The sequence below is a fragment of the Bos grunniens genome, chromosome 8 (assembly GCF_055505025.1).
Source record: "Bos grunniens cultivar Pamir isolate PY7600 chromosome 8, Bosgru_T2T1.0, whole genome shotgun sequence".
Lineage (NCBI taxonomy): Eukaryota > Metazoa > Chordata > Mammalia > Artiodactyla > Bovidae > Bos > Bos grunniens.
In genome coordinates this window covers 84,194,727-84,445,423 of record NC_141172.1, presented here as the reverse complement: position 1 = coordinate 84,445,423, position 250,697 = coordinate 84,194,727, and the positions used below count along the sequence as shown (strand labels likewise).

Below are 250,697 nucleotides of genomic sequence, written 5' to 3'. Positions count from 1 at the left end.
TCACTGCTTTTTTGGGAGTAATCTAAGAGCCACATGAGCAGAACCCTCATTGGCGGTTCCCTTTGAGGTAGCAGATCTCCCTCCAGATAGATCTGACTCAGCCCACTCAAATTGCTTTCACTGTCTGAAGGAGCCAAAGGCTCTGCTTTTTTGTTTTCACACTAGTAACATTTCATGGCCCAGACACTGAAATGACAATCTATAATGTAATATACAAGTAGCCTTAGTGTCAGATATCACCAAAGAGACTTTAAAAACAGTAGATCTGTTACAGCACGTGAAATGCCTCCTTTCTATTTGGTTCCAACTGTGAAATATCTATCTTCTCTAACTCTCGCTTTCTGGAGACTGTGCAGCCCCTCCTAAGGAAAATGATTTAAATCCTTCTTGCTCTAGTAGCATCTTCTGAAACGAGGTCCTTTCAGGACTTCTGTCCCAGAGCTCTGCAGTAATAACTTTTTAAATGAGATTAATATTGTAAATATATTATGCATCAATAAAATGTTTTTTAAAACAGGTTAATGTCTTATAGAATAAAGCATTTATAAACTCAGAACTCTTAGGAGTTTGGAAGTGGTGTTTTTACTTACCTCCAACTCTCCTGTCCTTTTCTTTTCTGGAGAAACCTCTGTAGAGGAGCAGGCCCAGACAGCAGGTGCAGAGCAGATGGAGCCTGCACCCATGAGGTTCCAAGAAGCCTCCATACTCTATTGTCCCTAAAAAGGCAAGTTGAGTTTTTTCATTTCTTGTAACTTCACCTCAACTATAGGCCAGTATGATACATACATAAGTAAAATGCTCTTAGTATCTTGATAAGTGTGTTTAATTTTTAAAAAACAGACTAGCAAGTTAAGCCACTAACTCATACACAGTTAGTGATGAAGCCAGGATCATATGTTATTTAGAAATACAGTTAGTCATTTAAAGCCACATTAAATACTGACACCCAAAATATTCAAATTTCCTTCTATAATCCACTGTAGGCTCACACGTTTAGGAGTAGTAGTTTTAATCAGTCATTGTAATTGAATCTATAGCACTGTGCTCCATATTTACTCTTCTATGTACTGTTTTTGTTTTCTTTTAAATGTGCTTGCTTTTAAATACTTTGGTGCCAGTGTCTGGGGTTCTGAGAATTAATTTATTTTCACTTTAAGGCAGTGTAAAGGACTAAGGTTCTGGAATCAGATTACCAAATCTGTCTGGTCCTATCTCTGGGCCCTTGAGTAAATTACTTAAACTTTTAAAACCTTGGTTTCTATCATGTGTACAATGAGAGTATTAATAGTACTTACCTTCCAGATTTTTATAAGGATTAAATGAGATAATTTGTGTGCTTGCCACACAGCAAATTTTCAATAAATGTTGACTTTTATAACTATTACTTCCACATCCTATAATTGTATCAACTTTATCCTTGAGAACATGTAACAGTTATCTTACTTTTTGAAACTTTAAAATTCATTTTCGTAAGTATAAATTCATTTAGGGTTATTTTCCCTATTTAAGTATATGTTCTCATTTAAAAAAAAACTAATTCTCTTATGTTTTGAATAACATTATTAGTGGCTGGCAAAATGTTTGGCTGACCCATATTTTATATAATCTTCAAATTCAGAAGTTGGTTGAAGCTAAAATTTTTAAGTGTCAAGGTAAAAACAAACATCTGTATTTAAAATTTAATAAAATTATAATATCTTCTTGGATTCACAATATATAGTAACTAGTGTTTGAGGACTTTCCTAGTTCCAACCACCTGTTATCTTTGGACTTTTCACTTAGAGCATATGAGAAAACTTTTTAATTTCACCAAGAGATTGCCCTACAAGCAAGAAAAAAAATCTGAAAAATAAAAATGGTAAAAAAGACATGGCTCCATGCTTTATAAAAATTAAAAAAAGAAATTCCAGAAAAAGTTATGATTAAGAGACAAAGAGAACTAGCCCACGGTGTGCAAAATTTACCAATATGTGGAAAACCAATCATAGAAATACTTATTTTTAGCTGTTTCACTATTTCAGCCAATTTAGTTTTGGTCAATTCATCTACTGCCCGAAGGAGGAAAATATTACTTATTTTACTTACAAGATTCTTTCCAATTTAAAATGTCTTATAGTAGAATGATAACTTTAATATTAATATTAAATATTCTTAATATTATGCTTAGTTGAGATTTCTATCCAATAATAAGGGGGCTTCCTTGGTGGCTCAGATGGTAAAGAATCTGCCTGCAATGCAGAAGACCCAGCTTCGATCCCTGGGTCAGGAAGATCCCCTGGAGAAGGGAATGGCTATCCACTGCAGTATTCTTGCCTGGAGAATTCCATGGACAGAGGAGCTTGGATGGCTACAGTCCATGGGGTCAAAAATTGTCGAACACAACTGAGCAACTAAGCACAGCACAGCACATCCAATAATAAAAGGTTAAGCTTTCAGTGTTTCAAGTAAGGTGATTGAGACCCATGTACTTATTAGCATATATTAGGAGAGCAGCAGGCTGGGGCTAAACGTGCAATCTGTGACCCTGGAAGAGAGCAAATTAATCTCTGCTTGGGATTTGAATGTGTAATGTTCACCTAGCACTAATCTGCTAATTGATTGTCAATTTAAATTACCTGGAAGAGCACACATGTATCTCTGCAGTTTTGAGGATTTTGTTGTCATTGTTTTGGCATTCTGGAATTTAAAACTGCTTTTTGCCTTTAATTATGTGGATTTAATCCTGTTCTCTTCAGAAGTATGAATTCATTTTCCCTTTCAAGTATATGTTGTAGTTTTAAATTGTACATCAATGGGAAAGCATAAGTGAATTTCATTAAGTGCAGATTTCTCAGGCTTTTCAAGAATAAAGGGAATTTCCAAATGTTTGGCTGACAAACATTTGATACAATCAATTGGTTACTATCTCAGCTGAAGAGCTGGTTACCATTGCTGTAATCACTGATTACTAATTTTCCCTTCCCTAACTCACAACAATCAGGAGTTTTTTGGTGTCCGTTCTTTCTAAAATCTGTAAAGAATTGTCTGTGTCCCCTCTCCACCACTGTGGAAATACACAGAGGCCTTCCCAGCACTTCCTGGGTATCCAAGACCTCTCGCTCTCCACATCAGCCATTACTGACCGGAGAGACTCAGGCATCAGTCTGCCTTCATGCCCACCCTCACTTCTGGGAGCTGCTAAAGAGTAAGTAGACAAACATCCACAGGGATACTTTGGAAGACAACACTCAGCTGGGCATATATTTTCTCATTTGAATAGAAGAACTTTACAGTCATCCCTTACCTACTGCCTTATGGAATCTTAAAGTTTTGTTTAATTTTTTTTTTTTTTTGGCCACACTGTACAATATGCAGGATCTTAGTTCACTGACCAGAGATCAAACCCATGCCCCCTGCAATGGAAGCTTGGAGGTCTAACTACTGGACCACCAGGGAATCCTTCTCTGCCCTCCACAATTTATTTAATAAACTAAATTTTATTTTTAAACAATATAAATCAAATGAAATTTTTATTTTTTTAAACCAGGAATTTTCATTCATAAGTACAAAACCGTTTAAAATTTTATTTAGAGACTGTGCTGTGCTTTGTTGTTCATTCATGTCCAACTCTTTGTGACCCTATGGACTCCTCTGTCCATGGGGATTTTCCAGGCAAGAATACTGGAGTGGGTTGCCATGCCCTCCTCCAGGGGATCTTCCCAACCCAGGGATCAAACCCAGGTCTCCCATGTGGCAGGCAGATTCTTTACCAACTGAGCCACCAGAGAAGCCCAAGATTACTGGAGTGGGTAGCCTTTCCCTTCTCCAGCATACCTTCCCAACCCAGAATCGAACCTGGATCTCCTGCATTGCAGGTGTTTTCTTTACCAGCTGAGCTACCAGGGGAGCCCATTTAGAGACCAGTTATCATTAAATGGTCTGTTGTGTTTAATAAAAATGTTTCTGGAAGGAGCAGTTCTCTCACACCAGAATATGAAAGGCACTCAGGCCTGACAAAGCTGGAACACATGAATTCGACTTCCTCCAGGGAATCTGGGGCTTCAGACAGGTGGGAGCACATAGTCATTCTCTGGAAACTGAGCTGAGACTCTCCACACTGAATCTACTGCCAAAGGAAAAGATGAGCTTGGTTTTAGAACTACAAGAATGCAAGTGCCACTGAAAGACAGGGAGAAAGTTCTGCCTTAAATGCAGATGCCCTCAGGGTGGAGCATTAGCCTGAGCCTGGAAAAGAACTGAAGGCAGGAACCCGCCCTTCCTCCCCCGCTCACTGCTCACTGCCTCTTCTCCGTCCCTTGCTCTTTGCAGATCCCAGGTAGGTGGTAAAGGCAACACTGGCCCCCGATGAAGGACTATCAGTGCAACCTGAAATAAGGATTTTAGCACAGTCATGAGACAATACCTGTTTATCTTATAACAGATACCTCTAGTTTTGTCAAACCAAGAAGCACTATAAATGTAATATTTTAAAATAAAAATTTCCATGTCACTAAAAAGATTATATACTCAATAATCTCATCCTAACACTTATGTTCCTTGAGCTCTACTATTCAATAGAACTTTCTATGATGAAGGAAGTGAGCTGTACTGTCTAACATGGTAGCTACTAGCCATAGGTGGCTATTGAGTATTTGATGTGTATAACTGAGAAACTAAATTTTTAATTTTATTTAACTTCAAGTTAAACAGTCATATGTAACTAGTGCATACTGTAGCAAAAGAGCTTAATTCCTAACTAACTGAGCAGTTTCATCAGTCTGGCCCCACATTAGATTACATTTAATGTGTAATTTGTCTCTAACTTGATGGTGAAAAGAATACGGCTCCTTTGGTGTTAATATGGGGAAGCAAGTACATGGATTGACCATGTCACGAAATCTATAGACAATTTCTGAGAAATATACCTGGGTATCTTTTGGAAGAGAAAATAAATGCTGAATTTCCAAAATACATATGTTCACGACATAAATTATAATACCCCTCCTGCTGCTGCTGCTGCTGCTGCTGCTTCAGTCATGTCCCACTCTGTGCGACCCCATAGACGACACCCCACCGGGCTCCCCCGTCCCTGGGATTCTCCAGGCAAGAACACTGGAGTGGGTTGCCATTTCCTTCTCCAATGCATGAAAGGGAAAAGTGAAAGTGAAGTTGCTCAGTTGTGTCCAACCCTCAGCGACCCCATGGACTGCAGCCTACCAGGCTCCTCCATCCATGGAATTTTCCAGACAAGAGTAATACCCCTCTTATACCCTGTTTAAAAGATATAGATACTATAACGCGATGCCTTCTAAATCTTAACCCACTGATTATATACTGTATCACTGGTGAACTACATGTCTAAAGGACATGTCCTATTTTATTTGATCCATTTTCTTTTATTTGCCTTTATTTAACTCAGTGCAAATTTACTTAACTACTGTAAGAAATAAGTATCTATAGTTCTCATAAGAAGCAGCATGAAATTCCTTGCAGCATCAACATACACCATGACATTTGTATGACCTACAAGTCTAGAAATCTATGCCAAGTAAGGTTAATTTTTAATAGTTTAATCTACTAGTAGATGTTTATTTTCATATTTTAAAGTACATGTAGTGACTCAAATTTATATCTTATTCTCCACAAACTCACAAACTACAAAGAAAAGAAAATAATTGCTTGTATTACCAAGAAATATGTTGATTAGTACCAGTGAGAAGGTCAGAGAAGTATATGCTAAGAGATCATATAAGGAAGAACTCACTTTATTTTTAAACTTTTTCTTTTATATTGGGCTATAGCCGATTAACAATGTTGTGACAGTTTCAGGGCAACAGCAAAGGGACTCAGCCATACATATACATGTATCCAGTTCAGTTCAGTTCAGATACTCAGTCGTGTCGAACTCTTTGCGACCCCATGGACTGCAGCACGCCAGGCCTCCCTGTCTATCACCAACTCCCGGAGTTCACTCAAACTCACGACCATCGAGTCAGTGATGCCATCCAACCATCTCATCCTCTGTCCTCCCCTTCTCCTCCTGCCTTCAATCTTTCCCAGCATCAGGGTCTTTTCCAATGAGTCAGTTCTTCCCATCAGGTGGCCAAAGTATTGGAGTTTCAGCTTCAACATCAGTCCTTCCAATGAGATTCAGGACTGATTTCCTTTAGAATGGACTGATTGGATCTCCTTGCAGTCCAAGGAACTCTCAAGAGTCTCCTCCAACACCACAGTTCAAAAGCATCAATTCTTCGGCTCTCAACTTTCTTTATAGTCCAACTTTCACATCCATACATGACTACTGGAAAAATCATAGCTTTGACTATATGGACCTTTGTTGGCAAAGTAATGTCTCTGTTTTTTAATATGCTGTCTAGGTTAGTCATAACTTTCCTTCCAAGGACAAAGCGTCTTTTAATTTCATGGCTGCAGTCACTATCTGCAGTGATTTTGGAGCCCCAAAAATTAAAGTCTGCCACTGTTTCCCCATCTATTTGCCATGAAGTGATGGGATCAGATGCCATGATCTTAGTTTTCTGAATGTTGAGCTTTAAGCCAACTTTTTCAGTCTCCTCTTTCACTTTCATCAAGAGGCTCTTTAGTTCTTCTTCACTTTCTGCCATAGAGTGGTGTCATCTGCATATCTAAGGCTATAGATATTCCTCCTGGCAATCTTGATTCTAGCCTGTGCTTCATCCAGCCCAGCATTTCTCATGATGTACTCTGCATATAATGATCAATTCATGAGGTACTCTGGATACATGTATCCATTCTCCCCTAAATTCCCCTCCACCCAGGCTGCTGCATTAATACTGAGCATAGTTCCATGTGCTATACAGGAGGTCCTTGTTGGTTATCTATTTTAAATATAGCAGTGTGTACATCTATGCATGTACATGTCCATCTAATTTTAAATTGAAGTTTAAGCTATCACTTTCAGCCAAGTTGAAGTAAAGGGACTGCTACCTTCCCACCTGATACAGTAATAACCAAAAACACCCAGACAGCAATGTGAACCAATAGTTCTGAAAACATTGAAAATAAATCAGTGAAGGACAGAGATCCTTTAGAGATGGAAAACAAAGGAGATGAGCCCTACAAATGACCCACTTCACTGCCTGGTGAAAGTTCCCAGACCATGATGTAAGGAAACGAACCCACAGGACCTGGCAGCCTCCCTAAGTTGAGGGAAAGTAATGGGGAATCGGGACTGAGCAAGATGGCTAAAACTCACAGGGTAGAGTACTGGAAAGAGGAGTGATGTACAGAGAAAACTCCAGAGGCCTGCAGAGACTCCTCCACAAATATTCAGCTAAGAATCAATTAATAAACACGTGTGAGCAAGCTACCTGAGGCAGAGGAAAAAGCCCTTGGGAAGGATGAAAGTGTACAGTGCCTGAAGTTCACATGAGGCCAGAAGTAAAGTCATCAGCTAGAGTACTCAAAATGGTCTTTCCTTAATAGTGAGATAAAATTAACTCTTGACAAGAATTCTCGGATGATAATGGAGTAGGTAGCACCAGAAATCTGTCTTCCACCTAGACAACAATGGCATTGGCAGACTCTGTCTTATGTAACTAATTTGGAACTATTGAGTCTGTTGAAAACTTGTAACTTCTGGGGAAGGCTTGGGTAATAAATTTTGGTTAATTTTGAGTGTCTTCAGCTCTTAGCTGGCAATAGTTGCTAGGCATCCCCACTTCCAGCCACTTAGCACACACTGCTTACCTGCAGCTTGCAGGAGTCAGAGTAGGCAAAAAAGGGGATCTGTGTTCTGGTCACTGATTGCTTCTTCTGATCATAGAGATGCAGAAAGTCAGGTAGCCACTGTTGCTGCACCTTCCCTCGCATGCCCCCCCTTCGCTACCAACTCATCGCAGATTTATCCCCTCAAGCTGAACAGCCTTCTAGGAAATTGACAGGGCCAGGGCCCTTTTCTCCTGCTTTAAATTTTTGCTTTTCCCATTTGGGGAGTCAGACATTAAAGACTAGGACAAAAGAAAAAATGCATGTATGGAGGAAATTGGAAAGTGACTAATGTGCTCAAAGAAAGATTTTTAAAGACCTAAGAAGACATTGTTTTCACACCTGAGTCTGATTCTTGGCACAGAGACAGCCTACAACAATTAAAAAAAAAAAAATCCTTGGGAAATGGTGAGAATCTGATTTCCAGAGTTACTATATTATTATATTCAAATGTCCAGTGTCCATTCAACAAAAACTCAGACAAGGCATACAAAGATTTAGGAAGGTATGGTCAATTCAAAGAAAAAAGTAATTAAACAGAGTCTGTCCCTGAAATAGACGTAATGGAATATATATTAAATACTTTAAAACAATTGTCCTAAGATGCTCAAAGAACTACCTTATGATCCAGCAATTCCATTCCTGTGTATATACCTGATGAAAACAAAAACACTAGTTCAAAAGATATATGCACCCCAGTGTTCACAGCAGCATTATTTACAATAGCCAAACTACGGAAGCAACCTAAATGTCCACCATCAGGACATTGAATGAATAAAGAGAATATGATGTGTATGTACAATAGGATACTATTCAGCCATTAAAGAATGCAATGTTACTACTTGGAACAACATGAGTGGACTTGGAGCATATGATGGTAAGTGATATTAATATAAATCAAAGACAAATACTGTATGATACCACTTATATGTGGAATATAATGGAGAAGGCAATGGCACCCCACTCCAGTACTGTTGCCAGGAAAATCCCATGGAAAGAGGAGCCTGGTAGGCTTCAGTTCATGGGGTCGCTAAGAGTCGGACATGACTGAGCAACTTCACTTTCACTTTTCACTTTCATGCATTGGAGAAGGAACTGGCAACCCACTCCAGTGTTCTTGCCTGGAGAATCCCAGGGATGGGGGAGCCTGGTGGGCTGCCGTCTCTGGGGTCGCACAGAGTCGGACATGACTGAAGCAACTTAGCAGCAGCAGCAGCAGCAGTGGAATATAAAAAAATTAAAAACTTAGTGACAATGGCATTAAAGGAAAAGACTAGTGCTTACCATGGGGAGGAGGCATCCCTGGTGGCTCAGATGTTGAAGAATCTGCCTGCAATGCAGGAGACCCAGATCCAGGTCCAGTCTCTGGGTCAGGAAGATCCCCTGAAGAAGGGAATGGCTACCCACTCCATTATTCTTGCCTGGAGAGGAGTCTGGCAGGCTATAGTCCGTGGGGTTGCAAAGAGTTGGACACAACTGAGCGACTAATACTTTTGCTTTCACCATGGGGAGAGAGAAAGGGGAGGAGCAAGCTAGAGATAAGAGATTAAAAGGTAGGGATGGGATGGGGGGGTAGATGGGAGGGGGATTCAGCATGGGGAACACATGTACACCCATGGCTGATTCATGTAAATGTATAACAATAACCACTACAATATTCTAAAGTAATTAGCCTCCAATTAAAATTAATTAATTAATTTACAAAAAAAAAGAAATACAAACTACTATGTATAAAATAAATAAGCTACAAGGATATACTGTACAGAACAGGGAATATAGCCAATATTTTATAATAACCATAAAAGGAATATGGGTTTCCCTCACAGCTCAGTTGGTAAAGAATCTGCCTGTAATGCAGGAGACCCAGGTTTGATCGGGAAGATCCCCAGGAGAAGGAAATGGGAACCCACTCCAGTACTCTTGCCTGAAGAATCCCATGGACAGAGGAACCTGGCAGGCTAGAGTCCAGGGGGTCACACGAGTTGGACACGACTTAGTGACTAAACTACTACCACATAAATGGAATATAACCTTTAAAAATTATGAATCACTATGTTGTACACCTGAAACATATAATATTGTAAATCAACTATACCTCAATTTAAAAAGAAACTTCAAAAGTCTAATGAAATAATCATGGAAAAATCTAAATAAAGAAATACACAACATTTATATGAAATTCAAAATACCTACATTAACCAAAATAACTTTCAGGAAAAAGAGAGAACAGAAATAGAGCACTAACATTACATAATTTAAAGATTTATTCTAAGTCTAGATTACTTAAGGTAGTGTGATACTGGCATTACGATAAAGAGATCAATGTAACAAAGAGAATCCAGATGTATACCCACACATTTTGGGTTAATATTCAATAAAGATGCAAAACCAACTTATGGAGGAAGTTAACCTTTTCAAGAAGTGGTGCTTTCATAATTGGATATCCATACGGGAGTCAGGAAGCAACAGTTAGAACTGGACATGGAACAACAGACTGGTTCCAAATAGGAAAAGGAGTTCGTCAAGGCTGTATATTGTCACCCTGTTTATTTAACTTATATGCAGAGTACATCATGAGAAACGCTGGACTGGAAGAAACACAAGCTGGAATCAAGATTGCTGGGAGAAATATCAATAACCTCAGATATGCAGATGACACCACCCTTATGGCAGAAAGTGAAGAGGAACTCAAAAGCCTCTTGGTGAAAGTGAAAGTGGAGAGTGAAAAAGTTGGCTTAAAGTTCAACATTCAGAAAACGAAGATCATGGCATCCAGTCCCATCACTTCATGGGAAATAGATGGGGAAACAGTGGAAACAGTGTCAGACTTTATTTTTCTGAGCTCCAAAATCACTACAGATGGTGACTGCAGCCATGAAATTAAAAGACGCTTACTCATTGGAAGGAAAGTTATGACCAACCTAGATAGCATATTCAAAAGCAGAGACATTACTTTGCCAACAAAGGTTTGTCTAGTCAAGGCTATGGTTTTTCCTGTGGTCATGTATGGATGTGAGAGTTGGTCTGGGAAACAGGCTGAGCGCTGAAGAATTGATGCTTTTGAACTGTGGTGTTGGAGAAGACTCTTGAGAGTCCCTTGGACTGCAAGGAGATCCAACCAGTCCATTCTGAAGGAGATCAGCCCTGGGATTTCTTTGGAAGGAATGATGCTAAAGCTGAAACTCCAGTGTTTAGCCATCTCCTGCGAAGAGTTGACTCATTGGAAAAGACTCTGATGCTGGGAGGGATTGAGGGCAGGAGGAGAAGGGACCAACAGAGGATGAGATGGCTGGATGGCATCACTGACTCGATGGACGTGAGTCTGAGCGAACTCCGGGGGTTGGTGATGGACAGGGAGGCCTGGCGTGCTGCGATTCATGGGGTCGCAAAGAGTCAGACACGACTGAGCAACTGATCTGATCTGATCTGTTCTGATGGGAGTAAAACAAATAGTTAAGTTTAATCTACATCTCAAGCCATATACAAAAGTTAGTTCAAAAATTAGTAAAAAGAAAAATACTTATTAGACCTAAATGTGCAACCTAGAAGTTTAAAAGGTCTAGAAAGGAACATAAGGGAAAAATCTCTGTGTTATTTTGTTTTTTAAGATATTTTAGATCGTGCCAAAGGCATGATCTGTAAAAGAAAAAATTGAAAATTTAACTTCATCAAAATTAAGAATGTGAACTCTTCAGAAGATACTGTTAACATAATGAAAAGAAAGTTGCAGTTGTAGAAAATATTTGCAAATCATAAAAAAAATGTGAGTTCATACATCATTCATTAGTACATATAATACATAAGACCGAAAACTCATTAAGAAAATAAGGAATGTACAATTTGGGAAATAATTTGATCAGACCCATCACTAAAGGAAATATAGAGCTGACACATAAGCACATGAATGGACGTTCAACATCATTAGTTATTAGGGAAAGACAGAGCCACAATGAAGTGATATCAGGAAATGTGGCAGAGTAGAAAGCCCCAGGAATTTGACTCCACAGAAATGACATGTGAGCTGGTAGGAACTGTCTGAGCAACTATTTTGCAACCTTAGTCTAACAGATCTCTTACAGGATCCAGAGGACTGCTTAATGAAGAAGCTGGTAAGTTTAATTTTGGTGAATTTTAGTGATTGCATGATAGCGGCTACCATGCCTCACATCCTAGCACTCCACAATGCAGCAACTCAGTTCCTGGTGCAAATTTCTGGGGCCATGGTGGGGAATATGGACCTTGTCTTCCAAAAACTTGGGATCATAGGTTTTTTATTGCTAATCATCAAGGGGCTGAGACAGAAGTTAGCCATTGTTTCATTCCCAACGGGCTAAAATGTCTTCCTGATTTGTAGAGGATTTAAAGAGAGAGCATCTATGTTTTCCCCTTTTGGGAGCCAAATGCTTAAGGATATCTTTGTCAGGTTGCACTTTGTCTGCAGAGACAAAGGAACAGAAACTTTACTGATCACAGACAAGAAGCATATACTTTTAAAAACAGTATGGAAAAGTTCAGTTTTATGACTTCAACCTTCAACAGGCAAAATCCAACAATCCCTGATAAGGGACAGAATTGGAATTTTAGAATTCCCACAGCATTATAGTTTGAGTTACCACAACTCAAAATGTCTGGTTTTCAACAACAACAAAAATACAGTACAGTACATAGAAAGAAACAGTAATGTACAACCCTTTAAAGGAACAAGAGTTAGACAGAAACCATCTCTGAGGAAGCCCAGACATTTAAGTTACTAATCAAAGACATTAAATTGACTTTCTTAATTTTATTTAAGGAAATCACAGACAGAGAGCTAAAGGGAATCAAGAAAATAATGACTGTAAAAAATAAAAATACAAATGAAGATGAAAAATAAAGAGATAGAAGGAACTGAATAGAAATTTTGGAGGTGGAAAGTACAAAAACTAAAATGAAAAATTCTCCAGAGGTGTTCAAAATCAGATTTGAGCAGGCAGAAGAAAGGATTGGTTGAAGATAAGGACAAATGAAATAATAAATTCAGAGAAACAGAAAAAAATAATGAATATAAATGAACAAAGCCTGAAGGACCTGTGGGATACCATTAGGTATTCAATATATGTATTATAGGGCTCCCAGAAGAAGCTATTGAAGACAGGAATAGGAAAACATATTTGGCAAAAAAATTCCCAAATCTGATGAAATTCATGAATATACATCTGAGAAGCTCAACTAACTCCAAGCTGGATACTTATAGACTGGACAACCAAGTTGATCTTGAAAGCAGGAATGTAGAAGTCACTCATCACATACAAGTGATTCTCAATAAAATTAACAGACGATTTCTCTCCAGAAACCACAGAGGCCAGAAGACAGTAGGATGACATGTTTAGTAGCCTGAAGGGGGAAAAAAAGTGTCGGTCAAGAATTCTGTATCTGGCAAAACTCTTCTTTAACAATGAAGGAGGTATTAAGAAAATCCCAGGTAAACAGATCTACCGTACAAGAAATTACTAAAGAGACTCCTTCAGGATGAAATGAAAGGACACCAGACAGTAACTCTCAGACATAAAAAAATAATAAGTATAAGGTCCAGTAATAGTGGACTTTTGAATGAACGAAATTGTGCATTTAATTTATAACTTCCCTTTTTTCCCTAAATAAACAAAATGACAAATGTTAAAGCAATAATTATAAATTCATTTTAAGGGGACTACAATGCATAAGGTGATAATCTGTGATAATAACAACTCAAAGGGTTGAAGCAGAGAACCCAAAAGGAAATAAGTGGAGATGTAAGGAAGCAGAATTTTTTTTAATTATTATATACTCTTATGTATATTCAAACCATGTGTTTAATAAGTTTAACATGGTAATTGATATCCTCCAAATGTTAACAATGGAAAATTGAGGTACAGAAGCATAAAACATAAATAGCCACGTGGCAAAGTAAATGCTTGTTTTTCAGTAATCAAATTAAATATAAAAGGATTACTCTTTTCTATTAAAATAAAGGTTTGGAAGACTATATTAAAAAAACAGAATCCATCAACATTCTGTTTACAAAATATTCACTTTAGATATGAAGATGAAGCTAATTTTAAGTAAAAGGATGGAAAAAGATATTCCGTGAAAACTATAACCAAAACTGAACTGACTTGGCTGTACTGTTATTTTAAAAGGTTTCATCATATATTGGGGCTTCCCAGTTGGCTTAGTGGTAAAGAATCCGCCTGTCAATGCAGGAGACATGGGTTCGATCCCTGGTTCACTAAGTTCTCCTGGAGGAGGAAATGGCAACCCACTCCAGTATTCTTGCTGGGATAATCCAATGGACACAGGAGCCTGGTGGGCTACAGTGCATGGGGTCTCAGAGAGTCAGACATGACAGAGTGACTGAGCGTGCACCCGTCATATACTGATAACATTTAACACAGCAATGTGTGTTAGTCACTCAGTCATGTCCAACTTTGCAATCCCATGGACAGTAGCCCACCAGGCTCCTCTGTCCATGGCATTCTCCAGGCAAGAATACTGGAGTGGGTTGCCAAGCCTTACTCTAGTGTACCTTCCTAACCCAGGGATTGAACCCACATCTCTAACATATCCTGCATTGGCAGGCAGTTTCTTTACTACTGGAGCCACCAGGGAAGCCCATATATACCATATACTGGCCACAAAATAAGTCTTAATAAATTTTTAAAAGATTAAAATCATCCAATGTATGTCTTTTGATCATAATGGAATGAAATTAAAAATGAATAACAGAGGCAAACTGGAAAATTCACAAATATGTGGAAATTAAACAATACAAGGAAGACTAGGAGACCTTAAGAGGGAAGGACACAGCACGTCAAGAGGTGAGGGAGCAGGAAGGATGTGCACTCAGCGCTCGCAGGATATTGAATCCCTAACAGGAGGGCTGACTGCTTCTAAGGGGGTTGATTCACCAAGATCAATCCCTGAGCCTTTGGAGTGGGAGCACTAACTCCCAGACCCTAGGGTATGAGAGAACTAACCCTAGGGAGTATCAAATAGTGAGAACTCACACAAACAAAACCACTTGAATACAAGACCCAGCATCACCCAACCACCAGTAGCACCCTGTGCAGGACACCTCATCTAAACAACAAACAAAACAAAAAAAAAACAAACGCAATCATCAGGAGACAGTATTACCATCTCACTCAGCCTTGCCCATCAGAAGAAAAACAAACAAACAAACAAAAACTCAGCACAAATCTCACCCTATACAAAGCTTACACAAACCACTGGACCAACCTTAGGAGTGCAGAAACCAAAAGGAAAAAAGAATTCAATCTTCTTCAAGCAAAGAATTCAACTTTCCTTGAAGCCTGAGAAAAGGAGAACTCAAACACAATAAGTTTTAAAAAAATAACTAAAAGGCAGAGAAATACTACACAAATGAAGGAACAAACTAGAAACACAGATGTCCAAGTAGATGAAGAGGAAATAGGCAAACTACCTGAAAAAGAATTCAGAATAATGATGTAAAGATGATCAAAAACCTTGAACACAAAATGGAGAAAATGCAAGAATCAATTAACAAAGACCTAGAAGAATTAAAGAATAAACATACAAACAACACAAGTGCTGAAATTAAAAATACTCTAGAAGGAATCAATAGCAGAATATCTGAAGCAGAAGGACAAATCGGTGAGCTGGAAGATAAAATGGTGGAAATAACTTTTGAAGAGCAGAATAAAGTAAAAAGAATGAAAAGAACTGAGGATAGTCTCACAGACCTCTGGGACAAAATCAAATGCACTAACATTCAAATTATAGGGGTCCCAGAAGAGGAAGAGAAAAAGAAAGGCTATGAGAAAATTTTTGAAGAGATTATAGTTGAAAATTTCCCCAACATGGAAAAGGAAATAGTCAATGAAGTCCAAGAGGCACGAAGAGTCCCATACAGGATAAACCCAAGGAGAAATGTGCCAAGACATATACCAATCAAATTGTCAAAGACTAAACACAAAGAAAGAATATTAAAAGCAGCAAGGGAGAAGCAACAAGTAACATACAAGGGAAACTCCATATGCTTAACAGCTGATCTTTCAGCAGAAACTCTGCACAATGCTATGAGACTAGATATCAGTTACAAGAAAAAACCTGTAAGAAACACAAACACATGGAGATTAAACGACACGTTTCTAAATAACCAACAGGTTACTGAAGAAATCAAAAGGGAAATAAAAAAAACTTTTAGAAATAAATGACAATGGAAACATGACAACTCAAAACCTATGGGATGCAGCAAAAGCAGTTCAAAGAGGGACGTTTATAGCAATATAATCCTACTTCAAGAAAAAAGAAAAACATAGAACAGACAACTTAACTTTACACCTAAAACAACTAGAAAAAGAAGAACAAAAAACCCCCAAAATTAGTAGAAGGAAGGAAATCATACAGATCCAAGCAAAAATAAATGAAAAAGAAATGAAAGAAACAATAGTAAAGATTAATAAAACTAAAAGCTGGTTCTTTGAGAAGATAAACAAAATCAACAAACCTTTAACCAGACTCATCAAGAAAAAAAGAAGAATTAGATCAACAAAATTAGGAATGAAAAAGGAGAGGTTACAACAGACAATGCAGAAATACAAAGGATTATAAGAGACTATTACGAACAACTATATGGCAATATAATGGATAACCTGGAAGAAATGGACAGATTCTTAGAAAAGTTCAATCTTCCAAGACTGAATCAGGAAGAAAGAGAAACTGTGAACAACCCGATTACAAGCACTGAAATTGAAGCTGTGATCAAAAATCTCCCAAAAAACAAAAGCCTAGGACCAGATGGCTTCACAGGAGAATTCTACCAAACATTTAGACAAGAGCTAATGCCCGTCCTTCTAAAAGCTCTTTCAAAAAATTGCAGAGGAAGGAACACTTCCAAGCTCATGCTATGAGGCCACCATCACCTTGATACCAAAACCAGACAAAGACAGCATAAAAAAAAGAAAATAACAGGCCAATATCACTGATGAACATAGACGCAAAAATCCTTAACAAAATTTTAGCAAACAGAATTCAGTAACACATCAAAAAGATCATACATCATGATCAAGCTGGGTTTATTCCAGGAATGCAAGGATTCTTCAATATATGCAAATCAATCAATGTGATAAACCGTATTAACAAATTGAAAGATAAAAACCGTATGATAATCTCAATAGATGCAGAAAAAGCCTTTGACAAAATTCAGCACCATTTATGATTAAAACTCTTCAAAAAATGGGCCTAGAAGGAATCAACCTCAACATAGTAAAGGCCATATATGATAAGCCTACAGCAAACATTATTCTCAATGGTGAAAAACTAAAAGCATTCCCCCTAAGATCAGGAACAAGACAAGGGTGTCCACTGTCACCACTATTATTCAACACACTTTTGGAAGTCCTAGCTACAGCAATCAGAGAAGAAAAAGAAATAAAAGGAATCCAGATCAGAAAAGAAGAAGTAAAGCTCTCACTGTTTGCAGATGACATGATACTGTACATAGAAAACCCTAAAGATTGTATCAGAAAATTACTAGGCTAATCTTGAATTTAGCAAAGTTGCAGGATACAAAGTCAATACATATAAATCACTTCTATTTCTATATACTAACAATGAAAAATCAGAAAGAGAAATTAAGGAATCAATCCTATTCACCATTGCAACAAAAAGAGTTAGATATCTAGGAATAAACTTACCTAAAGAGACAAAAGAACTGTACACAGAAAATTATAAGACACTAATGAAAGAAATCAAGAATGACATAAACAGATGGAGAGATATTCTATGTTCCTAGGTAGGAAGAATCAATATTATGAAAATGACTATACTACCAAATGCAATCTACAGATTTCATGTGATCCCTATTAAATTACCAATGGCATTTTTCACAGCACTAGAACAAAAAATTTCACAGTTCATATGGAAACACAAAGACCCTGAATAGCCAAAGCAGGACCTTGCCAACAAATGTCCACCTAGTCAAAGCTATGTTTTTTCCAGTAGTCATGTGTGGATGTGAGAGTTGGACTATAAAGAAAGCTGAGCACTGAAGAATTGATGCTTTTGAACTGTGGTGTTGGAGGAGACTCTTGAGAGTCCCTTGGACTGCAAGGAGATCCAACCAGTCCATCCTAAAGGAAATCAGTCCTGAATATTCATTGGAAGGACTGATATTGAAGCTGAAACTCCAATACTTTGGCCACGTGACATGAAGAACTGACTGATTGGAAAAGACACTGATGCTGGGAAAGATTGAAGGCAGGAGGAGAAGGGGACAACAGAGCATGACATGGTTGGATGGCATCACCAACTCGATGGACATGAGTTTGAGTAAACTCCAGGAGTTGGCAATGGTCAGGGAGGCTTGGCATGCTGCAGTCCATGGGGTTGCAAAGAGTTGGTCACGACTGAGCGACTGAACTGCTGCTGCTGCTGCTAACTCACTTCAGTTGTATCCGACTCTGTGTGATCCCACAGACGACAGCCACCAGGCTCCCCCGTCCCTGGGATTCTCCAGGCAAGAACACTGGAGTGGGTTGCCATTTCCTTCTCCAATGCATGAAAGTGAAAAGTGAAAGGGAAGTCGCTCAGTCGTGTCCGACTCTTACCGACCCCATGGACTGCAGCCTACCAGGCTCCTCCATCCATGGGATTTTCCAAGCAAAGTACTGGAGTGGGGTGCCATTGCCTTCTCCTGAGCGACTGAACTGAACTGAGCCAAAACAGTCTTAAGAAAGAAGAATGGAGCTGGAGGAATCAACCTTCCTGACTTCATATTATACTACAAAGCTGCAGTCATTAAGACAGTATGGTACTGGCACAAAAACAGAAATATAGACCTATGGAACAAGATAGAAAGCCCAAAAATAAACCCATGTACCTATGGGTACCTTATTTTTGACAAAGGATGCAAGAATATACAATGGGGCAAAGACAGCCTCTGCAATAAATGGTGCTGGGAAAACTGGACAACTACATGTAAAAGAATGAAATTAAAACACTTCCTAACACCATACACAAAGATAAACTCAAAATGGATTAAACACCTAAATGTAAGACCAGAAACTATAAAACTCTTAGAGGAAAACATAGGCAGAACACTCAACGACATAAATCAAAGTAAGATCCTCTATGACCCACCTCCTAGAGTAATGGAAATAAAAACAGTAAACAAGTGGGACCTGATTAAACTTAAAAGCTTTTGCACAGCAAAGGAAACTATAAGCAAGGTTTAAAAGACAACCCTCAGAGTGGGAGAAAATAATAGCAAATGAAACAACTGACAAAGGATTAATTTCCAAAATATACAAGCAACATATACAACTCAATACCAGAAAAACAACCCAATCAAAAAGTGGGAAAAAGACCTAAACAGACATTTCCCCAAAGAAGACATACAAATGGCTAACAAACACTTGAAAAGATGCTCAACATCACTCATTAATAGAGAAGAATGCAAATCAAAACTACAATGAGATATCACCTCATATCGGTCATATCGGCCATTATCAAAAAGTCTACAGACAATAAATGTTGGCGAGGGTGTGTAGAATAGGGTATGTTCTTGCACTGTTGGTGGGAATGTAAATTGATACAAGCACTACGGAAGACGGTATGGAGATTCCTTAAAAAAAATAGCCATAAAACCACCGTTCAGTTCAGTTCAGTTCAGTCGCTCAGTCGTGTCCGACTCTTTGCAAACCCCAAGAAGTGCAGCACGCCAGGCCTCCCTGTCCATCACCAACTCCCAGAGTTTACTCAAACTCATGTCCATCGAGTTGGTGATGCCATCCAACCATCTCATCCTCTGTCGTCCCCTTCTCCTCCTGCCCGCAATCCCTCCCAGCATCAGAGTCTTTTCCAATGAGTCAGCTCTTCACATGAGGTGGCCAAAGTACTGGAGTTTCAGCTTTAGCATCATTCCTTCCAAAGATCACCCAGGACTGATCTCCTTTAGAATGGACTGGTTGGATCTCCTTGCAGTCCAGGGGACTCTCAAGAGTCTTCTCCAACACCACAGTTCAAAAGCATCAATTCTTCGGCACTCAGCTTTCTTCACAGTCCAACTCTCACATCCATACATGACTACTGGAAAAACCATAGCCTTGCAGTCCAGCAATCCCACTCCTAGGCATATACCCTGAGAAAACCAAAATTGAAAAAGACACATGTATCCCATTGTTCATTGCAGCACTATTTACAATACCTAGAACATGGAAGCAACCTAGATTTCCATCAACAGATGAATGGATAAAGTTGTGGTACATATACACAATGGAACATTACTCAGCCATAAAAAGGAACACATTTGAGTCAGTTCTAATGAGGTGGATGGACCTAGAACCTATTATACAGAATGAAGTAAGTCAGAAAGAGAAAGATAAATATCATATTCTAATGCATGTATATGGAATCTAGAAAAATGGTGCTGAAAAATTTATTAACACGGCAACAATGGAGAAACATAGAAAATAGACTTATGGACATGGGGAGAGGGGAGGAGAGGGTGCGAAGTATGGAAAGAGTAACATGGAAACTTACATTACCATATGTAAAATAGATAGCCAATGGGAATTTGCTGTATGTCTCAGGAAACTCAAACAGGGGTGGGGAAGGAGATGGGAGTGAGGTTCAAAAGGGAGGGGATATATGTATATACCTATGGCTGATTCATGTTGAGGTTTGACAGAAAACAACAAAATTCTATAAAGCAATTTTCCTTCAATAAAAAATACATTTAAAAAAGAAATAATGATAGTGCTCAAAAAAAAAAAAAATACAAGCTTAAAGAAACAATGGGTCAAGGAAGAAACAACAAGGAAAATTAGAAAATGGCTTAAGAAATGAAAATAAAAGCACAATGTACAAAACCTCATGGGATTCATCAAAAGCAATGGTAAAGCAGAAATTTATATTTGTAAATATATATGTTAAAAAAGGAGAAATAAACCAATAAACCTTAAGAAACTGTAAAAAGAAGAGCAAGCTAAACCCCAAGCTTGCATAGTTTCAGAAATGATAAAGGTCAGAGCAGAGATAAATAAAATAGAAAACAGAAAAGTAACAGAGAAAATAAAAATAATCAAAAGTTGGTTCTTCAAAAAGATAAAGAAAATTGACAAAGATTCAGTAAGAAAAAAAAAAAGACTAAACTTTCTTAAATCAGAAATGAAAGTGGAGACATCACCAGTTTTACATAAATAAAAAGAATTATAAGTGAATACTATGAACATTTGTATGTCAACAAACTGGATAACCTAGATGAACTGAACAAATTTATAGAAACACACAATCTGTCAAAACTGAATCATAAAGAAGTAGAAAACCTCAATAAGTCCACATCAAGTAATGCAATTAACTCAGTAATCAAAAACTTCCCAACAGAGAAAGTTCAGTACCAGATGGTTTCAATGTAAGTTCAACCCACCATTTAAAGAAGAATTTAATTCCAATCTTTCTTAAAGTCTTCAAAAAAAAATTGAAAATAATGAAACACATTGAAACTCATTCTAAGAGGCCAGAATTACCCTGATACCAAAATCAGATAAAGAGAATACAAGAAAAGAGATCAATTTTCCTTATGAATACAAGTGAAAAAGTCCTTGAGAAATTACTAGCAAGCTGAATTCAACAGCATATTAAAAGGATTATACATCATAACCAGATGGGATTTATTCCCAGGATGATTCAAGGGTGGTTCAACACAAAAAAAATCAATGTAATCCAGCATGTTGGGCTTCGAAGGTGGCACTAGTGGTAAAGAACGTTCCTGCCAATGCAGGAGACATAAGAGACACAGGTTTGATCCCTGGGTCAGGAAGATCCCCTGGAGGTGGGCACAGCAGTCCACTCCAGGATTCTTGCCTAGAGAATCCCATGTACAGAAGAACCTGGCAGGCTATAGTCCATAGGGTTACACAGAGTTAACATGTTAGACATGACTGAAGCAACACAGGCACACACATACGCAATACACCATGCTAATTGAATTAATGGAAAAAATCCCTCATGATCATCGTAATTGATGCAGAAACATTAGAAAAATTTGACACACTTTCTTGATGAAAATACTCAATAAACTGAGACTAAAAGGGAACTTCCTAAATGTGATAAGGCCAGATATGAAAAGCCCATAGGTAACATCATACTCCATGGTGACAGACTGAAAGCTTTTCCTCTAATAGCAAGAACAAGACAAAGGTGTTCACTTTCTTCATTTATATTCAACATTGTGCTGAAAGTCTTAGCTGAAGCAAGCAAGCAAGAAAAAGAGATAAAACACATTCAAACTGGAAAAGAAGTTAAATTCTCTACACAGATGACATGATCTTATATAGAGAAAACCCTAAGGAATCCACAGAAGTATTGTTGAAGCTGATAAATTAAGTTGGTTAGGATGTGAGGATATGAAATACAAAATCAATTGCAAAAATCAGTTACATATCTATATACTTGCAATGAACAATCTGAGGAAAAAAAATTTAAACTTCATTTACAATAGTATCAAAGAGAATAAAATACTTAGAAATAAATTTAACTTCAGAGCAAAAGACTTCTACACAAATACTACAAAACATTGCTGAAAGAAAATTTAAAAACCTAAATGCATGGGAAGACATGGCATGCTCATGAATTGGAGGATTTAGATTTAATATTATTAAGAAGACAATACTACCCAAAGGGATTTACAGATTTAATGCAACCTGTATCAAAAATCCAACAATTTTTACAGAAATGGAAAATCCATCTTAAAATTCAAATGGAATTTCAAGGAACACTAAACAGACATTATTTTTAAAGTTTATTTGTTTCTTTATTTTTTTGGCCATGCCATGCAGCATGTGGTATCTTAGTTCCTTTACCAGGGATTGACCCCACGCCCCTGAGGTAGAAGTGTAGAGTCTTAACTATTGCACCACCAGGAAAGTCCCAAGACATCATTCTTGGGAAAAAAAATTAAAAAGTTGGAAAACTCGTATTTGTCAATTTCTCAACTTACTTAGGGCTACAGAAATCAAAACAGTGTGCTACTGACATTTTGTTGTCATTGTTCAGCTACTCAGTCGTGTCTGACCCTTTGCAACCCCATAGACCGCAGCATGCTAGGCTTCCCTGTCTTTCACCATTGCTCAGGTTGCTCAAACCAACCCTGAATATTCATTTGAAGGACTGGTGGTACCAACATAAGCACAGACATACGGACCAAAAAGATATAAAACAGCACCCAGAAATATAAACTCACATAGACAATTGATTTTTTGTAAGGATGACAAGACTATTCAAAGGGGAAAGGGAAGTCTTCTCAAATGATGCTGGGAAAACTGAACAGCCACATGAGGAAGAATTAAGTTGGACCATTACTTCATACCAGGGCTTCCCTGCTGGCCCAGTGGTAAAGAATCCTCTTGCCAATGCAGGATAACCCAGGGGATCTTCCTGGGTCAGGAAGGAGACAGCAATCTGCTCCAATATTCCTGCCTGGGAAATCCCATGGATAGAGGAGCCTGGTGGGCTACAGTGCATGAGGTCGCAAAAGAGTCAGATAAGACTTACGAACTAAAAAACAACAGATTACCTCATACCATATACAAAACTTATTTCAAAATTGATCAAATACAATATTGTAAAGTAATTAGCCTTCAATTAAAATAAATAAATTTATTTTAAAAAAAGCAGAAGCATTAAAAAAATTGATCAAAGACCTGAACTTAAAAATATAAAATTCTTAGACGAAAACTCTTAGAGCTAAAATTATAAAACTATAAGTAAAAACGAAATGCAAAAGGCAAAATGGTTGTCTGAGGAAGTCTTACAAATAGCTGGGTAAAGAAAGAAGGAAAAGGCAAAGGAGAAAAGGAAAGATATAAGCATCTGAATGCAGAGTTCCAAATAATAGCAAGGAGAGGAAACAAAGCCTTCCTCAGTGATCAGTGCAAAGAAATAGAGGAAAACAATAGGATGGGAAAGACTAGCGATCTCTTCAAGAAAATTAGAGATAACAAGGGAACATTTCATGCAAAGATGGGCACAACAAAGGACAGAAATGGTACGGACCTAACAGAAGCAAGAGAGATTAAGAAGAGGTGGCAAGAATACACAGAACCTACACAAAAAAGATCTTCATGACCCAGATAACCACGTTGGTGTGATCACTCACGTAGAGCCAGACATCCTGGAATGCAAAGTCAAGTGGGCCTTAGGAAGCATCACTACAAACAAAGCTAGTGGAGGTGAAGGAATCCCAGTTGAGCTATTTCAAATCCTAAAAGATGATGCTGTGAAAGTGCTGCATTCAATATGCCAGCAAATTTGGAAAACTCAGCAGTGGCCACAGGACTGGAAAAGGTCAATTTTCATTCAAATCCCAAAGAAAGGCAACACCAAAGAATGGCCAAATTGCCACACAAGGGCACTCATCTCAAACACTAGCAAACTAATGCTCAAAATTCCCCAAGCCAGGTTTCAACAGTACATGAACCATGAACTTCCAGATGTTCAAGCTGGATTTAGAAAAGACAGAGAAACCAGAGATCAAATTGCCAACATCCGTTGGATCATTGAAAAAGCACAAGAGTTCCAGAAAAACATCTACTTCTGCTTTATTAACTATACCAAGGCCTTTGACTGTGTGGATCACAACAAACTGTGGAAAATTCTGAAAGAGATGGGAATACCAGGACACCTGACCTGCCTCCTGAGAAATCTGTATGTAGGTCAAGAAGCGACAGTTAGAACCAGACCTGGAACAACAGACTGGTTCCAAATCAGGAAAGGAGTAAGTACATCAAGGCTGTATATTGTCACCCTGCTTATTTAACTTATATGCAGAGTACACCATGTGAAATGCCAGGCTGGAGGAAGCACAAGCTGGAATCAAGATTGCTGGGAGAAATATCAATAACCTCAGATATGCAGATGACACCACCCTTATGGCAGAAAGTGAAGAGGAACTGAAGAGCCTCTTGATGAAAGTGAAAGAGGAGAGTGAAAAAGCTGGCTTAAAACTCAACATTCAAAAAACTAAGATCATGGCACCCAGTCCCATCACTTCATAACAAATAGATGGGGAAACAATGGAAACAGTGAGAGACTTTATTTTCTTGGGCTCCAAAATCACTGCAGCTGGTGACTGCAGCCATGAAATTAAAAGACACTTACTCCTTGGAAGAACAGCTATGAAAAAGCAGAGACATTACTTTGCCAACAAATGTCCATCTAGTCAAAGCTATGGTTTTTCCAGTAGTCATGTATGGATGTGAGAATTGGCCTATAAAGAAAGCTGAGCAGTGAAGAATTGATGCTTTTGAACTGTGGTGCTGGAGGAGACTCTTGAGAGTCCCTTGGACTGCGAGGAGATCCAATCAGTCCATCCTAAAGGAAATCAGTCCTGAATATTCATTGGAAGGACTGATGCTGAAGCTGAAACTCCAATACTTTGGCCACCTAATACAAAGAAATGACTCATTGGAAAAGACCCTGTTGCTGGGAAAGATTGAAGGCAGGAGAAGGGACGACAGAGGCATCACCGACTCAATGGATATGAGTTTGGGTGAACTCAAGGAGTTGGTGATGGACAGGGAGTTGGTGATGGACAGCTGGTTGATGGTGCAGTTCATGGGGTGGCAAAGAGTCGGACACGACTGAGCGACTGAACTGAACTGAAGGAAAAATCTATGACATTGGATTTAGCAATGATTTCTTTCCAAAACCACAGACAATAAAAGAAAAAATGGAAAACTTGACTTCATCAAAATTAAAACTTTTGTATATCAAAGGTCAGTATCAAAGGAATATATAGAAACCCAAGAAATGGGATAAAATATTTGCAAATCATATCTGATAAGGAATTTAATTTTCAAAATAAATGAAAAACTAGAATTCAATAACCAAAAAAGAAACCACAATGATGTTTAGAACGGCTATAATTAAAAATGCCTATTACTAAATGCTGATGAAAATGCACTGGAACTGGAACTCTCACATGGCAGATGGGAAAACAGTCTGGGACTTTCTTTAAAAGTTCAGTAATGGTGCCCCTGAAAGCCAGAGTGTGGCAGTACCCCTCTTTTGTTTTTGTTTTTTTCCTAGTATTTTACTCTTTCAGACTTGGACCTGAAGTTGACCCTACTCATGGAGAAGCACTTCAGAGACCGAGGAGATAGCAGTCAACTCAACCCTGAGAGAAAACCTGTCTTTCCAGCCATAGAGGCATGGAGAAGTGTCCCTTCTGAAGAACACGGAAGGAATTTATGTTTCTTTTTTTTCCCTCCATTTTTTTCACTCTCTTTTCCTGAGGGCAGTTCCTTTTGACAATATCATGGGGCACATTGACAGGTAACAGTCAGACAGAAGCCCTATCTTTCTAGCCAGATCCCGGGGAAAGGGGGCCCATAATATCCAGAGAGCCTAGAGGACATCTTGGAGACAAGACACCTGGAAAGGAGGCTCCCCAGTTCTGGGTATGAACAGACATATCTCTTGCTCAGTACAGAGCTGCACAGCAGCACTTTGAAAATGAACTGATGCTGGAGCCACCACTAACAGAGGGCAAGACAAGATTTTTCAGTCAGGCTAAACTGGGTAATTACCTACTAAAACAAACAAACAAAAAATCAACTTTGTCCAGATAAATTTTTTTAGAATTTTAGCACATTGGGCCTCCCAACATAAAACAGATGGTTTTTGTTTTGCCCAATAGTATGGGACCACAAAAATGACTGTGCAAGCTGAAACTGTGCCATACGATTTTAATAATGAAGGGGAAAATTATGACTTTCCCTGACTTCTAGAAATTTTCATCAATACATTAAAAATGCATACTACCATTTATAAATGTATAAGGAAATGAGCAAAGCAGTAAAATTAACCTTCATTTTGTATACTATAATTGAAAACATTAGCAGCACTGAGGATTAAAGTGCTTTTAGTCTTTGTAAAAATGTATCCAGAGTCATTTGAACAGTACTTGTCTTCTTCATATAACTTATTTGACAACTTGTAATATTCCTTTCTAAGTCTGCATTAGCTTCTAACATTTTCTCCTTTATTCTTTTAATGTCATGGACTATCTCCACGTCTCTTTAATGTGACTTTTTGCTGGTGTCCCTTCTTCCGGAACGTCGTCATTCCTTTCGTCACAAACATTTTCCTTATGTATTTGATAAATTTATCTTTACTATGTTCTCCTGGCTACACATCTGAGTGTCTGGAATGATAGCAATACTGACATTCCCACAGTCAGTTACTTCTTGAATGACATATGTTGGATTATTTTTTTTTTATCTTTTTTTTTTCTTATGTTGGATTTAAATGGATTTAAATTTCACTTTTAGTGTTTCCAGTTTTCGTTTTTTTACTGTACTTGCATCATCGGATGATCCATTTTTGTAAACTGTCATGTGAGTTTATCACTGAGAGACACGGAGGCAACACAACCACATGCTTTGCTGTCTGTGCATGAATTAGCTCCTTAATTAGACTGTTTGTGATCAGTCATTGACAGCCTCTGCAAGAAGTGACATCACTGGTCACTGAGCATGATATCTTGAATTGACGTGATGATTGGTGGACTGTGGAGCTAGCAGTACAGTTTGTAGCAAGTTCATTCTTTAAGCATTTACTCACAGTTAATCTACTGTGGTACCTAAAATTTGAACCATGGTGTTGGGGTACTGGTGTCAACCAAACTGTGGTAACTGCAATTTCAGAATCATAAAATGTCACATCTACTATACTCTATTCATCAGAAATGAATTACCAATTCTGGCTCATCTTCATCAGGAGGGGAATTAGGCTCCAACTTTTGACTGGAGGATAAGTATGGATTGTGGACATATTTTAGAATCACCATATTCCTGAAGAATATTTTCACTGAATATAGAATTTGGGGTTAATTGTCCTTTTCCGTCAATACTTTAAAGATGTTGTTTCAGTGAATTCTGGCCTATACAATTTTTTATTGGGTATTTGTGGTTATCTGCAATTCAAATGGTTGTTCTTTGCATTGAATGTGTTCTTTGTCTCTTATTGCTTTCAAGATTTTTTATCTTTGGTGTTCAACAGTTTGATTATGATATACTGGGCATTTTGTTTAGGTTTTACTGAGTTTCTTGAACCTGTAAGTTTATACTGTTCACCAAATTCAGAGTTTTCAGCAATGATTTTGTCAAAACATTTTTCTTATGAATAATTTTTTCTCCTTCTCTTTATAAGACTCCAATGGCAAAAACATTAGGCCTTCTGATATTGTCTCACAGATTCCTGAAACTGTTCATTTTCTTTTATCTTTTTCTTTGGTGTTCCTAATATTGGTTAATTACTATGGTTCTGTCTTCAATTTATTGATTCTTTGTTCTGTTATTTCCATTCTGCTATTTCATCCATTACTTTTTTAATTTTAGAAATTGTATTTTTTCAGTTATAAAATTCCCATTTGGAATTTTGATTGCTTCTATGTCTCTGTCCAAAATTTCTGGGGTTTTTTTTTTTTGTTTGTCTTAAGAGTAGGGTTATAGTAGCTAATTTCAAGTTTTTGTTTGATGAGCCAACGTCTGGGTCATTTTTGTCTGGACATGTTTTGATTGTCTTTTCCCTTGTGAGGACATCATATGTACCTGCTTCTTTGTGTGCTGAGTAATCTTGTATTGGATATTTTGATTATTTGTGAGATTTTGCAAACTATTAAAGTCCTCCAGAGAATTCTTATTTTAGGCAGGCAATCACCCCAGTTAGGTTCAGGCTGCAAATTTTGTCTGTCCTTCTATAGGTGGTGCTTCCAATGACAGTTCAGGTTTCAGATACTTTATTTACTTCTTTGAATCTATCCATGAATGTGTACCTTCAACCTGAGGCCAGGGTTTGTGCCAGTTCATATGCAGAGCCAGGGGTTCCACTTCCCTAGGATTTCCCAAGAACCTGTTTGATTCACAGGAAATTTTTGGAGTTTTTGTTGCCCATGCTGCGTTTTTTAATAGTACCAGGACTGGAGTCTTCCTCAAGCAGTACTGAAAAAGAAAAAAAAGGAAGATATAACTGTGGAGAGACAGCAAATTAGCCAGGATGGTGTGGCCAGCCACTAAAGGAGAGGATAACTATGTCTGCAGTTCCTACGGCTCCTCAAATCTTCTTCCAGACTCTTAGCTTGAGCCTTGCCTACCCTGGGTTCAGTGAACAGTGCAAACTGAACAGCAAGACAATTGGTGTCATGAACAGGATGAGCAATACATATAAACATATCTATATCTGTATCTATGTCTATATCATCTCTATCTATCAAGAGCCAGTGCAATCTTTCTGCCTCACTGACCTCTTTCCTGATCTCTAGCCAGAAAGGGCTTCTCTTGGACGTTTTGTTGTGTGTGCCAACTGGGGAGTGCTCTGACTGGGGCCACTTTCATGTCAGAGCCGAAAGTGTTAAAGGAATGAAAAACTAGGAAACTCACTCCTATACATGTTGCTTTTTCAGATTTTGACCCCATATCCCACAAAGTACCTGTCATTGTTTACTTTACAAAATTTACAGGTGGGTGCTATATAATTTTGTCCAGAAAGTTTAGTTATAATGGAGTGGGAAAGCTAGGCTGTAGCATGCCTACTCTATCTTGACTAGCATGAGAAATCCAAAACTTTGAAATCTTATAAAATGTTAGCTTGAATTTATTTATTTTAGATAAATGTTTTTTTCCAAGCGGTATTTAGCATTCTTCTTCTTCTCTTTTTTTATCTCCTTCCCTAGCAACAAGGACTTCTAGAACAATTCATTTGGCAGGTGAAGAGTCCGACATGTTATGATCATTTACGGCTAAGTGAGAAACTGCCAAATTGTACCTTCTCTACACTTGTTCTCTGGTTCAACAGACCTTAACTTTAAAATTTCTTAAAAATTTTTTTTAAGTTTTTATTTCTCAGAGTACAAGTACTGCACTTATTGGCTTGAGTGCACTTATTGAATCCCAAATTGGTTTCTACTATATATTTTAATTATATGAAGATTACTTTGTCACTGCTCTATTCAAAACACTATTTGTATGAAGCACATTACAGTAAGAAAAGGTATTTTAAAGATGTTTATGATCAGCTTAAAATAATGTCTGTTTCTTTGGTTTTAATATAGGGGGGGAAAGATTTAGCTTATTTCAATTGAAAGGAATCTTTTTAAGCAAAAGATTGTTTTAAAATCAAGTCAAAAAAGTAGGCAGATTTTAATTAGAAATGTTTGATTTTAAAACACACTTTTAATAATTTTGTTGCAGTTTAAATACAGACAAAATTATACAGTCCATAAGTAATACAACCTAAGAAACTGTATCTGTAGTCATTTGATGAGTAAGAGTGTGTGGTTTTGATCAGCTCTTTTGCAGTATGCCATAGAAAGAAGGAGTTAGTTAACCTGTTGCTAAGCAACAATGCTTCATAGATCAGAACTTCTGAAAACCAAATAGAGGGTAGGGGTTTGAATTGTCCAAATTTACAAAGAGAAAGAGACTGTGCAGAGTACAAATGAATAGAGATCCGGGAAACTACTTTTTGAAAGCTAGGCAAAGGCAATTCAAGTGAGTATTTGAGAAATAAACCAAAGGCCCAGTTCTCAAGTTATTCCATGAACATAACACACTCTGAACTCTAAGGAGTTTTGCATGTGTAACAGCCAAAAGATTAACCCCCAAATAGCTCAATGAAATCAAAATTTAAAAAAATAATAAAATGAATTTTTATTAACACATACAATGCATTTTGCTAAAACTGCCACCTTTTGTAGGTAGCAAAAAAAAATAAAATTTTACTGAGATTGTTAAATTTCAATTTTGAAGCACAAAGAATTTAGTAAAACCAAATAAAACGGATAGTATTATTATATATTCGAGAATTGAATTTTCCCTTAAGTTGCTAATGCTATAGAGAGAAAATGTTTAAAGGAAAATTAGAACATTTCTCTTTTAACACTGTGAAGATATGAAAATTTCAATCTGTCTTTAGAAGATCTTAAATATGAAACTAAAGAGTTTTTTCAAGCAAAACCAACTAGGCCTGGACCCATTGCCTTTCTAAATCTAGGAAAAAAAACTAAACTGAAAATATAGAGGACTGTTGGAATAGGAGATACCATTACCCCAAGTTGATATGGTTACCCAATTTTCTTTTTTTTTATGATTTTATTAAATTTTTCCAGCTTTTTTTGAGGTAAGATTGACTAATAAAATTATAATATATTTAAAGTATACAATGTGATGAGTTTATATATATATATATAAATATATATATATTTACACATTATAAAAGTATTCCCATAATCACATTCATAACTTCACAGAGTTACTTTTTTTTTTTTTTGGTGAGAATGCTTAAGATCTATCTTAGTAAGTTTCAATTATACAATACAGCATTATTAACTATAGCCACAATGCTTTTTAAAATTTATTTTTAATTGGGGTATAATTGATTTACAATGTTGTGTTAATTTCTGCTGTAACAAGCTGAATCAGCTATATGATACATGTATTCCCTTTCTCTTGAGCCTCCTTCTCACTGTCCCCGCCACCATGCTTTCTTTACATTAGGTCCTCAGAACTTATATTTCTTATAACAGAAAGTTTGTACCCTTTTACCAAAGTCTCTAATTTCCTCCACTTCTCACCCTCTGGCAACCACCATTCTATTCTCTAGGTGTCAACACTTTTTTTCTTTTTTAAAATTCCACATATAAGCGATACCATGTAGGACTGCCCTAGTGGTCCAGTGGTTAAGAATCCGCCTGCCAATGCAAGGGACATGGATTCAGTCCCTGGTCTGGAAGGATTCTACATGGCATGGGGCAACCAAGCCTGTGCGCCACAGCTACTGAGCCTGCATGCTGCAACTACTGAAGCCTGCATGCCTACAGCCCACACTCCGCAACAAGAAAGTCACTGCAATGAGAAGTCCATGCACCGCAACAAAGAGTAGCCCCCGCTTGCCACAACTAGAGAAAGCTTACATGCAGTAAAGAAGACCCAATGCAGCCAAAAGACAAAAAAAAAAAAAAAAAAAAAGTGAAACGATGCTGCATTTGTCTTTCTCTGTCTGGCTTATTTCACTTAGTATAATGCCCTCCAGTTTCACCCATGTTGTTGCAAATAGCAGGAGTTTCTTCCTTTATAAGGCTGAATAATATTCCATTGTTTTACATAGCTCTGCCTTCTACAAGACCCGGATTTGATACCTGGGTCAGGAAGATCCTCTGGAGAAGGAAATGGCAACCCACTTCAGTATTCTTGCCTGGAGAATCTCATGGACAGAGGAGCCTGGAGGGCTACAGTCCATGGGGTCGAAAGAGTCGGACATGACTTAGCAACTAAACCACCACATGTGTGTGTGTGTATATGTATGATTTTTTTTTGTCCATTCAGCTGTCGATGGACATTTTTTCTGACACCTTGATTATTGTGAATAATACTATAGTAAACGTGGGGGTATTAAAAAAAAAACTCTAGGTAGCACAGTGGTAAAGAATCTACCTGCCAATGCAGGAGACACAGAGATATGGCTTCAATCCCTGGGTCAGGAAGATCTCCCGTAGTAGGAAATGGCAACCTGCTCCAGTATTATCGCCTGAAAAATTCCAATGGACAGAGGAGCCTGGCAGGCTGCAGTCGATTGGGTCACAAAGAGTCAGACATGACTGAGCAAACAGCACAGCAGCAAACAGGGAAGAACTGATATCTTTTCAAGGTAGTGGTTTTATTTCCTTTACATATGTATCTAGAAGTGAGATTGCTGGAAAATATGGTAGTTCTATTTTTATTTTCTTAAGGAAACTATACTGTTTTCCACAGTGACTAGGCTAGTTTACGCCCCCACCAAGAGTGTACAAGTGTTCCCCGTTTCTGGCATCTCACCAAAATTTCTCTCCTGTCTTTTTAATAATGTTAGATGTCCTAACAGTTGTGAGATGATAACTCATTGTGGTTTTGATTTGCATTTCCCTGATGATTAGTTATAGCAACTTTTCATGTACCTATTGTTTCTGGAAAAATGTCTGTCTGGTCCTTTGCACATTTGAAAATCTGGTTATTTATCTACGTTATTGAATTGTACGAGTTTCTTGTATACTTTAGACATTAACCTTTTACTGGATATGTGGTTTGCAAGTATTATCTCTCATTCCATAAGTTGCCTTTAATTTTGTTGATGGTTTCATTTGCTATACAGAAGCCTTTTCCCTGGATGTATCCCACTTGCTTATTTTTGCCTTCATTGCCTGTGACCTTTTTTTTTTTCCTTTTGATGTCAAATCCAAAAATTCATTGCCAAGACCAATGTCAAGGAGTTGATCCCCTATAAGCTAAGAGTGTCATGATTTCAGGTCTTAAATTCTAGTTTTTAATCTATTTGAGTTAATTTTTGTGTATGGTATAAGATAGGAGTCCAGTTTCATTCATTTACATATAGGTATACACTTTTCTCATGGGAAATAGATACGGAAACAGTGGAAACAGTGTCAGACTTTCTTTTTCTGGGCTCCAAAATCACTACAGATGGTGACTGCAGCCATGAAATTAAAAGACGCTTACTCCTTGGAAGAAAAGTTATGACCAACCCAGATAGCATATTCAAAAGCAGAGACATTACTTTGCCAACAAAGGTTCGTCTAGTCAAGGCTATGGTTTTTCCAGTGGTCATGTATGGATGTGAGAGTTGGACTGTGAGGAAGGCTGAGCGCTGAAGAATTGATGCTTTTGGACTGTGGTGTTGGAGAAGACTCTTGAGAGTCCCTTGGACTGCAAGGAGATCCAACCAGTCCATTCTGAAGGAGATCAGCCCTGGGATTTCTTTGGAAGGAATGATGCTAAAGCTGAAACTCCAGTACTTTGGCCACCTCATGCGAAGAGTTGACTCATTGGAAAAGACCCTGATGCTGGGAGAGATTGGGGGCAAGAGGAGAAGGGGCCGACAGAGGATGAGATGGCTGGATGGCATCACTGACTCGATGGACGTGAGTCTCAGTGAACTCCGGGACTTGGTGATGGACAGGGAGACCTGGCGTGCTGTGATTCATGGGGTTGCAAAGAGTCAGACACGACTGAGCAACTACTCTGGTCTGATCTGATACACTTTTCTCAGCACTATTTGTTAAAGAGGCTATCCTTTGTCCATATATATTCTTGGCACCTTTGACGAAAATTGTTGCTCTATTGCTAAGTCATGTCAGACTCTTTGTGACCCCATGAACTGCAGCACACCAGGCTTCCCTGTCCTTCACTATCTCCCAGAGTTTGCTCAAATTCACATCCATTGAGTCAGTGATGCCATCCAACCATCTTATCCTCTGTCACCCCCTTCTCCTCTTGCCCTCAATCTTTCCCAGTATCAGGGTCTTTTCCAATGAGTTGGCCCTTCACATCAGGTGGCCAGAGTATTGGAACTTCAGCCTCAGCATCAGTCCTTCCAATGAATATTCAGGGTTGATTTCCTTTAGGATTGACTGGTTTGATCTTGCTATCCAAGGGACTCTCAAGAGACTTCTCCAGCACCACAGTTTGAAATTTTTGGTGCTCAGCCTTTTTCATGTTCCAACTCTCACATCCATACATGACTACTGGAAAAACAATAGCTTTGACTATATAGACCTTAATTGATCATATGTGTTGGTTAATCTTTGGGTTTTCTATTCTGTTTCACTGATTTGTTGTCTGTTTTAATTATTATAGCATTGCAACATAGTTTGACGGAGAAGGCAATGGCAACCCACTCCAGTACTCTTGCCTAGCAAATCCCATGGACAGAAGAGCCTGGTAGGCTGCAGTCCATGGGGTCGCTAAGGGTTGGACACGACTGAGCAACTTCACTTTCACTTTTCACTTTCATGCATTGGAGAAGGAAATGGCGACCCACTCCAGTGTTCTTGCCTGGAGAATCCCAGGGATAGGGGAGCCTGGTGGGCTGCTGTCTATGAGGTCGCACAGAGTCGGACACGACTGAAGCGACTTGGCAGCAGCGGCAACAGCAATATAGTTTGAAATCAGGAAAAAGGAAGCCTCCAGCTTCCCTCTTCTTGCTTAAGGTTGCTTTGGCTATGTGAGGGTCTTTTGTTTTTAAAAAATTTCTGTGGGTGGGAGGGAGGTTCAAGAGGGAGGGACATATGTATACCTATGGCTGACTCATGTTGATGTGTGGCAGAGGCCAACATAATATTGTGAAGCAATTATCCTTTAATTGAAAATAAATAAAGGCAATGGCACCCCACTCCAGTACTCCTGCCTGGAAAATCCCATGGACGGAGGAGCCTGGTAGGCTGCAGTCCATGGGGTTGCACAGAGTCGGATACGACTGAGCGACTTCACTTTCATTTTCCACTTTCATGCATTGGAGAAGGAAATGACAACCCACTCTGGTGTTCTTGCCTGGAGAATCCCAGGGACGGCAGAGTCTGGTGGGCTGCTATCTATGGGGTCACAGAGTCGGACACGACTGAAGTGACTTAGCAGCAGTAGCAGCAGCAAATTTATTTAAAAAAAAAAATTTCCTGTGGAAAATGTCATTGGAATTTTGACAGGAGTTGTTTTGATAGGATAGGAATCTATTGCTTTCATTAAGGATCTGTAGATTGCTTTCATTAGGATGAATATTTCAAGAATATTAATTCTTCTAATCCATGAGCACAGACTATCTCCATTTGCTGAGTTTTCTTCAGTTTCTTTTATCAGTGTTTTATAGTTTTCAATGTACAAATTTTTCACCTCCTTGATTAAATTTACTCCTAAGTTTCTGTTTTTTAGTTTATTGTAAATGAGATCTTTTTTTAAAATTTCTCAATTGTTTGTTGTTAATGTATAGAAATGTAACTGATTTTTATGTATTGATTTTATATCCTGCAACTTTACTGAGTTTGCTTATTAGTTGTAATAGTTTTCTTTTGTGGAGTCTTTAGGGTTTTCTATATACAGTATCATGTCATCTGCAAGCAGAGACATTTTACTTCTTTTCAGTTTGGATGAATTTTATTTTTCCTTCCATAACTATTCTGGCTTCCAGTACTTCCATAGACTTCCAGTACTATGTTGACTAGAACTGGCAGAGATGAACTTCCTTGTCTTATTTTGGTGTAAAAGGCAAAAACTTTTAGCTTTTTATCGTCAAATATGATGTTAACTGTGGGCTTCTATCATCTCGATTATGTTGAGGTACATTCCATCTATATCTAACTTGTTGAGGGTTTTTATCATTAAAGATGTTGAATTTTAAATTTTGTCAAATGTCTTTTCTGCATCTATTGAGTTGATATGACTTACTCTTCATCTTGTTAATATATTAATAGTGTATCACATTTTGCATGTTTAGCATATGTTGAGCCATTATTGCATACCAAGGTTAAATCTCACATAATTCATGGTATATAATCCTTTTAATTGGAATGTGGGTGTCTGGGAGTCTCCGGCAAAGGCGTGGGTTGGTGGTGGCCTGCTGCAGGGTTGGGAGCACTGACTGTAGCAGTACATGCATCTTTTGAGAGAGGTCACCATTATCTTCATTACCTCCACCATAGTTTCAGTTTAGTTCAGTCACTCAGTCATGTCCAACTCTTTGCAACTCCATGAATCGCAGCACGCCAGGCCTCCCTGTCCATCACCAACTCCCAGAGTTCACTGAGACTCACGTCCATCGAGTCAGTGATGCCATCCAGCCATGTCATCCTCTGTCGTCCCCTTCTGCTCTTGCCCCCAATCCCTCCCAGCATCAGAGTCTTCTCCAATGAGTCAACTCTTTGCATGAGGTGGCCAAAGTACTGGAGTTTCAGCTTTAGCATCATTCCTTCCAAAGAAACCCCGGGGCTGATCTCCTTCAGAATGGACTGGTTGCATCTCCTTGCAGTTATAGTTTGGAAGCAAGGTAAATAGCAGGGAGGGAACACAGCTCCACCCATCAACAGAAAATTGGATTAAAGATTTACTGAGCATGCCCCACCCCATCAGAACAAGACCCAGTATCCCCTTCAGTCTATCCCATCAGGAAGCTTTCATAAGTGGCTTACCTTCTCCATCAGAGGGCAGACAGACTGAAAACCACAATCACAGAAAACTAACCAATCTAATCACATGGACCCCAGCCTTGTCTAACTAAATGAAAACTATGAGCCATGCCCTGTAGGGCCTACCAAGACAGACGGGTCATGGTGGAGAGTTCTGACAAAATGTGGTCCACTGGAGAAGGGAATGGCAAACCACTTCAGTATTCCTGCCTTGAGAACCCCATGAACAGTATGAAAAGGCAAAAAGATAGGACACTGAAAGATGAACTCCCCAGGTCAGTAGGTGCCCAATATGCTACTGGAGATCAGTGGAGATAACTTCAGAAAGCCAAAACAAAAACAACATCCAGTTGTGGATGTGACTAGTGATGGAAGAAAGGTCCGATGCTGTAAAGAGCAATATTGCATAGGAACCTGGAATGTTAGGTCCATGAATCAAGGCAAATAGGAAGTGATCAAACAGGAGATGGCAAGACTGAACGTCCACATTTTAGGAATCAGCAAACTAAAATGGACTGGAATGGGTGAATTTAACTCAGATGACCATTATATCTACTACTGTGGGCAAGAATCCCTTAGAAGAAATGGAGTAGCCATCATAGTCAACAAGAGTCCAAAATGCAGTACTTGGATGCAGTCTCAAAAATGACAGAATGATCTCTGTTCATTTCCAAGACAAGCCACTCAATATCCTGGTAATCCAAGTCTATGCCCTGACCAGTAATACTGAAGAAGCTGAAACTGAATGGTTCTATGAAGACCTATAAGACCTTCTAGATTAACACTCGAAAAAGATGTCCTTTTCATCATAGGGGACTGGAATGCAAAAATAGGAAGTCAAGAGATACCTGGAGTAACAGGCAAATGTGGCCTTGATGTACAGAATGAAGCAGGGCAAAGGCTAACAGAGTTCTGTCAAGAGAATGCACTGGTCACAGCAAACACCCTCTTCCAACAATACAAGAGAAGACTCTTATACACGGACACCACCAGATGGTCAACACCAAAATCAGATTGATTATATTCTTTGCAGCCAAAGATGGAGAAGCTCTATACAGTCAGCAAATACAAAACCAGGAGCTGACTGTGGCTCCGCTCATGAACTCCTTATTGCCAAATTCAGACTTAAATTGAAGAAAGGAGGGAAAACCACCAGCACATTCAGGTATCAGTTCAGTTCAGTTCAGTTGCTCAGGCATGTCCGACTCTTTGTGACCCCATGAATCGCAGCACGCCAGGCCTCCCTGTCCATCACCAACTCCCAGAGTTTACTCAAACTCATGTCCATCGAGTCAGTGATGCCATCCAGCCAACTCATCCTCTGTCGGCTCCTTCTCCTCCTGCCCCCAATCCCTCCCAGCATCAGAGTCTTTTCCAATGAGTCAACTCTTCGCATGAGGTGGCCAAAGTACTGGAGTTTCAGCTTCAGCATCATTCCTTCCAAAGAAATCCCAGGGCTGATCTCCTTCAGAATGGACTGGTTGGATCTCTTTGCAGTCCAAGGGACTCTCAAGAGTCTTCTCCAACACCACAGTTCAAAAGCATCAATTCTTCGGCACTCAGCCTTCCTCACAGTCCAACTCTCATATCCATACATGACCACTGGAAAAACCATAGCCTTGACTAGACGGAATTTTGTTGGCAAAGTAATGTCTCTGCTTTTGAATATGCTATCTAGGTTGGTCATAACTTTCCTTCCAAGGAGTAAGCATCTTTTAATTTCATGGCTGCAGTCACCATCTGCAGTGATTTTGGAGCCCCCCCAAAATAAAGTCTGACACTGTTTGCACTGTTTCCCCATCTATTTCCCATGAGGTGATGGGACCAGATGCCATGATCTTCGTTTTCTGAATGTTGAGCTTTAAGCCAACTTTTTCACTCTCCAGATCATGAATTCCTTATTGCCAAATTCAGACTTAAATTGAAGAAAGTAGGGAAAACCACTAGACCATTCAGGTATGACCTAAATCAAATCCCTTATGATTATACAGTGGAAGTGAGAATTAGATTTAAGGGACTAGATCTGATAGATAGAGTGCCTGATGAACTATGGACGGAGGTTCGTGATATTGTACAGGAGACAGGGATCAAGACCATCCCCATGGAAAAGAAATGAAAAAAAGCTAAATGGCTGTCTGAGGAGGTCTTACAAATAGCTGTGAAAAGAAGAGAAGTGAAAAGCAAAGGAAAAAAGGAAAGATATAAACATCTGAATGCAGAGTTCCAAAGAATAGCAAGGAGAGAGAAGAAAGACTTCCTCAGCGATCAATGCGAAGAAATAGAGGAAAACAACAGAATGGGAAAGACTAGAGATCTCTTCAAGAAAATCAGAGATACCAAGGGAACATTTCATGCAAAGATGGGCTCAATAAAGGACAGAAATGGTATGGACCTAACAGAAGAAGAAGATATTAAGAAGAGGTGGCAAGAATACACAGAAGAACTGTACAAAAAAAATATCTTCATGACCAAGATAATCACAATGGTGTGATCACTCACCTAGAGCCAGATATTCTGGAATGTGAAGTCAAGTGGGCCTTAGAAAGCATCACTATGAACAAAGCTAGTGGAGGTGACAGAATTCCAGTTGAGCTATTTCAAATCCTGAAAGATGATGCTGTGAAAGTGCTGCACTCAATATGTCAGCAAATTTGGAAAACTCAGCAGTGGCCACAGGACTGGAAAAGGTCATTCCAATCCCTAAGAAAGGCAATGCCAAAGAATGGTCAAACTACTATACAATTGCACTCATCTCACATGCTAGGAAAGTAACACTCAAAATTCTCCAAGCCAGGCTTCAACAGTATGTGAACCATGAACTTCCAGATGTTCAAACTGGTTTTAGAAAAGGCAGAGGAACCAGAGATCAAGTTGCCAACATCCTCTGGATCATGCAAAAAGCAAGAGAGTTCCAGAAAAACATCTATTTCTGCTTTATTGACTATACCAAAGCCTTTGACTTTGTGGATCACAACAAACTGTGGAAAGTCCTGAAAGAGATGGGAATACCAGAACACCTGACCTGCCTCTTGAGCAACCTGTATGCAGGTCAGGAAGCAACAGTTAGAACTGGACATGGAATAACAGACTGGTTCCAAATAGGAAAAGGAGTATGTCAAGGCTGTATATTGTCACCCTGCTTATTTAACTTATACGCAGAGTACATCATGAGAAACTCTGGGCTGGAAGAAGCACAAGCTGGAATCAAGATTGCCGGGAGAAATATCAATGACCTCAGATATGCAGATGACACCACCGTTATAGCAGAAAGTGAAAAAGAACTAAGGAGCCTCTTGATAAAAGTGAAAGAGGAGAGTGAAAAAGTTGGCTTAAAGTTCAGCATTCAGAAAACTAAGATAAAGGCATCCAGTCCCATCACTTCACGGCAAGTGGATGCGGAAACACTGGAAACAGTGGCAGACTTCATTTTTTGGGCTCCAAAGTCACTGCCGATGGTGACTGCTGCCATGAAACAAAAAGACTCTTACTCCTTGGAAGGAAAGTTATGACCAATATAGACAGCATATTAAAAAGCAGAGACATTTCTTTGCCAACAAAGGTGTGTCTAGTCAAGGCTATGGTTTTTCCAGTAGTCATGTACGGATGTGAGAGTTGGACTATAAAAAAAGCTGAGCGCTGAAGAATTGATGCTTTTGAACTGTGGTGTTGGAGAAGACTCTTGAGAGTCACTTGGATTGCAAAGAGATCCAACCAGTCCATCCTTAAGGAAATCAGTCCTGAATGTCCATTGGAAGGACTGATGTTGAAGCTGAAACTCCAATACTTTGGCCACCTGATGCGAAGGACTGACTCATCGAAAAAGACGCTGATGCTGGGAAAAATGAAGGCTGGTGGATAAGGGGATGACAGAGGATGAGATGGTTGGATGGCATCACTGACTCGATGGACATGAGTTTGAGTAAACTCCGGGAGTTGGTGATAGGAGAATTGGTGTGCTGCACTCCACGGGGTCACAAAGGGTCGGACACGACTGAGCGACTGAACCGAACTGAACTGAACTGAATCCTTTTAATGTATTGATGGATTTGGTTTGTTAGTTTTTGAGGATTTTTTGCATTTATATTTATCAGAGACATTGGCCTGTAATTTTCTTTCCTGTAGAGTCCTTAACTGCCTTTGTTATCAGGGTAACGCCAGCCTCATAAAATGAATTTGGAAGTGTTCCCTCTTAAATGTTTGGAAGAGTTTTCTGAAGGATTAGTAGTTAATCTTTCTTTAAATTTTTGGTAGAATTTGCCAGTGAAGAGATCTGGTCCTGCACTTTTCCATGTTGGGAGGGTTTTTGTTTGTTCATTTTGCTTTTTACTAATCTAAACTCCTTACTCAAAATTGGTCTGTTCAGATTTTCTATTTCTTCATGACTCAGTATTGATTGATCATATTTCTCTAGGAATTTATCCATTTCCTCTAGGTTATCCAATTTCTTGTATATAATTGTTTATAATATTTTCTAATGATCCGTATTATTTTTGTGGTATTAATAGTAATATCTCCTTTTTCATTTATGATTTTGAGTCTTCTTTTTTCTTTGTCTAGCTAAAAGTTTGTGGGTTTTTTTTTTAAATCTCTTAAAAGAACGGCTCTTCATTTTGTTGTTCTTCTCTGTTTTTTTCTAGTTTGTTTCATTTATTTCTGCTCTTGGTTATTTCTTTCCTACTACTTATTTGGGGCTTAGTTTTATCTTCTTTTTCTAGTTCCTTGACATGTAAATTTATCTTGTTTAATGTAGATATTTATCTCTATAAATTTCCCTCTTAGAACTATTTTTGTTGCATCTAATAAGCTTTAATATGCTATGCTTTCATTTGTCTCAAGATATTTTTTGATTTATCTTTTATTCCTTTTTTAACCCATTGGTTGTTCTGAACTATGTTGCTTGATCTTCATATATTTGTTAATTTTCCAATTTTTCTCTTGTTATTGATTTCTAGTTTCATACCATTGTGGTTAGAAAAGATTCTTTTTTAAAATAAGAATGAGTATTTTTCTTTTTAAGGAATTTGCTTATTTATGGCTCCACTGGGTCTTCATTACTTACTGTGTGTGGGCTTTCTATAATTGCAGCGAGCAGGGATTACTCTCTAATTGTGGTGCATGGGCTTCTCATTGTGGTGGCTTCTCCTATTGTAGTGCATGGGCTTAGTTGTCCAACAGTATGTAGAATCTTCCAGGACCAGATATCTTGTCTCTTGCATTGGCATGTGGATTCTTAACCACTGGGCTGCCAGAGAAGTCCTAGGAAAGATTATTGATATCATTTCAATCTTAAATTTGTTAATACTGTTTCACAGTCTATCACTTGCTCTCTCCTTGAAAATGTTCTGTGTGCACTTGAGTGTGTATTCAACTTCTTTCGGATGAAATGTTCTGTATATGTCTGTTAAGTTCATTTAACTTACGGTATAGTTATGCCTGATTTCTTTAATGATTTTCTGTCTGTATGTTCTATCCGTGGTTGAAAGTGGGGTACTGAAGTCTCTTACTATTACTGCATTGTTGTCTATTTCTCCCTTCAGGTCTACTAATATTTGCTTTATACATTTAGGCATTCTGATGTTGCATGAATAAATAGTTATAATTGTTACATTCCCTTGATGAATCCCTCTTTATCATCATATAGTGACCATTTTGTCTCATTACAGTTTTTGACTTCAAGTTTATTTTGTCTAATATAAATATAGCTACACTCATTCTCTGTTGATTTCTATTTACATCAAATATCTTTTTTTATATCCCTTGGCTATCAGTTTATGTGTGTCCTTAAAGCTAAAGTGAATCCCTTTAAGCAGTATAGAGCTGGTTACCATGAAATTTACATAAAAGATCTTACAGTCTAATTTGTTAATAACTCTGCTTTGAATATATATGCATACAAAAACTCTACATTTTTATCCTCCCCTTGTTTCATGATTTTGGTTGTGTTTAATACTTTTTTGTCTTTTAATTGTTATACTAGAATTAGAAATGATTTACATATCACCACTGTAATATTAGAGTTATGAATTTAACTCTATATTTACCTTTACCAGTGAGTTTTACAATTTCATATGTTATCATGTTACTAATTAGTATTTTTTTCATTTTAACTTGAAAAACTCCCTTTAACTTTTTTTATAAGGCATTTCTAATGTTGATGAATTCTTTCAGCTTTTGTTTGTCTGGGGAACTTTTATATCTTTTTTCTTTTTTTTCTTTTTTTTTCCTTTCAGCACTCTGAATATATTAGTTCACTCCCTTTGGCCTGCAAGATTTTGGTTGAAAAATCCACTGATGGTTTCATGGGGGTTTGCTTGCCTGTAACAATTTGCTTTCCTCTGCTACTTTTAAGATTTTCTCTCTACCTTTAACTTTAGACAACTTAATTGTAATGTATCTTGATGTGGGCCTCTTTGGATTCATCTTTTTTGGTAGTTTTTTGGGCTTCCTGGGTCTGGATGTCTGTTTCTTTTTCCTGGCTTGGAAAGGTTTCAGCCTTTATTTCTTTAAATAAGTTTCCTGTCTATTTTTCCCTTTCTCTTTCTAGGACACCTCCAATACATGTATTGGTCCATTTGATGGTATTCTGTAAGTCCCTTATGGTTTCTCTGGTTTTCATTCTTTTTTCTTTTTGCTCCTCTGATAGATGATTCCCATCAACTTCTCTTTAAGTTCATTGATCCTTTCTTCAGGTTCATCTAGTCTGGTGTTGAACCCTCTATTGAAATTTTCAACTTATTTTTTGTTGTTCAGTTCTATGATTTCTGCTGGTATTTTAAAAAATATTTTCTATGTGTTGAAATTCTCATTTTGTTCATGCATTGCGCTCTCTTTATCTTGGTGAATATCTTTATGACTACTATTTTAAACTCTCTTTCAGGTAAATAGCTAATCTTCATTTCATTAAGCTTGGTTTTTAAAGATTTTTCTTGTTCTTTTGTTTGTAACATTTCCCTCTGTTTTCATTTTTCTTAGCTTTCTATATTGATTTCTTTACATTAAATAAAACAACCACTTATCCCAGTCTTGAGAAACTGGCTTTGTGTAGGAGATGAACCTTGTCAATACACATTGCCTGGGTTCCTGGTTGCCTCTCAAATGTTTGTGATTGTCCAAACCGACTTCCAATAGAGTAGAATGGGCCAAGACTCATCAGTGTCTCAAAGGTGTTGGAAATGCCCATATTCCTGTTCAGGCTCCTGGAGGACTAATAACTGCCTGACCCATTCAGCTCCTGGATATAAGTTAAATGGAAGTCCAATCTTCAAGCAGAAGTTGGGAAAATTGGGACATTAATAAAGTAGTAAGGAACCAGAAACTGAGGTTTTTGCTTAGTCACTCTCTGTTGAGTCAGAGGAAATAGTCACTGGAGTGCTGGTGTGCCCACATAGAAACATTTCTTTGGTTTTCTGTGGCCCTCTGGGACTCACGAATGCTGAGCCCTGTTAGCTCACAGAGATCAATGATTTGGGAGCCAGTCCCTCAGGTGGCAGTCATAACAGTTGGGGTGCTAGATGCGTGGAAAAGCTTTTTTCAGTCATAAGCAAGAGACTTGGTATTACTGTTGGAATGAGTCAGGGATAGATGAGGATAGCTGTGCCCGTCAGTTCTTTCAGGCTCCTGAGAGTATCCCAGTCAGTCACATACAGGCAGATTAGAAGCAAAACCCTTAGGCAGCAACTGAAAAAATGTGCTGTCAACTCCCTTCCAGTGAGAAACTCGGAGATGGGTATTTTTGTCTGCTACCTCTGTGGTGAGCTTGAAGCTGTAAGTGCAAAGGAATGCTCACTCACTCATTTAAAAATTGCTTCCTTAAACCTGAAACGAATATAATGTTATATATCAATTACACATCAACTAAAAATGCTTGTTTTTCATGGTCCTGTGAGACCATGTTGCAAACCCTGTTGATTCTCAGAGCTAGGTGATTTGAGGGCTTTCACTCAGATGGTAAACTTAAAAACTGAGGTGTTACATGTGTGGTCCAAATCCTTTACTCCTCAGGCATCCCTTCTGATTCTAAGGCACTGTGCCGTGGGTGGAGTTTATGATGAGAGTGTATCTCACCATGAGTCAATGGGCGAAGGTAAGAAAGGAAGAGGAGAGAAATAGCAAAGCGTTTCTCAGAGTGTTTCCACCCACACGCCTCCCCTTCCTCCTGTCAGAGATTGAATCTCACTAAGATAATAGACCCTTCCCATAGCTCCAGTAACCCAGTTCGATCCCTTGGTTGAGAAGATCCCCTGGAGAAGGGAATGGCTACCCACTCCAGTATTCTTGCCTGGAGAATCCCATGGAATGTGGAACCAGTCCATGGGGTCGCATAGTCAGACACAAGTGAAAAATTTTCACTCTCAGGTAGACTTAGCTTTAGAAAGGAATGCTACAATTATTATTACTCAACCAAACTTGGATCTCCTCATCCATATGCATTAAAAAATAATCTACAGACAGCAGTTTGTGGTTAAGGAAAGTACAGCATTTTTTGCAAGGTACCATTGTGTGGCAAGCAAGAACAGGCAGATCATGCTCAATAGACCTGCACTCCATAATGGCTTTCTGGGAAGAATTTTAAATGCATTGTGAGGGAGAGAGTCCCAGGATGGATGATCAGCTTGTGTTCAATTTTCTGACTGATTGGTGATGTTTCTGGAGTCAACATCATCAACCTTCTGGTTTGAACTGGCCTGGGTCTACTTGCTGGTGGTAAGCACTTAACCTCTTCCACCAGTTGGGGGTTTTAGAAGCTGCAAAACAACTCAAGGATGTGGCTCAGGATATTATTTACAATCCTTGAAGAGAAACTTAATATCCTTGACTTTGTTTTATGACTAAACAATTCTTATTTTGTCTTGCTTAACTTTCTCCCTTTGTTTCTGCATTTTCTCACTTCTCTGATTAAATTTGCTTTTTGGAACTTGAGGAAGGCCTAGGATGTTAAAGGTTTTCCATAAACAAGAGATAGGTAGGGGACATGTTGGGGGGAATGTCCCTGGAAAGGCCCCAAAGGGTCCTAAGCAGTAACATTATTACTTTTTTCTAACCCAAATTCAAAAGCAGGTTATATACAAAGCCTATGATGGAGTGCTTTCAATTTCATATCATAGAGTAACAATCTACTTCACCTCACCTCCTGAGACCTTACTGCTGCTGCTGCTGCTAAGTTGCTTCAGTCGTGTTCGACTCTGTGCGACCCCATGGACGGCAGCCCACCAGGCTCCCCCATCCCTGGGATTCTCCAGGCAAGAACACTGGAGTGGGTTGCCATTTCCTTCTCCAATGCATGAAAGTGAAAAGTGAAAGTGAAGTCGCTCAGTTGTGTCAGACTCTTAGCGACCCCATGGACTGCAGCCTACCAGGCTCCTCCGTCCGTGGGATTTTCCAGGCAAGAGTACTGGAGCGGGATGCCATGAGACCTCACTAAAACTAGACAAACAATAAAACAATAAAAATATATTAAATCTACAACTATAAAGAAAACAGGAAATGAAACGTCAACAGTAAGAGTTATTTTTGGAGAAAGAGAGCATGCAGCAGCTGCAACTGGAATAGCTAAGTAGTAGCTAAATCCTAACGAGCTTGCAACAGAACACACTGCCAGTTCCAACACTATATACAAAAATAAAATCAAAATGGACTAAAAACCTAAATGTAAGACTGGAAACCATAAAACTCGTAGAAGAAAACATAGGCAGAACAGCAGTAATTTTTTGATCTGTTCACCTAAAGCAAGGAAAACAAAAACAAAAATAAACAAATGGGACCTAATTAAACTTAAAAGGATTTGTACAACAAAGGAAACCATTGACAAAATGAAAAGACAACCTACTGAATGGGAGAAAATATTTGCAAACGGTGAGACTGACAAGAGATTAATTTCTAAAATATATAGCTTATACAACTCAACATCAGAAGAAAACACCTTGATTTAAAAATGAGCAGAAGACCTAGACTGACATTTTTCCAAAGAAGAAATGCAGATGGTTAACAGGCACATGAAAAGATATTCAACATAGTTAATCATCAGAGAAATGAAAATCAAACCCACAATGCGGTATCACCTCACACTTGTCAGAATGGATAACATCAAAAAAAAAAACCCAAAATAACAAATGTTAGTGAGAATGTGGAGAAAAGGGAATCCTTGTACACTGTTGGTAGCAATGTAAATTGGTATAGCCACCGTGGAAAACTGTATGGAGGTTTCTCAAAACACTAAAAATAGAATTACAATATGACACAGCAGCTCCACTCCTGGGTAAATATATGAAAAAAATGAAAATACTAATTAAAAAAGAAGCGTGCATCCCAATGTTCATAGCAGATTTATTTAAAATTGCCAAGATATGGGAACAAAGAAAGTGTCCATCTCAACAGATGAATGGATAAAGAAGATACGGTCTGACCTTAAATGACACATTAGACCAAATGGACTTAATTAATACTTATAGAGCATTCCATCAGAAAGCAGCAGAACACACAGTTTTTTCCAAGTGCACATGGAATATTCTCCAGGATAGATCATATTCTAGGCCACAGAAGACGTCTCAGGAAATTTTTAAAAAATTAAAATCACATCAAGCATCTTTTCCAACCACAGTATGAGATTAGATATCAGCTACAAGGAAAAAATTGCAAAAAACACAAACACGGAGGCTAAACAATATGCTACTATACAACCAGTGGGCCACTGAAGAAATCAAGCAGGAAATTCTGAAAAATAACCAGAGATAAATTAAAAAAAAAAAAACCTCAACAGTCCAAAACCTATGACATGCAGCTAAAGCAGTTCTAAGTGGGAAGTTAATAGTGATACAACCTTGTCTCAGGAAACAAGGAAAATCTCAAATAAACAACCTAACCTTACACCTAAAAGAACTAGAGAAAGAAGAACAAACAAAATTCAAAGTTAGTAGAAGGAAAGAAATATACAGGTCTTATTTTTGTATCCATTCACCCATTCTGTGTCTTTTGATTGGAGCATTTAGTCCATTTATATTTTAGGCAATTATTGATATGTATGAGCCTATTACCATTTATTGTTTTGAGTTTGTTTTCGTAGGCCCCTTCTTTCTCTTGTGTTTCCTATCTAGAGAAGTTCCTTTAGCATTTGTTGTAAAGCTGGTTTGGTGGTACTGAATTCTCTCAACTTTTGCTTGTCTGTAAAGTTCCTGATTTCTCCTTTGAATCTGAATAAGATCTTTGCTGAATAGAGTAATCTTGTTTGTATTTTTTTTTTTCCTTCTATCACTTTACGTTCTGCCACTCACTTCTGGCCTGCAGAGTCCTTGCTGAAAAATCAGCTGTTAGCGTTATGGGGATTCTTTTGTACGTTATTTTTTTGCTTTTCCCTTGCTGCCTTTAATATTTATTCTTTGTGTTTCATTTTAGTTAGTTTGATTGATATATGTCTTGGTGAATTTCTCTTTGGGTTTATCCAGTATGGGACTCTCTGGGCTTCCTTACAGTTACAGTTAGACTTCAGTCACTCAGTCATGTCCGACTCTTTGTGACCATATGGACTGCAGCACACCAGGCCTCCCTGTCCATCACCAACTCCTGATGTTTACTCAAACTCATGTCCATCGAGTTGGTGATTCCATCCAACCATCTCATCCTCTGTTGTCCCCTTCTCCTCTAGCCTTCAATCTTTCCCAGCAACAGGGTATTTTCAAATGAGTCAGTTCTTCCCATCAGGTGGCCAAAGTATTGGAGTTTCAGCTTCAACATCAGTCCTTCCAATGGACACCCAGGACTGATCTCCTTTAGGATGGACTGGTTCGATCTCCTTGCAGTCCAAGGGACTCTCAAGAGTCTTCTCCAAAAGCAGTTTAAAAGCATCAATTCTTCAGAGTTCAGCTTTCTTCATAGGCCAGCTCTAACATCCATACGTGACTACTAGAAAAATCATACCTTTGACTAGATGGAACTTTGTTGGCAAAATAATGTCTCTGCTTTTTAATATGCTGTCTAGGTTGATCATTACTTTTCTTCCAAAGAGTAAGTGTCTTTTAAATTCATGGCTGCAGTCACAATCTGCAGTGATTTTGGAGCCCCCCAAAATAAATTCTGCCACTGTTTCCACTGTTCCCCATCTATTTGCCATGAAGTGATGGGACCGGATGCCATGATCTTCATTTTTCTGAATGTTGAGTTTTAAAGCAACTTTTTGACTCTCCTCTTTCCCTTTCATCAAGAGCTCCTTAGTTCTTCTTCACTTTCTGCCATAAGGTGTCATCTGCATATCTGAGGTTATTGATATTTCTCCCGGCAATCTTGATTCCAGCTTCTGCTTCATCGAGCCCAGCGTTTCTCATGATGTACTCTGCATATAAGTTAAATAGGCAGGGTGACAATATACAGCCTTGATGTACTACCTTTCCTATTTGGAACCAGTCTGTTGTTCTATGTCCAGTTCTAACTTTGCTTCCTGACCTGCATACAGGTTTCTCAGGAGGCAGGTCAGGTGGTCTGGTATTCCCATCTCTTTCAGAATTTTCCACAGTTTGTTGTGATCCACACAGTCAAAGGCTTTGGCATAGTCAATAAAGCAGAAATAGAAGTTTTTCTGGAACTCTCTTGCTTTTTCAATGATCCAAAGGATGTTGACAGTTTGTTCTCTGGTTCTTCTGCATTTTCTAAATCCAACTTGAACATCTGGAAGTTCAGGGTTCACATACATGAAGCCTGGCTTGGAGAATTTTGAGCGTTACTTTCCTAGCATGTGAGATGAGTACAATTGTGTGGTAGTTTGACTATTGTTTGGCATTGCCTTTCTTAGGGATTGGAATGAAAACTGACCTCTTTCAGTCCTGTGGCCACTGCTGAGTTTTCCAGATTTGCTGGCATATTGAGTGCAGCACTTAAACAGCATTATCTTTTAGAATTTGAAATAGCTCAACTGGAATTCTGTCACCTCCACTAGCTTTGTTCATAGCAATTGTTCACTTGACTTTGCATTCCAAGATGTCTGGCTTAGGTGAGTGATTACACCGTGATTATCTGGGTCATGAAGATCTTTTTTGGATAGTTCTTCTGTGTATTCTTGCCACCTCTTCTTACTCTCTCCTGCTTCTGTTAGGTCCATACCATTCTGTCCTTTATTTGTGCCCTGCTGCTGCTGCTAAGTCGCTTCAGTCGTGTCTGACTCAGTGCGACCCCATGGATGGCAGCCCACCAGGCTCCGCCGTCCCTGGGATTCTCCAGGCAAGAACACTGGAGTGGGTTGCCATTTCCTTCTCCAGTGCATGAGAGTGAAAAGTGAAAGTGAAGTCACTCAGTCGTGTCTGACTCTTAGCGACCCCATGGACTGCAGCACACCAGGGTCCTCCATCCATGGGATTTTCCAGGCAAGAGTGCTGGAGTGGGGTGCCATTGCCTTCTCTGATTTGTGCCCTACTTTGCATGAAATATTCCTTTGGTATCTAATTTTCTTGAAGAGACTTCTAGTCTTTCAGTTCTATTGTTTTCCTCTATTTCTTTGCATCCATCACTGAGGAAGGCTTTCTTATCTCTCCTTGCTATTCTTTGGAACCCCGCATTCAAATGGATATATCTTTCCTTTTCTCCTTTGCCTTTAACTTCTCTTTTTTTTCCTCAGCTATATGTAAGGCCTCCTCAGACAGCCATTTTGCCTTTTGCATTTCTTTTTCTTGGGGATGTTCTTGATCCCTGCCTTGTGTATGGTTTCACAAACCTTCATCCATAATTCTTCAGGCATTCTGTCTATCAGATCTAATCCCTTGAACCTATTTGTCACTTCCACTATATGGTTGGGATTTGATTTAGGTCAAACCTGAATGGTCTAGTGGTTTTCCCTACTTTCTTTAAGTCTGAATTTGGCAATAAGGAGTTCATGGTTGGAGCCACAGTCAGCTCCTGGTCTTGTTTTGGCTGACTGTATAGAGCTTCTCCGTCTTTGGCTGCAAAGAATATAATCAATCTGATTTCGGTGTTGACCATCTGGTGATGTCCCTGTTTAGAGTCATCTCTTGTGCTACTGGAAGACGGTGTTTGCTATGACCAGTGCATTCTCTTTGCAGAACTCTGTTAGCCTTTGCCCTGCTTCATTCTGTACTCCAAGGCAACATTTGCCTGTTACTCCAGGTATCTCTTGACTTCCTACTTTTGCATTCCAGTCCCCTATAATGAAAAGGACTTCTTTTTCGGGTGTTAGTTCTAGAAGGTCTTGTAGGTCTTCATAGAACCATTCAACTTCAGCTTCTTCAGCATTATCGGTCAGGGCATAGTCTTGGATTACTGTGATATTGGATGGTTTGCCTTGGAAACAAACAGAGACCATTCTGCTGTTTTTGAGACTGCATCCAAATACTGCATTTCAGACTCTTTTGTTGACTATGATGGCTACTCCATTTCTTCTAAGGGATTCTTGCCCACAGTAGTAGATATAATGGTCATCTGAGTTAAATTCACCCATTTCAGTCCATTTTATTTTGTTGATTCCTAAAAGGTCGATGTTCACTCTTGCCATCTCCTGTTTGAGTACTTCCAATTTGCCTTCCTTTTCCATATGTTAGGAAATTTTTTTACTATAATCTCAAGTATTTTATCATGCTCTATCTTTTTGTCTTCCTCTTTGGGGACCCATATAAATCAAATTTTGATGCATTTAATATTGTCCCAGAAATCTCTGAGACTGTCCTCAATTCTTTTCTTTTTTCTCTATTCTGATCCTCAGCAGTTATTTCTGTCATTCTTCTTCCAGCTCACTTATCCATTTTCCTGCCTCAGTTATTCTGCTATTGATTCCTTCTAGAGTATTTTTAATTTCAGTAATTTTTTTATCACTGTTTATTCTTTATTTCTTCCAGATCTCTGTTAAATATGTTCAATGCTTCTTGCATTTTCTCCATTCTTTTGTTGATATTATGAATCTTCTTTACTGTCATTATTTAAATTCTTTTTCACATAGGTTGCCTAGTCCCTCTTCATTTATTTGGTCTTATAGCTTTTTACCTTGCTCCTTCATCCTTAACATATTTTTGTGTTGTTTCTTTCTTTTTGGATGTGTGGGACTGTGTTCTTGTCTCACTAGTTGTTTGGCCTGAGGTTTCCAGCAGTGGACGTTGCAGGCAGTTGGGTAGAGCCAAGGCTTGGTGTTGAGATGCAGACCTCGGGGATTCATCACTCGGATTAATATTCCTTGTGGCCTGATATTCTCTGTTACTCCAGAAGTTCAAACTCAGTGCTCTTGCCTCATGAAAGGGGCACCCACAAGCAGTGGAGTGTGGGCGGAAAAACAGAAAGAAAAGAAAAAGAAAGGAAAAAGGGAGAGAAAAGCAGAACAATAACAAAGAATAAAGAAAAATAAATAAATTTAGAATAGTAACAGATACATAACCCACTCCAGTACTCTTGCCTGGAAAATCCCATGGGTGGAGGAGTCTGGTAGGCTGCAGTCCATGGGGTTGCTAAGAGTCAGACATGACTGAGAGACTTCACTTTCACTTTTCAGTTTCATGCATTGGAGAAGGAAATGGCAACCCACTCCAGTGTTCTTGCCTGGAGAATCCCAGGGACGGTGGAGCCTGGTGGGCTGTCATCTCTGGGGTCACACAGAGTCGGACACAACTGAAGTGACCTAGCAGCAGCAACAGTTTTACTCTCTGGGGTCACTTAAATATACTCTTACTTTTTCTAATGTATCTGTTCTATTCTAAATTTATTTATTTTTCTTTATTCTTTGTTATTGTTTTGCTTTTCTCTCCCTTTTTCCTTTCTTTTTCTTTTCTTTCTTTCCCACCACCCCCACATAAAGACAAGAGGGAACAGAATAGTAACAGAGTAAAAAAAACAAAATAAATTTAGAAAACTAGTAGAAATAGTAGAGAAAATAGGAATATGTAAAATATGTATCAAACAAGCACTGGAGGGTAAAACTGAACTCCACTGGCAGAGAGTAGAAAAACAAAAGAAGCCAAAACTCCCCAAACCACCAACAACAAAGGCAGAAAAAAAAAATGCCTGTGAAGGGCAGAGTCTAGGTGGGGAAGGGCTTAGGCAGAGTCAGTGTTTAGTTGGGGGTGAGATTTAGACAGGGGTGGGGATGTAGAGTCCTGAGTCTGGACCCATGCCTTCAGAAAAGGCCCTAGTGGGCATGGAGGGGTGGCCTGGTTGCACCCAGTCAAGGAGGCCTCTTCAATGCCTCCAGCTTCAAGCTGCAGAGGAACAGGCCAGGGCTCCAGGAGGCTCCCCAGGGCCAGAAGGGAAGGGGAACACTGGATGGGTTCTCCACAGCTGCAGGGACCCTCCCCCAGCCAATCCTGCTGTCTCCCCTCTCTCTTGTACTCACAGGACCTACATGGGCAGAGAGTGCCCTCAGAGGGGACGCTGAAAGACAAAGGGGACTCTAGAGGGTGGAAGTGGGTCCCTAGAAAATGGAGGTGCCCTGGAGGATGGAGGAAGCCCCTAAAAGAGGAGGGTATAGAAGGATGGGAGGGCCCAAAGGATGGGGGCCTTGAAGGGAGAAGGAGGCTGGAAAGCAGAGGGGGACCCTAGAAGGTGGAGGGGGCCCCTGGGTGGTGCAAATCTCAGCCTGGAGGGAGGAGAGGGCCTGGAGGGAGGAGGGGGCGCCCGAGGGAGGAGGGGTCCCTGGAGAGTGGAGGGAATCCCAGAGAGCAGAAGGGGACCCTAGAAGGTGGAGGGGGCCCCTGCTGCTGCTGCTGCTAAGTCGCTTCAGTCCTGTCCAACTCTGTGCGACCCCATAGACGGCAGCCCACTGGGCTCCCCCTTCCCTGGGACTCTCCAAGCAAGAACACTGGAGTGGGTTGCCATTTCCTTCTCCAATGCATGAAAGTGAAAGTGAAGTTGCTCAGTCGTATCCGACTCTTCGTGACCCCATGGACTGCAGCCTACCAGGCTCCTCCGTCCATGAGATTTTCCAGGCAAGAGTACTGGAGTGGGATTCCATCACCTTCTCCAGGAGGGGTCCCTAGGTGGTGCAAATCTCAGCCTGGAGGGAGGAGGGGGCCCTGGAGGGAGGAGAGGACCCTGGAGGGAGGAGGGAGGAGGGGGCCCCAGAGGGAGGAGGGAGCCTCCAAGGGAGAAGGGGCTCCTGGAGGGCAGAGGGGATCCCTGGAGGGTAGAGGTCCTGGTCCAGAGTGTGGATGGGGGTCCACAGAGGGATGAGAGGGACTCCAGACGATAGAGTCCTGGGGGGAGGAGGAAGCTGGAGGGCAGAGGGTGGCCCTGGAGAGTGGAGGGGATCCCAGAGAGCAGAGGCGGGGCCCAAAGTGTAGAGTGCTAGACCTGGGGCCTCAAGACACTCCCCAGGGCCAAGTGGACATGGAAACACCAGGAAGTTTCCTGCTCTGCAACTCTGCAGAGCCTCCCCCAGGATCCTCCGCTCCTTCTCGTGTCCACAGGACCCACCCTGGCAGAGTGCACCCCAAGGACAAGAAGGCCCTGGAGGACCAAGGGGCCCCAGGATGCAGAGGGCTCAGCCAGGGGCCTCAAGGGATTCCTGGGTGGGGGAATGCTGAATGAATGGTGGAACACCAGACAGTTCTTACCCCTCAAACCCCAGAAGGAGCCTCTCTTGTTGGCTTGGCTCCTCGCCCCATGCCCTACAGGACGCACCCAGGCAGAGGGATCCATGAAGAGCAGAGGGTGCCCTGGAGGGCAGGGGTCTCAGCTGGGAGGGTAGAGAGGGCCCGGGAGAGTAGAGGGGCCCCCAGAGGGTGAAGGCCCCACCTTAGGGCTGCAGTAGGCTCCCTGGAGTCAAGTGTAAGGGGAACCTCAGGGGCTTTCCCTAATGGATCCTATGATCCCCTAGTATCCCTCCCTCTCCCCCATCAAGCAGGCATGCCACTCCCCCTCCCCCAGCAGCCCCTCAGTTGCACTGGTCCCCTGGCTTCCCCCTTCCCCCTCCCCCCCATTCAGTAGCTGGTAACCCCCAGGGCTGCCCCTGTCAGTCTGTCTGCTGGAGTACCCCACCAGCATCTGGTGAGTTTCCTAGGTGGGGGAGGCACTGGACTTTTTGTCGCCATCTTGGCTCTGTCCTCCAGAACTTTTTTTTAAATGTAGAGACTTCTTTAATTTTTCAGCAGATCAGTGTTTTCCTTCATTGTTTCTTCTTTGCTTTTATGCTTAAAAAGTATATTCCATGCTTTTTCCAAAACCAGTCCTTTTCCACACCAGTCTTGAGATCAAATCTTAACTACATTTTCCTTTGTTGCTTCCTCAGTTTCATTTATATTTAATTCTTTAATAACTTATGAATTTACCATGGTATCTGATGTGAAGTATGATTTCATACATTTTCCAGTTAGTTAATCAATATATTAATCCCCTTTACTTATTTATTTTAATGTTTAAGTTAATTTTTATTGGAGTATAATTGATTTACAATGTTGTGTTAGTTTCTGCTGTACAGCAAAGAGAATCAGTTATGTATATATTGTTATACACACAAGAGAAGACTCTACACATGGACATCACCAGATGGGCAACACTGAAATCAGATTGATTATATTCTTTACAGCCAAAGATGGAGAAGCTCTGTACAGTCAGGAAAAACAAGACCAGGAGCTGACTGTGGCTCAGATCATGAGCTCCTTATTGTCAAATTAAGACTTGAATTGAAGAAAGTAGGGAAAACCACTAGACCATTCAGGTATGACCCTTATGATTATACAGCGGAAGTGTGAAATAGATTTAAGGGACTAGATCTGATACACAGAGTGCCTGATGAACTATGGATGGAGGTTCGTGACATTGTACAGGAGACAGGGATAAGACTATCCCCAAGAAAAAGAAATGCAAAATGGCTGTCTGAGGAGGCCGTACAGATAGCTGTGAAAAGAAGAGAAGCTAAAGGCAAAGGAGAAAAGGAAAGATATACCCATTTGAATGCAGAATTCCAAATAGCAAGGAGAGATAAGAAAGCCTTCCTCAGTGATCAGTGCAAAGAAATAGAGGAAAATGATAGAATGGGAAAGACTAGAGATCTCTTCAGGAAAATTAGAGATATCAAGGAATATTTCACACAAAGATGGGCTCAATAAAGGGCAGAAATGGTATGGGCCTAACAGAAGCAGAAGATATTAAGAAGAGGTGGCAAGAATACACAGAAGAACTGTACAAAAAAGATCTTCATGACCCAGAAAATCATGATGGTGTGATCACTCACCTAGAGCCAAACATCTTGGAATGTGAAGTCAAGTGGGCCTTAGAAACCCACTATGAACAAAGCTAGTGGAGGTGACAGAATTCCAGTTGAGCTATTTCAAATTCTAAAAGATGATGCTGTGAAAGTGCTGCACTCAATATGCCAGCAAATTTGGAGAACTCAGCAGTGGCCACAGGACTGGAAAAGGTCAGTTTCATTCCAATCCCTAAGAAAGGCAATGCCAAGAAGGCTCAAACTACCACACAACTGTACTCATCTCACATGCTAGGAAAGTAACGCTCAAAATCCTCCAAGCCAGGCTTCAATAGTACATGAACCATGAACTTTCAGATGTTCAAGCTGGATTTAGAAAAGGCAGAGGAACCAGAGAACAAATTGCCAACATCCTTTGGATCATTGAAAAAGCAAGAGAGTTCCAGAAAAACTTCTATTTCTGCTTTATTGACTATGCCAAAGCCTTTGACTGTGTGGATCACAACAAACTTTGGAAAATTCTGAAAGAGATGGGAATACCAGACCACCTGACCTGCCTCCTGAGAACCCTGTATGCAGGTCAGGAAGCAAAAGTTAGAGCTGGACATAGAACAACAGACTGGTTCCAAATAGGAAGGGAGTACATCAAGGCTGTATATTGTCACCCTGCTTATTAAACTTACATGCACAGTACATCATGAGAAATGTCGGGCTGGATGAGGCACAAGCTGGATTCAAAATTTCCAGGAGAAATATCAATGACCTCAGATATGCAGATGACACCACTCTTATGACAGAAAGCGAAGAAGAACTAAAGAGCCTCGTGATGAAAGTGAAAGAGGAGAGTGAAAAAGTTGGCCTAAAACTCAACATTCAGAAAATAAAGATTATGGCATCCAGTCCCATCACTTCATGGGAAATAGATGGGGAAACAGTGGCAGAATTTATTTTGAGGGGCTCCAAAATCACTGCAGATGGTGACTGCAGCCATGAAATTAAAAGACACTTACTCCTTGGAAGAAAAGTTATGACCAATCTAGATAGTGTATTAAAAAGCAGAGACATAACTGCCAACAAAGGTCCGTCTAATCAAGGCTATGGTTTTTCCAGTGGTCATGTATGGATGTGAGAGCTGGACTATAAAGAAAGCTGAGCACTGAAGAACTGATGCTTTTGAACTGTGGTGCTGGAGAAGACTCTTGAGAGTCCCTTGGACAGCAAGGAGGTCCAACCACTCCATCCTAAAGGGAATCAGTCCTGAATATTCATTGGAAAGACTGATGTTGAAGCTGAAACTCCAATACTTTGGCCACCTGATTCAAAGAAATGACTCATTCGAAAAGACCCTCTTGGTGGGGAAGAGTGAAGGCTGGCAGATAAGGGGATGACAGAGGATGAGATGGTTGGATGGCATCACTGACATGAGTTTGAGTAAACATCGGGAGTTGGTGATGGACAGGGAGCCCTGAGTGCTGCAGTCCATGGGGTCACAAAGAGTGGGACACAACTGAGGGAACTGAACTGAACTGATACATTTGTGACTCTTCTTTATATTCTTTTCCCATAGACCTCATTACAAAGTACTGAGTAGAGTTCCCTTGCTATACTAAATAGGTTCTTATTAGTTATCTTTTATATATGGTAGTGTGCATGTTGTATTTGTTGTCCAGTCACTAAATCCTGTCTGACTCTTTGCCACCCCATGGACTGCAGCAATGCCAGGCTTCCCTGTCTCCCAATTTCTCTCTCCTTCCCCCTTTCCCCTTGGTAACCACAAGTTTGGTTTCAACATCTGTGACTCTATTTCAGTTTTGTAAATAAGTACATTTGTACCACTTTTTGAAGTGAAGTAAAAGTTGCTCAGCCATGTCCAGCTCTTCATGACCCCATGGACTGTAGCCTACAAGGCTCCTCTGTCCATGGAATTCTCCAGGCAAGAATACTGGAATGGACTGCCATTCCCTTCAGGGGATCTTCATAACCCGGGGATAGAGACTGGATCTCCTGCAAGGCAGGCAAATTCTTTACCATCTGAGCCAGTAGGGAAGGCCATTTTCTTAGATTCCACATATAAGTGATATCATATGATAATTGTTTTTCTCTGACTTACTTCACTCAGTATGACAATCTCTAGATCCATCCATGTTGCTGCAAATGGCCTTATTTTGTACTTTTTAATAGCTGAGTAATATTCCATTATAAATATGTACCATATCTTCTTTATCCGTTCCTCTGTTGATGGACATTTATGTTGCTTACATGTACTGGCTTTTGTAAATAGAGCTGCACTGAACATTGTAGTGAGTGTGTCTTTTCAAATTATGGTTTTCACTGGATCATATGGTAGCTCTATCTTCATATTGTTCTCCATAGTGGCTATACCAAATGACATTCCCACCAACAGTATAGGAGGATTCCCTTTTGCTCTGCACCCTCGCCATCATCTGTTGTTTGTGGATTTTTTGATTATGGCCATTCTGACTAGTGTGAGGTGATTCCTCCTTGTAGTTTTAATTTGTATTTCTCTAATAATTACTGCTGTTGACCATCTTTTCAGGTGCTTTTTAGCCATCTGTATGTCTTCTTTGGAAAAATTTCTATTTAGACCTGCCCATTTTTTGATTGGGATGTTTGTTTTTTTGGAATTGAGCTGCATGAACTGTTTTATGTATATAACATTAATCCCTTCTCAGTCTCTTCATTTGCAAATATTTTCTCTCATTCTGAGGGTTTTTTCATTTTGTTTATGGTTTACTTTCCAACTGGAAAGCTTTTAAATTTAATCTCCCATTAGTTAATTTGTTTTTAATCACTCTAAGAGATGGATCCAAAAAGAACTTGCTGCAATTTATGTCAAAGAGAGTTCTGCCTATATTTTCCTCTAAAAGTTTCACAGTATCTGGCTTTACATTCAGGTATTTAATACATTTTGAGTTTATCTTTCTGTATGGCATTAGGGAATGTTCAAATTTTATTCATTTACATGTAGCTGTCTAGTTTTCCCAGCACCACTTATTGGATAGACCGACTGTTCTGTGGCCCTTGCATAGAAAGTGTATTCTGCTATTTTTGGATGATGTGTTCCATAAGTATCTAATAAGTCTCTCTGGTGTACGTCACTTAAGGCTTGTGTTTCCTTATTAAATTTCTGTCTGGATGATCTGTCCATTGGTGTAAGTGGGGTGTTAACATCACCCACTATTATTGTGTAACTGTTGATTACCCCTTTTATGGCTGTTAGTATATGCCTTGTATACTGAGGTGCTCCCACGTTAGGTGCATATTTACTTATAATTGTTTTATCTTCTTGGATTGATCTTTTGATCGTTGTGTAGCATCCTTTCTTGTCTCTTATAACAATCTTTATTTCAAAGTTTATTTTGTCTGATAAGTATATTGCTACTCCAGCATTCTTTTGGTTCTATTTGCATGGAATATATTTTTCCATCCCCTCATTTTCAGTCTGTGTCCCTGGTCTGAAGCGGGTCTCTTGTACACAGCATATATATAGATCTCTCTTTTGTATCCATTCAGTCAGTCTATCTCTTTTGGTTGAAGCATTTAATCCATTTACATTTAAGGTAATTATCAATATGTATGTTCTTATTGCCATTTTCTTAACTGTTTTGGATTTGTTTTTTGTTTGTTTGTTTGTTTTCTTTCTCCTTTTCTTCTACTCTCTTATGATTTGATGACTATCTTTAGTGGTGTGTCTGGGGTGCTTTTACTTGTGTGTTTCTGCTGTAGTTTTTTGCTTTGCACTTCCCATGAGATTTTGGTATAGTAGTCTATATTGGTGCAAGCTTGGTTTTTCCAGTAGTCATGGATGGATGTGAGAGTTGGACCATAAAGAAGGATGAGCGCCAAAGAACTGATACTTTCTAACTGTGGTGTTGGAGAAGACTCTTGAGAGTCCCTTGGACTGCAAGATCAAACCAGTCAATCCTAAAGGAAATCAACCCAAAGTTAGTAGAAGGAAAGTGTTGGTTTCTGCCATACATCAGCATGAATTAGCCACAGGTATACAAATATCCCTTCTCTCTTGAACCTCCCTCCCACCTCCCAGAGCCAAGGTTTGAGTTTCCTGAGTCATACAGCAAATTCTTCTTTTTATTTCCTAACTGATGCTACATAGTTTGTATTGAAGTTTGTTATAGCATTGTAATCATAAGACAGTATTTTTAAATTTTGTGTTATTTTTAATTGGAGGATAATTACTCTACAATACTTTGGCCACCTGATGAAAAGAGCCAATTCACTGGAAAAGACCCTGTTGCTGGGAAAGACTGAAGGCAGGAGAAGGGGATGACAGAGAAAGAGATGGTTAGATTGCATCACTGACTCAATGGACATGAGTTTGAGCAACCTCTGGGAGATACTGAAAGACAGGGAAGCTTAGTGTGCTACAGTCCACAGAACACAAAGAGTCGGACATGACTGAGTGACTGAACAACAACAATATTATTCTGAAAGGTGAAAAGCTGGAAGCATTTCTGCTAAGATCAAAAAGAATAAATGATGATAAATGGGATTGTTTCCAAGATTTCTTTCTCTGCTCTTTCATTGTTAGTGTATAGGAATCCAAGAGAGTTCTGTGTATATATTTTGTATCCTGAAACTTTGCCAAATTCATCGAAGAGCTGTAGTCAGTTTCTGGTAGCATCTTTAGGATTTTTCTATGTATAGTATATAATTTACAAGAGTTAGTTTCACTTAAAGCTAGCTTAAAACTCAACATTTAAAAACTAAGATCATGGCATCTGATCCCATCACTTCATGGCAAATAGATGGGGAAACAATGGAAACAGTGACAGAGTTTATTTTCTTGGGCTTCAAAATCACTGCAGATGGTGACTGCAGCCATAAAATTAAAAGACACTTGCTCCTTGGAAGAAAAGCTATGACAAACCTAGATAGTGTACTAAAAAACAGAGATATTACTTTGCCAACAAATGTCCACTCTCGCCACTATTATTCAGCATAGTATTGGAAGTCCCAGCCACAGCAACTAGAAAACAAAAAGAAATAAAAGGAGTCCAAATTGGAAAAGAAGAAGCAAAATTGTTTATAAAGCACAAATCAAGCCTCAGTAATTTTAATAAAACTGAAATCATATCAAGCATCTTTTCTGACCACAATACTATGAGATTAGAAGTCAATTACAGCGAAAAAACTGAAAAAAGCACAAACACCTGGAGATTAAATAATATGGTATTAAATAACCAATGAATCACTGAAGAAATCAAAGAGGATGTTAAAAAACATACTGAGAGACAAATGACAGTGAAATCACCAAGACCCAGAACCTATGAAAAGCAGCAAAAGCCCCTCTGAGAGGGAAGTTTATAGCAATACAGTCTTATCTCAAGAAACAAGAAAAATCCAAATAAGCAACCTAACCCCAAACCTACTGCAGTGTGGCTTACTCTAGAGGTGGGTCAAAGAGGATCTCTGTGATGCATGTCATAGTGTTCTGCCTATATTTTACTCTAAGAGTTTTATAGTTTCTGGCCTTACATTTAAATCTTTAATCTATTTTGAGTTTATTTTTGTGTATGACATTACAGTGTTATAATTTCATCTTTTTAAATGTAGCTGTCCAGTTTTCCCAGCACTACTTACTGAAAGTGAAAGTGAAGTTGCTCAGTCATGTCTGACTCTTTACGACCCCATGGACTGCAGCCCATCAGGTTCCTCCGTCCATGGGATTTTCCAGGCAAGAGTGCAGGAGTGGGTTGCCATTGCCTTCTCCAGGGGATCTTCCTGACCCAGGAATTGAACCCAGGTCTCCCGCATTGCAGGCTGACACTTTACCATCTGAGCCACCAGGGACCACTTACTGAAGACACTCTTTTCCCTGTTGTATATTCTGGCCTCCTTTGTCAAAAATAAGGTGCCCATAGGTGTGTGGCTTTATCTCTGGGTTTTTTTTATCTTGTTCCAATTGTCTGTTTTTCTGTTTTTGTGCCAATACCATACTGTACAAGTTTGCATGCCCACCAACAGTGTAAGAGTTCCCTTTTCTTCACACTCTCTCCAGCATTTATTGCTTGTAGACTTTTTGATGATGGCCATTCTGACTGGTATGAGGTAATTCCTCATTGCAGTTTTTATCTGTATTTCTCTAATAATGAGCGATGTTGAGCATCTTTTCCGTTTGTGTCCATTTGCTTTTGTTATTTAGTTGCTCAGTCGCGTCTGACTTTTGCGACCCCATGGACTGTAGCTGGCCAGGCTCCTCTGTCCATAGGATTTCCCAGGGAAGAATATTGGAGTGCGTTGCCATTTGCTACTCAGGGTATCTCTCAACACAGGGACCAAACCTATATCTTTTGCATTGGCAGGCAGATTCTTTACCACTGAACCACCAAAGAAACTATGTTCATTTGCCATCTGTATGTCTCCTTGGAGAAATGCCTGTGTAGATCTTCCACCGTTTTGGATTGGGTTGTTTTTTATATTGAGCTGCAGAAGCTGTTTGTATATTTTGAAAATTAATCTCTTGTCAGTTACTTTGTTTTCAAATATTTTCTCTGATTCTGTGGGTTGTCTTTTTGTTTATGGTTTCCTTTCCTGTGCAAAAATGTTTAAGTTTATTTAGGTCCCATTTACGTGAACTGTGAACTTCCAGATGTTCAAGCTGGATTTAGAAAAGGCAGAGGAACCAGAGATCAAATTGCCAACATCCGCTGGATCATCAAAAAAGCAAGAGAGTTCTAGAAAAACATCTACTTCTGCTTTATTGGCTATGCCAAAGCCTTTGACTGTGTGGATCACAATAAACTGTGGAAAATTCTGAAAGAGATGGGAATACCAGACCACCTGACCTGCCTCTTGAGAAACCTATATGCAGGTCAGGAAGCAAGTTAGAACTGGACATGGAACAACAGACTGGTCCCAAATAGGAAAAGGAGTACATCAAGGCTGTATATTGTCACCCTGCTTATTTAACTTATATGCAGAGTATATCGTGAGAAACGCTGGGTTGGATGAAGCACACGCTGGAATCAAGATCGCTAGGAGAAATATCAATGACCTTGGATATGCAGATGACACCACTCTTATGGCAGAAAGTGAAGAGGAACTAAAAAGCCTCTTGATGAAAGTGAAAGAGGAGAGTGAAAAAGTTGGCTTAAAGCTCAACATTCAGAAAACGAAGATCATGGCATCCAGTCCCATCACTTCATGGGAAATAGATGGGAAAACAGTGTCAGACTTTATTTTTTGGGGCTCCAAACTGCAGATGGTGAATGTAGCCATGAAATTAAGACACTTACTCCTTGGAAGGAAAGTTATGACCAACCTATATAGCATATTGAAAAGCACAGACATTACTTTGCCAACAAAGGTCTGTCTAGTCAAGGCTATGGTTTTCCCAGTGGTTATGTATGGATGTGAGAGTTGGACTGTGAAGAAGGCTGAGTGCCGAAGAATTGATGCTTTTGAACTGTGGTGGAGAAGACTCTTGAGAGTCCCTTGGACTGCAAGGAGATCCAACCAGTCCATCCTAAAGGAGATCAGTCCTGGGTGTTCATTGGAAGGACTGATGATGAAATTGAAACTCCAATACTTTGGCCACCTCATGCAAAGAGTTGACTCATTGTAAAAGTCCCTGATGCTGGGAGGGATTGCAGGCAGGAGGAGAAGGGGACAGAGGATGAGTTGGCTGGATGGCATCACTGACTCGATGGACGTGAGTCTGAGTGAACTCTGGAAGTTAGTGATGGACAGGGAGGCCTGGCGTGCTGCGATTCATGGGGTCACAAAGAGTCGGACACGACTGAGCGACTGAACTGTTTACTTTTGTTTTTATTTCCATTAATCTAAGAGGTGGATCCAAAAATAGTGCTCCAGTTTATGTCAGAGCATTCTCCCTATGTTTTCCTCTGTAAGTTTTATAGTATCCAGCTTTCATTTAAGTCTTTAATCTATTTTGAGTTTATTTTTGGGTATGGTGTTGTGTTCTAATTTTATCCATTTACAGGTAGCTGTCTAGTTTTCCCAGCACCACTTCTTGAAGAGACTGTCTTTCTCCATTGTATACTCTTGCCTCCTCTGTCATAGATTAGGTGACCACAGGTGTGTGGGTTGTCTCTGGGCTTTCTATCCGGTTCCATTGATTTATATTTCTGGTTTTGTGCCAGTAGCTTTGTAGTATAGTCTGAAGTCAGGGACCCTAATTCCTCTAGCTCTGTTTTTCCTTCTCAGGATTACTTTGGGTATTTGAGGTCTTTCGTGTTTCCATACAAATTGTTAAAAAACATTTTTTTTTTCTTATTCTGTGAAAAATGGCATTGGTAGTTTGATAGGGATTGCACTGAGACACACTGGGTGCATGTGTGCATGCTTAGTTGCTGTCATGTCCAGTTCTTTGCAATCCCATGGACTGTAGCCCACTTGGCTCCTCTGTACATGGGATTCTCCAGGCAAGAATACTAGAGTGGGTAGCCATTCACTTCTCCAGGAGATCTTCCTGACCCAGGGATTTAATCTGGGTTCCTGCACTGTAAGCAGATTTTTTTTTTTTTTTTTTTTTTTTTTACCATCTGAGCCACCAGGGAAGCCCAAGTCATTTTCACAACGTTGATTTTTTTCAATCCAAGAACATACTATCTCTCCATCTGTTGGTGTGATCTCATTTTTTTTCATCAGTATCTTGTAGGTTTCTGAGAACAGGTCTTTTGCCTCCTTAGGTAGGTTGATTCCTAGATATTTTATTCTTTTTGATGCAATGGTGAATGAGATTGTTTCTCATCTGTCTGATCTTTTGTTGGTGGTGTATAGGAATGCAAGAGAATTTTCAATAGATTTTTCAGTTTTATTGAGTTTCTCATACATTGTCTTTCGGTTACATAGATATTCTCTATTGTTCTTCCTGTTTTCTATTTTACTGATTTTTACTATTCCACTTCTTATGTTTACTTTGGATTTAATTTCTTCCTCTGCTAATTTCTTAAGGCAGAAGATGAAGTCATTAATTTGATCTTTTCTTCAAATATAGGCCTAAGTACTGTTTTAGCAATATGCCATCAGTTTTGATGTTTTCATTTTTATTGTTTAACTGGTTTTCTAATTTCTCATTTGATCTCCTTTTAATCCATAGGTTATTTAGAAGTATGTTACCTCATTTCCAAACATCTCTGGATGTTTTCCAGAGATCTGTTCCTAATTTCTAATTTAATTCCATTGTGGTGAAGGAATATCACTTATATGACTTGAATCCTTTAGAATTTAGAATTGCCACTCATTTTTATGACCCTGAATCTGGCTTATCTTGGTATACAGATCACATACACAAAAAAGAATGTGTGCTCTGTGGCAAGTGGAATTTTAGAAATGTTAATCAAGACAGCAGGTTGAGAGTGGTGTCCAAGTTTTATATGTTCTCAGTGACTGCTGTGGTCACTTCACAGAAACAGGAGGGACCTCCAGCCAAACTGTGGTTTGGATATTGAGAGACACATGCATACACATGTGCACACACACAATCGAAAGATGATAAACAGGCTTGTTACTCACATTATGAGGTGTTAAGATCCAAAACAGATTGAGTGAGCAGGTATAATAACCATAAAAACCCTATAGGCATTGGGGTTTTTATGGTTATTAGGGAGTAGAGTCAGGATGAGGCTTCCACTTACAGTGTGAATTTCCCGTGATGCCAAGGGATGGGGCACTAGGGTTTAGCTTATCAGCATGCCCAGATATGGAGCGGAGAGGAGAGGTGATGCTTAAAAGCTGTTGGCACTCAGACCTCAAAAATGGAGTCACCTCTATTACAATGGCTTTCTATCTACTTGTTGGGTCATTTACTGAAATAGCTGGCTGTGGCTGTGAATTTGTCTATTGCTCTCTTTGCAGTTTTATCTGTTTTCCAGGGTTTTATCTGAGACTAGGGTTTTCCTGGAGGCTCTGGAGAGCCACTGAGCACTTCTAAGCAGTGGAGGAAGCTGTGTGTGCAGATCCCCAGGACAGCAATATGCAGGATCCGCCCCCTGGGATAGTGGCTTGACCATCAACATCACCTGCCTGTCCCTCTGCCTGTGCTGATGAATACAGCAATTGAGCTGCTTCCAGAGGGCCATCTCCATTTTCAGGGAGGACCTAGCTGCTCCTGCAGTTGAGGTGAGGTTGACTCTGCTATATGGGGGTCCTAGGAGGTAAGGTAGCCACTGGCTTCTGCTCCCAAAATGTGCTGTGGGAAGTGCTCAATGATGCTGTAGTGTGAACAGGTATTCAGTCTGTTCCAACCCAGCCTCTCCCCTTTGCCCAACCAGAAACATACCCCCTAATAAAGGAATCTGATAGCTGCCTACTCAAATTCTGGAGGAAGCTTGTGCCCTCATAGGTGTTTACATCCAAGGGCTACTGGATGTGAACCTGTGAGCCCATGCTGGGTTTCCACACTTCAGCCATCTACCCTTGCAATTTTAACCATTCGCTCATGGCACTCCACTCCAGCACTCTTGCCTGGAAAATCCCATGGACGGAGGAGCCTGGTGGGCCACAGTCCATGGGGTCGCTAAGAGTCAGACACAACTGGGCGACTTCACTTTCACTCTTCACTTTCATGCATTGGAGAAGGAAATGGCAACCCACTCCAGTGTTCTTGCCTGGAGAATCCCAGGGATGGGGGAGCCTGGTGGGCTGCTGTCTATGGGGTCGCACAGAGTCAGACTCGACTGAAGCGACTTAGCAGCAGCAGCATGTGCTACTTTTACCTCTGAGTACTATTATCTTACGGCCAATTTTTACCATTAGCTCATACTTGCTTAAAAGGAATGATTTAAATAAATTTGCTATCTGAAAAAGTAAACTGTGCATTATTGCCATCGATAGAAAACCTAAGTAACAAAAGCCACAAACGGACAGTGACAAAATGAACACAATGAAAATACACAATGTTGTTACACGTGGTAAAACATGTGCCTACTCTGCTTCATCACAGAGAGCACACACTGGCACATGTCCACTTGGCCTGGGCAGCAACACCAACAGCTGACAGGCATGAAGTGGGCAGCCCCTATGTATGCCCCAAAATTTCACCTGCACACCCTCTGAGAAGCTGTGGGGAGGCAGGAAGCCTGTGCTGCTCTGCTTTTGTCAGCCAGTTGGATAGGTACTGAGTCTAAGGGGCTGGCATTTTGTGTGACAACCAAACATAACACTTGGGGACACCTTGACAACTACAATGTCACACAAAGCATCTGCGGGCTCCAGTGGTGACATAGCCCAGGTGCTGCTGCTCCAACTCTACATTCTTCACTGGAGGAAACACTAAATCACACTCAGAGATTAATGGAAAACCAAGATACAATTTTCTCATCCCAATGAATGGGACCCCCTGAATTCTACACCAAACTCCAGGTCCCAGTGTGATCCTCCTTTCCAGCTGACCAGGCTGCAACTTTACTACTGCACGCTACTCTGTGAAGCCCCTAGCCAGTTCCCTGGCTTTCACACTGTGCTTCGGACACCCTACCATGGTGGTGGTGCAGCCCTACAAGGGCCACTGGGCCGATCCCACCCCCTACTGAAGTCAGGGGCTTCAGACCTGCGCCTGGCCCCTCCTAGTGGTGCATGTGAAATCTGAACGAAGGGTCATTTCAAGCCACTGTGGATGCCTGTCCTGTGCCTGGGGGATGTATGATCATGTCAAGTGACAGAGTAAGGAAGCCTGAGGGGCAGCATAATGAATGGAGCTGTGTGCACAAAGGCCCAAGCCTGGATGGGCCAAGGAGCCATCAACAGAGATGGGCACCACTGTTCAGCCTCCAGGGCTCTGCATAGAAAGGGGCTGTCCTGGGTGTGAAGGAGGAGAATGCCTGAAAATTGCGGCCAGGATGCCTGCAACCCACAACCTCAACTGCTTCTCTGAGAGGTGGGTCTTTATCACACGTCTGACCCATACTAGCTACTGTCTGGACACAAGGACCTTGAGCTACCCTGGGCACTATTAAGCACCATAGAAAGTGTCATCCCTATATTCAAGAACCCCTTAGCTAAGGGTACTTACCCCCAGACCCGTCCAGCTGTGCGATCCCAGGAGTTTCTCCAACACCCTCATTCACTTACCACCATCGCGGGTTACCTGCCTGTCTGGGGACCACCAGAAAAGAGAGTTTGAAAAACCAAAGTCCTGTTTCCCCCAAAATATTTTTTTATTCTTGCTTACATTTGTGTTTCCAATTGTGAATAAAAAATGCTTAGAAAGTGATTACAAAACATCGTGAACCGGACACGAGGCGTGGGCTCGCCTTCTCTGCGTGAGATGACACAGGGCCTGGCGTCTGGGTCTGGGTCGGCCTGCCTGGGCTCAGTCGGGCTTCTCACTTTCAGAATCTAGAAAACAAAACCGCCACAGCTCATTATAGGCCTGCCGTGACCACGTGAGGCCCCGGAAGTTGGAATGGTGACACCAGAGCTGTCACACTCCGTGGAGGACCGGGCCGCCTGACCACGACCCAGGCACTATACAGATAAGACTCCTGGCTGCCTCTGTCATCTGGCCTCCTTCCACACTGAGCAACCGCCCGAACCAGGCAGGGCCTCCCAGGGTCCGCACAAATGTTGCTCTGGAGAGTGAGGGACCTCTGGCTCCTTGGGCACAGCAAGCAGAGCAGCATCCCAAGCCGCCTCGGCCTCTGCTCAGAGCCAGTGCTGAGGTGGAGCACTGTGGGTGGCTGGAGCACAACGCCTGACTGCACCTCGGTGGAAACACAGGACAAACAGACCAGGGCAGAGACCCCAGCTGGGTGGAGTGGGAGGAACCGCAACCCCCAGCTTGAGTGCATGCAGCAGGCATGCAGGGGCACCGCCAGCTGAGCAAAAGGCCATCAGGGCGGGTGAGCCAGGAAAATGTGGTGAGCCCTGCAGGGGGCCTCCCCCAACTTGCACCTGCTGGACAGCAGAGCCCCTCCAGTGACCGGAGTGCAGGTGGCCCAGCCCCCACCCAGCTGTGTCCAGGGTGAGTCACACAAACCTGGCTTACTGTTAGACAACATGGACAGCGGTCAGAGACACCTTTCAGTTGGCCATGAGACTCATACCCTCCATAGGCAGAGGCTACTGTACATCCAAATGCAGTTCAGATTCAATGTCTGAAAGCCGAGTGAACAGGCTAACCTAGGCCCGGAGCCACAGAGCTGGCCTACGAGCCCTGCCCAACACCCCAGTCTCATCGTCCAAGTCAGGTCGGCTCAGCGTCAGTCACACCAGATCCTGCCAGGAAGACAGCACCTGCCACTCAGCCCCCTGGCCCCTCCTGGCCGCCCCAGCCTCCTGGGCGAGGTGCTGACAGAAGCGTGTTGCTGAGAGTGAAGCTGTGCCAGGACAGCAGCGCTGCCTGCCAGGGCTGCCCACCCGATGCTCCCTATGAGACTGGCTGGTTCAGCTTCTCTGTGGCCAGAAGTTAAGAAAAAGATGTGGCTCCACACTGTTTTCAAGCAAAAATGTTTATTTTTCTCCTTCAAATATACAATCTCTTGGAGAGTCTGTGCCACTGACCATTCCTGTTACAGGCCAGGACTCCAAACCGCATGTCTGGTACAGCAGGGTGGGTGTGGGAAGAGGGCAGTTTCCACCACCCTCAGGAACCAGGCGCACATGATTCTCAATCCAAGGACCCAGGGGCACATTACAGAGAACAGAAATCTCTTACTATAGCTTCATGCCCTGGCAGAAGATTCTGCATAATCACCTAGAAAATTCAATTCTAACTGAATTGACGGAATAATACATTTAAACCAAAAGAATTCAGCCAGTCCTAGTGAAGTCCCAAAGTACAACAGAACTATACAATTCACATCTGGGCAGCCCAACCAGCTGCCTCCCAGTGGGAAGTGGGAAACATCTTGGCCAGTGGGGAGTGGGGCCTTCAGCTCCCACCCTGGGCTGTTTGGTGCCTGTCTGAGATGAGTAGCACTGAAATTTCCAGGAGAGGATCCCTCCTACCCCCCAGCACGATGGCTTGGTGCCTGCAGAACAGTCTGGAGGCCAGAGGTGGGCAGAGTAGCCTGTGAACACTGGGAAAGCTAGGCCCAGGTGGCCACAGGCCTCTGTGCAAACAACAGAAAAGGAAGGCAGGCTGGGAGGGGAGGTTGGTGGGTCCCCTGAGCAGAAGGGGCCACACTCTCTCTGCAGAGCAGGTGGCCTGCCTGTGCTTCTGCACCTCCAGACACAAACCTTTACCTCCCCCACACTCAGAGGAGCCCTGCAGGCTTTGGGTCATGTCTGCTTACCCAGCACTTTACAGCAGTTCCACGTAGCCAAACACAGATGCTAACATTCCTGACTAAGAGATCAACTACCATTAGCAATGCACTGCCCCAATAACCATGCACCCCTGGGCAGTCTGCTGGCAGTGCCCACGGCACTGCAGTTGAGGGAATTTGTCCATCTGTTTGCTATCTGTGACCATACAGCTGGAGAGATCTCATTTTATGAATACAAAGCAGAGTTACTCTAGCATTTGCAACTCTTCAATATTCAAGGTCACTAGTTCAATTTTTTTTAAAGCATGTACAACAGAAAAGATCAGACTTTAGCTTCAGATTTGTAAACCATTCATATCTCTGCAACTTAAAGTGGGAAATAGAGATATCAATGCACAAACCAACTATAAATGAAATACACCTTTCCTGATACACGGTTTTTTAAAACACGTCTTTCCATCAGGGAATGGAAAAGCTGGAATTCAAGGCACTGTACTTCTGCAGGGTTATTACAATGTTCTAACCATCGATTCAAGTACAGGAAGTGAGTGCAAAGACAGCAAGTGTTGACCACAGGAACCTAAGAGGAAATAAGGTCTGCAGCAATAAAGGAAGCAACGATTGCTGCCCATGTGCCAGCTCCCTGGCTGGGCACCCATGAGCAGACAGGGAAGGACTCGGAGGCCAAACCACAACCCGACTCCTCCAGGCTGTTCAGTGTCTTCCACTGGCAAGTAGTGAGACAGAGAGCTACATGATCTGCAGCCTGGGGCCGGGCATGCTGACCACAGTTGGCCTGAAGAACACAGGGAGGGCTGGCGCATCTGCTGCGCCCAGGCTTGGCCCCGCGTTGAGGCTCCGGCTGCCTGCCTGGGCTGCCCAGGGACCCCAGGACACTGGAGCTGGGATCAGGCTTCCATACTGGCCCAAAGGTGGGGCTGGGAGGCAGGAGAGGGCAGTACCTGGCATGGGCACAGGAAGGGCTGAGGCAGCTCCAGGAATGACCACGGTGGGTACAGGGCTGGGTACCGGGGCCAGACATGGCATCCCCATTGCTGTTCGAGATGTGTTCATCTATAAGACAAGAAACATGGCTTCAATCAGCTAGCATCACTCAGTGGCCTTGGGGGTCCCTGCAGTTTCTCCATCCTCAGGAGAGGGTGGTCTCAGGACATGCCCTGGGGCACCTTTTAATGGCTGACATCAGAGTGAAAGTGTGGGGCAAGAAGGCAGCCACACGCCGTGAATGTCCACAGGCCAGAGTGGGCTTCAAAGCAGACCCAGCAGGACCTAAACCCTGAGTAACAGTGAGGGAACCACACACCCCCACCCAAAGGCCTCCTGCTTGACTAGTCAGTGTCATGATGGGAGGTCCAGAACAGCTGGGAGCTCTGCACGGCTGTGCCCAGAGATCTGGAGTCGGGGGCAGGGCGGCACCTCTGCTCCCTGCTCCTCAGGTACAGCCCCGGAAGAGAAGCAGCACAATGAGAAACAAGCTGTGATGGTTAGTGAGGCCAACATGGCCACGATGCAGAAACCTTATGAAGCCACTGCAAGAAGAGATTTCAGACCAACAGCCTTCAAACTCTCTAGACACAATGTTGGCAAATATAACCAAGCAATTAAAAAAAAAAAAAAGATAAAACATCAGAGCCAAGTGAGGTTTTGCCCCACGAATGCAATGATGTCATCCCAGCAAAAATCACTGCATCTCCCCACAGTTACATACCAAAGGAGAATTCCATGTGATGCTCCCCACAGATGCAGGGGGAGTATCTGAGAAGTTCCACACTCCTTCACAGAAAGCACAGGGTCCCTCCTCCATCTGGAAGGGCCTCTGTAGAACCCACAGCCAACCCTGTGCCAATGGTGAAATGCCAAATGTATTTCCCCTTGCCCCTTGCTTCCCTTGCCCCTAGCCAACACTGTATGGGAAAGTTCCAGCCAATAAAAGAAAAGGAATAAGGAACACAGACTGAAAAGAAAAAGGAAAACCATCCTTATTTGCAGACGACAAGACCGTGTATGGAGAAAACCAAAAAGAGCAGACAAACCAATTTCTAGAACTAAGAAGTTAATTTAGCAAGATTGCAGGATACAAGGTACAAAAAATAACCATATTTCTATATGCTACAAACATAATCTGTAAAAGGATATTTTAAAGCAATAAAATTTATAATCACATTCCAAAATATCAACTATCTCAAGGTTAAATTTAATGAAAGATGTGTAACACCTTTACACTGAAAACTACAAAACTTCACTGAGAGAAAATTAGACATAAACAAAGAGACGTCATGTTTATAATAGACTCGCTACTGTTAATGTGTCAAATCTTACCCAGATGATCAACAGACTTAATACAATCAGAATAAAAATCCAATAAGGCTATTTTGTAGATACATACAGGCGGTTTCTAAAATGCAGATGGAACTATTAAAGACCTAGAAAAATCAAGAAATTTTTGGAGGACAAATAAGTATTAACAGATACAAACTATACATAAAAAGATAAACATCAAGAATTTACTGTGTAACACAGAATTATACCTGATATCTTGAAATAACATATAATGGAATACAATTTGAAAAAAAAATGACCACTAACTAAGCCTTCAGCAAACAAAACCAGCAAATGCTGGGGAAGGCAGGACTCTGTTTTCCAGAGTTATCACTTATAATATTCAGATGTCCAGTTTTCACCAAGAAATCACAAATATTTATACACAGAAAATGGAAAGTATGATCCATACAAAGGGGAAAACTCATTAACAGCACCTGTCCCTGAAGAAGTCTAGACACTGTACTTACAAAATAAAGACTTTCAATCTACTGTTTCAAATACGTTCAAAGAATTAAAGGAAACATGGACAAAAAGGAAATCAGGATAATGATGCATGAACAACATGAGAATATCAATAAAGTCAAAGAAGTTATAAAAGGAACCAAATATTAGAGCTGAAATATTAGAGCTAAAAAGGATAATAACTGAAATTAAAATTCCACTAGAGGCTTCCCTAGTGGCTCAGATGGTAAAGCGTCTGTCTGCAATGCAGGAGACCTGGGTTCGATCCCTGGGTTGGGAAGATCCCCTGGAGAAGGAAATGGCAGCCCACTCCAGTATTCTTGCCTGGAAAATCCCATGGATCGCAGAGCCTGGTAGGCTACTGTCCATGGGGTCGCAAAGAGTCAGATACAACTGAGCAACTTCATTTCACTTCAGAGGAGCTCAAAAGCAGATCTGAGCAGGCAGAAAAAGAATCAGCAAATTTGAGACCATATAATTGAAATAGTCAATTCTAAGAAACACAAAGGAAAAAAAAAGAAGATAAGTGTACAGAGTCTATCAAGAAGAGAAAACTAAACACAGGAAAAAATACTTGAAGTACAGAAAGAAAAGACTGTCAACCAAGATTCTACACTGAGCAGGCTGAAGGAGAAACTAAGACTTCTGGATAAACAGAAACAAAAGCAGGTTGTTACTAAAAGATTTGCCTCACAAGAAATACTAAACAAAAAACTTTCATTTCAGGTTGAAATGAAAGGATAATAGTAACTCAAAAGTCATGGGAAGAAATAAACGAAGCAACTACATAGCTAAATATGTAAGCCAATACTATTGTAATTTTGGTTGTAATTCCTTTTTCCCTTACATGATTAAAAAGGCAAATGCATTATGTAACAATTATAAATCCATGTGAATGGGCACACAGTGTACAAAGATGCAGTCTGTGCAAAAACACAGAGGAGAAGGGATGGAGTTACACAGAAGTAAAGTGCTCTCGCACTATTGAAACAAGGTGGTATCATTCACATAAAGCTGTTATAAGGCTAAGATTTTAACTGTAAACCCCAAGGTAATCAATAAGAAAATAAAAATATATACAGAAAAGTTAAAAGGGGGAGGAATCAAAACACACTACAAAAAAAAACTTGAGGCAACAATGAAGTAATTGAGGAATAAAAAACTGTAAGACATTTTAATGTAAATGGATTGAAATCACTAAATAAAAGATTGGCAGACCGGATAAAAAAGCACAAGTGATCTATATGCTGTCTACAAAAAACTCACTTTCGATACAAAAACACAAAGACGTTGAAAGTAAAAGGAGGGAGGAGAGGAGATCAAGATGGCAGAGTAGGAAGATGATGCCAACCTCACCCTCCCCCATGAACGCATCAAAAATACATCTAATATGTGGAGCAACTCTCCCTGAAAATAAACTGGAAATGGAAAGAAAAATTCTTCTAAAACAAAAGCTGTAAAAGAAAGAGCCATATGAGTCACGTAAGAAGGGAAAGGAGCTATCAGCCTGGGATCTGGGCCCACAGAAGAGAAGGGTGGTATGTGGCGGTCACCAGATCTCTCCTGCTGGTGATTTGACGTACATATTTGGTACTTCAGCCCTAGGGTCCAACATGCTGACCTTTACAGTATAGGAGTTCCAGAAGGGTATATGTCTTCTTCAGTGGTCTGAAAATCAACTGGACTTCGAGGAGGGTGAGAAACCTAGAAACCTAGACCCAAGCTTGCTTACTCCCAGGAATGAAGTGTAGGATGGCGTTCTGGAGAGTTTCATGAAACTGCCTAGCATGTGCCCAGCCCCTCTACCTCTGGAGATTTCCCACCAGGTTGAAAGCTGTCATTGCTAAGCAGAGTGTGTAGCTGGGGATGGAGCTGGCTCAAACCTAACCTTGCATATAAATGGGGCGAGTACAGCCACTGCTGGTACTCAGAGGCAGCAGATCAGGAGCTGATTGGGGCTGACTAGCTTGCTGGGACTGTCCCACTGTATATCTTGCCCCGCACCTGGTGCCCACTGCAGCCCTTTCTGCTCTGGCACTGTGCCTCCTGGGGCAAAGGTGCCATTTCTAGGAGAGGGTAGAGTGCACACTTGGAGGGAAAGCAACCAGCTCAGATACCACCCCTGCTCCAGCACCTGGGGACAAGTCCCCACCCCTGATAGAGTAGCGATGACCACTCAGCATAGAAGAAGCTTCAGTTCACACTTGGCTATGGCTCTAGTCCCTCCATCTCCAGCCCCATCACCCACCAGGTGATACCAGACAGCACATCCTGGGGGGAGACATGACCCATCAGATCCACCTCTCACATCACAACTGCTGAGCACAGGCAGACTGCATAAAGGTCTCCACATAAGTACAACACACCAAGATCAGGATAGGTAACAGTTTCACCTAATTTCATAGCAAGAGGAAATGTTAAGCAAAGTGAGAAAACCAAAGAATGTCTTTCCAATGAAAGAACAATGACAAAACCACCAATAAGAACAGAGAGAATTTACCAGATAATGAGTTCAAAGCATTGGTAATAAGAATGTTAAACAAACTAGGGAAAAGAAAAGATGAACACAGAGAGAATTCTAACAAGGAACTAGAAAGTACAAAAACCAGTCAGAATTGAAGAATGAAATAACTAAAGTGAAAAACATACTAGAAAGAATTAAGAGAAGACTAAGTAATAGAGAAGAATGCACAAGTGATCTGGAAGACAGAATAATGGAAATCACCCAACCAGAATGGTAAAAAGATAAACAAATTTTTAAAATATGAGAACAGTTTAAGGAACCTCTGAGACAACATCAAGTATGCTAACATTCACATTATAGAGGTTCCAGAGAGAAGAGAGAGTGAAGAGGGTTGAAAATGTATTTAATGAAATTATGGCTGAAAATTTCCTGAACCTGAAGAAGGAAACAGATATCTAGGTATTCAGAGCATTCCAAACAAGATGAACTGAGAGATACAGACCAGAACGTATCATAGTTAAAACGGGAAAAGTTAAATTAAAGAGAAAAATTAAAGGTAGCCAGAGAAAAAGTCACATAAAGTCACATACAAAGGAGTACCCATAAGTCTATCCGCTGAATTTTCTGCAGAAACTTAGCAGGCCAAAAGGGAATGGCATGACATACTCAGAGTGGTAAAAGGGAAAAACCTACAACTAGGATTATTTCCAGCAGGACTATCATTCAGAATTGAAAGGGAAATAAAGAACTTCTCAAATAAGGAAAAACTAAAGGAGTTTATCCAGAGAAGGCGATGGCACCCCACTCCAGTACTCTTGCCTGGAAAATCCTATGGACGGAGGAGCCTGGTAGGCTGTAGTCCACGGGGTCGTGAAGAGTCAGACACAATTGAGCAACTTCCCTTTCAGTTTTCACTTTCATGCATTGGAGAAGGAAATGGCAACCCCTCCAGTGTTCTTGCCTGGAGAATCCCAGGGATGGGGGAGCCTGGTGGGCTGCCGTCTATGGGGTTGTGTAGAGTCAGACATGACTGAAGCGACTTAGCAGCAAAGGAGTTTATCAATACTAAACCAATCCTAAAAGTAGTCTTAAATTGTTTTCCCCACGTGGAAAAGAAAGAGGTACAAGATGTAAGAATTTATCAGTTCAGTTCAGTTTGATCACTCAGTCGTGACTGATGTCTCTTTGAGACTCCATGGATTGCAGCATGCCAGGCTTCCCTGTCCATCATCAACTCCTGGAGTTTGTTCAAACTCACGTCCATGAGTCGGTGATGACAGTAAGAATTTATAGGAAAGGAAAAACCCCACAAGTAAACACAAATATGTAGTAAAGGCTGTGGGTCAATCACTCAACATAAGCTAGTACAAAGATTATAAGACAAAAGTTAGAAAATCTACTATAACTACAATAAACAGTTAATGTATATACATGAAGATGTAAAATATGACATCAAAACCACAAACCATAGGGGAGGGTAGTAAAGTGTCCTTTAGAATGTATTTGAACTTAAATGGCTACCAGTTTAAAAAAGCAAATATATAGGTCAACATATATGAACCTCATGGTAACCACAATCAAAATACTACAATGGATACACAAAAAATAGAGAAAGTAACACAAGCATATCACTAAAGAAAATCATCAAAGGGAAGAAACTAAAGGAAGAAGAAAAGAATACAGAATGATAAAAACAACCAGAAAACAAGTAACAAAAAAGCAGTTAAATACAAACTTGTATGTATCTAAATGTTTCAATCAAAAGACAGAGCAGATAACTGGACCCATTTGTGTGCAAGAGACCCTCTTGAAAGACACACAGACTAGGATTTCTCTGGTAGTCTAGTCCATGGGGTCGCTGAGGGTCGGACATGACTGAGCGACTTCACTTTCACTTTTCACTTTGATGCATGGGAGAAGGAAATGGCAACCCACTCCAGTGTTCTTGCCTGGAGAATCCCGGGGACAGGGGAGCCTGGTGGGCTGTCGTCTCTGGGGTCGCACAGAGCCGGACATGACTGAAGTGATTTAGCGGCAGCAGCAGTTATTAAGAATCCAGCTGTCAGTGCAGGGGTCATGGGTTTAATCCCTGGTCTAGGAAGATTCTACATGCCGTGGGGCTACTAAGCCCGTGTGCCACAACTACTGAGCCCACATGCTGCAAATCCTGAGCCAATATGCCTACAACTACTGAAGACTAAGTCTAGAGATTGAGCTCTGCAATGAAAGCAGTCGCTGCAATGAAAAGCCTGTGCACTGCAACTCGAGAGTAGACCCTGCTCACCACAACTAGAGAAAGCCTGCATGGAGCAATGAAGACACAGCATAGGCAAAAAATAAATTAAAATAAATAAAAATTTCAAAAGACATGCAGACTATTTTTCATGCAAATGAAAATGACAAGAAAGCTGGTATCAATACTTACATCTTACAGATAAGACTTTAAAGGAAAGTCCATAAAAAATAAAACGAAGGGCATTATATAATGATACAGTGATCAATTTAAAAAAAAGAATATAACATTCATTAATATATATACATCCCATATCAAATCAGATCAGATCAGTCGCTCAGTCATGTCTGACTCTTTGCGACCCCATGAATCGCAGCACGCCAGGCCTCCCTGTCCATCACCAACTCCCAGAGTTCACTGAGACTCATGTCCATCGAGTCAGTGATGTCATCCAGCCATCTCATCCTCTGTCGTCCCCTTCTCCTCCTGCCCCCAATCCCTCCCAGCATCAGAGTCTTTTCCAATGAGTCAACTCTTCACATGAGGTGGCCAAAGTATTGGAGTTTCAGCTTTAGCATCATTCCTTCCAAAGAAATCCCAGGGCAGATCTCCTTCAGAATGGACTGGTTGGATCTCCTTGCAGTCCAAGACTCTCAAGAATCTTCTCCACCACCACAGTTCAAAAGCATCAATTCTTCGGCGCTCAGCCTTCTTCCCAGTCCAACTCTCACATCCATACATGACCACAGGAAAAACCATAGCCTTGACTAGACAGACCTTTGTTGGCAAAGTAATGTCTCTGCTTTTGAATATGCTATCTAGGCTGGTCATACAGGTACAACTAAATTTATGGAAAACAAATATTAACAGACATAAAAACAAGAAACTGACAATAATAGAAAAATAGTAGGAGAGTTTAACACTCCACTTACATCAAGGGACAGATTCATACAGATGGAAAATCAATAAGGAAACAGTGGTCTTAAATGACACACTAGACCGGATATACATAATAGATACATATATATAGGGCGTTCCATCCCCAAAACAGCAGAATGCACATTTCTTTTCAACTTCACATGGAAATGAGCTCCAGGATAGATCACAGACTAGGCCACAAAACAAGTCTCAATAAATATAAGAGCATTGAAATTACATCATGCTTTTTTCCCCGAACCACAGCAGTGTGAAACTAGAAACCAATTACTGGAAGAAAAAACACAAACACATGGAGCCTAAATAACATGTCTTTACAAGAAACAATGGGTCAGTGAGGAAATCAGAAAAAAAGAGAAATAAAAACAAAAACACACCTTTGTACCACTAATGTGATGCAGCAAAAGTAGATGTAATAGGGAACATTATAATGATACATACATATCTGAGCATATAAGAAAAATCAAGCTATCTTCTACGTAAATGAATTAGAAAAAGAACAAAGCTCAAGTCAGCACAAGTAAAGAAATAATTAAGGCATTATTTTAAAATAATATTTTTTATTGATCTTTATTGAAAAATAATAAAGATCAGAGAGGAAATGAATAAAATAGAGACAAAAAATAGAAAAGATCAATGGAAGCAAGAGATGATTTTTTAAAAGGATAGACAAAATTGATAAGCTTTTAGATAGGCTCATTAAGAAAAAAAGAGAATTCACATAAGCAAAGTAAGATAGGAAAGAGAAGACTACAACCAATATCAGTGAAACACAATATTGTCAGAGAATATTACAGACAGTTATATGCCAACAAGCTGAACAACCTAGAAGGAATGGATAAAAATCTGAGAAACACAAAGTACTCAAAGACTGAATCAGAAAGACAGAAACAAACTGAACAGATCAATAAGAAATTGAATTAGTGTTAACAACAACAAAAAAAGCACTGCCAGCAAACAAAAGTCCAGGTATAGATAGATGGCTTCCCAGGGAAATTCTACCAAATACAATAAGAAGAGCTAATACCTAGCACCAATAAATGAAGCGGGGGGAACACTCCCAAATTCATTCTATGAGGCTATTATTACCCTGATAGAATTTAGGAAAAGGCATTACCCAAAAGAGAAAATTACTTCAGTATCTCTGATGAATATAGACACAAAAATCCTCAAAAATATTAGCAAACCAAATTCAACAACATATAAAAAGGATCATATACCATAATCAAGTGTGATTTATTCCACAAATGCAAAGATAGTTCAAAATCCACAAGTCAATCAGTGTGATACACCACATTAACAAAAGGGAGGATAAGAATCACATGATCATTTCAATAGACACAGGAAAAACATTTGACAAAATTCAACTTCCATTCATGATAAGGACTCACAACAAAGTTGGTACAGAAAAAAACATATTTGAACATAATAAAGGCCATTCATGACACACTGACAGCTAACATACTCAGCTTTTCCCTCTAAAATCAGGAACAAAATAAGGATGCCCACTTTTGCCACTTTCAACATAGTACTGGCAGTCCTAGCCACAGCAATCAGATAAGAAAAAGAAACAAAAGGTATCCAAATTTGAAAGGAAAAAGTGAAAATGTCACTATTTGCAGATGATATATTATATATAGAAAATTCTAAAGTCCCAACAAAAAACGATGAGAACTAATTAATGAATCCAATAAAGTTGTAGGATATAAGACTGACAAACAGAAACCTATTGCTTTTCTAAACACTAATAATCAACTATCAGAAAGCAATAAAATAATCCCATTTAAAATTGCCCCAAAGAGAATAAAATATCTAGGAATAAACTTAACCAAAGAGGCAAAAGGTCTATAATCTAAAGACTACAAAACTAAGGCAAAGGAAACAAAAATAAAAATAAACAAGTGGGAATTAATTAAACTTAAAAACTTTTGCACAGGTAAAGAAACCTTTGACCAAAAGAAAAGACAACCTATTGAAAGTGAGAAAATATTTGCAAAGTATATGACCGATAAGGGGTTAATATCCAAAATAAACAAACAGCTCATATAACTCAATATAAACAAAACATCTTATTTTAAAAAATAGGCAGAGGACTGGAATAGATATTTTTCAAAGAAAACATACAGATGACCAAAGGCACATGAGAAGATTTTCAATACTGGTTATCAGAGAAACGTAAGTCAATATCACAGTGAGGCATCACCTTACACCTATCACAATAGCTATAACCAAAAAGATCACCAATAACAAATGTTGGCAAGGATACTGATAAAAGGGTACCCTAGTACACTGTTGATGGGAATGCAAATTGGTGGAGCCACTATGGAAAAATCATAGAGGTTTTTCAAAAAACTGAAACTAGAAAGACTATATGATTCAGCAATTCCATTCTTGAGTATGAATCAACAGAAAATGAAAACACTAATTTAAAAAGATACATGTACCTCAAACGTATGTTCACAGCAGCATTATGTACAACAGCCAAAATATGGAAACAACCTAAGAAACAGATGAATGGATAAAGATATGTGGTTTACATATATAATGGAATATTACTCAGCCATAAGAATGAAATTTTGCCATTCACATCAATATAGATGAAGCTGGAGAGTATTGTGCTTAGTGAAAAAAGTCAGAGAGAGAAAGACAAATACTGTATCTGATCAGATATATGTGGAATCTAAAAAAAATGAACATAACAAAACAGATACAGATTCAAAGATATGCAGAAAATAAATTAGTGGCTACCAGTGGGAAGCTGGAGGGAGAGAAGGCAAGACAGTAGCTGGAGATTAAGAGATATAAACCAATATGTATAAAATAAATAAGCTACAAAGATATATTGTACAGCACAGGGAATATAGCCAACATTTTATAATAATTTTAATGATATACATCTATAAAAATATTGAATCACAATGCTGCACATTTGAAACTAATAAATAGTTTAAATCAACTATCAGTTCAGTTCAGTTCAGTTCAGTCGCTCAATGGTGTCCGACTCTTTGTGACCCCATGAATCGCAGCATGCCAGGCCTCCCTGTCCATCACCAACTCCCGGAGTTTACTCAAACTCATGTACATTGAGTCAGTGATGCCATCCAGCCATCTCATCTTCTGTCATTCCCTTCTCCTCCTGCCCTCAATCCCTCCCAGCATCAGGGTCTTTTCCAATGAGTCAGCTCTTCGCATGAGGTGGCCAAAGTTTCGGAGTTTCAGCTTCAACATCAGTCCTTCCAATGAACACCCAGGACTAATCTTTAGAATGGACTGGTTGGATCTCCTTGCAGTCCAAGGGACTCTCAGGAGTCTTCTCCAACACCACAGTTCAAAAGCATCAATTCTTCAGTGCTCAGCTTTCCTCACAGTCCAACTCTCACATCCATACATGACCACAGGAAAAACCATAGCCTTGACCAGACAGACCTTTGTTGGCAAAGTAATGTCTCTGCTTTTGAATATGCTATCTAGGTTGGTCATAACTTTCCTTCCAAGGAGTAAGCATCTTTTAATTTCATGGCTGCAGTCACCATCTGCAGTGATTTTGGGGCCCAAAAAAATAAAGTCTGACACTGTTCCCACTGTTTCCCCATCTATTTCCCATGAAGTGATGGGACCAGGTGCCATGATCTTCGTTTTCTGAATGTTGAGCTTTAAGCCAACTTTTTCACTCTCCTGTTTCACTTCTATCAAGAGGCTTTTTAGTTCTTCTTCACTTTCTGCCATAAGGCTGGTGTCATCTGCATATCTGAGGTTATTGATATTTCTCCCTGCAATCTTGATTCCAGCTTGTGCTTCTTCCAGCCCAGCGTTTCTCACAATATACTCTGCGTATAAGTTAAATAAACAGGGTGACAATATACAGCCTTGACATATTCCTTTTCCTATTTGGAACCAGTCTGTTGTTCCATGTCCAGTTCTGAGTGTTGCTTCCTGACATGCATATAGGTCAGGAAGGTCTGGTATTTCCATCTCTTTCAGAATTTTCCACAGTTTATTGTGATCCACACAGTCAAAGGCTTTGGCATAGTCAATAAAGCAGAAATACATGTTTTTCTGGAACTCTCTTGCTTTTTCCATGATCCAGCTGATGTTGGCAATTTGATCTCTGGTTCCTCTGCCTTTTCTAAATCCAGCTTCAACATCTGGAATTTCACAGTTCACGTATTGCTGAAGCCTGGCTTGGAGAATTTTGAGCATTACTTTACGAGCATGTGAGATGAGTGCAATTGTGTGGTAGTTTGAGCATTCTTTGGCATTGGAATGAAAACTGACCTTTTCCAGTCCTGTGGCCACTGCTGAGTTTCCCAAATTTGCTGGCATATTGAGTGTAGCACTTCCACAGCATCATCTTTCAGGATTTGAAATAGCTCAACTGTACTTCAATTAAAAAAAATTTTTTTTAAGAAAGTAAAATGACATGAAATAAAACTCCTGAGAGCTCATCCAAGATGGTGCAGCAGGAAGAGCTCGGGTTCACCCCCTCTCAGGAGCATACATACACACAAAAAATGCTGAGGAGCCATCAATAAAAAAGACTGAAAGTGGCCAAAAAAGATATGCTACATCCAAGGATATAAGGAATAAACAAAAACAAGATGGTAGGAAGGGTATACTTGCAATATAATCAAATCCCATACACACTAGATGGACTATCCACAAACTGGAGATTAATCACATCGCAGAAGTTCTCCCACATGAGTTAGAGCTTTGAGCCCCAAGTCAGGTTCTCCAGCCTGAGGCTCTGATAGCAGAGGGAGGAGCCCCAAAAGTACCTGGCTTTGAAGGCCAGCAGGGCTTGACTGCAAGAGCTCCACAGGAGTGACTGAACTGAACTAGACCACAAAATAATGCAGAAAGATATAAATCATACAAAGTATACTTTCTAACACAATGGATGAAACTAAAAAACTAGACAACTGGCATATATATATACACACACATATACATACATACATAGAAAGTAAATGACAAACTCAAACAACCAAATAGTCAAAGACATTATCACAAGCAAAACCAGAAAACACCTTCAGTTCAGCCACTCAGTTGGGTCTGATTCTTTGCAACCCCATGAACTGCAGCACACCAGGCCTTCCTGTCCATCACCAACTCCTGGAGTGTGCTCAAACTCATGTCCATTAAGTCAGTGATGCCATCCAACCATCTCATCCTCTGCTGTCCCCTTCTCCTCCTGCCTTCAATCTTTCCCAGCATCAGGGTCTTTTCAGTTATTTGCATCAGATGGCCAAAGTATTGGAGTTTCAGCTTCAGCCCTTTCAATAAATATTCAGGACTGATTTCCTTCAGAATGGACTGGTTGGATCTCCTTGCAGTCCAAGCGACTCTCAAGAGTTTTCTCTCACACCACAGTTCAAAAGCATCAATTCTTTGGCGCTCAGCTTTCTTTATGGTCCAACTCTCACATCCATAACATGACTACTGAAAAAATCTAGCTTTGAATATAAGGACTTTTGTCAGCAAAGTAACGTCTCTGCTTTTTAATACGCTGTCTAGATTTGTCATACTTTTTCTTCCAAAGAGCAAGTGTCTTTTAATTTCATGGCTGCAGTCACCATCTGGAGTGATTTTGGAGCCCAAAAAAATAAAGTCTGACACTGTTTCCCCATCTATTTCCCATGAAGTGATGGGACCGGATGCCATGATCTTCGCTTTCTGAATGTTGAGCTTTAAGCCAACTTTTTCACTCTCCACTTTCACTTTCATCAAGAGGCTCTTTTGTTCCTCTTCACTTTCTGTCATAAGGCTGATGTCATATGCATATCTGAGGTTATTGATATTCCTCCCTGCAATCTTGATTCCAGCTTATGCGTCACCCAGTCTGGCATTTTGCATGATATACTCTACATATAGGTTAAATAAGCAGGGTGACAATACACAGCCTTGACATACTCCTTTCCCACTTTGGAACCAGTCTGTTGTTCCAGGTCCGGTTCTAACTGTTGCTTCTTGACCTGCATACAGATTTCTCAGGAGGCAGGTCAGGTGGTCTGGTATTCCCATCTCTTAAGAATTTTCCAGTTTGTTGTGATCCACACAGTCAAAGGCTTTGGCATAGTTAATAAAACAGAAGTAGATGTTTTTCTGGAATTCCCTTGCTTTTTCTATGATCTAACGGATGTCGGCAATTTGATCTCTGGTTCCTCTGCTTTTTCTAAATCCAGCTTCAACATCTGAAAGTTCACGGTTCACATATTGTTGAAGCCTGGCTTGGAGAATTTTGAGCATTACTTTACTAGCGTGTGAGATGAGTGCAATTGTGTGGTAGTTTGAGCATTCTTTGGCATTTCCCTTCTTAGGGATTGGAATAAAAACACATTTTCCAGTCCTGTGGCCACTGCTGAGTTTTCCAAATTTCCTAGCATTTTGAGTGCAGCACTTTCACAGCATCATCTTTTAGAATTTGAAATAGCTCAACTGGAATTCCATCACCTCCACTAGCTTTGTTCGTACTGATGCTTCCTAAGGCCCACTTGACTTCGTATTCTAGGATGTCTGGCTCTGGCTCACACCATCGAGATTATCTGGGCCATGAAGAACTTTTTTGGATAGTTCTTCTGTGTATTCTTGCCACCTCTTCTTAATATCTTCTGCTTCTGTTAGGTCCAAACCATTTCTGTCCTTTATTGTGCCCCATCTTTGGATGAAATGTTCCCTTGGTATGTCTAATTTTCCTGAAGAGATCTCTAGTCTTTCTCATTCTATTGTTTTTCTCGATTTCTTTGCATTGATCACTGAGGGAGGCTTTCTTATCTCTCCTTGCTATTCTTTGGAACTCTGCATTCAGATGGGTGTATCTTTATTTTTCTCCTTTGTCTTTCATTTCTCTTCTTTTCTCAACTATTTGTAAGGCCTTCTCACACAACTATTTTGCCTTTTTGCATTTCTTTTTCTTGGGGATGGTTTGATCCCTGTGTCCTGTACAATGTCATGAACGTCTGTCCATAGTTCTTCAGGTACTCTGTCTATTGTATCTAATCACCTTAGAACAAATTAAAAGGAAAACACAATAGTGTCCAGAGGGAAATTTGTATCTGTAAAAGTCTACATTAAAAAAGAAAGATCTTAAGTCAACAACCTAACTGTATACCATAATAAAGATTATAAGTAAGGTACATACGGAAAATACAGAATAGAAAAACAATAAAGAAAAATCAATGAAATAAAAACTTGGTGTTTTAAAAAGATAAAAAATTGGCTAAGTTTTTAGCCACCAAACTGGAAATTCAGATGAAATATACAAATTCCTAGAAACACATAAACTTCCAAAACAGACTCAAGAGGAAACAGAAAAATCTGAATAGACCTATAACAAGTACTGAGATTGAATTATGAAGAAAAAAAGAAACTCTCAACAAAGAAAATCCCCAGGATAAGATGACTTCCCTGATGAGCTGTACTATTTAAAGAATTAAAACCAATACTTCTCAAACTCTTCCAAAAAGCTGAAGAGGTAGGAAACTTCCTAAATCATTACATGTAGCCAGCATCACCCTGATATCAAGGCTAAAGATATCACAAAAAAAAAAAAATTATAACCTAATACCTTTGATAAATACTGATGCAGAAAGTAGCAAACTGCATTCAATCAATTCAATGACCAGGTGCAATTTATCTGAGGAATGCAAGGATCATTTAATATATGAAAATCAATCAACATAATATACCATTAGTAGAATGAAAGATTGAAAAGCTATGATCATCTAAATGCAGAAAAACCACTTGTCAAAATCTAACACTCTTTCATGACAAAAGCACTCAACATACTAGAAATAAAACAGAATATTCTCAGTATGATGAAGGCCATATATAAAGAATAATGTGAAATATCATTATGATGTGAAAAATCTGAAAGCTTTTCCTCTAAGATGAAGACAAAGATGGCCACTTTTGCCATTTCTATTCAATATAGTACTTGGAGTTCTAGCCAGAGAAATTAGGCAAGAAAAGGAGATAAAAGGCATCCAAACTGGAAAGAAAGAAGTGAAATTACCTCTGTTCAGAGACAACACGTTCTTCTATGCAGATAGCCCTAAAGAACATACACACACACATGCAGACAAACTGCTAGAATTTATGAATTTAGCAAAGTTGAAATGGCAACCCATTCCAGTGTTCTTGCCTGGAGAATCCCAGGGACGGGGGAGCCTTGTAGGCTGCTGTCTCTGGGGTTGCACAGAGTCGGACACGACTGAAGCGACTTAGCAGCAGCAGAAACAGAATAGCAGTTACCAGTGGCTGGATAACCAGAGTTACCAGAAAGAGGCATTGTTGTTCCTTCAGTTCAGTTCAGTTCAGTCGCTCAGTTGTGTCCGACTCTTTGCGACCCCATGAATCACAGCATGCCAGGCCTCCCTGTCCGTCACCAACTCCCAGAGTTCACTGAGACTCACGTCCATTGAGTCAGTGATGCCATCCAGCCATCTCATCTTCTGTCGTCCCGTTCTCCTCCTGCCCCTAATCCCTCCCAGCATCAGGGTCTTTTCCAATGAGTCAACTCTTCACATGAGGTGGCCAAAGTAATGGAGTTTCAGCTTCAGCATCATTCCCTCCAAAGAAATCCCAGGGCTGGTCTCCTTCAGAATGGACTGGTTGGATCTCCTTGCAGTCCAAGGGACTCTCAAGAGTCTTCTCCAACACCACAGTTCAAAAGCATCAATTCTTCAGCGCTCAGCCTTCTTCACAGGCCAACTCTCACATCCATACATGACCACAGGAAAAACCATAGCCTTGACTAGACGGACCTTTGTTGGCAAAGTAATGTCTCTGCTTTTGAATATGCTATCTAGGTTGGTCATAACTTTCCTTCCAAGGAGTAAGCATCTTTTAATTTCATGGCTGCAGTCACCATCTGCAGTGATTTTGGGGCCCAAAAAAATAAAGTCTGACACTGTTCCCACTGTTTCCCCATCTATTTCCCATGAAGTGATGGGACTGGATGCCATGATCTTCGTTTTCTGAATGTTGAGCTTTAAGCCAACTTTTTCACTCTCCACTTTCACTTTCATCAAGAGGCTTTTGAGTTCCTCTTCCCTTTCTGCCATAAGGGTGGTGTCATCTGCATATCTGAGGTTATTGATATTTCTCCCAGCAATCTTGATTCCAGCTTGTGTTTCTTTCAGTCCAGCGTTTCTCATGATGTACTCTGCATATAAGTTAAATAAACAGGGAGACAACATACAGCCTTGACGTACTCCTTTTCCTATTTGGAACCATTCTGTTGTTCCATGTCCAGTTCTAACTGTTGCTTCCTGACCTGCATACAGATTTCTCAAGAGGCAGGTCAGGTGGTCTGGTATTCCCATCTCTTTCAGAATTTTCCACAGTTTATTGTGATCCACACAGTCAGAGGCTTTGGCATAGTCAATAAAGTAGAAATAGATGTTTTTCTGGAACTCTCTTGCTTTTTCCATGATCCAGCGGATGTTGGCAACTTGATCTCTGGTTCCTCTGCCTTTTCTAAAAACAGCTTGAACATCAGGAAGTTCACGGTTCACATATTGCTGAAGCCTGGCTTGGAGAATTTTGAGCATTACTTTACTAGCATGTGAGATGAGTGCAATTGTGTGGTAGTTTGAGTATTCTTTGGCATTGCCTTTCTTTGGGATTGGAATGAAAACTGACCTTTTCCAGTCCTGTGGCCACTGCTGAGTTTTCCAAATTTGCTGGCATATTGAGTGTAGCACTTTCTGAGTAGTTTCTGTCTGGAATAACAAAAAAGTTCTAGAAATGGATAGTCGTGAATAGTTAAGAAAAGAACCAAAACCTTATTAAGAATCACAGATATCTGAAGAACACAATCAGCAGAGCTGACCAACAGGACCTGGCCCAGCAAAGAGAGTTGATGCGGTGGAGTCTGAACAGAAAAGTAGAGACTAGCCTGCCCAAGGCTTGGGTGCAGACCCTGCAGGGCCTTGGGGCCAGGTTATAAGCTCTCAATTCTGTGCCAGAATAATGGAACATAGATTTGAGGAGTTTAATGGAGGTGCATTGTCAGGAGGGTGCTACAGAAGAGGAACAGAGGAAGTTCAGACGGGGAGTGTGGATATGAGACGGAATCAAAGAGGATGACCTCAAGCACCTGTGGAGCTGGACCAAGACTGACAACTTGGGTCAAAAATCCAGTCCCAGCAAGCTTTAAGGAACTGAAAACACACGAAATTTGTTCTCTTACCACAGTCCATTTATGCTAAAAAAAAAAAAAAAAAACTAACAAAAAGATTAATAAATATATTGCTCAGTTGTGTCCAAATCTTTGCAATCCCATGGACTGTAGCATGCCAGGCTCTTCTGTCCATGGATTTCCCAGGCAAGAATACTGGAGTGGGTTGCCATTCCCTTCTCCAGGGGATCTTCCCGACCCAGGATTGAACCTGAGTCTCCTGCTTGGCAGGCGCATATTCTTTACCACCTGAGAAGACCCTAATAACTATATTACCTCAGTTAATTACTATATTACCTCAAATCACCATAGAAACTATAAAATATTTGAACAGAAGGCTAAAGAAAATGCTATATATCAAAATCTTTAGAATGCAGCTAGTATCAGTAGAAGGCATTTTATAGCCTGAATACCTGTATTAAAAAAGAAGAAAGGCTCAAAATCAATGCACTACATATCTCAAGAAACTTTCTAGAAAAAAGTAACCCAAAGATAGAAGAAATAATAAAAGGAAGAAACTAATGAAATTACAGTAAAGAATTATCATCAAAGTGACGTGTTCTTTGAAAAGGCTAATAAAATTTATAAACTCAGAGAAATCACCATTATCAGGAATGAAAACAAGACATCACTGCAAATCCTGCAAACCGTGAAGAGAAGATATTATAAGCAACTTTATGCCAATTAATTGGAAAACTGAGATAAATTTAGAGATGTACCAATTGTTAGAAAAGCAGAATTTAACAGAAAGAATAGAAAACCTAAATGGTACTAAAACTGTAAAGGAAATGAAATCCATAATGGAAACCTTACCCTCAAGGGATGGAGAGAAATGTGACAAATACATACAAGCAAAATGCCAATCACAGCTCACAGGTAGAGGGTACCTGAGAGTTCACTGAAGAATTTTCAATCTTTTGTACATTTGAAACTTTTGAACCTTTCCACACTGAAAAAAATAAAATAAAAGGCCATCATCAAAAAATCTACAAACAATAAATGCTGGGGAGAGTGTGAAGAGAATGCTGGTAGAAATGTAAATCGGTACAGCCACTATGGGCTTCCCTGTGGTTCAGCTGGTAAAGAATCCGACTGCAATGCGGGAGACCTGGGTTTCAATCCCTGGGTTAGGAAGATCCCCTGGAGAGGGGAAAGGCCACCCACTCCAGTATTCTGGCCTAGAGAATTCCATGTACTGTATAGTCTGTGGGGTCACAAAGAGTCGGACATGACTGAGCGACTTTCACTTCACTTCATAGCCACTGTAGAGAACCGTATGGAGGCTTCTCAAAAAACTAAAAATAGAGCTACCATATGCTCCTGTAATCCCTCGCCTGGGCATGTATACGGACAAAAACATGGCCCCAAAGGATACATCCAGCTCAGTGTTCATTGTAGCACTGTTTACAATAGGCAAGACATGGAAGCAACGTACGTGCCCATGGACAGATGAATAAAGATGAGATACCCATATACAGTGGAACATTACTTAGCCATTAAAAAGAATGAAATAGTGCCTTTTGGAGCAACATGGATGGTCTTAAAGACTGTCATACTGAATGAAGTAAGTCAGACCAAGCAAGACAAATATTGTAAAATATCACTACTTTATGCAAAATCTTAAAAAAAAAAAAAAGATACAGATGAACTTATTTACAAAGCAGAAACAAACTCACAGGCTTGAACGAACTTATAGTTACTGCGGGGAAGGAAGAGTGAGGGAGTTTGGGACTGACATGTACATACTGCTATATTTAAAATGGACAGAGACTTCCCTGGTAGTCCAGTGATTAAGAATCCGCCTTCAAATGCAGGGGGTGGGAGTTCCACCCCTGGCTGGGGAAGATCCCACATGCTGCAGGGCCACTAAGCCTGCACATTGCAACTACTGAGCTCACACACTCTAGAGGCTGCATGCCACAACTAGGGAGCCTGTGCGCCGAACAACAGAAACCCCACAGCACAACTAGAGAGAAGGCCCCATGCACAACCAGGGAAAGCCTGTGTGCGACAAAGAGCCCGTGGGCCACAGTGAAGACTGAGCGCGGCCCCCTCCCCCGCCAAACAATGGATAACCAAAGAGAAAGCCTGTGTGCGACAAAGAGCCCGTGGGCCACAGTGAAGACTGAGCGCGGCCCCCTACCCCGCCAAACAATGGCTAACCAAAGAGCCCGTGGGCCACAGTGAAGACTGAGCGCGGCCCCCTCCCCCACCAAAAAATGGATAACCAACGTAGCACAGGAAACTTTGTTCAGTATTATGAAACAACTTAAATGGGAAAAAAATTTTGAAAAAAGAACAGATACATGTGTATGTATAACTGAAACACTTGGCTGTACCCTTGAAACTAAGACCACATTATTAATCAACCACATTCCAATATAAAATAAAAAGTTAAAAAAAAAAAAAAACAGAATAAAATAAAATCTCCTGGCCCAGATGGCTTCACCAGTAAACTATGCTAAACATTTCAGGGAGAAAGAACATAATCTTGCACAAACTCCCCCAGGAGACTGAAAAAGAGGGAATACTCCTTCAGTGTAGGTTTTGAAGTCAGCAGTCCTGATTCAGGAACAAATCACACAACAGAACCAAAGACAGCAGCTCCTCACTTCTGCCCTACATGTTCTGGGCACACCTGAGCTAAAACACAACAAGAGGTATGCCCCTGGGTACGTCATGCAGACCACGCCCACTTTGCCAGCTTGGGTTCTGATGGAAGACAGTGAAGGTGGGGCCACCAGGACAAGGCCATACCTGCAAGCTGCTGGCCAGTCCCACCTAGGCACTGCCCAACACCGGGTCAGGGCCTACTGCTCCGCTGAGATCTGGAGTCATGGCTTCACTCCCATTCCGTCCCCTGGACTCTGGGCAAATCCACCCCCCTTCACCCCCCGACCATGCCCCACTTACAGCCCGTGCCTCGCCAGAGGCCAGGGGCCAGCCTGCTGTGGCCTCCATGTCATGCAATTTCTGCGTCTGCTTCAACTGGTTGAGTGACGGCTTTAGTGGTGTGGCCCCGACTGTCTTGCTTGTCCACTCGTCCACCAGCTTGTGCAGATCGTCCGTGAAGGTGCCTTTCTTGTTGTTGCTGTTGTTCACCTGCGCCTGGATGTGCAGGGCAGGTTGGGGGCCCGGCTCAGGGCCCGGGACCAGGCTGCTGGTGGAGGACCCTGGGGAGCACACACAGGCCAGGGTTGGTGACACCGCCCACCAGCACCACTGGCGGCTGCAGTCATTTAAACAATGGTCTTGCTTAAGCCAGGCAACACCTTGCTTCAGGAGATGGTCTGCATTTGGGGGTCCATGCAGTTTTAGACACAGTGGAGTGATCTCAGGCTACAGGGCTTTGCCAGGCAGCCATCACCCATCTCAACAGTCAGGGGACAGGATCCCAGCTGCTGGCAGCTTTATGCAGTATCCCTTCTGTGCCCACACTGCCCAGAACCACCAGACCTCCGTGTGAGGGAGTTCAGAAAACTGCCGGTACAGCTGGACACAAACTAAGGGCAAAGTCCTCCAGCTTCTGCACTCTAAGTTCTAACATGAGTATTCAGAGGAGACTCAACAATACTTTGGGCAGAATGCTTAGCAGCTGCCAATATCCTTCCAGCAAAGGGAAAACGCTTGCAGTAGGTTGGACTGCTGTTTCCGTGAACGATAATGATTTGGTGATCTGGAGTTTAAGACACAGAAACCATGCCTCTCCTTACCAGAGCATGTAATAATAATAAGGTGTACAAACACCCAGAGGCTTGGTGCCAACTAAGGGGCTGACGCCTTTAGAAGGAGGCCCAGATGCCCACAGAAGGCCTGGGGCTGTGGCTTAGGTGAAGCCAGACAAAAGTGAGCACACCTGGGTGTTTTACTCAAAGATCTTTTTTAAGGACCAAAATAGGACTTTTAAACTTTTTAAAATTGTGTCCCTTTCCTCCTCCAAGTACATAATTTCTGGTTGGCAATTTTGGATAAGCCAATTTTTAAATTTTCTGCACTAAATAAATAACCTAATGACCATCTCTTCAAACAAGTCATTGCAAAACGTAGTTTACTTTAGAGGCTAGCAATGAAAAAGCACAGACAAACAGTTAAACATTAGTGATGAGATTTTACACATGTTGCTATTTCTACATGAACATTTCAGCCCAAAAAGAAAAACAGAAAAATTTTAAAAATTAAAAAAAACAAGAGGCATGAGATGAGAGCAGTGGGCGGCCCAGGTAAACTGATACCCATTTTGTCCCGGCATCTCTCCTCTGTGGGGGGCACTCATCTTTAGCACTTGAAGGAAATACTCATTCCTACGGTTTTGGAAAAGGAGCCAATTAATGATTGGTAATACATGGACGTTTCGGAGAAGGAAAGCCAGTTAGATGTGAACTGGCGAGAATGCACAAACTCTAGGAGCCACGGAGGCTTGAAAGTGTGCCAAGGGCAGCTATCTCGCCAGGTGGAAGCCCAGCAGCATCCACGGAGGGTGGGCACAGAGCGGGTCCACACCCGCCTACCCGCTGGGCCCTCGGCTCCCGGTCCAGCCGTGGAAACCCTGATGCGCACTAGCCACAATAAAGCCCATGCGATGGAAGCGGACAAGGGGTAAAAAACCCGATAATTACGACTGCTGTGCTCTTTGCCTAGACAGAGACGCTTCAAGGCAGACCCTGCAAGGGAAAAAGAAATGACACAAGACCACAGGGTTAGGCAGGACAGCACACGAGGGGGACAAGCCACCACACTCTAAGCAAAAGTCATCAGTGTGCGAGGAGGAGCAAAGGCCAGCAGTTCAGAAAGAAGGGACCAGCCTCCTGGGCTAACTGGGAGGCCCCCAAGTCAGTGTGGAGGTTCACACGAGCTTCGCCGAGGGGCGGAGGTGCAGGGCCAAGCCCCAAGCTTCAGGTAGAAGTGTGTGTGTCTCTAGAAGCATATTCCAAAAAAAGAAAAAAAAGAAAAAGAGAGAAAGAGAGATAAAGAAAGAAAGAAAAAAAATTAAAAAAAAAAAAAAGCAAAGCACACTGCTTGGCTTTCAAATGTAAGGTTTTGGGGAGTCCTGCTGGTTGAGGCAGGATGCCCACTAAAAGTCAGCCAGGAGAGCTCTCAATGGAGCACAGCCTGGCCCTGCCTGGCATAAGGCTCATGGGCAGTTTTCCAAGTGCAAAAAGATACATTGTTTTGCAGATTTGAGGCCAATCCCAGATCTTGGGCTGCCCTGAACAGGCCAGTGGTGAGCGTGGAGGTGGAAATATGAGGAGCCCTGTCTACAGAGGCTGGAGGGAAGCTGACCCTCATTCTCAGTAACACGGCTGCCTCATTGGGTATTCCCTGTCCATGGGGCAGGGTGAGAGGCCTCCTTACCACACCATCACTAAGAGCTCCCAGACCCTGTACTCCCAGAGGCTACCTGTGCTAAGACAGATGGGCAGTGACTTTAGTGCTTGGCATTGACAATTAGTGCCCACCTGGAGGGCCGTTGAGCTGGCCAAAAGGGGCTGCCACACCCGGCTTACCCTGTGGCATTCCAGGCAGCCGAGCAGGCAAAGGTGGGATGGGCAAGGACGGCTCAGGTGCTCCCAAGGTCACTCAGCAAGGCACGCTAGCATGGGGGGTCTGTTTGTGCTCCTGCCCACGGCCCCTCCCCTGGAGCACGATTCCCTACACACCCCCAGTCTCCCAAGAGAGTGCCCACCACAGCACCATTCCCAGCCCCTCACTACGGAAGGCAAGACACTGTTTCCTGTGCTTGGGGACAGGGGCAAAGGCTTATTGGGGAAAAGCTGTACTCATTGGTTCAGAAACCTAGCACACACTGAGCTGCACTTATTTTGGTTCATCCTGTTGTGTTCGCTGAGGCTGACTTGGTAAAAAGGGAGGTGATATTCAGTTGGGGTCTGTAATGAGAATAAAACAGAATTGGGCCAGGCAGGAGCAATCCAGACTGATTCTCAGTGGGAACTCTGAAAAGTTTTTGCTGCTCTGTGTCCTGAGATGGACCACAGCTAGAAGCACAAAGCCCTTTAGGGGTTCCAAGGTACAAAGGGAGGAGGGTCCTGGGCTCTGTGACTGTGCATGTGAACACAGATTTCCTAGTCAAGATCCTGGGGTTGTACTGTCCTCTGAACCACAGCAGTCCCCTACAGACGACCCTGGGACCTGGGACTAAGTACTCTGCCAGGTCCCTGCAGTCTAACCATAACAGGTTCTTTCAAAAGGCTGCTCTGTGCCTGCCTGGCAGCTCCTAGTGTTGCTAGAGCTCTGCATCCAGAGCTGTCTCCTATCACCCTCATGGGGAAGAGAACACACGAGCCAGCCATAGAAGCTGCCTGCTAGAGGGAGTCTGTACCTGCGATCAGCCTGAAATCAGGGCTCCAGATCGATCTTTCTGGTTGCCCAGGCAGGGTCAAAGCCATCAGACACCAGGACACCGTGCTCAGAGCCAGAAAGCAATACCAACCCACACCCCCACTGGACACAGCCTAAGGGATGGAGCATAGCTCCTGGCCGTCCATGCCCTGGCTGAGCACGGGCCCTGAGGTGACCAGAGCCTGGTCAGCTCCCAGCCCTTAGGGTGGATCTTTAATACAAATAAACCAGATTTGTATCCCTCCACACAGGTCACACTGTCTGGCTCTACAAAACCACAGCTGAGCAGGCATCATGTGGCTAACCAGTCCACACTCACGCCAGAGCCCTGTCCATCCTCAAGTGGCCCCCTGAATCTCGTCCCCTGTGTCTGTTCCCTGTCCTGAGTCCTGTTCTAAACACACACCATGCAGACAGCCTCTGATGAACAAGTCCCTACCCAGCCCTGCTGAACCCACACTGTGCTAGTATATACATCGAGTTCCTGCCTACAGAGCAGGAAGGAACAAGGCAGCTGCAAGGAACATCAAGCTACAAGGGAGCAATGCAAGGGCAGCAGGCCTGCACAGAACCCACAAAGGGCCCACATGGGACACACCAGGGGCCCACCTGCGGCCCACAGGATACCTACATGGGACCCACACAGGCCTATGGGAAGCCAACATCAGGCGCACATGGGGAATAATGGTTTTCACCAGCCCCACCCCCTGGTTTCCCATGAAGAGAGAGTCCTCCCCATAGCACTTCCATCCTTAGCCAAGGCTTGGCAAAAGCCAGCTTAGCAACCCCAGAAATACTCCGAGAAGCCTCCACATGGGCAGATGCTAGGGATCTGGGGCTTGGCAGCCTCTCCCAGCTACTGAGAAAACTGTTCTTCCCAGACTGCAAAGGAGCAACACGCTGGATGACCGAACATCTCATCCTGGTGCAGCTCGTGTCTGCAGGATCCCCCACAGCCAGGCCAGGAGTCTCAGGCATCGCCCAGGCCTGCATGCAATGAGGCCCCCCACCCCACTTGCCCCTACATTCACTTTGGCATGGAAACAGAGGCGGCTCCAGGTATGGATGGCCAGCCCTGTCAGGCACCCAACGCTGTTTAGACCCTTGGAGTGCCAGAAGGACACCTCAAATCCCAGGATACACGATGCAGGCAAACTGCTCAAGAGGCGGGCCAGGGCAGCCACTATCACATCTGCCCGGGCCAGGCCCTGCAGCCACTATCACACCTGCAGTTTATCAAGCTTCAAACACTAACGAAGTTCACAAGGAACTGGGGACAACAGCCTCAGTGCAGACCAGCCAGGGGCCTCCCCGCTCCCCTCATGTCAAGAGGCGAGTCCGCCGGTCAGCCCTGCACCTGAGAGCGGCATCACGTGCTCTCTTCCGGCACAGGAGACACACAAGACACAGAGACAAAACATCATCCTGGGGTCTCTGGAGCAAGCCACCTAGATCCGAGCACGGAGCTGAAACTTTTCTGGGAAGCATGAGCAGAGAGGAAGGGTGTGTCTCAGCTCTACCCTAGGGTGACTCCACCCTGAACTTCATTCCACTCGGTAGGCCCGAGTGGCACAGGGCCTACCCTTAGGACAGTTCATCCTGAATGCCCGTAGTGTAGGCTGGGGCTTCGTGAGTCCCCACAGGGAGGGGCGAGAATAGTCCCAGGTGAGGGAAGAACCTGGGGGGCCGCACTGCGGCACCTAGCGGTCCCAGAGATAAACTGGCTACAGCGTGGATGACATCCGGCCTGCTGCTGATGGACATGTGAGAAAAGCACAGCAGACCTCACTGTTCGTGTGCACAAAGAAAGGCTTGGCCCTCGCCCGTCTCTGTTCTGATGAAGAGCGGGAGCGGGGTGGGGGGGGCGGGCAGGGAGGATCAATGGGTCTGACCACAGCTTCTGACTAACAGGACACAACCACTTTCTGAACATGGCCTCACACCCCTGACTCCAAGCTTCCTTGAAGCCTCCACTGGCTGCAAGGAGGGCTCTGTGCCCAGAGCCTCACTCCCAAGTCTGCCCTTCCCTGAGTGCCAGCACGCCTACGGCTCTGAGGGCTGGCCTGTTCTGGTGCCCACCCTACGGCAGCACCCAGGCTTCACCCTCCCCTGGCTCTCTATCCTGGGCATGGCTGCTTCACCACCTCAAGTTACCTCCCCACCTCCTGAAGCTGCCTGCAGCTCCACCCCAGGTGCTCCCACCCATCTCCAACCCCTCTTATCTTCACGCTTCATGGAAGCTGGGACCTTCTTTGTGTACTTCAAAGCTTAACACAGGTTTTATTTTCCTAGAGTCCTGTCTCCTGTACAAACTGAAAACCTTCTCTTGGCTTTACCTCCTGCTCTGGGCTGGACCAGTTGCCCCCGGCAACCGCAGAGCCATGGCCTTCAGCACCCAAGCTCAAGCTCCCTCTGCCCTTGCAGCCAACCCAAAGTCCCCCTGCCTCTCAGCCTTCAGGGGCTGAAGCCAGCCCTAAATATTTCCCTCTGATCTCTCACTGAGGCATGTGTTCAGCCTCTTCTCAGAGCACAAAGCTCTGTGGTCACCCAGAAACTGGCAGACTACAGGTCCAAGAGAACCCCCTGCAGGGCTCAGCAAATGCCAGCGCACGTGGGACAGGATGGGGAGTCCTGGGGAATCCCACCCCGTTAAGAGTGGCAGTGGCAGGGGCACAGGCTCAGCTGGAGGCTGCAGTGAGCGGGTCCAGGGCAGGAACCCACAGTACACCCTCCTGACCAGCAACCTCAGAGCATGTGGGGGCCACGATGTGGCCCAAAGACTAGGAGCTCAGCCATGCTGCTGCTCCTGCTAAGTCGCTTTAGTCATGTCCGACTGTGCGACCCCATAGACGGCAGCCCACCAGGCTTCCCTGTCCCTGGGATTCTCCAGGCAAGAACACTGGAGTGGGTTGCCATTTCCTTCTCCAATGCATGAAAAAGTGAGAAGTGAAAGAGAAGTTGCTCAGTCGTGTCCGACTCTTTGCGACCCCATGGACTGCAGCCTACCAGGCTCCTCTGTCCATGGGATTTTCCAGGCAAGAGTACTGGAGTGGGGTGCCATTGCCTTCTCCGAGCTTAGCCATGGTATGCCTAAAAGGGCCACTGTGTGAAAACAGGCAGAATTACTGGATTCATAGCATCAGAGGAAATAAAGCCTTATAGGCCAGCATGTACCACCACCTAAAATTAATCTACGTAGGCCAGCTCCCTGTTTGCCACCAAGCCTTGTCACACACATTTCTTTCTTCCTAGCCACACACACAAGTAGTGTGGTTAGGGGAAGACATATTCTCATCCCTTAAAAACTGAAAGTGGTAAAGTGAAGAATTCTATCTGATCCTGATTCTTTGTCCCTATTGATCCTCAATTTTTTTTATCTTGAAACAATAATTAATAACGATATAAATGAAAACCCTTAAAAAAAGCAGAACCACCTGAGTAGAAAGGTAGCCTGGCAATGACCTCAGGGGCACATGGTACTCTTCACTCACATTTTTACCCCAAACGCCCTGCTCTACTCTGCTTCCCACACCTGGCTGGCCACCCTCAAGCAGTGATACACACACTTGTCCGACTAGGAGATGCCTGGAGATGCCTAGAGGTGCAGGTGCCCTCACCACAGCTTCCCAGGCGAGAGCCAGGCACACACAGGCAGAAGAAAGAGGATTAATGGGTGATGTGTGAGGTGAGCAGGGAGCCAGGATGCATGCAGGCCTCCCAGCCCCCTACCCAACTTGGCAACTAACCTGCAGACCCAGACACCTGAGCAGAAACGGGGGAAGGTGGGGGTGCTATTAGTAGACAAGGAGCACTGGGCAGTTCCCGAGCATTTCTACACAGTCTTATGCCTCTGACCTGTCCCTCCCGGGGAGGGTGCCAAAGTCACTCTGATGGGGATGGACACTGAACTCTGATGGATGCCTGCCATGGATGTGGCCTCAGATCCCAACAAACACAATGTATCTTTATTGTACCAGCAAAAGCCAGAGGCCCTAAACCAGCATGTACAATCCAATGGGTAAAAAGCTTAACACTTCTGTTGAAAAACAAAAACCTGAAAACCTCACAGCTTCTGAATCATTGGCCAATTGGCCTGAGGGATGAAAACGGTTTTGGACAGCCTGAGCAGATGTGCCATTCCTGGACATGGAGTCCCTGGTGCTAGCAGTGTGTTCCAGGGAGGCAGATGATGACTGGGACTTGAGTTTTGATTTAGCAGAGCTTTGGGGAACTGAATAATTGACTTCATCTCTGAGGTCGGTGAGATGAGAGGGAAATACACCAAGTAAAGTGCTCCAGCTAGAGAGAAGGCCAGGAGGGGCCGGGCCCACACACAGGCACAGCAGAAGGCCTGGAATCATGTCTCTCAGGGTCAGAGATTCCTGACGTGACAAGAATGGAGGGGGCTGGGGCATCCTAGCTGGAGCACGTTCTCTCAGCATTTCCACATGCAGGGAGTGGGGCAGTGGGTTAACAGTACTGGATGTTGTGATACGGCCCTTGTACAGAAGTTACACCCTCCAGTGACCTTCTAGAACTGTCTCGGCTCGCTACATGCATGTCTTCAGAGTCCAGACACGTGTGAAACACACCATGCGTCTAGAGAAGGCCGGGGTTGTCTTTTTGTTGTCGCTGGAACTGGGGACAGCAGACGTGTAAATCTGCCACGATTGCAACAGAAATAAAACTACGTCCAACATAAAAAAAAGAAAAAAGAAAAAAAAACCAAAACACTAAACAAACAAGTGACGAAAGAAATGCAGAGCACCCTGGGGCCTGGGGCAGAGCGCCAGGGGCTGGGAGTGGGCAGACCACTGCACATGCTTTTGGTGTCCAGGCATGAGCCAGCCAAGAGCATGCACTGGCGCTTTCTGGGGCTAGAAGGGTGGGCATGGACGGGGTTCCATTTTTTGTATCAAGTACATGATTTCAATGGGGGTGGGGTAAGGTGTCCTACAAAATGTATGGAAGATAATGAAGACAGGGAGGGGCAGGGGAGAAACCAAGGGCCAGGAGGTGATAAAATACAAAAGAACAAATACAGACAGATGGACACAGACACGGGTCCACTGAGGAATCGAGCGCGAGGTTTGCTACTAGACTTATAGGTCACTCTCTCAGACGTTGGGTGGTAAACCGTCCAGCCTGCAAATGAATATAGAGGGAAGAAAACAAAGAGACAGGCATCAAGTACAGTCTCTGGGATTCCTCCTACACACCACCAGCCACATCAGCCTCTTCACTTAGCATCCACGGCTCCACCTAGCCCAGCCCAGAGGACCACAGCCACTGATCACATAATGGAAAGGAGGCAATGTTGGAGCGGAAGAGAAGCGGACCCCAGGAGAGCGTGCGGGGCAGGGTGGGGGTGGGCACCGGCAGCGGTCACCACGACTTCTCTGGAGAGAGATGGTGGGGGTGGAGCACCTCATCGCGTAGCTGCTGCATCCACGGCAGCGGTGACGAGCATTTCCTCCTCAAGGCCAATCTCCCAGCTCGAGAGCTGTGCCCTCGTCCCCCCAACTGGCCCTCCTGACGGAAGGACCCATGTTTAGTGGGGAGTGGGGGAGGGTGGGGGTGGGCCAGTGCCTGGGAACCGGCGCAGAGCACACAGCAGATGCCACATCTGACCTCTCAGTGGTCCTGGCGCCTTCCCCAGGCTGGCTCTTGCAAAGCACACCTCCCTCTGAGCCGCTTACAGCAAGACTTGATGATGGGCAGGCCATCCACTTTTCTCATTCAAAATCTACATCTAACGTTTCTTTTTCCTTAAGAGGCTGTCGGCAGCCTTGGCCGCAGCTCACGTCCCCTCTATGCCACACGGGCCCTATGAGGCTAGCACATGCTCGGAGACGGGCGAGCTGGGAATCACCTGGGCCGTGCGCTCCGCCTCCATCACTGGCCAAGCCGGAGCAGATGTCTGCAGACAGGGAGGCCCGCACGGAGCAAGGCTGCTGAGTCTGAACTGCCTTCCCACATGGGTCTGAAGCTGCTGTGGGCCCTGCCCCAGCTTGGGCAGGGTCCTTAGCAGGAGGGGCTCTGCTGCAGTCTGACAAGTGACCTGGGTTGGGGGGAGAAGGGGTGACAGGCACGATGAGGCACCACAGGACAGACCAGCCAGCTCAGGCCATGTCTATCCTCCCTGCTCTTTGCTGGGTGACCTTGGGGAAGCTGAGTCCCTACAGGCAATGGGTACACTGCTGGATCACCCATGTGCAGTTGCCAGGAAGATCAAAGAAAATGACCACTGTTTCCACTGGTGCTAACCTACGTTGTGCAAACGCTGTGAAAGGACCATGGCCCATCTGCAGATGTACACATGGGCTCAAAGGGGACCTGTGGATTTCCTCACTCTCTGAAGTCTCGTGTTAGCTTTAGGAATTGATACGGAATTCATGTAATTTTGGGTAATCCTAGAAATTCTTGGGTGTGTATCCTGCAGGTTACCTGCAACATGGAGAGGGAAGGCTTAAGGTCAGCTCACTGCTGGCTTCCCACCTGATGCATGTGGGGCTTTCAGCTCACTGGGTCCCCACCCCAGAGTTGTGGGGGCTTGCGGTGTGTACTCTTAGTGCCTGGGCATTGTGGTTAAAGGCTGGGGAGCAAGGAGGGTCCCTATCATCCTCTCCCTCCCCCAAGGCAGCTCTCAACCCCCACTGTCAGGGGCTGACATACATCTGAGAAACGGGATCACAGGAAGCAGGCCCCAGCCCGGGCAGCACTCTGCAGGGAGGAGCACACTGCAACCCACAGGCAGCTGGGACTCCGGTTCTTCCCTCCTGGCAGGAGGGATGGAGGCCTTGGCTCTCTCGGGCCTGAAGACACTTCCTTGCTCCAATGAAAGGAGATTCAGGAAGTGCTCTTCCAAGGCCTAGTGCCTGCCTCCCATCTGCCCAGCTCCCACGTCTGAGGGTGGCTAGGAGGGCCCTGGGCCAACCTGTGCTGGAGGCCACGACTTTGAGCTGCTGCACCAGGGGGCTCAGCAACTTTCCCGCCTTCAGCTTGCTCTTGCTGGTCTTTCTCCGGCGGCCAATGGGTGGGGCCGTGTGGAAGAGGCCTAAGTTGGGGGGTAGCGGCTTGCCTAGGCGGCGGTACAGGGCCTCAATCTCCTGTTTCTGCTGACTTTGTAGCTCTGAGATCTCCTTCAGATGCCTGTAGGAGGGAAAGGAAGAGGGAAGCCAGGTGGGCATTCTGGTCATTTCCAACATGAGGCCCCTCCAGGAGAGCCCAGGACTGGTAGGATGGGTATGAGGAGTAGAGCCTGCAGGGTAGGCTGGGCAGACAGGGCATGCGCAGGGGACATAAGGGCATTTAAATGTCACCTTCTGTTTACACCTAAGCCAAATGGGAGTATCACTGAGACCTCTGGCATCAACTCACCCAACAACAGAACTGCATGGAGACCAGCCTAAAACATTCAAGTTTTTCAATATATCCAGACTTGTAACACTGCTGTTTTTTTTGGGGGGGGGGGAGGGGGTGGACGGGGGGAGGATATGAACAGCTTCTCACGTTTATACTTACAATACAAACCCTACTCATAAACATGGGTGAAGAGACAAATAATCAGGGCTCAGAATTGGAAGGCTGCCTTAGCTTATCAGGCAAATAAGTGTTACTTCCTCCATGTGAGGGAACACAGCACAAGAGGCCTCTCAGAGGAGAGGAAGCCTGTACAAGCGAGTCTACAGAAAATGTTAGCCAGGGCCCTGGGGCTCCAGCTGTGCCCAGGAGAGCCCGCAGCGAAGGCTGACCCCACAGGCAACACTATTCCTGAGAATATAGTCAAGACGCCAGGTCACATGGGTGGGAAGCTGCTGTTAAGACTTGGGTGGAATCACTGGCTGTGGGCAAGGGCAGTTTCTAGAAAAGTCTAGGAAAGGGCTGGGTGGTCCCGGTTGGCCTTCCTCAGGGAGCATGCAGCTAAGGCTAGGGCCCTCTCTGCACAGCCAAGAGTAGAAGAGAGCACGGGCTTCTCCGGCCCATGTCTCCATTTCTGGGTCCCCTCCAAGAGCCCACAGCCACTCCTTCCCAAGGACTCCAGCCTCTCCCGACCTTAGTCACTAAAGTGTGGGGCCCTCTTGTCCTGAAGGAGACTTCATGGCTTAGCTGTATCTCAGTGACCCTGACCACAGCAGGAGCAGGTAAACTTGCAGGGGGAGACAGCAAGCGCGATCAAGGCCTATGTGTGAGACTGAAGGAGGAGGGGAGGTGTGGGCCCCAGAGACCAGGGACCAGATCTGACGGCAGGGACACTGCCTCTGCCCTGTCACCCAGCCCAAGCAGCTCAAAGCACACTTGGCAGGACGTGGACTTCGGCTCCCGGACACTTCCCCTGACACCATAGCCCAGACCTGACCTGTTCCACAGAACCTACTTCTCCCGAAGACTCTGCAGCTCTTTCCTGATATCAGCATCCTCAATCTCTGAGTCGTTGTCACTGCTGATGTAGGATGACTGGGAGTGGAAGGAGGTCACGCTGATGGTGGGGACCTTCACACCCATCCTGCTGGGTGTCTCCAGGCATGGGGAGCCAGCCCGAGAGGACCTCTGCAGGAAGGCAGCAGCCTTCTTCACAAAGTCACTGGCCACACCACCACTGCTGCTGGGCAGGGAGGCATGCTTCTGCACAGAAGGCCTCCTGCGAGGGGACTCATCCCCAGAGTCACTGGACAAAGGCTCTTCCATGCCGACCTCGATGGAGGAGGCCGTCTGTGCCCGCCGCACAGCCAGCTTCATGTCTGGGCTGCAGGGAGCCTCGTCCAGGTAAACGTCAGGTGGGGCTGAGTACCGCAGGCTATTGGGGGAGGCCAGAGTCCACTCATCCTGGGTGCTGACCACTGAGAACCGGCCCACGGTTTTGGCTGGCGAGCTGCCATCCTGCTGCCCTGGCCACTTCAGAGGGGATCCTGATACCAGAGTGCTGTGTGGCTGGGGTTGGCTGTCCTGGCCACCCTCAATCAACATCCCCAGGCAGCTCTGCATGGACTCGGCCAAGGTTTCCCCAGGGACCCTGCTGGTCCGGTCTGTGGGCTCCAGATGGGCAGGGATGGCAGAAGCAGGGACATCCTTGGGAAACAGTGGAAAGGAAAAGATTCCACGCAAACACCATCAGAGAGCAAGCCCGCCAACCCACTGAGCATCTCACTGGAGAAAACTTCTTACCTGGGGGGCACTGGGTGCTGTGCACGAATCTGAGGCCGCTTGTGCTCCATCACGGCCAAGCGTGTGGCTCAAAGATGATTCAGCTGTAGGAATGTTAAAACCGTTACTCAGGCTGGTGCAGAGAACAAAGGCAGGAATGACCCAAAAGCAGCCATCCAGAAGAGAAAGGGAGTGGCAGTGAGAAGCGGTGTGTGCAGCTGGAAAACAGAAACTACTGACATCCTAACCCCATCACTTCACAGGAGATGCCCTGTGATTCAGAAAAGGGGGGGGACATCAGCCCAATCCTACTCAGATCCCTGAAGACCCCTGCTCCAGACCCCCAGGCACAGCCAGGCCTTCCACGCACCTGATGACCATCGCCTGCCTTACCTGTCCTCTCTATACCCCTGATGTGCCCTGTCTCACCTGACAGCATCGCCTTCTCTCTCCCTGACATGTTCTGATGATAAAAGGGTCTTACGAGGTCCAGGAAGATCAGAACAATAAGGGAGACTCCTAATCCTGCTGCTCCAAAGTCTGTGGAAGGTCCCTGTCATCTGAGACTGTCTCATTTCCCCATCTACAGATGAGACATTTGACCAGCCTTCCTGGGTTGCTGTGAAGAGTAAACAACAGAAGCAGAAGGAGCTGATGTGTGGAAGCCTGGCCTGAGTTGGGACCTGCACATAGCAAAGAAAACCAGAGCTGTGTGTGAGCCTGAGCTGAACTGACATGCTGCCGTGCGCAGGGGATTGGGAGAGGCATGACAGGGGCTGAAAGAGCCTCCAGCCAGGCTGAGGGGCTGCCCCCACACAGATTCCTGAAAAGACCCAGATTCATCTGTCATGCAACCCCAACTCTAGGCAACACACAATACTCCTCCCTACACGACTATGGTGAAGATCATCCAATCTTGCTTTGCACACCTCTGGGGACAGGAGGCTCATTACCAACTGCACTCTATTTCTGATCAGCTCTGAAAAATTGACCTTTTCCAAACTAGAATCTATCTCTTAGAGTTTCCCTGTCAGTTTCATACTCTGGAAGGCTCCGGCACTTGAAGGCACTGATGCTGCAGAAGGCAGCTGCCCATGGTACACAACTCACAGAAAGAAGGCAGAAGGAGATGGAGAGGGCACTCGGGTACAATCTCTCACCTTCTCCCTTGCCCAGCCCACACCTGCTTCATCCCATGATCCTTATCTTCCCCAGGTAAACATCATATGTTACGGCTTCTGACTCCAATCCCAGAAGCCCCACCCCTCTAAAGTGTGGCATCTATAAGAATGCAGTGTCCTGGGGTCCAGCCACAGAATCCAACGGTCCACGCCCCTTGTTCTGTGATCTGGGAGGACTGTTCTTGCCACTGATACACACCCATGGTCCCATTACAAGGTCAGCTGGATCCTTATCTTGCCCATCTCCCAAGAAATTCCAGGCCAAGAAAGAACCAACACCTTAGATCAGACCAACTCCCTTGTGCTAAAACATATGTGTTCAGGTAGTGAAATGAGAACTACAGCAAGAATTCCTGCAGAGATGCACAATACTCAGGAACCACAGAAGAAATCCTGTTTCAGAATTTCACAGATGGCTCTAGCCTGGCAGCTTCCACAGACCTGCTGGAACTCCCCAGCCCCAGCCCTGCATTCTGTCCAAAATAACCACAGTCACCTTATAACCTCCTATAGAAATAGGAGCTAGGGGTATCCACCAGAATATACTGAGAGCACTGGGGAGCCAGACAGGCCCTGTTAAGATCCTAATGCCCAGTCAATAGGGCTTTCACCCATTTCCACAGAGGGCCTTCTCTTGGAGTGTGAACACATGGTTTGTGCTAGAACTGCTTCTGCCACATCTGGGCCCCACTCAGGATGCTGTGGGGATGAAGGGTAGAGAAGCAGAATGTTTCAAAGTAAGGAAGGCTGGTAACACCTATGGCTTGTTACCTGTCACTGACAAGGACACGGACTGCTCCAGTGTGACCTCTAATCCAGGGGCCACTTCTGACTTTTCCAACTGAAGAAAGAAACACAAAGAAAGAGCTATGAGCCTTACTTGCTAACATCTCTGTAGCAAAACTGCAAATCCTCCCCTCCAGTTCAAAGGATGGATTCCTCCTCCCTAGGCAACTTGAGCAAAACACGCGTGGGTGGGTCAGACATGAATTGCCTGGAGACAGTGCCTTGGGCAGTACTCACCGCAGGTGGGGGCAGCAGGCCCAGACTGCCCCCAGAGGCCTCTGTACGGGGCTCATCCCCTCTTGGGGGTTCCAGGGTGAAGTCTCGGTCACCTGCCTCTACAGGGGTCCCGGCGGAGGCTGAGGAGGTGGGCACGTGCTCCTGGTAGAGCAGAGTCCTCAGCTTCTCGTCCAGGCTCTTGATGGTGCTGTCCACAAAGCCCACCCTTGGGGGCGGCCCTTCTCCATCTGACTCCAAGGTTGAAGGCGGCTGAGGTGGGGCAGTGGGTGCCAGCGGGGGACTGGGGAGCTGGGGAGTGGCCAGACTGATTGCTCCCACCACAGTGGGGAGTGGGGGAAGGGGCTGGCTCACAGTGGGCTGAGAGGCCCCGCCAGGGGCACCAGATGTGGGGGCCAAAGCTGACAGGGGCTCCCCCTTGGTGATGGGCTCTCTGGCTAAGGCAGGATCCCCCAGACCCATGGGGTGAAGGGGGGCCTCCAAAGGTGGGGCACAAGGCCCTCGGCCCATGCCAGGGGACTGTGCAGCAAGCTGAGCATCAAGAGTTTCCATTAATGGCCAGGGAGTCTTATGCTCACTGGCTGGCCCCTGAGGGGTTCCTGATCCCCCTGCCTGCATGGCAGGCCCCGTTGCTGGCTCCAGCTTAGGACTGGCAGCTGGTGGGGCCATGTCTTGGGACAGAGCAGTCACGGGAGGGGATGACGGCACCAAAGGGGCTGGTGCACCACCAGGAAGGTCCCTGGGGCCTGCTTGGCTCAGAAGCTGCAGATCAGTTGAGAAGCTGGGTTTCTCCTTGGAGGATAGCTGGTCTTTAGAGGGTGCTGAATCTAGAACAAATAGGAAAAATGCCTCTATACTAACCTATTCTGGTCCTATTCACCTGGCACTTTGCTAGCTAAAAATATGCCTTCTTTGGGCTGGTAGTGCTCTATATACCAGTCCTCTTCTCCTTTTCTCCAACATGCCAACTTCATGCATGTGTTAGCTCCAGCCCGAGGCTCCTTGCACATATCTTCCTGCGACCCTGCTTCCCACCTCAGGTTGTGTTCCAGAAGTGTCCCATTCAGCCGCACTAGCACATCCCATCTTCCTTCTGATTTTTCTGTAGCACTTAGCCATTGGGCATAACCTATCCCTGTCTGTCGACTGTCTTTCCATGCCCCCATGTGCCAGGCGAGCTCCATAAAAACAGCTTTTATGACCCTTGCACTGGCCCATTCCACAAAACTGTAAAATGAAATTATAAAGTCTTAAGTAGCAAGCAGTACACATTCCCCTGCCCTGGAGAGGACAGTAACTTCTGATGAGCCAGACACCATGCTCTGTAAGATCAGAAGCTCGGACCAGAGAGAGGAGATCAAGATGAAGGAGTAGAAAGACAACAGGTTCATCACCCTCTGTGAACACATCAAAAATACATCACAGGTGGAACAATTCTCACTAAAATCAAACTGAAGACTGGCAGGAAGCCTTTTGTACAATCAAGGCTGTAAAGATCCACACTGAATCAGGTAGAAAGTGATCAGGTCAGAACTGATGCCCCTAGAAGGGGACACAGAGGTAAAGGGGGATTATGGGCTTGGAGATCCTCCCTAAGGAATGAGTGGTAAGAACCACACATTAGACATCCCATCCTGGGGTCTGACACCGAGAAGATGAGTCCCCTTGGTTGATTTGAAAACTAGTGGGACTAACAGGAGGGCTGTAAGAAACCTAGAATTTGCTCGTGAAGAGTGTGAATACTCTTTGTTTACTCCTAGGAGCAAAACAGAGGAAACAGACTGAAAGTGCCTGGGACTCTGGTCAGTCTCCTGCAACTGATTCAAGGCATGCCCTAGACCACACTGAGCATGCACTCCAGCACCATGAGCTTCAGCACGGCTTCCCACTAGGTCAAAGGCTGCTATGGTGGAGGATAGTGTGCATCTGTGGGAGACAGAGCAGGCTCTTACCCAGCTCTGCATCTGGTCGGGGGTGGGGTGGGACAGCCATTACTGGTGTTCACAGAAGCAGCAGATCAGGACAGACTGGCGCTCTGAATGGTGTGCAGGCACAGTACAAGCATACACACTGGCCTATACCAGGTACCACTCAGATCCTCTTGCTCTAGTACAGATCTCCGCTGGAGCAAACATTTCATTGTCAGGAGAGTGGGGAGCACACACTCACAGGGAAAGGAGGCAGCTTGAACTCCACCCTCAGGGATTCTGCTCTAGACTTTGGGACCAGACCCCACCCTTGATAGGGCTGTGATGACCAATGAGCATACAAGAAGCCCCAGATCATACCTGGCTCTGCCTCTAGCCTCTCCATCTCCAATCCTACCTACCATCAAGGTGATACCAGCCCACACACTCTGGGAAAAGATATGACCCTGCTTACTTCAGACCCAGCTCTCCCACCAAAGCCACTGGGCAGAGACAGACTGAACAGAGATGCTCCCATACAAGTACAGTTCTTTAAGACCAAGACAGGTAACTGTTTCACCTAATTTCATAGAGAAAACAGATGTTAAGCAAAATGAGAAGACAGAGGGATTTCTTTTATATGAAAAAAGGAGAAAACCCCCTGAAAAAATAAATAATAAAATAGATAAATAATTTACCAGAAAGAGTTCAAAGCATTAGTAAAAGAATGCTTAATGAACTAAGGAAGATAATAGATGAACACAGTGAAAATTTTAACAAAGAAGTAGAAAATACCAAAAATAAAGTCATCAAATACAACAACTGAAATGAAAAAACACCAGAAAGATTTAACAGCAGACTAAGTGATACAGAAGAATGCCTAAGAGAGCTAGAAGACAGAATAATGGAAACCACCCAATCTGAACAGAAAAAGAATATTAAAAAATTAGAACAAGTTAAGGGACCTCTAGGACAATAAGGCGATGGCACCCCATTCCAGTACTCTTGCCTGGAAAATCCCATGGATGGAGGAGCCTGGTAGGCTGCAGTCCATGGGGTCGCTAGAGTCAGACACGACTGAGCAACTTCACTTTCACTTTTCACTTTCATGCACTGGAGAAGGAAATGGCAACCCCTCCAGTGTTCTTGCCTGGAGAATCCCAGGGACGGGGGAGCCTGGTGGGCTGCCGTCTATGTGGTCGCACAGAGTTGGACATAACTGAAGCGACTTAGCAGCAGCAGCAGGACAATATCAAGCATACTAACATTTGCATTATTGAGGTTCCAAAGGAGAAAAGGGTAAAAAAATGTATTTGATGAAACTATGACTGAAAACTCTCTGAACCTGAAGAAAAATAGATATCCATGTATGGTAAACACGTGTCCCAAACTGACAGAGACATATACACCAAGACCTACCATAATTAAAATGGTAAATGTTAAAGACAAAGAGAGAATCTGAAGGCAGCAAGAGAACAACAGAGAGTAACATATAAAGAAACATCCATAAGTCCATCAGCTGATTTTTCTGCAGAAACTTTACAACCACAAGGGAATGGCATGACATACCGATAGCGCTAAAAAGGAAAAATCTAAAACTTAGGATAATCTACCCAACAAGATTATCATTCAGAATTAAGAGACAGCTAAAGAACTTCTCAGATAAGGAAAAACTAAAAGTTTATAATATTTAACCCAACTTTAAAGGAAGTCTTAGCCTTCTCCAAGTGGAAAAAAAAGGGTACAACAAAATGAAAGAATTTATAGGACAGGAAAATCCCACCAGTAAAGGAAAATACACAGTATATACAGCAAAGACTGTGGATCAAATGCTTATATAAGATTAAAAGACAAAAATTAGAAAGTCGACTATAACTACAACAAACAGTTAAGAGATACACATGGAGATGTAAAATATGACATAAAAAAACACAAACTATGGTGACTGCTCTGGGGGTCCAGTGGCTAAGATTCCATGCTTCCACTGCAGGAGGCACAGGTTCAATCCCTGGTTTGGGGAAATAAGATCCTGCATGCTGTGTGGCACAGCCAGAAAACAAAAACAAAACAAAACACCCACAAAATGTGGGGGAGACGAGTAAAATAATGGAGACTTTTTTAGAATGTGCTTGAACTTAAATGACTTAAATGACCAGATTAAAATAAATAGATATTTAAGTCAACATATATGAACCCCATGGCAACCACAAATCAGAATCCTACAGTAGACACACAAAAATAGGGAGAAAGTAACACAAGCATACCACTAAACAAAATAATCAAACCACAAAGAAAGAAACTAAAAGACCATGAAAAGAACACAGAATGAAAAAATAACCCAGAAAACAAGTAACAAAATAGCAATATATACATACCTATATATAATCACTTTAAGTGTTAATGGGGTTCAATCCCTGGGTTGGGAAGATCCCCTGGAGAAGGAAATGGCAACCCACTCCAGTATCCTTGCCTGGAAAATCTCATGGACAGAGGAGCCTGGTGGGCTGCAGTCCATGGGGTCACAAAGAGTCAGGCACGACTGAGCGACTAACACTAACTAACTAACTAAATGTCAATGGACTAAATGTTCCGATCAAAAGACATAGAGGAGATGATTGGATAAAAAAACAAGACCCATCTATGTTCAAGAGACTCTCTTTAGAGTTAAAAATACACAGACTAAAAGTGAGGGGATGGAAGGAGATATTTCACGGAAATGAAAATGACAAGAAAGCTGGTAGCAATACTCATATCTTACAAAATAGACTTTAGGAGAAAGTCTATAAATAAGACAAAGGCCATTATATACTGATAGTGATCAATACAAGAAGAGAATATAACATTCATTAATATATATGCACCTAATATTGACTACACTAAAGCCTTTGTGTGGCTCACAACAACTTTGTGTGGCTCACAACAAACTGTGGAAAATTCTTAAGGAGACACGAATATGAGACCACCTTACCAGTCTCCTGAGAAAACTGTATACAATTCGAGAAGCAACAGTTAGAACTGAACATGGAACAACTGACTGGTTCCAAATTGGGAAAGGAGTATATTGTCACCCTGTTTATTTAACTTCTATACAGAGTGCATCATGTGAAATGTCAGGCTGGATGAATTACAAAAACTGAATCAAGATTGATGGGAAGAATATCAACAACCTCAGATATGCAGATGATACCACTCTAAGGGCAGAAAGTGAAGAGGAACTAAAGAGCCTCTTGATAAGGGTGAAAGAGGAGAGTGAAAAAGCTGGCTTAAAAGTCAACACCTAAAATACTAAAATACCAGGTCCCATCTAGTCCCATCACTTCATGGCAAATAGAAGGGGAAAAATGGAAATGGTGGCAGATTTTATCTTCTTGGGCTCCAAAATCAGTGTGGACAATGACTACAAGCCATGAAATTAAAAGATGCTTGCTCCTTGGAAGAAAAGCTACAACAAACCCAGACAGCATATTAAAAGCAGAGACATCACTTTGCCAACAAATGTCTGTATAGTCAAAGCTATGGTTTTCCCAGTAGTCATGTGTTGAAGTGACCATAAAAAAGGCTAAGTGTGAAGAACTGAAGCTTTCAAACTATGGTGCTGGAGAAGACTGCTGAGAGTCCCCTGGACAGCAGGGAGATCAAACTAGTCAATCCTAAAGGAAATCATCCCTGAATATTCATTGGAAGGACTGTTGCTGCAGCTCCAATACTTTGGCCACCTGATGCAAAGAGCTGACTCACTGGAAAAGATCCTGATGCTGAAGACAAAAGAAGGGAGTGGCAGAGGACAAAATTGTTAGATAGCATCACCAACTCGTTGGACATGAATTGAACAAACTCTTGGAGATGGGAGAAGACAGAGGAGCCTACACTCCATGGGGTCACAAAGAGTCAGACACGACTTAGCAACCGAACAAAAACAAATGCAGGTGCACCTGAATCTGGAAAGTAAATATTAATGGTCAGAAAAAGGAAAAATTGACAATAGAATAAGAATAGAAGATTATAACACTTCACTTATATCAAGGGAGAAATCATACAGACAGAAAACCAATAAGGAAACAGTGGTCTTAACATTAGACCAGTTGGACTTATTATATACTTTACTAGCATGTGAGATGAGTGCAATTGTGTGGTAGTTTGAGCATTCTTTGGCATTGCCTTTCTTTGGGATTGGAATGAAAACTGACCTTTTCCAGTCCTGTGGCCACTGATGAGTTTCCCAAATTTGCTGGCATATTGAGTGCAGCACTTTCACAGCATCATCTTTCGGGATTTGAAATAGCTCAACTGGAATTGCATCACCTCCACTAGCTTTGTTCATAGTGATGCTTTCTAAGGCCGACTTGACTTCACATTCCAAGATGTCTGGCTCTAGGTCAGTGATCACACCATCGTGATTAACTGAGACATGAAGATCTTTTTTGTACAGTTCTTCTGTGTATTCTTGCCACCTCTTCTTGATATCTTCTGCTTCTGTTAGGTCCATACCATTTCTGTCCTTTATTGAGCCCATCTTTACATGAAATGTTCCCTTGGTATTTCTAATTTTCTTGAAGAGATCTCTAGTCTTTCCCATTCTGTTGTTTTCCTCTATTTCTTTGCATTGATCGCTGAGGAAGGCTTTCTTATCTCTTCTTGCTATTCTTTGGAACTCTGCATTCAGATATTTATATCCTTCCTTTTCTCCTTTGCTTTTCACTTCTCTTCTTTTCATAGATATTTGTAAGGCCTCCCCAGACAGCCATTTTGCTTTTTTGCATTTCTTTTCCATGGGGATGGTCTTTATCCCTGTCTCCTGCACAATGTCACGAACCTCATTCCATAGTTCATCAAGCACTGTATCTATCAAATCTAGGCCCTTAAATCTATTTCTCACTTCCACGGGCTCCAAAATCACTGTAGATGGTGACTGCAGCCATGAAATTAAAAGATGCTTACTCCTTGGAAGGAAAGTTATGTCCAACCTAGATAGCATATTCAAAAGCAGAGACATTACTTTGCCAACAAAGGTTCGTCTACTCAAAGCTATGGTTTTTCCTGTGGTCATGTATGGATGTGAGAGTTGGACTGGGAAGAAAGCTGAGTGCCGAAGAATTGATGCTTTTGAACTGTGGTGGTGGAGAAGACTCTTGAGAGTCCCTTGGACTGCAAGGACATCCAACCAGTCCACTCTGAAGGAGATCAGCCCTGGGATTTCTTTGGAAGGAATGATGCTAAAGCTGAAACTCCAGTACTTTGGCCCTCATGCGAAGAGTTGACTCATTGGAAAAGATTCTGATGCTGTGAGGGACTGGGGGCAGGAGGAGAAGGGGACGACAGAGGATGAGATGGCTGGATGGAATCAGTGACTCGATGCACATGACTTTGGGTGAACTCCGGGAGTTGGTGATGGACAGGGAGGCCTGGCATGCTGCGATTCATGGGGTCACAAAGAGTCGGACATTACTGAGCGACTGAAATGAACTGAACTGAACTGAACTGAAGACATTCCATCTAAAAACAGCAGAATATACATTCTCTTCAAGGGCATGTGGAACCTTCTCCAGGACAGATCACATGCTAGGCCACAAAACAAGTCTCAACAAATTTAGAGGACAGAAATTACATCAAGCATTTTTTCTGACAATAATAATATGAAACTTGGGCTTCCTGGTGGCTTAGAGAGTAAAGAATCTGCGTGCAATGCAGGAGACCTGGGTTTGATCCCTGGGTTGGGAAAATCCCTTGGAGAGGGAATGGCTACCCACTCCAGTATTCTTGCCTGGAGAATTATATGCATAGAGGAGCCTGGTAGGCTATAGTCCATCTGGTTGCAAAGAGTCGAACATGACTGAGCAACTAATACTTTCACTTTTTCACTTTGCATTTTTGGGACTTATTACAGGAAGAAAAATGGGGAAAAAAACAAAAATATGAAGACTAAATAGTAGGACATTATAAAAACAATGGGTCAATGAAGAAATCAAAGAGGTTATCAGAAAACATTTGGAGAATTGAAAATAAAAGTACAACTTTCCAAAATCATGTGACACAGAAAAGGGAAGTTGTAAGAGGGAAGCAATAAAGGCCTACCTCAAAAAGGAAGAAAAATCTCAAATAAACAACATCGGTTACTGTCTAAAGGAATCAAATAACAAAGCCCAAAGTCAGCAGAAGAAAAGAAATAATTAAGATCAGAGAAGAATAAAATAGAGACAAAAAAAAAACCAAAAACCACCTCAACAATATAATAATCAATGAAAAACAAGACCTAGCGTTTTTGCCTTTTTTTTTTTTTTTTTTTTTAGGATAAAATTGATGTCTTTATCCAGGCTCATTAGGAAAAAAAGAGAGGACTCAAAATAAGAAATGAAAGAAGAAATAATAAAACCAATATCAAAGAGATACAAACAATCATACAGCAACAAATTGGACAGCCTAGAATAAATGGATAAAAACCCTAGAAACACACAATCTTCTAAGACTGAATCAGAAAGAAATAGACAATTGGAATAGACAGGTCAATAGTAGTGAAACTGAATTTGCCATCAAAAAACTCCCAGAAAACAAAACTCCAGAACCAGACAGATGACTTCACAGACAAAATTCTACCATATAAAGAGAGCTAATACCTAGCCTTCCCAAACTATCCCCAAAACGGAAGAGGAGGGAGCATTTCCAAATTCATTCTAAGAGGCCACCTTTACCCTGATACTCAGAAAAATACATTTACAAAAGAAAAAAATTATAGGCCAACAACAGTCATATAAAAAGATGGTCAACATCACTAATTATTAGAGAAATGGAAATCAAAACTATAATGAGGTACCACCTCATACCAGTCAGAATAGCCATCCTTGAAAAGTCCACAAATAATAAATGCTGGAGAGGACATAAAGAAAAGAACCCTCCTACACTGTGAGAGAGAATGTAAGTTGGTGCAGCCACTATGGAAAACATGTATGGAGGTTCCTCAAAAAGCTAAAAGTAGAGTTGCCATATGATCCAGCATGTATCTGGAAAATAAACTATAATTCAAAAAGATACATGTACCCCTACGTTCACAGAGCACTATTCATAATCACTGATACATGGAAACAACTTAGATGTCCTTCAACAGATGAACAGATAAAGAAGATGTGAGATATATACAAATACTACTTAGCCATAAAAAGAACAAAGTAATGCCATTTGCAGCAACACGGATAGAACTAGAGATTATCATACTAAGTGAAGTTTAAGTTAGAAACAGAAAGACAAGTACCATATAATATCACTTATATGTAGAATCTGAAATATAACACAGGGGCTTCCCTGTTGGTTCAGTGGTTGAGAATCCACCCTCCAATGCAGGGGACAGAGGTTCGATCCCTGGTCTGGGAAGATCCTACATGCCCTCACAAGCTAGAGCCCACGTGCCACAACTGCTGAAGCCCACACACCTACACCAAAGAGTAGCCCCTGCTCTCTGCAACTAAAGCTCATACTCAGCAACAAAGACCCTGCACAGCCAAAAATAAACAAATAAATAACTTAAAAAACAAAATATAACACAAATGCATTTATCTTCAAAATAGAAATGAACTCACAGACATAGATAACAGACTTGTGGTTGCCAAAGAGTAAGCGGACTGAAGGAGGGTGGATTAAGAGTTTGAGATTAGCAGATGCAAACTATTATATATAGAATGGATAAACAAGGTCCCACTATATAATACAGGGAACTATATTCAATTTCCCATGATAAACTATCACAGAAACCAATACCAGACAATGCTCTGTGGTTGGGTAGACCAGCTGAAATTGATAACAATCAAATTGAGACATTAACTGAGAACAATCAATGTTATACCACATGGCAGACAGCTGACACACTCAAACTATCCAAATCAAGCAATGAAAATCATTTGCACCAGCTTGGTTATGTTAATAGTTTTGATATTTGGGTTCCACATAAGTTAAGCCAAAAAAAAAACCACCACAAAAACCTTCTGGACCATACGTCTACATGCGATCCTCTATTGAAATGCAAGAAAAACATTCCATCTTAAAAACAAATTGTGAAGGGCGATGAAAAGCGGATTCTGTAAAACAATATAGAATGGGAGAGATCGTGGGGCAAGTGAAATGAACCAACATCACCAACCACACCGAAGGCCAGTCTTCATCCAAAGAGGGTGACGTTGTGTATACAGTAAGACTGGAATGGAGTCCTCTATTTACGAACTCCTTCAGGAAAACCAAACAACTGGTTCCAATAACTACTGCTCCCAATTAGGCCAACTGAAAGCAGCACTTGATGAAAAGCGTCCGAAATTAGTCAACAGAAAATGCATAAACTTCCATTTAGTATAACACAAGACTGAATGCTTCTTTGATGATCAGGCAAAAACTGTTACGCTTGGCTGGGAAGTTCTGATTCATCTGCTGTATTGACCAGACATTGCACTGGATTTTTGTTTATTTCAGTTTTACAAATTCTCTTAATGGAAAAATTCCAACTCCCTGGAAGACTGTAAAAGACACCTGAAAGAATTCTTGCTCAAAAAGATAAAAAGTTTTGGAAACACGGAATTATGAAGTTGCCTGAAAAAAGGCAGACATTAGTTTTTGCCACAGGCCTGGGAAAAAGGTGATTACGTGTTTTTAAAAGAAGCTGAATAAATGATCCCTGATTTCACTTCTGGGAAAAAAAAAAAGGAAGCCTACTTTTAGCTGGTACAAACTCAAACAAGCAAAAATTTGCTTCAGAAAACCTTGTTTTGAGATAAATTTATTTACTTCAAATGAAAAATTAAGCTATTGTGCCAGCATTATGATACTTCTTTAAATATTTACAAAAACTGGACAGGGCACGGCTCTTAAAGATGACTGCAGATTGGAATCATCTGGAAGGTACAAAAGAGAGTGATGCTAGGTCTCACGTGTGGAAATGCAGATTTCACTGTGTAAAGCAGGGCCTGGGCTTCTTCAGTATTATTGCTTTTCTTCCTCTTTTATTCTTTCCCACTTTTTTCTCCTCCCCGTTCTCTCTGTTTTCTCTCACCCTCCCTTCCTGCTTCATGTCTGCAATATTTGTGATTTATAGGAAAAACACGTACGTGGTGTTCATCCATACCTCCTGGCTCACAGATTCCCCAAATCCTTGGATTCTCCTGAGCATTAAGAGCATTAATTATACATTACAAGTATAATATTTGGTCTCTTGCCCTCAGTTCCTGAAAATGCTTCAGGGAAGATGACTTTTGGGTCCCACCCAAGGGTGGGGACTGGGTGCCAAGAGAACTAACCATGTGATCAGAGGGTTAGAACTTTCAGTCCCAGCCCCTGATCAAGAGGGAAGAGAGGCTGGAGGTTGAATTAATCACCAATGGCCAATGATTTAGTCAATTGTGCCTATGTAATGAAGCCTCACCCTGCTTATTTAACTTATGTGCAGAGTACATCATGAGAAATGCTGGACTGAATGAAGCACAAGCTGGAATCAAGATTGCCAGGAGAAAATATCAATAACCTCAGATATGCAGATGACACCACCCTTATGGCAGAAAGCGAAGAAGAACTAAAGAGTCTCTTGATGAAAGAGGAGAGTGAAAAAGTTGGCTTAAAGCTCAACATTCAGAAAACGAAGATCATGGCATCTGGTCCCATCACTTCATGGGAAATAGATGGGGAAACAGCGACAGACTTTATTTTTTTAGGCTCCAAAATCACTGCAGATGGTGACTGCAGCCATGAAATTAAAAGACGCTTACTCCTTGGAAGGAAAGTTATGACCAACCTAGACAGCATTAATTAAAAAGCAGAGACATTACTTTGCCAACAAAGGTCTGTCTAGTCAAAGCTATGGTTTTTCCAGTAGTCATGTATGGATGTGAGAATTGGACTATAAAGAAAGCTAAGCGCCGAAGAATTGATGCTTTTGAACTGTGGTGTTGGAGAAGACTCTTGAGAGTCCCTTGGACTACAAAGAGATCCAAGCAGTCCATCCTAAAGGAAATCAGTCCTGAATATTCATTGAAAGGACTGATGCTGAAGCTGAAACTCCAGTACTCTGGCCACCTGATGCAAAGAACTGACTCATTGGAAAAGACCCTGATGCTGGGAAAGATTGAAAGCAGGAGGAGAAGGGGACAACAGAGGATGAGATGGTTGGATGGCATCACCAACTCGATGGACATGAGTTTGAGTAAACTCTGGGAGTTGGTGATGGACAGGGAGGCCTGACATACTGCAGTCCATGGGGTCGCAAAGAGTCGGACACACTGAGCGCCTGAACTGAACTGAACTGAATGCTGCTGCTGCTGTGCTAAGTCGCTTCAGTCATGTCCAACCCTGTGTGACCACAGAGACGGCAGCCCACCAGGCTCCTCCGTCCCTGGGATTCTCCAGGCAAGAACACTGGAGTGGGTTGCCATTTCCTTCTCCAAGCCTCCATAAAATCTCTACAGGACAAGGTTCAGGGAGATTCCAGGTTGAACACGTGGAGATTGGAGAGAGTGGTGAGCCTGGAAAAGGCACAGAAGCTCCACACCATTTCCCAATGCCATCCCTTATATATCGCTTCATCTGGCTGCTGATTCTTATACTTAAACATCCTTTTATAATAAACTGGTGATCCAGTAAAATACATGTTTCTCTGAGTTCTGTGAGCAACTCAAGCAAATTAAGGGGTCACGGGAAACCCTGATTTATAGCCAGTCGGTCAGAAGTACTGACTGGAGAAGGAAATGGCAACCCATTCCAGTATTCTTGCCTAGAGAACCCCAGGGATGGAGGAGCCTGGTGGGCTGCCGTCTATGGGGTCGCACGGAATCAGACACGATCGAAGTGACTTAGCAGAAGTACAAGAAACAACCTTAACTTGCAATTGACATCCTAAGTTAAAGGATGTCTGTTGGAAACTCCAGTTTGTACCAAGTTGGTTAGATGCCCAGATAACAACCTGGGCTTGTGACTGGCATCTAATGTGGAGGGTTGTCCAGTGGAACTGAACTCTTTACCTCTGGAATCTGATTCTATCTCCAGGTAGAAAGTGTCAGAATTGAGTTGAATTCTCAGACACCTTGCTGGCATCTGAGAATTGCTCACTGGTGTGGGGCAGCCTACACACACATACAAAGTTGGAATTGGGTCTGGGAACCCATTTACAATGTCCTACTCTACACTGGGCTACTGAGGACCTCCAGCAGGATACTGAAAATAAATAGTGATAATGAGTATCTTTATATTGCTCTCCATCTCAAAAAACAAAAAACAAAGCAGCACATCACCATTAAGTATATTTGCTGTTGTTTTTAAAACAGATATCCTTTGTCAGATTAAACAAATTCACTTTTATGTTTATGTTCCTATTATTTAAAGTCATTAATATATGTTGACTTTTATCAAATGTTTTCCTCCATCTATTGAGATGATCATATGCTTCTTTAATCTGTGCCTCTGGCAAACCACCACTCCACTCATTGGTTTGATGAGCTCAACTTTTTCTCCCTCAAACTCCACATACAACTGAAATCAAGGAGTATTTGAATTTCCCTGCTTGGCTTATTTTACTTAGTATAATGACTGTGATTTCATCCATGCTGTCACAAATGGCAAGATTTCTTTCTTTTTATGGCTGAATATGCCATGTTTTCATTATCCATTCAACTAGTGATACTTGATTGTTTCCATATCTTGGCTACTATGAATAATGCTGCATGAACATGGAGATGCAGATATCTCTTTGAGACAGTGATTTCAGTTCCTTTGGATAAATACCCAGAAGTGGGACTACTGGAACATATGGCAGTTCTGTTTTTAAAGTTTCAGGCCTTAAGTTTCAGTCTTTAATCTATTTTAAGTTGATTTTTGTGGGTGGTGTGAGACAGATACCCAATTTCATTTTTCTCCTTTTGGATGTCCAGTTTTCTCAGAACCATTTATTGGAGAAACTAACCTTTCCCCCAGCTGTGTACATGTGGTGCCCTTGTCATAGATTAGTTGACCATATATGCTTGAGTGTATTCTGGGCTCTCTGTTTTGCTGGTCTGTGTCTATTTTCATGTTAATACCATATGCTGTTTTGATTACCATAGCTTTACAATATAGTTTGAAATCATGAAATGATATACTTTGTTCTTTCTCAAAACTGCTTTGGCTATTTGGCTTTTTTTGTGATTCCATATGAATTCTAGAATTTTCTATTTCTGTGAAAAATGACACTGGAATTTTGATGGGGGTTGCATTGAATCTGTAGATAAGTTTGGGTAGTATAGACATTTAATTCTTTCAATCAAAGAACATAAGATATGGCTCCATTTATTTCAATCTCTTTCATCAATGTCTCATAGTTTTTAGCACACATGGCTTTCATCTCCTGGTAAAATTTATTCCTCAGTATGATGCTATTATAATTGGGATTGCTTTCTTAGTTTATTTTTCAGATTGGTTTATAGAAATAAAACTGATTTCTGCATGTTGATTTTGTATTCTGCAACTTCACTGAGTTTATTCTAACAGTTTTTTGATGGAGTCTTTAAGGTTTTCCGTATATTAGATTATGTCATCTACAATTTTACTTCTTCCTTTCTGATTTGGATGCCCTCTATTTCTTCTTCTTGACTAACTGCTCTGGCTAGGACTTCCAGGGTGATGCTGAATAGAAGTAATGAGTATGAATCCTGTCTTGTTTTTAAACTAAGAGGAAAAGCTTTAGCTTTTCATGACTGAGTATGATGTTAGCTGTGGGCTGATTATATACAACTTTCATTATGTTGAAGTACATTCCTTTTAAACTTTATTTGTTGAGATTTTTTTATCACTTAAAACTTTCAAATGCCTTTTTTCTTCATCTGTTGCCATTATCATAAGATTTTCTACTTCATTCTGTTAATGTGTTGTATCACATTTATTGATTTACTCATGTTGAGCCATCCTTGCACCTCAGGAATAAATCCCACATGACTGTAGTGTATGATTCTTTTAATGTGCTCTTGATTCAGTTTGGTAATATTTTGTTGAGGGTTTTTGTATATAAATGTCATACAGATCCATCAAGGATACTGGGCTGTAACTCTGTTTTCTTATAGTATCCTTGTCTAACTTTGGTATCAGGGTAAAGCTGGCTAGCAAAATGAGTCAGAAGTGTCACCACCTTTTCAGTTTTTTTTTTTTTTGGAAGAGTTTAAGAAAGACTGGTGCTAATTCTTCTTTAAATGTTTAATAGAATTCACCAGTGAAGTTTTCCAGTCCTGCACTTTTCTTTGTCAGGAGATTTTTGATTACAGATTTAGTTTCTTCATTAGTTACAGGTCCACTCAGTTTTCTATTTCTTACTGATTCAGTCCTGATAGTCTGTGTGTTTCTAGGAATTTATCCATTTTTCTAGGTTATTCAATATTTTGGTATGTACTCACTCATGGTATTCGCTCATGATTCTTTTCATTTCTGTATTATTAGATGTAACATCTCCCCTTTCAATTCAGATTTCATTTTCTTAGCCTAGCTAAAGGTTTGCTGACTTTAACTTTTCAAAGAACTAGCTCTTAGTTTTGTTGATCTATTTTTTTTTTTTTTTTCGAGTCTCTATTTCTACTCTGGATTTTGTTGTTTCCTTCTCTCTGCTAACTTTGGGCTAAGTTCATCCTTTCACTAGTTCCTTGAGGTGTGAAGTTAAAGAGTTTGAGATCTTTCTTATCTCTCAATGTAAGTTTTGTAACTATAAATTTCCTCTTAAAATTGCTTTTGCTGAACTATGTAAGTTTTGGCACATTGTTTCCACTTTCATTTCTATCAAGATATTTTTATTTCCTTTTTAATTTCCTCTTTGACCCTTTTGTTATTCAGAAATGCATTGCTTAATTTCCATGTAATTTTACATTTTCCAGCTTTCCTCCTGTTGATTTCTAGTTTCATGACATTGTGGTTGGAAAAATAATCTGATGTGATTTCAGTCTTCTTAAATTTGTTAAGACTTGTTTTGTAATCTAATAAATGATCTATCTTGGAGAATGTTTCATGTGCACTTGAGAAGAATGTATACTCTGCTGCTGTTGAGTAGAATGTTCTGCTTATGTCTGTTAAGGTCCATTTGTCCTATGGTCCTTTTGTTCTATATTTTCTCATGGATTTTCCGTCTGGAAGGTCTATCCATTATTAAAAGTGAAGTAGTTTAAGTCCCCCACTATTAGTGCATAGACATCTATTTCTGCCTGCAGATCTGTTAATATTTGTTCCATATATGTAGGTGCTCACATCTTGAGTACATATATAATTACAAATGCTATATCCTTTTGATAAACTGATTCTTTTATCACTATAGAATGACTTTCATTGTCTCTTGTTACAGATTTTGACTCACAGCCATTTTGTCTGATATAAATACAACTGCCCCTGCTCTTTTTTGGTTTCTATCAGCCTGGTATATAAGTTTCCATCCTTCACTTTCAGGATATATATGCCACTAAAGTTGAAGTGAATCTCCTGCAGACAACATATAGTTTTGTCTTGTTTTTTAATTCACTCAGCCTCTGTACTTTGGCCACCTGACAAAAAGAGTCAATTCATTGGAAAAGATTTTGATGCTGGGAAGGACTGAGGGCAAGAGAAGTGGGAAACACAGGATGAGATGGTTGGATGGCATCGCCAATTAAATGGACATGAGTTTGAGTAAACTCCGGGAGATAGTGAAGGACAGGGAAGCCTAGCATGCTGTACTCCACAGGGTCCCAAAGAGCAGGACATGATTTAGCAATTGAACAACAACTCTATATTTTGATTAGAGATATTAATTCATTTTCATTTAAAGTAATTATTGATAAATATGGACTTACTAATTGCCATCTTCTTGCTTTCTGTTTCGCAGTTCCTTTCTTCCTCTCTTTCTTCATTTGTGATCTGATGATTTTCTATAGTGGTATGCTTTATTTCCTTTATCTTTTATGTATAGGTATTTACTTTGTGACTACCATGAGGCTTAAAATAAAAATATAGTTATAACAGCCTATATACTTTTGCCACTGAATTTTACACTTCCATGTGTTTTCATGAGGCAGGTACAGTGGTGATGAACTCCCTCAACTTTTGTTTGTTTGGGTAAAGTCTTTATTTCTCCTTCATTTCTGAATGACAGCTTTGCCAGTTAAAGTAGTAGTCTCAGTCATCAGCTTTTTTCTTTCAGAATTTTGAATATATCATTCCACCCTTTCCTGCCTTACAAGGTTTCTTCTGAGAAATCTGCTGAGAGTTTCTTTTCATATAAAACAAGGTTTTTTCCTCCCAATTGCTGCTTTCAAAATTCTTTGTCTTTGATTTTTGATAGCTTTATTATAATGTATCTTGGGAAAATCTTCTTTGGGTTACATCTATATAGGGACTTAAGAGATTCATGGACACAAATGTTCATGATCTTGTCCTAGATTTGAGAATTTCTTTTCTCTTTTTAATTTATTTTTAATTGAAGGATAATTGCTTTACAATATTGTGTTGGTCTCAGCCATACATCAACATGATCCAGCCATAGGTATACATATGTCCCCTCTTCCTTGAACCTCCCTCCTGGAAATTTCTTAAAATAAGTTTCCTGCCCTTTCTCTCTCTCTTCTTTGGGGATGTCCACAATGAAAATATTAGTTACTGGATGGAGCCCCATAATTCACATAGGCTTTCTCCACTATTTTTTCATTCCCTTTTCTTCTATGACTTGCTAATTTCACATGACTCATCTTCAAGTTCACAGATTCTGTCTTCAGCTTGATCAAGTCTGTATTGCAGACTTGATCTCTATTGCATTTTTTAAAACCTCGTTCTCTACATTTCTTCAGCTCCAGAATTTCTGTTTGGTTCTTCTTACCATTTCTATTTCTCTGTTAAACTTCTCATTTTTGTTTGTGTATTGTTTTCATGATTTTGTTGTCTACATGTGCTCTCTTACAGCTCACCAAGTTTCTTTAAAACGGTTAAGTTTGAATTCTATGGCAATTCATAGATCTCCAATTCTTTGTGGCCTGTTACTGGAAAATTATTCTGCTCCTTTTGGTGGTGTCATGTTTCCTTGCTTTTGTCCATGTTTCTTGTAACTTTGTGTTGATATCTGTGTATTTGATGGATCACTCATCTCTTCTAGACCTTACAAACTGATTTTGGTGGAGAAGACCTTTACCTGCCAGTGGGTACAGGGAAGCTGGTTGGATGGGGTATGTTGATTGCAGGTACAGGCCAGGCCCAGCACTGTAGTCTCTGTGCAGCTCACCAGCTGAGGTCAGTACTGGCAAGGACGGTATGAGTCCTCAACTGCGGGTAGCTACAGAGGCGGGGGTAGCTACAGTGGTGACAGTTTGTGGGCACCTTCTGATCCTTTTTTTCCCATGGGGATTTTATTGCTGATGGGCTACCTCTTAGCACTGGATCCAGCCTGTGGACACTCTCCTGGCAGTGGTAACACAGGAGTCTGACGTATAGGTGTCGATGGCACAGAGACACAGCAGAGGTCTGGTGTGCAGGCACTCACAGAGGGATGGTGGTTCCAGGTTCTGGTGTGCTGACTAGTTCACAACGGTGGTGGCTCCAGCATCTCAGGTGCATGAGTGTGCAGCTACCATGAAGCTGGGATCTGAAGCATGGGTGCCACCACAACAGCCAGGGTTCTGGGGTCTGGGGTATGCACAGGGTTGAGGGAGGCAGCTGGCAGTCCTGGTCCCAGGGCAGCAGACCAGCAGCTTCTTCTGGGGAGGGAAGAATAAGGTGCAGCAGCATCTCTCTCCCTAGGGTGTCCTGTGGTGGTGATGGCTGCTGGTTAACTCCATGGTGAAAGCACCCAGCGTCCTCTGTGGAGTAGGCAACTGGGGCCCATGCCCGCTATCACTACAGGTTCCTCTGCTGTGAAAGCTGTGGGGAAGTTGCAGCCACCATGGGGGCGGTAGAGGTCCTTAGCAGCAAAGGCTAATGGAGTCCTTCACAGAGCTGGCCACTGGGGACCATGATGGCACAAGCTGTGTAGCTGATACAGATACCTCGATCTTCTCTGTTCCTTGCCATCTCATCTAAGCTGATTCCCCTTAATCCTTTCTGCTCATTAATTCTTCATTTCTGCTCCACTGCGTTAATACAGATTCTTAACTGGATTTCTGAGCCATCCCAAAGCCAATTCCGTTTAGGTATCGATGTCCAACTGTTGATTTTATGTAAGGACAGATGCTGATTATCTCCTGCTCTGCAATCTTGCTGACATCACTCCACCCCCATTATTCTCTGAGGGTCTATTTCAATCTGATTTTTTAATCTGGGCAGTTTTCCACATCTCACATGAACCTTTTGTGCTTTTCCTTTCTTCTCAACAATTATTACCTCTTTTCCAACATTTGGGTGAGTCCACTGTTCTCACTCTCATGAACACGTTTCTGGTTTGACCATAGAGCATTCATCCCCTCCCTCACGCAACAGCACTCTTAAATTCCCTCCAGAGAACAGCTTTCCTTATTTTCAAGTCCAGGGATGCGCATATAACTTGGGGACAGGTCAGTCTGTGCATTCCAGCCACCTGGTCACATGACTGCTTTAGGTCTGCATAGTGGAGTTAGGCTGAATCCTTCTGAAAAGTGATAACTCTCATGTCTATATTTGAATCTGGAAGACTATACACTGGAGCTGTGCCAGCAATATGCTGATCACAAAATATAAATGTGAGGTTTTTAATTATTCAACTTTTTAACATTTATGGCACTTTTCAGATTTTATTTCTTCTTATGTTAGTAAGAAGTGTGGTAAATTGTATTTCTCCAGGACATAAATTTGCCAGATTGTAGCAATGCCCCTTTTTCATTCCTGATACTGGCTGTGCCTTCTCTCTTTCCTAGAGTCAGTCTCCCCAGGACATAAATTTGCCAGATTGTAGCAATGTCCCTTTTTTATTCCTGATACTGGCTGTGCCTTCTCTCTTTCCTAGAGTCAGTCTCACGAGCGGCTCACCAGTTTTATTTGCCAAATCAAAGAAACAACTTTAAGCTTTGTTGATACTCTATATACGAACAAAGCTAGTGGAGGTGATGGAATCCCAGTTGAACTATTTCAAATCTTGAAAGATGATGCTGTGAAAGTGCTGCACTCAATATGCCAGCAAATTTGGAAAACTCAGCAGTGGCCACAGGACTGGAAAAGGTCAGTTTTCGTTCCAATCCCAAAGAAAGGCAGTCCCAAAGAATGCTCAAATACTGTACAATTGCTCAAACTGCTCAAAACTACTGCACTCATCTCATACACTAGTAAAGTGATGCTTAAAATTCTCCAAGTCAGGCTTCAGCAATATGTGAAAAGTGAAATTCCAGATGTTCAAGCTGGTTTTAGAAAAGGCAGAAGAACCAAAGATCAAATTGCCAACATCCTCTGGATCATTGAAAAAGCAAGAGAGTTCCAGAAAAACATTTATTTCTGCTTTACTGACTATGCCAAAGCCTTTGACTGTGTGGATCACAATAAACTGTGGAAAATTCTGAAAGAGATGGGAATACCAGACCACCTGACCTGCCTCTTGAGAAACCTATATGCAGGTGAGGAAGCAACAGTTAGAACAGGACATAAAACAACAGACTGGTTCCAAATAGGAAAAGGAGTACGTCAAGGCTGTATATTGTCACCCTGCTTATTTAACTTATATGCAGAGTACACCATGAGAAACGCTGGGGTGGATGAAGCACAAGCTGGAATCAAGATGGCCAAGAGGAATATCAATAACCTCAGATACGCAGATGACACCACCCTTATGGCAGAAAGTGAAGAAGAACTAAAAAGCCTCTTGATGAAAGCGAAAGAGGAGAGTGAAAAAGTTGGCTTAAAGCTCAACATTCAAAAAACTAAGATCATGGCATCCAGTCCAATCACTTCATGGCAAATAGATGGGGAAACAGTAGAAACAGTGGCTGACTTTATTTTCCTGGGCTCCAAAAGCACTGCAGATGATGACTGTAGCCATGAAATTAAAAGACGCTTACTCCTTGGAAGGAAAGTTATGACCAACCTAGACAGCGTATTAAAAAGCAGAGACATGACTTTGTCAACAAAAGTCCATCTAGTCAAGGCTATGGTTTTTCCAGTGGTCATGTATGGATGTGAGAGTTGGACTATGAAGAAAGCTGAGCGCAGAAGAATTGATGCTTTTGAACTGTGGTGTTGGAGAAGACTCTTGAGAGTGCCTTGAACTGCAAGGAGATCCAACCAGTCCATCCTAAAGGAGATCAGTCCTGAGTGTTCACTGGAAGGACTGATGTTGAAGCTGAAACTTGAATACTTTGGCCACCTGATGCAAAGTGCTGCCTTATTGAAAAAGACCCTGATGCTGGGAAAAATTGAGGGCAGGAGGAGAAGGGGACGACAGAGGATGAGATGGTTGGATGGTATCACTGACTCAATGGACATGGGTTTGGGTGGACTCTGGGAGCTGGTGATGGACAGGGAGGCCTGGAGTGCTGCAGTTCATGGGGTTGCAGAGTTGGACACAACTGAGTGACTGAACTGAAATGATACTCTACTGCATATTTATTTTGTATTTCATTAATTCATGTTTGTTTTATTTCTTCCTTTTAACTGCATTCAATTTTCTCTTTAACTTTTTATAGTGGATGTATTTTGATTGTTTCTAATCTTTTCTCCTTTCTAAAATGTGCGTTTGAGACTGCAAAATTTCTGCAAAATATAGATTTAGCTGTATCCATACATTTTGATAATTAATGTTTCATTTGCATGATTTTCAAATCATTATTATTCAGAATATTTTCACAACTTACATTATAATTTTTTTTGTTGCTTCAATGAGATAAATGCATTTCCTAACTGTCAAATTGTGGAGACTTCAGGTATCTTCTTGTTTTTAAATTCTAGCTTACTGCAATTGTAGTTAAAGAACATGCATTGAATGATTTCAATCATTTAAATTTGAAATTAGCTTTGTGTCCTGACTATGGCTAATTTTAAAATATTCTTTGTGTACTTGAAAAAATGGGCATTCTTCAGCTATTGGGTGTCCTACATATAAAACAAAACTGCTAATTCTACTGTCAAAATCCTTTATATTCTGAATTGATTTTTGTCTTCACATTCAAAAAGTTAAAACTCTCATGATGATTTTTTTCATTTATTTCTAGTAATTTTTGCTTTATATATTTTGAGGCTGTGTTATTGAAGACATGCAAATATGGAGTTATTTGATCTTCTAGGAGAACTGAATCTTTCATCATTACTTTTTTGTCTATTTGTCTGATATAAAAGATCTACTCTTTGGGACTTCCCTGACAGCCCAGTGATTAAGACTCTGAACTTCCACTGCAAGGGGCACAGGTTTGATCCTTGGTCAGGGAACTAAGGGGCTTCCCTGGTGGCTCAGGGGTAAAGAATCTGCCTGCAGTTCAGGAGCTGCAGGAGACAATGGCTTCAATCCCTGGGTCAGGACGATCCCCTGGAGTAGAGCATGGCAACCCACTCCAGTATTCTTGCCTGGAGAATCTCCATGGACAGAGGAGCCTGGCAGGCTATAGCCCACAGGATCACAGAGAGTCGGACATGAGTAAAGCAACGTAGCATGCAAACACATAGGGAAGGAAGATTCTACATGGCCCATGGCTCTGCCCACTCCACAAGAGGAAAAAAAAAAAAAAAAGAAAACAATCTACTCTAGCCTTCCTTAGGTATTAGCATGCTTTTTTTTTCTTTACTCATCACCATTTGTAGTCTTATATCTTAGTTTATTAGTTTGTTCTCTTTTTTCACATTTGACAACATTTGATGTTTATTTCATTTACATTTAATTACTCATCTACTAGGGTTAAGACTACCATCTTACAAATGATTTCCTATATTTTCATCATGTTCAATGTTGCTTTTTCTCTTCTTCCTTGCCTTTTGTTTTTAAAAAATTCTTCCCTACTCTACCCCTCCCCCATGAGTGTGAAAATTATCTACTACTTTACAATTCTCAAAAGAGTATTCTACAGACTACAATATACATTCTTGATTTTGGCTCTCTTCTCTAACAATGCAAGAATGCAGGAGCTCTTTGAGTACAATTCCCTTCCCCCGGTAAATATGCCCTTACTTTCACATACTTTAGCTCAATAAATATATTTCAAATCTCAGAAGACATTATGTTTTTTAAACAGTTAACACTCCTTTTGACTTGTCCATGTTTTAGAATTCTATTACTTTTATTCCTTCCTGTATTTCTGACCTTCCATCTGGCATCACTGTGGTTTAGCTTAAAAATATCCTGTCTTATATTTACAATATGCAGGTATTAAAGCCTTCTCATTTTTATCTCCTCTTAATTCATGTAGCATGCTAACCACCAGGTAGAGATTCAAGGTTTATGTTTATTTTCCTTAGCACTTTGAGGATACCTGTATCTCCTAAGCCAAAGTCACACAAACATTCTCCTGTGCTTCCTACCATAAGTTTCACAGTTTTCAGTTTTACATTTAGGGTTACATTCCATTTTGAGTTGATTTTTGTATGTGGTGTTAAATATGGGTTAATATTCATTTTTCACATATGAATGATCAATTATTCCAAGACTGGAAAAACCTGTTCTCTCTTCATTGAATGTCCTTTATCTGTTTATAAAAAATGAAGTGTCTCTCTGTGTTTGTGTCTATTTCTGAATTCTCTTTATTCTATTTACCTGTAATTACTCCAATACCACCCCTTCATGGATTACAGTCTTGTCATGGAGAAGGGGCTTGAGTAACTCAGTGAAGCTATGAGCCATGTTGTACAGGGCCATCCAAGATGGGTGGGTCACAGTGAAGACTTCTGGACAAAATGCAGTCCACTGGAGAAGGAAATGGCAACCCACTCCGGTATTCTGGAGTGGTTTCTTGCATGGAGAACCCCACGGACAGGATGAAAAGGCAAAAATATATGACACCAGAAGATGAGCAACCCCTAGGTTGGAAGGTGTCCAATATGCTGCTGGGGAAGAGTGAAGGGCAATTATTAATAGCTCCAGAAAGAATGAAGTGGATGGGCCAAAGCAGAAACGATGCCCAGTTGTGGATGCGTCTAGTAGTGAAAGCAAAGTCTGATGCTGCAGAGAACAATACTGCAAAGGAACCTGGAATGTTAGGTCCGTGAATTACAGTACACTGGATGTGGCCAAGCAGGAGATGGCAAGAGTGAACATTGACATCTTAGGAACCAGTGAACTAAAATGGATGAGAATAGGCGAATTTAATTTAGATGACCATTACATCTACTACTGTGAGAAAGAATTCCTTGGAAGAAATGGAGTAGCCCTCATAGCCAACAGAAGAGTCCAAACTGCAGTATTTGAGTGAAACCTCAAAAATGACAGAAAGATCTCAGTTCCTAAAGGCAAACCATTCAACACCAGGGTAATCAAAGTCTATGTCCCAACCACTAACGCTGAAGAAGCTGAAGTTGAAAAGTTCTATGAAGACCCACAAGACCTTTTTGAGCTAACACAAAAAAAAGATGTCCTTTTCATCATAAAGGACTGGAATGCAAAAGTAGGAAGTCAAGAGATACCTAGAGTAACAGGCAAGTTTGGTGGTGGAGTACAAAATAAAGCAGGGCAAAGGCTAATAGAGTTTTGCCAAGAGAATGCATTGATCATAGCAAATACCCTCTTCCAACAACACAAGACTCTACACAGACATCACCAGATGGTCAATACTGAAATCAGGCTGATTATATTCTTTGCAGGCAAAGACGGACAAGCTCTATACAGTTAGCAAAAACAAGACTTGGAGCTGACTATGGCTCAGATCATCAGCTCCTTATTGTAAAATTCAGGCTTAAATTGAAGAAAGTAGGGAAAACCATTTAGGCCATTCAGGTATGACCTAAATCAAATCCCTTATGATTATACTCTGGAGGTGATGAGTAGATTCAAGGGATTAGATCCGGTAGACAGAGTGCCTGAATAACTATGGATGGAAGTTAGTAACAGTGTAAATGAGGCAGTGACCCAAACCATCCCAAAGAACAAGAAGATTAAGTGGTTGTCTATGGAGGCTTACAAATAGCTGAAGAAAGAAGAGAAGCAAAAGGCAAAGGAGAAAGGGAAAGATATGCCCAACTGAATGCAGAGTTTCAGAGAATAACAAGGAGATACAAGAACTTTCCTGTTCATAAATGAACAACGAAGAAATAGAGGAAAACAATAGAATGGGAAAGACCAGAGATCTCTTCAAGAAAATTGGAGATATCAAGGGAGTATTTCATATGAGGATGGGCACAATAAAGGACAGAAAAGTTAAGGACCTAACAGAAGCACAAGAGATTAAGAAGAGGTGGGAAGAATACACAGAAGAACTATACGAAAAAGCTCTGAAAGAACCAGATAACCACAATGACATCATGTCACTCACGTAGAGCTGACATTCTGCAGTGTGAAGCCAAGTGGGCCTTAGGAAGCATCACTACAAACAAAGCTGGTGGAGATATTTAAAATCTTAAAAGATGATGCAGTTAAAGTGCTGCACTCAGTATGTCAGCAAATTTGGAAAATTCATCAGGACCACAGGACTGGAAAAGGTCAGTTTTCATCTCAATCCCTAAGAAGGGCAATGACAAAGAATGTTCAAACTGCTGTACAACTGCACTCATTTCACATGATAGCAAGGTTATGCTCAAAATCCTTCAAGCTAGGCTTTAGCAGTTTGTAAACTGAGAACTTCTAGATGTACAAGCTAGGTTTAAAAAAGGCAGAAGAACCAGAGATCAAATTGCCAACATTCGTTGGATCATAGAGAAAGCAAGGGAGTTCCAGGAAAATAATATCTATTTCTGTTTCACTGACTACATTAAAGCCTCTGACTGTGTGGATTGGAACAAATTGTGGTAAATTCTTAAAGAAATGGGAATACCAGACCACCTAACCTGTCTCCTGAGAAACCTGTATGCAGGTCAAGAAGCAAGTTAGAACCAAACATAGAACTAACATGACTGGTTCAAAATTAGGAAAGAAGTACAACAAGGCTGCATATTGTCACCCTGCTTATTTAACTTATATGCAGAGTACATCATGTGCGTGTACATCATTTCCCATGTACATCATGCGAAATGCCTGGCTGGATGAATCACAAGCTGGAATCAACACCGCCAGGAGAAATATCAACAATCTCAGATAAGCAGATGATACCACTCTAACGGAAGAAGGCAAAGAGGAACTAAAGAGCCTCTTGATGAGGGTGAAAGAGGAGAGCAAAAAAGCTGGCTTGAAACTTAACATTCAAAAAACTAAGATCATGGCATCTGGTCCCATCGCTTCATGGCAACTTTATTTTCTTGGGGTCCAAAATCCCTGCCAACAGCGACTGCAGCCATGAAATTAAAAGACGCTTTCTCCTTGGAAGGAAAGCTATGAAAAACTTAGACAGCATATTAAAAAGTAGAGATATCATTTTGCTGACAAAGGTCCATGTAAGTCCAAGCTATGGTTTTTTTCTAGTAGTCATGTACAGATGTGAGAGTTGGACCATAAAGAAGACTGAGCACCAAAGAACAGATGCTTTTGAATTGTGGTGCTGGAGAAGACTCTTGAAAATCCCTTGGACAGCAAGGAGATCAAACCAGTCAATCCTAAAGGAAATCAACCTGAATATTCACTGGAAGGACTATGCTGAAGCTCCAATACTTTGGCCACCTGATGCAAAGAGTTGACTCAACAGAAAAGACCCTGATGCTGGGAAAGATTTAAAGAAAAAGGAGGAGGGGGTGGGAGAGGATAAGATGGTGAAACAGCCATCATTGACTCAATGGGCATGAATTTGAGCAAACTCTGAGAGACAGAGGAGGACAGAGAAGCCTGATGTGCTACAGTCCATGTGGTTGCAAAGAACTGGACATGACTCAAGTGACCAAATAACACTACCACCATCACCGCACTGTCTTGATCACTATGATTTTATAATAATTCTTGAAATCAGCTAGTGTTAGCATTGCAGTCTATTTCTTTTACTTCCAAATGGCTTTTACATTTTCACAGCTTTTCAACTGCTAGAAAAAAACTTTTGGGATTCCGGTGGCAGCTGCATAAAATCTATTGATCAAGTGAGAGAGAATTAAAACTGTAATAATATTGTGTCTTCTGACCTGAGAATAGGGTACTTCTTTACGTCTTTAGCTTCCATCCACATTGTTTTGTAGTTCTTACTGAACAGTCTTACAGATATCTTATCAGATTTAACTCTACATTGTTCATGGAGAGTTTGCAGAGGATACTCCCAGTTGTCAAATTTTGTGAAATTCCTTTTCTGTATTTATTTAGATAATCTTATGGACTGCTTCTTTACTACTTTATCAATATGATAAATTATATCTCTTTCCTATAGTTTTTTGGACAAATGGAATACAGCTGTAATTAACTGTATTAATGTGGCTATCTGGTAATCCTAACAGCTTTGTCAGCTATGGGGAATGAGGAATTTTTCTCATATTGTCCTGCTTGATAATTTCAGTTGGATATCAGACAATGTAAAACTTGCCTTCTTGGGTACTGTATGAGTTTGTATTCCTAATAACATTCTTTGCCATGAGATGCAGTTAAGCTACTCTGGCTTGATCTTTTGATATCTTGCTCTTAAGATTTGTTCAGCAGGACAAGAACAAATTTTAATTTAGGGCTAATTATTCTCCATGACAGAGGCAAGGCCCTTGTCAGCCCTCTACCCAGTGGCCCTTGAATTATAAGTCCTTCCAGCTAACTGGTAGAAACAGACATTCCCTTACTATGAGTTATAGTAGCATTCCCTCTAATCCTTTGGAGTGGTTCATTTCCTGGCATTAGCTAGTTTCCTCACACACAGCACTCTGCAAAACAATCAAAAGGAATCCTCTATCAATCCAGAGACTTTCCTCTTTGTGCTCTCTCCTCTCCAAAACTCTACCCACAAACTCTTGCCCCTGGGCTTCCCAAGACTCTCAGGTCAGTCTCCTCATTATGGGAAATCTGCTGAGCTCTACCTGGGTCCCTCCCTCCCTGCTCTGGGATTGTGAAAACCTCAGTGCAGTCAGCTGAAATGATCATCGAGTGTTTTCAGTCTTGCAGGGATCAATGTCAGTCACTCCTTTATGTTCAAAGTCTTTAAAAAATATAGTTTCGTATATTTTGCATGCTTTTTCAGTTGTTTTAAGGGAAAATAAATCCAGTGTCTATTATCCAATGTGACCTAAAGTAAAAGTCTGAGGATCTCTTCTATTGTCTGTTCTTGTTGCTGCTTTTCTTTCATGCTATCTTGCCTCATTATCTGCCAGGTTACATACTTTCTTTCAATATATGTAAATTTTTTTTCACTTTTTAAATTATCATACAGTAAAATGGACTTCTTTAGCTGCAAAATTCTGAGAACTTCAGCATACATATATCCATATAATTACTACCATAATGCATAGCAATTCAATCATCCCTAAAAAACTTCCTTGTGTTATTATCCCTTTATACTCACATTCTCCCCCTATCTCTAACTCCTTGGAAACACTGATCTGGTATCTATAGTTTTTTTGAGAATGTCATTAAAAATAGGGTTATCCAGTATGCAGCTTTGAGACAGATTTCCTTCACTCAGGAAGGAAACAAACAATTTCAAAGCGCCATAGTCTGTTCTTCCAATCACCCACTGCAGGATATTTGGGTTGTTTCCAGTTTGGGCAATTATGCAAATGAACTGCTATAACCATTTACATATAAGTGTTTAGTAAACATGAGTTTTTATTTCTCCTTGGTAAAGATTGAGTAGTGAAATCGTTGTGTCATATACTGAGTATATCTTTGATTTTTAAAATATCCAACTAGATATTTTCCAGAATAGCTGTACCATTTTGCATTCCCACTAACATGAGATCCAGTTGCTCCATATCCACACAAAATTCAGTATTGTTAGTTTAGTCATTCTCACAAGTGTGTGATGATCCTTCACTATGGCTTTTATTTGCATTTCCCTGGTAGTCAATGACATTAATTTTTTTAAATGTGCTTAACTGCCATCCTTATATTCTCTTTAGGAAGTGTCTGTTCCAGTACATTGTCCGTTCTTCAGTTGAGCTGTTTTCTTAGGAGTTTTGAGAGTACTTTATTTATTTGGGGAACAAATACTAAGCTGAATATGTAACTTGCAATTATTTTCTCCCGGTCTGTAGATCATCTTTTCATTCTCTTAACAGCGGTTTTCACAGCACAAAAGAATTTACTTTGATGATGTCTGATTTATCCATTCTTCTTTTATGCGTTATGCTTTTGATGTTAGATCTAAAGACTCCCTTGGCACAGGTTGCAAAAGTTCTTCTCCAAAAATTATAATACAGTTTTATATTTTATGTTTGGATATACAATGAACTTTTAGTTAATTTTTGTATAAAGATGTCAGGCATAGGTCAAAGTTCAATTATTGCATGTGGATGAGCAACCAGTCCAACACCATTTGTTGAAAAGACTATCCTTTCTACATAAAATTGCTTTTGCATCCTTGTCAAAAAAGCAAATGGCTATATTTCTATGGATATATTTCTGGGCTTTATATTCTTTTTCACTGATCTATGTGTCAATTCTTTTGTTGATACCATACTTTCTAGGTTACTGTAACATTATAAGGTCTTAATATTGAGTAATATGATGCTTCCAACTTCATCTGCCTTTTTCAAAACTGCTTTAGCTATACCTTTGTACTTCCATATAAATTTTAGAGTCAGCCTGTTTGTATCTGCAAAAATTACCATTTGAATTTTTACTGGCATTCTATTAGATCTATATAACATTTTGGGAAGAATTGCTGAAATCTTTAAAAATTCTTTAAAACTCTACATTTTTACTGGTGAATCTTCTAATTCACAAACACAGTATGCTTCTCCATTTATTTAGATCGTCTCTAATCCATTTCATCATTACTTTATAGTTTTCACTATACAGATTCTATATATGTTTTGTTAAATTTAGAGCTATGTATCTTTTTATTTAGCTACTGTAAATAGTATTCTTTCAAAATATTATTTTTAATTGTTCACTGTCAGCATATAGGAACATAATTATTTTAGTTGTTGACTACATATCCTATGATCTTACTAAACTCTCTCATTGGTTCTCAGAGTTGTTTCTGTTTAGAATACTTGTGAATTTTTTCCACGTAAAATCATACTAGCTGCAGAGACAGTTTTATTTCTTCCTTTTCACTCCACATGACTTTAAAAATTTGTTTTGGCTATGCCAGCATAGCCAGATTTACTGCTGCACACGGGTTTTCTCTAGTTGCGTGAGTGGAGGCTACCCTGTAGTTGCAGGGTGTGGGCTGCTCACTGCAGTGGCTGCTCTTGCTGCAGAGCATGGGCTCTAGGCCCCCTGGGTTTCAGTAGTTGTGGTACATGGGCCTAGTGGCCTAGCAGCAAGTGGAATCTTCCCAGAACAGGGATTGAACCCGTGTCCCCTGCATTGGCACGTGGATTTCCACCCACTGGACTCCCAGTAAAGTCCTCAATCCACATGCCTTTTATTTCTGTTTCTTGTTCATCTGGAATCTAATATTTCTAGTGTGACGCTGAACAGAAATAGAGAGATTAAACATCTATGCCTTGATCCCCATAGAGGAATCACATTTCGCTTTTCATCACTAAACATGATATTAGCTATCAGTTTTCTGTAGATGCCCTTTATCGAGTTGAGGATTTTCCCTTTATCCCTAGCTTGCTGAGCATTTTTATCATGAATGGGTGTTGTATTTCTGTCAAATACTTTTTCCGTATCAACTGATATGATCGTGTACCTTTCCTTTTGTAAGGAAATGAGATTCCCTTTGACATTAACATGGTGAATTAGTTGATTCTTGAATATTGCCTTCCTAGGATATACTCTGCTTTGTTATGGCATATTCTTTTCATATTGCTAGAATTGACTTTTTAGCATTTTACTGAGTTTTTTTTTCCCTTCTATATCCTTGAAAGATTAGGATATCAGATAACATAGATAAGATTAGGATGTCAGATAACATAGATAAAAGTGACTGTCACTTTTTTTTTTTGTGGTACTGCCTTTATATAGTTTTGATATAAAGGCAATGCTGGCTTCATAAAACAATTTGAAAAGTGTTCCTTTCTCTTCAATTTTCTGGACTAGCCTGTAGAATTGGTGTTATTTCCTTTTTAAAATGTTTCATAGAATTCAACAGTGAAACTATCTGGGAGATATTTTTGATGCTAATTCAATCTTGTTAATAGGTATAGGAGTATTCAGGTGATCTATCCCATCTTGGATGAGTTTCAGTAGTTTGTGGCTTTCATAGTTAGTTTGTTTCAACTAAGTTGTCAAATAAATGTGTATAGGTTTGTTCAAAATAGTCCATGACTATGAATCCATGATCAGCATCTCTTTATGCAGGGTCTATAGTGATAGTGGTATTTTGTGTTTTTTTCTCTGTCAGTCTTACAAGAGACCAAACATATTTATTTTTTCCAAAGAATTCGTTTTTGGTTTCATTGTTTTTTCTATTGTTTTGTCTGTTTGGTTTCATTGTTTTTTCTATTGTTTATCTGTTTGGTTTCATTGTTTTTTCTATTGTTTCTATTGTTTTGTCTCAAATGTCACTGATTTCTGCTCTTACCTTTATTTCTTTCCTTCTGTTTGCTTTGGATTTTCTAGTTTTCCCTAACTTCTCAAGGTGAAAACTTGGGTTATTGATTTGAGACCTCTTTCTTCCTCTAAACATTTACTGTTATAAATTTCCCTTTAATTACTGTTTCAGCTGCACCTCACACATTTTAATACATTTTCATTCTTGTTCATATCAAAATGTTTTCTGATTTTCCTTGAGAATTTTTCCTGCAAAAACACTGGTAGGAAAGGGCAAGGGCAGAGACATTTTAGCATATACCTATGCAACCCACGTGCCTCAACTGCACTGTGACGGTAACTGACAGGCCCAAGCCCAAGTGCGACCTTGACTTCACTTATTTGGTGGACAACTGGGACAGGGATACAGACAAGGACGCAGCCCCACAGACTGCTCTGGGCGTTGGGTAACAGTGCAGGGTGGGGCTTTTGCACTTTGGCACACAGCACATGCTGGCAAAACATGAGCACAAGTCAAGTCAGGCTGAGGACCATGAGCTGACGTGGAGCAATATACAGGAAACAGACAGAATTATCAAGTAGGAAGGGTTGGGAGTTCTGGCGGCTCATACCTTGGCTGGTGTCTGGCTGCAGGGAGCTCAGAGGAAGTGGGGGAGAAGATTCGGGGGCCTCTACTGCTGGGTGCTCGGCCACCGGACAGATGATAAACCACCTCTTCCCAGTATGCAGGACTAAGAGGAAGGACAGAAGCAGCTGGTGAGAGTGAGTAGGTGACCCCTCGCCGCCAATACCAGACCTGATAATGGGGATTTGAGGAATTCATCTCACACCAGTGGGGAGGATGTGCAGCCCGCTCAGGGGGCTCCTCACTGGCATTAGAGGCTCTCATAAGTCCCCCCAGCATGGGCTTATTTCCAAGGTCACCGGAAGTACATCAGTGAAGTGGTAATGCTGGCTGGGGGACCAGCAGGGCAGTGAGTCCACATCATGCTCAGTCCCCACCCAGACCAGACATGGCTCTTCAGACAGGGCAGCTGTCCCCAGATGGGGACACGCTCACCATACACTCCAGCAACCCCCCAGTGTGATGGCCAAAACCCGTACAATATGCTCAGTGGGAGGCCCTTATCAAATGCCTACTGGAAGCAGAGAAAGGACAATGGCAGACATGACTCCTCCAAAGGCATGTCTGATTGGCAGGGACAGCCGTGAAGGGAGACATACCATTTTGCTGGTACACCGGGGCGTTTGCTTGGGATTGGCGATTCTCCTGAAAGAGGTGAAGGATCAGAACTCAGCCGACTGCATGGAACAAGAACTTCCTTCAGAGCACAACACTGTCTCAAATCCTCTAAGAGGCCTCAAGAGCTCGGACATTTTTAACTGGACAGAAGGCACCTACCCTCCCGGCCACCTCACCCAACACTGCATGGCATACAGGTTCCTCTAGCAGGCCACATCACAGCACTGTACTCGCAAAGCCTGGAGCTGGGGTATAAGTAGGCCCAGACCCTCCCAGGACCTCATAACAGGGACTTACCTCCCCAGCACCCAGGCCACAGGTGCTGAGGTGTGGCGGGCTCACCCCAGGGTCGGAGGCACGGTCCACATCTGTATCCTCACTGAGCATATCCTCTGCCTTGTCCATGACATCCTTCATCTGCTCAATGAATGTCTCCCGCTCGGCCTGCAGGATGAAGTCGTGCTCCACCTGCAACAACACATCAGCCCTGCTGGTGGGGCTGTGCCTCAGGCCACTGGCCGCACAGCGTCTTCATTGATGGATTTATTTGGTTTCTACTCTGGACTAAGCCAAGAGGGGAGACACGGCCACTGAGCTCAGTTGCCAACAGCAGGGCTACACAGTTCAGCAAGAAGCCACAGCAGGCCTCCACGTGATGCCCCAGTGCTATCAACAAGAGGCAGCCGCTGGCAGAGGTGGGAGGACAAGCAAGGCTGGCACCAGTACTCCCCTCAGTGGGGCTGGCATGCATGTGCCCAGCGACACAAGGAGACAGTCCCAGGGGAAGGGCCGTGGGCTCATCCAACAGGCATGACGACAGCCTCACCATGTAGGTAGCGATCTCGTCAGGCGCATCCCCATCCAGGTCAAACTTGAACGTCACCATCTTGTGGTTGTGTGTCTCCAACTGGCACTCCACCATCTTGTCGCCCGTGTTGCACACCTAAAGGACACTCAGGCAGTGAGGCCAGGGAGGACACTGTGCCCAGCCTACCCTGTCTTGCCGGCCTGCTCTGCCTGGCTACTCACGTTCAGGATGGTCAGTCGGGGCCGACTGGCCCTCTCCTGGCGGGAGCGCACACGCGTGGACCTGCGGTGATGTTTCCGGGCGGCCTTGCCTTCCAGCTTTCCCCCACCAAATGCACCTTCGCAGCTGTCACTCATCTCTCTTCCAGAAGGGACGTCAGAGCCTCCATAGCTACATGAAAACCAAGAATGTTACAGCACCCAGGGGAACCCAGCCTGCCTCACATGGGAAACTTGGCTTTCCAGAAAACCAACAGAAGCTTTACTGTCTGGGTGAGCTAGGTGGAAACCCCAGAGGGTCTAAAGCTGCCCATGTACAACAGAGGGACCCTGAGCCCACTGCCCCTCCTAACCCTGTAATATCTGGCCTGGACAGTGCTGGGGTCATATGGGGCATATGACCTTTCTGACCTAGGACCTAAGTCTTCTCAGCTCCTGACCTGTGAATCACACTTAATCAGCTCACAGTATATGTCAGGATTAAGACACAACCCACCCCATGCCTTGGTTCCCCCATCTGTTGAACAGCAATGGGAACACATCAACAAGGTGGAGCTACTGTGGCATTTGAGGAGAGTTTGCAGAGCACTGAGCTTGGTGCTGCCATGACCAGGAGGGTGGGACACAAGATCACTTCCTGTAACCAGCTCCCTCCCTAAACGCAACATTGGCCACGCCTGAGGTGCTGGGAGACCTGGGATGTGGGCCGGACTCTGCCCTGCTCTCCCAGCCTTCCACAGTCCCCGGACCTGGTGACTATCCATCCATAGCCTCTCCCTGCTCTCAGCACTGCACACCAGCACCAGGACCCGAAATACAACTGGGAGTATCTGACTACCAAACAACAGCAAGCACTGACAAACCCCCCAGAGGAGCTCCTTGAGGCTCCCCCAGCTCAGGCTTGGAAATGGGCGACATTGTTAGAAGATCTGACATACACGGGCAAAGTGTGCCATTACCTCTCACAGCTCTGAGGGAGGCTGGGCTGCTTGTCCTGTGAGGCCTGCTCCTGAAATAAAACCACGGAAAGGAGGCCAGGTCACATTCATTCCCCCGCGACACAGCCGCGTGCAGTCTGCCATCTCCCCACCATCACCGCCCAGCCCGCCACCCACTCCCTTCTGACTGCAGGGAGCAAATCACGTGCAGGCTGGCAGGAGCGAGGGATTTTATGTTTAACACTTAGAGCCAAGCAGATTCCTATAAGCTGGGGCCACCTCCTTTCCAAACATGTTAACCCACTTTGATCATCCCTACGAGGGAGCACATGGCCCAGGAAGAATTAGCACAGATTCTTCCCATCGCCTCCAAGAAAAGGACTCTGAATCCATGTGTAAAAATCAGGGTCTCCAGCTGGATGTGTGATTAAGGAAAATCCATCCAGGGACAGCAGAGGGAGAAGAACAGCACCCGTGGCTGTCCCTCGACACACACTTCCACCTTCCTGAGGGTATTCCTGACTTCTGGAGCTGAGCCGCAAGGTCACAGCACAGGAGGGCTGCAGTGAGGCTGGGGTCAGGAATCAGGGTGACGGACTGGGGGCTGAGCCCCTAGGGGAGGGCCACACACCTCGGGGGCTGGCTCCACCGTCAGCTGAACGGTCGGGCAGGGACCAGGGATCCCAGGCCCACTGGGCAGTGGCAGGTTAGCAGGCGGCAGGAGCGCAGCGGTCTGGACAGGCACGCTCTGAGGAGCTGCTATCACTGTGGGGGCCAGAGAGCCGGGGAGCTGAGGCAGGAGCTCAGGGACAGGAGGCAGCAGCACTTCCGGCAGAGGCGGGGAGAGAATGGCGGCAGGCGCAGGCACTGTGGCGACCTGGGTGGTGACATCCACAGCATATGTAGGCGGGTGGCCAAGCAGGATCTGAGGACACAGGGGACAGGGATGCGATTGGGGTGCGGGCCATCGCCTCCCCTGAAGGTCCTGGACCAAAGCAGGCGCTTCCATCACCCAAGGGAGTAAGCAAGTGATGAGGACGAACCTCCCCATGCACCCACACCCCACAGTCAAATCACAGCGTGTGTGTATGCAGATTTAGCAAAACCAAGGACAAGACACTCTCATGTCCCCATGGGTATAAAACCAGACCTAAAACCGCACTGCATCCATGAACCTCCAGCTGCTGTCAGGCTGAGAAGCTGAAGTGCGGCACACTTAGCACCTCTCTGGGCTCCCTGCCACCACCCTGCAGGGCCAGATCACGGTGCTACTCCGCCCCAGCCTCCTGTCAGGTCAAAGCCTGTGTTCCAATCCCAGCTGTGAGCAAGAGGGGCTGTGGACCTCAGCCTTCCATGGGGTGACTTAGAAACTGGGCCAGATTCCCTCCTGTTCCCTCTTTAAAGGCTCTCGGGGGAGAGGCTAAGACAGGTTGAAGGAGAGCCATGGCCTGAAACGGCCCTAGTTTGAGGTTTAGGTTGGGAATGGGAATGACCTGCTACAGGGCCTACAAGTATGAGACTGATCAGACATGTGGTATGTGGAGTGAGATGTGAAAGCCACAGCCTAGCTGTGGAACTTTCTCTCCTGGACAGGTGCCCCAGCCTGTCCTTTCTTGGCACAGGGAAGCCTCTGGGCAGCCAGCCTAGCTCATCAGTAAACTCCAGACCCTCTGTTGGCAAGACCACAGGGAGGCCACCAGGCCTGGGCAGTGACCTCTAAGCACCCACACCTTCTCCAGCTGCTAGCTAAGCAGACAACCCAGTGTCAGCAGTGTGCCGGGCCAGCTCACGGCGCAAGACACAGGCCCTGCAATGATACCACACACCCCCAGGCCTCCACTCAGCCCTTGGCTTTCCCCAGATGACCCTGAGCCCTGAGTCAGTATTACTCCAAGTAAGAGATCAGGGAGGTGGTCGCTCAGTCAGGGCACTGGACTGACGATGGGCCTCCTCACACTGGTTTTGAAACAAGCACCAGCCTATTGGGCAATGAAAATCACCCCTTCTCAAAATCAGGGACAAACATCCAGGAGAATCCATGCATACTTATGACAGTGCCTCATTCTAGAATGGATTCAGTGCAAAATGAGTTAGGGGGACACCTGGCCCCGTAGCACACTTTCAGTATGAATCTTCACAATGAAATCAAAAGGGCAGGAGCCTGAACTTAAAAGGCAAAGGACATGCCCACTGGCACATGGCCACTGAGGCTTAGAGCCAAGGCGGGGCCAAGTGGGAGGATCCCTAGGTAAGAGGCTCCCTAGGTAAGAGGATGCCCAGGTGAGAGCCCTGCCCCTAAGGTGAGAGCCCCAGGCCAGCTCCTCTCCACACAGGAGGCTGGGTAACAGGCTTATAGTTACAAAACGCGCATGGGCTGTGCAGGTGTGTGGAGCCACAGGGAGGTCCTCCCAGCCAGCAAGGGGTGTGTCTCTTCACTGGCAGCTCGACAAGCTGCCCATGGCCCTCATCTGGTTCTGAGACAGCATCCTTGTCTGCCATGACTACCTTAGGACCAGTGGCCCATGTACACTCAACACGGCCTAGGTCATCACCAACAGACCCCATCAGAACCCCATTTTCCTCATTTGCTGACTGCAGAGATGGGGGCTGTCCACCTACTTTCCTTTGGCAGGTAACAAGATAAGCAGTGTGAGCCTCTCCAGCACCCATGGAGGGGCTGACGTGGCTGCACCAAGACTGCCAACTCTATCCACGTGAGGGCAGATGCCACAATGCCCAGCATGGCCAGGGACCCTCCGCCCCCACAGACAGCTCCTCCAACACCTGGGAAGGAACCGACAGCGAAGCTTTTAGTCAGCCCAGTCCCCAAGGCTCCTAACACATGCTGGGAAGTAAGAAGAACATTAGACATTCCCCACAACGGGTGAGACGCTGCAGTCATGGGACAGCACTGCCTGCTTGCCCATTCCCACTCTGCTACCCAGGTGAAGGTCCTGAGAAGGAGCAGAGATCTGTGAGCCCCTTATGTGCTAAGGGGTCTCCCAGCGCCTGAAGGGTGGGCCCTGGCCAGCAGGTGGGTTACCTGGCTTCCAGCACTGGCAGCCGGAGCAGCCTGCTCCGGGAGGCGGGCAACACTTGGCTGGTGGGGCTGTGGCAGCACGGGGGGTGTCGGCTGGGGAGCGGCAGCCTGCACAGTCTGCGCTGCGTGGAGGGGAGAAGGCGGGACGTCGCTGGGCACCATCTGCGGAAAGGCCGCTGGGTACACGGGCTGCGCCGGGAGCTGGGCCACAGTGGGGTGAATAGACAGGGCGGCCACGCCCTGTGGGGCCACAGCCAGCAGAGGGATGGCGGTGGCAGTGGCCGCCACATTTGGCACGATGGTCTGGCACGGCACGGCCAGCGGTGCCCCAGCAGGGTGAGGCAGCTTGACTGTCTGCAGAGGCAGAGCCGGCGACGCAGGCAGGGGAGCGGGGGTGGCACTGAGTGGGAGGCTTGGCAAGATGACAGCTGGAGGGAAATACTGAGAGGGGGGAGGCACGGTGGGCCCACTGGTGGCTGGCAGGTCAGGAAGGGCTGTGGGGAGGTTGTCAACTGTGGCCAGTGGAGCGATGGGGGGGACAACAGGAAGTGGAGGCATCTGAAAGAGAACAAGCACGTCAGGACTGGGCCCTGCCGGCAGCACCCTGCACTGGTGAGAGGGGCCACATCACCCCACCAGGACCCGGCCCTGCCAGCAGCACCCTGCACTGGTGAGAGGGGCCACATCACTCCCAGCTTCTGCCCCCAAGACACTTTTCGTGTAGCTGCTGTGGAAGGGAACCAAAACATAAACCCAATTTAAACAAAACCAAGTGTATACGACACTTAAACAGAAGGAAAGACAGGAGGCCTTAGAAGGGTGTGGGATATAGACACGACCTTCAGGATGGCCCCCATTTAGCACTACCTCAGAGTCTCAGGCTGGACCACTCTTCTTGGTTACTGCAAGGATACTGGGGGTCATAATAGTGACCATCAGATACCCAGCTTTGGCATGTTCTCATTCAGAAGTACCAGGACTGTCCAAGCTACCAGACTGGCTCCAAATATCTGAAACTACTTTGGCTGATTCCCTCTAATCTGTGTAAATTCACAATGAGACCAAGTCATTCTTTGACAAGTCATCTGAAAAAAAGCAAATCTTCCAGCCTCTCCTTGCTGGCTGAATGCCCCTGTGCCATGCGGCCTGGGAGAGAACGGCATGTCAAAACAGCAGAGCGCCAGAACCTTCTGTGTCTGGTCTTCCATCCTGGAGACATCTCGTGGATTTTGCACTTGAAACATTTCAGCAGATTCTCTGACAGTTCTAAACTAAAGCCTTTCTGGTTATAGACACATGAGCATCACACAACATGTACCTTTGTGCAGTTATAAGACAGAAAATATGCAAATTGACCTCTGTGTATTTGAAAAGCTACTAAATGCCACGACCACTGGGAGCAAGGTGTTGGATTAACTAGATGCTGAAAGTGACTCCAGTGTAGGAGTGATGAGGACAAGGCAGGTGACAGGCAACAGCTGACATGAAAGCACCTTGTGAGGGGTGCCTGCAAACCGTAGGAACACTCACATCCTCCCTACAAAGAAGCACTTCCCATCCCAGCCCCGTCAACACGCAACAATGGGACCCATGAAATGAAACCCATCCTGCGGTCAAGATTCACTAGAAACATGCATGACCACCGAAAGCATTAGCCTGAGCAAGAGCACCCAAGTATCAATCACGTGCTATCACATGATACTGGTCACATGACACTCCCCAAAAAGACAGTCCAATCTCTGCAGCTGGCAAGCTGCTCAGCTGTCTACTGGACCCCCAAGAATCCATGGTCCACACAGCCTCAGGTAGCTCCATGGAAAACAGTGACCCAAGCTTTGTGCTCACAGCTCCATCCTGGCTCTTCTGGCCTAACTCTGGACTAAACCTTTCCCAATCTTGGATGCATCTGGGGCAGAAGTCAAAGGCAGAACACACCAGCCCAGCTGTCTTGTCACCAGGGAGTGTTTCCTGAGGCACCCACGTGCCCTGAGGACAAGGACTGGCCAACCAGGCTGGGGGAGCAGGCCAGGCTGGAGAGCAGGGGACAGAGAGGTACCTGCGGGGGGATCTGAGCTAGTGGCTGCAGGGGCGCCGGAGGCATCTGGAGGGGCTTCAGCTGAGCAGGGGCCACCACCTGGGAGGCTGGAGCCAGGTACGGAGGCAGGTGGGAGGGCGCTGGCTGCAGAGGGCCCACGGGTTGTGGGGCCAGGACCTGCGGCAAGGGTACCGGCTGGGCCAGGAGAGAAGGCTAGAAAGAGAGAGGGGCTCCTCTTAGATCAATGTCCTCCTGAGATACATACTTAGACACAACACACATGCACACATACCCACAGTGACACACGTTCAAACATCCAGCCTGGAGCCCAGGACACACAGATCTGAGAGGACCACTCTGTGGAATGAGGGCCTTCCAAATGCTGTGTAACCCTCAGCTCCACAGATACAAGAGACCCATCCCCACTTCCATCCACACCCCAGGCCCTGGGGAACTGCAGAGAAGGAGCACAGGGGGCCTGGACCTGCCAGGAGGTTCACAGGCCCTGGGCTCAGGCCAGCCAAGATGGACAGGCAGGGCCTGGGGAGACCAAGACACCCATGGCACCCAAAAGGAGGGCAGCCAGCACTCACCTGGTGGGCGGGGGCTGTGGGCTGGCCTGGGCCTGTCGGCACAGGGGCACTGGGCGGTGGCAGTACAGGGGCGAAGCTCATGGCTGGCTCTGGGAAAGGCTGCTGTGGGAGCGGAGGGCGGGCGGGGGGTGGGACAGAGCCCACCGACAGGCCAGGCTGCAGAGAACACACAGAGCCATGCTCAGCAGCTGCCATAAGGCCCGCCACCAAGCACACACTCACCATCTTCAGGGACCCACCTCTCATTCCCTATGTCTGCCATCCTGCCAGGGACACTTTCCTAGGAACAAGATTCAGCAGAAGCAAGATGTGATGGCCCCAAAACCTCCCAACCAGGGAATGTGCTAGAATTTCAATTCCACAGAGTATCATGCAACCAAGAGATTTGTGGAACCTTGGAAAACACTTGTGATGGCATTAACTGAGGGAAAGATAAACATGCACACATCTCTCATTTATAGAGCTGAATAAAAGGTGTACATGCAGATATATTCACAAACAGAATATGGAAACATGGGGATAAAAAGCGGGACAGAGCCAGAGAGAAGGGTGTTCTGCAGAGCTGCGAGTCTCCCATGACTCGCCATCAGAAGAGAAATGAGGCCACAGATGTGAGCCTTCAGCACCAGGCAAAGCATAGACACGGAATGGGAAAGTCAGAAATATGAGCGCTGGATGCTTGATGCTGCTAACTTGCTCCTTTTTAGGTACAATAATGGTCCTGGGCTTTGTTTTCAGAGTCTTGATCCTGTAGAGATATAGATGGAAATATCTTGGGGGCAAAATATCCTTCTGTCTAGGATTTACTTCAAAATACTGGGGGTGCGAGCAGGTGAGAGCTATGGAAAAAAACACAGAGATGACTTCTGAAGCTGAGAACACATTGACATCAGAAGCTTCTCTCACTTGAGGTTTTCTAGATGAAACAGGTGACCATCATTTCCAAAACCATTATCACTCACTTCATCTTTCACAGTAAATGCTGTATGAAAAGCAGCGTGGGGTAGGATGGAATCTCTCCTTTGCATTTACTTGAAGCCACAGGGCAGAATGAGTCACCTGCGCACATGTTCCCAGAGCCACAGTCCCTGGCCCAGTGGGAGTCAGGCGCTCAGGCAGCCCGGAAGCCTCAGAGAAGCAGCTTGTATTCCTGACTCCACCGGCTGTGCCCTTCCTTCCCTGGGTCCTAGGGGCACATTACTATGGCAACACTCCCCAGGAACCCTCGGTGCACTCGGGGGACCCCTTCTGTCCAAGGTGTTTCTGCATAAATCGGCAAGAGATGGGAGAGAGCACCCCAGCCAATGTCAGGTGCTTCCTGGCCTGGCCCCCAACTTCCCTGTGCTCGGGCATCCTGTGAGCCAAACCCGCAGGAAACATGCAGCACTGCAGAGACCCGGGTAAAGAACACACTGTGTGACCTGCCCTAGAGGGAATGAGGGCCTGTGGATGGGTCTGGCTCAGCCCCGGCATGGGCAACCTAAAGCCAAGAACCACTGCTCTGAGCAGTGAACTCTTCTTGCTGTAAAATCATATTTCACTTAATTTTGTGAAACAGGGCAAATTGCAAAATGCAAATTGGAAATGAATCCTGGGCTCCGGTTAGCAGAGGCAAATGCTTCAGCTGTTTTTCCAAGGGGACTTTTCTGAGCCTGAGCAGACAGGAGGGGAGGGAAGAGAGACAGAGGTGGCTGGAAAGGCTGGCACCTGGCACTCAGGGAGCCCCAAAAGGCAGCCACAGTGCGAGAGCACATGATCGAAAGGACACGCAAAAGCGAGGAAGTGAGGGCGCGTCTGGGCGCCGCGGTAACCGAGGACCCGGCAGGAGAGGCTCCTCGGGCAGAGGCTCCTGGGCCTGAGGAGCATCTAAATCTCCCTGTGGACCCCTCTCCACAGCCCAGCTCAAGGGCAACTTCTCTGGGACTGACTGATTGGGGACTGGGAGACAAGCAATTGTTCTGCTTTCTTCGGCATTAGAAAAAAATCAAAATAAAACAATAAATGAAATGTGACTCCCTCATCTAACAATTTCCATCTCATCTAACAGCCTTAGGTTTTCCATATCTTACAAATGTTTCCACAGGCATAAGCATGAGGCCCTTTCAATCCCACTTCTGAAATATCACTAAAAACATTTCATATGATTTGGTTATTTCCATACCTCTAACTTTTAACGGCTGTATAATAAGCAGAGGAGAAATGCCGGGAGGTACTTAACACTCTCTCAGTGAAGCTGGACACTGAGACAAAGTCAAAGATCTCAGTGCTATAAATGATGCTTTTCCATCGCCTTTGCAACAGTCAGAAGTAACTTTTCAGGTCCAGCGTATAGGGCAGGACCTCACCAGCTTTATCGCAGCTTTGTATGTACGGGTGTCACTGGGCTCTGTTTTCAGGATTTTCTCATCTAGCAGGTCTTTGAGGGTACATCACAGGCTGCTCCAGCCTGCAGCCCTGCAGTTACCAGCAAGGATGGACCTCCTGCAGGCCCACTTTTGCATGGTTCCCAACTGACAACAGGCCAGCACAGACTGAATGAACCATCACAGACTCTAGGCCATGTGGGCCAGAACATTGGCCAGAAAGGTTGGGCTGACTCACCGTGGCAGGCTGCTGGTAGGCCCCTAGGGAGGGCAGGCTATGTGGCAGGACGGGCCCATCACTCACGCTCACAGGGGGGCTGCACACACACTGGGAGGCGGGTGGTGCTCCGTCTGCCAGCGACCCCAGCACAACACTCTGCTGGCTACTCTGCGAGTCTGAATACACCGTTGAGCCCTGGCCACTGTCGAACGTGCTGTCCGCTGGGGAGGGAGGAAAAAAGCATGGCTCAAAGCAGGCACCTCCAAACTTCACCCCCACAGCACGTCGCACAAGTCCCAGGGAACGCAAACGTGGGACAGCTTGTCCGTGTGTTTTCTTCTGTAAAATAAGACTTGATTGCATTTGCAGATCACAAACATAATAAACGTGCATCATTTTAAACAATCACCTATACAAAGGCTATAACTGCACCACCCGGAAATGGCCCTGGGAGCCCGTACCCCACACTGCCTGACACCTGTTGGTTCTCACGATGGACTACCACAGATCCCAGATGGGCAACTCACACCATCCTCTGTAGGCAGGCCGGCCACCTCCACCAGCTTACAGAGAGGGACCTCACCTGCCACCTGCCCTGGCCCTGAAAGTGGGCGCTTTCAGTTCTTCAAAGGTAGAAGATCGAATGTCCAAGTTAGGAAAAGCTGCAGTCATGTGGAGGAAATAATTACCAGCTGTGTTTTATAGGGGGAGAGGGCCCTGACCACCTCCATTCACCACAGCAAAGAGCCTGAATTAGGAAGACTTAGGTCCAAATCTAACCCCTCAGTTCACAGGCTCAAGTCTAAAGTGGCTGGAAAATGGGGGCTGACAAGGCCTGTGCCCTACAGGGAGGCCATGAGCGGAGGACTCAAAGGCTCTGCAGCCTCCAGAGAGCCTCCCAAGAGGCCAGCCTCACCCAAGGTAAGCCTAGACTGGCCTGTCAAACCCAGCCTAGGTGGAGCTGCCTGTACAAGGTGGCACAGACAGGACCGCCATGGCCCACAGGCTGGTCTCACCAAGACACACCTGGGAGGAGAGGGCACCTGCATGGTCGTGCCAGGCAAGAATGAAGAGCAGAAACCCGTTTGAAGTGGCGTTTTTGTTTTACTGCCTCCGGATTCCAAAAGCTACGTAAACATTAGGATTTGCCATCCATGAACACCAAGCTACTTCTACAGGACGCCTTTCGGTGTGAGTTTTAACTTTCAATTTTCACCTTAAACAAATAAAGTAAAGAGAACGCTTGTTGGCTTTACAACAAAATAATTTTTCCCGAGAGCTGAGCAGAACTTATTTTGACCCAGGAAGACTTACGAATGGTGAGGTTTGATTGTGAAAAACCAATGAAACACGTGGCTCTGATTTCTGATGAGGGGGCCAGCAGTCATCGTTACTTAGAGAGAGAGAGAGAGACAGAAACAGAGGCCAGGTGTGTGCATATGCTAAATGGGGAGTGTGGGCCATGAAAGAAAGATGAGACAGAGAAAGTGCACGAGAGTGAACGCGACCAATTTCAAGTAGGGTGATTTTAACCATATAAGTGACATTTTACATTTCTAAGTGAATGTGTTTATTTGTATAATAAAAATTACTTTAAAAAATCATTTCTAAGCTATTGAAAACTTGTGTTCTCACAGTCACTGACGCTGGCTTGAGCTTGATCTGGACTGTGGTGGGTAGCTTACAGAACGCACAGTGGGAAGTTATCTGATACTCGCTGCACCTTCTGATATATGAAAGCCTGTGTGCCCATCTTGCTACCTAAGACCAGGTCCTCTACAGTGGTGTGTGTGCTGCTTGGTGTCCCCACTAGTTGATCTTTATGAAGCCAGAGTGGTCCAGCCGACCACAGGCACTGCGGCCAGAGGGACAGCTGAGCGCAGGCTTTCTGCTCTGACCCAGAGCAAGGTGCAGAAGAGCATGCACAGGATGCTGGACTGTGGATTACAGGGAGACACGGTGCGTGTGCACGCTCCACGTGCGTGTGTCCAGAGGCTGTCTGGAAGGTGTAATCTCTGGAAGTGAAAGTTAAAAGACATTTAACATCAGTGACCTCCAGGGAAGAAAATTAACTGGCTTGTACTGTATATCCTCTTGGATTTTCTAAATTGTATACAATGTGACTATATTATCTACTTTAAAAAAAAAGATTGGGTTGGCCATAAACTTTGGGCTTTTCTGTGCGATGTCTTGGAAAAACCCAAGCAAACCTGTAGGCCAACCCAATACAATAAATGGGTAAAGATGTTTTTGAAAACTACGGCCATGACATGAAGCACATTCTTCACTCTTAGTCAGGAAGCGGATCCGTGTGCAGACACAACATCCACTATAAACTCATCTGTCGATTCATGTCTGTGCAGCAGGTCAAGCCTGTATCATGACATCTTACCACAGCACAGCCTATTCTAGGTCCCAGACTGTATCCCTGCAAAGTTTAACAAAAGAAGATTTCTTAATTCCTGTCCTAAAAATTGTCCAACCAAAAATTATGTTCTCAAAGTATGTAGTGGTATGCCAGGTGTGGAAAGCTTTTTCCTACAAAAAGTTTATACTTGTGAATTAATTTTTTGGTTTATCAGAAAATGTAGTAATGATGTAACAACTCTATCCTCCAAAGCAAACTTGAGCAGGGAGGAGACAAGTAGACAGTTGGCAACTCGTCTTAAAGTGATGGCCAGCAGCTGGTTTGAATTTAAACAGCCTACTTTGAAGAACGTTTAGCTATTCTACTGATAAAGAAAGGATGTAACTATTAAATAAACAGACTATTTTGGTCTTTCCACACAAAAACACCTAAAATAGTGACCTGGAAGGGCGGCTCAGCTCTCCATGCTTATTCACAGAACAGACAGAAAAGGCTACATCCTCCATCCATGGCTCACAGCTGAATTTTGAAGATACTGAGGGTAAAGGCAGAATTTCTACTCAGACTTAAAGATGACACTGGATTCTCCCTTCCAGTGGTCTGAGATGAAGCCAGGTATAAAGTAATTCTCACCAATCCATCGGTGACATTCCCTGGGAAACACTAAAGGGCACAAGAAGGGAGGTAACCTTGGGGACGGATAATCCAAGCAGGAAAACTCACAACCAAGACCACAGCACGACTGGAGGCTGTAGCCACTGGCAGCCTCAGAACCACAGCACGTGGCTCCGATGCCTCCACCGGTCAGGGAATCCAGGGTGGAGGTATGGCCCTCAGGTGCCCTGTGAGGCTGGGCTGAGAGCCTCCAGAGGGGATAAGTAGCTGAACTGAGTCAGCTCCAGCCCCGATGGCTCAGTTCTGAGTCTGCCCTGGGAAGCCAGACTTCAGGGAGCCTCTGGTCACAGATCTCTTTGCCACATGGGGATGCCTCCCAGGGGAATTCCTCCCTGGAGAAATGCTTGCCCACACCGATCATTCATACCCACAGGTGGGTTAGAGGGACGGGTGGTGCAGGGGGAGGGGGCGCCTGGAGAGGCAGCACTCACAGGCCAGGGAGGTGGCGCTGGCCGGCAGCGCAGGGGTGAGGAGGTGCTGGTCGGCCTCGGGCTCCTCGGACTCTGGCAGCCCGGCCTGTGAGTGGTAGGTCACCTGGACCTGCAGGGGCGTGGGTGGGCCCCTGGCCTTGTCAGGGCTGCCGAGGTCCCGCTGCTCCTGGGGCTGCAGCGCTGGCCAGATCCTCTTTCGCCGCCACTGGATCAATGCCACACGGTCACGGATGGACTTGGCCACAATCTTCACGTCACTCTCATGGAAAAATCCTGACTCAATCTGCAAAGGAAATCTCCATGTCATTACTGGGACCAGCTCCAGCTGCACACCCCACTTCCAGGGGACCCTGCCATCTGCACGGCTACCTCCTGCCTGAGGAGTCTCTGCCCTAGGTCCCCTCCCAGGGTCCCTCACCCTCATAACCACGTTTACCAATCATCCCTGTCATGGACACTCTCCTCATCCCGGAAGTGAACGTCCTCCCACCACTGACTGTAGATCCACGGGGAGACTGACCATCTAAACCTACAATAATCCAGCTCCTGGGTCTGTGGCAACACAGCCGATGCTCGTAACCACGGGCCAGGTGTGTGAGGGGAAGGGCGATCCCAATCTGCCTCTGGCAGGGCCAGAACACAGGGCAGACTCCCACCGGCTGGACCCCAGGGCTTTCCTGGAGCCCCTCCCTCAGGCTGGCCAAGGGCAGGAAGGAGGTCCGGGCTGCATCTGTGTGCTCAGGGACAGGTACAAGGAGCCTCAGCCGACACTGTCCTCAGTGTCATCCTGGGCACTCTCCGAGAAACCACAGAGGCTGGAGAAAAGAGGTACATTTAGTAACAAGAGACCAAGAAGGTGTCATGCCTAGCAAAACTCTGAACCCAATTCACCCAACAGAGCATTTGAGAGCATCTGTAAAGGAGTCAACAATCTCAAGGAAACATCATGGTGCCCTCTGAGAATACCTGTGGCAAAACCAGGAAACAGCGGCAGCCAGGCTCCTCCCCAACACTGTGGGATTCCCCACGTGAAAAGAGAAAACAAAAAAACAGAGCCTGTGGCGCTGGGTGGGAATGGTGTGAACTCACAGTTTTCAAAGTACAATAGACACAAACACACCAGATGTAGATGTGAGCACATACAACACACGGTGTAGTGCCTGCTTCTGAACCACCCACGGAGTGGGCCGGGGGCAACGACAGCCAAGTGGAGCCCAGCTGCCGTGACAGTGCAGGGCTCCCCATGAGACGGCAGGTTCAGGCTTGCGGGGAAAGGGCGGGGGAGTCGGACATCTCACTGTGCCTGAAATCGAGGACATGCTGGGAAGACGACAGACAGCAGGACAACACGGAAGCCAGCGTCCAAGGCCTCCTACTGGCTGAATCTGGGGCACTCTGAGCACTAAAATAAAGTGACACCATGATGGTTTGAAGGACATGTCCACAAACGCACACAGGAGAAACAAAACTGATCTGTGGGGGCAGAAGTGCTCGGTTTGCTGCCAATATGAGGTTACACAATGGACTGCCACATACATGCAGCTTGTCTCTCTGCCTCTCAGCCCTCTCGGCCTCTGTCTCTCTGTGCCGCTCTGTCTCTGTGTCCGTCTTTCTCTTTCTCCATCTGTCTCTCTGCCTCTGTCTCTCTCTCTCTCTCAGTCTGTTTCTCCCTTTATTTCTTTCCCTCCTGTGGATCACTCTCCCGTGAAGCCACTCTTGCCATGAGGCATCACTGGACAGCTCCAGACCCTTGGTGGGCAGGGCTGCTCTTGGGATTCTGACAGCTGAGGCAGCTGTGAGCAAAGTCCCCATGTGTGGGAAACAGACACGAATATATTCAGGGTGCTCAGACGGTAAAGAATCTACCTGCAGTGCAGGAGACCCGGGTTCGATCCCTGGATTGGGAAGATCCCCTGGAGAAGGAAATGGCAACCCACTCCAGTATCCTTGCCTGGAAAATCTCACAGAGGAGCCTGATGGGCTGCAGTCCATGGGGTCGCAAAGAGTCGGGCACAACTGAGCAACAAACACTAACTAAAGTCATCTGGAACAGACCTGTCCTGCATTTGCCACTTCCCTCTAAGTTTGTGATTACTTCAAAAGACTCCTGTCAGAAGACAACTCCATTGGACAGAATGAACTGTGCAGACGTCCACCCTGAGGCTCCCACCAGGCTCAGCCCAGGACGGCGGAGGTGCAAGCAGGTCTGTGCCCACAGCCGGGACTCGCTGAAGAGGCCGAGAAGGTTCCGCGCCCACCCTCAGTGTTACCCTCATGGCCAACCTGACCAGAGGCCGCTGAAAAGAAGGCATCCCACAGACGCACCTGCCTTCCATTTCTATTTTCTGCCCATGACCCATTTTTCCTTACGTCTCCATTTTCACAGTCACCACCCAGTGATCCTCTCCAAAGTGTTCCTTCTATTTTTTCCCAATCAGGAGAGAATTTGGCCACACTGGGGCATCCTGTTATCTGGAGGCTGTGAAGGTGGAAGGGCTGGTACCACTGACAAAAGAGCCCTGGGCTAGGCTCCAAGCCCCCTCCCCTCCCACCCTTGGGGGTCTACATAAGGGGTCACTTCCAGATCAAAGCCAGCCCAGGTCCCTAAAGAACTCACCCTTCTCTCAGCCATGGGGGCGTCTTTGTTCTGATCCACATCCACGTGGGCCACCTCACTGTATCCTCTACCCACCCCCAGCGCCCCCCGCCTCCCCTGCTCCCCACAGGACCTGCTGGAAGTTGACAGTAGAGGGAGAAGAGAAAGCTATCCCATCGGCCTCCTCCCACCCCCAGTAGCCTCAGGAAGGCAGCCTCATCATCTTCAAAACTTAACGCTCGCTAACCTCAGGCGTTAACAACAGGGCAGCCCAGAAAGGGGACCAGGTCCTAAAACTGTGTTGGGTTAAAGCTATCAGCAAGTGACCACCCAGCAGAGCTGCCAGGAGGCTGTGAGCTCTGGAAGTCTCCCCAGCTCAGGCTGTCTCCAGGGATAGCCCACGAAAGGCTCAGGCAGCTACCATAAGGACCCCAGGGAGGAGAGCCTCAGACCCCAGTTTTAGGTCTGGTGTTTACAGATGGGTGCGGAGGGTAGGGGAGGGAAAGGGAAGGAAGGGGAGTTAGACCTTCACCAAGGGCTGCAGCACTAGCACTGACCTACAAGGCCCAGCCAGGAGACAGGAGTTGCAACCAGTAACAACTGGGGCATTTACACAGGAGGAAGACCCCACTGTGCAAATGCAGTCATGTTCAGCTCATCACAGGTGTCCAGGGCTCTGGGTTCATTCTGTTTCTTAACAGAGTGCTGGGTATATGATGGTTTTTATTATTCCTTAACTGAACACAATGATGTGCCGCCCTCTGCACGGATGCCATACAGCATGGAGGGTGTGCCCATGAAAAAGTGCTTTTAAAGAAAACACAGGAGAGGAAATGGGGAGAAGCCAGGCCCAAGGCCTGTGCTGTGAACTCTCAGAGACACCTTCTGCCCATGAGTCCAGGCAGGTGCTAGAGACTTGGTAAAGACAGGGCCACAGCTACAGGCACAGGCATGTACCCAAGGGCCTGGGGGCCATAGGCATTCTCTATGTTGAGCCATACGAGGGATGAGTCCTCTCAGGAAGGTAGGCAGGTCCTGGGAAGGGATCCAGGCCACGTTTGGGCACCGCGGTCCTGTAACTGAAGAGTGTCCAGAACAAACCAAGAATGGAGCCAGAGCTGCAGGACGTACCTGGCGTAGCTGAGACACAGATGGCTCCAGCTGTCTGGGTCCCAGGTGCCTCCAGGACATGCCACCACGTGAATCTGTGTCCCCTGCCATTCTCATACCACCGCTATGTAGTGTTCACAGGGGAATGAGAATGCTGTTCATCACCTGTGCTTTCTGAGGTGCCTGCACGTTGACAGACACCAGCCCTCAAGGCCGTCCAAGGACCTACTTCATCTCTAAGCAGGGCTGTCCCAGCCCCCGGCCTGCCTCCCCTGCTCTTAACACCAGGACAGCTAGAGCTGCAGGCCAGGTACTCCCAATCTCCACGGTCCCTCCAGGATGCTCGCCAAATGCAACTCAGCCTCATGAATCTCAGCTCACAGGATACCAGCCTACACATGACCTTGATCGCTACTTATGTCTATGCTTTAAACCTCAGCAGAAAACATGGAGGGACCAGCGTCACAGTATGGGGGAAAAAAAGGTCCTGAATTCATAGGACTGATGGGCTGGTAACTCTTTTTTTTTTTTTTTTTAACTTTTTTAATGTGGAATCTAAAATATAATTAATCTATTGATATATATAAAACAGAATAGACTCACAGACATGAAAAACAAACTATGGTTACCAAAGGAGAAAGGGAGGGGGAGGGGCAAATTAGGTATAGGGATTAACAAACTACTATACTAAAATAGATAAGCTGGTAATTAACTTAAAGCAACTCTCAGCAAATATGCAGCAATTCAACAGCACTATGCAAGGTCATAGAAAGATACTCTGGGAAGCCATGGAGCTAAATAATTCTATTAAATCCGATTATAGCAGAGGTGTCTGTTTCTAAGTCCAGGAATGTGACCAGCAGCTGGGAAGGAGTCCTGACACGGGCACCATGCCATCAGCAGGACGTCATACCCTCCACACATGCCAGCAGAGGCACAGGCTGCTGTCAAGGGCAGGGCAGGGTCCTGGGTAGCCATGCACCTCCCACTCCTGTCATGCACCAACCTGCTGCAACCCCCAAACCAAGCTCCACGGACCCCTCACCTGACATGTGCCCAGTCCCCCAAGGTCCCCTTGGTTTATGACTCCCACACCTTACATGGCATGGCCAGCCTCAGCTTCCTCATCTGACCAGAGTTCCATGGTACAGTGGTCAGCACAGGCTGGTGCCAAAGATATGCTGCCCACAAGAGCCTGTGCAGGCAGTCTCCCCTCTACCTCTTGTAGCCCACCTTCCAGGGCCATACCAGGGTCCTTCCCTACCAAATTACCAGTGGCCTTATTAACACTGAACAAAATAGAACAAAACAAACTAGAACTAGAACAAAATAATTTTTACAATTTGTATGGAACCACAAAAGACCCCAAATAGCCAAAATAATCTTCAGAAAGAAGAACAGTTAGAGGAATCATTCTCCCTGACTTGTGACTATACTACAAAGCTACAATTATCAAAATAGTATGGTACTGGCATGAAAACAGAAATATAGACCAATGGAATAAGACAGAAAGCCCCCAAATAAACCCATACACTTATGGTCAATTAATCTACCCGCCAAAGAGGCAGGAATATACATTGGACAAAAAACAATATGTGGTACTGGGAAAACTGGACAGCTACATGTAAAAGGATGAAATTAGAACATCCTCTAACATCACATACAAAAATAAACTCAAAATGAATTGAAGACCTCAGTGTAAGACTAGATACTATAAAATTAGAGGAAAATACAGGAAGAACTCTCTTTGACAAAAATTGCAGTAATATTTTTTTGGATCTGTCTTCTAGAGTAATGAAAACAAAGGCAAAAATAAACAGGACCTAATTAAGTTTAAAATCTTTGATGCAGGATACAGGAAGCTCGGGGATGGTGCACTGGGATGACCCAGAGGGATGGTATGGGGAGGGAGGTGGGAGGGGGGTTCAGGATGGGGAACACATGTACACCTGTGGCAGATGCATGTTGATGTATGGCAAAATCAATACAATATTGTAAAGTAAAAAAATAATAATAATAATAAAAAAATTTTTTAATAAAAATCTTTGCATAGCAAAGGAAACTATAAACAAAACAAAAAAAAACCTACAGAATGAAGTAAAACATTTGCAAATGATGCAACTGAAAACAGATTAATTTCCAAAATACGCAAACAGTTCATATAGCTTCTCTCTCTCTCCCTCTCTCTCTCTCTCTCTCTCTATATATATATATATATATAATTAGAACATATATATATATGTTCTAGTATATGGGAAGGTCCTGGGAAGGGGTCCAGGCCACGTTTGGGCACCGCCGTACTATAACTGTCTAGAACAAACCAAGAATGGAGCCAGAGCTGCAGGACGTACCTGGCGTAGCTGAGACACAGATGGCTCCAGCTGTCTGGGTCCCAGGTGCCTCCAGGACATGCCACCACGTGAATCTGTGTCCCCTGCCACTCTCATACCACCGCTATGTAGTGTTCACAGGGGAATGAGAATGCTGTTCATCACCTGTGCTTTCTGAGGTGCCCGCACCTTGACAGACACCAGCCCTCAAGGCCATCCAGGGACCTACCTCATCTCCAACCAAGCAGGGCTGTCCCAGCCCCCGGCCTGCCTCCCCTCCTCTTAACACCAGGACAGTATATATATATGTATATATATATATATGTTCTATATATATATATATACATAGAGAGAGAGAGAGAGGGAAGCTATATGAACTGTTTGCATATTTTGGAAATAAAGCCAAATTTTCACTGGAAGGAGTGATGCTGAAGCTGAAACTTCAATACTTTCGCCACCTGATGCGAAGAACTGACTCACTGGAAAAGACCCTGATGCTAGGAAAGATTGAAGGCAGGAGGAGAAGGGGACGACAGAGGATGAGATGGTTGGATGGCATCATCGACTCAATGGATGTGAGTTTGAGTGAACTCCGAGAGTTGGTGATGGACAGGGAAGCCTGGCATGCTGCAGTCCATGAAGTCATAAAGAGTTGGACACGACTGAGTGCCTGAACTGAACTGATATATATATATATATATATATATATATATATATATATATATATATAAAGCCCAATCAAAAAAATGCGCAGAAGACCTAACTGACACCTGTCCAAAGAAGACATACAGATGTCTAGCAGGTACAGGAAAAGATGCTCAACACTGCTAATTATTCAAGAATGGCAAATCAAAACTACAATGAGGTATCCCCTCACACTTGTCAGAATGGTCATCTTCAAAAGTCTACAAATAACAAATGTTGGCAAGAATGTGAAGAAAAGGGAACCCTCCTACACTGTTGGGGGGAATGTAAATTGATGCAGCAAGTTTGGAGAACAGTATGGAGGTTGCTTAAGAAATAGAGTTACAATATGATCCAGCAATCCCACTCCTAGGTATATAACTAGAAAAGACAAAAACTCTATTTTGAAAAAAATACATGCGCCCCAGTGTTCACAGTGCACTATTTACAATAGCCAAGACATGGAAACAACCTAAATGTCCATGGACAGGTGAATGGACAAAGAAGATGTGATATTGTATACATAAAGGAACATTACTTAAATAAAAGGAATACTGAAGTGAAGGTGAAAGTCACTCAGTCATGTCCAACTCTTTGTGACCCCATGGACTATACAGTCATTGGAATTGGAGTGGGTAGCCTTTCCTTTCTCGAGATTCATTCCAACCCAGGAATCAAACTGGGGTCTCCTGCACTACAGGCGGATTCTTTACCAACTGAGCCACCAGAGAATATTACTCAGTCATAAAAAAAGAATGACATGATGTCAATTGCAGCAACATGGACGGACTGAGAGATTATCATACTAAGTGAAGTAAAGACAGATATAAATATCATATAACATCACTAATATGTGGAATCTTAAAAAATGATACAAATGAACTTATTCACAAAACAGAAATAGACTCACAGACACAGAAAACAAATTTGCAGTCACCAAAGAGTAATGGAGGGGACGGATAAATTAGGAGTTTGGGATTAACAGATACACACTACTATACACAAAACAGGTAAACAATAGGACCTACTATATAGCACAGAAAAGTATATTCAGTATGTTGTAAAAACCTATATTAAAAAATCTAAAAAAGAATATATATACACATATACATAAAAATACATAAACATATGTAACTGAATCACTTCGCTGTACACCTGAACATTGTAAATCAACTATACTTCCATTTTTAAAAATACATTTTATTGATTAAAAAAAAAAACCTACTGGTGTTCAGGGAATCCACTTGTAAAGAAAACATCAGCCATACCCTTGTGACTTACTGCATTTCTGAAAGATGTGCTATTTTCAATGACATTATTTTTTTAAAAAGAGAAAAAAAAGGACCTGCACTTCTGTGGTTATGACAGGTGCAGCCAAGTACTCACTCTACTGCAATAAGCATGTAGATTTTTACTTTTGCTCAGATTTTCTAGTAAAAGTTAGTGTCTAATTTATTTCTCTTCTTTCCCCCTGTGATATGAAGCATCTCTATACTTCTACACTCGCCAGGCTCTTCAGACCACAGTGCCCCTCAGAAACAAAGTGAAATAAAGATCAAAACTCAAAGGCCTACATCTGCACAAAGTTAGCAAGAATCTGGTCAAAACAGGGCTCTTCCTAACATGCGAAAGTCCCCAGGGACATCTCTGCACTGGTCCACAATATCCTCTCACTGCACCATTTCCTAGGTGATATCCTACTGTGCAGCACTGTGATTCTGACCTGCGTTGTCCTCCATAGCTGCACTCAACAAATGGGGATCCTTGTTCCCAAAACTGCACACCCACTGAGGGACCATGCTCCTTTGCTGACGTCATTCTAATCTTGTGGAAACCACACACTTGCAAGGCACGCACCCAGATTTGCCAAGAAACAAGCACACATTACCATTTCCTGTGCCACATCTTCTGGCGTCTCCCTCTCCAGGTCGAAGGTGAACTCTATGGCCCCGCTGTCCTTGGGCTTGCCCTTCAGTTTCTTAGGGTCCTCAACCCAGAGCCGCAGGGCAATGGCAGACTTCCTGCCATGGTCCTCCTCGGCCAGCTCCACCCTCACACCTGTGTCCTCCGCGAAGAAGGCGTGGCTGAGCAGGTCCTTGATCTCATACCTGGGAAGGAGGCAGCTGTCAGGCCGGGCACAGGCACACTAGCTGAGAGGTCCCTGTACCTGCCCAGCTCCCCCTGGAAAGTCCTCTGACCATACCACTCACTGGACATTTCTGCCCCCGAGGGCAGTCCAAAACAGTACCTCTGCATTCCCTAACTCTCAGGGGAAGAGGAAAAATCTGCTACTTGAACACATCTAACTACATCCTACATAAGACCTTTTTTTTCTCTCATTATAAAAGAAACCTCCATTATTAGGAGATGTGGGTAATTCAGAAAAGAATTTGTAAATCAGGCTCTGCATTGTCCAGACAAAGCCTGCTGAGATGCTGGGGAGCTCTCATAGGATCCGTGGATCCAGGTGAAACTGAACTGGACCTGGACAAGGCAAGCCCCAAACTCCCCAGTTCACTACCTGAGGGACCCTGGCCTCCAAGAGGCAGGGATAATTTTGGAGGTTCCCAAGGACAGGAAGTGGGGGTAGGGTGGCGTGTTGCCCTGCTAACCACTCTGCTGCCCAAATCCACATCCCTAAATGCTTGCCCAGTTTCTGATCTCTGGCACAAACAGATCCCAGTGCTGTCCAGGGCCTGGCTTCCTCCCAGCTTCCTGTCTGTGGTCACCGTGGGCTTTGAGATCCAGTGGCCCATCACCGATTCTACTGAGGGCAACACATCCCACAGGCAGTGGAACCATGCCACCTGGATAGCTCCATGCATGAAAAGGGGAGAGTAGGGTGAACAACCCTCACACAGGCTGACAAATGCCTGTGGGGACCCTGGGGAAGCCCAGAAGTTAGGGCCCCTAGGGATACAGAGGGCACAGTCCCTGGGAGCTCTGTCCTGGTCTGGGAGGTGGTTTCTGTACTTTTCTGAAGTGAGCTATAGTTCACAGTTTTTTAGTATTTTCTCTTTAAGGAACAAAACATGATAATGTGCAGGGGGCAAAAGAGAAGACTCAGGAGATCAGGACAGGTCTGAGAGATCAGGACAGGCCCCTACACGAAAGATGACAGAAAGGACAGTGGTCAGTGTTGGGCACAGTAACATGAGGGAAGAGGCATGAGCTGGCTGTGCAAGGACAGAGAGGGGATATGAGGGGGTGCTGCTGCTGCTGCTAAGTCGCTTCAGTCAAGTCTGACTCTGTGCGACCCTATGGACAGCAGCCCTCCAGGCTCCTCTGTCCCTGGGATTCTCCAGGCAAGAATACTGGAGTGGGTTGCCATGAGGAAGAGGTATTAAGGGGAGACACGGAGGAATGGGGAAGGTGGGGAATGGGCAGGATAAGAGGGCAGGGGAGGAGGAAGCGGGGGGAGGGAGATGGGAGGAAGGAGGAGGAATAGAGGGTTGATGGGAGGGAAGGAAGGAAGGTAAGAAGGAGTAGGGAAGACAGAGTAAGGAGGGAGAAAACAAAGGAGAGACAGAGGGAGGAAGGAGCAAAGAGGAGGGAGAGGGAGGGAAAGAGGAAAGACGGGGTGGGCGGGGAGGAAAGAAGGAAGGAAGGAGGAAGGCTCAGAACACATACCCAGCTGAGGAAGGAAGGGCCTTGATCTGAGGAGGGAGCTGGTCTGGGGGCATCTGGAGGGCTCTGACTTGAATGTGGGACTTTGAAATGGGTCAGACAACAGGTGCATGAAAGACATAGCCTGGAGTTGAAAGAGCGGGGCAGGATGAGGCTCGATGGGAACCCTGGCATGGGGGTGTCCTCCAGACCAGGGGGAGGGATAGGCTTGCCAGGGACAACACAGAAAAAAAGCAACAAGGGCAGAATGAGGCCCCAGTAGCCCCCACACTCCAGGCTGGGTGGGCAAGAAGCAGCCAGTTAAGGGGATGGGGACTCTAGGACAGTACCCTGAGCCAGGGAGCGTGTTCCAGGCAGCAGAAGTCAGGCAGGGGCTGCCCTCCAACTGCCCAGTGGGCTTGTTGGGACCCAGTATGCCTGTGGCCTGAAGTGGCCTGTCTCTGAACTCTCGCCTTCTCTTGGGATGTGATTTCAGGCACAGCAACAGCCCAGATCCAGCGCTGCCTGGGAACTCACCTTTCCTCCTTGTTTTTGCAGATACACTCCCCAATAATCTCCTTGATTTCAGGATCGTGCACTTTCTCAAAGCTGGCTGGCTTGATGCCCTGAAGATGACATGAGCAGAGTCACCTGACATCGAATTAGGATCTGTTTCTTGCTCACTTCACACTCACCCCAGTAGAAGAGAAAATGGGAAGTGCAAGAGGCTTGTTTGGGGTTGGAGGGCAGGGGCATCATTTCATTCTAAGGCCCCACTGAAGGGTTACTGGGAGTAGTGAGGTCTGAGGATGAGAAAGACTCAGGTGAAACTCGGAACAGACATGAAGGATGCTCGCTCTGCCCAATCCAGCTCCGCACAAGGGAGCATTTGCACTCTTACTGCACAGAGGAGGTGGGTGTGGGGGAAGGCACACCTACCCAAGGCTACACACCAGCCAGGCAGGACCTCCCAGGCCAGCTGCCCAGAGGGTCTCAGAGGCTGGACAAGGAACCCTAAAGTGCTGGCCTTTCTTACCATACCTCCCCGGAGGATGCAGAAGTCACTCTGTGGTCACTGTTGCTGGCCAAGGGCCACCAGAGACTCTGGCCACACTGTGGTCACAGGCGGGGCTGACTTCCAAGGCCTAGTGGCTGGAGGGGGTTGCAGACAAGCATCTGCACCAGGAAGGCCCACAGCCGGCGGCCAGATCAGACGACTTTCAGGCAGCAGGAGCAGGAGGTGGCCACGTACTAAAGCGGACCAGAAAGCCAGCGGGTACCAGGGGTGTGCAGCCAGAGGCATGGCGGGGAGCAGGGTTCCGATCCCACAAGCAGATGGGATTCCAAGAGAAGCAGGGGCTGGATGGCAGGGCTTATTTGCAATCTACCCAGGGAGGGGTTTGGGTGGAGGGGATCCTGGCTTTTGAAGACTTGGAACACAGTGAGGGCTCAACCATCATGTTCTTCCTCCTTCAAAAAGACTGTCTTCAAAGGTCTCGTCCTGGCTTTTTTTTTTTTTTTAAAAGCATACATTTTCCCACAGAGAGGGATGGGGGAGAGGGGAGGTGCACCCTGGGAGTACAGGTGAAGCCCCAAAGTGCCCAGCAAACTCCTGCCTAGGACAGCTGGCCATAACCAATGGGTCATGCTGTGTCTGACATGTACGGGAGTTTGTGCAGTAACAGACACAGCCCTTGGCTTTAAAAGTGGGCAAGGGGTCCTCCTTGAACATGAGACCCCCGTGTTACTCCACTGAAGCCAATAGAAAAAGAAATTTAATTATGCCAGAAAGAAAGGCCACAGTCCTAACAAGGGTGGGAACCAGTGGTCTGAGAAATTATAAATACTGGTAAGGGTGCACATACAGCATCATTTAAATCTCTGGAAGGCTGTGGCAGAATGTGCCAGAACAAGGTTGAAGGGGTTCACATCTCTGGGCTCAGAAGCACAGAGTTGGGGCAGCTGAGAACAAAGGGAACCAACACCCTCCAAGGACTGGAGTAGATGCTGGAGGCCGGACCAGTGTGTGGGTATGGCGTGAGGGCCCAGAGGACCCAGAGCACGAGGCTGTCATGGGGCAAACGGAGGAAACACCAAGGATCAGGGAATGCACCTTTCATCAGATTTCCTCAAGGAGGCAGGGTAGGTAGGGCCTTGCTTTACAACAAAACAACATGGGTCCACGTAGGAGCCTTGGGACCCTGACCAGTGTCCTGTTTCCCAGGGCCTAAATGGGGGGCAGAGGTGCTGCTGAAAGAACCCAGGTGGCTAAGGAGTATGTGCCCAGGAGACTCAGTCCCTGTCTCCCCAAGCCCAGCAGAGGGACCACTACCCCATCCACACACACAACCAGGACCAAGGTCAGCAGCAGCTCCATCTGCACCCTGGGCCCCAGCGCTCCTCCAAGGCCTGGCAATGAAGCCCTAATCTCCCTTGAGTCCCTCCCTGTCCCCCTGGAGGACCTGCCCATGGCCGATGGGTCACCTCTCTGGTCAGCGCCTCTGGGGAGCTGCACACCTCTGCAGGTATCTGGCCCACACCCACTAGCGCCTCTAACCAAAGATTCTCTCTTCATACTTGCACCCTCAGCAGCACACAGGAGGCGCTTAGAGTGAAAAAAATGGCTGATAGATAACTGAAAATGAAGAATTAAAGGACAGAAACAAGCTGTGACCTGCGGAGAGGGCTCAAAGTAGAGGGCGGGATAAGGGCAGGTGCTCTGGGGTTCCAAGAGCCATGGCGCCTCATGCTTCTGCAGAAGTGAGGAGGCTGCAGGGAGGTGGGGGCTGGGGTTGGGGAGAGGCAGCCAGCACTCGGGTGGTGGGCCCTGGTACCTGCAGGTACAGATGGACAGTGAGGCACCAGGGCCCAGAAAAGGCAGAGCCCCAGCAGCCCTGGGCTGGATGCTCCTGCTGCATTCCCCACGCAGCAGGACAGCCACAGGGGAGGACAGGATGGTGTTTTCAGAGCTGAAACCATCTGATCAAAGTCTAGGGACGTGCCAGAAGGCGGGAGGGCCAGCAGCCTCCAGGTGGCACAGAGGAGGGTCTCTATGCACAGGCGGCCTGGGCCTCCTGGAGAGGCCCCTTTGGTGCTCCAGCCCACAGCGCTGCCTGAGGCCCCAGTGGAGGCTCCAGGGTCCACCCACAGCCCACGTTACAACTGCTGCTACTCCAGGAAAGCTAGGAGACCCCCTACTCGTCCTCTAATTCTCCATCTGTAAAACGGCTTCCTTCCCTTCCTCAGATGGCTCCTGTGAGGATTTTACAACGCACACAGAGCTCAACGTGGGACACACAGCCAGCCCATCACAGTGGCCGGTGGACTCACACAGGTGACCTTCCTGTAGATCTGGGCGGCATTCTGGCACTCTGAGTAGGGGTACTCCGAGGTGGCCATCTCCAACATGCACATCCCGAAGGCGTACACGTCCACGGACTCATCGTAGTGCTCCTCGTACATCTCTGGTGCCATGAACTCGGGGGTACCTGCACCCGGGAGCAGAAGATGCAGGGTCAGTGGTCACTGGGCCCCGGAGCCCCCTGGGCCTCTCTCAGAGTCCCACACCTCCTCCCCCATCCACAAGCCAGCATGGGCCCTGCCCCCATGCCCTTTGCCATTGGTTCTAGAATCCAGGATTCAAACAGGATTCTGCTTTACTGATAGAAGTTTCCCCAAATCCGCCCTCCCCGTACCCTCCCAATTCTACAGTGGATCAGTTTATAGCGCCATCCCCTGATCACAGAGCTGGGAGACCCATTGCTTCCCAGAAGACAGGGTCTGTGCCAGAAATGATGGAGATGCCTCTCTTTGAGGAGGCAGAAGTCTGAGCATATCCCTCCTGGCTACAGGCCCAGATAACCCAGAGCAGACAAAAACTTGGGGTCACCACAGACCTTCGTAAATTGTAAAAGCCTAGAAAGGCCCCCATGTCCCTAGTCAAGCAGAGCATCAGTCAGCACAGTGATTCTCTTCACTAAACATGGCTGCCTGGGGACAGCTGGGCAGGCGCCAATCATCTGGCAGGTACCAGCAACGTGTTATGGTGAGAACTGCCCATCCATTCTAAGCACGAGAGATTTTAAAACCAAGCTTACTCTGAATTTTTAAGGACACGATAGACTCACATAGGCTGAGTAAAATAAGCAAAATATATGACTGTACATGCATGCTGACCATCCATATAAAACAATAAGTACAGACAAAAATGACTCATCTAGAAGGTGGGCTTATGGCTTTTTCCTTTAGTCTGGTGTTTGTAATTTTTCTGTAACAAATATTTGCTTTCAAAATCACAAACTTTTTATTTATTTTTTTTAAAAAAGGCCCAACTGAGCATCTGTCAAGCTAAATGCAAAGAAATGGGGCCATCAATTTCAATAAGACTGCTTTTAATTTCAACTTCTCCATCTTTGTTGACCTTGGAAGATTCTCAAAATGTTCCAGTTTTTTTTTAAAAAAAGCAGATGTAAAACAGTACAAACTAGTGTGTTAAAAAGCATGAGGTTTGGGGGTATCTGGCATGCAGGCAGATTAAGGGTGATTTTAATTTTTTCTCCTTTACCCACAATTTCAACTTAAGATGTATTATATATTTACCAAAAAAAAGTTAACAGTTTGGGTAAAAAATGGAAAACACAAGAATCTATGTTGAGTTACACACATGCATAAAGAATTCTTGAAGATTCCGTCAGAAATAATGATGAATAGAGCGAGAACTGGAGTTCAAGGGACCTTGCACTGGCAATTTTTCATCCTTTTGGGGTTTTGAACCATATGATAATACTGAAAATTTTGGCATTTGGCCATGTCCATCTACAAGGATAAGAGAGAGGAGCCTCAGGGCTGCTGGCAAGCAGCTGGGAGCAAAGCCGGCTCAGAGAGGACCCGACGTACCTGTTCAGGACTCCTGATCACTCAGCTCAGTCTCTTCTGAGATCCTTGGGAACCAGAAATTCTGCTTTGCAAGAAATACCCCAAGGACCCAAGATGTTCTGACTTTGTGGGAGTACAGTGGACAGTGGGTGTGTGGGGGGCCCAGCTCCAAGGTGGGATGGTGGGTGATGCCAATTTTGCAATTGTACGAGGGCCACGGACACCGAATTTTTTTCTCTTTGCTTACAACACAGCTGTTTAAATCTAAATGTTAAGAATAATGTCTGTATGCTGGCACCCATACACACAAGTGTCCAGGGACCTCTGGGCGCACCTCCTAAGCCCCACAGCTCTGCGTCCCCGAAGTCCCAGCCTCCATGGCTGTGAACACCTGCAGGAAGGACTGCGCCGACCTCACCTCCACCCACTCGGGGCCTGGCCAATGCAAACGCAGTGAGAGCACACCATGACAGCATCAGATCCCAGCGGCCCTCAGGGGCAAACCCCACAAGGCTCATGGGGAGCCTCTGGGAGGCTGCCACCGCCAGATATCTCAAACCACGTCTTATCTGCACAACACCTCTCTGACGGCTGCACCCAGAATGGGTGCACAGTATCAAAGGCCCCCATAGGTACCCTGGACACAGCATGGAGGGAAAAGCCTCATTCACAGGCCTAGGGGGTCCTTCACCTAACCACAGACCCCCACTCAGCTGAGGCCCCTTGCTGGGGACAGGGCCCTGCTGCCCACCTGTTTAGATGTGCTGACCAGCCTCCATTTACAATGAGCATGGAGCTTCAAGGGCTCCAGCTGAGCAAAAGGTGGGGTGATCAGGGAGCCCTGTGGAGCCAGACGCTGTGTGGGGCTCACTGTGCCTCCAGAAACACGCAGGCTTCATCTCACCCCACCACATCACTCAGCAACTGGAAAGTCCATTTCCAAGAGGAAAAAGAGCTGTCAAAGCAGCCCTAACTTCCAAGGCCAAATCTGCAAAGACTGCCTGAACACCTCTAGCAGCTCAGAGGCTTGGTGGTGTATCCCCCAAACCCCTGGGTCCCAAGCCAGGCCCTCACCTGCTCCACCCATTTCACAGATAGGGAACTGAGGCCTGAGTCAACCCTCGCGTCACCACTCAGCTCCCCTATTCAGCCAGAGGCCAGAGGCCTCACATCCACAGGACACCGGGTGGCTCCTTGTCCCAGATGTTGTCACATTCCAAAACCACTAGCCTGCCAGAGAAGTTTCCAGATTCCCAGCAGTTCCATTTTCCACAAACAAGTCAAGTTCTGTCTCCAACCATACAACAAAACCATGAACTTGTCAAGCCCTAATCACCCTCTCATCTTGCTTATGTGGGAAGACGCTGTCACATCATGGCATGGAGGAGAGCCTCTCCCAATCTTATCTGATCCAAACTTCCAGAGCCATACCCTACAGCCACCTGACCCTGCAGCTCACCGGCACTTTCCGACATCCTGAACCCTATAAATGGCTGCCCCACAGCCCCTCCAAGCACATTCTTTACAAAACCCAGGAAGGGCTCTGGTGGACATACAGTGCCTGCTGTGTGCAGGACCAAAGCATGACCCCACATGGGGCTGGCATGAACTGCAGACCATGTCCTCACAACAGCCACAGCCACAGAGGAGCTTCTCTGAGGAGGATAAGAAATGCAGAGGCTAATAGCCAGCAAACTGCCATCCACATGAAATCCCTGAGCCCCTACACCCCTCATGCTCACTCCATACCCCAAACTACCACAAAGGTTCCCGCTGTGGGTCTTGGGGTCTGGGGCACCCTCCCCCTGCTCAGTCCACTGAAGGCAGCTCCAGCCTCAATGACCACGAAGTCCCCACATTCTTCTGTCCTCCAGATCTCTTTCCCGCACCCAAGTACCCTTAGTGTCCACAGGCCCTTGGGTGCCAGTCAGCCTCGGCACCCAAGGGACACAGCTAAGGGACTCACACACAGGGCATCCAGGGCTGCAGCCAGGCATAGGGGGCACAGGCAGCAGAGCTAGCACTTGCAGGATGGTGATCCCGGGGGGCTGGGGAGGTGCCCTGAAGCACAGGGGCATGAAGAGACAAGATGGGCTCACCTATCACGCTTTTAGCAAAGGATGCTCTCTTGAGGGTGGCCAGGCCCAAGTCGCCAATCTTCACAGACCCTGTGGGCCCAGTGATAAAGATGTTGTCACACTTGAGGTCCCGGTGGATGATGGGGGGCGTCCTGGTGTGCAGGAACAGCAGGCCCTTCAGGATCTGCCGGCACCAGCTACGTAGAACCTTGGGCTTCATCACCTTGAATCGCTTCAGATACCTGCAGGTGGGGGTGTGGCTCATCCACGGCTCGTGTGGGGAAGGGGCCCCCAGTTGCTGAGGGCTGTGTATTTATTCCCCAAACAGGGGCACTTCTGAGAAAGGGCTGTTGGCCACACCAGCCAGGACCACCCCAAGCAGGACCCGGGGCCTCAGCCATTGCAACTCTTGAGCCCCAGGCCAAGCCCACCCCAAGGCCCCAACTGGCTGGGTGGGTAGCATGCTCACGTCTTCAGTGTCCCCGAGGTCATCAGTTCAGTCACCAGCACGATGCACCGCTTCCCCCTGGCACTGGACTCCCAGAAGTCATAGAAGCGCACAATGTTGGGGTGCTGCAGGCCCTTCAGCATCTCAGCCTCTTCCTTGAACCGCTGCCTCTCCAGTTTGGTGAGCTTCCGGTCCTAGAGAGAAACACACACAGACTGAGAGGGACACTTGGCACAGCCTCAGGCAGAGGCCTTCCAGGGAGCCGGGGCCAGGACTCTGCCAGGCCGCTCTCTCGGCTCTTAACACAGCACAGCAGGAAGAAAGGACTTAGACATCTGGGGTTGAGGGAAATCTGATCCAGTTCCAAGTCCTTCCCCTCTTTACCCACAGAGAGCAGGACAGGCCTCTGATTCATAAAGCCAGCACAACTGTTCATGGTTCTCCAACATATGGAACATCAGACCCTGATATCTCATCGATTTCAAATTAGCTTCTCCCTGCTCAAGAAGCTCAGCAAAAAGGTCTCTGGGAATCAGAGACACCTCCAAACCCCACACTGTAATACTCATGTGCTTTTTCCCTAAAAACACCTCTGAGGGGCAGCATCAAGACGGCAGAGTAGGAAGACGTAGAGTTTGCATCTGCTCAGAACTAGGGCACTGACAAGGCTCTGGTGCGGGACCCCGGACACCTAAGGGGCGGGAGGAATCCCTGAGCAACCAGGTAGGACGTGGGAGGGAGGGAGAGAAGAGTGGCAGTGGGACCAGACAGGCACCACTGAGGGTGTGTGGAGGAGAGGGAAGGTTTCCGCACTCAGAGGAGCCCACTCCCCACCAAGGGATCAACAAGGACAGGGAGGGACCTTTGGGAGGCTGGGAATCAGAGGGGAACACAGCCAGCGACTCCTCTGCCCACTCAGCCCCGGTGAGTCTGTGGGGGTCCTGGGCCTGAAAGCCCCACCACCCACTGGGGCCCCCTCTAGCTGCACAGATCTCAGGCCTAAGACCACCTGGCCCGCCTACCACCGGCCTCTTCTAGACGCTGCATCTTGGGCCTGAGTCCAGCCCCCACGCCTCTTCCAGCTGTGTGGATCCCAGTCCTGAGCCCTCACACCCACGAAGGCCTCTTCCAGCCACACAGTACTGGCAGCCCAAGTCCCGCCCCTGACAGGGCTTCCTCTGGCCATGTAGGTACAGGCAAGCCGGACGCCACCCACCTCCAGGGCCTCTTCCCTGGCTATGCCAGCCCCTATGGGCACACCAGTGGAGGCCTACGCCCCAGCTGGCCTACATGGCATTTGTGCTCCGGGCCAGCTTCAGGAACAGATGCTAGTGAGCAACACATGTAGATATGACAAAGCAGGTCCAGAGACCTATCTGGAGGTCTTGGAGGGTCCACTGGGGAGGCAGGGGTAGGCTGTAGCTTACAGTAGAAGGAAGAACACGGGAAAAGGAGGCATGGAGAATATTTTATTTATTTTTTCTCAATAATTACTTATTTTTATTTATTTATTTGGCTGTGCTAGGTCTTAGCTGTGTCATGCGAGAGCGAGATCTTTGACCTTCCTTGAGGCAAGTAGAGTTTTTAGTTGTGACATATGGGATCTAGTTCCCCAATCAGGGATCGAACTCAGGCTCCCTGCAATGGGAGCACAGAGTCTTAGCCACTGGACCACCAGGGAAGTCCTATTTTTATGTCTTTATCTTTTATTTTTATTTTTTTTCTAATTAATTTTTAAATTGCTTTATTTTCTTCCTTTTGCCTTTTTTTTTTTTTGCTGTTATCGTTCTGTTTTATTTTGTCTTCTTGTTTAATTTTTAGAGTTATTTCGCTAAATATAATTTTTACTTTCCTAATTTTACCTCACTTTATAGTTTGGTACTGTTCTGTTCTTTTCTGCTTGTTGCTTGCTTTCTTTTTCTTTTTGCTGCACTTTAAGGCTTACTGGGCCTTAGTTCCCAGGCCAGGGGTTGGGCCTGAGCTCCTGTGGTGGTAGTGCAAAGTCCAAACTGCTGAATTAACAGAGAACTGCAGGTCACAGGGAAATTAGTCAGTGTGAGGTCTCCCAGAGGTCCTCATCTCAGCAACAACTCACAGCTCCACTCAACTGTCTGCAAACTCCAGTGTTGAACTAATCAGGTCAAACAACCAGCAAGACAGGAACACAGCCCTGCCCATCAAAAACAATGGGATGACAAAAAAGAATATGTTACAGACGAAGGAGCAAGGTAAAAACCTTGGCAACCAACCTGAAAAAGAATTCAGCAGAATGGTAATAAAGATGATCCAAAATCTTGGAAATAGAATGGAGGCATGGATCAAGAAAATACAAGAAATGTTCAACAAGGACCCAGAAGAACTAAAGAATACACAGTGATGAGCAACACAGCAACTGAAATGAAAAATACACTGGAAGGAATCAATGCAAAATAACTGAGAAGAATGAATAAGTAAGCTGGAAGATCAAATGCTGGAAATAATTACTGAGGAGCAGAATAAAGAAAAAAGAATGAGAAGAAATGAGGACAGTCTCACAGACCTCTGGGACATTACTGAATACAACATTCGAATTATAAAGGTCTCAGAAGAAGAAAAGAGAAAGGGTCTGAGAAAATATTTGAAGAGATTGGTTGAAAACCTCCTCAACATGAGAAAGGAAATAGCCACCTAAGTCCAGGAAGCACAGAGACTTCCCTACTCAAGGAGACAAACCCAATGAGAATCACACTGAGACACATATTAATCAAACTAACAAAAATTGAATTCAAAGAAAATATTAAAAGCAGCAAGGGAACAGCAAAAAATAACACACAAGGGAATCCCCAAAAGGCGGTTATCGGCTGATTTTGCAGCAGAAACTGTGTAGGCCAGAAGGGAGTAGCAAGATACATTTAAAATGATGAAAGGGAAAAACCTACAAATAAGATTATTCTAGCTAGCAAGGATCTGGTTCAGATTTGATGGAAAAATCAAAAGCATTATAGACAAGCAAAAGCTAAGAGAATTCAGCACTTCCAAACCAGCTTTACGACAAATGCTAAAGGAATTTCTCTAGGAAACACAAGGGAAGAGAAAGACCTATAAAAACAAACCCAAAATAATTAGAGAATGGCAGTAGGAATATACATATCAATAATTCTCTTAAATGTAAATGATTAAATGCTCCAACCAAAAGACTGGCTAAATGAATACAAAAACAAGACCTGTATACATGCTGTCTACAAGTGACCCACTTCAGGCCTAGAGACACGTACAGACTGAAAGCGAGGGCATGGAAGGAGGTATTCTATAGCAAATGGGTATCAGAAGAAAGCTGGAGTAGCAATTAGATAAAGTAGACTTTAAAATAAAATAAAGACTATTACAACAGACAAGGAAGAACACTACATAATGATGAAGGGATCAATCCAAGAAGAAGCTATAACAACGGTAAATACTTATGCACCCAACACGGGTGCGCGTCAAAACATATGGCAACTGTTAACAGCAGTAAAAGGAGAAATCAACAGGATTACAATTATAGTGGGGGGATTTGACATCCCACTTATACCAATGGACAGATTATCTAGACAGAAAATAAACTAGGAAACACAAACTTTAAATGACACAACAGACCAGACAGACTTAACTGATACTCAGAGGATATTCCACCCAAAAGCAACAGAATACACATTCTTCTCAAACGCACACAGAAAATTCTTCAGGGTAGATCACATCTTAGGTCATAAATCAAGTCTCAGTAAATTTAAGAAAATTAAAATCATATTAAGCACCTTTTCCAGCTGCAATGCTATGAGATTAGAAATCAATTATAGAAAAACAGCTGTAAAAAGCACAAACACATGCAGGCTAAAGAATATGCTACTAAGTAACTAAGAGATCACGGAAGAAATCAAAGAGAAAATTGTAAAAATACCTAGAAATAAATGACAACAAATACATGACAACCCAAAATCTATGGGATGCAGCAAAAGCAGTTTTAAGAGGAAAGTTTATAATAATTCAATCCTATCTCAAGAAACAAAAAAAATATCAAATTAACAACCTTATACCTAAAGCAACTACAGAAAAAAGAACAAACAAAACCCAAAGTTAGTAGAAGGAAAGAAATCATAAAAATCAAAGAGAAATAAATGAAATAGAAAGGAATGAAATAATAGCAAAAATCAATGACACTAAAAGCCGGTTCTTTGAAAAGAAACAAAACTGATAAATTGTTAGCCAGTTTCATCAAGAAAACAAAGGGAGAGGATTCAAGTCAATAAAACTAGAAATGAAAAAGGAGAAATTACAATTAATACCACAGAAATACAAACGATCATAAGAGACTATGGTGATGGTTTAGTCGCTAAGTCATATCCAACTCTTGTGACCCCATGGACTGTAGCCTGCCAGGCTCCTCTGTCCATGGGATTCTCCCAGCAAGAATACTGGAGTGGATTGCCATTTCCTTCTCTGCTGCTGCTGCTAAGTCGCTTCAGTCGTGTCCGACTCTGTGCGACCACATAGACAGCAGCCCACCAGGCTCCCCCATCCCTGGGATTCTCCAGGCAAGAACACTGGAGTGGGTTGCCATTTCCTTCTCCAATGCATGAAAGTGAAAAGTGAAAGTGAAGTCACTCAGTCATGTCCGACTCTTAGCGACCCCATGGACTGCAGCCTACCAGGCTCCTCTGTCCATGGGATGTTCCAGGCAAGAGTCCTGGAGTGGGGTGCCATCGCCTTCTCCGATTTCCTTCTCTATAAGAGACTATACAAGCAACTATAGGCCAATAAAACAGACAACCTGGAAGAAATGGACAAATTCTTAGAAAGGTACAATCTCCCAAGACTGAATCAAGAAGAAATAGAAAATTGTTTTAAACAGATCAATTACAAGTAATGAAATTAAAACTCCAATTAAAAATCTTCTGACAAACAAAATCCAGGGCCAGATGGCTTCACAAGCAAAGTCTATCAAACATTTAGAGAAGATCTAACACCCACCCTTCTCAAACTCTTTCAAAAAACTGCACAGGAAGGAACACTGCCAAGCTCATCCTACAAGGCCACCATCACCCTGATACCAAAACCAGACAAAAAAAGCACAAAACAAGAAAATTACAGACAAATATCACTAATGAACATAAAGGCAAAAATTTTCAACAAAATACTAGCAAACAGCATCCAAGAACACACAAAAAGGATCATACACTATAATCAAGCGGGATTTATCCCAGGGTTCTTCAATACACATAAACCAATCAGCACAAAAACCCATATCAACAAATTAAAGAATAAAAACCATATGATCATTTCAATAGAGACAGAAAAAGCTTTTAACAAAATTCAATATCCATTCATGATAAAATCTCTCCAGAAAATGGGCATAGCAGGAAGCTACCTCAACATAATAAAGGCCGTATATGACAAACCAACGGCAAATATTCTCAGTGGTGAAAAACTAAAAGCATTTCCTCTAACATCAGAAACAGATTGAATAAGAATGTCCACTCTCACCACTATTATTCAACAGAGACACACAGTTTATTATATGTATATATATATATATAATATATATATATATATATATACAACAAAACACATAGTTTTGGAAGTCCTAGCTATGAAGAAAAAGAAATAAAAAGAATTCAAACTGGAAGAGAAGATGTAAAACTGGCACTGTGTGTAAATGACACGATACTATACACAGAAAATCCTAAAGATGTCAGTAGAAAGCTAATTTAGCTAATCAATGCATTTGGTAAAGTTGCAGGATACAAAATTGATGTGCAGAAACCTCTTGCATTAATATACTCTGACAACAAAAGTTGAGAAAGAAACATCAAGGAAACTCCCATTTACCATTGCAACAAAAAGAATAAAATATCTAAGAATAAACTTACCTAAGGAGGCAAAAGACCTGTACTCAGAAACTGAGTGCACATCAGTATATGACACTGATGAAAGACATCAAAGATGACACAAACAAATGGAGAGAGATACCACACTCCTGGGTTAGAAGAATCAGTATTGTGAAAACGGCTCTACCACCCAAAGCGATCTATAGATTCAATGCAATCCCTATCAAATTACCAATGGCATTTTTCACAGAATTAGAACAAAAAATTTTACAACTTATATGGAAATACAAAAGACCCAAAGAGCCAAGCAATCTTAAGAGAAACAGAGCCAAAGAAATCAGGCTCCCTGACTTCAAACTATACGACAGAGCTCCAGTCATCAAGACAGTATGGTACTGACACAAAAACGGAAATGCAGATCAATGAAACAGGACAGAAAGCCCAGAGATAAACCCACACACCCATGGTCACCTAATCTATGACAAAAGAGGCAAGAATATACAATGGAGAAAAGACAGTCTCTTCAATAAGTGGTGCTGGGAAAACTGGACAGCTACATATAAATGGATGAAATTAGAACACTCCCTATACACAAAAATAAACTCAACATAGATAAAGACCTAAACTTAAGACTGGATACTATAAAACTCTTAGAGGAAAATACAGGAAGAACACTCTTTGACATAAATCACAGCAACACCCTTTTTGACTCACTTCCTTTACTAATGAAAATAAAAACAAAAATAGACAAATAGGACCTAATTAAACTTAAAAGCTTTTGCAAAGCAAAGGAAACCATAAACAAGACAAAAAAACAACCCCCAGAATGGGAGAAAATATTTGTAAACGAAGCAACTGACAAGTGATTAATCTCTAAAATATACAAATAGCTCACACAGCTCAACATAAAGAAACAGCCCAATCAAAAAACTGGTGGAAGACCTAAATAGACCTTCCTCCAAAGAAAACATACAGATGGTCAAGAGGCATATGAAAAGATGGTCAACATCACTAATTTTTAGAGAAGTGCAGGTCAAAACCACAATGAGGTATCCCCTCACACTTGTCAGAATGGCCTTCATCAAAAATCTACAAACAATAAATGCTTGAGAGGGTATGGAGAAAAGGGAAACCTCTTGCACTGGAAATGTAACTGATAATACCACTATGGAGAGCAGTATGGAGGTTCCTTAAAAAAAACGAAAATAGAACTACCAGATGACTCAGCAATCGCACTACTGGGCATATACTCTGAGAAAAACCACAATTTAAAAAGACACACGGCACCCCCAATGTTAATTGCAGCACTATTTACAATAGCCAGGACATGGAAGCAACTTAAGCATCCATCACAGACAGATGGATATAGAATATGTGGTACAGAGGAATTCCCTAGCAGTCCAGTGGTTAGGATTCCATGCTTCCACTGTAGGGGGCATGGGTTCAATCCCTGCTTGGGGAACTAAAATCCCACACTCCCCATGGTGTGGCCAAGAAAAAAAAAGAAGACGATGTGGTAGATATATACAATGGAATACTGCTGCTGCTGCTAAGTCGCTTCAGTCGTGTTCGACTCTGTGCAACCCCATAGACGGCAGCCCATCAGGCTCCCCCGTCCCTGGGATTCTCCAGGCAAGAACACTGGAGTGGGTTGCCATTTCCTTCTCCAATGCATGAAAGTGAAAAGTGAAAGTGAAGTCGCTCAGTTGTGTCCGACTCTTAGCGACCCCATGGACTGCAGCCCACCAGGCTCCTCCATCCATGGGATTTTCCAGGCAAGAGTCCTGGAGTGGGGTGCCATCGCCTTCTCCGCAATGGAATACTACTCAGCCATAAAAACAAAACTGGGTTGTTTGTAGAGATATGGATGGACCTAGAATCTGTCATACAGAGTGATGTACGTCAGAAAGAAAAAAACAAATACTGCATATTAACACATATATGTGAAATCTAGCAAAACAGGACAGATGAACCTATCTGCAAGGCAGGAATAGAGATAAAGACGTAGAGAATCTTTGTGGACATGGTGGGGTGGAGGGGAAGCGGGAGCAGGTTGAATTGGGAGGTGGAGATTGACATGCATATTGCTCGTGGGAACCTACTGTATAGAGCAGGGAGCTCAGTTCAGCGTGCTGTGGTGACCTAGACAGGTGGGATGGGTGCGGGAGGGCCAAGACAGAGGGAATATGTGCATATATACAGTCAGTTCACCTCATCGTACCGTAGAAACTAACACAACATTTTAAAGCAAATGTATCGAAATTTAAAAAAGAAAAAAACCTCTGAAACCTTGCTCCCTCCACACCCACTTACTGAGTATTATTAAGAGAAAGAAGCATGTTTACTTCTAATTTACACGTAACTTTGAGGACATGTCCACAACCACAGCAGATGACAACCAGAAAACAAGGAAACAATGACATGAGAGGCAGAGAAGAATAGCAGAGTCCCAGCCACATCTGCATCAATGCTACAGGTCACGGAAGACACACTCGCTGGGGCCTGGGAGCACCTGCACCTCGAGCACTGAGCTGGGACCACAAGGTTAAGTCGGGAACTATAACCCCACCATCACGGTGCGGGGAGGCACCTCTGGGGTGTCACCCATAAGTATGCCCAGCCACATCTTGAGAGGAAGCCACGGACTCCCTCAGCACAGTTCCACACACCAAGCACCTTCCTTGCCCTTGATCCATCTGCTCCAGCATTACCCAGATCCCAATCCACCACCAACCCGGCCACCTGTCTTCATCCCTCCTCTGCAGCCTAGATCCTGGCCCTTCCCTTCTTAAAAACCAATACAATATTGTAAAGTTAAAAGAAAAAAGAAAAAATCCCCCCAATGGATTCCCACCAGAGAGCACCCAGAACAAGCCCAAGAGTTCTGTTGTTTTCAACTTCACCTCATGGATGAATCCCCAGCACAGCCTTCTCCCCAAGCCTGAATATGTGCCCCCAGTGTCTCCTCCATCACAGCCCAATCAGCCTACACAGCCCACCCTTCACCTTCCCACCTCTTTCTCAGAAGGAAAGATAAATACAAATGAACACAAGCCATCAAGTTTTTGAGGAGTTCTAGGAAGAAGAAATCAGAGCTAAAAAAAACACAGCCCAAGACCTCTCAGGTCCTTTGAAAGACCTCAGAGGACATCAGGCCAGACCAACCAATCCAAAAGAAGAGAAGGGCCCTGGGGTCACGACAAGATTAGCTGGTTAAGGAATTCCATCCCAAGTAGCACTGTACCCATTAGGCATTCTCCCACCCACCAGGCCCACCTCAATAAACCGTCATCACACTCCAGGCACAAGTGGGACTGGACAGAATAATCACCAACAAAGCAGAGATACACCAAGACTGATTCCAGAAAAACAAGCAATTCAGGCACAAAAGCAACTTCCCCAAAAATCTAGTTCATGTCCTCATAAAAATCCAAGAGCTTGACACAAATAAATAAGAGCAGCTTCTATTTAAATAGGAACAATCAAGGAAGAGCTCTTGCAAATTAAAGCTCTGTATTTTAAGAATAAGATATTCTGTAACCCAATGAAACAGTAAATACAAAAAAGTTACCATTTCACCAACACAATAACATGGAAACATGTTCTGCTCATCAAAAGCGATACTTTGTTTTAGAAAGTAAGTCACAAACATATTCTCAATAGGTACATTTGACATGGAGTTACATCCAGAATATAGATAGAACTCCCATATCTCAACAATAAAAATATGAAAAGAAAAGTCACAAAAGAAGATGCAGAAAAGGCCAATAAGTACATGAAAATGTGTAAAGCACCATGAGTCACCAGAAAAATGTCAATTAAAAGCACAAGATACCACTTCACACCCACCAGAAGAGCTAAAATAAAAAGATGGATCATTCGAACCACTGGGCATCCGAGAGCAGCTGAGCTCTCCGGGCACACAGCTGTTGGAAATACAAGCTGGTACAAGCCTCAGAGAGCCCTTGGCAGGTTCACCCCTGCTCTAGGTCCAGCCACTCCCCTTCAACTTTGCTGCTGTTGTTCACTTGCTAAGTTATGTCCAACTCAGCAACCCTATGAACTATAGCCCATCAGGCTCCTCTGTCCATGAGACTTCCCCCACAAGAATACTGCAATGGGTTGCCATTTCCTTCTCCAGGGATCTTCCCAGACCAGGGACCGAACCCACGTCTCATGCACTGGCAAGTAGATTCTTTACCACTGAGCCCCCAGGGAAGCCCAGCTCCACTCCTAATATCTCCTGAACTCCAGAGAAGGCAAAACTCACACATGGTGTTGAAACCAGAGCAAGGGCTTGCCTCTTGGGTGAGGGGAAATGCAGGAGCTGAGAGGAAGGAGGTGAGAGGGATGGGGGGTAGCGGTGGGGGATGAGGGCGTGACAGAAACATTCTACACTGTAACTGAAGACAAAGGTTACACGCTCCCACGCACATGTCAAAGCTCATCATGTATACACTTGAGATCTGTGTTTCATTACATGTAAGTTATACCTCAATTTTTCAAATGTAAAAAGTAAAATGAAAGCATCACAAAGCCAAATAGATAAAGAGAAGAAAAACATCGAGAAACACGAAAGAACCAGCTGGAAGTCCTAACAACACGGAACAGGAGTTCTAGGAGGAGAGAACAGGTATCGGGAAAGAAGACGATGGCAGAACAACATTACCCTGAGCTAAAAGGAGAACTGTTTAGAATAAAAGCATATGCCAAGGCCGAATCAATGAAAAACGACCCACCTCCGGTCTCATTCCAGAAAAAATCAGATTCCCAAGGACTGAGAGTAAGTCCTACCTCCCAAGGAACACCCAGACAGGCACCCAGTCTCACTGGTAACACTGGCAGCATCCTCAAAATGCCGACTCACGCCTGGAATTCTATCATCCGCCAAAGGGACATCAAACCATGAGGCCCAAAGACTTATTCTCAGACACTTGAGAGCCCAAAGGTTACTTCACAGCACCCCAGGTGAGACAGCTACTGGAAGCGTTTCTGCAAAACACAGAACACAAAGGGGACTCGGTGAAGCCCCACTGACCCACAATGGGTGACTGAAGGTGACTGAACTTGGCTGCACCAAGCGACAGAAGCCAGAAGGGACATGGGGTGCACCACTGTGCCACTCCCAGACCCCGCAGCCATTTGGGCAACGATGTTTCAGTTACTAGACCGTCTAATGGTCTAGTCATTTATTCTAAAGCAAACTTACAGGATTACTTAGAACAAAAATTGTTTTTGCCAGTATTTCAGCATCAACCAACAGTAAAGCAAAAGATTTCATTTGAGTGCAGAGCAAAAGGTTCATGTTATAAATAACTTAACTAACAACACCGAGAGGGAGAGGAAAGTGCCCTGCATATGCTACAGTTTTGATTTTCAGATGCCAGCTAAACATGGTAAAGCCAAGACTCAAGTATAACACAAAAGTCAGATCTTTAACAACAGCGCCACTTGGAGCTGGACAGGGTGTGGAAGTGGGAGGGAGCCGACCTTATTTTATGTTCTAAGCCGCTGGGCTATTTTTAACTAGGTGACACACTGCTCGATAATTTAAAAGGTCAGCTGGCATGTCCTCAGAGCACTGTCCAGAGCTGCCTGCAGTGTGCTGCCCAGCGTCCCTTCTCTCAGAGCTGGCTGGGGTCCTTTCCAGTTTGTTGACTGCTGGCTGGCCCCATCAGCTCAGTGACTCCATGGAGGCAGGACCACCACAGTGACTGATGCATTATCACTGTTTGTGATTTCGTTCATTGATGTGCTGGGGGCTCAGGTCATAAATCAGGGTAGGAAGAAAGCACATAATCCCTTTGAGACCCCCAAATCCTGCCAGAGTCAGGTCGTTCTGGAGGTCTGATGTTGAGGAGGTGGGCTCTGGCTGGTCACATACTATCACTACAGGACAGTTCACCCCCACCACACAAGAAGGTGAGGTCTCTTAGACCAGCCTCTCTCCCACCAGATCCCTGGTGGCGAGTAAATTATTGGTAAATAATTTATTGGATAAGGATGGTCAAAGTCAACCAGATGATAAAGGATAAATGCATTCTGAGACAATGCCGGCCCTTTTCTCCTACAGGAAAAAGGTCCAGCCAGTCACAGATGGCACCCTCTGAATAGGGGCAGGGAGAAGAGATGGCCAAGGTGGTCAGAGGAGGAAATCCCTGGATCTAATAGGCCCTCCCAGCCACCAAGGGGTCACCAGCTCTGCCCAACATCACAAGAGTGAGGGCTGAAATCATCAGACCCAGAGGGCCACCCTGGCTGCTCTCAGGGCATTCTGCAACCATCTCCTTTCTCCATGCAAAGCCAACCAACCCCATGAGGAGCAGAGCTGCCTGGCAACCCTGAGTCCAGACAGGGAAAGGCAGGATCCACACACACAATACAGACAGGGGACATGAGCAGCTGGGAGAGTGTCAAGAACAGCCAGAGTCCTAGGGTTGACAATCTGGACCTCTCTTCAATCCCATCTGGTCATAAAACAAAGTGTCAAGGGTCTTTGTTGAGAACAGTCCCATGTACAGAGAGCCACCTGAGGACAGGGGCTCTATGAACAGAGTGGGCCCAAGGGTGGAGGTCACTGGCCCTGCACAGTCCTCTGCACACTCTAGGCCCTAGATACCACTGGTGGGAAGAGCCTTCTCAAGTCTAGAGGATCTGACCCAGGCTCAACCTGCTGTGGAGCTGGCCCATTCCTCACCACTCTCTCACCGTAAAACAGAGAGAAGGTACAGGGTCTCGTGTCCAGGGAGTAGTGGGCACACAGGGAGGGAGATGTCAGTGGAGAAGAGGACACTGCTCTGTTCCTGACTCCTACTTCAGGTGAGGATCCCTGCACCTCGCTCAGTCAACCGATGTCACTGAGGCTCTGGGCATGCAGGAAAAGCCGTGGACAACCTCAGGTGTGGCAGGGATGGCAGGCAACAGAAAAACACGCAATGACACTGCACCAAAAATCAGAGCAAAGGGATAGGTGGGTGTGCCAGCTGGAGGCACTGTGAGCCGGAGAACACCCTCAATGGCCTGGGGAAAAGGTCGCCCCCACCTACCCAGGGCACTGGCAGGGCAGGGATTCCGGGAGGAAGCATCCTATATGAGGGTGTGAGGTCCCAGAGGAGTGGGCTGATTGTGGCTTACAACCCACCACAGGGCTGGTGGCTGCAGGGACAGCAGCCAGGTGCTGGCTCTGCCCCAAGGCAGGTGGCTCAGTGGGGCTGTCCTGACCTCTCTCAAGAGCTACGCTCCACTTGGGCAGCAAAGGAGAGCCCTGGACAGACGGTAATATCACACACATTGGGCCGTGACCTGTTCCCTCTAATATTTACTGTATTTACTTCTTTTAAACTCAAGTGCTCTCTTCAGCTGCATCTAAGCAATAAAATACACAAGCTCACAGAAAAGGGAGGTATGTTTTCTCCTAAATCATTTCCAAACAAAGGCATCAAAGAGTGTGTACTCCAGGGCATGAGCTCGCACCTTTCCAGTCTTTGATTAAAGAATACAGTTTTCATTTGCTTCTGAAGAAATACAAGATAAACTAAACTGAACTAAAATAAAGGCACCATTACTGAAGTGAAAAGTCCTCCCACAGCTACCATAAGATGGAATCCCGCTTCTCAGGAAGCACAGACCCAACATAAAGGGTCCATGGAGTCTCAGAAAAAGGAAGATCCCACTGGGCACAGGCTGAGAGTAAAATTTCAGTAGACAGACAGGTCAGGGAGGGCTGGACACTCCAACACTCACACTTTCTTTGTCATGGGTGCCAGCAAGCTTATAATTGCTGAGAAGGAAATGTGAACATCACCAGCCAGCCTCTCACTGCTTTTGTAAACAATACTATCTTCTTTGGGGTGGAGGGAGGTTTAGGTACACAAATGACTCAAAATTAGAGTCTCTAAGGGCCTTTGCTCTTTTAAGGCCACCCAGGCCACTGCCCTTCCCACAAAAGGCAGAGCCACCAGTGGCCAGCCTCACCAGGCCCCATTCCTTCTGCCACCTACAGAAGGACTATGTAAAACTAGGCGCCCTCACCACTCGCAAGCTGAGATACAACTATGTCAGAAGTTTAATGAGCTGTAAAGGACGTCATCTGCAGCATACTGAAAATAGTGTCATTATTTTAATGCTCTATGAAATGGTTCCCATGGAACTTCATAGTCTCCCAGCTATATTATAAAAATACACAAGTAAAAGCATCTCTAATACAGTCCAGATTCTTATTTTCACTCCACAGACCTAATATAATACAGGTTTTTCCTAAAAGCCTTTATTGATCACCTGACCACACTTCTCTGTCACAAAATGATGCATATTGGAATTTAGGGGTTTTATTTCCTATGGTCATGTAACTTTGAGGTCCAAACATTTTTCTTATGCACTGAGTTATTATTATGAAACAGTAGTGCATAGTTGATCAAACAGATAACAAATGTGACTGAACATGCAGTTTTTACTGAGCAGGGTGGAGCCTTTTCCCTATCATTTCACATATTCTCCATGGGTGAATCTTAATTATCACTCGATTGAGGCCGAGCCAGCATCAGTTCCTTCACCTCTGGCTCTAATCAGCCAGCAGATGGGGTGAGGGAGCAGTTACCGGCCCAGCACAGACCAGTTCTTCAGGACCAGCTGGCAGCCCCATCAGGCCCGCCTTCATTTCTGTGAACATAGCAAAGTGTGTCAACCCCATCCCCAGACCCTCACTGGGGTTGACTGTCACTTTTTAATCTGGGCAGGGCTGGAGGTGAGGTCTGGCAGGGTGGGGGGGTGGGGGTGGCACAGTACAGGAGATGGCCCCTTCCTACCCTTTAGGAAGCCCTTATTCCGGGCATGAACACAGTGGGTCAGTTTTGAGACGGCCCTTTATATTGGGCACTCCTGGGGTGGAGGCCTCTACCCCATGCCCCACCTCAGGGTCATGGGCAGGCTACACCCCGCCCCAGGCCTGCTCATCCTCCTCACCACAGGACAGGCAGGGCCACAGTGAAACTGGCAGGAGCTGTCACTACTTGGTAAGGACAGGTGGAGAAAAGGAGCCAATTAGGGGAAGAAGACCAGACAGGGGGTCGGGATCATCTCAGAGAGCAGACAGGCTGCAGGGTGGAGGGAGCGGGGTTGAGGACAGTGCCTGATCGGAGACAGAGCCCACTGTCACCCTCAAGGGCAGGAGCTCGCTGGGCAGGCCCCAGCCCCTTTGCAGGATCCAACCCCAAGCCCTCCAGTCCATAAAATCTTTAATGGGACCTCCCTGGTGGCTTAGCCGGTAAAGTGTCTGCCTGCAATGCGGGAGACCTGGGTTTGATCCCTGGGTCAGGAAGATCCCCTGGAGAAGGAAATGGCAACCCACTCCAGTACTCTTGCCTGAAAAATTCCATGGACTGAGGAGCCTGGTGGGCTACAGTCCACAGGGGTGCAAAGAGTAGGACACGACTGAGCGAATTCACTTCACTTCACTTCAGGCCTCATACAGGCCACAGACAGACCTGAACCAGCCCTGCAGATAGTCCCAGATAATGACAGATGGTCATGTCCAAGACACTCTTCCTCCTATCACAGCTGCCTTGAGCAGGTCTCCCTGGCAAGTCCTGGGGAGTCAGCCCTCCACGGTCCAGCTCGCCCCTCCTGGCCTAGCCATGGGGTCTTAACTATACAGGTGTGGTCTCGCCACACCTCATTCCTCTCCATACAAAGGGAAAGGATGGAGGTCTTATGGAGGTGGCACCACAAACTCAGGTCTGTTCTCTGCTGGAAGCAGGCAGACAAGAGAGGACAGAGCAATGGAGTAACCCTGGTACCCTGGGCCAGAGCAGTGGGCCATCCACTGCGGTGTGAAATGCAAATAGGAGGTTAGTGAGCAGGGGAGCTAGCACCCGGCCCGGGCCAATCCCACTGGCCACTCCCTGCTCCTGCCCTGGCTCCCCTCCACCCTTCAAGCAGAAGTCATCTGAGGCAGCCCCAAGGCCCGGCAGGCAGCTCGGGAGCAGTCACCCCCTGTACGTGGCCACACCACGTGTCTGGTTTCTAGGAAGGGCCGGCTCTGGCCCAGGCCACATCCGCACAGAGACACCTAAAGATAGATGTGGATGAGGTCAGTTGAGGTGAGTACCTCACCAAGGACAGTGCCTGTGCGAGAAGTGGGACAGGACAGCAAACACTGCCCAATGCCAGGGCCAAGCTGCTGACAGGTCACTCCTTTGGGGCCTCCTCATTGGCCCCATTTCCTGTAAAGGATCTTCCTGTGGCTGGGGTACCCTACTGTAACAGTAGGGTCCATGGTCCTGTATCAATCTGCTGAATGCTATGGACACTGCCCCAGAAAACAGGCCCTCCCCCACATACCTCCAAGCCCAGGAACACCTAGACCTGCAGCCCTGACTGCTCACAGAAGCAGAAAGGAGGGAGAACCCAATGCTTCGTACTACAGAAGGTCCCATCCAGCCAAGTCCTCTAAGCCCCACCCCACAAAAAAAGTGGCCCAGACTCACTCCACTGCTGTCCAGAGGCCCTGGGCAGTCCAAGTAATCTAACCAACAGAGGTAAGATGACTGCACGGGCCAGGTGGCAGACTGATGGCCTCAGGTTAGTGTCTGCTGAGTGAACATGCTCCCAGGCTTGAACATTAATGGTGTCCCTCTGGGCCAGGCCCTATGCACCAGGGTACAGGGCGTTGGGGGGAAGCAGGGTGGGGGGAGACGTGGTGCCCCCTCTGGGCCAGACGCTGTACCAGGATACCAGGATGCAGGTCAGGAAGCTGGGGATGTCCCTCTGTGTCGGGTGATGCACCAGAATACAAGGTGGAGGGAGGCACTGACAGATGGACAGTGCATGCGATCAAGAAAACAGAGGACCACAGACAGAGGCTCAGGGCTCTCTGGGGTGAAAGAAAGGCTAGTGGCTCCCATCTGTCCCAGTCCTGTGAACCAACTACTTGGCTCCTCCTCAAGATGGTAGCAAGAGCCCTGGGGCCTCAACGAAAACAAGAGAGCAGGCACACAGGGCACATGCATGTGAAACAGGGCACATGCATGTGAAACGGGCAGTAAGCTGAGTCTGACTCCTCTGAAGAGGAGGGAATCCCACACTCAGCCACATCCTCCTCTAGAGTCGTGTGGCCTAAGACAACAGCTATGAGTCACATGTGGCTATGAATACTCGACATGCGGCTAGTACAAAGTGAGATGCTATCTAAATGTAAGATACATTCTAGATTTCTAAGACATAGCATTTTTTAAAGTAGTTTTTAAGTCTCGTTAATAATCGTATTTTAATTACAGCTGACCCTTGAACAATATGGGTGTTATGGTCGGTGATCCTCTACACAGTTGGAAATCCACATTCAAATTTACAGTGGGCCCTCCATATTCATGGTCTGTATAATCTGCATCTACAGATTGAACCAACCATGGATCATATAATACTGTCACACGTATTTACTGGAAAAAAAAAAATCCGCATAGTAAGTGGGCCCATGCAGTTCAAACCCACATTGTTCCAAGGTCAACTATACATGTTAAAAAGATATTTTTGATATATTAAATTAAGGAAAATATATTATTAAAGTTAACTCTACTTGTTCTTTTTATACTTTAAAAGTGGCTTTTAAACTACGTATTACATATGGTTCACAATAAATTTCTACAGGACCAGTGCTGCTCTCAGAGAAGGCAATGGCACCCCACTCCAGTACTCTTGCCTGGAAAATCCCATGGACGGAGGAGCCTGGTGGGCTGCAGTCCACGGGGTTGCTAAGAGTCAAACACGACTGAATGACTTTAGTTTCACTTTTCACTTTAATGCATTGGAGAAGGCAATGGCAACCCACTCCAGTGTTCTCGCCTGGAGAATCCCAGAGACGTGGGGGCCCGGTGGGCTGCCATCTATGGAGTTGTGCAGAGTCGGACACGACTGAAGCGACTTAGCAGCAGCGCAGCAGTGCTGCTCTACCTTAGAGCATCAGCACTACTACTGTAGACCAGACACTGAAGGGCAGGCAGAGCTGCAGCAGTATGACAGGGTCTGCTGGGGGAGAGAGGCCTCAGTGAACACCCACTTCAGTCTAGTCCCCCCAGAAGTGCTCAGTGCTAGGAACATGGATAAAAGGGAAAGGAGCAGCCCTCACAAAGGCCGAAGCTCCACTTTGAATCAGCTTAATTACAGACTCGGTAAATACGATCTCCTCTTATTCTAACTGCCTCTGGGAACAAAAGTAAATCTTCTCTAGAGAAAGACAAAATCACCCACAGCCTCCCTCAAATATCTCCATAAGTTTTAAACACATCCATCAGAAATGGCCAGGCAGACTAGGAGACAAGGCCAAACGATAGAAAATCGAGAGGAAAAACAATGACAACAGCCAAAAAAAGACAGTGACAATGAGCTCCAGGAGGACTCAAATATTATACTTATTAGACACAGACATTAAAATCCTGATTAGTGTGGTCAAGAAAACAGATAGTGAGACTGATAATTTCACCAGAACCAAAATCTAAGGAATAGAAATCAAATGGAATCTAAAACTAAGAAATGAAAATGGAAACTCAATATACAAGTTTAACAGCAGATTAGACATGGCTAAAGACTGGATCAAAAAACTAGAAGATGGGGGTACAAATACACAGACTGAAAACATGGAGACAAATGTATAGACAATACAGGAAAGAGGATTTTTAAAAACTCATAGAACACAGTGAAAAGGTCCAACCTTCTCATAAAAGGGATTCTGGAACAAGAGGGCATAAAGAATGGAACAAAAGCAATGTGTCTAAAATAACAGCCCAAAGTTTTCTAAAACTGAAACAAGACATCCAGACATAGATTCAGTAAGTACTATAAACCTTGATCAGGTTAAATATAAGGAAAATCACCCAAGGGCACACTGCAGCCAAATAAAACTCTTACAAAACAAACACACAGGAAAATTTTAGACACAATATCACCAACAGAGAAGGCAATGGCACCCCACTCCAGTACTCTTGCCTGGCAAATCCCATGGACGGAGGAGCCTGTTAGGCTGCAGTCCATGGGATCGCTAAGAGTCGGACATGACTGAGCGACTTCACTTTCACTTTTCACTTTCATGCACTGGAGAAGGAAATGGCAACCCACTCCAGTGTTCTTGCCTGGAGAATCCCAGGGATGGGGGAGCCTGGTGGGCTGCCATCTATGGGGTCGCACAGAGTCGGACACGACTGAAGTGACTTAGCATAGCAATATCACCAAAGGCAGGGAGGGTGGGTAGATACAGTGCAATGTTCTAAGACTCCTGCTTTCCATGCCCAGGATGCGGTCGAAGTTCTAGTTCATCGTTGTTGTCCAGTTGCTAAATCATGTTCATCTGTTTGCGACACTACGGACTGTAGCACACCAGGCTTCCCTGTCTTCCACTACCTCCCGGAGCCTGTTCAAATTCATGTCCATTGAGTCAGTGATGCCATCCAACCATCTCATCCTGTCATCCCATTCTCCTCCTGCCTTCAATCTTTCCCAGCATCAGGGGTCTTTTCTAATGAGTCGGCTCTTCACATCAGGTGGCCACAGTATTGGAGCTTCAGCTTCAGCAACAGTTCTTCCAATGAATATTCAGGGTCGATTTCCTTTAGGATTGACTGGTTTTATCTCCTTGCTGTCCAAGGGACTCTCAAGAGTCTTCTCCAGCACCACAGTTCAAAAGTATCAATCTTCTGGCACTCAGCCTTGATAGTCCAACTCTCATATCTGTACATGACTACTGGAAAAACCATAGCTTTGACTATACCAACCTCTGTCAGCAAAGTGATGTCTGTTTTTTAATGCTGTCTAGGTTTGCCATAGTTTTTCTCCCAAGAAGTAAACGTCTTTTAATTTCATGGCTGCAGTCACCATTCACAATTATTTTGGCGCCCAAGAAAATAAAGTCTGTCACTGTTTCCATTTTTTTTCCCATCTATTTGCTTGAAGTGATGGGATCGGATGCCATGATCTTAGGTTTTTGAATGCTGAGTTTTAAGTCAGCTTTTCCACTCTCCTCTTTCACCTTCATCAAGAGGCTCTTTAGTTCCTCTTCACTTTCTGCCATAGGGGTGGTGTCATCTGTATATCTGAGGTTATTGACATGTCTCCTGACAATCTTGATTCCAGCCTGTGATTCATCCACCAGGCATTTTGCATGATGTACTCTGCATAGAAGTTAAATAAGCAGGGTGACAATATACAGACTTCGCATACTCCTTTCCCAATTTGGAACCAGTCAGTTGTTCCATGTATAGTTCTAACTGTTGCTTCTTAACCTGCATACAGGTTTCTCAGGAGACAGGTAAGGTGGTCTGGTATTCCCATCTATTTAAGACTTTACCATAGTTTGTTGTGATCCATAGTCAAACGTTTTAGCATAGTCAATGAAGCAGAAGTAGATGTTCCTCTGGAATTCCCTTGCTTTCTCTATGACCCAACAGATGTTGGCAATTTGATCTCTGCTTCCTCTGCCTTTTCTAAATCCAGATTGTACATCTGGAAGTTCTTGGTTCACATACTGTTGAAGCCTAACTTGAAGGATTTTGAGCATTACGTTGCTACTGCGTGAAATGAGCACAACTGTGCAGTAGCTTGAACATTCTTTGGCATTGCCCTTCTTTGAGATTGGAATGAAAACTGAGCTTTTCCAGTCCCACAGCCACTGCTGAGTTTTCCACATTTGCTGACATATTCATTGCAGCACTTTATAGCATGATCCTTTAGGATTTTAAATAGCTCAGCTGGAATTCCATCACCTCCACTAGCTTTGTGCATAGTAATGCTTCCTAAGGCCCACTTGACTTCACACTCCAGTATATCTGGCTCTAGGTGAGTAACCACACCATTGTGGTTATCCAGGTCATTAAGACTATTTTGATACAGTTCTTCTGTGTATTCTTGATACCTCTTCTTAATCTCTTCTGATTCTGTTAGGTTCTTACTGTTTCTGTTCTTTATGGAAAAACCATAGATTTGATTATATAGACCTTTGTTGGAAAAGTGATGTCTCTGCTTTTTATACACTGTCTAGGTTTGTTATAACTTTTCTTCCAAGGAGCAAGTATCTTTTAATTTCATGGCTGCAGGCACTATCCACAATTATTTTGGAGCCCAAGAAAATAAAGTCTGTCAATGTTTCCACTTTTTCCCCTTCTATTTACCATAAAGTGATGGGACTATATGCCATGATCTTAGTTTTTTTAATGTTGAGTTTCAAGCCAGCTTGTTCACTCTCTTCCTTCACCTTCATCAAGAGGCTCTCTAGTTCACTTTCAGCCATTAAGGTGGTATCATCTGCATATGTGAGGCTGTTGATATTTTCTCCTGACAATCTTGATTCCTCCTGTGTTTCATCCAGCCCAGCATTTCACATGATATATTCTGCATAGATGTTACATAAGCAGGGTGACAATTTACAGCCTTGTTGTAGTCCTTTCCCAATTTGCAATCAGTCAGTTACTCCATGTATGGTTCTAACTGTTGCTTTTTGACCACATACAGGTTTCTCAGGAGACAGGTAAGGTGCCTTAATAATCAAGGATACATTGTTGTAATCTCTAGTTGGACTACTAAAAACTTAGGAAAGAATGCATGAGAAACTTTCTAAGTACAAACTCTAAACTGCTCAAAGCCTAGAGAGCTAAGATTGGTTCATCCAATTACAAGGCATACACACCTGAAACCATACCTCAGTTGTTAAAATTCCCACTCTGTGGATATACAAGTATGTAATGAAATAATGACCAAAAATTGCAAATACACAGCCAAGTAAAGTAAAACGAAATGGCCAGTGAAATAAGCACACCACCCCAGTTACCCTGCTCTTTGTCACCGTTCATCTTGCCCTCTTCACTTATGCAGCCCTACAACCCAGGTCTCCCCAGGGCATGCCTACAAAGGACAACCATTTTTGTGACCCCAATCACCTACAGGATCTTCCCAAGATAGAAAAGAATCCCAAATCCAATTCAGTGGGGCTCCCTTCTGCAGGAGATGATGGTAAAGCCACCTCCCCATTGCACAATTGAGACCTACAGATGCCAGGCCTGGCACCTCACAGGGGCTGCTCTGCCTCCATCTGTTATATCTCACCTCGGACAGTTAGGAATGACTCCTGAGGCCAGGAGCAAACTCTGAGGTCTGACACCCTGAGAACTCAGGGTCAGGAGAACCAGTGTCGGGGAGTCTCTCTGTCATTAACACCCTGATGGGTGAAGAAATACCTCCACCTCCTCCATACCTCTTTCCCTCAAGCAAACACTTACCAATAGCCATGCCCTGCTGAACAGCCACACACTGAGCTCACTAAGGTGACCCTAAGACAAGACTTCTGCCTTTGCTGTTCAGCCCTATAAGCCATGCAAGTCAGTGCTACCCCATTTTACAGAGGAAACTGAGGCTCAGAGAAGCTCAACACCTCTGCAAGCAGCAGGTCAGAACATGATGCTCAGCCACCCTGGCTACCACTCCCTCCAGGTGTGTGCAGGCTCCTGGGAACATGGGTGAACATGGGTGAAGCATGACTGCAGAAGACAGGCAGATCTCAGAGTGGGGGGAACACATCACTCCAGATGAGGAGACTTGAAAGAACCCAGGACCCCGCACAGGCAAAGAGCAGGGTGAATTCCCGAAGCTCGCCCTTCAGCTCCCCCTCCCCTGGGCCTCTCTGCAGATAACCAGGTCCCTCTCATATCCTTTGCCAGACACCCTGCCCCAGTCAGAACCCACACTGTGGCAGGGACCACTCACTCCAGAGTCTTCTAACCCTGGCCCTGTGAACATAAACAGCTCCACCTCACCCACACCCCGACTTGTCCTCGAATCCACAGGCAGGGGCATCACAATGTAGAGAGACTGCCGGGAGACGTTGGAATGCCACTCTCCATAAGGGACAGTGCCTGGAGCAATCAGCACGTTGGCCACCTGGCCATGGGGCCTGCCCACCCTGCGACACAGTCAGAGCCCTGACTCTACCCAACTCCACCATTCACACAACGCAACTCCCCTTCCCACCAGGGACCAGGGCATTGACAAAGTGACGGTGCTCTTCCGTGAGCTTCAGCACACCACTCCTCAGGCCAGTGAGGGCTCCTCCCTGGCTGTGCCTCAAGGCACCCACGACTCCCTAGGACAGGGCCACGGCTCAGCCACACGAACCAGCCCATCGGCTTCCTAGCTACTGACACGGGGAAGCTTCTTGTGCGGTCTGGCTGCACAGACAATGCCTAAGGCAGGTGTAGATACTCGGCCAATGTAAACCACAAGACACAGTCAACTCACTTGCTCACAGCCTCCTCTGCCAGGGTCACCATCATCTCGAAACTCTTTGCAGACATCACCCTTCCCACCCTTGACCCAGGAGGAAGCCGGGGGCGGGGGGCAGGGTGGGGCACACGGTTTGAGGCCACTGGGCAAGGTGACTCCCAGTGCTCACAGCACCCTCACTGACTGCCAGAGGCCACACAGACACACCCAGCTCCCAGCAACGCAGCATTTGTTCCCTCTGCCAGGCACAGCTGTCTCCTCTGAGCTGCTGCTCCTCAGCAACGCCCCCCAACCCACTGTCTGAGCAGCCGGGGAAGTGCTGAGCGCAGCCCGACTGCACGTGTGTGAACGCACATACACAGAAGGGCACGGGCAGGGGCACGTTCCTACCCACGGACCGCAGACAGGAGTCAGGTGTTCTTCCCTACGAAAAGCTACTTCCTCTACTGTATTTACAATATTTCTCAGAGAATACAACATAAGAGGGCGGCAGATAATGTTAACACTAAAACTTCATTTGCAGTTGTTCACATTGTCCAGCAGGCACCGCAACCCAGAAATGCACCCACAGCCTGTGAGTCCTGCAGAACCCACCTGGGACTCTCAGCCTTGTGCTCCTCCACAGGGAAACCATCCAAAACCACAATGCCTCTGTGTGTGTGTGTGTGTGTGTGTGTGTGTGTGTGTGTGTGTCTGGAATTCTTCACTGGATGGTTATTTATAATTTTGAGAAATAACCGGACATCCCAGGACAGGCCTGGCGGCAGTGACTCAGATCATGTGGTCTACGGGGCAGTTATAATCCCCAACTACCAAGAAAAGTGGTGAGACAGCCAAGGGTCAAAAGCACCATGCTGGGACTTAATAAGATTCACATGGTGAGAACAAAACGACCAGTGAGAATAGGGGGCTGAGTTCAGGGAGGAGGGCACAGGGACTTTTCTCTTCCTTCCTCTGTTTCCCCCACTCTTTGCAATCTGCTAAACTTCACGAAACTAAACACAAAAAGTACTCGCCAGCTACATCTCTGGATCATGTTCTGGGCAGCAGCAATGCTTACTGCAAGGCTATTTTCCTCCCCAGGGTGAGGTTACCATGGCGTTTATTTCAAGTGCTCCCTTTGGCATCTGTTCTATAAATGGCTTTGGGTTTGCACCAAACACTCATTGGAGACAGAATTCCTGATTCTGTAAAACCCACAAACCCTGAATGCTTCTTCCTGTTGAGCTCCGTCTCCTCTGGGGGGCAAATGGACCAGTCCAATCCTCCCGTGTGTGCACTGGGCACTTACTGTGTATTGATTAATGGGAAATGCAACCCTCTGCAGGGGTTAGGGGGGAACTGGCAGGTATTGCCTGTCAGTGATGGTAGCTAAGGTCCCTCCAGAGATCTGGGCGGGTCTAACCCCTCAGGTCTGTACTTGAAGCTTATCCAAAACTGAGAGATTCAGAAGATAAAGTGTAGGAACCTCCTGATAATAATTTGGGGTGGGATGAGGTTTATTAGTCTACTTTCTGACGTATATGGAATTTCCATGATGATAGATCAGAAATAGCAACTAGGTTGTCTGGCCCTCAGTCAGCACCAGTGCCCTTGACTCTGATTTGGATGCCCTGTCATGACCCTTGCAGGAAACCTGGCCAGGCATGGGCATCATGAGCAATGCCACGGCCCCCTGCAAGCTGCCATCATGCCCACGTGGAGGATCAGGGAGCAGCTCTTAGTCACCCTGGGGTGCAGCACACCCAGCCACCTCCTCAACAAGGAAACCCATGAGAGGGGGTTGGACTTGCTCCCCGAGAGGCCACAGCTCCCCACCAATGGCAGCAGATGCATTGTGGACCACCCTCAGTGACAGTCCCTCAAGCACACACCAACCCCAGCACTGGCTCATGGGAAAACCTGTCCACTCCATCATCCATCTGGCTGCCAGCCCCCTTGATGTCTCAGTAAAGGACACTGGAAACCCACGGCCCCCAGCCACGTGCCAGGGTGTGCCTGGGCCAGATGGGGCAGATCCCATGCCCCTGGGGTCTCCCAGGCATCCCACTGGCACTCCAGTAAGGAGCAAAGCTGTGTCAGAGCAGGTGCCATATGTGCGGGTCACCTCTACTCACAGCAGCCAAGACTAGAGCAAAAGAAGGGTACAGTCCCAACCCCCAAAGAAATAAGGGGGGGGTGGCACACACTAGGGGAGGGCTTCCCTGATAGCTCAGTTGGTAAAGAATCTGCCTGCAATGCAGTTCGATTCCTGTGTTGGGAACGTTCCCTGGAGAAGGGAATGGCTACCCACTCCAATATTCTGGCCTGGAGAATTCCACAGACTATATAGTCTATGGGGTCACAAAGAGTCGGACACGACTGAGCGACTTTCACTTTCACACACTAGGGGAAGAAGCTGAGCCCAGATATTCTGCCATCCGTGGGCCTTGGGGGGACAGGAAGACGTCTCAGAAGAAGATGTCTAGCCAAGGTGCTTAAGACCACCCTGGTGGCATCAGTATCCCCAGCCTGTAAAATGGAGCCCAGGCAGCATCACGGGAACTTACAGCATTAGGCTCCAGGGCCAGCGCTAGGTTGGCTGGTGCCCAAAAGGCCAATGCCCTGCATGCTCCCAGTGAGCTATTATTGTGACTACTGGCTCAGGCCCAAGGCCTCGAGGCTTCAGTCAGACCACTCCTCAAGTCCAGGCTTACCCTACTGGTTTCTCCTGCTGTCCAGAGTCACCGCCCCAAACCTCTAGTACAATCTGTGATCCCGTGATCTACATCCCCAGAGGCTGCTCAAAGGAGCCATCATCTCTGACTGGGTCTACAGGATCCCCTAGGGAAGGGCCCACGTCTACACAAGGCGGCTCTTGGGCCCGGCACCCCTCCCAGTGCAAAGGCTTCCTTGAACACTGCCCCCAGCTCTGTCTGTGTAGTGCTCACTCAAAGAGGAAAAGTCAAACCAAAAATAAAATAAATATCTCTCTGCAGTGCCAAAAATACCTCCCCATGGGATGAGGAGGCAGGCAGTGGCTTCCACAGCAGCAACTGTTGCTATGGATACAGAGCTCCTGTTAAGCAGGGGGTGGGGACAGAGATGGGGGAGGGGGACTTTTGGGGGAGGGGAGTAGAGAGATGAAATTGCAGAGAGATGGTGGGGTACAGACAGTGCCAACAGGGGGCAGGAGAGAAGGGCTGGTCAGCTGGAAGGAGGCACCTGGCCAATCCTGGCCCTCATGCCTCCCATCGTTGGTAAAGCTGATCTGCAAATACAGACTTTGGAGAGGGAGGTCACTAAACAGTAATATTTGTACCAGAATGGAGGGGGGGGAAAACAGGATCTCCCACAAATGCAAACACTTTTCTGATTTGAGCACAGGCCAACATATTTCCCCAGAGAGCCTTGATTCCTACTATTCACTGACTCCTTTACCTCCTACGGGCTGAATTTACTCTTGGCCGGTAGGTAGCAGCAGGACAGCCCTCCAGGAGGGAGTCTGAGGGAATGGCCACAGGACGGCTGGCCATGTCCTCTCTTGCGCTCCCTCTCCCTGCCATGGAGACCCCAGCCCTGGGAGGTCCCATCTGGCAGGGAAGGTCCACTCAACTCTCTGACCACAGGACATATGCAGCTCTGTGACAGGTAGAGGGGGTACATGTGCCATCAGCCCAGAGCCAGGCTCCAGGCAGGAGCTTTTAGGATAGACCCCTCAGAGCCCATGGGCTGGCTGCACATCCTTCCCCAGAGAGTGAAGCCACCCACCCCTTCTGGGGGCCACAGGCAGTTCACCACATGCCACAGGTGGGGCCTTCATTTTTTCTGCCACCCTCAACAGTGATGTGAGTCAGCAGGCTGCCTGCATGGATAGATCACAGGAAGGGGCCACAGCCACCCAGTGCTGCTACTGTTCCCACCATCTCACATGCAACTGTCGAGCCCTTGTCCCTGAACCCTGTTTTCATATCACCCCTGCAAGGGCCTGCAACAGCCCCTCATGCCCACTGACCAGGTTAAGACCGCCGGAAGCCCTTGACCGGAGCCCCTTGTCTACAGCACTCACACCAGACACATCTCTCCCCAAGCCAGCCATCACCCAGTCTCACAACTGACACTCAGGGGGTAATGCCATCTTTTTAATTCATCTTTTCCCTCTCTAGATGAAGAAGGAAGCCCCAAGTGGGACCTCTTTCATCTACATCCCATCTACCACTGCCCACATGGGGCCATCTGTCCACGCTGCCAAGACCTGTGCCCTCTCCTGGCCTCCACACCTTCCTCTAGCCACACCCAGCGCATCAGGCCCGGGGGCCCTCACTCCAGCTTCACGTCACAAACCAGGTTCAGCAAAGTGTGCTCAAGGCTCCCAACAGTGCCCTGCCCGCCTGCCTGGGTCAAACTGGCTGGCCCCCTTCCCACAGCCCCCAGAAACAGCCCTCCAGGTCCGGGCAGCGAGGGCTCCAGCCTCGCCCCTGCAGCAGGACTGAGAGTGCTCTGAGTGGCCGGCAGGAAACCCAGGCAAAGACAGCCCAGGGCAGCGGAGGACAGCTCCAGCAAGCACAGCCTTCCTGGGCCTCAGAAGATACGCCAGCCTCCTGGGGCAGCACCCGGGACTCAGAAACATAAGCACACAGGTTAACACAGGTCCTTGGTGACCCTTCAAGAAATTGCCATAGCTCTTATCATGACCATTAATAATTATACTCAGACAAGGTCCTTTGAAACCCTCATTAATTCAACCTCCACCAAACTATACCTACCCCCACCCCACCCACAATATCTTCCCTCCTCCAAAGAGAAAACACAGCAGAAACCCTTCGTTGAAAGGCCATCAGCCATAAACACCCACCTGGAACACCCGTCCCCACCCTCAGGAGCACAGAGGCCCACCAGCAGTTCCTGCCCACCCAAAGAGAGGGCCTTCACTGTCTGGTAGGGCTGTGGCCCTGACTCCAGAACCCTGGAGGCCTGCTTCCCCTCAGCAAGGCTGCCTCAAAGGGTTTGTCATTCCCATGGAAGCGCCCACGGGGTAGGGAGGCCTCTACTCTGGCACACAGACCCAAGCGACAGATCTAAGTGCACACAGAGGCCCGCACAGCCTGACGGGGCATCTTCACCACACTCACAGCCTGCACGAGCAACAGACAGTGGTGGGGAAGCCAGAGTCAGGCGCCGCTGCTGCCACATCCAGGTCATGAGGGAAGGACTATGGGAGCAGGACCACAGGGGCAGGGCCGTGGGCACAGGGCCACAGGTGCAGGACCACAGGGTCAAGACCACGAGGGAAGGACTATGGGAGCAGGACCACAGGGGCAGGACCACCAGGGAGGGACTATGGGAGCAGGACCACAGGGGCAGGACCACAGGGGCAAGCATGTGATATACCTGTGACACCCCAGCTAAGCCCACCAGGGCCCAGCAATACTGGCCAGCCACTAACCTTTTTGCTATAAGGTCCGGCACGTATGCCAAACCCTAGCCCCCTGGCTTCTCTAAGCTCCTCCCCAGGACCTGTGGCCAGGGGTTTGTCCCAGATCACATCTGAAGGGCAAGATCCCACTCTGAGCCCCGGCCTGGCCAGCAGCACTCACAGAGGCCCAGCCGGGCTCCAGGTGGAAAATTGGCTACACTGCCTCCGCTCTGCCTTGCCAGACTGAGGACACAAAGGGCCTGCCTCAAAAAATGCATCTATAAACCTCTCCAGGAAGCAGTCAGCAGGGCCGGAACGTTCCAGAGTCACCATCTTGCTCCCCTCCAGGAACAGAGCAGGGCTTTGTTTTTTATCATCGCCGTCATCAAATATTTACAGAGGCTGACGGACATCTCAGGCAGGCCAGCCGTGAGCCAAACACCACGCTTCCCAGGACATGGGGAGCTGCAGGTGAGAAGGCGGGGTGGCGAGAGGGGTGGGGTTTCCTGCCAGGCAGCTGCTCTCTCCAACTGGAGCAAGCGTGCCCACCATGGGTCTGGGTCCTTGCTGTCTGGACACAGAGCCCAGGGCAGGCTGCCTCCACGCGGACCCCACTGCAAGTACAGAAGGGCTCTCCATACTCAGGACTCCCAGGAAGTCAAGACCAAGGGCATGAGTGGGCATCTACCAGAGCCCAGGCAAGCAGGGGGCCTCAGGCTGCTGAGGACAAGCAGAGAGCAGCCCCTGACCCCCACCTCCGCCTCTGCAGCCTCCCTCCAATCCACTACAGTCCAGACTGGAAACCACCCAAGTCTGTCCACAGACTGACAGACTGAGGACACCTACACAGCAGAAAAGAGACCGACTGTGATTGGTGCAGCCGGGGCTGAGTCCCAAAGGCATACTGACGTGCATGGGCAGCAGACAAAAGGCTGAGCGTACTGTGTGTGATCTACGTGCAGGAAATGTGAGGGCAGGCAGGCGATCCATAAGACAGCAGCCGGGCAAGGGGCCCCGGGGCCGGGGTTACGGAGAAACGTCCGCTCTGCCAAGTGGGGCTCACAACACACTGATCTGCTCTGTGGGCTCCAGCAGTTTGATTTCCACGATAATGAATGAATACCCCTCCATCATTCAGCATTTTGTTTTCCTTTACTTTCAAAGAGGATCGTGTATCCCTTTCTTTTTAAAAACTTTCACTGTTTATTTTCATCTGCTGTTGCTTCATTTTATTTCTGATAGTTTTTTAACATGTTTTACCATTTTCCCTAAACTCACCCTGTCCTCCTCCTCTGAAGTATGCCTAGCTGAGTTTATTCACTTCCCAGTTTCCCTTTAACCTTCTTTTCACAAACAGCAAACGCAGTCACCTGTGCATACCTCCCCTCAGGCTAAGCTGGGCCTGCAGCCACGACAACCAGACCCCAGCTAGGGCAGACCACCCAAGGGCCCTAAAAACCCACACTAGTTCTGTAGGTACCCCAGGGGTACTGTCCAGGGGATGTTAACCTCAAACTTGCAAAGGCAACTAAGCAAGATGGGCAGAGGCAAGGCAAGCCCTCCTGAGGCTGGGCCCCAAACCCCAGGAGTCAGCGTAGGTAGGGAAGGTGGGTCCACTGGCCAAGAACCCCACTCACAGTCAGGGTTCCCAATGCCTGGGGACACCCCTGCCATCCCTGGAACCAGCCCCCTCTGAGGGGCTCCAAATCACTCACAGCACCACACCCGTGCTGACGGAGGAGCCTCAATGCTCACCATCCCCGCACGGTAAAACTAAGACCCACTTGAGACATCAGGAGCCCGCCGCCCTCCCCGCACAACACAGCTGCTGTCCCTCTCCGTGAAATGGAGATAACACCCCTCTGATAACCTTCTCCCCACAGGGCAGCTCCAGGTTCCAGACCACTCAGCACCCACACAAGGTCCACAGTTCAGGCCCCACTCCTCAACCCAGAGTCCCCAGAAACCTCAAAGGCAGAACCACTCCAACCGGATGGCCCTAAGAAGCTTGCCAAAAGACAGACAGCCACCACTGAGGGCAGCTTTTGTCCCCCTAGGAGCCCAACAGTCCAGGTGACCAAGTCAAGACTTATATTGGGGTAGGCGGCGGGGGGTGGGGATCATGACCAACCATCCCCCAGCAAACGTTAGGGCAGGTCACTCTCATACGTCACAGGTCCAGTGGACAGCCAGGGAGAGGCAGGGTGCTACCTGTGTCCCCAGGGCCTGAGACAATGCAGACATCTAGACTGTTCCACAGGGTCCCCTAGAACCAGCTCACTCTGCTTGTGGCTGTGGCCATCAAGACCTAGACCTTTGGAAATCTGCTTCCAACTGGAAACACAGGATGGTCCCAAAGACCTGAGAGGATGGGGGGTGTGGGAGGCTTTCAACAGTGGCAGAGGACCCTCGCACTGCTGCTAACCAAATGACCCTGCAGTCCCCTTAAGTCAATTCTACTGCCACAAAACACTTCAGGATGATAGAGTATTTCTAAAATGCAAGCACACATGGGCCCTCACCACACCCGGGAATATATCTGGGGACTACACCACTGCCCTGTCCCCGGCTCGCTCCTCCACCCTTCAAGCTTACAACGCTTCTTCCAAAAAAGCCAAATTTATTCTCCCACTTGAAACTTTTAATTAAAGAGAAGAAATGCCTCAGAACCTGTCGGGGCAGGTGTCAGGGGATTGCTGAACTTCCTGGCCTGAGACACAGCCCTACAGCCAGCTCCTTGTGGGGTGCCCCAGAGACCACAGCAGCACCGGGGCAGAGACACTGCATCCCCCATGGTGCAGGGGGAGGCACCCTGACAGGTCTGGCCCCAATCTGGAGATGAGAGGGGCATGCAAAACCCTGGGCCCAGCTGTGCGCAGGGCAGGGGGTGAGCCCACCCTGAACTTACCCCCGAGGGAAGAGGGAGGCTGGCAGACTCACTCATCCCTGTGGTGGGCTCTCACCAAAGCTTAAGGAGGTAGAAACTGCAGGCATGCGGTGATTCACCATCACCACACACATTAGTACAAACACTACAATTATGACTTTGCAAAATACCCAAGAACATAAAAAGAGAGATAAAAAGGGCACGTACCAAAGTGAAAACTGCTATGTCAGAGGAAAGACATTTGAGGCAGTTTTTCCTTTTTTAGGTTTCAGCACAGTCATGTCCATCACCCTCCCAGAAATTAGGTGGCTGGAAATGTTCCCCTAAAAGCTCACAGTGGCCTCCCCATCCATTGTCCACAACGCCCTCCATCCTCACAACCCCAACACCCTGGAGGGGCCCTCACGCTGTAGGGAAGGACCATTCGAGATGAAAACTAACATAACCACCAGATGCAGTGCATGACTCTTGACTGTATCCTGGATCCAAACAGGAAAACTATTAGGAAGGCACAGGCCACATCATATGTGTGGCTGACAGCATCCGAGTTAGATCTGAGTGGGACGCTGAGCTGTGGTTTTGCAGGAAGATATCCTCACTCCTATAGGAGACATGTGCTGCAGTTTTCAGGGCAAGCTGTATATGGGCCAAAATAAAACACGTGCAGAGGTACTGAGACAACAGTAATGTGCCAAAATGTTAACAGCTGATAACTTCAACTCTTCTGTCCGAGTTTTTCAAAATAAAAAGTTTGTGGGGAAATGTAAAGCTCAGAGAAAAAGGAAAGAGGGCACGTAGAGAGCTCCCAGGTCACAGGATCCCAGCCACAGACTCTTGGAAGTGAGAGCTGGGAGGAGTTTGGCAACGCAGCCCCTGGAGGCACCTAAAAGAAGTAGAGAATGTGGGTTGTTCTGGCCAGAAGGCAGGCCCCGGTGGAGGAGGCCCTCATCAACATGAGCACCAATCAGACCCTGGGAGGATAAGGTGACCAAGACAGACACAGGAAGGCACCCCTCTGCACTCGCGGCCTGCCTGCCACATCTTTCTACCAACAAAACCCACTGTGCCCCATCCCAGGAAACAAATCACAACCCATCTACACCATCAAGCCTTTCCCAGATGCCCTTAGAACCAAGGGAGACCACACTATCTCATTGTAAACCAGAAAAACCAAAGAAGCTTACTGGCAAATATTTCTCTTTATGGATTAAAATATGGACATCTTACCTAACTGCCACCTAACCACCTGCTTGCTTCCTGTCTTCAAATATGGTTGTGATACCTGGAACCATGGCAGCTTTTCTGCCACCATGAGACAATGAGACAGGGGACAAAGTCAAGAAGGCTGAGGAAAGTACCCTGCTGACACTGCTGAGTCTCTAAGGCCCTGAACTGGCCATCTCCAGATTTCAGATTCAGGGAATTATCAAAGGTCTGCCCTGCTTAGCCACACTTGGCTTATAGCTAAGACTTTTCCCAGTTTATCCACTTCTGAGAAAGCACAGAGAAAGTCAGGAAAGCAGGAGGCCTGGGAGTTGGGGGTGGTAGAGGTGGACATCAGAAGGAGAACAGGTCCTTTCAGGGTAGCTTCTGGCCTGAGACAGGTAGAAACTCTCAAGGGCAAGGCCAGCTTTCCATGTTTAGATCAAGGTGCTGCCAAGAGCACCAGCAGTGAGCGAGATGGGAACTCCCATGGTGTTTGAAATGGAGCCAAGGCATGCCACGGGAACATACGTACCCCAACCAACAGTCAGCCAACAGGACGCTCGTCAGAGCCCATCCTGGTCCCGCAAGATGTTCAAAGAACTAAAGAAAAGGTGGAAGGGGTGCAAGGCCTCCCATGCCCCATTGAGAGCTTCACAACACAGTGAGAATTTTAAAGTCTCTGAGAAGTCCCACAACAACAAATCATGCTTGACCCAGCATTCCCCATGCCTATTTAGTAACACCTCCCTTTCCACAGCAACCCTCTGAACACACGTGCTGTGCTATGCTGAGCTGCTCGGTCATGTCCGACTCTTTGCTACCCCATGGACTGTAATCTGCCAGACTCCTCTGTCCATGGAGATTCTCCAGACAAGAATACTGGAGTGAGTTGCCACACCCTCCTCCCGGGGATCTTCCCAACCCAGGGATTGAACCCAGGTCTCCCGCATTGCAGGCAGATTCTTTATCATCTGAGCCACCAGGGAAGCCCAAGAATACTGAAGAGTGTAGCTATCCCTTCTCCAGAGGATTTTCCCAACCCAAGAATCGAACCAGGGTCTCCTGCATTGCAGGTGGATTCTTTTACCAGCTGAGCTACCAGGGAAGCCCCTGAACACACACGGAAATGACAATCCAGGGGAGAGGCCTGAGGTATGCCACCAGCTGCTGCCCCTCAGTGTGAGCTTAGAGTGCCACCTCCCCTGAGTCTCCTTCTCATCTGTGAAAACAGAGTCCCAAGACCTCTCAAAGTGGTTCTGAGGACTTAATAAACTCACATATGGGTCTATACATCCATTTCAAGTCCTCCCCACACCACAGCTTCCTCCCGGCCCTTGTGCCCACATCCTGCTCATGGCCAGCAGATAGTCAGGCCTGAACCTCACTGCCAAGGAGCACCCCCCACTCGCCAAAGCCAAGTGAGGACAGCTCTGTGCAAACCACCAGAATTCGGGGGCACTTAGCAGCACCAGCAGCAGCAGGCCTCGTCCAGCACCCCTCTTTCCTCCACAGCCTCCTCTGCCCATGTGCCTGAGCAGGGTTCATGTCATGCTATCTTTAATTCCTGAAGCCACCAAAGAGACTCCACTCCTGAGCACCTGGGGAATATCCCAGCTCAGGAGCTGGCCATCCCTGGTCCCCAGGGAGGTGGGATATGAGGGGGTCCACTGTCTAGACCCTCCTGATTTGTGCACAAGGCATAAAGACCACTCCAGGAACACAGAAGCTCCTGGAAGCAGATGCTTAGGCAGCCCACAATCCAAGACCACCTTGCCATGGTCAGGGACACTCTGGCCAGGCTGCAGCCTGCTCCCCACCTTCAGAGCACAGCTGAGCAGGGCTTTCTGGAAAATCCCTCCAAGAGGACCAGAACAGGAAGCACAAAGACAGGAATGGACCCTAAACAACAGACTCTCCTTGCAAATCAATACATAGGATTAAGAAACATTCTAGAAACATAAACTTTAAAAGCAATGACACCTAGAGACTATAATGGTATTTATAAAAGCCATACATGGGAAAACAAGAACTTGAAGGTAATATGCAAAAATAATAAGTAATTATAATCACTTAATTATGAGTTTTTTCATTTCTGCAAACTTCTTTAATGTAGCTGTTACACTGCTTTGTTTTATTTTTTAATTAATAACTATTTTTTAAGATATTCTCAGCTTATAGAAAGACTGAGCAGAAAACAGAATTCCCCTGTATGCCCTCACACCTGCACAGTATTGTCTATTATTAACACCTTGCTTTGGTGTGGTACTTTGTTATAAGTGATGTGTCAATATTGATAAATTATCTTTAAAGTCCATATTTTATATTTCAATTCTCTCTTGGTGTTGCATGTTCTATGGGTCTGGACAAATTTATGACACGTATCCATCATTATGGGCTTCCCTGATGGCTCAGGTGGTAAAGAATCTGCCTGCAATGCAGGAGACCTGCATAAAGCTTTGCCTTATCCAAAAGGCCATGTAATTGGAATTATATAGTATGCAGTCTTTTCAAATTGACATCTTTCACTTACTAATATGCATTTAAGATTCCTCCATATCGACCTGAGAGAATAGCATTGAAACATGTATATTACCATATGTGAAATAGATCACCAGTCCAAGTTCAACGCATGAAGCAGGGCACTCAAAGCCGGTGCACTGGGACAAACCAGAGGGATGGGATGGGGAAGGAGGTAGGAGGGGGTTCAGGATGGGGGGACACATGTACACTGGTGGCTGATTCATGTCAATGTATGGCAAAAACCACCACAATATTGTAAAGTAATTAGCCTCCAATTAAAATAAATAAGTTAAAAGAAAAAAAAGATTCCTCCATATCTTTATACTGTTTGATAGTTCCTTTCTTTTTAGCACTGAATAATATTCCATTATCTGGATGTACTATAATTTATCTGTTCAACTACTGAAAGCTATCCTGGTTGCTTCCAAGTTTTGGCAATTATGAACAAAGCTGCTACAAACATCTGCATGCTGGTTTTTGCGCAGACATAAATTTTCAACTTATTTGGGTAAATACGAAGGAGCATGGTTGCTGAATCGTATGGTAAGAGTATGTGACAGTACTATTTTGCATTCCCACCAGCAATGAATGAGTGCTCCACCTGCTCCACATCCTTGTTAGCATTTGGTGATGCTGTGCATGCGTGTGCTAAGACACTGAAGTCTACGGACTGTAGCCCACCAGGCTTCTCTGTCCATGGGATTCTCCAGGCAAGAATACTGGAGTGGGCTGCCATGCCCTCCTCCAGGCAATCTTCTCAACCCAAGGATGAACCCACATCTCTTGCATCTCCTGTGTTGGTAGGCAGGTTCTTTACCACGAGTGATGCCAGTTTTCTGTATTTTGGCCATTCTAATAGTTGTTTAATGGTATCTCATTGTTTTAATTTGCATTTCCCCCAATGAAATATGATGTATCTGCTCAATGGTTATTTGCCATCAGTATACCTCCTTTGATGAGCTGTTTGTTAAGGTCTTTATCCTACTTTTCCCTCCAGGAGCTTCCCTCTGTTCTAGAAGCCAAGGTCAGAAACAAGGAGAAGACTGTGGGTCTGTGTTCACCTTCCCTGACTCACAAAAAAAGAGAGTTGGCCCATTTTTTAATCTGGTTGTCTGATTTCTTATTGATAAGTCTTAAGAGTTAAGAGCCCCAGTATTCTGGGGCTTCCCTGGTGCCTCAGATGGTAAAGAATCTGCCTGCAATGCAAGACTCCCCAGTTCCGGGTAACAGCCCTTTATCAGATATGCATTTGGCAAAGATTTCCTCCTAGTCTGCGTTTTATTTTTTCACTCACTTATAGGCCTTTGCAGAGCAGCAGTTTTTCATTTTAATGAAGTCGAACTTAAAAAGTTTTTCCTTCACAGATCATATCTTCAGTGTTGTATCTAAAAAGTAACTGCCAAACTCAATGTCACCTATGTTTTCTTCTGTGTGATCTTCCAGGAGATTTATAGTTCTGTGTTTTATATTTAAGTCTATGAGCCATTGTGAATGAACTTTTTTGAAAGGTATAGAGTCTGAGTCAGATCAGATCAGATCAGTCGCTCAGTCGTGTCTGACTCTTTGCGACCCCATGAACCGCAGCACGCCAGGCCTCCCTGTCCATCACCAACTCCCAGAATTCACCCAGACTCACGTCCATCGAGTCAGTGATGCCATCCAGCCATCTCATCCTCTGTCGTTCCCTTCTCCTCCTGCCCCCAATCCCTCCCAGCATCAGAGTCTTTTCCAATGAGTCAACTCTTCGCATGAGGTGGCCAAAATACTGGAGTTTCAGCTTCAGCATCATTCCTTCCAAAGAAATCCCAGGGCTGATCTCCTTCAGAATGGACTGGTTGGATCTCCTTGCAGTCCAAGGGACTCTCAAGAGTCTTCTCCAACACCACAGTTTAAAAGCATCAATTCTTTGGCGCTCAGCCTTCTTCACAGTCCAACTCTCACATCCATACATGACCACAGGAAAAACCATAGCCTTGACTAGACGAACCTTTGTTGGCAAAGTAATGTCTCTGCTTTGAATATGCTATCTAGGGTGGTCATAACTTTCAGATTCCTTTTTTTGCACGTGGATGTCCAGTTGTTCCAGTACTGTTTGTTAAAATGACCAATTTTTCTCCATTGTGTTGCCTTTGCTCCTTTGTCAAAGGTCAGGTCATATACTTACTTGCATTTCTTTCTGGGCTCTCTATTCAGTTTCATTGGTCTATTTCTCTATACCACACTGCCTCTTTTATTCAATTCTTTTTTAAAAACTTTAACATTTACTTAGAGAATGCTGACCTAAATTGAAGGCAGTGATCAAGTATTCCAGAAAATCTTAGAATTTAAGTCAGGAGCAGATCTGGATTTGAAAACTATTTGAAGGAGGAAAACCCACAGCTGACTCAGGCTGCCAACCTCACACAGACTGGGCTTCTGCATCCTCACCAAGGGAGCCTCTCCACCCAAAACACAGCTCCTGGATTGTCTGTGCCCAGAAGCAGATCCTAATCTGCTTCTGGGAGAGTGCAGCTGCTTCGTTCACACCCTTTCCTTATCTGCAGCTCAGATGATAAGGTGGCAGCAGCCAGGTGTTCAGGCAGAGGCACAGGCCCTCCAGCCTCAGGCAGGCCTCCGTGCTCCTCCAGGTACAGCTTGCTCTCCACCTCAAGCTCAGCTTCTTTAAACTGTTTAGACCAACACGCGTGAGTCCAAAGGTAGCTCAGACAGTAAAGCATCTGCCTACAATGAGGAAGACCTGGGTTCAATCCCTGGGTTGGGAAGATCCCCTGGAGAAGGAAATGGCAACCCACTCCAGTATTCTTGCCTGGAAAATCCCATGGACCGAGGAGCCTGGTAGGCTACAGTCCATGGGGTTGCAAAGAATCAGACACGACTGAGGGACTTCACATGGGGCGAGAAGAGTGCCTGCTCTATGTTCAGTGCTGAATGTACTTCTCCACACTCCCCACAGCCCTGTGAGGGTTGGCTAGCACTATCTTCATTGCACAAAGAGGCAAACCGAGGTTCACAAAGGCAGGTGCCCTCTCTGTGGCCTGCCCACTGGGAAGCTGTGGGGCTGGGACCCAAATGCAGCAGGATACCTTGCTCCCAGAGTGGGTTCACACAGTGTGCCCTGCCTTCCTACCACCTCGGGCAGATGCCAGCACTGATCTCACCGTTCAGCCAAGGCAGACCACAAAGGAGATCCTCCCTCTGGGCTCCAAGTCACTGGGCAATTCAGGCCTGAAATGCTCAGCCTGGTACACACCAGAGCCCTGAGAACACCCTGGGACACACATACTTGGCCAGAGAAGCAGCTTCTTCCAACAGGGAATGAGCCACAATGCCCAATGTGCCCACAGTGGTGACCCACAGTTCAGGCTGCTCGTCCATCACTGCTGACCACACTCTGACCACACCCCCAACAAAGCCTGGGCACAGGGGAGGCCCCTCTGGGTTCTGGACGTGGACACTTCAGCACTGGTGGGCACCGCCCCCAGTGCATTCCACAGGCTTCTCAGGCAGCTGGCACCCACCTTTCTCACCAACCAGACCAGAACTGTGGTCAAGGTGGCACATGGAACGTCATTTGAGAAAGCAAATTCAGTGCCGACACCCAACTGCTTTCAAATTACACCTCTTGAAACAAAATTAAGCTCTTAAAAGATTTCTTTTTTAATAAAAATAAAAAAGCACAGTGACTGCCAATCAAATTGAGCTGAGCCCTTTCTAAGCATCCCTGGTGGCTCAGACAGTAAAGAATCCGCCTGCAATGAAGGAGACCTGGGTTCAATCCCTGGGCTGGGAAGATCACCTGGAGACGGGCATGGCTTCCCAGTATTTTTGCCTGGAGAACCCCCATGGACAGAGGAGCCTAACAGTCCATGGGGTCACAAGGTGTCAGACACAACTGAGGGACTAAGCACAGCACCCAAGCATCCTACTACAGCAAGCAAGCACCATCTCCTCTGCACATCCCCTTGACTCCCCACGTCAGCCGGATCCGGCTGCTTGTGGCTCCTCTGAAAGCAGATGAGGCAGCACCTGAGTCTGCTATGGAGGCCACAGGGAGCACCTCTCAATCTCAGGCCTGAGGTTGCCCAGCACAGCAGGGCACGTGCCTGGTCTGTCCATGAAAGAGGATGGTACGCTTGTATGATCAGAGTGTGAGTTCAGCACCCAGTACAGCCATGGGAGAGGTTCCAGGCCGCACCAACGGCAGGAAGGCCTGGTCACCCTTTGAGGACAGTAAGGGGACCAGCAGGCTCAAATGGCTGCACCCGACAGACCCCTAGAGGCATTATCCACATCCAGGGCGCAGGGAGGTGAATGCAACAGAGGTCTGGCTGGGGTGGGAGGTTGGGAACACATGAGTCCTCCACGGCCACAGGAAAGAGATGTCAGTAGGTCCTGTGTTTCTCACGACTCCCGGGCCTGGAGTCCAGGCCATCACCACCCCATGGGAGTGCAGTCACCTCTGGGCAGTACCAACCAGCAGGACAGCTTCATGACGACACCTGAGGGACCCAGGCACCCGTCCCTGGCTGATGGGGACTCAGGCCCATCTCTTTAGGACTCTCATGGCCCTCAAAGCCCCTTCAAGTACTCCAGAAAGGTCAAGAGCTGACACCTCCATGAGGGAAAATGTCTCCCGCACTGGGCACAGGCCAGGACACAAGCGCAGGAAACATGAGCTCCAGGTGGAATCCCCCAGAGGCAGTGCCCAACCCTGTAACAGCAGCTTTCTGTGGGGAGGAGGAAGTACACAGCACCTGAGACCTGTCTCCCTGGATGCAGGGGCCTGCTGACGGGAGGGGCAGTACTGACCAAGGGGGCTGAAAACCAAGGTTCCTTCCAAGTTCTCGAGAAAGATGCTTAAGCAGGTGGTCCAAGAAAGGCCAACAGGCCATCTCCCACAAGGCTTCTGGACACTGGCCGGGATCTGGGGTGGCTGCATTTTCTCTGCTCCGAGGCCCCGCCCATGGCTCGGAGGCATCAGCAGGTGTAAGAGGGTGCCTGGGTCACCTGGGACCATGTCAGTGATCCACACCTATCCTTCCATGGCGACCCAGAGTCAACCAGAAGCCCCAGCTATCCCATGCGCTGTCTGACAGGATGGGGTCTGACAGGGGCCAGAGCTGGCCACACAGACGTGGGAAATGTGAGTTACAGTAAAGTCAGTGGTTCTAGGTCCCTGTTGCTACTGTAACATGTCCTGGTGCCAGAAATACACGTTCATTCAAAATAAAACAGAAGGGGAGGTAATACTTTAAAATGGCTTCCCCCCCAAAATCTGTATCAGTTGTGTATGTCTGGAGAATTCAGGAGGTAATGCCCTTCACTGTGACGTGAACACCTATTGCTCTTTCCGCAAAGCTCTTTCAAAACCAAATTCTAGAAGGAAACTGGAAGTCATGGGGATCTCACATCCTCCAAGCCAGACTTATTAGGTCCAAAAATGCAGCCTTTCCTTCCCTTGGCAGGGAACCCTAGAAAAATCGAACGGATGACACTGTCTCAGTTCTGGGGGAGGCAGGCAGGTGCCAACATCTCCCACGACCCCAAGGTTGAGAGGAGGAAACAGACTTTTGAGGGTTGATTTCCAGGGTATTCCAAAGCTGCCTGCTGAGGAGCCTATGGGGACTGGGGAAGGGAGGGTTGGAGAGCAGGAGGAATCCTGCAAAGCTCCCGCACTGAAGGCAATGCTCCTGACAACCCACCCTCCACTGGGAGCCCTGATGCCGGGGAATTCTGGGTGCTGGGTAGAAGATGAGCATCTCCACCCCGTGCACTCGGAAACCCCTTCCCCACACACAAAGCCAGCAGGCCACTTGTCACCCTCCCTGGTGCTTGTGATCTAAAAGGACTGACTCGGCCCCCTGCCCTCCACCCTTCTCTCCTCTCCTAAGGACGGCTGGGGGCCTCTTCCCATGACGCTGCCATCCCTTCTATCATCTGGATCCTCACAGGTGACCTTGGTGGGCACTCAACAACCAAATGGGGGAGACAGCAGCCTCCTGTTTAGTAAAGAGGAGAGGGCACACAGCAGACACCTGGCTGCTGCCCCAAGCTGGGTCCCAGCCCCATTTGGTGTAAAACCCTCTCAGACCCGCCCAGCAGAAGGCAGCTGAACCCAAATGCTGCACCATCAGCCCTCTTGTTAGGGGAGACACAGGAACAGTTTTCTGGCTGGCGTGGGGCCCCCAGTAATTACTGTAGAAGAAGCAAAACTAGACAGAGTAGAAGCCCAATCTCCCACCTTCCCACTCCCACCAAGAGGACTGGAGGAAAGGCCCCCCTGGATAGCTACACTCTGGTGCCACTCTGCTCAGGGACCCAGAGGCAGAACAGCTTGCCTTGCCTTAAAGGGAATGGGAATTAACAACCTCCTTCAAGGGTCACATGAGCCTGCAGCACCTCAACCAGATCAGCTGGGCTTTGCTGCTGAGGTCTAACTCAGCTCCTGCCTGCTGCAGCACCCCCACTCCTGTCCTCTACCCTGCAGAGGCATTCCGTGGCGGAGCACCACACCAGGCCACTTGGCAAGAGTAAGAAGGGAGGGAGGGAAGGCACATGACCGCACTCTAGAATCAGGAGTCCTTTTTCCTCTCCCATCTTCCCCTTCCGGGTCCCCTCTCTCCTGTGTGTTCACACACAGCAGTGATGCCCAGCTCACGACTGTGCCATCCCCCAGCACACCATCCCGAGGGCCCCAGACCACAGACCACTGAGGCCAGCCCTCAGCAGGGCCCAGAATCTGCAGCCATGAGGGAAAGGGTCTCAATAGAACACCACTGGCTTCACCATGAAAAATCTGTATTTCCACAGAAGAACCAAGGAGCTGTGGGGAAGGGTAGGCTCCAGAGCTCTTTGTGTCAGGAGAAAGGCTGAGGACAGGTGGACACTGGACACATTAGCCAGCTCCACACACACACACACACACAGGCCACCCTGCAGGGGCCCAGAGGACAAAGCAACCAAATCCCATTTCTGAGCCAAAAAGGAAAGCTGCCTGCAGTGTGGCAGGCAGCCTGCATCAGGACTGGCAGGCCCAGCTATTATAACTTTACAGGGTGCTGAGGTAGGCTTACACCCGGACGGCCAGCTCTCGCATAGGCCAGCCCAGTGCCTGACAGCTGTTCCCCCAAACAAGGGAGTGCCCATAAACACCCACTGTGACAGGCGCTGCCCCAGCTTCCAGGACTGGCCCAGGGCAGCTTGAGTTACCATTTATATAATCTTCTAGGGCTGGGGCTGACACAGCCAACGGGAGGGCAAGGTTATGAAAAATGCATGTCCAGAGCCTTTCTATCCACAAAAACAAAAACCAAACCAAACCAAACCCCACCTGCATTTTGCATGACTTGACTTTAGGACTTCTCACACATCCATGTGGTGAGCTAACTAGTGACAACACCTCCAGGTTTTGTCCCCCGGGCCTCACTGTAAACAGACCCCAGGTCAAAGGAAGCCCCTCAGATATCCCCAACTAGGCCATCTACACTCTGCAAGATACAGCAAGGTGTTCATGTAAGAGCAGCTGAGAGTCCCTCAAACCACCCTGTGACCACCTGGACACAGGGCTCTGAAGCCCCCACAGCAAGTTAGCAAAGCCACTGCCTGTGTCAGTACAGCCCAGGAGAGCAGCACTAACACACACTGCAGGACACGCCCTCCAAGTGCCCACTCTTCATCATGGGCTCACATCGTGCCACAGTCACACACCACACACTGGGAGGTCCGACTTCCATCACCCAAATCTTCACCACACAGACCGCCAGCACAACCACCCACCCACACAGAGGGTGGCAGACAGACGCCCGCCGCCAAGGTTGGCTTAAGCCAGGCATGGCGCCATGCCGGAACTGCACTCACCCACCACCCACCTGCGGCCAGCGCATCCCTCACCTGCAGCTCGCACCAGGCTACCTCCACCCAGGTCTCCGTATCCAGCCCTTTATAGACCGTCTTGAAAGAGCCGCGGCCAAGCTCAATGTCAAACTTGAGGAACCGGCCATCCAGGGAAGTGGCCACAGCCTTCAGGTCGTCCTCGTCGTCTTCCTCCTCCTCGGGCTCCTCCCGACGTGCGCGCCCGAGCTCCGGCCTGGCCTCGGGAGCCCCCGCGTCCTCCTTCCTCGTGGCCGCTATCTCCTCACGGGGACCGCCGTCGGGGGCGGGCACCGGAGCTGGCGCGGGGTCCGGGCCGGGTTCCTGCGCGCCGGCCGGCTCCAGGCCGGGGTCGGCAAGGTTGCTCGGCGGCGCAGCAGGCGCGGCAGGCAATGGGGCGGCCGGGCGACCTCGGGCGCGCTCGGCGATGAGGCGGCGCGTCTTGCATAGCAGCAGCACCTTGCGCTGCAGCGGCTGCGGGGGCTGCGCGCCCGGCGCCTCGGCAGCCTCCAGGCCCGGCGGCTCCTCCTGATCAGACTCCACCACGCTGCGCCGCAGGAAGCGCTGGGGCCCCGGCCGCGCCGCCCGCACCCGCGGCACTGCCGCGGGCTCCGCCATGCCCGCGGGACCCGCACCGCGCCCGGCCTCCATCAGTGCGCCCGGGGCGTTTCGGCGGCCGCCATCGTCGTCCATCTCTGCGGGCAAGGACACACAGGGCCGTGTGAGTGACGGCCTCGCCGCACCTGCCCGGGCCGCGGGATGAAACAGCACCGCCCCGGAGTCCGCACCCTGCCCTCCCTGGCCGCGGAGGGACCTGCCGAGCTGTCCGTGGGGAGTGGCTGCAGACCCGACCCGGAGGCCGGGTTGGGTGGGAGGGGGCCGTGCCCTGCTCAGGCCTGGGCCGCGGAGAAGCCCTGCAGGGCTGTCTCACGAGGGACCAGGGAAGGCTGCAGAGGGGACCGGGAGGCCGCGGAGAGCACACCTGTGCCCTGCCCAACCGCGGGGAAAGGGGCCTATTGGGATGTCCCTGGGAGGTGGAGATGGTGAAGACGGGACCGGGAGGCCGGGGCTGGGGGAGTGGGGGCCCCGTGCCCTGCTCAACCCTGGGCCGGGGAGAGGTGAAGGAGATTGGGGAAGAAGGAGGTACTGGCCAGGCGGCGGCTCCACAAAGGACGCGGCCCGGGGCGCAGGAGGGGCGCGCGGGGAGGGGGCTGCGGCGACGCGGCGCGCACACAAAGGCAGCGGGCGGGGGGCTCTGCACTCACAGGGCGAACGGGCGCCGTCCATGCCCGCGGCCCGGCAGCAGGGGCGGGCGAGGCCGCTCTTAGGCCGGGATCCGCGCTCGGTCTGGGTAGCTCGGGTCCGCGCTCCAGGCCCGGGTCACCCTCGGCACCAGGGCGCGACGCTACTCCCTCTGGCCGGCCCGCGCCGGGGCCGCGCTCCCGCGTGCTGCTCCGGCTCCGCGCGGCTGCGCTCCGGCACGGGATCCGACCCGGCGCGCGAGGAGGGCGGGGCATTCGGCTGCCCGCCCCCGGCCGGCGCGGCGGGGCGGGGCCTGGCACGCCCACCTGTCCTCGGGCGCGCGCGGCCACCTGCAGGCCAGCCCCGGGGCCGCGCAGGCCCGCTGCGGCCCTCTTGTTCCCCCTCCAGGGGGCGCTGCTGGCCTCTGAGGATCTTTGGAATGCCCCACCGGACTGCTGGCCGCGAATGGTCTGTTATTATCCCCCTTGCAGAAATGGCTTGACCATCCTAGTTTGTCCGCCTTTTGGAAAGGCTGCCGATTTCATCAAGATTCAGTCAGTCTAGGAAGACATCCTGAATTACAAGCCTATCCGTTTCAAGCTTGTCCGTGACGGACGAGCCCAGGCCTATCAACAGATGAAGCTAAGCATATTCCAGACATACGCATGTAAGTCAGTCTGGCTTCCTCCGTGCACCCTAGGACATGCTGGTGGCATGTGGGCATCATGTCTGCCCGGTGATGGAGGAGATGACAGACAATTCATGTAATCGCTGGCAGACCGCTGCCCACCCACACCTGACAGATGTACATAATATGGCAGCAAGTATCCTCACACATCGAAGGGCAACCTAAATGCTGGGGGATCGAAGAGAACCTGTCCCTGACCGAGTGCCCTGTGCTTGCTTTCTGCGCCCTTAGGAGTACTTTTGGGCAGCCCTGCTTGCCTGACTCTCGTGACAGGGGAGCTCACTCTCTCTGCTAACCCATGACCCATGAGTACACAGCTAAGCAGCTAGTGGACAGGCTGCAGTTTGCTCATCCATGAGATGAACATAATGGTTAATGCACAGCTGGTGTCCAACAAATGCTTACAGAAGCAGGGAGGAATGGAGACAAGGCCTACCCTCTGCCTCTGCTCCAACCAGTTCCCAGCACAGCCCACTGATAGGAGGGTCAGGGTCTGGGCTTGCCCCCAGGGAGCCCAGTCAACAGGTACTTTTGAGGGTGGGCCTGCCTTTAAGTGGGCTCAGACAGCCTGGGGTCAGTCCAGTGGTCAGACCCAGTGCAGCCAGGCCACTTCCCTGAGTGCCCCCCACAGGCTACTGCATGGGGAGGTGGTCCCTCACTTGACTATGTGGGGTCCACCTCAGGCACAGGTGGAATAGTGGAGAGCCAGGTCCCATAAAGGGGATGGGGCAAAAGGGGGGACTGTGTCAGGAGAGCAGAGTTGGGGTGATGGGGGCAGGGCAAACTTCTCAGGGACTGAAGGAAGTTTGCTAGGACAGGGAGATGGAGTTGGGGTATATGGGACTCCCAAGCTTGAGCTGCGAGGCCCTGGAGCCTCCGGCAACTGAGGGCAAATGGTGGGGCATGCTTTGGCTCCTTGGGGAAGTCTCCCCATCCAGTGGGGGCCGAGCAGTTCTATAACGCATTGTTTTCTTCTTTTATAATGATATAACATTTCTTTTACTCCCAAATTTGAAAATATGTGTTGATTTTTTTAAATAACAACTTTATTAGGATATAATTTAGTTACCATGAAATTCACTCTTTTAGAGTGTACATGTCAGTGATTTTTACTATATTCACAGAGTTGTGTGACCATCACCACTGTCTAATTACAGAACATTTTTATCACTTCCAAAAGAAACCCATGCCCATTAGCAGTCACTCCACATTACCCCTCTCTCAGTCCCAGGCTAGCAGTGATCTACTTTCTATCTCTATAGATTTGTTAATTCATAACATCACATATGAGCTTTCCTAGTGGCTCAGTGGTAAAGAATCTGCCTGCCAATGCCAGAGATGCAAGTTCCATCCCTGGATCAGGAAGATCCCTTGGAGACAGAAATGGCAACCCACTGCAGTATTCTTGCCTGGAAGATCCCATGGAGAGAGGAGCCTGATGGGCTACAGTCCACGGGGCCGCGAAAAAGTCAGACATGACTTAGCAACTAAATAACAGCTCCATCACATAGAAATCGAATCATACGACAGTGCTTTGTGACTGGCTTCTTCCATTCAGCATATGCAGATGCAGATGGCACCATTGACTCAACAGACATGAATTTGAGCAAATTCAGGGAGATAGTGAAGGACAGGTAAGCCTCAGTTCAGTTCAGTCGCTCAGTCATGAGCGCTCACTCTCTGCGACCCATGGACTGCAGCCCGCCAGGCTTCCCTGTCTATCAACAACTCCAGGAAGGGAAGGGAAGCCTGGTGTACTACAGTTCATGGGGTCACAGAGAGTTGGACATGGCTTGGCAACTAAACAACAACAAGTATGACTTCCACTGCACCACCCGTAGCAGGCACATCTTGCCACTCAGGAGATGCTCATCAGGCTTGCATCAAATAACTGAATAACGATTCAAACCTTTTTCCCCTATGCAGTGAGTTACTTAAATTTATTTAACTTTACTCAGCTTGGCTCATACCAGATGGTACATTATATATCCTTGTTGGTTCAGTCCAGAGAACACGGCTTTAGCCCTCAGATATCCTGAATGTGCAAGTGTTTGAAATCCTCTCCCTATGACCCTGCTGTGAAGTGAGCCTGCCTCCAGGTGTGGGAGATGCTGTCAGCCCTCAGTCTCCCATCAGGGACCACCCCCAAACTGCACAGCTCAGTTCCTGACCCCAGGCTTTTTTTTTAATGGATTCAACTTTTAGAAATAGTTTATTTCCATTTTATGGTTAAGAGTCTGAAGAAGAACAGCTAAGACCATTCAATGATCATTCCTACCCATTCAGTGGCCTGAGCTGTGGGAGAGCAGATCAGTCTCAGTGGGAACTACTAGGTGGGCGCAGAGGGCACCTGCACACCTTCAGACCAGCCTTCAACCTCAGCAGGAGTTGTGGTAAACTCCGGAGCTGAAGCAGCACATTCACCCCAACCATCATCCTTGGTCACAGCCTGCCCTTCATTCTCAGTCTCTGATGGAAGTAGATGGAGTTTGGCACAACTCCTGGTTGCACGAAAGAGATGATGCTTGTGTCCACCACCTGAGACCCACTGAACGAGCCCTCTTTTCGTGTCTCAGAGCAGGATTGACTTTGGTTTGTAAAGAAAGAGAGGGTCTGCATGGCTCTAGAGACCTGCATGGATCATGAAATAGGGAAATGGGCAGAAGAAAGCACGGGCTATTTTCCATGTTTTCATCTCTCCTAAAGCCCCAGGAATTTGAACCAGGGGTCTTGAGTAACATTGTTGTTGTTCAGTTGCTAAGTCGTGTTCGGCTTTTTGTGACCCCATGAACTGCAGTGTGCCAGGCTTCCCTGTCCTTCACTATCTCCCCAAGTTTGCTCAAACTCATGTCCATTGAGTCAGTGATGCCATCCAACTATCTCATCCTCTGCTGCCCTCTTCTCCTTTTGCCTTCAATCTTTCCCAGCTTCAGAGTCTTTTCTAATGAGTCAATTCTTTGCATCAGGTGGCCAAAGTATTAGAGCTTCAGCTTCAGTCCTTCCAATGAATATTCAGGGTTGATTTCCTTAAGGATTGACTGGTTTGATCTCCTTGCAGTCCAAGGGGCTCTCAAGAATTTCTTCTCCAGTACCACAGTTTGAAAGCATCAATTCCTCCATGCTCAGTCTTCTTTATGGTCCAACTCTCACATCTGTACTTGACTACTGGAAAAACCATAGCTTTGACTATATGAACCTTTGTTGGCAAAATGATGTCTTTGCTTTTTAATACATTCCCTAGATTTGTCATAGCTTTCCTCCCAAGAAGCAAGCATCTTCTAATCTCATGGCTTCAGTCACCATCCACAGTGATTTTGGAGCCCAAGAAAATAAAGTCTGTCACTGTTTCCATTTTTCCCCATCTGTTTGCCATGAAGTGATGGGACCAGATGCCATGATCTTAGTTTTTTGAATGTTGAGTTTTAAGCCAGCTTTTTCACTCTTCTTTTCCACTCTCATCAAGAGGCTTTTTACTTCCTCTTCACTTTCTGCCATAGCATGAATAGAGTACCCGATAGCCATCGAAAATAGGGGTGAGTCACTGAGCCCAGTGGGTGGTGGGGCCTAAAGTAAGTCATGCTGCTCAAATAATGATAATGATGATGATCCCCAGTGCTGAGCTAAGTTTGCAGGAATTCTCTTGCCTTGCCCCACACTGTCCTAGGGGGCCCTGTTATCAGATGGGAAGCACTAGAGAAGCAGAGTCTTGCCTTAGTTTGTTGAATGCAGGCAGTGCACCTGGAGGTGAACCAGCTCACACCTCACTGTGAGCTGCCTCTCAGCCTGAAACTGCTGCCTTCTAGCCTTTTCAGAACTTTGTGGCCAGTCCCTGCCCATTGACTTTTTGCTAGTTCGAGGGGCTGGTCTTCGGCAAGCTGGTACATGCCTCATCACGCCAGCTCTCTCGCATCCTCTCTTAACACCTCTGTCCATGTGGCCCCTGGAGCTCTAACTCTGCTGGCTCTTCTGTCTCATGCCCATGATCCATCCCACCTCCAGCTCCACCCCATATAGCACTGGGGCTGGGAATCTGTGTTCCATCTCTCCCAGCCTCCAGTGGCTTCAGAAAGGCATTGTCAGAGGAACTGCTGGCAGCAGCAGATTGAAAGGAGCTCCTGTCCCCATCCACTGAACAGGGGGGTATACAGTACTCTCCATCAGACTTCTTTTGGTCCCCAGAGCTGGTCACATGGCTCCACTCCTCTCCTAGGGAGCAGCCAGAGCACAGAAGAGCCCCCTTCCACACTCCCAATCCCCGAGGCTGAGCATCCCCTGAGGTGGCCACCCGTCTAAGCTCCACAGCTTCCTTCTGTCCATACTCAGAGTATGCACTGCTGTCTGGGTTTCAGTGGGAGCAGAGTCCCCAGTGTGCTCAATCAGCCTGCCAACACCTGGTATCTAAGCCCTAGGATTGAATGGATGCTCCGCCCAGTCTCAGCCTCAGCTCTCTCCTCAACTCTCAACTCTTGAGGGATCTGTCTTAATGGGCAGGCTGAGGAGTGAGAGGTGGTGGTTTAGTCACTAAATCATGTCCAACACTTGCAACCCCATGGACTGTAGCCTGCCAGGCTCCACTATCCCTGGGATTTTCCAGGCAAGAATACTGGAATGGATTACCATTTCCTTCTCAGGGGATCTTCCTGACCCAGGGATCAAATTCTGGTCTCCTGCATTGCAGTCAGATTCTTTACCGACTGAGCTGACCCTCCCTCAATTCTAGCTTGACCCCAACCACATCAGTCTACTGCCCTCTAGGGATGCCAAATCCCAGTTAAGGCCCCAAATTCTGGGCCGTGTTCTATTAGTCCTGATGGCTCATGCCAGCCCTTGCTTACCATGGCCCCACGGCCTCTCTCATCCTGTTGCCCAAATGGATCCACTGAGCAGGCTAGCACAAGCTTCCTGGAAAGCAGTTCATAGTTGGAGCAAGAATGTAAAAAAATGTTTATACCCTTTAAGTCAGTAATTCCCTTTTGGGGAATTTATACAAATGAAGTGACCAGCTATGCAGATAGTGGAGCATAAAGATGTTCACTGAAGGGTTGTTTATAATAAGCATTAGGAATAATGTAAATTTTCAGCAATTGGAAAATGGCTCAGTAAACTGTGTTATTCCGACATAATCAAATATGACGAAGCCATTTAAATGCTCTTGGCGTTTTATAATGAAGCAGGAAGTGATTAGAGATAATTTGAAGTGACAAGGTACTGGAGAAAAACCAGAAGAGAACACACCAAAATGTCAGCAGTAGATGGTTTTGCTTTTGTGTGTTTTCCTGCACTTTGGACGAGAGGCAGCTTCGCTTAATGTGTGGCCCATGTCTTTGGAAAAGGGGGCGCACTGATTCAGCACGGGTCTGGAAGCCTGGATCTGATTCGAATCCTGGCACCATCTGTTGGCCATGAACTGCAACTCACTAATTAATGTCTCTGAACTCCAGTTTCCTGATTAGTCACAGGGTGGTAGCAGCACCCAGTTCCTGGGGTTGTGACAGAATCACTAAATGAATCCCCAGGGGTTCTAGCAGGCCAGTAGGACTGAAACATGGTAGCCATCCTGGACTCTGACCACCTTGCCACCTGTCTCCTTGCTGGTGGACCTGACACAGAGAAAAATGGCCCCTGATTCAAGAGAGCCATTGAATCCCTACTTCCCCAGGGGGACGTGGAGGTTGGATGTCTTAGCAATTTGCTTAGGACCACAGAGCTAGTGTGGAGAAGGCAATGGCACCCCACTCCAGTACTCTTGCCTGGAAAATCCCATGGACGGAGGGGCCTGGTGGACTGCAGTCCACGGAGTCGCTAGGAGTCAGACACGACTGAGAGACTTCACTTTCACTTTTCACTTTCATGCATTGGAGAAGGAAATGGCAACCCACTCCAGTGTTCTTGCCTGGAGAATCCCAGGGATGGGAGAGCCTGGTGGGCTGCCGTCTATGGGGTTGCACAGAGCCAGACACGACTGAAACAACTTAGCAGCAACAGAGCTAGCGAGGAGGGAGGGCAGACATGTGGGCTCGTTTGGACAGAGCAGAGAGAAGGAGCGTGGAGAGCCAGGTGCCACAAGGCCTTGGCTGGAGTCCTCAGACCAGAGCCAGGCCACCGTCTAGGACAGGTTCTGACAAGTGGCCGAGGTGGGCTATGCCACTATGTTTCACAGGGGTTGCACTCACCCGGAGTTTTCTCTTTACATTCAGTGGGCCCGATCAGCCCCCATGAGCTCTCAGGGGAGACACATAATTCTCCATGTGATGCAAAAGAGGCTTTTTCCACTGGCTGGAAACTTGGCCTACTTGACTTGGGGTTTTCCAGCTGACCCAGTTCAAATCGCAATACCTGCCCCTGGGAATGCCTGTTCATTCAGAATGAAAAGGTGTCCAGGTCATATAATATATCATCACCAAACACCCGTTGAGCCCTCTAGAGAAGTCTCATCCCATTGAGGCCTCAAATTCTGGCCTTTCTCCTGCTAGTCCTGTTGGCGCATGCCAGCCCTTGCTTGCTGTGGATCTACTGCCTCTGTTTCATCCTGCTGCCCAAACGGATTCACTGGTGGCCAGGCCTAGTGCACACTTTGGAAAATGACCACATCATAAGAGGATGATGCCTGTCTTTCAGCTATGCTTCCTTCTCTGTTGGCTTCACATACAGTCTGACTCTTCCTGGAGGAGCACCATGCCCACCAGTAGCTCCACATTGACATTTCCAGTGTTTCCCTCCACAACTCTAGGAAAGCCTTGGAGATGGATGTCTTTAGCTGAGAGGTCACGTGTTCATCCCTGAACCACCCCTGGGTACGGGGCTGGGATGTTCTGACGTGCCAGACTGGGCACATGTCCCCCTTTGGTCCAAAGACTGGATGTGGGAAGAGGGCTTGTTCCAAAATAAGGAGGAAGCATCCCACTTACACCCTGACCTTGACCTTGACCTTGGGAAAGGAGGCATGGCTCCTCTTTGAATGTCTGCACCAACCCCCAGGGAGCCCCATTCATTCTTCTTGTACTTGTGGCTTCAATTTGCTCATCTACTGAATGGCTCACCTCATCAGACCATGGGAGAATGGGAGGGCCCTAAACAACCTGGCACACAGTAGGTGCTCATTAAACATTAATGCCACCCTCCTAGGCTCAACATTCTGCACACACCTGCCAAGGGAATGGGTCACAACCTCTGAGGCCATTGAGCTGCAACATGTTTTTCTATAAGGTTTCATGTGAACTACACATCCAGGAATGAAGTCACTGATTAATAAACCACAGCAGTGACTCCAGTACTTGTTGGTCTTAGAGATAGAACTGCCATTTTACAAGGTAACTGGGCAGGCACCAACAGCCAGAATCACACTCCACTTTGAATAAAGACCTGAACTCTAACTGGCATTAGTAGATACTGCAGGCAGCCTCAGGCCCTGGGGTGGTTTTTACATCAACATCACAGGGACAGACAGGCAGGAGCTGAGCCCTGGACGCCGTGGGGTAAGGATGTGGGGTATAGTGTGCTGCGTGGGGCTTGACGTGGTTCTGGTCTGTCTGTGAGGATGTGAGTTGTGGGAGGGCTAGTGGGCAGGGTGCCTTGGCTCTGAAGCTGAGGGGCAGAGGCCAACACAGACACCAGCAAGAGCAAAGTAGGGCTTTTAATAGGAGGATACACCAAGGCTCGAAGAGGAAGGGGGAGCTGCCCAAGAGCACGCGGTGATCAGGCTATATAACCAGGCCTCCAGGGTCAAAAGAGGCCCTGTCTCTTGCTGGAGAGAGCTTTAAGTGATCATTTATTAGATGTGTGTGTTTGCATGTGTGTATTGGTTGTGGGGAGGCCTTCCAGACACAAGAGCAAAAGGGGGCAGGGCAGGGAGGAGAGATCAGAGATTTAAAAAAGAAAGATAACATTGACCAAATTTTTAAATATTAAGAAACAAGATCTAAAGGCAGCCATTCCCTTGAGAAAAAAGACTCACAGCAGATATAAAGGGCAAGGAGAGTTATCATTAATATACAGAAATTCACATGAGTCAATACAGGTTCAGTATTAGCGGAAAAAAGCCAAATTCCCCAAAGAAAAGAGGATGAAAGTCATGCCAACAAGCACAGAAAGTCTCGGAACGTATAGAACCACAGTTTTGTCTCACCAGGAACTGTCAGAAGGCAAGTAAAACAAACTGGCATCTTCATGTGGAGATTAGCAGTCCTGATTTAATAATAAGGCCCGGTGCTGGCAGAGGGGAGCAGACAGGCAAGCTGTGAGCAAGTAGTCAGTCCCAGCCTTTCAGGAAAGCAGCTTGGAAAAGCCTCACACTTATTTCTTACTCTGATTCACTTTTGGCATCTACCCTGAGGAAAGCAAAGATTTAGACCTAGAGTAGTTTATCTCAGAGTTACTATACATACCAAAAAGTTGGAAATGACAAGGTTCCAGGGGGAGGCCTGGGTAACCCTTCGTTGTCCTAAACCAAGGAGTTTGTGATAATTTGTTACTGCAGCAATGTGGACTGATACACTCCACACTGGATTCCTGGCACAAGAAAGCTTGACGTATTCTGCAAGCTCAAGGAACAATTGTTAAAACAGCCAATAAAGGAATAATCTCAAAGAAAATACACCAGATATCGGCAGTGGTTTTTTCTATCTGGGCTTCCCCAGTGACTCACCTGGTAAAGAACCCGCCTGCAATGTGGGAGACCTGGGTTTGATCCCCAGGTTGGGAAGGTCCCCTGGAGAAGAGAACAGCTACCCACTCCAGTATTCTGGCCTGGAGAATTCCTTGGACACTATAGTCCATGGGGTCGCAAAGGATGGGACACAGCTGAGCGACCTTCACTTTCACTTTTATTTCTATCTGGGTGAATTCCATTTTTTGTTTTCACGCTTTTCTAGTATTTTCAAATGGCAGTCATGGCTGTCCCACAGCTTGTACCGTGCACTCACCTGCTTGGCCAACCCTGAACCAGCTGCTTGGTCAGAAGTTCATGCATTCATAATTGTGACAGATTTTGGCAAACTGTTCTCAGGAGAGGTTGTACCAATTTACACTCCCACCAGTGTTGTCGGCTTGCCCACAGAGCACATTAATTGACTTTTGCATTAGGAGAAATGCTATATCCCCCCAAGGATTTAATTTCCATGTCTCCCGTCACTTGTGAACTCAGCCTCTGCCCATGGGTTCGAACCAGCTTTCTTTCCTTTGAACTGTCCTCATAGGGGCTGACCTCTCCCTGCCCTGCTGACATCCAGACCACCTCCGCTCAGCTTTTGAGTGACTGGTTCCATCTCCTTTGTCAGCCCTAGGCTCAGAAGTCACCTCCACAGAGGGGTGAGGTCCCTGAGGGGCCTATAACCCTGCCTGATGTGGGGCCACCTTCGGAGCATCTGCTTCTCTGCAACAGGCACTCAGGTCGCAGCCCAGAGCCCCTGCTCCTCTGGTCTGGCAGCCCCCTTGCCCCAGCAGGGCCTGAGCCAGTTGGTCTGTGCTAACTGACCCATCTCACTCCTCTGGGCTTCCCATGGAGCAAGGCCTTTAACCTCAAGATGAAGGCCCCTATGGTGGCCATCAGAAGTGTGGCTTGGACTCAGGTCCAACCCCTTGGCCACCCTAGGCCACACCAGCCTGCGGGAGAGACGCCTAGGCTGGGTGAGGGGGGGGGTGTGCAATAAGCTCATCCCCTGGGCCTTAGTTTCCTATCTGCCAACCGGCAAGGTCACCGTTAGGGTGACAGAGCAGACATCTGCAGTGCTTCCAGTGGGCAACCTAGGCCCGGGCACAGGAGGAGTGATCACTGCAGCTCTAGGCAGCTGAGGGTGTGTGCCCTGAGCTCTCCATCCTTCTCCAGATAATGCTGGGCTGGATCAGCATCTCTGTTCCCAGGGCCCACTTTGCCTGTGCCACAGCTGGGGTGGAGGCTGTTGGACTGATCGATTAGTGCATGCCTGGTCCCTGCCAGCCAGACCCCTGACCCTGGGGTCCCCACGCTTGTCTGCAGCCCATGCCTGATTCTGATTGTAGAGGCCAGTGCCCCCCACACCACATGGACCAAGGGCAGTGGGCAGTGCTAACTGGAGTCCAGGGTGTTCTCAGAATGGCACTTGGGGAAGGGCCAGCATGACCCAGGGCTGCACAGGGACCTCTGTTCACAAAGCACCAGCATTCATTCACGGGGGCCTGAGGACAGGGTCAGTAGTTTCCCTGGGAGGACCAAGCCTGCAGCCTCACACCCTCATCTTCTTTCACAAGAATTTAACACAAATGGCGTGAGGCCCTGCAGACACAGGTGGAGGCAGCCAGGAGGCTCAGTGGCCTTAAGCAGGTGGTGGTGCCGCTCTCCAGCCTTGGTTTCCCCACTTGCAAGGAGAGGACAGCCAGATGAGTGAATGAACGTGGTAGTCTCTGCTCAAAGGATTGGAGGATGGAAATAAGGGAAGGAGGGAAGAAGGTAGGGATACAGAGAAGGAGGGAAGGGAGAAGGTGGAAGAAAGGAGGGAGGGAAGGGAGGAAAGATGAATAGGCAAAAAGACAGGATCACAATCTGCTAAGGATAAACTAGAAAGTTGCCCCCATATGGTCAGCTGGGAAACCCTGGACAGATTTTCTGATCTCTCTGAGCTCTCCTTTGTTGACCTGCAGGATGGAAACCATAATAATAGAGGGGAAGACAGCTTGTCCTGCATCCCCAACACCTGGAGCTCCCAGATCCTACCGTTCTGGTACTTTTCTTGGCTCTGCTCTTTTAGAAGCACATCATGATGTCCAGCACGCGGATGATGATGTGATGAACACTCTTCCCGTGATGAACATTCTGCTGCACTGGGTTTCTTAGGGTGGGGAGTTGCTGCCTCTGCCTGACTTCACTCTAACCTCACCTCAGGTGCCAGAGGTAAGATGTCATCACAGGCAACTAGGCAAAATTCTGAAGTCATGACAAGGATATACCTTTCAGCGGTTTCTTCGCAGCTGATAGTAGCTGAAAGTGAAAAGTTGCTCAGTCACATCCAACTCTCTGTGACCCCATGGACTGTAGCCCATAGGCTCCTCTGTCCATGGGATTTCCCAGATAAGAATACTGGAGCGGGTTGTCATTCTCTTCTCCAGGGGATCTTCCCAACCGAGGGATTGAACCAAGGTCTCCTGCACAGGAGGCAGATTCTTTACCATCTGAGCAAATAGGGAAGCCAATTGTAAAACAGTGTTTATTTGTTAGTTAAATAAGGTAGTCTACTCTGAGGTACTGTTTGTAACTCTGGAGATCTTTTTTAAACGCATTTGTGTTGTGAATAACACAGAAAATCAACATCGTCTGGTCCAGCCTCCAGCTGGTACAGGAAGCCCCTCCCCAGGACCTGAGGGGTGTCAGCCAGCTCTGCTGGCATCTCTCCAGGATGGGAGCACATGGCCTTCAAGATGCCAGACAGACCACAGACCTGAAGCTCCTGTGCTGTAACTGCCCTGGGACAGCCAAGCAGGGTCCCCGTACAGCCTGGCCCCCAGCTGTGCTTCTGTCTGCCACACTGCAGTTTTCCATCACATCTCCCACCTGTGCCCTAGAGAAGGAATCACAGAATCACAGGGTGAAATGAATGAGGATATGAATTTGACAGAAAGCTGAAATTGTCTGGAAACTGCCCCCCACCCCCTGTGTTTCCTGCCTCCCCCGCCCCAGGGGACAGGATGGGAGGAGGCCAGAGTTGCAAGGACATGACCTGCAACTCAGCCACTACATTTCACTCTGACCAAGAAAACCTTTTTTTAAAAAATTGAGACATAATTTGCATGCCATAAAACCCCCCCTTTTAAACTGTACAATTCAGGGGTTGTTAGTACATTCACGGACTTAGGCAATTATCATCACTAAATCCAGAATGTTCTCATCATCACAAAAGAAGATCTGGCCCTCCCAGCTGAAGCAGGAAGCATGATGGGCTTTCTCTGCCACAACCTACCTCTTTAACTGAACAGATAAAACAGAATTTAGAAACTCGATGTTTGCCTTGAAGACCAGAAAATCAGACACTGTAAGACTGAAGACAGAGGTAACCCACGACAGTGACCAACCCAAGTTCTTTGAAAAGTTTCTCAGAGATGTTCACTGTTCTTTCAAGATTCTAGATGGACAAGAAGCAATTGACTGAATTCTTGGTTTAGCTGTTAGATTTGGATATGGAGATAATGCTGAAAAATACAATTACTTGGTAACTGATAATGCAAAAAATGCTGACTGTTGCATCAATTAAAAATGCAGAGCCCATGATCAATTTGGACATAAATAATCCTAATTTTAGGGCTGGTGTCCTGGCCCAGGCTACCTTTCAGAGTCAACCCATGGTGATTACCTGGCAGTGCTTCAAACAATTAACATTTTGGTCCAGGAACCCTGACATGGCATGCAGTTGCTAACACAAACCCAACAGAAGAGGGCTTGCCTGCTGCTTAAGACAAGCGTATTCTTGGTTTTAACACAGGAGCTGAGGTTCTTAATGAAGCTGCTCAAACTCTGCACTTGGTGTGTATAGAAGAGCTGAGAGAGCTGCAGACAAAAATTAATGCAGCCACAGTGACTGTTGAGATGATTACTGCTGATCCAAAGACAGACCACAGACAGGGTGGAAGATGAATATTAGAAAGTTCATCTAAAATTAGAATTTTATCATGGCCCCTACCTAGTACACACTGGCATATATACGGAAGCAAATGCTACATTTTCAATGGAAAACTCCCAGAAATTTGACTATGTTCTGGAAAGCAACCACCGTTGCTTTTTCTTTAATAAAGTTTGGGAAAGAAGAAAACAAAAAATAGATCCTGTACCCAACAGGCAATCAGCCCCCACGCAGGGCCCCCGCACCCCGACAACTATGAATCTGACTCTGAATCTGCCTATTCAGGACATTTCATATGAATAGAATCATAACATATGTGACCTTTTGTGTCTGGCTTTCTGCACTCAGCGTGTTTTCTAGGTTCATTCACATTGTAGCATGCACCACCGCTTCACCCTTCTATAGGTGATTAATAGTCCATTGTTTGAATACACCACATTTTGTTTAATCCCTCATCCAATCGTGTACACTTGGGATGTTTCTGGTTTTTGACCATTATGAACAATCATGTACATGTTTTTGTATTGGCCTTGCTGGATCCTAAGGTAATTCTATGTTCACTGTTTGAGGAACCACCAAACTGTTTTCCACAGTGGCTATATCATTTTGCTTTTCCACTAGCAAGGTATGAGAGCTCCAATTTCTCCGTATCCTCACCAACACTTAATGTCCGTGTGTTTCTATTCTATCCATCTCAATGGGTGTGAGGGGGTACCTCATTGTGGTTTTGATTAACAGTTGTGATGTTGAGCATCTTTTCACGTGTTTATTGGCCATTTATATATTTTCTTGGGAGAAATGTCTTTTCAAGACCTTTGCCAGTTCTTGAATTGTGTTGTTTGTCTTTTTGTGGTTGACTTTTATGACATCTCTACATATTCTGGACACTGGATCCTTGTGAGATCTGTGACTTGCCAGTATTTTCTCCCATTCTGTGGATGGTCTTTTCACTACTTGGATAGTGTCCTTTGATTCCAAAAGTGTTTAATTTTGATGAAATTGATCTATTTTTCCCTTAATGTGTCTGTGCCCAACAAAATCTTTGACTAAACTCCCCACACTCCTCAGACCAAGGCCTGTGCCCTCTCTCCCTGCTGTCTCCTGGACAGGGGGTCCTTTCTTAGACTCTGGTGTGCTGCGCCCCCTGGTGGCACTTGGCCATTCAGGATGGGTGCGCAACTCAGGCAGGGAGGCACAATCAGGCTCCAGGGGCATCGACGTTAGATTTGACAAAGCACCATCTGTACTCAAGGAAACCTTCTTTGGGAAGAAAGAAAGAGGAAAACATTTCTGCTTCCCAATCCCAGACACAGCCGACCACTGGCCGTCTCTCTTTGTACTCTGCCTACTACACTGTGAGGTGGGGATTCCAGTTCCCTTTCTAATAGGGGAGGAAGCTGAGGTTTGGGTAAGTGCAGTAAGTGTCCAGGGTCCAGAGTTACTGATGGAGATGCTGCCTGCTAAGTTGTTTCATTCATGTTCAACTCTTTGAGATGGACTCTAGCCCGCCAGGCTCCTCCGTCCATGGGATTCTCCAGGCAAGAATTCTGGAGTGAATTGCCATGCCGTCCTCCAGGGGACCTTCCTGATGCAGGGATCAAACTCGAATCTCTTGTGTCCACTGCATCTGCAAGTGTGTTCCTTACCACTAGCGCCACCTGGGAGATGACAAGCTGACCCTTCACTTATTCACTCAACAAACATTTGTGAGGACGCCGCCTCACACAGACATTAGCTGAACACTGGCCAACTCAGCAAGAACAGACTAAACAGCCTTAATGCCATAGGAAAGTACAGGCCAGGCCCCCAGGCCCCGCTGATTGCTGACTGAAGAAACCCTGGGAGGGAGACGTGAGAGACCTCACTGGTCTCCTGTGAGTGGAACCCGTTGCCCATGGAGCATTCAAGTCCCCCGAGAGCTGGCCAGGAGGCCCCATCACCTGATAGAAAAGTAAAGGAACAGTACAGGAGCAAGAGGGGGACAGGAGGGAGAGGAAGAGTTTTCAACACACATTGTTTTGAATTTCATACTGCGTGATCAGCCTACTTAACAAAAATGTAGATATAAATAAGATTTAAACTTAAACAATGATTAGAACTTATCAGAATTAGTTGTGTGTAACAGAGATGGCTAAGTGCTCTCCACCATCCATTCTCTTCCTCTGTCACAGAAACCCTGAACTTTCAGTTAGGAACATGAATGCCTGGAACATAAAGTACATCTCTCAGCTTGCCTTCCATCTAGGTATAGCCACGTGGCTAAGTTCTAACCAAAGATGTGAGTGGAACTGTGCAGAAATTTCTAAGAAGTGTCTTAGAGAGTTCCCTGGTGGTCCAGAGATTAGGACTCAGTGCTCTCATTGCCATGGTCCCAGGTTCAAGTCCTGGTCAGGGAACTAAGATCCTGCAAGTTGCACATTGTGGCCAAAAAAAAAAAAAGTCTTACAATGTAGGATGCATATTTCTTTCTCTCTTCCTCCTTCCTGCTAGCTGGGATGCAAGCAGGATGGCTGGAATTTAAGCAGCCATCTTGGGCCACATGGTAGAGACTACATATTAAGAACAGCAGGACAGGAAATTAGGAGGAACCTGGGCTTCTGACATGGAACTGCCACACCAGCCCCATCCTGCTTGCCTTAGGACGTCTTCTATGTAATAAGAAAGAATGTCTTTCTTGCTTAAGTAACTGATATTTTGGGGTTTGAGTCATCACAGTTGCACTTGCCCTGAGTGGCACATCATATAAAGTACCTGATAAGCATCTGGCCAATTATAGGCTGAGGATCCAGCCCAGTCACACATGTATGATTCGGGTGGAGGAGAAATGCACCCAGGCCTGGGAGGGAAGCTGACACCGAGAAAACCACAAAATTCCACTGCCCTATCCCAGCCCCGGCCCAGCTGTTGGTCCTTAGTCTCTGAAAGCCAACGCCACCTAACAAGATGACATGTGTTAAGCCACATGCTTTTCTGACTCTATGTTTTGCCAATTGAATTAGATTTTCCTCTGGTTGATATTGGAGTGAGCCTTCATTTCCTGACCATCTGCTGTTTGGGTGGCAGGAAAGTCCTCTGAGTGCCAGAGGAGAAGCAGCCCAGATTGAACGTGCTGCAGGAACACCCCAGGAGCAGAGGGACTGATGGAGGGCTCCCAGGGAGGCCCCCACAGCCACGCGGCACTCAGGGACTGCCAGCTCTGAATCTGAGCCTGGGTCCAGAGTCCTTCCTGCTCCGGACACTGGTAATATAATTCAGTTTAAAAAGGAAGAAAATTTTGACACGTGACACATAGTTGAACCTTGAGGACATTGTGCTAACTGAAATAAGCTTGTCATAAAAGGACAGATACTGTACGATTCCACGTGTATAAAGCATCTACAGTCATCAAATTATAAAAACAAAAAGTAGGATGGGGGTGCCAGGGACTAGGGGAAAGAGAATGGAGAATTAGTGTTTTAATGGGGATGGTTTCTGTTTGGAATGATGAAAAAGTTCTAGATCTTTTGTACAACAAGGTGGAATCATTTAACACTGCTGAACTTCAAACTTAACAATGATTAAGTGGTTGAAAAACAATTACGTGTATCTATATTGATGGATCTCACCTCTCACTGATCACAGACCTTGAAGAGTATCTCTGTGACTGTATTAATCTGTGTCCAATCAGATGGTAGGGACCACTCGGTGACCTGAACAGGATGTCTAATAGGCCCAGTTAGTAAGCACTGATGAGACCTAAAAGGAAGCCCTAGGAAACCCCAGGACTGAGGGAGGGCACTTGAGGAGGTCAGCTTGGAGGGAGCTGGGCCTCAGTGGAGAAGGCATGCCTGAACCCACTAGTTGGCAGGGAAATCTGCTGGTTTGTGTGGGCCAGGCTGGTCTGCAACCACCACAGCACAGGCTCTGTGGCTACTGGCCAGGGTGCGTAGCAAATTCGGGGCATCAAGAAGGAGCTGGAGGCCGAGAGTGGGGAATCTGAATCTAGAGGCCTTGGGAAGGTAACCACCAGGGCAGGGCTGCAAGGTCACAGGAATGTCATTTGGGGGGCACGGGCACCAACCATCCTGAATCCCGCACTTCAGACCCCCAGGTATCAGAGCTCCATCCTCTTTCCACCCTTCCAGTTCTCTGAACTGGGGGTGCCTGACATTTTGGTCACCAGGAAGGAGAAATGTCCAAGGGTATTCGGAGCTCAGAGGCAATGAACTGATATGCTGACCTTGCGGGTAAAGGGGCCTCCAGGACAGGATGCTAAAAAAAATACCTATTCAAAAAATATAAATTTGTTTTATCTGAATGTACTTATCTGAATAAAATCTGGTAGATTGGACTTCATAAAACTGAAAACTTCTGCTTATCAAATGACATGACTAAGAAAATAATAGGCAAGACACAGATTTGGAAAAAATACCTGTATTTGAAAAAAAATACATGTGGCCATAGTGTGTAAAGAACTCCTTTAAAAGTCAAGGCTAAAAAGATGAATAACCTAAAATTTTAAATGTGCCGAAGACTTTAACAGACACTTCACAAAAGGTGATATACGAATGGCTGGGCCCCTGAAAGTGTGCTAAGTGTCATCAGTGAAGTATCTCCACCAATCATTTTAACATCTAAACATTTAGAAGATAGAAAATAACCAGTGTTAGGGAGGCATGGAGCAACTGGGACTCATGTTTTGCTGGTAAGAAATAGTACAGCCACTTTGAAACTGGTCTGGTGGTTTCTTATAAATATACACAAGAGATTCTCCTCAGTTTGGCCAAGAGAAGTGAAAACATGCTTACACAAGTCCTTACACACTGCACTAAGAGTAGTTCATTCATAACAGCCGCAGACAAGGGCCACCTTGATGACTGTCTGCAGGTGAATGTGAAAACATGCTGGGTGCCCCCGCACTGGGATGGGCTCAGGAGGGAAGAGGGATGGGCTGCTGATACACGAACAGCCCTGATGAATCTCAGAAACATTTTGTGAGTGAAAGAAGCCAGACACGTAATAAATTAATCCATTTATTTGTTGATTCAGAACAGGCAAAGCAGATGAGAACAGGGGTAGCCACTGTAGTGGGGAGAGAGGGCTTGACTGCACACGGGCCTGAGGAAGTTTTCTTGGGGATAGCAGCGTTCTAGACTTAATATTCGTGATGGTCAGTCTGTACAGTTCTCAAAACACATCAGTCTGGACCTCCAAGATGGGTGCTTTCTTGGTGGATGTGAGTAATAGAGTGAAAGTGAAAGTTTAGTCACGCAGTCGTGTCCGACTCTTTGCGACCCCGTGGACTGTAGCCCACCAGGCTCCTCCGTTCACGGGATTTTCCAGGCAAGAGTACTGGAGTGGGTTGCCATTTCCTTCTCCAGTGTGAGTAATAATCCATTGCTGAAATCTAAAACATGTCTCACCCTGTCTAGCCCTGTCCATCCCACAGGATGCCATATCCCAGTGGGCCCCTTCTTAGAGGGAGACCCAACCATGCAGAAGAGAAAGGCTGAAGACGGTGAGAAGTTTCTGTCTGAAGAGGAGAAGCAGCTCCGTGCGATGAATCAGCCAAGGATTAAGCTATGAAATGATACTTCACTCCACTGAGCAAGCACCAGGGCAGTGGACTTACTGCACTGACACCTCCCGAACAGCCACGGTTCCCTCCTTTCTTGTGGACAAAACTCCAGTGAGTGGAGATGATGGTTTGGAACTCAGTCACATCTGGCTGTTAAGAAGACAGGAAGAGGTGGTATCTATTTGGGGATAATCCAGTTAAAATTTGGGGGTTCAGTTACTAAAAATCAAGAGGGAAAGAATGAATACGGTGTGGCAATCTCTGCCCCAGGGACAGCATCTTCAGCCCAGGTGACAGGTGACTGGGCCAGTTCTGTTCCATATTTCCGAGCCTTCCTTGCAGTGAGGGGTGGCCCTAAGATTTAAAGGGCAGTCTGCTGGAGAATGGAGAAGGCAATGGCACCCCACTCCAGTACTCTTGCCTGGAAAATCCCATGGATAAAGGAGCCTGGTAGGCTGCAGTCCATGGGGTCTTGAAGAGTCGGACACAACTGAGCGACTTCACTTTCACTTTTCACTTTCATGCACTGGAGAAGGAAATGGCAACCCACTCCAGTGTTCTTGCCTGGAGAATCCCAGGGACAGCGGAGCCTGGTGGGCTGCCATCTGTGGGGTTGCACAGAGTTGGACACGACTGAAGCAACTTAGTAGTAGTAGTAGCTGCTGGAGAAAGGCAGAACTTTTGCTCATGAAGGGGAACAGATGTGGCTGTTGGTCTTTTCCCTGTTTCTCCCTGGTCTGCACACAGACGTGATACCTGAAGCTGTGGGAGTTAAGTTATGACCATGAGGGAACAACTCCAAGGAGAAGGCCAAGATCATTGCAGAGTTACTGTCCAGACAACATCAAGCTTCTGAGCAAGGCAGCAGCTGTTTGGGTCTGATCTAGTGATGGGGGGGATAAAACTATGTCTATTATTGATACCCCATAAATTCCTAATGGATAGACAAAACTTAGCTTATAAGCCAGCTGTGACAGCTGCTCCCAGGGATGAGTTCTGAGGATGTGGTGAGTGCTAGGAGTTCTCTGGCTGCTATCACCCAGGTCAGACTGCAGACCAGAAGGGAAGACACATATTTAGTGGCACAGTTTGTGATGCTGCCTAAAAACTAACTCACACTGCCTTAATCGTTTCTCCTGATGCCCCAATTTCGAGGTGAAGAGTGAGCATCTCACCCACTTTGATGTTTCCATGACCACAGGCCTGTGTGGTTCCTGGAACCCACCTCTGATCAGTCTGCTGCCTCCTCCCATCCCTGGCTGGACTATCAGGAGCCCAGTGTGGAAGGGAGGAAACACTTACCTGAATGCACTCTAATCAGCATGTGTTTTAAAAGCAATTTCTGGGAAACATAAGAAAAAAGGCAGAAAAATAAATGCTGTCATTTGCCATTATGGCTGATGATTTTAAACAGGAAAAGAGCTTCTGAAATTCTCAGTCCAATTGTCTTTTAGATACACAGGGCCAAGGGTGGACACCACAGGTAGACAGTGGCAGTAACTGCTTCCTGCCCCTCGCCACAGCTCAGGAGTTAGCAGCCAGCGGACCCAGAACCCCAGGGAGGGAGGGCAGCTGTTAGGACCCACTACTGACTGCTGTGAGGTTGGGCCTCATGCCAGAGGCATACCCATCTCAGGGGATGACCCGGTGACACCACCACTGCTGGCCTCAGTGACGGTATGTGCTGTATTGAAGGAGGAACTGCCCCCCCAGTGGGGAGCTGGGCACCGGGATCCAAGGGCACAGGGGCGAGAGCAGACCCCAGACCAAGGAATGTCACAGGGCCAGCTACAAGAGTCACTCAGGCCCTAACTGCACTACGTGCCCCTTCCCAGTCGGTCACTAAGCGGCTGGCTCCCTCTCTGGAGATCAGAGCCACCACGCACCTGAGCAAAGTCAGAGGGAGGTGGGCAGTGACTTCAAGGGGCAACCAACCGAGCACAGGAGCCGCTGGGGGCAAGAGGCAGGCTCACCTTCCCCGACTCCCTGCCTTTTCCTTCCTCCCTTCCTTTCCCTCAGGTTCTCTCTCTCCTCCTACTCCCGTATTTCTCTCTCTCTTTCTCACTGCTCCCTCTTGCTTCTGTCCATCTCTGCACTTTCAAATCTCCATTTTCTCTGCATCCTGGACAGTAAATGCAGGCAGTGAGGGGAGGCCGTGACTGTGTGCCCTTCCTTCACACTGATGGACTGAGAGCCGAGCTCCACATTAGAAGGGTCTCCCATCCTCCTGCTGTACCAGCCGCGTGACCTTAAGTCAAGCATCCCCTCTGCCTTGGGTCCTGCCTGTGAGATAGAACTAAATGGACAGTCACCCATTTGTGAGCTTTGTGAAGTGCCCACAGGTCTGGGCTTTTCTCTGTTTCTGATAATCACATCACAGCACTGGACTCATGCCCTCCCTGGCACTTTTAATCCTCCAGCTGCCTAGATTTGCCTTCTTCTCGCGCAGGCCCTGAGCCAAGGCCAAGAGCCTCAAGGGATTTGGGATGCACCACAGCCTGGCCATCTTCCTCCTCTCCCTTTCAGCTCTAAGGCTCCTCCCTAGGAGGCAGCCCCTGGGCCTGACACAGCAACTCTCTGCGGCTTGAGTTTTGGTGACAGCCCCTGTTGTGACAAGTCTTGTGTCCCTGTCCGCTTGAACCTGGCCTGCACCAGGGTGGAGCTGCCCCCTCACAGCAATCATGTGAGAGAGCTCTGGCCAGATCTCCAGGCTTTCAAGGCCTCTCCTCCACCCATTAGCTCTGCCATCCTCTGGGCCTCAGTTTCCTCATCTATAAAATGGGATAATAGTATCCACAGTTTGGCTTACGAGCAATGTGTGCAAGCCAGTCCCCCTCCCTCCAGGACACCATTCACCAGGATCAAAGGTTGATGTTCCTCAGCATGCAGGCCTGCGGAGGCACCTCTAGCACAGTTCAGAGAAGTCAGACCAAGGCCTGAGGCTAGCCTTGAGATGAGTGGGTCCCTTGCGTTCCCTCTGCCCTCCCCAGCACAAACCCTGGTGACTAGCTTTTGCACCCACTCCTCTGTCCAACCAGCCCACACCCTGAGGGGTCTGTGAAGGTCAGTGTACTCGGCAGGTGGTGGGCTGGGAGCAGAGGCCACCTTTGAGGGGGATCCCTTGGTATCACTGAGGGTCTATGGGTTTCATAGGGCCTTGGATATCATGAAGGTCATGAACATCACAGGGGCCATGAGCGTCACTGGGGCCTTGTACATCACAGGGGGTCATGGACGTCATGGGGGCCATATGTACCATGGAGCCATAGACACCATAGATACCGTGGGAGCTACAGGCAGCAAGGGGGCCAGGGGCATCACGGGCATCATGGACATAATGGGAGGACATGGACCTCATGGGGGGATATCAGCATCATGGAGGCCACCAGCTTCTGGAGCCAGTGAGGTGGGAGATGTCTCCAGCCTTAGGCTGGGCTCTCACTTCAGCCTAAGAGGGTGGTGCCCAGGTGGGTTATCCCAGCCCCATCCCTGGGGATGCAGGACCAGCACTCTGATACGCTCTGAAGCATCCCTGCTCCTACCTGGCCTGCACCCTCTCCCGCATCCACTCCTGGGGAAGCTTAGGGAAGCTGTCACCTGAAGGGGACAGTGAAGCCAATAGATGTGCCTTTGACTAGGGATCAGAAAGACCAGCAATGCTTTTTAAATTGCTTCTACCAACTTTTTTCTGGTTATGAAATAAGGTAGGTTATAAATAGTGTAGTGTTTTCTCCCTGTGTTTGTATCATTGAAATAATTTAATTTTGCGACCTCTCCCCATAACAGTATAGTGTCAGCTATGACAAGTTGCACAGCCAGCATCTCTTGTAATGGTTGTGTAATATTCTATCATGGAGGGGGTGACAAATTATCCTTTCCCTGGCATACATACAATTTTTCATTACTTCTTATAATGTTATGGTGAATTATTCATAATGATTTTATCATATTAAACAACATCTTTTTAGAATAGAGTTCCAGCAGCAAAATTATTTGGGTCAGTGTGAAAGTGAAAGTCGTTCAGCCATGTTTAACTCTTTATGACCCCATGGACTATACAGTCCGTGGAATTCTTCAGGCCAGAATACTGGAGTGGGTAGCCATTCCCTTCTCCAGGGGATCTTTCCAACCCAGGAATCGAACTGGGGTCTCCTATATTGCAGGCAGATTTTTTTACCAGCTGAGTTACCAGGGAAGCCCCTATTTGGGTCAGAGGATATAAATATTCTGAAGGCCCTTGGTATAGATTGTCAGATTGCATTATGGAAGAGTCACTGTGTTTTTACATGCTTGTCATGTAGCAACTGTGGAAATTTGAGCACCCTCAAGATTTGTTGTTCATTGTGAATCATGATTTCAATATATAGATCTTTAGTTCTGAGTCTATCTTTTAAAAATACATAGTAACCACTTATAGTTTCTTTTGATTCATTGGCAGAGATAATGCTCAGTTCAGTTCAGTTCAGTTGCTCAGTTGTGTCCAACTATTTGCGACCCCATGAACCACAGCACGCCAGGCCTCCCTGTCCATCACCAACCCCCAGAGTTTACCCAAACTCATGTCCATTGAGTCAGTGATGCCATCTAACTATCTCATCCTCTGTCGTCCCCTTCTCCTCCTGCCCGCAATCCCTCCCAGCATCAGAGTTTTTTCAAATGAGTCAGCTCTTTGCATCAGGTGGCCAAATTATTGGAGTTTCAACTTCAACATCAAGAGTTGGTCAAATTATTTTCGTGGTCCCATACATCTGGGTGTGATCACCTGCTGAATTCTCACCACCTGGATGTGAGAGGCAGTGATCTGCTACTAGACTGAAATATGCTGGGTCCCTGGACACCACCTGATTGAAAAGCAGGGGAGCCCCCTTACCCACATTAGGTGTGTGGGAGTGAGAAATAAACCATACTCTGTTAGCCACCAAGATGCTGGGGTTTATCTGATAACAAAGTGGAACTGAGCCTCTCGATCAAAATAGTCACACTATTACGTATCTATCACTTTAAAACAAATAAGTGGCCTTAAAAAATTATTAGTTAATGTCTCCAGTAGTTTCTGTCGGTCAAGAATTCAGGAGTGACTCTGCAGAGTGGCTCTGAGCCAGGAGAGAAAGGCAGAAGCCGCAGTGCCCTCTATGACTCAGCCACAGAAGTCACACACCATCACCTCTGCTGTAATTTATTGGCCATGTAGTCTGGCCTTGATTTACTGTAAGAAGAGACTATAGAAGGGTGTGATTAAGAAAGCGAAGATTATTGTGGCCATCTTGAGGTCAACTATCTCCCTCCCTAAATCTACTTTAGAAATTTATTCTTTAAAAATGTCACAGATAGTGCTTCCCTGGTGGCTCAGTGGTAAAGAACCCGCATGCCAATGTAGGAGACCCGGATTCAATCCCTGATCCAGGAAGACGTCACATGCCTCAGAGCGTGCGCTTGCACCACAACTACTGAGCCTGTGCTCTAGAGCCCGGAAGCCACGACGACTGAGCCCACGTGCCGCAGCCATTGAAGCCCCTGCACCTTAGAGCCCAGGCTTCACGACAAGAGAAGCCACTGCAATGCTCACACACCACACCTAGAGAGTAGCCCACGCAGCAACAAAGACCCAGCATAGCCACAAACATAAATAAAACAATAATTTTTTAAAACCTAAAGACTTAGGTACCAGGAGAAGACAGTCACTGAAGTATTGCTTTTAGAAGCAGAAAAAAAGGGAGGGGACATAATGTCCATTAAGTTGAATAAGGCATAACGTGACATTAAAATAGAAATGTATGCAGTCATATGTTGCAGAATGATTTTATGACATAGAAAGACGTACTTATAATTAAGTGACAAAACATAGGCAGAATGATTCTGCTGTGTAAAGAACATGTCTTTTATTATTTATTGCACTGGGTTTTCATTGCTACATGTGGGCTTTCTCTAGCTGTGGCAAGGAGAGGTTCCTCTTCTTTGCGGTGCACAGGCTCCTGATTGCAGTGGCATCTCTTATTGCAGAACACAGGCTCAATAGTTGTGGCACACAGGCCTAGCTGCTATGCGACACATGGAATCTTCCTGCACCAGGGATCCAACCCGTGTTCCCTGCTCTGGCAGGCAGATTCCCATTCACTGTACCGCCAGGGAAGTCCTAAAGTACATGCATGCGTGCTAAGTTGCTTCAGTTGTGTCCAATTCTTTGTGACCCTAAGGACAGCCTATGAATCAGACTCCTCTGTCCATGGGATTCTCCAGGCAAGAATACTGGAGTAGGTTGCCATGACCTTCTCCAGAGGGTCTTCCCAACCCAGGGATAGAACCCTCATCTTTTATGTTCCCTACATTGGCCAGCAGGTTCTTTACCACTAGCGCCACCTGGGAAGCTCCCTGAAGAACATGTCTTTATATAAAGCATAGAAGATGTAGGAAAGGCTACCCATCTGGGTAATTTGGGATTATCGATGGGCATGTATCCACACACCTTCCCTTCAATTGTAAGTGGAGGACACTTTCCCATCATGTTGATCTTGGGCTTGGCCAAATGGTTTGTTCTGGCAGCAGCATCAGTAGCTGATTCCAATTCCAAACCTTCAGAGGACTTGCATGCTCTCCTTGCCAATCTGGGAATTCCAGACTCTCAACAGGAGAGGAGCATCCGAGTAGCAGGCAGTCCCAGGAGAATGGGAGAATTGTGGAGCAGACCTGGACCAGACTGGAAGCTGAAGCCGAGCCCCAGCCAAGTCACAGGTACAAGAGCAAGACCTACGCCCTTCCCCTCCAGCACCTCCTAGTGTTCACAATGGCTGTGACTGATCACACAGCATCAAAATAGGAAAAACTGTTATTCCTGCATAACAGAATCAATTTCTTTTTTCCCCTTACCTCATTTTCTAAATTTTCTGATATGAACTTAATATTACATTAATCTAAGTATATATTTTTATTCCATGCCTATTTATTATTTATATATTATATTTTATTGAGCATAACATTTTACTATTTATGTACATTTGTATTGTTTATATGTGTTATTATTTATCTAAGTTTTTTATATAAAGAAATGTGTATGTGTGTATGTATAAAACAAGCTTTTGGGATGTTTAGAAAGAAATCCTTTCCTTAAGGCCTCTCGGTGTTTCTGTTCCCAGCCTTCTGCAGACGCACAGCAACTGGTAATAACTGCAATGCACATTTTGATATCCTGACTTTTCTCTGAAGTTACATTGTAAAAACTCTTTTTGTTACTATATGTCCTTCATGAGTAACATTTACAGTGACTGAATATCCCACCAAGTGAATATAACACAGCGTGATTATGTGTTTTCCCTGCTGAAAATTTAAGCTACAGTCATAACTTCTCCTATTGTGCTTTGCTTTATTGCGCTTTGTAGATACTGCATTTTTCACAAATTGAAGGTTTGTGGCAACCCTGCATCAGATGATAGTTAGCATTTTTTAGCAATAAAGTAGCAGCTGAGCTACTTCTTAACCTCTCCAAAACATTACTAGCACTGGCTTTAGCACACTGAATTTTTTAAAAATTATGTATAGGTGTCAAAGAAGACTTAACTGCTACTTAATTGGGCATTTTTGGAGGAACATTATAGGCAGAAGGAGGAGCACAAGCAAAGCTATCATGGAAATGATAGCCATTTTCAGAAACACAGGAGTCACTTCCTGCAGCATGACATCATCCAATCTCATCTTATGGAGAGGGTGTCAGGTAAGACATTAATGCATGTCACTCCCATCATGGAGAACCACTGAGACACAGATCTCAACAGAAACTCAGCCTGTGTTTTCATGTTTCCAGTCTCTCTCTCCCCCTCCACTCTCTCCCCCTTTCCCCTGCTCTCTCTAACAGTTTTAGCAAGAGAGAGATCAGTGAGTCCTCTGTCCAGGACAGGGTGAGTAACTCACATGAAAAAGGGACAAGTTGCATAGCTTGGAGAAAGAGCTGGAAAACTGACACCCTCAGAGCAGGAGAGCCCAGCCCTGCTGGCACTCTGTGAAAGGCTATTTCTGTCCTCCCTGCATTCAGATGGAGACATACCATCCAGTCCAGTAAATGCCCCTTTGTGCTAGATGGGTTTCCATCAACTTACGAGATGTCTTTAGTGAGAGCTGGTTGCACCCTGCCCTGGCCTGTGCCCAGCAAAAGTCCTGCCAGCTGGGACACCAGAAGAGCCAGCAACAGGAGAAGGGCATTTGGGGGAGACACCCTGGAAATTTCAGCCTCTGCACAGTGTAGGCAACGTCCATGGGCTAGATGGACAGCTAGCCCCACAAAGAGGCCAGTGACCACAAAGCGTCCATGCAGGGCCTAGCTCTTATACATGCCTTGAATATGGAGCTGGAGGCCTCAGTGGTCTGGTGGTTTGGACTCCCAAGCAGTGGTAACCCCAGAACCAGCCCCTGGGTTTACCCAGCCCCCATCCCACTCCATGTTGGACCAGGAGGATACACCTGTCTCCAACCTGGTCCCGAAGGGACAAGGGTCCTTTCCTGGGCAGGCTAATTCACCCCCCAAACCTTCATACCCTCTCCCTTAGATGGGAGGTAGCAGCTGTGGAATTGAATGGAATATCTTAACTTCCAAGTTCTTCCAGTTAGCCTAGGCTGGAAGTAAGGAAAGAACCAGAGGCTAGCCAAGCAAATGGAATTCATGAGCAGCTTGAAAGAAGAGGTTGTGGAGACCAACATTGTCAGACTGAGAAGCACAGCCCAAGGGTTACAGCAGGCAGGCAGCATCCAGAGGGCAAAGGGCAAGTTAAAGTAAAGCCATCTTGCTCCCTCATCTGGCTGCCCTGCAAATATTCTTAGCAAACAAAGTCCTCTGAAACCCTTGCTTTTTGACGGCATAGGCTTTACCAAGATGAAGGCAACCTTGCCATCTGTTGGACCAAATTCGCTCATCAACTGTGAGAAATGACCGATGACAGGTCATTAGGAACCCAGCCAACATGAAGACTGTGCCGGCTGACCCTGAAATCTGAACAGGATCCCTCCTTAGGACTCTTTCCTTCATGGATTTATGCAAGTGAAATTAAATGGTGCCATTGCACTACAGGCATTTCTAACATGTTACCCTGAGAAGTCTTAGCTTTTCCAAAGCAGGAGACACGTGCCCTGTGCTGAGGGGTGATTGATGACAGCATCTGTGCAAAGGCACCAGGGCCAAGGCTGGTGCTCAGCTGTGGGGTCTCCTCCCCTCCACACCCCTCAGTCAAATCCACTTGACTCAAATTCCCACGCTGGGGCTCAGAGTGGGGTCCCCAGAGCAGCCACACCAGCTTCCCCAGGACCTGGGTAGAAATGCAGGGAGTGGGTAGCGAGCAGTGTCTCTAGGCAGTTCTGATAATGGCCCAACCAGGGTCAGAACAAGGACACCGATGTGGATGGAACTGCGTGATGTCCACAGACACAGCGGCCACTGTCCCCTCCCCACCTCAGAGCGGGAGGCTCAAATTCCCCACCCCGCTGTGGCTCCTAGGGTATTTTCAGGGGTCTCCCTAAGGAAAGTGAAGTCGTGGTCAGCCCAGAATCTGAGGTGGGCCTTGTTTCTCCAGGGAAGAGTGGAAAGGGCCTGGGGAAGCTGAGTGCTCCTGTGAGACTCACCTGTTTCGTGGTAGCTCCCAGTCCCCATTTGGGGCAGGTGGGGTGGGCTCAGGAGACCTGGGTTCAAACCTCAGCTCTGGGAGCCCTAGTGTCCAAGCAAGCCGAATGGGCGCGTAGTAAGAGAGTTCACACCAAAGCCCAGACCAGTGTCCCTCAGCAATGCTTGCTAGTTCTATCTTTGACCTCTTGGTGGCGGTGTCTCCACTTGTCCACAACCTGTGGGAAGTTGTGGGTGCTAAAGCAGACAGCCCCCAGCCTGAGCCTTGAGCCCCTCAATGTGGGTACGAGTCTTGGAAGGCGCTGGGAGAGAACTGAGGGTGTGAAAGCGTGCCCTCAGGGGCATCTTGGGGTTTCCCAGAGGAGGCAGCCCCCAGGCTTGGTAATGGCACCCCACTCCAGTACTCTTGCCTGGCAAATCCCATGAATGGAGGAGCCTGGTGGGCTGCAGTTCATGGGGCCGCTAAGAGTTGGACACGACTGAGCGACTTCACTTTCACTTTTCGCTTTCATGCATTGGAGAAGGAAATGGCAACCCACTCCAGTGTTCTTGCCTGGAGAATCCCAGGGACGGGGGAGCCTGATGGGCTGCCGTCTATGGGGTCGCACAAAGTCGGACACAACTGAAGCGACTTAGCAGCAGCAGCAGCAGCAGACCCTGGCAGGGGAAGGCAGGAAGTGGCAGGGTGGTCTTCAGGCTGGATGTGCATAGGCCCCACCAGTCCCTCAGCAACTTTTCTCTCAGCACCTGGTGTGCAGCTTTGAGATCCAGTTTACTATGGAGGAGCCATCATCAGTCCATAGGACCTTGTCATAGCCTGGGTTTGGGCTTTCTGCCTAGCTGGTTCCCTGGACAGGGCAAGGCTAACAATCAACCTTTGGAACAGGAAGTGGGGTACCTAGACTAGACTTGACCTGCTCCCAGAGGACACCTCTTTGCCAAACCACAAGCCACCTACCCCACCAGCGCTCCAGACGCCTGTTTTCACTCCCACAGTCACCTGTGGCCCGTAATTTCATAGTTTGAGTCAGCGGTCACTGTCAGAGCCAAGAATATGGAGCCCCTCATTAGTGGTTTGCAAAGCACGGGCTGGGCTGAGCTGGCTAGGCTGAGGGACTCCCGAAGCCTGGACAAAGTAGGCATGGCCAGGGCATGCCCAGGGCAGCCACTAGGCGTGGGCTGAGGGTCAGCAGCACCTGGGGCTTTGTGTCCGGTCGGGGGAGGAGGCAGTTAACACACAAACAACAAGCATGGGGTTTTCAGGGGCTGATCCAGGGCACAAGCTGAGGGAGTCCAAGGGCTACTACAGACAGATGGTAAACAAACAGATGGGATACAATCAGATGTCATGAAGAAGCTGGACACGTGGAGACCTGGGAACAGGATCTTCAGGTGGGGAATATGGGGAATGCAAAGTCCCGACACAGCGATAAGTCCAAGGAACAAACAGAGGGGCAATGAGGAAGGTGAGGAGAAGGGAGGATGCAGGGGTGTCAGATATATAGGTCCCAGGAGTGAGGATTTTCATAAGAATTCAGAGGTACTTAATCTGGTCAGGGATATAACCTGATTTACTTTTTCAAAATAGGACTGTGGGGAGGGGTGAGTGTTTTCATCTGTTTTATGTCCTGTGTTTAAAGGAGGGAAAAAACCTATTTATCAATGAAAAATATAAACACATATAAAAACTAGGATTAAGATCAGCTGTATCAGGAAAAAAAACAAAACAAAATTCCAGTATCCTAAAACAAGATAGTTTTTTGTTTGTTTGTTTACACTTAAGAAGTATTGAGGTGGGCAGGCTAGGGAAGGCCTGGGCTCCAAGGGGACATAGGCTCCTTCTGTCTTTGGCTCTACTCTGTGAGACTCCCATGCCCAGTCTCGTGCTCCAGTATAGCTAGTGGAGCCCCAGTCATTATATTCATATTTCAGCCAATAGGAAGGAAGAAGTAATTAAAAAAAAAAGAAGAAGAAATGGTATTCCTCAGTCCCTTTCCTAATGTTGCACACGTCTTCCATTGCCAGACTGTAGCCACACAGCCACACTTCAATGCCGGAGAAGTTCAGAATTGCAGGAGAGACCCTCTTCTGGGAAACCATTGGCTGAGCTAAACTCAGTAGTCTGTGACTGAAGGAGAAGGGACAAACCAATAGCAGGGATGGCCATTATCCCTGCCCCTTTGACATGCTGTGGGAACAAGGACTTGGCTGGGCCCCGTAGGTACTGGGGAGAGACCGATACACAGACGGCAGGACAAATGGGTGGATCAAGTCTCCTTGGAGGAAGCTGCGTTTCACTGCTCTCTCTCCACAGTACTGGGTGGGCGCCTCCAAGTCACCCAACCTGCCTCTCACACTCTGTTGGTGGCTACAGAACATCCAGCCACTGTCATGTTGGTGATATTCCAGAATATGAAGAGCATAACTCAGCGACACCCTCGTGGGAGAAACCCACTTGGTTTGGAGGGTGAGGGCCTAACTGTGTGACCTTAGGCATGTCACGTCTTGCAGGAGGACTGAGTGAGGTGATGCATATGCCTACCTGGGTGCCCATTTCATGCTACCTAGTCCATTACCAAGCATGACCTTGGCCAGTGCCACCCGGTCCTTAAAATGAGGGTGATAACACAGAACCTCCTCACATGCCTGGCCTCTCTCCCCTGTCCTTCTGGAAATGGGGTGGCAGCCCTGCCCTGCCACCTGGCTCTGAGCACTGAACTGGTGGGAAGTGTACTGCCTGGAAGTGCTTGATAGGAATGCAGAATCCTAGGCTCACCCCACAGGCATGACAAGGTTCCCCTCAAGTGGGTAGCAGGCAGTCAGGCTGCCAGCTCCCAGGGAGCACCAATTGCCCCAGGTTGACTGCCAACTGGTTGCTCTCCTCCCGCTCTCCCTGGTAGTGGGCATGTGTGGGCTGGCCTGAGCCCTGGCAGAGGCAGGAGCTTCACTTGCAAAGCCAGCCTCCCAGAGCAGGATTGAGCACAGGCCTGCCTCACTGAGCCTAGGGCACCCCATGCATGCCACAGCACCTTTCCAAACTTGGTCTCCTCTCTTTTTCTGTATGGAAATGCCCTCCCTGTCTCCTTGCCTCTCAGAGATGGAAAAGGTCCAGGGATTCAGCCATTTGTGAAGGTTCCCATTCACGTGATCTATCTGAATGCACATCTTCCCAGATCCCAGCTGACACAGCCATGCTCTCCCCACAGTAATTCAGGGGCACAGGCAATATTCATCCTCCTCCTGGTGTTGTGTTGGGTGGAGCGGGGCCCAGGTCCTTCTAGCCATGAGACCCTATCCCTCCTGATGAGGAGTGAAGCCACCCAGGCATCTGGTCTCTGTCTCACCCAGAGCATGAAGCCACTGCCCTAAGAGCTACCTGACTCTGGGGCCTATTCTGGGTGATATGGCTCTTGACTATCATTGGCCAGCAGGATTTCAGCACCTGCTCAAGGTGGCATGGGGAGGAGGGTGAGGTCAAGACTGTCATCATCCCCATTACTGGGAGCTGGTGTGGGCTTCACCCGGGCTGGGTCACTTCATCTTTAGAGCATCCCCATTTTACAGACAGGAAATGCACCTCCAGTGACACAGACCAGAATGGACAGGTGAATTAAACATCACGAGACATGTGTGTGTCTGAACGTGTGTATTGTCTGCGCATGAGCCCCTCTCGTAGAGTGTCTCTTTGCTGTAGAACAGCGACTGGCCCTGTCCCTCCCCAGCCCACCTTCTCTCCTGGGACATTCCCCAATGGTCACTTCCCCATAGACCCAAGCCTCACAGTCAGAATCTGGGAACCAACCTCGGACACCCATGCTGATCTCTCCAGCAGGAGAATCTGAAACCAAGTAGATGTGAGGACATCCAAGTATGGACTGCCCCTTTCAGTCTGTCCTGGGAACAGTCTGGTAAACAGACAGCACAGGAAAATGAGGATGACAAAGCAGATTGGGGATAAAAGTCCCTCCCTGAGGACAAGCACGTCTGGAGGATGAGACCCTGCCAAGGACTGACCATGCCCCCATCAGCTCTACTCAAGGAAGGTGAAGAGCCTGCCTGGGTCCCTGGTGGTCAGTACAGAGCATGGTTACAAACCCAGGTCTAAATGCCCAATTATTTATTCAACCATGATCTCTACTAGCTTCCTCCTTTTGGACAGAGGGAATAATGAACCTCAGCACAGAGCTGCCAAGGGACCCACGTGAGAGACCTTGGTGACACCCACAGAAACTCTCTCATCCAATAAACAGGCAGGAACAGAGCCCTCTCAAGCACTCTCCTCCCACCTCCCCCCACCTGCCCCACCCCTGCACCTGGAGCCTCCCCTGCGCCCTCAGGGCCCTCTCTCCTGGCTGCCCTCTCCCAAGCCTCTCCAGGGGCCAGGCTGCTGCTGCAGCAGACATTTCCAGCTGCTTGTGTTTAGTTACATTTGGGTTTTGTGAGAATAACAGTAATTGCTACTTGTAACGGTCACCATGCCTGGGTCTGACAGACCCCCAGGCACTGCTGTGTCCCTGCTCATGTTGGCCTTGTCAGCCAGGACTGAGGCAATAGCCGTCTCTGTGAACCTCAGTTTTCTCAGCTTTGAAGTAGTGGCACAACAGCAGTTCCTCCTCCACCAGAGGGCTGTGAGTGGGCAGAACTGAGGCCCCGTTAGGATGCACTGGGCCCTTAGCAGCAAGTGGGCAGGGCCTACCCACACCTGCACAAAATGGAGGCCTGTTGGTCTGAGCTGTGGCTGCAGGACTTTAGGGCTGTGGTCAAGACAAGTTCCCAGGCAGCCTAGCCCATACAGACCCTAGACCCCAGGGTCCCACCACGGCCAGAGCCCTGAGGAATCAAGCCCAAACAGCTCACTGAACAGAGGAGGAATCATACAGTCACATCATACAGTCAGTAAATACCCAGGTGGGTTTAGCCAGGGCTGTGGGAACCCCATGGCCCCCAGCCTGTCCATCACCACAAATGGTGCAGACGTGCAGCATGTCAGGAGGATTTAGAGGAAGTTTCCCTTCTCTGATAAATCTCCAAAGTGACTTACATTTCCCATGGTTTCAGCTTCACTTTCAAAACTCCCTCTAGGGATTCCCCTGGTGGTCTAGTGGTTGGAAGCCTGACTGCCAGTGCAGGGGACAAGGATTCCATTGTCCCCTGGGAGGATTGCACATGCCATGGGACAGCTAAGCCCACACACCACAACTAAGGAGCTGTTGCGGGGAGAAGTCAATTCTGACTCCATGTTGAAATGGTTTCTTTGACTTGCTTTCCGTTGCTTTTATTATTATAATCACACATAATGGCCTGCCTCAGAGAATCCTACCCCTCTGCCTGATTATTAAATCAAAGTGCCTTTGTTCCGAACCTTGTCCTTGTGTAGATGGCAAGAAGGAAGAAATTAACACATCACTCTGCCTGAGGCTTGTCGTCTAGGAGATACTTGCAAGATTAAGTGGCCTTTTTACTTTGTTTCCTCACCTCCCCCCCATCTCTGGTTCATAACAGAACCTGGCAGCCAGACCCTAACAAGATGGTTATTTTGAGGCGTTAGTCTGCCATCTTCTCTGTCTGCCAGCTTTCTGAATAAGAATAAAGTCATATTCCTTGCCTCATCAACACCTTGTCTCTTGGACTCATTGGCCAAACATGCAGTGGGCAGAGTGAGCTTGGACTCAGTAACAAAGCTGCTGCTGCTGCTAAGTCACTTCAGTCGTGTCCGACTCTGTGCGACCCCATAGACGGCAACCTATCAGGCTCCCCTGTCCCTGGGATTCTCCAGGCAAGAACACTGGAGTGGGTTGCCATTTCCTTCTCCAATGCATGAAAGTGAAAAGTGAAAGTGATTGCAATGAGAAACCTGTGCACCACAACTAGAGTAGTCCTCACTCGGCTCAACTAGAGAGACCCCGCAAGAAGCAACTAAGACCCAGCACAGCCAAAAAAAAATCAATCAATCAATCAATTTTTAAAAAGATAAGATTGTTTTTTTTTTAAAAAAAAGTTACTTCTAGCCGTAAGGGTAAGGCATTAGGCAGGGGGAAACAAGGAGGTCTTGGTGTGGAGGGCAATCACAGGTGAGGCAGGCGCGAGGTTACAGTGCTCATGGATGCCCACCTGCTGCCTGGTGTTGGCTGAAAAAATACTCACAGCCTAAAAGTTGAGACTTATATTTATCCCGTGGAAACTTTCAGCACTTCTAGCCCAGGTGACAGCATCTCAAGAAACCCTGAAAAAAGTGGTCCAAGGAGGCGAGTGGAGGAGCCATTTTGCAACAAAGGGCAGGTAGTCTGATCATCAAAAGATTATTGTTATTTAAAGAAAATGAGACATCCCAAGTTAAGGAAATCAGCATTTTTCTATTTACAGGAAGATGCAAGAGTCTGCGCTCACTGAAATCATTCCTTTCACATGCACCTCAGCTATCTGGGGCCAGTACCCTGTGTTTTCACATCTTGAACTTCCTGTCCTCGGGGCTCACCATAGGAAATGGCTGTAGTCTGCGGGCTGCTAGATAGCAGGTGTTCTTTGCCTTCCTGAATTCCCTTAGGGCTCACTAGCTCACCTTGGAGGGCTGCAATCACTGATGACTGTGGCAACTTTGTTTACTGACACAGCAGGAACTATTTCATTTTTCACTGGCCAGACCAGCCAAGAGAGCAACAAGTCCACTACTTACAGATCCACGCAATCCCCCCAGTTCTGAGCATGGCCCTCCTAGGTCTCTTCCGGCTATGCCTCAGTTTCCTCCCATGTCAAGTGAGAGGGTAACCCGTGCTTCACAAGGCTATCCCATATCACCTCCCATCTGCCCCATAACCCTGTTCCAGGCCACAGCACCCAGAACAGGGCCTAGCATAAAGCAGGCACTCTAGTTACAGGATGAATAAATGAGCTCTCAGTTCAGTTTAGTTCAGTTCAGTCGCTCAGTCGTGTCCAACTCTTTGCGACCCCATGAATCGCAGCACGCCAGGCCTCCCTGTCCATCACCAACTCCCGGAGTTCACTCAAACTCACGTCCATGGAGTCAGTGATGCCATCCAGCCATCTCATAAGGCCAATGTAACTATCTCCCGACCTTGGGCACTGCTGCTTACTCTCTCTGATCTCTGGTTTAACAGGAGGGGTAAGGTGACGCCCACATGGCCTTGGTCAAATGCCTTGTGCTAACAGAATTTACCAGACACTATGAGAGAAGGCAGAAGGTGGGGCGGGAATGGGGGTGGAGGTGGGCAGCGCAACTGGGAGGAGTAAAAAGCTGTTGGTCCTGGGAGCCAGGTCAGGGTCAGGGCAGAACACAGAGACCCAGACCTTCGCCTACCAGGCTGGGGAGATAATGTTTGGCCTCTGCACCCGCCTGGCTTCTGGGAGAGGCCTGCGTCCCGGGAAACAAGTGCTGAAAGAGTCAAGGGCTGGAGGAACCAACATGCTTTTGCCACCCCTAGTGGCTGGCACTGGCACAGACAAGGTGCCACCCCAAACAAGGGGCCCTGCCTGAAGACACAGAGGCTGCTCCATGAAGGGCGGCAGGCACAAAGAGGGCCCAAGCTGCGGTGACCTGCTGTCTGGTCCCTCCTGAGTGGGTGGGAGG

The 250,697-nt window shown here is 45.6% G+C and overlaps 1 protein-coding gene across 13 annotated transcripts; it reads right to left on the bottom strand.

Moving 5' to 3' along the window:
* Positions 1–67,987: 67,987 nt before the first annotated feature.
* WNK2 (WNK lysine deficient protein kinase 2) lies at positions 67,988–214,914 on the bottom strand. Of its 13 annotated transcripts, XM_086315616.1 has the most exons (30): positions 214,709–214,913; positions 213,465–214,138; positions 170,492–170,664; positions 170,044–170,264; positions 166,400–166,557; positions 163,607–163,695; positions 161,352–161,571; positions 152,744–153,026; positions 149,288–149,490; positions 146,687–146,842; positions 146,115–146,306; positions 144,062–144,616; positions 141,650–141,943; positions 141,040–141,089; positions 140,084–140,252; positions 139,881–139,997; positions 139,352–139,522; positions 139,036–139,081; positions 138,423–138,542; positions 106,387–107,210; positions 106,135–106,204; positions 104,204–104,286; positions 103,416–104,107; positions 101,976–102,190; positions 100,911–101,099; positions 100,085–100,183; positions 93,298–93,342; positions 91,595–91,854; positions 71,026–71,137; positions 67,988–68,192 (listed from the first exon to the last, which is right to left on the bottom strand). In XM_086315616.1, the coding sequence occupies exons 2-30, from the start codon at positions 214,134–214,136 to the stop codon at positions 68,167–68,169; spliced, it is 6,504 nt and encodes a 2,167-aa protein (XP_086171742.1). In that variant the 5' UTR covers positions 214,137–214,138; positions 214,709–214,913; the 3' UTR covers positions 67,988–68,166. The 13 variants fall into 13 exon arrangements, with proteins under 13 accessions (XP_086171742.1, XP_086171743.1, XP_086171744.1 ...); XM_086315617.1 differs by lacking the exon at positions 93,298–93,342; XM_086315618.1 differs by lacking the exon at positions 100,085–100,183.
* Between the last annotated feature and the right edge of the window lie 35,783 nt (positions 214,915–250,697).

Excerpts from the sequence above, each read along its gene's own strand:
- WNK2 (XM_086315616.1), bottom strand. The coding sequence starts at position 214,136 with ATGGACGACGATGGCGGCCGCCGAAACGCCCCGGGCGCACTGATGGAG. Across the intron at positions 138,543-139,035 it reads CCCGGTGTACCAGCAAAATG|TCCTGCATACTGGGAAGAGG; the intron begins GTATGTCTCCCT and ends CCTTCCTCTTAG. Across the intron at positions 101,100-101,975 it reads AGTCGTGGCCTCCAGCACAG|GTCACTTGTCAGACTGCAGC; the intron begins GTTGGCCCAGGG and ends CCCCCAACCCAG.